The sequence below is a fragment of the Rattus norvegicus genome, chromosome 15 (assembly GCF_036323735.1).
Source record: "Rattus norvegicus strain BN/NHsdMcwi chromosome 15, GRCr8, whole genome shotgun sequence".
NCBI lineage: Eukaryota > Metazoa > Chordata > Mammalia > Rodentia > Muridae > Rattus > Rattus norvegicus.
Window position 1 is genome coordinate 45572449 of NC_086033.1, and position 288358 is coordinate 45860806.

Below are 288358 nucleotides of genomic sequence, written 5' to 3' on the forward strand. Positions count from 1 at the left end.
ATGTCTGTGTGTGTAGTGTGTATGTCTGTGTGTGTATGTATGTCTGTGTGTGTGTATGTCTGTGTGTGTATGTCTGTGTGTGTAGTGTATATGTGTGTGTGTATGTCTGTGTGTGTGTATGTCTGTGTGTGTGTATGTGTGTGTGTATGTCTGTGTGTGTGTATGTCTGTGTGTGTGTATGTCTGTGTGTGTGTGTGTGTGTGTGTGTGTGTGTATGCAGTCAGAAGATAACTTTTGAGAGTCTCTTCTCTCTTTCCACCATGTGAGTCCTGGATATTGAATTCAGCTTATGAGTGCCTTTACACACTGAGTCATCTCTGTGCTCCAATTGAAATGAGAAAACATCTATGTCTGTCTGTCGATCTATGTATCTCTCTATCTGTCTGTCTATCTATCTATGTATCTATGTATCTATCTATGAATCTATATGTATGTATGTATCTATGTATGTGTCTGTGTGTATGTATGTATGCATATATGTATGTATCTATGTATTAGCACTTTCCTTACTACTTAAAATCTCAGCTCTGCTTATTGTGAAAACCCCAAACATGCTTAACCACTCTTAAAACACCCATGTAAAAAGCTAGTAAGAATTTCTGAATGAAATAAAGCCATGTGATACTTCAACAGTACAGTATGGAGGAACTCATTAGCAGTCTCTCTGCAGGAAGCAGATAGCATTACTGAGTCACATCAGCCACAAACTAGCTTTTCTCTGGCCACTGTGCAGTGAACACAGTCATCTGTGGAAGTAAGTAGTAAGATAATATGCTGAACATATCTAGATTCTGTCCATCCTGGATTCAGGGTGTCAGTGCTCCCCAGTGACCCAGGAGAATCTCACATGGAAACCAAGAAGGGCTTGCTCAGGAGAGGATGGCAGGACGCATCCTGCAACCTGGGCTGGGGCTGCTCCATGTGTTCATTAGTTTAGATAGCAGCCTTCAGACTGAAGGGATGAGCTTGGAGGCTCCAGTTTTATACAATATGTGCGCGCGCGCGCACACACACACACACACACACACACACACACACACACACACACGGGCATAAAAAATTAAACCTTTTAAAAATATGCAAAGCAGTATAAATTAGTATAAACTAGCTGAATACCTTGCTTTTATTTATTTATTTATCTATTTATTTATCAATTTATTTATTTTAAATCAAAGCCACTACATGAAAAGTGAATGAATGAAACACTCTTCCGTTTGGAAATGAGCACGAATGGTTTTCCTCCTCCAGATCAAAACCTCAAGGCCTGGTCCAACCAAAGGCAGGTGACATATCCTCAGGGGTATTCTTGGGGACAGTAACAACAAGCTCACATCCCACCTTCTCAAGTCCTTAGCTCCTACTTTTGACCAGAGCTCCCAGAGGCAGGGTTTGTGTGTATGTGTACATGTGTGTGTGTACGTGTGTATGTATGTGTGTGTATGTACATGTGTATGTATGTGTGTATGTACATGTGTATGTATGTGTGTATTTATGTATGCATGTACATGTATACAGACATGTGTGTGTATGTGTGCATATGTGGTGCCCCCTGTGTGCCTACACTTTTAGATGAAATCTGAAAATAGCCCTGAGATGCAGTTTCTGGTGGTTTGAATGAAAATGGTCCCCATAGGCTCACAGAGAGTGGTAATCCTGGGAGATATGGCCTTGTTGGAGTAGGTGTGCCTTGTTGGAGGAAGTGTGTCATTGTAGTGGGCTTTGAGGTTTCAGATGCTCAAGCCAGGTTGGTGTCGCATTGTCTTTTCCTCTTGCCTGTCAATCCAGTTACAGAACTCTTAGCTACCTCTCCAGCACCATGTCAGCTTGCATGCCACTAATGCTTCCCTCCATCATGAGAATAATGGGCTAAACCTTTACAGCTTTAAGCCAGTCCTGATTAAATGTTTTCCTTTATAAGAGTCACTGTGGGACTGGAGGGATGGCTCAGAGGTTAAGAGCACTGTCTGCTCTTCCAGAGGTCCTGAGTTCAATTCCCAGCAACCACATGGTGGTTCACAACCATCTGTAATGAGATCTGATGCCCTCTTCTGGTGTGTCTGAAGAGAGCAACAGTGTACTCACATACATAAAATAAATAAATAAATCTTTTTCTTTTTTTTTTAAAAAAAAGAGTCACTGAGGTCCTGGTGAAGACACTAAGATCTGATTCAGCGCACCAGACTTTCCTTAGCTGTTTGTGTTTCAACAACTCTCAAGTGTTGGGACAAGAGCCTCAGGTCCGCCCCCTTGACAATGGGTAATGCTAACTGTGGCTTCAGGAGACAGTGATGAATTAACCCAAAGCATCAACAGACAGAGCACCTTGGTCTTTGTCAGAGTTTCTATTGCAACAACCATTGCCAAAGCAACATGGAGAGGCAGGGTTTATTTGGCTTACATTGTATTCACCATCGAAGGAAGCCAGGGCAGGAACTCAAACATGGCAGGAACTTGGAGTCAGGAGCTGATGCCGAGGTCATGGAGGAGTGCTGCTTACTGGTTTGCTCTTCATGGTTCAATCAGCCTACTTTCTTACTGAACCCAGGACTGCCTGCCCAGGGGTGCTATCACCCACAGTGTCCTGGGTCTTCCCTCATTGATCACTAATCACGAAAATGCCTACAAGCTGGAACTTATGGAGGCATTTCCTTAGTTAAGGTTCTCCCCGCCCTCAGATAACTCTAGCTTGTAACAAGGGAACACAAAATTAGTCAGGACAGTGATGTTATTGCTATTTTTATAACCGTTTAAAATAGTAAATGATGTTGGCATCTTTTAGTAAAAACAGCTCTATTTCATAGGTAGTTACTCTGCATAACCAGAGGACGTGCACCCCACATGCTGGGCAGAGCTGTGCAGATCACAGTAATCGATACTTACACAGTCCTAGAACTCAAGCAGCAATCTTCCGTGCCTAGTGGACAGGCTGGGGGATGTCGACACCAGAGGCTGTGTATGAGACTGGGGATGATGAGTCCTCTCTGTACTACAGCTCAATCTTGTGAAGCTAAAATTTCTCTAAACCAAGGTCTAGTTATTACAGACGAAGAAGGAGAAGGAGAAGGAGAAGGAGAAGGAGAAGGAGAAAAGGAGAAGGAGAAGGAGAAGGAGAAGGAGAAGAAGAAGAAGAAGAAGAAGAAGAAGAAGAAGAAGAAGAAGAAGAAGAAGCAGAAGCCATAGGAAGTGTGTGTGTGTGTGTGTGTGTGTGTGTGTGTGTGTACCTGCATGCACACACACATGCATGCATTCATGGGCATATTGTGTATGCGTTCTCCCATGTACACATATGTTTGAACACATTACAACCTGTAGTATCATTTCTCATGTATCTTCTACACTTTTTGTTAGAGACAGAGTCTCTCACTGGCCTGGGATTTTGTTGTGTCTCGGGTTAGCTGACACTGAGCCGCCAGAGATCTGCTAGTCTTTGGCACCCATCTTATGGTCCCTGGAATTACAGTGGCATGCTACCACAACTGGATTTTTACTTGGGTTTTGAGGATATGAACTCAAACCCTCAAGATTGCTGGGTAAGCACTTTAATTAATATGTTAATACTTCTTACAGACTATTCGGAAGAAAGAATAAAGTAAAAAGAACCTTATAATTCTATGTCAGGGGAGTTTCTGTTTTTGCTTTAGATTAGGGAACCATATATAATGTTACTTTGTCAAGGGCTTGTGAATTTCCCTCCCTAACACCTTTGCTAGCTTCAAACTCTGCCTTCCACTTCCTGAGTTCTGGGACTATGGGTGGAGCATCTCCACATCTAGTGTGAAGTTCTCTTTGAAGAGAGATCTTGTACCTTTAAGAGCTGTGATTACGCGATGAGCATGCGCTGTGTGTAGGATATTCTGCCAGGACTTGTGCTCTAGAGGCTCAGGCTGAGTACCACAGCGATATTTCCTATGAAGAGATATGCAGGCTTAACCAGAACATCCATGTTGTGTCCCGGGAGAGACTGTTGAGGTCTCTGCTTTTGGCTGCTCACAATGTCACGTAGGCCTGTTACATTATGGGTTCTAAGCAAAAGAAACTGAGGCACGGACCGGGGAGTGGTTTGATCAGAGAGCCTAAGGCATTGGGCCAGCTGTAGACTTGAGAAGCAAGGACGCAATGCACCCCGATCCCAACCCCCATCAATGATCTCTAGTTTAACATGTGTGCTTCTGTGGATTCTGAGTGATGGGGATTGTTGGATGATAAGAAGTTCAAGGAAAACAGGAACCAGGAAGAAAGGGGAAGTTGAATCACTCACCCGTTCTCCGTTCATGATCATCCTTGCCACCTGGTCTTACAAAAGCCTGTGCAGAAAGCCCCTCTGGTGGTTCACCGAGTACAATAGCCATTCAAATTCCTGCCCTTATCTCTCACTGCCATGCTGCTTACTGGAAACAGCACCAGCTCCCAGCATCTGAAGCCTGGCAAACCTTCATGAGTTCTCATTACAGCCGCTCAGCACCCATCCGGCCAGGAAATCGATGTTGCTGGCAGCACTGCTCTAGGGGTTGCCCTGCTGGGATCGGCATCCTGATGGGAGCACTTGCTGGGAGCACCCTCTTCAAGGAAGGCAGGGCTAGGGCGAGCTGAAGGTGGGAATTCAACTGCTGATGCTGCTTTAGGGCAGGGGTCAAGGAGTTCCAGGTGGAAGCAAAGAGAGGAATGTAAGGCCCTTATCTTCTGTCTGTGCCCCATTTCTAGGGGTTCATAGCAACTGTCCCCAGCTATGTAAAACGTGTGATCACTGGAACTAGTTAGCAGTTGATTACTTGTTCAGTATGGGCAATGTTTGGGCACCAAGCTACAGGTCAGAGACACAGAAATGAAAGATGGCATCAGCAGCTCTCAGTAGGTTGAGCCCTAGTCTCCTGTAACATTTGTGATTGTAAGTGGCACTTGATCCCTATCTCTAGTCATCTGGTCCTGACTTGTCCAGTGCTGGGTACTGTCTTTGGAGGTCTTTGCATGTGTTTCTGTGTATGCGTGCTTGCATACCCCCCCCCTTTGTGTGGGAGGGGGTCAGAGGTCAATTTTTGGCTTTGTTCTTTAGGAGCTAGTCAGTTTTTTGTTTTTTGTTTTTTGTTTTTTGTTTTTGTTTTTTTTTTTTGATACAACGTCTTTCCTTGGCCTGGAGCTTACCTGCATGGAGCCGTATTGGATTTGGGCCTAGCCGCTTTTTGACTGCATGGTTCAAAGTGACTAGGTAACTCCAGGCTGTTTGGCCACAGAGACTCACCCCTAAGATGACTGCATTAAGTCTTAAGATTGTTGAATGAAAGCCTCTCCCATGAATTTACGGCACAGGAAGATAACATTCAAGGGATGCCTCAGCTCCCTTAGCAGATACCTGTTACCTCCTGAATCAACACCCGGTGGAGACCGCCTGACCTCATCGTCTACTGCCTGACCTCTTTGCCTCCAGCTATCACTACCTGTATCCGCACCTCCCCCTCCTCTGTGTTTCACAAAGGACACTCCCCCTACCTGAAAGCCTTAAAAGCTGTAACATTCACCCCAATAAACGAGACCTTGACAACAGAACTTTTGCTTGGTCTCCTTCTTCTCTTCACCCCCATTTTGGCCCACAGGTAGAAAGCCTCTTCGGGACCCTGAATAACTGGGTCCTAACTGGGTCCCCGCTGGCCGGGACAAGTGGCGCCCGAACACAGGGACCCCGAAGCAAGGTCGACTACAGGACGATGGAGATAAGAGAGCTGCAGAGGGAATCAAGGACTCTTCAGGACTCGTGCGTCGCTGGAGAGGGAGGTAAGGACCGGTTGAATAATTGTCGTCTAATTGCCATGGGGAAGGTATGGATTTAGGAGGCTTGTTTCATAGGAGAGATCAAGCGCTCACTCAGGGAGAGAGGATTAAGAGTTAAGAAAAAGGATTTAATCAAGTTCTTTTGTTTTATTGATGAAAGGTGTCCCTGGTTAATTTTAAGCAGTGTGGGGCTAGCTTAAGTAAAACTTGTAATAAAAAAGGGACAAGGTAATGGTAAAGTGTTTTTGCATATGCGTTCTTTTAGAGTTATATTTTAGTCTTTGGATCCTGACTAGAGATAGTTTACACCCTAGACATGAGAGAGAATGGGTTTGGGAAAAACAGTCCTCCCGGACTCTCCACGGATGCTTTGGAGAAAGAGAAAAACTTTTCAGGGCTCTCCTGGGAACAGAAGAAAGGCAGGAGACATCCTGCCTCTCTGCTGGCTCCTATTGGAGAAATGCTTATTTCTAGTTCTGGGTTCCATAGGTAGGATATGTGGGTCCCTATCGTGGGACACCATCTAGTTTTTTCCCTCTATGTCTATTGTGTGTCCTTGGTGCACCAAGCTATCCATGTCTGTCAGTTTATGTCTGTGGTCTTTGTTTCTCATTGTTTAAATGTTTTATGTTTCGTGTTCAAAAGAAAAAATGATAAAAACTTTATCTGCCAGTCGTTCACACCTTGACTTGGTTTTAACTCGTTTCAAGAAGGGAACAATGCATAAAAAACAGTTTCAATTGGCTTTTGGAGCCTACATCTGTAGCTAGAAGCCTAAGTCTGCTGGACAAGCTCCCCAGGGGCTTGCTAAGTGTTTATACTAGCTGATCCTAAAGGCACCAGGAGCTTCACAGCTTAAAAGGTGTAACATTGGTAACAGAAAGTTGGCTTAAAACTGTAATTTGGATATGAGCCAACCTAGGGAAACAGGTCCAAATTGAGGTAATATTTTTATGGAATTCTTATTCTAAAAACCAGGCTTCTAAAAGATTTTAGGGCAACGTCTCTTTGTTGAGGTATTGGAGACCGCACCATCGTGCGTTCACATGTAGGAATTGGCAGTCATAGCCAAAGTTGTGGTTTGCCCTAAAGTTACTGTATTTTGATGCTAATTCCACTACCCCAAGAACAGCTGCCTAGTCACATACTCAGAATTCAGGTGACTTTCCAAAGTTGTGGCTGTGCTCTGGTGTTACAAAGAGATCTTAAAGATTGTGATTAAAGATTGTCAGTGTTACATTGACTAACTCAAACTTATTTATAATTAAGAAAAAAATCAAACAGGTAGAGATTGTTACAGGATTTAAAAAGGATTGATGAGGTTTTAGAACTTGTGAGAGCATTACAGCTTGTTTGCTTATCCAACTGCCATTTCAAGATAGATTTAGAGGATTATTTTTATACAATTTGTTTACGTCCTGGTGATTGTGAGTTTTCATTTCATGAGCTTGCTTATAATTTTAGAGAGCCCATAAAGTGATATCATTAAAATTTTTACTAAAGAATGGCTAATAGCCTTATATTATGTAATTTTGTCGCTTCTTCAATGTAAGAAGTTAGAACTTTAAATCTTTAAGTGTATATAGAAATTTTTACTACAAACTTTTGCTCTCTAAATGAGCTTTAATATTTGGGGAGTAGCTGTTAGACTACTCCAGAAAAGAGTATTTAAAACTAATTTTAAGCTACTAAGGATATGTTAGTTGGCTAAGTACCTCACCTTACCAGAGGACTTAGGTCTTTGTTTGTTATCCTCATTGGAGATAAAGCTTCAGTTGTGTTAATACAGAATTGTAGGCTAGAGTCATGGAAGTATTTTAAAAAGACAAACAACAGTTAATTGGTTATTACAAAATACTGATATTTGGCCTATTACATATACAAATTTTTCAGGCAAAATTGATAATTTTACTCTTTACATGTTTTTGTATTTCCTGTATATTTGTGCATACAACCCATAGGAAATGCGCTTACTGTATTTATAGGTGGTTCATCTAATAAAAAGGCTACATGTATGATTGGATCACTTGTTTATTCTCTTGAGTTTCTGCTGCTTCAGCACAGATTATTAAATTCCTGGCTTTAGCCACTGTTTTTATAATGTTAAAAAAATCAAGCTTTCAATTCACATACTGATAGCCAATGTGTGGCTTGTGGTTTATGATTGATTTCAATTACTTAATGCTTTATTAGAGACAAGTTTTCTACATGAAATCAGTGAGTGATTTCAGTGTAAATTGTCTGACAACTCACTGTCCTTTCAGTGCTCTGGCTCAGACAACTAAACAAAACCATAGACCCAGCTCTTTAAAAATGATAATAGAGTTGATATGAAAAGAGAAAGACTCCATTTGCTTACTTTCAATTCCCAGCCTCGCCCTGCCAGCTCAGGGATTTCTAATATGACTAAATCTAGACAATATTTACAAGATTTGACATTTCTAATTAATGCTTATGTTTAGGTAAATAAAGTTTGTGAGGTGCTAGAGAGATGGCTTAGTGGTTAAGAACACTAAGCTGTTACTTTATAGGACATTTAAGAACTCAAACTAGATTGCCTAGATCCCTTAACGAGGGAGGACAATGATACTAGACAGTTTATATCTCAATAAATAAAAAGGGGGAGTTATCCCTGTATGCTATACAATTATTTAATAATACTCCTTTTATTTCCAATTTTAAAATTTGGGTGCCAAGGAACACTCTGAGTGTTTATGACACCCTACAACTAGACATATTTCTGACTAGGTGAAATAGAAAGATTCACATATTGACATGATCCTGTTCAGGTATTTTTATGGGGAAGAGGGAATGTTTGTGTTTTTTCTACAGGATGCTACAAGAGTGTGCCAGCTGCCAGAGGTGGTTGCTGAGACTTGCTGATCCTGGTTACATGAAGATTCAGCTCTCGTGATTCGGGTCCCTGGAGTCATTCCTCTGCCCTGAGAGGAAGATAGAAGATCCCCCCTCATTCCCCTGGTGACTCTTGCTGCCTTAACTGGTGTTGTCTGAGATCTGTATAACCGGGGCAGAGTTCCCTTGCCTGCTGGTTGTTCCAGAGAAGAATGGCTGATCCTGAACTGTCCTGGGAAAGACCTTGTTATTTTCGCTGCTATTGTAGCAGCCATTTACCGCTGCAGCCATTGTGTCTACAGTGTCTGGAGTTACCCTCCCCCCATTCTATTGTTAGGCAAGCACAGTGGGTGAACTTTCTGGAGTAGTTGTTTACAATTGGGAATTCTAAATTTTATTACAGGAGCCACTCAACATGTGCTTTTCACATGCTGAGGAGAACCAGTAAGACAATGTACTTGATTAGGTGCCCACTACTTATCGGGAGAGGCTGTCCACAATCTCCTAAATTATTATCATCTGGCTCCTACTTTTTCGCCCCTGGGCTCAAGTAAGAGGAATGAGAAGATGACCCGATGTAGTTTTCCTCAGCGACGGGCAACTTCCTCTGACCCTTGACCAATCTAGACACGGACCCTTGAGGGCGACAAGGTGATCCTATGTCAGATAGGCTGGGGTTCGAGAGGTCGATCCTAAGACAGAGGTGACTACGCCCCGTTTAAATGTACGGGCCGGTCAAATGCTCCTCTGCCCAGTTTCTCCCTCCTTAACCATACACACGGTTAGCCCAGAACGGTGTGTTACAGTATAAGTTCATTCCTAGCCATTGGGGTGCAGTCCTAACTGCAAGAGTGGCTCGCCATGGCCGAGCTGGGCACTCTGTGAGGCATGTCTGATCTCTCTCAGACCACTACTTCCACCTAATGGTCTTTTATAAAAGAAAAATGGGGGAGATGCACGGAGCCGTATTGGATTTGGGCCTAGCCGCTTTTTGACTGCATGGTTCAAAGTGACTAGGTAACTCCAGGCTGTTTGGCCACAGAGACTCACCCCTAAGATGACTGCATTAAGTCTTAAGATTGTTGAATGAAAGCCTCTCCCATGAATTTACGGCACAGGAAGATAACATTCAAGGGATGCCTCAGCTCCCTTAGCAGATACCTGTTACCTCCTGAATCAACACCCGGTGGAGACCGCCTGACCTCATCGTCTACCCCCTGACCTCTTTGCCTCCAGCTATCACTGCCTGTATCCGCACTTCCCCCTCCTCTGTGTTTCACAAAGGACACTCCCCCTACCTGAAAGCCTTAAAAGCTGTAACATTCACCCCAATAAACGAGACCTTGACAACAGAACTTTTGCTTGGTCTCCTTCTTCTCTTCACCCCCATTTTGGCCCACAGGTAGAAAGCCTCTTCGGGACCCTGAATAACTGGGTCCCCGCTGGCGGGGACACTTACCAGGTTGGCTGAGCCAGAAACCCTGGAAAGCCACCTGCCCCACACCTCCCCAGCACTGGGGTTACAAGTACAGCTTGTCAGTCCTGGTTTAAAAAAATTTATTTATGCATTTTTTATTTCTGTGGATGTGCAGACACCTGTGGAGTTGAAAAGATGGTGTTGGGTTCCCTAGAAGTGGAATTTTCAATGAAAATAGAAGGCAAGAGGAAGGCACAGCTAAGCAGTTCTGATCAAGATGTACTCCTGTCCTCTCACCACTGCCAGTCTCTCCTGCAAGGCAGTCTGACGAGCTGGCAGACTTGTGTTAAATCTCATTACTGGGAACCAGTTGCCCCTCTGGCTAGTACTAGGCTTCATCCTTCTCCTAGCATAAGACTCATGGGAAATCCCAATTCCTTGGGTTCCTCAACAGTGTAATAGCCAAAGAGAGGGGCATGGGGATCTCTAGAATATCTTCATTCCTGGCAGGATGGTTACAAGGAGGGACTCAGCAGTTCCTGAATGGACCTGGCTGTCCGTTAGCCCAAGCACAAAGCATTCTAGCTCATACACAGGAGGAAAACATCTTTGTGAAACTGTGTCCATGTCCAATGGATAATTACCAAATTTTAGCACATCTCCCCACAATCTATAGGAGCCAACTGTTCCCATTTTTCAAACAAGCTGTCTGGTCAGTTCTGGTTGGTCCTAGCTCCCCTTGGGCTGAGTCAGCCGACTTCTGAAGTGTTCTGTCCATAAATGTGGCTCCATCTCTTCTCTGTTGTTTCTAGGCTACTACATCCCACTAGGCAATTGTCAAGGGAGGAGTTTAATACGAGTCCCATGGAGTAGACTGATTCTGCAGTTGCAGCAGCACTTGGCCATGCTGGGCTGCTTCTCTAGAGGCAGACACGAAAGAATCCATAACATGGCTGGTGCTGTGTCTGGGTGGGCCAGCCCTAGAGATGCCAATGACTGGTATATTTATTATTTTTCTTGTCGCTGTAAGAAAATATCTGACAGAAGGCACATAAGAGGAGGAGGGTTTACTTTGGTTTATTTTGGTGGGGAGCCAGGGCAGAGTTCATGGTAGCAGAGACTGCCATAGTAGAAATGGAATGAATGCTGGTGGCCCAGCTTGACTTCTCTTTATACTTCTTATCCATGCCAGGGACCACGACCTGTTCCTCTCAGACTCACCTCAAGGTGTGTCTTCTGGGTGACTCTAAGTTCCCTCAAGTTGACAAGATGAAGCATCACACCAAGCATATAAAATATATCATTGTTCCCAAATAAAGTTAGCTTCATCCTCAGGAAATCATTAGTGGGGGTTCTACACATAAGCCATCAGCTCAGGAAAGAAGGATTTCTCTCTGCCTTGCCCCATTACATGGGGCCTGAGGGAACAAGACAGGGACTGTGGAGGAACAAGATGTAAATGAAAGTCAGATTTCAGGAGGAGGAGTTGCTTGAGCTGGAACAGTGCTCAATTCTGTTTCTAACCAGGAAAAACAATGGAGAGACAGAAACAAGAGAGCAGAGGTCAAATGCCACCCTTCTTAATGATGCTCCTGGTTGCTAAGAACATGGCTGCAGAGTAGAAGCATCTTTTGGTAGGAGTGAAACAGTTAGGAGTCAAGGCAGCAGCTGTCTAAACTAATCCCAGCCATGGCTGTTGACTGCCAGGTGCCTTGCTATTATTGCCTCTGCCTCTGGGCTGCCCCTGGAAGCTACACTCCACCCTGAGGGTGGACCTTCCCCTGTCAATTAATCCAAGCAAGGACACCTCACTGATGTGCCCAACAACTTCCTATTGCTCGACTCCAGATCTGGTCGAATTGACAACCAAGGTTAACCTGGATCGCATAGTGAGAATCTGTGTTCAAACAAACAAACTTCAAGCAACAAAAACCACAGAACCACACCAGTGTTCTGGAAACACAGCCCTCATATGTACTGTCTGAGAACAGCTATAGCTTGTTACCACAGGCATCCGCAGCACCTCTCTGCGCTGAGGCAGCATTCTGTAGATGGAGCCAACTCGCTTTGATTGGCACATACTGGAAGTAACTGCTTTCGGAGGGGAATGAGGAAAAGCTTTAATTTCTAATTTACACATTCATCTAAAAGTAGGGGGTGTGGCATTGAACTGTGTGTCTAACTAAGTTCACTGCCCTCTACCTGAAGAGGTATTCACATGTTTATTTCAAGAATGTCCCGAGATAAGTTTACCCATCCCATTCTGTAACCACCTTCTTTCCTGCTTTTGGTAAGACCTTTGTGTGTGATTCTAAACAGCTCCAATATTCATTTTAACTGTCTTTTGCTTATTTTAAAATGTTTTTATTATATGTATGGAATCTATGCCTGCATATATATCCCCCCCTCCTCCCCCTCCCTACTTATCTTCATTTCCTCTCCCCTCTCTTCTCTTCCTCTCCTGGTCTCTCTACTCTTCTTCCCCTTCTTCCCTCTCCTCCCTTCTACTCCTTTCCTTTCATCCTCTCTCCTCTTCCCTCCTCCTCTCCTCCTCTTTTTCCTTTCCTTCTCTTCTTCTTCTCCTCCCCCTCTCCTCTTCTCCTCTCCCCTCTCCCACTTCTCTCCCATTCTCTCCTTCTGTCCCCCTCTTCTTTACTTTGTCACCATTATTAAGGATACCATTTGGCTTCAGCATGGTGCCTTCCTTTCTCTGTCAAGATTCAGGTGAATGTGTTTGTGTGAGCCTGTTCCTGAGCTCTCTTTCTGTGACCCTGTTTCTTTGTCTCTTCTTCTTTTTACTAATTCCGTACTGTTTTAATTACTATGGCCTTGGAAAAAATCTTCAAGTTAGTAAGTGACAATTTTCCAACTTTGTTTTTCTTGTTTGTTATTCTGGGCCTTTTGCTCCTTTGCATAAACATCTGGATCCATTTGTGGCTACTCATAAAACAATTGGCTTTGGAGTTGGGTTACACTGAATCTCTCTATAAGTTATCTTGAGGGGAAGTGCGCACCTTGACACTATTGACTCTTTTTGTCCATCTCTCTCCACTCAGTCAGTCCTTTGAGTTCTTTTTACCAGAGTTCTATGGTTGATCTCACAAAAATCTTGTATATATATTTGGTTATACTAATCTTGTTTGTTTGTTTTTGAGACAGGGTTTCTCTGTGTAGCTCTGGCTGTCCTGGAACTGGCTTTGCAGACGAGGCTGGCCTTGAACTTGGAGATCTGCCTGCCTCTGCCTCCCAACTGCTAGGATGAAGGTGTGCATGCCTTGTCTGACTCCTTTAGATTTTCTACGTTCTAGACCATCTTGTCATCTGAGAAAAGGACAGTTCTACTTTTTCCTCCCCAGTTGGTATGATTTTTATCTTACTTTCCTGGCTTATTGTGTTACATTTGATGCTTACAGGGGATTGTAGGAGGCCCAGCCTCGCTTTTGTCTCTGCTTTGATAGGTAAACAGATTATTTCTCAGTAACAAGATTTCAGCTGTAGGTGTTTTCAAGATTTTTTTTTTTGAAGTTGATTTTTTTAACCAAGTTAAAGAAATGTTTCCCCTCTCTTCCCTTCCCTCTTCCTCTCTCCCCCCTTCTCTCCCTTCTTCCTTCCTTCCCTCCCTCCCTCCCTCCCTCCCCTGTGTTTCTTAGCCTTTTCCAGTTCCCAAAGTTGACTTGGGTTCACAATAGGAAAGGTTATGCACATCTTTGTTTTGTTAATCAAACATCTCAGATCTTTTTGTGAATAGTTAAAATTCTTAAAAAGGTTTAGAGCTTTCACAGAGAGAGGATTTTGAGTTTCTAGCCTGTGGCTCTTGGCTCAGGTTGAAGGAAATGTTCAGGGACCAGTTTCAATATTTTTTTAAAAAACAATCAGAAAATCGTATCCATTAGAAAAAGCTAATCTACTATAAAAACCCTCATCAGCAGTCAAATTGGGCTAGCTAGCAACTATTTCTTTTGACAGGAATTTTGACAACTCAGCTAGTATAGCTGAGCCAATATTTATCGAATATCTGCTTTGTTCCTAGCTCCGTGGAAAGACCTGGCTACCATTAAAGTAATCGTGACCAGCTTGCAGGAAAATACAGATTAACTAATAATTGAGAATTTTTGGATAATTTCTTTCAAAACATGAGGTCCACAGAGAGAAAGCAATAACACCAGGAAAGGTTATTGGGTTTCTTGAAACCATAGACTGTATCTACTGATCTTTCTATGTTCAGCCTGTAGCCCAGTGCCTAGCACCTGGCAAGCATCCCAGTGGCTTAGGAAATGAAATGTAGTCAACAAATTTCTGGATGTGAATGTCTTGCGAGACACACCATCACCCTGGGCTTTTCTTTAGCGACTAAGTTCATTATTTCTCTCTCTTAGACTGAGAACTGGAATATACACTTGAACACTTTTTTCAAGAGAGAGGTTCCATAGCTTAAAAAAAAAAAAAAGCATGATTTATTGCCATTATGTTTAGTGTGTACTCAGGCAAGTGCACAAGTCCATGTGCACATGGGTGCAATGCTCATGGAGGCCAGAGGGGGCAGGCAGGAGACCCCCTGGAAATGAAAACTTTCTACAAAGGTGGTTGTAAATCACAGGGAACAAAACGTGAGTCCTCTCCAAGGGCAGTTCCCTGCATTTAACTGTGGAGTCATCTCTCCAGTTCAGGGGATTTTAAAATTAAACTCTTAGAAGGCTCTAGAACCAGCTCCCTCTCCCTGAAACATCTTGTCTTTGTTAGAGATACACTTCTGTGGGAAATGCTTGATTCAAAAAACAAAAAATTCCTTTATTCAACTACTCCTTGAGTTGTGGACATCAGAGAAATGGGAACACATTCTTTGATATTGAGAGGCGCCACTTGTTCTTTTAAGAATCTAAAGCATAGGCTGTCTCTCTTCTCAAGAGCTCAGGAGGTCATAGGTACCAGAAGGACCTCAGCTGGGATGGCGGAGCTTGTAGTCAAGCCTCCTACTGTAAGACAGCTGGAAGCACCACCTGTCTTCAAGTGTTCAGTGGCTACTAGCGAGAAGCTGTGGAAGCTCCCCATGGGGTGAAAACAGCCCCTGACGGTGGGGCCATGAACTCCGGGAAAGAGTATTCTCATAGGTTTGTCCATGTCAGGCCTAGACTGAGGAAATGGATAGATCCTATCAACCCAGTCTATCGGCAGGTATGGAGGTTTGATTGAAAATGGCCCCCACAGGCTCATAGGCTTGAATATTTGGTCTCCAGTTGGTGGAACTATTTGAGAGGGACTAGGGGTGTGGCCCTGTCAGAGGAGATGTGTGACAGGAGGATGGGATTTCAGGTTTCAAAAGTTTCTCAGGTGTGAGCTCTTAGCTGTCCCTGCCAGCATTCTTTCTTGCCACCATTATGGTCTAGCCTGGAACTACAAGCCCAGTTAAACACTTTCTTTTATAGGTTGCCTTGGTCATGGTGTTCTGTCACAGCAGTAGGAAAGTCACTAATAAAGGATGTGATAGCCGATACCTCAGCGAGATGCTTTGAGTGGCAGAGCAATCCTGGTCACACCATAATCTGTACACCTCCCCCTCCCCTCTCCTTCTCCCTCCCTCTTCCCCTCCTCCTCCTCCCCTCCTCCTTTCCCCTCTCCTTCTTCCCTCTTCCCCTCCCTCTCTCCTCTCCCCCCTCTTACCCTCTTACCCTCTCCTCCCCTCTCTCCCTCTGCCTTACTGTCCCTTCCCCTCTCTCATACACACATGCAGAATTACATACACACAGAGATGTGCACACACACACACACACACAGAGAGACTCACATATACACAAAGAGCACTCATAGACACTAGGACATGCACATATACATACATAGTCACATATCACACATGCATATTCAGAGACACAGAGACATGCACACATGGAGATACACAGACACATAGAGACATGCACATACACATACACGGAATCGCATACACACAAAGAGCACACGTACACACACACACAGATAGATATACGTACATACATACACAGTCACATAACACACACATATTCAGAGACACACAGAGACATACATACACTCAGACATGTATACACACAGAGATACACACACACATATACATGTACAAAGGAATATATACATACACAAGGAGATACAACACATGCACACAGACAAGAAGACAAACACATAGACACACATGAACACACACTGATACACACACATACATGCACATACACAAGGAGACAGATAAATAGAGACATACGAACATACAGCCATACATACACTGACACAAATACACAGCAGCTGCCCTAAAGACAGTGGGTGCTTCTCACGGAAAAAAATGAGCAAAACCAAAATCTGACTCAGAGCTAATAACTGAAATTTTAAGGAGAGAAATTCCTAAAGTCCGCACTTTGCGCCTGTAGTGTCAAAGTTATGAAAAGAAACAGACTAGGCATTTCCTGCTCTAGTCAGCTGTTGCCTATGGGCTTCTGCGGGATAAACTTGGATCACGCCATCTTGCAGTCAGGTAGAGCTCTGCAGTCTTCGCACTGGGAGGTATGGAAATGCCCACTAGATGGTGCTCCAGTCCAGGCAAATGGTCCCGAGTCTGGCATGAGCGAGTTCTGTATGCGGGCCAATAACTATCCTGGAGGCAAATTAACACAAGGCCTATTGACTCCCCACCTAGATCCTTCAGCTGCTAAGAGGATCATTGCCTTCTTTCAGCCACCCCAGAGCTAGTACTCTCTTTTCAAAGTAGGCGGTGAAAACATATGTGTCCCTGCATTTATATAACAGAACTGTGTCCCTAAAAGATGTGTCAGCTCACTAATGACATCATACACTCAGGGAAGCGGGTTTTGAATCGCTGGCAAGGATTCCTACCACATCAGTGGGGTGAGATAAATGCTTCTTAGGATAAGGACAGAGACAGTCCAGGGGCCGAATGGCTTCTAGGCCTCTAACGCGGTCCTCAGTCTGTGTCTGAGCTTCTAGTGCTTGGCCCTCAGCACCTCCCTCTGCATCCCGGCTCGGCTGCTCTTCCAGCCAGCCATAGGATTTAATGGTGTCCAGCCCATACCAAGGACACTGGATTTGTCCTCCCTCCAATTCCTTTTGAGTAAACTTTGCATTAAGTTTAGACTTAAGAGCAGTGGTCCTCAACCTTCCTAAGGCTGTGGTGACCCTTTAAGACAGTTCCTCATGTTGGGGTGACCCTACATAAAATTATTTTGTTGCTACTTCCTAACTGTAATTTTGCTACTGTTATGAATCATAATGTATCTGTGTTGTCCTGGTCTGATGTGACAGGGCCGGGAAAGGGCTGTTTGGGTCTCCCGGGGGGTCAGGACCACAGGTTGAGAAACTGAGTTAGAGGGTTATTACAAACTGTTTAGAGAGTTCTCTTCTCTGCAGGCCTCAAGAGCCAGGCTCCTCCTTTTATTATCATGTCATCCTTGGACACTAGAAAGAACTGAAAAAAATGTGTGTTGGGGTGGCACACTGGACACAGAGGCCTATGTGCTGCCCGAAGACCAGAGTTCCATCCCTGACTCTCACGCCGTGGCAGGAGAGCTGCCCTCTGACTTCCACATACTTGCTGGGGTGTGGCTGTGCTGGCACACACATGCACAGTAAAATCAATTCACAACAACAACAAAGAAACAGAGACCCAACGCCTATGGGGCAGGCTAGACATGAGCAAGCCAAGTCCCAAGTCCAGGCAGGGGCTGCCCGGAGCACACGGGCTCCACATCTGCTCCAGGTTGTCTGAAGAACTTCCTGGCTTTTACCATTTCAGTGAATGGGTATGTCCATTCACTATGTTGGGGCTTCTATGTGATGGTCAGACAGTCATCAGCGCCATCTTTCAGAGGGGGGCCAATGTGTAGAAGTCTTCTACTCATTTCTATGAACTTTTGTCAATGACTGGGCTTACATGGTGGCACAGCAACAGGTCAGGCCTTATGTGTTCTAGAAAGGCACACAGACCTGCCTTTCTCCTACTGCCTCCCTTCATCCTCCTCTTCTTCCTCTTTTTTCCTTATAATTGTGGATATTAAGGTCTTCCTCTATGCCATAGAGTCAATGGCCTAGGCTGGCTTTGAATTCATGATCCTCCTGCCTCAGCGTCCTGAGTTCAGGTCTTGGGATGTCCTTGTTGCTTACACTACCTCTGTGCTCTGTGTATTCTTACCCATACTGCTCTCTGTGTGAGCCCTTATGGAAGGACACCCTTCTGCCAGTCCACTTCCTGAGGGCACGCTCAAACTCAGTTTCCCCTGAGTTTTCCTCCTAGGAACCCGAGGAGGTTTGCTGTTCTCTCCCACACCCTAGAATGGGAGGCTACTTTCTTCCAGAAGTGGTCTCACTTGTTTGCCTTCCTAAAACTGAATTTCAGTTTGTTATTTGCTTGATCAAAGGCTTTCATCTCTTCTTAATTGTCAGAGGAGCAGACTGCAAGCACCAAATCACAGATTTTAAGACAGAAGGACACTTTAGAACTTTCACTTCATAGAAACTCAAATAGTGGTGATTTCTAGTGTCAGGTACAAGAGCACATGGCTTGCTGCTGGGATTTATCACTTGGGAAAGTGGTTTCACGGGTGTCTTAATCACTTTTCTCTTTCTGTAACAAAATATTCGAGACTGGGTTCATCACCAAAAGAAGAGGCTTATAGCTCATTACTTAAGCTGCCTGGTCACCAGCTTCCGCTGGGCTCTGGGGAGAGCCTCATGGCAGGGTCATCCTAATGATAGGAGTGTGGAAGAGCCACATAGTTAGACAGAGAGGATGGGGGGAGGAGGGGGGAGGAGGGGGGAGGGGGGAGGGGGGAGGAGGGGAAAGAAGAGGAGGGGAAAGAAGAGGAGGGGAAAAGGGAGGAGGGGAAGGGGGAGGAGGGGGAGGAGGGGGAGGAGGGGGAAGAGGTGCCAGTTTTGTTCTTTTGATAACAACTCTGTGAGAACAGCATTAATTTCTTCTAAGGGCAAAACCCACAATCATCTAACCACAGTCTACTATGGTCTACCTTTGAAAGGTATCCCGACCACCTTGGGGAGCAAATCTGTAGCGTGTTGGGGGGGTGGGGGGTGGGTGTATGTGGGCTTGTGTGTATATGTGCATATGTGAGTGAATGTGTTTGTGTGTGAGTATGCATGGTGTATGTGTATTTGTGTGACATGTGTGGGTGTATGTGGGTTTGGGTGTATACATGCATGTGTGGGTGAATGTGTGTGTGCATGTACAAATATTAGATTGTGTGTGTTTTTGTATATGCTTGCATGGGTATATGTATATTTGTGGACGTGAGACATGTGTGGGTGTATGTGGGTTGTGTGTATATGTACACGTGTGGGTGACTATGTGTTTGTATGTGTGTGTATTCATGCATGAGTGTATGTGTATTTGTGTGTGTATATGTGTGTGACATATGTGGATGTATGTGGGTTTGGGTGTTTACATGCATGTGTGGGTGAATGTGTCTGTGTGTGTGCATGTGTATATGTTAGATTGTGTGTGTGTTTATGTAATTCATGCATGGGTATATGAATGTGTGTGTGTGTGTACATCTGAACTCCAGCAGGATGACACTACACTGAGGGCACACTGAGGTGAATGGAAGGGTGGCAATGGCTCATTTGGAACTTGGGAAAGCAAGAGCAGAGGGGAGCAGAAGGCTAAGAGGGTTTGGTGGAGGAAATGGTGGGTTTGTCTGCTTGCTTTACCTTAGCGAAGTGAACAGTCTCTTGTAGATGTGAAAGGAAGGAGGTGGCATCAGGGAAGAGCAGCCGGGTGTGGGCAAGGAGCTGACAGTTCATGGTTGCAGGAGCTGAGGGACATTGAGTGGGAAGCTGACCTTCGCAGACTGGATGTGGACATTTTGCCAGAGTCTGTGGTACAGAATGAGGAGGTTGGAGAACATAGAGGTTCAGGGAGAGGAAACTGGGCTCAGCTATCTCCATGCAACAGGAGATGAAATTATTCCTAAGAGGTGGGACCAGGCGCCTCAAAGGAGCAGACGGGATCGGGAAGAGTTTAACAGCTGACAGGAAATGAATGGAGGGACTGCCAAGCAACAGTGTTCGCTCAGCTGCAGAGAGCTGAGCTGGGGATGGACACAGACAGCCATGACAGTTCGACTACCCAGAGAAGAGAAGAAAGAAGTCAGTGTGGGCTTCTGGGCTTGGACGCCATCGATAAAGAAGGGCAGAGAGAATAGGCAAGACATAGGAACGAAAGCTACCAGAAGCAAGACAGAGCCTTCACAGAGGCAAAGCAGGGGTGTGCCCACAGCAGCCTCTGTGGTGCCACGGTCAGCCTTCCTTGTCCCTTGTGCCAACATGGCATGGGGACAGAATGAGAGACTTCAGCAGTGGACAGACACTAAGACTTTGGTGGTAAGGAGGAAGATGGAAGACGCCAGGGGTGCGTGAGGAGCCAGGCCTGCGAAACGCAGGAGAGCTCGAGTGCGGGAGAATCTCAGAATTATGGGGGGGGGGGTATCTGACCTGCTCTGGCATGCCCAGTAATGAAGCCAAAGAAAATAATCTTTTCTTTCCCTTTCCCTTTTCTTTTGAGGTAGGCTGGACTCAGAATTATAATGCTCTCTTGCCTCACCCTCTCTAATACTGAGACAATAGTCCTGTTTTCCTTTATAAACATTATTTGTTATTTATTTATGGGTATGTGTAAGCGCTTGAGTGTGTGTACCACAGATGTGTGGAGGCACCTTCAGAACACAGAAGAAGGGTTGGATCCCTTGGAACTGGAGTTATAGGCAATTTTGTAAGCTGACTGATATGGGTGCTGGGAACTGAACCCTTCTGGAAAAGCAACAAGTACTCTTAGTCTTTGAGTCATCTCTCCAGCACCAAATCACTGTTTTTCATTTCTCTCTATCTCTGTGTTTCTTTGTCTGTCTGTTTGTCTGTCCACCTTTCCATCTCTCTCTCTCTCTCTCTCTCTCTCTCTCTCTCTCTCTCTCTCTCTCTGGCATATGTAGACATATGGGCTGTGTGTGTGTGTGTGTGTGTGTGTAGGCCAGAGATTAATGTTGGGTGTCTTCCTCAGATGTTCATCTTATTCTTTGAGACAGGGTCTCTCAATGAACCCAGAACTTACCAATTTGGCTAGGCTGACTGACCAGGGAGCTCCAGGGCCTCTCCTGTCCACATCTCTTCAGCACTGGGATTACCATAGGCTACCATGCCTAGCCATACATGGATGCTCAGGATCTGACGTAAAGGTTTCTCATGGTTTCGCGACAAACCCTCTAGCATCTGAACTGCATCTCCAAAGCCTCTGTATTTTTTTCTTTGATGCTTAGGATCAAACCTAAGATCTTAGGCATGTTGGACAAGAACTCTGCCACTGAGCTTCGTACCTACCCCACGGATAAAAGTCCTTCAGGGTTCCTGTCTTAGTTCTGAATACCATCTTGCTGGTCATGTTGAACATCTCTGTGCAGATGCTGAGAGAGATCAATAGAATCATGACAGTGAAGCATTTGTACAGAGCTGGCGCATAGCAGGCACTCAGTAAACAATGATTTCCTTCCACCACTTGTTTAGCATCATGTCAGGACATGCCCACACAATTACACGTGGGGCCTGCTTTCCAGTTAGTAAGAGAAGGCAGGTGAGGGACACATGGTCCAGTCCACAGAGAAACAGAACGAGGCTGGGTCACATCCAATTCTGCAGTTCTGTACAGCTGCCTCAGGGACACTTCAAGATAGATAAGAGGGAGACCCAAGAGACAGTAAACATTCATTCTAGAGAGGTCGTCAAAGGCAGGAGTACCAGAGAGCTGTCGAAGAGGTCAGATTTGAAGTCTGCCTCAAAGTGGGGTGGAGATGGACAGAGGAGAGACCTCTGCTGGTAGGTGCAAAGCAGAGCTACAGATAGGAAGGAAGAAGAGTCTGGAGAGACAGTCAGCCCTGTTAAGAGCACTTTCTGCTCTTTCAGAGGACTGCAGTTCAGTTACTAGCACCTACATAGAGGGGCGGTGCTCACAACTACTGGTAGCTCCAGTTAGGAGGATTTGACACTCTCTTATACACTCTCTTATAGCTTCTGCAGGTATACACACACACACACACACACACACACACACACTCACACACATGCTAATATATAAATATATAGTTATGTATTTTAAATGCTTTATGAGTGTTCTCACCATGAAGAAATGAAAACTGTTCAAGATGGCGGATCTGATAATTAACCCATTTTGACCATTCTACAATCCTGTACGCCTATTGAAACCTACCATAAATACATGCAAGAATCACTTGCTAACTAGAATTGTAATAAAACTAAAGGAAAGAAAGAGGAAGGTGGGGCCAGGAAAGCCTGGGATGGTATGGTCAAATGGACCAGGATGCAGGTAGTTTTAGTTAGCCTCTTCTGTGTTTGGAAGGGTCTAGTGGTAATGCCAGAGGCCATGGAAGAGATGAGTACCACTTGTTGCCAGCCCAACAGATTAGCACTAAGTCCTCCATGGATAAGATCTCGGCTCCCAGACACCCTGTGAGCTACAAGAACAACCAGGCCTTTCCTGGATCCTACAAGTCAATAGCAGAAGTTGGGCATGCTGGAGGAGTGCGCCGTCGTCATTCAGACTTCAAGTCTCCCATGTCAGGCACGTCATGTTCTACCTCCTCATCCACAGGTAGTTGCAACGTAATCTTCTCCTGCTCTAGCGAAAGGGAAACATGCATAGCCCATGGCTTCTTCTGGGAACCAAAAAGCTTCCATAGAAGAGTCACAGCTTTCCTTGAGTGTCATAAGACTGCTGGCTGATGGAGGAGGTCTAGTGTTCCTGAAACATGCTACTTTTCCTACACGTCCCCAGTTCCCAGAGCTGCTGCCCCTGCTGGTCCCCACGCTGCACTCTTCTCTGTGAGCTCAGACTCTTATACTAGGATAGCATGGATGTTGAGGAGCCGATTGAAACGTTGACCTGCCATCACATGTGAGAGGAAACGAAGGCCGAGAGACTTCTGGTAACCAGGCCACATCACCAGTAAGTGGTAAGGCTCCATTCAGACTCACTTAATCTGATTCAAAAGCCTGTGACCCCACTGGCAGTCAGGTGCCCACCATGCACAAGACCCTGCTCGCTGCAGAAAACTCAGGGTGGGGCATGTGATGGGCTGTGAGAGCTGAGTCATATTCTAGTTGTTCTCAGAGACACCACAAAGGAGCTTAAACTAGAGACAGTGAGCACAGGGAACCACAGCGGCCTCTCAAGGAGGTATGTGGCATAAAGCAATATAAAGCAAAACTTTTGTTTAAAAATGGAGCTCCTGGTGGAGGGGTGGGCCGGTGGTTAGGAGAGCTGGCTTTATGCTCTTTCAGAGGACTGGTGTTCAGTTCCCAGTCCCCACGCTGGATGGGTCACAACCACCTGGACCTCCAATTCCAGTTCCAGAGAATCTGACAGTCTCTTCTGGCATCTGGAGGCACATATGCACATGTGTGGGCTCTGCCCACCTCTTTTTCTCACACACACACACACACACACACACACACACACACACATGCACACATGCATACATAGACAAAAACACATAAGTAAGACCATATAAACCTTGGTGCTGGAGAGATAGCTCAGTGTTTAAGAATATATACTACTCTTGAAGAAGACCCTGGCTCTTAGTACCCATGTGGGAGTTCAAAACCACCTGTAAGTTTGTCCTCTTTGGCCCCTTTGGGCATCAGTTGGTGCTGTGTACATATGATACACATAAACTCATACAACATTAAATTTTGCACACACAGATACTTTTCTTTACAAAGGATCTTGCTATGTAGCCTTGACTCTTCTGAAACTTACTATGTAGACCAGGCTGGCCTTTGGTCCTGGACCAGTGGTCCTCCTGTTTCTGTTTCCTGCATGCTGGGATTAATGGTGTTTATCACCACACCCAGTTCAATAAACAGATCTTAAGGGTGTAGTTCAACTAATAGTTATGTGCAAGGCCTCTTTCCTTGACTTTATTTTTTCTTCTCCAATGCTCTGCCCAAGGCCAAGGCCACTGCTGCCCACTCTCGCCCCCTTTGCTCCTGACATGCTGCCACCCACACTGAAGAGACAGAGCTCACCAGCTCCTGTACCTACCTAATGAGCTCCAGATCCCAAGCCCAGACTGTGAGATTTGGCAGAGCACTGAGCCAGCCCTCACTGCAAAGGAGGCTGGGAAAGGAGATGGTTCCACCCTGGAACAAGCTGTCGACAAAGAAGACTCTCAAAACCCCATTATTATGAGCTGACTTGTGTCCTGTTCCCAGCCCTTTTGTATGTGAGTGCATTTGGAAAGGGATTAGCAAAGAGGTCAAGATCAGCAAGAGATCTTCAAGATGGACCTCACCAGTGTGACTGGTAGCCTTATCAGAACAGTCACTTGCCCACAGGAGAGACAACTAGGATGTAGGTGTGCAGAAGGTGGATGACTCTTGCGTGTGCCTCTTGATCCTCACTAAGAAGGTTGCATCTCCAGGCTTGAGCACCTCTAAGCTGGCAAGGGTGAGTTGGATTTGTAAATCCACGTGTCTTTGGTGAATGAAATGTTCAAGCTCTGCGGCGTACAAGGATCTGGCCCCTTTCCCAGGATGCCCTGTCACCAGCATATGCATGCCACAGTGGTAACCATCAACCTCTCTGGGAAAGCCAGTCACAAGCATGTGGCTAGGGACACTATCTTCTGAGTTAAGTTCTCTTGGTGACTTCTCTGTGTGTGTGTGCCTCAGCCTGACTTTCTTTCCTTTCCTCTCCAGCAGGTCCCAGCCTGTTGGAGATGTCCAGACCCTTGCAGAGTGCCTGGCAGCAGACGGAGAAGGGTTTGCCACGGGTGGCAATGCCTCCTGTCCCTGGAATGGGTATAACTGGGACATATGTACATCCTGACACACTGAAAAAAATCAAGAAAATGTAACACAATTCCTTTGGACCCTGGTTCATGGTGCCAGAGGGTCCCATGAATGGGAGGTTTTGGTGTGTGGGAACCTAGATACATTAGGATAGTTGCAATGTATCTCTTCTTTCTGTGACTGTCAGTCTTTAGTTTTACACTGAAATGTATGGAACAGAAGGGAGCTGGGGTGGATGATGCAGGGGTGTTATGGGGAGGGTTACAGGGCAGTGAGAATTCTGGATGTTACTCGTGTCCATCTGTGGCTTCTAGAAGTCTCTGTTCTTAGACTCAGTGCACACTCTCTGGGGTCCTGCATCATAAGTTACCCAACAGACAGGCTGGGTCTGATTAGCACTTCCCACACATGCTGAGTGACCTGGAGGGTAGCATTTGACCTTTCTAAGACTTTTTTCCCTCTCTCTATAAAATAGGGTTAATAGCATTGACCTATCTCAGAGAGTGTCAGAGGGGGGGTTGCTTGATATTTAAGGTTTAGTGTTCAAGCAGCCAGGGGAGGGGCGGCAGTCCACAAGCAGATTACCAAGTCCCCATAGCAGGCGCACTATGCCAAGGATATGTCACCAAGGACTGTGCAGAAAGTGACAGAACAGCTCGGCTAATGTCTCATACCCTTGACACCTGTAAAACTCACTTGGGAAATGACGATATCTGCTACCCTTGCTGTTTGTCTAGGGCAAGACTCTGCGTGGTAATAGAGTGGGAAGGTTTATACAAGGCTTACAAAGCCCTGTCTGCAGCACAGCTTCTTTGGCACAGAGACTATTGGACAGAATGATGCTGGGCTCTGTGGTGTGCTGACCTCAGTTATCTACAGAGGACTGAGTCCCCACTAGAACTGTGTATGCACATGTGTATGTGTGCACACACATGTCCCATGCATATGCAAAACCACACATAGGGTGTTGAGTATGAGTTGTTGTGTATATGTGTATATATGGTCTCTACTCTATCTACTTCCCAAAGTCATGTACTCGTTGTTTTTCATTAAGGACCCCTTGAATCCAATTAGTATTACTCATATGTGCATGGCTGTGACACACATAATTTTGGGTTATATTTGTCAGAACAAAATTTTTCTTTTCTTAGAGTTTTACTGTGTGAAGAGACACCATGACCATGGCAACTGTTATTTAAAACACACACACACACACACACACACACACACACACACACACACACACAAGCCAAAACCATTTAATTGGGGCTGGCTTACAGTCTCAGGGGTTCAGTCCATTATCATCCATGGTAGGAAACGTGGAAGCTGGCAGATGTGGTGCTGGAGCTGAGAGTTGTATATCCTGAGTTCAGGCAGCAGCAGGAGACTGTGTTCCACACACAGGGCATAGCTCAAGCATAGACCTCAAAGCCCAACCCTGCCCTCAGTGGCATATTTCCTCTAACAAAGACCACACCTAATCCAACTAGGCCACACCTCCTACTAGTGCCACTCCCTAAGGGCCAAGTATTCAAACACAGGAGTCTATGGGGCCATACCTATCAAACTACCACAAAGGTAGATGTAAAAAATGGAAATGATCACCTTTGAAACTATTTGATTGAGTATAACCATTTCAAGCATAAAACAGCATGGGGAAGGTGTGGTTCGTGAAGCAGATCCTATTCTCACAAACCATCTGGAAGTTTTAGACAACGTCAGCACTTAATATCTACCCTATTCCTGCAGGATTTATTTTTTATCTTAATTATAAAATGTAAGAGGAGTATCGTGGCTGTTTCAGACAGCACTCTGTAGGGGGATATTTACCCCGCCTTGCCCCGTGTGTCTTATGTGTGATATCATTTTCCTGGAGTGCCAGAATGTGTAAATCTGCTGGGTGCACAAAGCAACAGATGCAAAGGGCTTCCTTGTGCATAGTTCATAATATTAATTATGCCATTAATGTGTAATTGTCATTGTTAATAGATGGATATTGTGGATAAAGCCCTGAGCTAGCTGTCAGAGACTGTGAGTTGGAGGCACACAGTCCCTGTCAACTCCCCAACAATTCTAAAGGTGTCAGTCGGTGTGTTTTGTTTATGTCTGCCTAAGAGACAGATCATCCCCGGTTCACCCAGCCTGAAGTACAATGTTAGGAGGCTCAAATGTGAAGCCCTGCTTCTGTGAGCTCTGAGCAATGTGAATGACTCTGCAGGATTTGATAGTTTTCTTTCCAATTCGGGCAGTCCCATTGAGTATTTAAACAGATATTTACACATGACAGGATTTAACTGAGACAGGATCGGAACTTCAGCTTCCCACCTCTGAGTATTTAGAGCCACAGGTGCCTGGTGCGTGTGCCTCACTGGACATCAGTAGCTTCACTACTTACACAATGTTCCCGCGTGCTCTTTCTTACCTTCCTGTCCTCTGATGAACTGGCTAATGAAGTCTTTAGTTCTTTATGGAGTCTTCAGACATATGCATTAGCTGCTTGTCTTGTTGTTGTTGCAAGATATTGACCAAAACAACTTAAGGAAGGGTCTGCTTGGGCTCACAGTTCTAGGGGACACAGTTCGCCATAATGGGGAAGGCAAAGTGGTACAGGTGTGGTGTCCACCATGAGAAAGCAAAAAGAGAAGAATGCTGGTGCTTATCCTTTCTCCTTTTTATTTAGTCTGTATCGCAGCCTCTGGAATTGTGCTGCCCTATGTTTGGGGTGGGTCTTCCTGTGTTGGATAATCTCTTGCAGACATGTTCAAAGACCTGTGCCCATGATAGTTCTAAGGCTCGTCAAGTTGAGTCAAGGTCTGCCACCTGTGGTGGCTGTTCTCGGTTGCCAGCTTGACTACATCTGGCATGAACTGCAATCCAGAAGGGCACACCTGTGACAGTTTTTGCTTGGATTAAAGTGTGTGACTCTACTTTTAGTCTGGACCTTTGAGGTAGGAAGACTAAGTGTGTAACTTTGGTGTGGATCTTGAGGCGGGAAGACATGCACATGCCTTCAATCTGGATCTTGAGGCAGGAAGACGAGAACACACATTTTTAATCTGAGCCACACCTTCTGCTGGCAGCCTATAAGAGGACCTGAAAGAAGGAAGCTTGTGCTCTTTGCCTGCTCGCCCTTGCCTGGCTAGCACTTCTGTCCCTTCATTGGTCTTAGAGCTTACCTCAGGATTTCAGTGTATACTGAAGACATCCAGCCTTGTGGACAGCAACTACTGGATTCTTAGACTTGGCATTCATAGTCAGTCATTGTTGGATTGGCTGGACTACAGTTTATTAAGTCATTCTAAGAAATTATATGTGTGTGTGTGTGTTTATGTGTGTGCATGTGTGTGTGTATGTGTGTGTATGTGTGGATGTGTGTGCGTGTGCGTGTGCAGTGTGTGTATGTGTGTGTGTATGTGTGCGCACGCAATGTGTGTGCAGTATGTATGTGCGCAGTGTGTGCATGTGTGTGTCTGCAGTGTGTGTGTATGTGTGTGTCTGTATGTGTATGTGTGTGTGCAATGTGTGTGCAGTGTGTTTGTGTGCAGTGTGTGTATATGTGTGTGTATGTGTGTATGTGTGTGTGTGCAGTGTGTGTGCAGTATGTGTCTGTGTCTGTGTGTATGTGTGTTTGTCTGTGTGCGTATGTATGTGTGTGTATATGTGTGTCTGTGTGTGTGTCTGTGTCTGTGTGTGTGTTTGTCTGTGTGCGTATGTGTGTATGTGTGTGTATATGTGTGTCTGTGTGTGTGTGTCTGTGTGTGTGTGTCTGTGTCTGTGTGTGTGTCTGTGTCTGTGTGTGTCTGTGTGTGTGTGTGTGCAATGTGTGTGCAGTGTGTTTGTGTGCAGTGTGTGTATATGTGTGTGTATATGTGTGTGTGTATGCGTGTGTGTGCAGTATGTCTGTGTCTGTGTGTGTGTGTGTTTGTCTGTGTGCGTATGTGTGTATGTGTGTGTATATGTGTGTCTGTGTCTGTGTGTGTGTGTTTGTCTGTGTGCGTATGTGTGTATGTGTGTGTATATGTGTGTCTGTGTCTGTGTGTGTGTGTCTGTGTGTGTGTCTGTGTGTGTATATGTGCGTGTGTATGTGTATGTGTGTGTGTGTGTAAATATGGACAGAGAGAGAGAGAGAGAGAGAGAGAGAGAGAGAGAAAGAGAATTATTATATAAGTTCTGTTACTCTGGGAAATCCTGACTAATAAACCATAACAAGGTGTAAGTCACTAAAAATGCTCATGATTTTACTTCTTTCATGGAAATAGCTCCTGTAGCAGGATGTTCACTGGATGGCTTTTTCTTGCCATTCCTCTTGCCCAGACCCTTGGCTTTTTGCACTTGGCCAAAACTGAAGGAAGTAAAAACTACTTGGCAGGACAACAGATTAATTCCAAACTTGTGGGCGGGCTTTGAGAGTGTATAGCCTTAGTCCACTTTCTGTTCACTACGCATTTTGTGTGCTGTTGAAACGTGACCAGCCGTCATGCTGAATGCTTGCTGCCATAGGTCTGATGTGGCCCAGGATAGCCTCAGACTCCCCATGTAGCTGAGAATGCCCTTGACTTTCCCTGACCTCAGTGGCCTTCCCTTTCTCACAAGTGCTGGGTTACGGGTATGAGCGACCAGCTTCAGTTCATATGCAATAGATATTAGGGTGTCATGCATGCTAGGCAGTCGCTCTGAGCTACATCCTCATGCCCTCACCTGCTCTTACTCATGGACCATCCTTCCACAACCTTTCAATGCAGATCCCTGCCTCAGACTGAGCTTCCCTACTCCAGACACACTGGTTTTCATCCCACAGCCTCTCTCTCTTATCTTACTTCCCTTAGGTAGACAGTAGTCTCATCCATCCCCCGTTTCCCAGAGACAGACAATTTGACTCCACTCCTGTTAAATCTGGTGGCCCATGTGTCCACAGCCTTTCCCTTCCATTGTCACAGGGATCTTGATTTAGACAGTAAGCCCCATGACCATCCTATGAGTCCATCGTCTCTCCATCACTCGAGCATTCTTTACACTTGTATTTTTACAAGGTACCTGGAGCACGGAACTGAATGAGGTTCCAGCCCTCTGACCCTGTGCTCCAAATTCCTTTGGAAACTGAAAAAGAATATTACAATAATAAACACGATTCCTGGAAACCAGAGAAAGGTGCCATTCTTATACAATAACGCTGAAGAATTCCTTTAAGATGGACCGGAGGTGCACCGGCTTGAGGGGAGGGTCTTCCGGAACACGTGCTTCCTTGGCATTTATTTTTACACCTCTTCTCCTCCTCCTCCTCCTCCTCCTCCTCCTCCTCCTCCTCCTCCTCCTCCTGCTCCTGCTCCTTCTCCTCCTCCTCCTCCTCCTCCTCCTCTTCCTCCTCCTCCTCCTCCTCCTCCTCCTCCTCCTTCTTCTTCTTCTTCTTCTTCTTCTTCTTCTTCTTCTTCTTTTCAGATGAAAAGCTACCCTGGACCAGTGGAAGCCAACCGTGAGCATGGAGTACCTAGGAGTAAGTGGGACCTGGGGCAATGGTCTGCTCTCCATTTGCTTGTGGGTATGAGCTAAGCACTGGATGAGCCAAGCACTGGACGCAGACTGTTCTCCAAATGGAACACTTGGGATAAGTGTCAAGTGCCCTAGTATAGCTGTTTCCACTCTAGATCCCTTCTCTGTCTTTAAAATACACTGGAGCCTGAGTCTAGAAAAACAAAATGTATAGCATTCCCCTTTTAAAAATAATATCTTTATTTATTTTTGATAATTTATTTTTTTAAGATTTTGTTATTTTATGTATATAAGCACTCTGTGGCTGACACACCAGAAGAGGTCATACAGATGGTTGTGAGCTACCATGTGGTAGTAGGAATTGAACTCAGGACCTGTGGAAAAGCAGCCATTGCTCTTGTTCACTGAGCCCTCTCTGCAGCCCCTGAGAATTTCTTACAATATATTTTGATTGTATTCACCCCTAACTTCATCTGGCCAATGCCCCCTTCTCCCTAACTCCCCTCAGATCCCAACTTTGTGTCTCTTTTCTTAAAATCTTATATTTTTAATAGCCCACCAAATCCATTGTTGCTACCCATGGGTGTGGAGCTATCCAGTACAGCAGCCACATCCTTAAAAATCCCAAGTCTCTCTCTCCTGTCAATACCTAACCTGTTAGGAGCTGGGAGATTGGGATTCCCTCCCTCGCTCTGTGCTAGAATGGTGTGACTGGTTTCATCTTGCCAGGTCTCATTCAGGCAATCACAGCTGTTGTGCACTCATGATCTGTCATGAAAATGTTATTCAAAATACAAAAAAGAAAGAAAGAAAAGGAGATAAAACCAGGTTAATCCTACAATCAAATAAACATCCAATTTAGGAAACTATCTATGTCATATATACAAGGTCATTTATGTAAGGAAAATATAGAATGGCTAGAGAGATGGCTCAGTAGTTAATAGCACACCTGCATGGTGGCTCACAGCCATCTCTAATTTCAGTTCCATGGGATGCTGTGCCTCCTTGTGGCCTGCTGGGACTTATGGACACAGATATATGTATGCAGACAGGCAGGAAAATACCCCCCCCCACACACACACACTCACACACAAAATACATTTAAACATGCATAGGTTATTTTTGCAATTGGCTTCCTACTTGCATGCATACATTTGGGTTTAGTTTACTTACTGAGTTTTTATATATACATGAGTTTGCCTGTATATCACATGTGTGTAGTAGCAGGGGGAATGAGAAGAGGGTGCACCATTCCCTGGAACTGTAGTTAAGGATGGTTGCAAGCTGTCACACTGTCTCCTGCTGTCATGTGAGTGCTGGAAACTGATGGAGGGTCCTCTGCCAGAGTAGTCACTACTCTTTACTTTGGAGCTACCACTCCACCCTGGCTTCAAGAACTTTATCTTTTTTGTTTTGTTTTGGTTTTTTGAGTTAGGGTTTCTCTATGTAGTCCTGGGACTCTCTGTGTAGACCTAGAGCTCAGAGATCCACCCAACTCTGCCTCCTAAGTGCTGGGATTAAAGGCATGTGCCATCTAGCCCAAAGAATTTTTCTTCAGGAATACATCATAGTTCTGTGAAAAGGTTGAGCTAATGGGCTAGTCCTCCTAGCATTGTTTACCATGGAGAATCAGAAACAAACGAAATGTTCAGTAGTACATTGGTTAAACAGTTTACAGAGCACTGGGGGGTGGGTTTCCAAGCATTTAATCCAAGCACCTGGAAGGCAGAGGCAGACTCATCTTTGTAAATTCTAGGATATCTGGTCTACACAGTGAGTACCAGGACAGCCAGGACTACGTAGAGAAACCCTGTCTGGAAAAACAAAGCCAACCAACCAACCAACCAGCCAGCCAGCCAGCCAACCAGCCAGCCAGCCAGCCAGCCAGCCAGCCAACCAGCCAGCCAGCCAGCCAGCCAACCAGCCAACCAGCCAACCAACCAGTCAACCAGCCAACCAACCAGTCAACCAACCAACCAACCAACCAGACAACCAGACAACCAACCAGTCAACCAGCCAACCAGTCAACCAACCAACCAGCCAACCAACCAACTAATCAACCAACCAGCCAGTCAACCAACCACCACCAACAAAACACTTTATGGAGCATGTAAGATGATGTGGTAGAGCTAAACATTACCACAGAACATATTTAAAAGTGTTAGAAACCTTGTATATTAAAGAAGCCAAAATGTTACAACTTAGTGTATAACTATGTTCCCATTTATAATTGGTAGAAGGACACAGAGAAAGCAGATTTGGGGGTGGGGTAGGAGAGATGGGCTACTGGCTGCTTTTCCAGAAGACCCAGGTTTAATCCTTAGCACCCACTGCACCCCTCATAACCATCTGTAACTCCAGTTTCAGGAAACCCAACAGCCTCTTATGGCTTCCTCAGGCATACCATGCTCGTGCACACACATGCACACACACACATACACACATGGTACACAGAATACAATCAGGCAAACATTCATACACATAAACATTTCAAAAGAAAGACTTGGAGGAATGTGCTCAAATGTTAATGGCAGTTACTCAAGGTTGGTGTGGGTAGAGGTGGTTATTGGTCTCCTTTGCTACTTTTCTTTATGTATTTCTTCAGCGGACACTCATTGCCTTTGCATCAAAAGTGTACTAAAAGGGGGGCTGTGAAAACTTTTATTTGGAAACCTTATTCCTCAACTCCCACATTGCTCCCTGCCTCCAAGCTCACTCTGCTTTGGTTTTCAAGCCTTTCCCCTTTTCTTCTCTGCAACCTCATGTAAGGTGGATTGTGGAAGGCATTGTTGCAATCTGAGCTCATTTCTCAGGAGACTCAGCCTTAGGTAGCTTCAGGAGAGCCATGCTTTGTCCCAGACCTCTGTAAGAACCACTAACTGCCTGGTATTTGTCACCAACTTCTGGTCACAGGGCCATTCCAGAACTCCTTCACCATTCCTGCAATTCTCCAGAGAATCCTCACCCCTATCCCCAGCCATCCAGACCTCTGGTCCTCAGCATCCCAACTCCTGGTCTGTGTGCAACTTGCCATTGCTGACTGGACAGCACAGTAGAATTCGTGGGACATCCTTGGGAGATGTCACCTGTTGGTTGCCTTCTGGGCCCTCTGCCACCTGCAGGTAAGAAACAGGTCCAAAGCACTTTCCTCGATAGAATTCCATGTGTAAGACAATTACAGAGTCCACTGAGGAAACCTGCACCCAGGCCAGGCCAAAGTGCAGGCCCCACTCCTACGTAGGCAGAGGTGTTGGGCTACTGGGAGAACGAGGACTCATGAGGACACAGTGTATGTACTGGGTAAATACTGAACTCACATGCAGCATACACTTGCAGATGGGAGCAGGAGAGAAGCTTTTATTAAATACCTACTATGTGAAGGATACTTGCTAAGTTATCTTCTGCAAAGTTATCTAAAGCAAACGAAGCTCTGCGGGAACCTCATCCCCATTTTACCTCGGAGAAGTTAAAGCTCAGAGGAGTGAGATCAAATGCCAGTTTTTAACCAGAGTCCGCAATGCTGGATGTGGCTTTCCACCTAGGGGTCCCAAGGTCTGGGGATGACTGAAGCAACCGCCTACAAGTGTGAGTTTCTCAGTGAGTTCAGCGCCCACTATGAAGCAAGGCGCTCCTTGCCCTAAACACAGGTCCAGGAGTTTCTTCAGCCCGGATCTTTCGAACTTGGTGACATCCTGCCCAGAGTGCCTTCTTTTTGTAAACGGACTTGTGTTGCCTCTGCTGAGACACTAGGTCAATGCTGCCCAGATTCCGGAATGACTTGTTTTCTCATCTGGTTCTGAAGTCTATGTGGTGCATCTTGGACCTAATCTCTCCAAAGTCAAGGACCCACGCACCTTCCGAAGGTGCTTGGGTGGAAGAGGGGTTCCGTGAAATTTCTAGGCCTTGGGTAGAGTTTGAGGAGAACTCATTCTTAGACTTCTCCTCAAATTCCAATTTCCAACTGGAAGCCACGCATGTAGCTCAAAAGCCCTTTCTCAATTTGCTTTCCTACAACCGAGGTATGTGGTGTGGGCGAGCCGGCTCTGCGTTGAAGGAGATCGCTAGTGCCAGCTGGATTGAAATTCGAACTGGTGTGATATTTGTAGCTGCCTCCCTAACACACACACACACACACACACACACACACACACACACACACACACACACACACACCTCTACACACACACCCCTACACACACCCCTACACACACACACACACACACACACACACACACACACACACACACACACACCTGGAGAGACTTGGGAAGGTTAGTGTTTCATGGGGAAAAAAAAGTTGGATCAGGAAGCTATGAGTGAGTGTTTGGGCGGGAGTTGGGGGGAGGGAGAGAAAAGGGCCCGGTGGTTGCTTTCTGTCACCCCCTACGGGTTCAGAGCCAGGGCTCCCCTGGGGGCAGTCTCCTGCGTACTGAGCACTGAGTGCCCGGCCAGTGTGCGTACCAAGTGTGTACGCGAGTATACGTGTGAAATGTGGCAGCGCCGGCCGCTGCGGAGTGTGTGCTCCGCAAAAATATGAATAATCAACACATCGCTCACACCTCCGCCGGGAGCGGGAAGGGAGCTGGGAGGTCCCGCGGGCTTTCCCCTGCCGGCTGTCAGGGGGCGGGGGACCACCAGGAGAAAGGGGGGTGGGGGCATTTCAGAGAGGCGCTCTCTCTCTCTCTCTCTCTCTCTCTCTCTCTCTCTCTCTCTCTCTCTCTCTCTCTCTCTCTCTGCCTATCTCAAGTGAGCTGAGAAACTAGGAGAGGTGGGGAAAACGTTAGGAAAGTCGCATTTAATTTTACCCCCTTTAAAGGCCATCTCCTGCCTATCCTGTTTGGAAATGGAAGACCAGTGAGGAGTTTGTTTTTCTGCTTACCAGCGTAACTGTCATTTGGCAACCTCCCCCCACCCCCAAGCTCACTTTGCAACTCTGCGACCTTGAAGTACATAGCCTACTGAAACGGTGTCATTCTCAATGGCAGAATGAGCAGTTAGTGCCTGGCACCCCAAAACTTCTTGGTAAACGCCCTGTCTTTGTGCATTTGTCCCTTCCTGATTCTGGCTCCCTGAGTACAATTTGGAACAGTATACGGCTTTTCTACATAAGTTTCTGGAAGTGGCTGAAACCAGGTCACTTTATTCAGTTGCCCCAGGGAAAGGTCTTGTCTAGTCTAGACACCTAAACACCGAATCCCAGGGTTAGGAATAGAAACTGCCAGTTCACCTGTGTCCTATCGCGGACCTTAGTCATTCCCGCGCTGCCAGCAGGCCCAGCACAGATGACACCAGGGCTCCGAACGCCACTGTTAATAGCTGTTGCCATCGCTGGCTTTGTTACTCTCCTTACTTTGGCCGGGATCTGTCTTTCGGACATTTTGTGATCTCTCGATCTCTCGGAATGAGCGAGTGGGGGAAAAAAAAAGACACTTCTAACGCACACTTCTTTGCGCTCACTACCTAGGAGGTATGAGGGAAGTAGAGGATGGGCACGGAAGGTGGCGTTGAGGGAGACTTTTCCGGAGCTTCCACAAGAGTTAGGCTCCTTCGGTTCAGTTTTGGTAAACACTTCCCACTGACTTGGGTGCCATACCCGTGAGCTATAAATCTTTCTATACTGTCGTCTTAGTATTTCTGTTGGTATCCTGCTTGACTCTGGTTCATCGTGTTAAAGACAAATCAAAATCGAACCCAAGTCTAACCAAACTGTCCTTAAAGGAAATTTCTTGGTGCGGACATTTGAGATACTTATCATGAAGCCATAAATGAAATGATTTCTTTGCTTTCCCCTCTCTAGGGAATTTACACTCATGTACTATACAAATCTAGTTTCTGGAAGGAAAAAAAATGCTCATCTTGAAATTTGGTATGGGAGTCAGTGAGTTTTTTTTTTATATGTATAAAATCATTTACAAATTGTTGGTTAAATACTTAGTAGGGCTCTGAGATAGAGGTAGCTAGTTGGGTAAATAAAATTCTAGTTTAAATAAAAACAAAAACTGACAAAAGAAAAAAATGCTCGTCCAAAGACAGGCTATAGAGACAAAACTTTTTAATTTTATACAGCTCATACTAGTTGTCCTGGTTCATCGAATTTCTCAGGAAGGGTCCAGGTCTGTGCTTTGGACTGCATAGAGGCAGACACATGAGTGTGTGTGTGTGTGTGTGTGTGTGTGTGTGTGTGTGTGTGTGTATTGTGGTGGGTAATGGGGTGAGGGGTGCGTTATGACGCCTGGTGGGCACCGCAAACCTCTGACATAGAGAAGGGCCCCAGCACGCAGGATGTCAGGGCTGGTAAATACTGGGCCAACCGGGCCTTAAAACCAATTTCAGCCTGAACATACTGTATTAAGCTGTAGTAAAACCCGAACAAGGTGTAGGGGAAATCCAATGTCGGACTCTGGTATTTTAGAAGGGTGAACAAAAGCGGTGGCAAGGATAAGATGGGATCCCAAACCACTTTCCAGCTTGTGTAGCTAGAAGGTCGTGAAAAATAGCAATACTGTGAGTTCTGGACTTTTCTCGAGGATGGAACACAAAACTCTCCAGTCGTGGGCGGAGGAAGGCTGGGCGGAGGAAGGCTTGCTACCCTGCCTGGCTTTTGGACTGGGAGTGGGGGTGGGGGTGGGGATGGGGATGGTGGGCGCAGCTCCTCCCTCAGGGTCCGGGGAACTGCTCCGGGCAGGGTTTGTGCTGCAGGTTCCTAATGGAGGGTTATTCTCACGTAGCTGGAGGCGAAGGAGACGGGAGCAACCCTCTGGGAGCCACGATTGCTTGCCGCAGCCACAAGCTCGGCTTCTGTGGCGCGGTGGTCAGTTTTTCTGCCACCCCTCCTTAAGACCTTCACAAACATAATCAACGCCAAGGCGGTTGGCAGAAAGGCGCTCGGCGCGCACAAGCGCTACAGCTTAGGGCACAAGGCCGACGGCTCCTCTATATCCAGTCTGGAACTTCATTTCCTCCTAAAAGGAATTTCTGGACTCTGGGCTAGCTACCCTAGAGACCCCAAGCGGCCGGTCTGCAGACTGTCCCTAGTGTTCAGAGGGGCCACAGGGGCCTCAGGGGGCGGGAGTGTTCCTTCAGTCCAGACAACTAAGAGCCAAGCGTGTCCCACTGAGTTCTAGAGGTAAGGCACCATCTCTCAGCAGGGCACCACCACCCTGAACTTGCCACTGGGGAGGAGGGAGGTGAGACGACACTGAAGAGAGTATGCTTTGGAGAGGGCCGCAGGGAGCTAGGAGAAAGGAACAATTCATTCGCTTCAAGAGGGGTATAATTTGGGCGGCAGCTGTTACTGGTGAGAAAAGAGGCGTCAGCGACCTTGGCTCTGCCCTTTAACCTGGAGCCTCTGGGGCCCGATGGTCTGGGCTAGGCCAGAGCCCCGTGCTGCCCGCAGCCCCCCAGGCTCTCAGCGTCTTTCGTGAACACTTTCGAGTTGTAGCTGATCAAAGTCTCCTTGGGGAGGTTAAAACTAAAACTAAACAAAAGCCAGTCCTTTCATCAGAGGGCTCTCCGGTTGATCCACACTCTTCATCGAGGAACCCGAGGCCTTGCTCCGCTGGAGACAGGGCCGGGACAAGAAAGAGAAGGACAGGGATTACTTAAATTCAGCAGACTTTAAAAAACAAACAAACAAACAAACAAACAAACAAACAAAACCGAACAGGCCGGGTTCGAAGACTCTGGGTGATTAATTTTTTTCTGGAGTCGCAATTATACGTAAAGTCTCGTGTAATAGAACTGCGCGGTTGAAAGCGCAGAGGTGGATCTTATCTCTACCAGTTTCTCCCGCACCCTCCCTCTTTTGTTGGACAACTGCCTTATGCAACTACTCCTTTCATTCCATTTTCTTATACCCAACTGTACCACAAGCCACCCCTCCTCCCTTTAAGTCACTTGGGAAGGCCAAGCTAAGGTCTGGGGTTAAGGTACACCGTCAACTTGACTCCAGTCTCCTTCCCCCTCCCACTCCACGCCCCCCCCCCCCCCCCCCAGTCTGTGCAAAGAGGACTCGAGTCCCCGTCAGCTTGCAAGCCAGTCTCAGCTGTAGACAGAGACCAGATCTCACGGAGCACCATCCCGCCTGCGCAGTCTGTAGTCGCAGTTTGCCCCTGAGGTGAAGTGACGTGCACAGGTCCCTTTCTATGGAGAGTCGCAGTCTCTGAAAGCGCAAGCTTCCCCTTCGCTCGCCTAGCAAACCTGCACCGCAGGCGCTGTATCCTCTAGCGGCTAACTCTCGTAGTTCTTCTGTGAGCGCTCACCTACAGCTAGGGGGTCCGGTCAGGAGTCAATTGGCACTCAAACAAGAGCCCAGAGTAGAGAGGAGAGTCTCCCGAATGTAATGATGCTGGGAGGCTCGGGTGCAGCCGCTCGAACCGCGGTGCAGCTGATTGTCTCCTCTACGGCAGATGGTCTTTGAGCACAGATTTGCATTCATTGTCTTCAAATCTGTTTTCGCTCTGGTGTTCTAGATTTCAGCAGCAGATCTACGCGCAGATCAGAATACAAAAAGAGAAGCGAGAAAATAACACCCAGCCAGGAGGATTTTTTTTTTTAATAGGCACCTCCAGCCGTCTAGGGTTTCAGCTATTTTGTGGAGCCGCTGCTTCCCGACCACCAACCTTCGTGACCACAGCGCATGGCGGACAAAGTTTCCAGGACTTCTTCACAGACGCCTCGTGTCTCCTCCGCAGGGTTCCCCGGGCTTCAATGATTGGGGAGGGAAGATAAAAAGGGGGGATTTGAAACTACACCCGCAGTTCTCAGCCAGCCACGCTGTCAGCAACCTCTCCCATCTGCAAAGGTGCGTGCTCCCGCCCTCCCGGGGCTGTTTTCCTTAGCTCCTCCACCAGTTCCCCTTCGCAGTATATTTATTTAAACTGCACTTGAGCCTCATTCGTCCACACTCTGCACTCCTTCCTCTCTTCTCTCCTTTTAACACTTGTGGCCTTCGCACGAAATGATAGTCTCCCTGGAACTCTATGAGACTTGGTAGACCGGTTCAGGAAGATGGATGCTCTGGGGGGAGTGTTTGCGAAAAGCACAAATACAGGTGGTCACATTTTCTGTTTGCTGGCAAGCGTGCACACAGGTCCAAACCCCGGGAATGAATCTGTAAGGTCCCCCTCAGGCGACAAAAACCTGCATCTAGACGCAAACCCGCATAGGCTTCTTTCTCCCGCGGTCGGAGAGAACCATCACGTTTCCAATTCTCAGAGTCCTGCTACTTTGTTTCAGTGCAGGATTTGGGGACCCCCTTCCCACGCAGGCTAAACACTCGGGGCTCTGGCCGGGACTCCCGGCTTGTGGCTTGCAATAGCCTTTCACCTCCCGGACTTCGGGCACCGCAAAGCTTGGCGAACGCTGCGGGAGGACGTCCGCCCGGCTTGCCCAGAGCCGGCCAATCCCGGGCGTCCATGCAAATGAGGCTCCTTATCGGGCCTCGGCTCCGCCTCCCGCGGCCCGGGTTGTAGTAACCATTCATGGGGCCCGCGCGCTGCTGCAGCCGGGCTCTGCGGCTTGCTCAACCACCGCCTCCTCCCGGCTCCGGGTCTTCCCCTCCATCTTACAACTAACTGATCCTGTTGGGGATTTTTTTTTTCTATATCGGAACAGTGGGGAGGAGCAGGGAGGGGGGACAAGGAGGAAGGGGAGAGATCAGGCAGCTATCTATCTCCTCCTGTTTTTCCCAGAACAGGTGATGCTTCTAAATTGTGGCCACTTTCTGGAGAACGCTCTGCAGCTGGAAGGATGCGGGCGACCTAGAGTGGAAGCCCCGAGGCGACAGATCTGAAGCTACCGAGGATAAAAACGCAAAGTTTGCATTGTGCGTGGAGGAAAGGGCTGGCTATTTCTTTCCAGGAGGGCCCCAAACTTCGGCCCTCTGCCGCTTTTCTCGGATTGCTTTGGAGAACACCATTTGCTGGCAGCGCTGGAAAGTCGGGACGGTGTTGTCGTAAAGTCACTTTTAAGGCGACAGTAGAGGACTAGACTTTTTAAATGTTTGGGATTCAAGATACGCTAGGAAGAGGACCAGTTCTGAAAGAAAAGTCGCTGGGTGCCGAGATGGATTCGGTCAGGTCCTGGGTCCGGAATGTCGGCGTGGTGGATGCCAATGTCGCGGCTCAGAGGTAATGAGACGGGAGCGTTGTGCTCTGAAAGTCTCTGGTTGTGTCTGTCTCCCCGTGTTCCTCTCTCCTCTGCTCTCTCTCTCTCTCTGTCCCTGTCTGTCCTTCCAGGCCCTAGGCACTGGGACTCTCCCTGGGTGGGCAGGTCGCTGCGGCCAGGGGAACCCTTTTCAGCAGTCGACACTGGAGTTTCTGAACTACCGAGGTCATGGGTGTTTCTCCTTTACTTCTTCCCCACAGTCTATTCTTTGGGGGCAAAAAATTTTTTATTAAAAGTAGCGTTCAAGCTCACACCGCGGCGTTTACTCCTGGACTCTAGCGGAGCGGTGCGCGAAGATCCGAGCTGGCGGCCGGCGCCGCATCAGAGCCGGCTTTCCGGTCACTAGGTTCCCCACGCTGCCTGAGAGCGCCTCTCCTCCAGCATCTTTCCTGATGGCTTGGAGACTTGGGGAGCCCAGCGGCCAGATGGTGGCGGCGGCGAGAGGATCCGGAGAGGCCTGAGCGGCTGCAGGGAAGGCAAGGCAGCCGGGAGCTCTAGGAAAGGGGACAAGCAAGCGAGTCCTGGGTGAAGGAGAGTGGGCCAAACAGACCGAAGGGGCTGAGAAATTAAAGAGGGTAGACCAAAGCACAGGAGTAGTCGCCGAAGAGGAGAAAATGGAGATCTGTTGCCTGAGCCACAGAGAAGATCAAATCCTCAAGTTGATTTTGTTTCCAAATCTTCGGGTGTAAGGATTAAGACTTGGGTTCCATCCCAAGAAGACATTCCAGTCCCGCTCCCCACTGTCGCTTCTGAACTGAGATTCGTGGCCTTCGTGTCCAGATCTTCAAGGGGCAGCAGCTCTTTACCTTTTCCAAGAGCCCAGAAACTTCTTCCAGCTCTCTCATCTCTCCCTCCGCACTCTGCACCAACCTGCTTAAATCTGGACTTCACATTGAGAAATGACCCCTTTTGCAGATAGGCCACATCTCCAGGTGTCCCGGGTAGAGCGAACTGGCTGCCCTTTAAGGAGTGGCAGCAAAGGCCGCAAGCCGGATGACCGAAGTGGCAGCTGCAGTACCCCGATTGTCACCCCTCCGGAGCAGAATGCTCAGTTGTCCCTGAAGCAGATGGTACTTCGTGGAGACCGCGGCTCTGGGGGTCTGGGGGCTCGCTCCGGCTACAGGAACCAAGGTAGCTCCATAGATCCGCTCCTTAGCAGGGTTTAATGACATCTTCCTCCTGTCTTCCGGTCCAAAATAAAACGTACTTTATCAAAGTTTGAAAAGAAAGTCTGTGATGGTCTAGCCAAAATTACACACTTTCAAAAAAGGTGACTGCGACCGTGCCCAGCACAAGAATCCAGAAGACCTCAGCGCCACCAGGCTGTCCTCACCATATGTCAGTTCGCTGGACTCTACAAGGTTTTCAGTCAAATGTGGCACAATCAGGGACAAGTATATAGGGAGGTCCTGTGTACACATTCAAGGCTCTGGAGGGCTCCGGGTCCGGCTTTACAGAGTCAGGGAATTGGAAAGAACATTTGAGCGCGGGATCATCAGATGGGTCTCTGGTCAGGACGCTGATTGTCTCTTAACATTCTGACTTCTTCACTTGGAGCGGTTTGGGGGATGAAGGTCCTTGAGCCTGGTCCGCTATCCCCAGCAATGACTGGAGGGATTTGATTTTGCGGTGACGCTTTCCTGGATGCAAATTTCGGTAGAGTAAGGCAAAACGTGAGGACAGAGGCTTGGGCTCCAGGCTTCCTTATCTTGCTGTCTGTGGAGCAGGTCCAGAAATTCATTAGCCATGAGTTAAAGGGGGTCACTTGTTCAAATGCAAAAGAACCCTATCCCCTTAAATCTGTGTCGCAGCTTTGAATTTGGGGGACAGACATCTGCGGTTTAGCAGCGTTTCTTAGGACTTCTGCCGGCAGCCCAGCCCCGGTCTTTCAATTCTACTAAAAGTCTTCTGGCGATGGATTCTGGGCGGCTGTATAGCTGGGCAGTGGAAGCAAAGTGTCTATTGCAACCTCTCTGAGGGAGTGTGTTTCTTAATCAGAAATGATAAAGGCTCTGAAAGTTTCGGGTTTGGGTCCCAGGCAGTGGATTTCCTGGCCCTTCTGCAATGTCGTTTGGGTATGTTAGTAACTGCATAACATCCAGTCTTTCTCTCTTTCCCCCTTGTCTTGTTTTCTCCCCCACACTTCTGTGCAGTGGCGTTGCCCTGTCTCGGGCCCACTTTGAAAAGCAACCTCCTTCTAACTTGAGGAAATCCAACTTCTTCCATTTTGTCCTGGCGCTCTACGACAGGCAGGGACAGCCGGTGGAGATTGAGCGCACAGCCTTCGTGGACTTTGTGGAGAATGACAAAGTAAGTGGACCCCTTAAATCACTCCCCCAACCAACCCGGCACTAAGGATTCCATCTGTCACTTGTGACACTCTCCTGCTCGCATCATCGGGGATGATAAATTGAGGCATCTCACCCTCAACTTCTAACTCGGTGGATTTCGAGCACTTCAATGGGCCCCTACCCAAACCAGGCACTTACAGCGGCTGTGCGCCCCAGCATTGGGGTCAGTAATAGCAGCATGCCATCGATTGTCCTCTCAGAAAAAAAGTTTTTTAGAGCTAGTTTTAAAAGTATACCCAAAGCTGCCACTGTCAGCGTTTCTAGGCTTTAAAAAAATTATTATTTTCTCTCAGCAGCGGAGAAAAGGGCAGGGTATAGGTGGGTTGATTCAGTTTTGTGTGGCCAGCTTTCCATGGCTCACTCTATCAGTGACTGAGCGCCTCCCTTGAACTCAAACCCTAATTTGAGAGCTATGTTTGATCCTAAATGAAGGGTTGTTTACCTAAACCATTATATGCCCCGACAGCGGGGACTGAGCCCATTGGCTGTGCAAAGAAAGGGGAACCTGGGGTAGCTAGTTGCCAAGCCCCTGAGCACTGGGAGTGATCACTCCAGATTTTTTTCCGAATGACACTAATGTTGCCTTTTCTAAGGACAGGCAGGCTTACCCATTTTTTTGTAGAGTAGTCCAGCAGCTCATCGAGGACAGACAGACTGGATGGGGACTGCTTAAAGACAGCATTGGTGCTGGGGTCCCTGCATCAGGGCTGGAGACAGGGGTACACTTATGAGATTTTTTAAGAGAGACAAGGGCTGGTGAAGGTCAAGTGGTTGTAGGCCTTGACAAATTTCCCAAGATGGCCAATGGTAGGAGATGTTCCTTGCCATTGGCCTGGGTCTGGACTCAGGTTGGGGTTGTGAGGGGACACTGAAAAGTTCAAGAATGAAGGGTGTCTGTCTTTTCAGGAGCAAGGCAACGAGAAAACCAACAATGGCACTCACTACAAGTTACAGCTCCTTTACAGCAATGGTAAGTAGCTTCTGGGCAAGCAGACAGCTGCTGTGGCTACCTCCTACTGTGCTTGGGAGGTAGAAGGCACAGGCCTGTGGGGACTGTGGGGAGCCTTGGTCCCGGATGGCAGTCGAAGGATGTCTCCCTTCATATCAATTCCATCTAAGTGTCTGTGGCTTGACTGACTGACTGAATCAGGCTCCAGGGTAGGGAAAGGGCTGGGGTGGGAGAGGGTCTTTGCCATCCTTGCCAACTGCCTGTCCCCTCCCACACAGGTGTCCGCACAGAGCAGGACCTCTATGTCAGGCTCATAGACTCAGTCACAAAACAGGTAAGACCAGAAGGGAGACCATTGGTCCCCCACTTCCCGGGTTGTCTGGTGACTTCTGCCTCTTTTGCGATTTACAGTATAGGATTCACACTTCTCTTTACCTCAAGTCTGCTCTGGGGGACCTCCCCTCCCGGCTCTGGTGGCCCTATTTCATCTGCTATGGGGAAATGCTGGGTGTTGGAAGGTGATAATGAGGGGCTGAACGCAGCAAACAATTACTGGAGATTCAGTTCGCTTCTAAGGACGAAGGGGCAAACTTCTTGGGCAGTATTAACCATGCAAATACGCTGGCTCTGTGCTGCGGGAGAGGAGGGAGCTCTCCTCACCACCAAGGAGGGAGAACTGGTTTAGTGCCTGTTCTAAAGTCTCCCCCTTGCCCATCCTTTCTGACAGCCTATTGCCTATGAGGGACAGAATAAGAATCCAGAAATGTGCAGAGTTCTGCTGACACACGAGGTGATGTGCAGGTAAGAAGAACCTTTTCCTTGTGCTTGGCTGGACAGCTGGGGAGGTAGATTTGTCCCTGAGCTCAGAAAGCCCTCCTAGTCTTTAAGGTTCAGGACTGGGAAAGGTAAAGCAGAAGGTGGGTTCCATCCACCTGTCTTCCCAGAATTTCTTCTACAGGGAGGGAAATCTCAGCTGCTGCTTAGGCTAGTCTTGGGGTTGGGGCTGAGCTGGGGGCTTCCACCAGTCTCTGTTACTGCTTTGCCTGCTGAGGGTACATTTCTGAGGGTGCCACTTGTGGAGCTCCTGCTGAGCCCTAGGCACTACCAGAGGGCTGAGAGGTCCATATCCAGGCACTGCCCAGGTCCTAGGCCTCTGTCCAGGGAGATGCCTGGGCTTTTCATGCCCTGCTGGTAAAGTCACTGCTTCCACTGCAAGATTTCACAGCAGCGTCATTTCTTAGGTCAAGAAGGAGTTGTGGGGCAGAAATCATTTTGGGGTTGAGGGGGCAGGGCACAAGTAGGTGCAAAAACCAGGGAGAAACCTGTGCTTGGGACATCTGAGGTTCCAGGAAAGATGGATTCAGAGGCTCACACTGTGAAAGGCACAGTCTGTTGGAGTTCTTGGCTTTCCCACCTGCCCAGCCCATTCTATTTTGAGCCATGCACATTGCCCCCTTTCTTCTACTTAAACAGAAGAAAAATGGGTGCTGATGGTGGTGTAGAGAATTCAGTCTCACATTTAGTCTTTCAACCAATGTTTTCAGAGTGGCTTGTGTGTGCTGTCCAGTGCACGGGGTGTTAATGTCGTCATAAACGGGAGGGCACATGCAGAGGAGGTACAGGGAAGGGCTCTTTTCAGTGGAAAAACGTCAGAGTCTGTTTTGTACACACACAGCTCCCTCTCTCCACAGTTTGACTGGAGGAAAAGCCTTAGTTTTCCTTCTGCCCTCCTCTCATTCTGAGCAGAGGATCTCAGTCTGGGGATAACAGCTGGACACCTAACTTAGTAGGGCTGCTCTTTAGGCACAGCCCACCCCCAACTCCTTAACCAGCCAGTAGGAAGTCATAACAACCGGACATGCTAGTTTCGGTTGTGGCCAAGTATTAGAAAAGCAAATTCACCAAGAGGCAAAGTGGAGGCCTGGCTGTGGCCTCACTAGAAAGAGACTGAGGTACCACAACCTGGGAGGGCCCGGGCAGCAGGCAGACCCTCCATTACCTCAGAGCCCTTGACAGGCAGGTCTGCTGAGAATGAAAAATGGTGTTCTAAGATGGCCTTGTCAGTAATACCTAGACTATGCAGTCACAGCGCTTTGATTTGGTTGGCCAGTCAAAAGGCGTTTTTTTCTGTCACTACCTGTTAAGTATCTTTGTTTGGAGAGGCAGTCTTAAAAGATAAGAAAGGCCCGAGTAGTCCACTGTGTATGACGCCTTCCCATCACTTTAAATAATACTCACGAAATGCATGCAGCGGTAGTTAAGGGTGACATTTTTATTTTTTTTAAGCCTAATCAAAGCCTCCTCATTTTATGCTGTTTCAATAGCAGCATCAAATTTTAAAGCCTCGTTTAGTCCGCATTAGTAACACAAAATAAAAATTTAATGTACTGTAACTTCTCTGCAGCGGAGAGCTGGGGAGACACACTCTTACTTTCCTTCTAAACTAGGTTCTTAAACAAATACTAATTATAGGTGAGGTGAATAAATGATCCATTGGATGGGTTACTGTCTGTAGTGTGTGCGTGCAGGTGTGCATATCTGCATGTGTGTCTGTATCTGTGCATGCATGTGTATATCTGTGCATGTGTGTGTGTATATCTGTACATGCGTGTGTATATCTGTACATGCGTGTGTATATCTGTGTGTGTATATCTGTGAATGTGTGTGTACATCTGTGCATGTATGTATGTGTATGTGTGTGTGTGTGTGGTGTGTGTGTGTGTGTGTGTGTGTGTGTGTGTGTGTGTTGGGAGATGAGAGATATGTGAGTCCGCAGGCACATGGGAACTTCTCACTAGTCAAAAAGGGCTGGTTTTCCTGGAAGGGGAAAAGTTCCTTCTCCTTCATTTGAATAGTCGGTCACAGCTGTCAGTGACGAGCATGAATGAGGTGCCTAGTTCTTCAGTGACCAATTAGTACACATAGTTCCATTGCATGGTCTTGTCTGGCATACCTGGGTACTTCTGGAAATGGTTTGCTATTCTGGATTCATTAATTGTTCTTAGCTTTGATGGTGGGGAAGGTGGTGTGTGTGTGTGTGTGTGTGTGTGTGTGTGTGTGTGTGTGTCTATCTGTGAATGTGTGTGTGTATCTGTGCATGTGTGTGTCTATCTGTGAATGTGTGTGTCTGTGCATGTGCGTATATATGCGTGTGTGTGTGTGCATGTATGTCTCTGTGTGTGTCTCTGTGTGTGTCTGTGTGTGTGACAAAACAAAGGGGTGAAATTCATCTCTTTAGGAATAATTTTTTTCCCACTTCCCCAGTGATCTCTGATCCCCTCTTTGCTGCGTTAGTTCATTTTGCCAATTATTAGCAAAGAGATATCTAGGTGTTATGTTGCTGCCTGCCACCCCTGTGCCCTCAATGCTCAGAGGGTTAAAAGATATTATAATTTGAACAGAAGTCGTCTCTAGGCCTACAGCTGGCTAATAACAGAGTTGTATTGAGCGTGAGCAAACCCCACAGCTGTGACTTTTCGCCACAAGGCGAAGGCTAGACAGGGCCCTAATCAGATGGGCCAGCCGGGCAGTGGGGCCAGTGTCTTTATCGGGCCAGATGGTGTGAATTTAGACACTTTTGTTATGCAATCGCAGGGAGGAGTTGGGGAGAAGAAAACAAAACAAAAGCCACCATGCTGTGAGCTTATTTGAGTTTGAAATTAGAGACAGATTTTTGAAAGTTGAGGGTTGAATTTTAAAAACAAGTTTGGAAGGGAAAAGGACACATTAGCTTATCTTAGGCTGGAGTTTGGCTGACTAGACATCCTCAGACTGAGACCGGTGCTTTTTTTTTTTTATTTCCTTCCCCAGCCATCTTTTCATTTGTCTTTCTCTCATTTTTCCTTCTTTCCTGAAAAAAAAATGTTTTTTTTCAGGTAAGAATCAGAATTGTGATAAAAATTTCTCAGACCCAATCCCCCCAACCCCAGCTTGTCTTTGTCTTTCTTTTTTGCTCTTCAAAGATTCCATGAGAAGGAGAAGCCTTGTGGGCAACCTGAGAGTGTTTCAAGCAGAAGATACCCCAAATAAATTGTAGGATAAACCAAACCAAACCTAATCAGACAGGGACTGAGAGAGATGACTTTCACTTTCACAGGTTGAGCAAAAGAAACTCTACAATCTCTCTCCCTCTCTCTCTCTCTCTCTCTCTCTCTCTCTCTCTCTCTCTCTCTCTCTCCTGTAGCCATCCATCCCCCTTTTATAGTCATTGCCAGTTAGACCCTTTAACCCCAGGCCAGTACTGGGAAGGCAGAGGCAGGCAGATTTCTGTAAGCTCAAGGCCAGCCTGGTCTGCAGAGTGAGCTCCAAGACAGCTAGGGCTACACCGAGAAAACATTTCTTAAAAAGCCAAACCAAACCAAACGAAAAATTTCTTCTCGGGAACTTCAGACTGAGGAACCTGTCTGTTGGTGTATAACCCTAAGAGCTTTTAAACTAATGGAGGTAAACCCGAGTCAGTTGTTCAGGCCTTGTCCAGAGAGGGAAGAAAAGGGAGTAAAAAGCGATAATGTCACCCGCGTAATCCAGTTCCTGAGTGCCAGCTACCCATAGTGTCGGTGGACTGTGGGTTTCTATGTGTCTTGGGTTTATTGTTTCTCTTGGTTGTTAGGGATGCTAAGACCGACTGCTGCTTAAGAATCAAATTAGACACAACTAGAGCTTGTTAATGAGAACTTCCTACAAGACCAAACAAAACAAAAACTGGAAAAGGGATTTATTTTAACTGAGAGACCCTGAGAAATTTTAAGGAGCACTCAAATGGGGCAATATAATCGGTTTCTGTTGTGTTTATATTTTTATTATGGAAGTTTAGTACCTCAGTGAATGTCTCCATATCTTTTCTCTGCTGTGTTGATGTTGAGGGGATACTTTAATAGCTTCCTATTGGAAATTAAGGCTCAGTTTCTCTGCATTTTTCCTTCCCTGCCTGACTCCCTCACATTACCCTGGCACCCTGGCACAAGGTGCTTTCCATCTCTCTCTCCACCCCACCCCCCATGGAAAGCAGCTGTATTCAGCTGAGCAATTTTGCAAACTTACGGCCTCCTCAGAATCATGCCTCCCCAAGCTAAACAAACCAGTACATTCTAAGGGCATGTGTGATTGTAATTAAATTGTACCAGCGCTGCACATATTGTTGGGACTAGGCCGACAAGCTGCTGATGTCAAAGGACAGTCTAGCTTTGGAGGTCTTTGGGTGGCTATTGTGGGGGCGGTGTTTGAAAGTATGGTGCTGGCCAAAGTCATTTTGCCTGACCAGCTGAAGTCTTTCTTTGACAGAAAGTCTACTCTAGATACAGGAAAGGTGGGAGCTGGCAACACAGTGGATTGGGAGTTTGCAGGGAATACAGGGGCTTTGGGAGGCTGGAGTAGAGATGGCTGGGATTATTATTATTTTTTTTTAATGGGCGTTAACATTGGGATGAATTGAAATTTTAAAAGTTAAGGCCTAATATAATTTTAAAGGTCAGATATTATTTCAGAAAGTCCCAGTGGTAAAGAAGAGTTAAGATAATTTTTAGTATTTACAATTTGGTGTATGTCTTAGAGCTGTGCCATGATCACTTGATGGGTAGATGTCATTGTCTCTCAAGCGTCTTTCACACTTTGAGGGTGGTGAGGTTGCCCTCTGATTAATCTGCATATCTCTGGGGAGAGAGGTTTCAAAAGTTCCTTAAAACAAGAAAAGAAAAGAAAAAAGGTGGCCTGAGTGTGGGGGTGGGGAGAGGTGGCTGGAGACATGGCTCAGCAGTTCAGACCCAGGTCCAGTTCCTAGCACCCATGTAGAAGAAGCTCATAATGACCTGTAATTTCAGTTCCAGGGGACTCTAAACACTAGGCACACATGTGGTACACATACATGCAGACAAAACACTTGTATGGATGAAGTTGAATGAATAAAATCTTAAAAAATAAAGGTGATGCACACCTTTAATCCAGCACTTGGGAGGCAGAACCAGGCCGATCTTTGTGAGTTTGAGGCCAGTCTGGTCTACAGAACAAAGTCTAGGGCAGGCAGTGCTGTCTTGGAAAAACCCTGTCTTGAGAAACAAAGCCAAACAAATTCTTTTTCTCCCCGTGTTTTGTTTCTACATATGTCTGTATGCGATATGCATGCCTAGTGCCCTAGGTGACTGTGAAAAGGCATTGGATCTGCTGTAGTGGAAGTTATGGATGCTGTGAGCCACCATGTGGTGCTGGGAATCAGTGTGGTGTTGGGTCCTCTAGAAGAGCGGACGGTGCTTTTAACTGCTGAGCCCTCTCTCCCACCTTTTCTTCTGTTTGTATGTATTCAATCCTGAGGAGCATCTGAAGGTGAATGGGCTGCAGAGGGTCACTGAGCAGAACCCTGCCTGGGCTGGGGCAGGTTTTGGGGTCCCTTGTTGCCACGTGGGTCTCCTTCCTGTTTCCTCTTTGTACTATTATAATTTGCATGACCTCTCATTACTTCACCCTCATCAACTTAAACCTAGAAGCCTCTCTAGAGATAACCACCCAAACACTTTCTGGAGAAAGGAAGCAAAACTCAGAGGGATTGAGGATAATGGACTGAGTCCATGTAGTTAGTGATGGGTTAGATGTCAGATGTCTCTTATTCCTGGTCCAGCAGGTTCTCAGTGGTGGTGCCCTAGGTCTGAACTGCAGAGGAGTGGCGTCATGGCAGCACTCACAGCAGACGGTTATTACAAATGTGTATTAGACAGCTCTGGAGCTGGAGAGATAGCTCAGCAGTTAAGAGCACTGGCTACTCTTCCAGAGCTCCCGAGTTCAATTCCCAGCAACCACACAGTGGCCCATGTATTAGATAGCTCCAACTTGTAGGGAGGGTCATGCTTTTCTTATGAGCTATGGATGCCATGGCTACAAGCTCAGTCAACCATACTTGAGAGTGAGCCTTGCAGAGTCTGTGGTTGGATGAGCAGCAGCCGGGGATTTGTGTACTGTGTTGGCCCTTCTCACGTTTGTCTTTTGGGCTGGTGTGTTGCTTCCTCAGGCCATTTGGAGTCTGTTCTCATTGTTGTAGTTGCTGCGGGGACCCTCTCTCACTCTCCATCCCTCCTCCCTTCTGTTTCTCCTTTCCTCAACATTTGTCTGTCTGTCTACCAGGCTCCCTGTACTTTACAGAGGGGGACACTTAGGGAGGCAAAGACTTTAGGACTGGGACTTGGATACATTCAAGTCCTATTTCTGCTCTGACAAAATTGTTAGCTACTCTTCTCCAACTCTGTGTTTTATTTCCTTCCTATTTTAAAACATATAACATTCTTTTTTTAATATGTTCATTTTTATAAAATGTATAAACTTTATAATGTATAAAATTTGTAATATCCATTTTATTTTAAAATGTATAAAATTTATACATTTAAAAATGTATAAATTCTTGTTGTCTTTATCTTTGGAGAATGACAAGAATGAGTGGATAAATAAATGCTTAGAAAGGACACCCAGTTCTCCAGAGAAAGCTGGCAGGCCAATAAGGTTTACTATGACCCAGTCAGTTACTTTTGGTCTATTTTATACATTCTTGCACTCTTTCTTTCTTTAAATATTTATTGGGATACAAAGACCTGAAATACACTTTCATAGATCTCCTCATACAGCCGTGGTTAAGTTACAGACCTGGCTCTTGGGAAAGCTGAGCTCTGCTCCCTTCTAGAGCAGAGAATCTGAGTGAGTTTCATGGCTTCAGATTCAGCGTTTGAAAAAGAAATAGAACATTGTTGCAAAGTTAGCTGTGGTGCATCTTAAAGAACTGAGGCTACGCTTGGCCATTTCAGGGTGTTCTTATGCTGTATGTTTATTGAACCTCTTCAGTTTGACACAATTTCTCTCATCGTTTTGATTCCTTCGCACCCTGTAGCCGATGCTGCGAGAAAAAGAGCTGTGGGAACCGGAATGAGACCCCGTCAGACCCCGTCATCATCGACAGGTAGGGGAATGCGATTTCTGCTCTTTAGTTTCTTTCCTCCGTGAGTCTCAACTCTGAGGACTGATCCTGAGGGACTTTGCTGAATGTTTGGCTTTGTATTTTCTACAAGGCATGAAGGTCCTGCAGCCAGGATTTCCTCATGTTGGCGACTTCTCTGGAAAGAAATCAGGATCTTCCCTTTATTTTTCTTTATCCGTACTTTTATTTAATCTTTGGTGTTTTAAGATGTGGCTTTGTTTTACAGCACAGGTTATACTTAAATGTGTGTGCTCTTGGTGCCTCAGCCTCCCAAGTGCTGGGGTATAGACCTATGCTGGGACCTTCCTTTCAGAAGGTGTACCTTTAAATTACTGGCAGTTATTTGTTTGTCAACTAACTTTGGCCTTATAATGTATATGAATGACAGAGGATGGTGAGGCCTTTGTCCAACCCCTGCCCCTCTCTGGCAGGGTTTGGTCAATCCTTTCTCTGGAGGAATCGGTATACCCCAAACTCAATGGACATTTTTTTTTTAAACCATGTTTTGTGGCTTTTGCTGGACTTGAAGTCTGTCATCTCAGGTAACCATGTATGGGCTCCTGACAAATTCGCTCTTGTACTGAGGAAGAGTCCTTCCTGCCACACAGGACCATAGTCTGGGTTCTTTGCTATGTTCAGAGTGAGATAGATTCTCTGGGACAGGCTGCTAATTCACTGAAATGTGATTTAGGCATCCTCAGCTGTCTGTTTTTGTGATTGGAAACAGAACTTACAAACCTACGAAGAAATACCAAATTAACTTCCAGCAATCATGTAATTTTTAAAGAAACCCCATATTCCCATCCCTAATTTTTTCTCTTTCGTTAAAAAACAGGAAGAATTCCCTGTTGCTTCTTTCTGTGGGTTTTCAGGTTTCTAGCCAGGTCCTGAAATGGTTTGGAGAGACCTCCGTCTCCAAAGTTGTTATTCTAATATTCAGTACAGTCTCAGTGGGGAGGATGGGACCTCTGGCACGCTTCCCAGGAAAGTCAGTTCCCTCTCTGCACGGAGAGTATAGCACAGCCATAGGGACTTGGGAGGCTGGACTTTTGAGCCTGTCCTAGCTCTTGACCTTGGCCAAAGCACTCAGCATCACTGTTCATCCATAGTAAAGTGATGGCTGCCAGGGGGGTGCTGCCTGCCTCTGTAGGATGATGCAGGAGATGATGGAGATGCTTTGAACAGGGTACTGAACAGTGGAAAGTGTTCGTGGGATGTGTATGGCAATTTAGAGGGGGATGTTTGAAGTTTCTCTGGTATTTATAAAAATCATACACACACACACACACACACACACATGTATGTATGTATATACCACTGGGAGAATTTTCCAGGGCCATTCATCTTTCTCATTTTATAGATTAAAAATACAATACAAAACAAAACAAAGAAACGGAGCCCCAGAGTGGTGACATCATGTGCACAGTTGGTGTAGCAGAATTGGCACCAGAGTACAGTAGAAGTTGCTGTCAGGTTCATGCTCCTTTCAATTCAACACTTGCATTCTCCCAGCATGCTCTCTGTTCTAACAAGTGCACAGGGCCTGCTGACCACACAGAATATCACCTCTGCCCTTCTCACACTGCCTTTGGGGTCTTCTGGGAACTGGAAGCGTATGCAAGTGACTAGATACAAGTCTTGCCCTTTGAACTGTGTACACAAGCTCACTGATCTTCATCTAGTCTTGGTGGTGTGTGTGTGTGTGTGTGTGTGTGTGTGTGTGTGTGTGTTTGTGTGTGTGTTTATGTGTGTTCATGTCTGTGAGTGTGCTGCCACAGTGCTTGTGGTGAAGTTCAGAGAACGACTTCAAATATTGGTCGTTGATTTCCACCTTGTTCATGGTAGGGTCTTTGCTTATCCACTGCTACTTTCCCTAAGCTAGCTGGCCCACCAGTGTCTGGGCAGTGTCCTGTTTCATCCTCCCATCCCCCTGCAGGGGGCGCCAGTTTCATAGACACTCGTGCTACTGAGTCTGGCTTTTATGTGGGTTCTAGGGATCCAAACAAGAGTTCTCAGACATGTGCTGTAAGCACTCCCCCGACTTTGCCCAGCTCTCATATAGTCTTTCTCACTAACTCCAGTCCCTCTTTCAAGACGGTTATCTGGTTTCGTGACTGTCATATCTCTTCTCGGAATGAATACACCATAGACCAGTTTTACAAATGCTTGCAAAGAGTAAATGCTAAAGGACCCTTGCATCTTCAAGCACACATCCCATTGAGCTTTTACTTTAAATGCTGCTAGTGAAATGCATTCATGCATAAAGCTAGATGTGCTCTCAGAAGTACATGGTAAAAAGCGCCAAAGAACTGGGAGGGGAGGTTGCTGCATGTCTTTAAGCCCAGCACTCAGGAGGCAGAGGCAGGAGAATATATGTCAGTTTGAGGCAGCTGGGGCTACAAAGAGTTTCAAGACTTCCAAAGCTACACAGAGAAACTCTGACCGGAAAAACAAAACAAAACAAACAAACAGTAACAAAGAAAGCAGTCTTTAAAAAATGGTATGTACTCGTCTGTGTGGGGGTTTGTACACAGGAGTGCGTTCCAGTCAAGGCCAGGAGGGGACGTTGGGGTGGCTAGAGGTGAATCCTAGGAACTGAACTCTGGTCCTCCTAGAGAGCAGTTTAAGTTCTTTTTTTTTTTTTTTTCCTTTTTTTCCGGAGCTGGGGACCGAACCCAGGGCCTTGTGCTTGCTAGGCAAGCGCTCTACCACTGAGCTAAATCCCCAACCCCCAGTTTAAGTTCTTAACCACTTAGCTATCTCCGCAGTTCCCAGAAGGCAACATTCTTTCTTTCTTCTATGGAAACAAGAGAGTTTCATATTAGATGTCTTCATGGGCTATGTTAAAATGCTTTACATTTTTCTAAGATGGTCGAAATTGTGTCCTTACAAGTTTAATGTGACAGTGGCATTTGTTTTAACCATTGTATATACATCGAAACAGTCCAGGGAAGTCTCCGAGTCACCTGAAATACGTGTTACTTCCAAAGCACTGCCCATGTACACATGCAAATACACACAGAACAGTAATATAAGATTGTCTAACGCCAGGCCTTAGAGAACTGACGTTATTATGACCATAGTATCTGTGTGCCTTCCTTATTGTAGAGTCCTTTTCTGAAGACATGGCTTCCTCACCAGAGCCTAATCTTGCTGTTCTAAATGTCTCTTGGGCATAACCTCCATTTTAAGGTCTTGCCTTCATTTTAAGAAGTGAGAAGGCATGCAGTCAGGCCCCCATTTGTTGGGTGGTAAGGTGTAGCTTGTATCGTCCAGCGGTTTGGTTAGCCTGTACATATGGTCTTTGGGTTCGACGCCTGCCAGTGTAAAGGTGTTGCATTCCCTTGTGGAGCACCAAACGGGTGCAAAGCAGTCGATTTCAGCTTTCCTCTGAGTAAACGTAGAGGTCTCTCCTTTGCCCTTGCTCCTATACTACCAGCTAATTATCTCACCCTTCACGCCCAGCCTCACCAGATGCAGTTAATTTACACGTCTCTCTTTGAGCATCCTCACCGTGCAGGCACATCCCCACTCCATCCACTCCAGCCCAAGGGAAGACAACTTACTTCCTTGGATTTGTGAGTGTTCATGGGAGAGGGAGGCACAAGCATGATTCTTTAACTTTCCATCCCTTTTCAAGGATCTCTTTTATATTCATGTATGTATGTATGTATGTATGTATGTATGCATGCATGTAATACATGTATGTATTGCCTTGGTGACTGCAGCACTGCAGTGAAAGGATCCAGGTGCATCAATGCTTTCCTTCTATGAATCAAAGAGAGATAATGGAATGGGAGGCAGAAAAAGTCATCTTAGACATGGCCTCCACATCAGCAATGGGCAATTAGAGTCTTTGGTCAGGATCAGGCAAAGAGCATTCCTACACAAGAGATTCTGGGCTGCTACCAGATGACTGTGTTTCCCAAGGAGCACTTGTGATCACATTTCAGCAATGCTCAGTTTCCAACAGGCTGCTCTGAATTCAAAAGGTGGTGTTCAACATCGTGTGGCCCCTTAATTGATGGCTAGATTCCACAGTAGGGGAGACTTAGTTTCTGTTTCCAAGACTTAGCCCCAAACTTAAGAGTTGTATCCTGCTAACTGGTTCCCTACCTTGATTGCTTTAGGAACATACACCTATTTTGTGTGTGTGTGTGCATATGTGTGTGTGCATATGTGTGTGTGCATATGTGTGTGTATGTGTGTGTGAGCATGCACGTGTGTGTATATATATGAGATTTGTTTTTTATTGTATTTTCATGAATGTTTTGTCTATATGTATGTCTGGGTACTATGTGGGTACAATGTCTCAGAGGTCAGAAGAGGGTGCTGACCCCACTGGAACTGGAGTTAGAGATATTTGTCAGACACTATGGGTACTGGAAATCAAACCTGTGTCCTCTGGAAGGGCAGTTAGTTCATTTAACTACTCAGCTGTCTCTCCAGCCCCTTTCAGGTCAGGGTTTCTCTCTGTAGCCCTGGTTGTCCTGGAACTCACTCTGTAGACCAGGCTGGCCTTGAACTCATAGCTCCACCAGCCCTTGCCTCCCGAGTGCTGGAGTTAAAGGTATGTGCCACCACCGCCTGGATCTATTTTCTTATTCTTAGTTGTATCTTCAGCATGCTTTTGTGAAGTTTTGGGTAACCACACCTTCTTCCAAAAAGCTAGGTTAATACCCAGGCCAGAAGAACTTACAAGCATTTGCAAAACCACTGAAAAGTCACGTGAAGGGAGGGCCCCACTTTTTAGTACAAAAATGCAAAGTTCTTCTCTGGGAAAATATAAAACATGACAGATATATTACTTATTTTATGTTGCTGACCTGATAGAGCTCTGTTTTGATGAGGGGTTGGAGGAGGTCCAACAAGGTGGAGAAGGAGGGGAACGGGTCAGTGTTGTAGCAGCAGGAGCCAGCAGAAGTTGCTTAGTAAATGGCCTGGACCAGGAAGCAGAGAGTCTTCAGCTGGAGGTGGGCAGAGCTGTATCCCTTAACCCTGTAGCCAGCTAGGCCCCGTGAGACAGACATTCAAAACAGCGCCACCATCTGGTAGCCAAGTGTTTTGTGTTCAATCAGTAACAATGACACAATTCCCTCTGTGGTCCTCGGCTTCTTTTGGTTGCGAAGACCTGTCTGGTAAATAGAAATAGTTTCTATTTTGTGGTTCTGAGGGAAGCTCTAACTCAGCCCTGGGGTTGGATAAAACCTCATAGTTTGTTCACAGGAAGAAAGTTTTAGGGACAAGCACATAATTGGATTGGTGTGGCCTTCACCTTTTAGCATTTTATCTGCAAAGCAGTTCACACTCAGGAACTTTGCAACTCTCTCTCTTTCTCTCTAACACATATATACACATATATAAACACATACACATGTGTGCACACACATACACCACAGAAAACCCAACAAAACAAAATAAAAAAACCTTATAATGTTTTCAATAAATTTATGACTTTGCATTGGTCTGTCTTCAAAGCTTTCCTGGGGTACATGGGCTGGGTAGACACATTTGTAATTCCATCCTTCCCCATGAACACTTGGGCAGATACAGAGGACAGACTCCTTTTTGAATTCTTACAATATTGATCGATCGTGTGAGTATGCACTTGCTTCAATACATGTGTGGTGGTCAGAGGACAACATGAAGGATTTACCCCACCCCTGCTCAGGAGTATCCTTCCAAGTATTGATGTGTTTTTATATAGTTTTCTTTTTCAAGAAGCCAAATGAGCATCAGAATGGCTGTGATTCAGAAAGTTTCTTCAAACAGCATCTAGAGTTCAACTGCCCACAAAGACTTTTTGAGACGCTTTCTCTTCTTCAAAGCCTTTTTTCTTTTGGTATGTTTGTTTAAACCATAGTAAAATATATGTAACATGAAATTTACCATCTTGACCATGATGAAGCTTGCAGTTTAGTCTGGCACATTGTCATGTGACATATGTCATGGATAGCTGTCTCTGCTATCCATCCGTAGAACAGTGTCTAGTCTTTTGAAAGTAGAACGCTGTACCTATTAAACAACTCTCTATTCCTTCCTAGTCAAAGCTTCTGGTACCTCCTGAATCCTATATAATGGACTTGTGCATCTCTGCTCTTCTGTGACTGGCTTGTTTCACTTAGCATAGTATCTTCAAGGCATTGCCACGTTGCAGGATGTGTGTGTGTGTGTGTGTGTGAGTGTGTGGTATGAGTGTACATGCATGTGGAGACCAGAAGTTGAAAGCCAGTATCTTCCTTTGCTTCTTTCTACCTTGATTTTTGAGATAAGCCTTCTCACCGGTCTGGAACTCACTGATCAGCTGGATTGGTTGACCAGCAAGCTCTAGTGCTCCTCCTGTCTTTGCCTCCTTAGTGCTGAGTTTATGGGCACATGCTGCCTTCTGTGTGGCTTTTTACATGGATTTTGGGGATCTGCACACAGGTCCTCAGGCCTTCATAGCAAGTCCTTAATTGACTGAGACGTTTCCACCGTCCCCGTTTAAATAAAGTTTTCTTCATTTCCAGCTGTCATCTCGGTAGGCATTCTTACCAGGGGCCGTTATCCTTATGCCAGTCTTCTGTCTGTTATGTCCATCCTTCCTCCAGCTCCTAGAATAACTTCTTCCCATCTCTGACTGCCCTGTAGACTACTAGTCTACCTTCCTCCTGAGAATCACAGCTTAGATGCCCTTTCCTTGGCTATTGTCTTTCCCCTCTCATGAGTGTGTCACTCACAATGTGGAGCTTCTTAAGGGATAGAAGCATGCAGAGAGTCACTGTGGGGTGGAAGTCCTAAGTGTTTTTGCTTTGTGTGTTCAAGATAATGTCCATCCTGGATGGACAGGGAGCTCTGTGCCTTATCAAATGAATAGATTTAATCCCATCCATCTGTGTTCCCGGTTTGTGGTATAGTCCTTGCTTGCCCTTTTATTCCAGAGACTGCACTCAGGTCACCCTTGGACTTGAGCCCTGCAAAGCCACTGAGGCCAGTGTTCAGGCTGTGACCACTCTCTCCTTTTCCCCAGAAAAGGGCAAGTCAGATAGCTTACAGTCACTTTCCTCCAACAACTAATGTTTCGCTAATATTTAATTGGTACTCATTGTGTGCTGGTCATTATGCTAACCAACTTGTGGTAATTAAGTAGCTCCAGTAGTTGCTTTAAAAAACTCAACTATATGTATGGGGGTGTAGATCAGTCTCAAGAAGTTGTGGGTCACTTGGTTAAGGTCATGAGTTTCAGCAGGAAAATCAGATTTTACTCCCTCATGTAGTTAGAGAGTTAAAGCAGTTTGGTACTGTGGAGGGGGAAACGTCCAGAATTCAGAGCCTTTGAAAGCAGGGAGACTTGGGAGCATGACAAGTAAGGACCCCTGATGGGAGCAGTGGAGCAGGAAGCAGGGATGCTGGCAGGAATTGCTGGCCTCTGCAACGTGTTAGCTGAGATTGCATAAGTCACATTCACCTGTGAGATAGACTTGGGGCTGTGTCAGCCCTCACTGTTGCCATCCAGATCAGGATCTGGGCACCTTCTCACCTACTAATCATCTGTGTAATGTTACAGAGGCCACGGGCCACCTCTCAGCCTCAGTTTCCCTCTTTGTAAAAAGAGCTGCATCAGATTAGGAGTCTAATTACTCTGCTTGTAACTGTAAGCCCAGAAGTAAGTTCCAGATGTGACAGTCTGTGCTCATCAGTGATGCTTAAAGCTGCTGACCTCTGGGAAGACGCCCGTCTCCGGAGTCGGGGCACCTAGCTAATACTGTTAAGAGGCCACAAAAGCCTGGTCTTGGGCTACTTGCATGTGTGTGTGTGTGTGTGTGTGTGTGTGTGTGTGTGTGTGTGTGTGTGTGTGTTTGAGTATGTGTTTGTACATTTGTGTGTGTGTATGTGTGTGAAAACTCCACCTCTCTACCCACCCACTCGGGAAGGTTTAGGTTTTTTTTGTTTTTTGTTTTAAAATAAAAACATCAATTATCTATTGAATTGTTCATTCTTTTATGTTTTTTCTGTTGTTTCCTAAGGAAACTTCTGCTATTTTCTCGACCCTTTTGGAGAGCTACAGTTAGGAAAGGGGTCACTCAGGAAAGGTGGCCCTGCCACCTGTGATGTAGAAAGACTGTTATCCTGTGTCAAGGAACTTCCCTAGGGGATGATTAAACCGAGGAAGACGAAACAAAACAAACCTTTCTTCTAGGAAGTGGTTCCTGGGCTATCACTTGGTTGGTGGAGTGCTTGCCTAGCATGCAGGAGGCCCTGGGCTCAACCCTCAGCAAGATATAAGATAGGGTGTGGTAGCACACACTTACCATCAGCACTTGGGAGGTGAACGCAGGAGGGTTAGAAATTCAAGGTTATGTTTTGGCTGTATAGTAAGTTCAGGGCTAGCCTGGGTTACACAAAGCTCAAAAACAAAACACCCCCCCCAATAAAATCTCTTCCTACTATTCAGAAGGTGGTTTTGGGTCCATGAACAACTAAATATGCACAAAGTGAACAGTACTTATCAATCAGTAGACAGCAGGTCATTGGTCATTTCTTGCTCCATGACTCCCGGCACTAGGGTACCAGTCTGAAGCATCTGTGCTCTTCTTTTGATAGTCTGTTTCCTCCTAGACTGTCCACCCTAGGTTTGTGGTAGATTAGTTTTTTCCAAATCCAAATCCTATCCTGTTGTCAGGACCTGATTCAGATTCTGCGTCCTCAGAGCAATCGGTTTCAATAACCAAGGTCTTTTCACTTGTCTCATTGTGGCTGGATGCATAGAGACTATTTCTTATCCCTTCTCATGTTTGCCTTTCCCTGCATGGTCTTATTTTGGTGCCATATGTCATTTAAGGCTAAAGTGCAGGATTGTCAAGACATTTGTTTGTGAAACCGCCTCTCCCTTTGAGTTGTATTAAATACATTAAATTACCGGTCGGTGTACATGATACAGTGTGTGTGTGTGTGTGTGTGTGTGTGCATGTGCGTGTGTGTATGTGTGTGTGTGCGTGCTAGAGATGGGGTTAGGGGTTGTATCTAGGGTGCCCACACATGCTAGGAAAGTTCTTGGTTCCCGCAGTCCTGAATAGTTTTTTTTTTTTTTTTTTTTTTTTTTTTAAGCAAGGGGTGGTAGAGATAGCTCAGTGATTAAAAATACTTCTTGCTCCAGGTTTGGTTTCCAGTGTGCACATTGTGGTTCATAACCATTGGTAGCTCTAATTCCAGGGGATCCCATGCCCTCTTCTGACCTCTGTAGATATCAAATATGCATTTAGATCATAGGCATACCCATAGGAAAACAAACATATACATAAAACAAAAATAAATACAATTAAAAAAAAAGCCACAGCAACCATCCCGTTTCTCCTGATATGTTTTTGCTGATATGTTTGGATGTCAGGGGCATTCAGTCGATGTTAACTGGCAGGGTGATTTTTCACTGCTAACCCTTGAGGGGTTTGCCAGTTCACAGAGGGACTTTCCTATAACTGTAATCAGTTGACAATGGCCTAGCAATCTTAGCTCCAGTGGTTGATAGACAAGAAAAAAATTTCCAAGAATAGATGCATGAGGTTATAAAGCAGAGTGAATCTGCATCTGTTCAGGAAGTGCTTGCTAAGGGCCTATTATGTCATGAACTTTGCTTTGTGCCCCAAGGAGTAAGACTGACCAGAAACAAAGATCTTCCTTCAAGACTTTATTGTTTAGGCAGAAAGACAAATGCAGAGGCACACAGGAGACAGAGGTGGAAACCTCCAGGGCATGTGAAGAGCAGAGGCCATTCCGCAGAGGTGGGTGTGGTGAAGGTTATATTGGCAGACCTGGGGCTGAAGGACCTCTGGAAGGGCTGAGTGTGAGAGAAGGAATCGTGGGAAGGAACATATTTCCTGAATCTACTGGTGAGTTTAGAAGTGCCTGGGCATTGTGAAGGGAAGGAGGTTTGAAGATTATTTAAGATCAGATTTTTTGAGGGACTTGGCCCATGAAAGCATTGGGCCAATATTTTATTGACAACAGGCGACACAAAGGACACAAAAACTACAGTTGTAAGTTCAAAGTAGCATTTTAAAGAAAGAACTTGGAGAATAGATGAGTGGATTGGAAAATGGCAGATGAAAGGGGACTTCCCATTAGAAAGTCAGCTCTTGGGGGTTGGGGATTTAGCTCAGTGGTAGAGCGCTTGCCTAGCAAGCACAAGGCCCTGGGTTCGGTCCCCAGCTCCGAAAAAAAAAAAAAAAAAAAAAAAAAAAAAAAGAAAGTCAGCTCTTCCCTGTCACCTGTGTCAATCACCTCAGGAAAGTTCATCTTCTTGCCTCTCTATATCCCACTTCCTTCCCCTTCCCACTCTAATGCTGATGTTGCCACTTGTCCCCATGAATATGCGCTGCCCCCTCCCCCCTTTGTTCACCCAGAAGCTTCGATCCCTTACAAAGTGCTGCTGCTATACCATCTGGCAATCTGTGAATTTTTTAGTAGCCTCGATGTTGGTGAGAAAGCAGAGCCTCTAAGTCTAGCATTCAAACCATTTGTAAGTAATTCTTAAATGACAGGAGGGAAAGCCAACCTGGTTCTCCATTCCGAGACTTCTTTCCTTCCAAAGGCTTTGCTTAATCTCCCCCACCAATCTCCAGTGAAATCTTCCCCCTCCCCCCGTCTGGCCCACCGGGTGCATGGGGTCATTGAGAATGGACAGTTTTTTTTGCTTCAGATTTTTTTCTTATAAAGTTCTATGATATGATCAAATAACAGATTTGCCAAGGAATGGATGAGTCAGGATGATTAAGAGAACAAAGCTTTGAAAATGGGCTCTGTGACCAAAAAGAAATCGATATTTGTTTCTAAAAAATATGACTCTTCCTAAACTTGTCCTCCTGTCTGACACTGGAGCAGCAGAGTTGTGGAGCTGGGAAAGATTAAGATAAAGATAGCTGGGGGTATAACCCAGTAGTAGAGAGCTCACTTAGCAGGGGTAAGGCCTCAGTTCAAACCCTCCCCCCCCCAAAAAAAAATTATTACATGGTAAGTGTGTGTGTGTGTCTGGTTTTTTTTAAATTTATGCTTTCTTTTTATTTCTTTTTTTATTTATATATCTGTGTTTGTGTGATATATGCCACATATGTGCAACTGCTTGCGGGGACCAGAAGAGGGTGGTGGGTTCCACGGAGCTAGGATTACAAACCATTGTCAGCTGCCTAAGATAGGTACTAGGAATCAGGTTTGAGTTCTCTGGAAGAGCAGCAAACACTCCTAATGCTGGGCCATTTCTCCAGTCTGTCTTTATTTTTATATTTGGGTAAATGGGCCTGAGTAAGTTATTTTGGGTCTATTTTTGACTCAGCCAAGAAACTCACAGGTCACATGGTTGGGAGATGAGACATACATGTCAAAGGGATGAGAAAATGTTGTCTACGTGACTTGGAGACTTGAGGACCTGTCCACTAGGACTTGAAAGACTATGTGGGCATTGATCAAAATCTTGTAGGAATTATTCTTTGAGGTTTTTGTTTCCACATTAATTTAGAGCTAAAATCGGAGGCTCATTTCTCTGAAAGGAAGTTAAGGGAAGAGGGCTTCTTGTCTGATGGTCAATCTAAGCGCAAGTCTATGAGGTGTGCACTTGTTGGTGGCTTTTTTTTTTTGTCAGATTGACACAAACTAGAGTCATCTGAAATGAGGGAACCTCAGCTTAAAAAAATGCCTCTGAGAGACTGACGAGCTTCTGGGGCATTTCTTTGATGGATGTGGGAAGGCTCAGCCTATTGTGGGCAGTGCCATCCCTGTCTAGTGGCTGTGTGGCATATAAGGATGTAATCAGAACAAGCCAATAAGTGGTGTTCCTCCACTGCTTCCATTGCAGTTCTTGCCTTGAGTTCTTGCCCTGACTTCCCTCAGTGATGCACTGTGCCTTGAGAGTTCTACAAAGAAAAAGGCACTTTACTTTCCAAGTTGCTTTTGGTCACGGATAAGGATAAGGTATTTGCATTAGTTGAAGGACTCTCCTCCTGGAAGGTTTTGTTCTAGACTCAAAATTACTACAGTAGGCATACTTCTCCACAAAGACCACTGGGAAGACAGAGCTGGGGCTGGGGCGCAGCACAGCAGTCTCTCTCTTATTACAAAACCTTGTGAGACAGGAATAAGGAAGAAATTCTTCTTCCACAGATACAATGGCAGGGAAGGAGACATTTGCAGGAAGGGGACTCCTGGGTGTAGGCTGATACTTCAGGGACAACAGCTGTATGCTATGTGCCCCATATAATGCCAGAGCTTTCTCAAAGGACAGATCACAAGACAGCACTAAGGGGAGGTTGGAACCATGGTAGATGCAAATGCTTTCATACCTGGTCCTTCCAGGAAAGCCGTGAGGTGGGTCTCTATGGAAACAAGGGGAGTTTTATCTTCATGAGAGCAGAAGGTATTTTTCCAGTTCATTCAAAGGTGTCCCTCACTTATTTTTAACTACATGCCTACATGCTGGCATTCTCACCCCATATTTCAAGGGATAAAACCCAACCATAGATGAATGTTTTTATAAGCCAGGTGGCAGGTCAAAGACTCATCTGGGTTTCTCTCTAGCTCCTAGGTCAAACACTGGGGTGACCTGTGCAAGGAGAGGGATAGGGGAAGCCGTGGACTTTTTGGGTATCACATTACAATACTGAATTATAAAGCTTTCAACTAGACTGAAAGGCTGGGGCATGTGTCACCTTCTACGCACATACCATGGAGCAGAGTCAGGATAATGAAGAATGTTCTGTGTAGCCAATTTCTTCCATGGCCAAGAATACTTCTTTTATCCTATGCAAAAAGAATTTTCTTATTTCAGAATAGCTAAGTATACATTTAATACAGACTTAGAACACGTGGACTAAGGGCTTAAAGTGACCATTAGTCTTACAGTATGATAATGACCAGAGTAAAATCTGGTACTAGAATTAGTTTGAGGCCTCTTCTGCCATCCATCCATCCACTTCTTCCCTCTCATTAGAAGATAGACTTGCAAATAGAACTATAAGATACCCAGGTAGATTTGAATATTATATGAGCAGGATTATTTTAAAAGTATTTTTCAGTTCAACTTAAATTTCAGAGAAACAATGAAATTTGTTCTCTTCCTCTGTAAGTCTGTCCCACACAACATTCTTAGGATAAACTTACCTGAAAAAAATTGATTTTTTTTGTTTATTTGAAATTCAACAAATAACCATGCATCATGTATTTTATACAGTAACTCTAATGGAATCCATGTCATCTGAAGAATAGGAAAATAATGTATGATTTCCCAGGCTTGTGGGGGAGGCAGGATGACATGTGACCCTAACTGGTTCCAGAGCCTTTAAAAATCTTTTCTTGTGTGTGTGTATGCACACTTGTGTATGGGGGCATGTGTGGGTGTGTGTGCTTGTGTGTGTGTTTGTGTGTGCGTGTGTGTGTGTGTATGCACATGTGTGTATGGGGGCATGTGTGAGTGTGTATGCTTGTATTTGTGTGTGTGTGTGTGTGTGCATGCACATGTGTGTATGGGGGGCATGTGTGAGTGTGGGTGCTTGTGTGTGTGTTTTCTCCTTGTGTTGGCTTACTACCATCATCTTGTATCTGTATAGGAATTGATTCACTCTTAGGCATTATTTAAAGGGGGACAGACAAGATTCAAACTCAGAAATCATTTCTGACTCCCTTCCTCAGTTTCTTGTTCTGGACAGAAATTCACTCCTTCCCTGCCCGCACATTCCGTCTCTTCCTTTTTTTTTTTTTTTTTTTGTCGTTTCTTGGTGCCTGGTCTCATGCTGTCTAGACCCTGTTTTATGGACTTGTCACCTCTCCTGGATTGCTTTTGTTTAGTCCCCTGTCTACTTGGCGAGTCACATTCTGACTTCTCTAAAAGCCTTTGTTTCACATTCCCTGGGTCTCCTTCTACAGTGCTTCCCACATGTGGGACCATTTAGTCTGTGGTGATAAATGGCAGGGACTAAGAGGTAAGGAAGCTCCACGCTCCCTGCTCTGTCCAGGCTGGTGTTTGAACAAGAGCCAGACTTGACTTCTGTTTAATGCTTGGTCCACTTGTTGGTCATCTAAGTCAGCACAGAGTGCTGGACACATTTGAGCAGCCAGATATTAAGTCACAGGAGGAGAATGAGCCACCCTTTAGACCTATGTCCAGATAGCACAGTGAACTTGAAAAAAAAAATCTGGGTGTGATTGTTTGATGTCATGTAGCTTCAACCTAGCAGAAGGAGGTATAGATAGCAGATTAAAAAAAAAAAAAACCACGAAAAATCAAAACAAACACTCAAAAATCTTCTGATTCCTTACACCATCCTTCTCCCTGTTTTTCCCCTTTTCCTCTCTTCCTTCTGTGTTCCTATCTGCAGCCTCCGGCCTCCAGCCTCCTGCCTCTGGCCTCATGTCTCCTGTTTATCTTTAGTATTTCCGTTGCTGTTTCTCCAACTGTACTGCCTTTCTGGTGGCAGATGTAGCCCTAAGTTCCACTCTGACAGTCAGCAATGTTTTGGTTAGGGGTCGGGGGTGTGGTTCCATTACTAGGATGCTCACAGAGCTTGCACGGAGCCGTGGGTGTGGTCTACTCCTAGCACTACATAAACCCTACCTGATAGCAATGCTCTCTTCCCAGCATTGGGGAGGCTGAGGCGAGGAGATCAGGAGTTCAAGGTCAGACTCAGCTCCATGGCAAATTTGAGGCCAGCCTGAGCTACGTGAAACCCTGTCTCAAAATAAAAGCTGAGTTGGTAGAGTTCCTGCCTAGTCCATTGGCTACCTGCACCGAACACCTTTTCCCACATCTCTCTTTTCTTCCTTCCATTCCCTCTTGAGGAATGAAAGGCTGCCTTCAGTGGAGGAGTTCTGGTTGTAACTCCAGGATGCTGGCTTCCTCTTCCAGTGGTATCCACTGAGCTTATAAATGGTATTGGATCAGTGAGCCCATAATGAGACCCCTCAACCTAAACAGTGGAGGCCTGTGGGGACCTTATTGTTCATAAGGCGTTGTCCCTGGAGAGGGATAGAGTCATTAGGTGTGCACTGTGTTTAATATTTGGCCATGACAGGAAGCAATCATTTTCTATTTTTATGGTGGCTTTAGAGTTTTTTTGTCTTAAAGCAATTGTCTAATTCCCATCAGTGAGACCAGCAGTAAATGAACTAGACAATGAAGAAAGCCTCGTAGGGTTTCGATCCGGGTAAATCTTCCCTCTTGTCTTTCCTGATCCCTGTGCCTTACCCACACTCACTCAGATGGCTGCAACCTACCTACAAATGGGGGCTTCAAGTTCTTCAAAAACTGATGTTCCCTTTGAAACGGTTGCCTCCCCACTCCTTGACAAACCCCAATAAAGCAGTTATTCTAAAGAATGGATATCATACTTAAACCAGCACGAAAAGCAATGCCCACGTTGAGGCACAAGGCTTCCCCACCTCATGGAGATAGAGCTAACTTTGGCCTAGAAACTTGGAAAATGAAGCTTGGGTGATATAGAAAGCCAGGAAGTTTACATGGAGCTAGGCCTAGCTGGTGTGTGGAGACATTGGCAAGGTTATTCCAAAGTAGGTTCCTGCCACATCTGAATGGTGGCTGGAACCAGCAGGTCATCCCAGAGGCCACAGGGTGATGGCATCACATCAAGGATGCTAGCCTGCCCCAACGACAGGAATTGCAGTTCATTGCACGGAGTTCTCTGAAGTCATTTGGGGGCCAACAAGCTGGTGAGCACTCACTTTGACGGAGGCCCATTGTGCCTCTGGAATATCTCAGTCTCTTTAGAATCCTCTTCGCTCTTCAGGAACTGAAAATGGAGCTACTGAGACATGCTTCTATGGGAAGTCACCACTTGTTGTTTATTTTGGGTTTTGCCAGCCGAGCAAAATTATCATGCTGGGTTGCCATAGTAACATTCAGCCGTCAATCAAGTGCAATGACCTTGGGAAGTACTACTGAATGCTCCCTTGCATTTGATGCCTAAACTTGTTGCATGTTAGAGAGTTCTAGGGAAACTTGGGAAATCTTGGCCTAGAGGCTGAAATCCCAATTCAGGAAGTCGTTGGAAGGATTTCTCCACACTGACGGTCATGCATACCTCTCTTCTGAAGAGTTAGTTGCAAGCTACAGGATGCCAACTGTTTCCAGTGTTTCTGCTTCTTCATCATGAACTCTTAATACTCTGTGGTGACTCAAGTATGTTGAAAATGGAAGAAGATGCTGTATTTCTGTTAGGACTTTAAAACAAACAAACAAAAAACCCCAAACAAACAATCCGGACCCCCTAACTCTGCCCCCGGATAAAGGGTTTACCCATGAAGGTCTGCTTCAGTTTCTGAACACACAAGAAGTGCTTCAGACCACACTTCCTGCCTTTCCTCACTCCTCTTTCTTCTCTTTGTTACTCCTGCCTTTCCTCACTCCTCTTTCTTCTCTTTGTTACTCCTGCCTTTCTTCCTACTGTTTTATACTTTTTTTCTCACCCATTTATCATTGTATGTAGGGCTTTCCTGTCTTCTGTCCGTCTTCCCCTTGTGGTGTCACAGTGGATGTGTCTGAGAGCAGACAAACGCGGTAACTTTGCTTCCGGTCTATCCCTCTCAATGGTTGCCGTGTTTGCTCCTGTGAAAGAATAAAGGAAAAAAAAAACTTTTCCAACCTACCAGTTCCGTTGTCTCCCTAGGGAATCCTTGTTTGAATCTTTGCTGTAAGATTTTTTTCCTCCTCTCTATGAAGTACCAAAGAAATAATTGCCTTATCGTTAACAAACAGAACCTGGCTCTTACCACCCCGCACCCCAGAGCCTTGGTGCGAAAGTTGGGCTGTGCCAAGTGCATGCGTTAACCTGATACGCAAAACCCCCTTTCAAAGCCGGTCCTTGGAGGATGCTCATTGAGGGCGTTTTTTTTTTTTTTTTTTTTTTTTTTTTTTTGTCGAGGTGGGTGCCAAAAGAGATTGGCTGGCGTTTACACCCCTCTTACAACAAAAATGAGTGCATTTTTCTTTGAGGAACATTTTCAGATTGTTCTAATTGTCACTGGCAATGAGCGATCCTTGGAACTTGAGTCTTACTGTGGCCTTGCTGGAGGTTTAACGCTTCCTTTGGCACAGAGGGATTTTGGGTTCTGTGGGTGAGCTGTGGTCTATAAAAGCAAACGGATCATAAAAAGGACTGGATCTGACTGCCCACTTGGCCCTGTGAAAGGAGGTGACACGAATTGGAACCCCAGCCTAGGCAGTCAGTGTGGACTCTGGGTTTGTTTTTGGAGCCACAGAGGACTCCCCTGAGAGCTCATTTGAATCTGGTAATAGCCCCTTGGCTCTGACCTGTTTGTGTTGTGTGTTATAAAGAGCCACCATCTTCCTCTGGAGCCTGAATAGGCTACAATGTCTTCCCTCCACTAAATGGGTGGTGTTATTTGCAGGAAAACCCATTGTGGAAACTGGCCTGTTTCTGTTATGATCTATTGGATCAGTACAACCTCTGGTGCCATTTGGATCTTTAAACAAGGCAGATGCAGGGACCCCAGGGAGACATGTGCTTCAGGGTCAGTTTAATAGCTGTGCTTTAAAAAAGTTTTCCCTATTGTGTCGTCTTTGTTAACATAAAATAAATAAATAAATAAAGCCCACAGCAAAACCCAAAAAAAGATCTATGATGTTACATCCGTACCAGATACGACAAGCAAGTCTCTGAAGATCCTTAGGGAAGCTTTTGTTTGGGGTGAGAGAGATCTTTCGTTGAAGCGTTTCCCAGCATCCCTTCCAAACATCTGGCTCTCTCATTTTCTCTCTGACTTCTGTGCCTTAAAAAAAATAGTAACTCCACTACTGTCATTATCTTTTATTATTTTTAACCATTTCACTAAATGTGCTGAATGGTGATCTCACGTGACATCGTGTCTAAAACGTCTTTGCCCTTCAGAAGTGATGACCTTAACCAATTTTTACTGGCAAATGTCCTGACTTTATTACTCAAGAGACAGTTTATTTTTGTGTTCCAGTGAGAGAGAGAGAGAGAGAGAGAGAGAGAGAGAGAGAGAGAGAGAGAGAGAGAGAGAGCGCAGGAGCTCAGGGGCAGCTGAGAGGGCTTTTCTTGAGATCAAAGAAGGGGGTAAGGATGTTAACCAGTCCATTTTAATGTAAACATTTTCTCCTTCTCCACCCAGTTTCTTATTATTTTCGGTATCCTTATAGCTAAACAAGGCGAACTCCAGCCGTGCCTCCAGGAGCCACATCCTCCTGTGCATGCGGCTGGCTCTGGTCTGTTGTTCCGTAGTTTAAGTGTTGCTAGTGCAACTACTGAGCTATTTTCTCTTGCTTAGCATAGAGGCTGAGATGATTAACCAGGAAACAGGCATGAGTTAAAACTAGGATGCTAGCTCTGAGGTATAGCTTCCCAGGACATAGGTCTGAGTTAGAGAACCAACCTGGCCGCTCTATTCTTCCTTTGGACACCCACCTCCCTTGGTCTCTAATGCTGAATAAATAAGCAGGCTAAGAAGTGAGTAGTTAGCACACTGCAGCTAAAGAGGCTCCCATGTGAATGAGTAGAATGAATACCTTGCTGCTCTGAGCTGGGGTAGAGGGAGAACATTGAAGAATAGACATAGATGGAACCTGGGTTGCCTCACTCTCCCTGAACTAAAAATGTGTACATATCAAAGACCTGCAAACCATCAGGAAACAAGAAAGAGCATCGTGGTGACCTCTGATCGGGAAATGGAATAATCCCTTCTAGGTGTGTTGGGAAGACTTTCAGGGCCACAATGTGGAGGACCTCTTCAGGTCTAGTCTAGTGAGGCTAGAGAATGAGGCTTCTGTTGATGGCAGAAGTCTGAAGGGCACTGTAGTGTGGAGGGAATACTAAACCACAAGCTGTCCACAGACAGAGCTGTCTACCACTGGCTGGCATCCATCTGTCGTCACTGTCCCAGAGTGTCCCTTCTCAAGACAGCGTGGGTGCCATGGGTGGAGGCTTTGTCATGTATACACAGAACAGTGATGAGCTTGGCCAAGAGCTTGACCACATCAAGCTTGGGAAGCAGCCTCCTTCCCTGGTATGCTGGATCATCATTTCCTATTCATAGTTCAAGGTTTGGCTCAATAAAGTATCCACAGATCACTTTGCGGTAAGAATGATTGCCTTATCAGTGACAGGCTCAGATTTACTCTTTATGTTATCCTACCCCACTCCATGTCTTCACCATCACCAGTGACCCTAAGTCATCGAAGGCAAGTGACTATTGATTCAGCTGCCTGATCAACTGCTTTCTTTATCAACCTAAAATGTGTAGTAAGTACATGGGAAGACTCGGTACTACCGTTCTGCTGTGAGGCAGGAGAAGTGGGAACTTCTGGCTAAGCATGGGAGGGCAAGGCTCTGTGGCTGACAGAGGTGAGCAGCTAAGGGTCCTGTGGTGTGTGTGTGTGTGTGTGTGTGTGTGTGTGTGTGTGTGTGTGTGTTTGTGGCATCAAGAAGTCAACAGATTATCTTCCTGGGAACTGTGGCTTGGGTACTAGGCAAACTGGACTGTGAGCCTCAGGAAACCATCTGTGTCTGCTTGCCCAGCGCAGGGACCGCAAGTACATACTACGATATTTGACTTTTTTTACCTAGGTGTTGGGGGATCCACTCAGGTCCTCATGTTTCCATGGCAAGCCCTCTACCAATGAAGCCATCTCCCTAGCCTCACATGCTCTGAATTTCATCTAGAGGTGTCTGGGTTTTTGAGAGCTCCTAAGACACCTACCTCACCTGCTTCTGAGGCTCAAATTTAGTCATCAGTCCTGGAAGTTTTGTTGATATTGTTGCTGGATTATTTTTTCTTCTGTGGTCAGTTTTACTTTCTTGACCCACCTCTTACAAAACAGAGGTCACCACAGCATGACCTTTCCCTAGTGGAATGGACTGCCCAAGGAGTCACATGGCCAAGTTTGTATCGGGGGTCCACATTTGTTTCTTCCACTCTTTTAATCAGAATGCTCATTTAATTCTATTCCAGCACCTGTTCAGCAATTAACACCCTCCGATTTGCATCTTAGCCTGACATTTGCTATCTTTCCAATTAGTTTTTATATCAGTATAATTAGGTAGGGTTATTACAGTGCGTCAAGCAGGGTCATGGTTATTCCCAAGCCTTTAAGCGCTTTCCCAGATTTGTTTAGGGAAGCCACTAAGGGCAAACAGTGATTAGGAGCACTGTTTTTCTTCTTCATTCAGATCAGGAGAAAACTGTTTCCCCATGTGGCTCATGAAAGATCAGGGAAATATGTCAACCTATAAGAATTAGTATTATGTAGTTCATGACTTTTGGGCAAATTTACAGAGGATTATAAACAGGGTACATAAGGTGGCTGTACCACAGGCATTTCCTACGCAGAGGCCAAGGCAAAATCCTCCCTTTACCTGCACTGAGCATCAGGGGTGAGGGCAGAAGGGAAATGTCAGGGCAATAGAAACTTCTGAAGTCAGCTTTTCAGTGTGTGTACTCGTAGACTCGTAGACATGTAGACTTGCACAGGGTTATGGCGAGAGGGATATATATTTTCTCCCCAATCAAGGTGATTAACACAAGGTAATTTCAGAATTCAGCCAGTATCTCTATTTTGATTTAATCTTGATTTTGTAGATTTTTAGAATCCACTTTGAGGATATGGAAGAAACCAATCCCTAAATCTCTACCAATAAAATGTCAAATTAGGGATAGAGGCTTTGGTGGACCAATTGGTGTGCCTACTGATCAGACTCTGGATATTGATCAATCTGCAGAATAGAAGCCAAATCCCTGAAGAGCTCATATTTGAATTATATTTCATCTAGTAACATATTTCCCTACAATATGTCATCATGTGATGGTATTTCTCCATATATGTCAATATCAAATTTCTAGATTATTCTCATATGCGTATAAGTCTTACATAATTGGGTAGGTCAAATTCCATTTCACAACCACACTGATGTTCTGAAATTTTTACAGTTGCTAATCATTAAAAGCAGTAGAGAATTTTGCAATCTTTTGGACAAGTGTATGTTTGGGGGACCTGTCTCCTATTTCCAGGGCTCAAAGGCAAGAGACTGCTGAATCTAGAGATGTCATAGCCATGTCTGAGTCTGAGTCTGATATAGTTTGTTGGAGAAATAATGCCATGATTGATGGGGGATGTAATAATGCCACGTTCCTCTGGGAGAGAATTTTACACTGTCTGATTTCGTATCGACAAGGTTTTCTTTTACCTGTGACTCAGGACCGCACAGACTCATCTTGTGGTGGCTTGCCTTGATGTTTTTTTAATAGCAAGTAGGATTGTGATTTTTAGGCACAGCATATTAGGAAGTCCAGGGACTCAAAGCTCCCGAATGGAGCACATCTGTTTATTATTTGTGTGTGTGTGTGGGTGTCGGAAGTGAGACATTCAAGTTCTGACTGGGATTTGCTCTGAAGCTTTTAGGGTTGAGAGCCACAGGGAAGTAAGTAGCTGGAGAGAAAGATGGGCTTTAGACCCACGTGACACAGCGGATGCTGCTTCTCTACCAACTTGATGTTTCCTCCTCGATGTGTTTAATGTAGCATAGACACTTGGCAGGCATTGCCTACAGCTGAGTTAAAGCCCTTGGGTAAGCTGGCAAGAACTCACAGGGGCGAAGTAGATGACAGCAGAAACAGAAAAGGGTGTGGCAAAATGTGGTCTGGTCTGGAAGGAAAAATGAAGAGAAATACAGGTCTCTTAGACAGGCATCCTGTGACTGCAGTGGTACAGTGAGCAGGACGCCTCATTAGTTCCTGTGTGTTTACCATGTAACGGGGACAGAATGTTATTGTGATATCCTAGCCTGGTATCTTTCAGATCATTGTTTCAAGACCCCTTCAGTGCTGTACCTACTAACCTAGTACTTCCCAATTCCCTTCCTGATCTAATGATTTCAACACTTAAAACATGTTTTACTTTCTAATCGTGTATGCATGTGTGTCTGTATGGGGGTATGTGCACGTGTGTACAGTGCCCTCAGAGGCCAGAGGCAGTGGATCCTCTGGAACTGGAGTTACAGGAGGTTCTAAGTCACCACAGATGGTTCTGGGAACTGAACTTAAGTCCTCTGGAAGAACAGTAGTGCTCTTAACTAACAAGTCTTCTCTCTGGCCTTCCTAATTTTTTGTTTGTTTGGTTTTGTTCTAGTTTTCTTTTCTTTCTTTCTTTCTTTTTTTTTTTTTTTTGAGACAGGTCTTATTGTATAGTCCTGTCTGGCCTGGAACTCAATATATAGATTAGGCTAGCCTTAAACTCACAAAGGTTCTAATCCTGAGTGCCTGCCTCAGATTTAAAAAAAAAAACAGTGAACAACTACATGCTTCATATTTTACTAAATTTCCCACTGTCTGTTTTCTCTCCCTGACTCTTATTACTATTAAGTCATGGGGTGGGGATGGGGGGCTTCAGACAACAGCACAGTGACTTTGGCTTAGCCTTAACATCTAGAACAGTGGTTCTCAATCTGTGAGTCTCCACCCCCCCAAAGAAAACGCAAATGCTTACATTATGATTTATAACAGGAACTGTCTAAGAGTCACAGCATTGATGCAGAATAATGTCTTTCACATAGTGTAGGTATCAGTGGTCATTTACACACGGAGCACTGTTTCTCAGCAAAGGCTGGCTGGAGACAGGGGGCTGCCCTGAGCACACGCAGCCTGCTGTAGAAGGAGGCAAGGGTGTTTCCTCTCATCTGTGTTTCACCAGCCACACTTGCCAGAAATCTGAAGGCATCGCAAATGTGGAAAATGTCTCAAAGGCATAGTGTACATAGGGACATAGGGCAGGAACGGAGAGGGTAGCCGTGTCCGTTGGTGGAAATATCACTGCCTTGTCTTCTGACTTTTGGAGTGTGCGTCGTCTCCATCTTTGTAGAGTTCAACTGGGAATGGAAACATGGTGGGAAAGTGGGGGGAGGGGTTGTGTCACATGAGATGCCCAGAGAGAATGAGTGGAGAGGTGAGGAGAGGGATAGAGACAGGAAGGGGGAGAGGGAGGGTGAGAGAGAAAGAGGGAGAGGAGAGGGAGAGAAAGGGAGAAAGTGGGAGAGAGGAAGAGAAAGAGAGGGAGACAGAATGAGCAGAGAGTCAAGTATCAAATATCTTGCTGTTTTTGCCATGGCTTCATGTAGCTCTGGCTAGCCTCAATACTCACTATGTAGCCAAGGATGACCTTGAATTTTTCTAATTCTCTTGTCTCCACTTCCTGCATGTTGGAGTTACCAGCAAACATCCCCTTACCTGTTTTATGCGCTGTTGGGCATGGACTGGAAGGCTTCACAAAAACTAGGCAAGCACCCCACCATCTGGGCTGCACTCTACCTTTAGACTTTTAATTTAAGGAGAGAGAAAGTTCCCTAGCTATTTTCAGTTGGCAACCTTTGGCTACATTTTTTCTTTGTATGGCTTCAAGTCTCTATTTTCGTATACATTAAAATATACTATATTAATATTACTAGTTAAGAGTGATATCAACTTTAGCACACATATTTATATCTATCAAAAATGGGGCAGCCTTCCTTGGAAAGGAAGTTTGGGGAGTTTATCCATGGCTTCTCCTTCTATCCCAACCCCTGCTCCACATTTAATTTTAAGTACAAAATTGAAGCTCCATTCCTTTAACCAGTATTAGTGACCCAGGAGCTCTAGGAGAGTGATATGCTTACAAAGATGTGGATGAAGTAGAAAAACAACCAGGCATGAGTTCCCTGATTGTCCTGGACTCCGGCTTGCTAAGGTGAGGAAGTTGCTGTCTTTGCTTGCCCTGCTCCTGAGGCTGCAGCTCCCTGGGGTTCTCTTTGTACAGTTCCCACAGTAAGGTGAGACAGAGTAGCCTCCCTGAGGACAGGGCTCTGAGATGACCCTTGTCCAGGCATGTGTTTATCCTTGATGTCTATAACCTCTGGGCTATATACATGTCTCAGAAATAGGATAACGTATAGCTTCAAGAAAAAAAAAAAACAAGGCAAAAACCAGCACCCAAATGCTATCAAAAACTGCTACCTTGCAGGGAGGATCCTACTCTGGCAGGACACAAACTGAACTTGGTTCTGTCAGGGGCCCTTTGAGCTGATGGTAACTGTTCTGAGTCCTCTTGCCTCTGTTCCTGGAAGACTTGCTGGGAGGCTGAGCATGGTAACAGTGGCTGTCTCTGCATTGCTGATGTGACATCAATTAGAGGATTATCAGATCACCTGTTTATTCACTATGTATTTATTTATTATTTTTTCTTTTTTTTCGGAGCTGGGGACTGAACCTAGGGCCTTGTGCTTGCTAGGCAAGTGCTCTACCACTGAGCTAAATCTCTAACCCCACACTATGTATTTATGTTCACCGGTGGTTGCTTATTAATATTTATCATTGCCAATTATCAAGAATTCTAATGGTGAGAAGTGATCTGAAGAGATATATTTATGAAAACTATTATTATTATAGATGAGGGCAGCATTTAAGGATGGTCTGTCTCTATATCCATCCTCCCTCCCTCCCTGCCTCCCTTCCTTCCTTCCTTCCTTTCTTCCTTCCTTCCTTCCTTCCTTCCTTCCTTCCTTCCTTCCTTCTTTCCTTCCTTCCTTTCATGTGAACTTACACGAATGCGTTCACATAGATACATATACAAGACACACAGAAAGCAAGGCCGACAGACTAATTTTATTCACGGACCGGTAGGCATGTGGAAGTTTCTGGAATGGACAGGTAAAGAGCTGCTCACTGATGCCTACTCGAGCCCACAACCGGATGCTTCTGATATCTCTACAGGCACCAGAGAATGTTCTCCGCAGTGCTGTGCCCTCGGATCCAGAGAAGGCATTCCAAGATGTCATAAATAAATAAATAGCATTTGCCGTTGTTTATAAATCAATTAATTTGTAAGTTGAAAGGTCACGCAAAATATTTAGAGCTCTTGGAGGTGGCTCTCACGCTGCACCGCTGCGGCCCCGCAGCAGCTGTCAGAATCCTGTACCCCTCTCCTGCACTCAGTCCCACATCACTGGGTATTTTCTGCTGGGACCGGGTGACCGCTTGATTAGTCGCTACTGGGTTTTGTTCAAGGGAGGGCTCTGCATGGTTGCATTTTAACACCTTCTCCACTAAGCAGGAGGCCAGCACAGGGTGCTAAATTCCTGTCTGTGGCTGTCTGTGAAATAAATCTGTGTTGTGCCGTTCCAAGCTGTCAGCAGTGGTTCGCCCTGATGGGCCCCTGAAAGAAGTTTCCTTTTGGTCTGTGAAGCAGTGAGCAGCCACTAGGGAGCTGTCTTTAGCTCAGATTTCAGAGTTAGCTCATTAGACCAGTAACAGTGGGCAACTCTCTTAAACACAGTCACAAAGTTGTATTTGAAGAAGTGGGGAAATCACCACAGCCGTACAGTGCCAATATTTGGTTTCCCTTCTCCAACAGCCTCCACCGGCGACAGGAGGGCCTCATGACCTCAAGCTCCTTTTTCTTCTGGGTTTCCCCACTTTCCCCGGCTGATGTCCAGCCTATCTCATTTTATGAATATACACGTTTATTTGTAAAAATAAAGTCTCTTTCCGTCTTGGCTGGGCAGTATCTCTGATCCATTTCCTCCATTTCTCTTTAATGGGAGTCTCAGCCCACAGTCTCTGCAGCAGAGGGCGTCCGGTGAGACAATTAGCCCACGTTCTGGCTTCTCTCCTTGTTCTTCAAATGCGTGTTTTCCCCTTGGCTTAGGAAGTCCGCAGCGTCTACAGCTATTTATGTGGGATTCATGAAATGGACTCAGTAACTACATTTCCGAGTGAGGTGTTTCCCTGTAAACTAGTTTGGTTTTTCTCCTTCATACTTAACTTGTTTAGCCCGTGGTCTTTCAAACTTTCTACTTTCTGACTCTCTACTCCTCTCTACCCTAGTTGTCTCGTTATCGACATCATCACTAGATTGTACACGACACCTCACGGATTTTAGTGTTTGTGAAGAATCTGGAGACTTTCATTCAGGGGATAGTCAGCCCCTCACAGACAACCTCAGTTGGCAGAGGCAGCCCCTAGGAGTATCCACATCCAGGAAGTCCAGGTTTTACACTGCTTGTTCCTGCTCCGGTGATACCTAGCATTGACACCATTATTTCTGTGTTAAATGCTTCAAAATAAAATTTAAAAAAATATATTTTTTTGGCTGATGGATACTAAGTACATGCTTGCTTTATAACTTGGGTGGTTGTTTATCACAGTGACACGTGATCTGATTTGCGTCTAGTAGTGCTAGTTCTATGGTTCCGAACAGCCCTGCCTGAAGAATTCCCTGGTGCTCTCCCGTAAGGCGCACTGAATCTGCTCATACCTGGCTTCAGCTCCAAGGTGATTTTACTCTGTGGAAAAACACCCGCCGTAACAAAACCCCTACAACTTGGGTGAGCCATGCTGAGCCAATGTGAAGAGCTCAAAGATCAGAAAAGAAAGAGCAAAATGCCTTTTCCTTCTTTCGTGACAAATTCCAACTCCCACTTCATGCCCCCCCCCCCTTTGCTTTCACTCACGGATAACTTAAAAATGGCTCAACTTGAAATTTTCCATGTGTCCAGGCAAAACCCCTGGGATTTCTGAGGATATGTAGGCAGGAAGCACTTCAGAGTATGTAAGCAATCCAAAAACCGTTTTCAGTTTTTAAGCATACTATATTAAACACACACACACACACACACACACACACACACACACACACACACAAGCATTTTGGCGTAAAAGCTTTGGATCTACAATTCATCCATACTCTGTTATTGTTTTTCGTTTTTTTAATTTCTAATTGATTTGGGGAGGTTGAAAATTGGACCAAGACTAGCTAAATAATCCTATGGGTGGTCGATAAACTATGCATTTTCATACAGAGTAGTTCCCCACCCTCTTTCCGTTTTAGTTTCTGAGAAAACAAATGTCCCAGGATAAGATGGACACAGATGATAAAATGCTGCTGATTTAATATTGATGTTAATATTTCAAACACTTAGGAAAAAAAATCAAGTCTCTATTTATATCCTGATTATACTTTTTTGATTTTTGATTTTTTTTTTTTTTTTTTTTTTTTTTTGGGAGCTGAGGACCGAACCCAGGGCTTTCTTGGGCTTGCTAGGCAAGCGCTATCACTGAGCTAAATCCCCAACCCCACTTTCTTGACTTTTATATAAAATGCTTGTCTATGAATCCATTTATCTCAGTGTGTTGCTGGCTAACATGCAGGTTGACGGGCTGGATGCCCCGTGAGGTCTCCGGTGGTCCCTGGTCTGTCTGACAGTAGCACCAGCAGACTGGCTTGTCCTCTCAGTCAGCCGAGGGAACGTAAATTTAATGGCTGTGGAACATGACCTTTCTAGATCCTTCTCGGCTGACACTTTCACCGTTTTTGCAGCATTGCCACTCAGATACAGAAAGGAAAGAGGGTGGAAGGGGAATCTAATCTAGCAACCAGAAGGAGAAAGTGCATGCAGGGCTGTTATGCCTGGGCCCTCGTGATTTTCTACAAGGTTCTTGAGCTTACAAACTAGGAGAGGATGGACGATGTGTTGTAAATACTACTTGGTAAAAATAGACTCACACCCGGGTGTCACTTCAGTCCATCTTGTATGCTATTGGTGAAAGCTGATGTTGACCTCAAAGATCTCCCAGGCCCTGCTGGTCATGATGATTACATTGGAATTGGGGACAGAGTGTCCCAAGAGCATTCAAATATTAGTCTCTGTGAACAGCCCAAATGTAGGACGTTTGAAACTGTTTCACGTGGAAACTATGTGGCCATGTCTTTATTTGCAGAGAGAACTACTGAGATATCTGGTAAGACCATATATATATATATATATATATATATATATATATATATATATATATAGTCTCTGTCTCTATCTGTGTGTGTGTGTGTAATTTTTTTTTTTTTTTTAGTGAGATGTCTATTTTCCAAGTTAAACAAGGTTGGGCTGGAGCGTATCATCCGGAGTTTTTATCTCCCTGGTATGCATGTGCTCATGTACTTGCAAAAGCTGCAAGAATATGAGAAGGTGATGAATTTTTTAGGGGTCTGAGATCTGAATGAGATCCAGGGTCCCAGTGCAGTCCTAGTATCCAGCCTGGTTCCTATTCAGTGACTTCATGGTATGTTGTCCTATTATGCCGTAGGCTTTTCTGGAGTTCTGGGCTCATAGCATTCTGAATTTGTACTTTTGTTTGCTTGTTTCAGTGGCCATCCATCCCTTGACATACCTGCTTTGAGTTTATAAACATTTAGAACTTTCTATAAATGATCTCTGAATTAGATAGTTTGCAACAGACAACTCCGAGGGTGTGGAGAGCAAACTACAGCCAATGGAATAGGGCCACAAAGGGAAGCAAATGATATCTCTGGTTTCCCATAGGAGCAGGTAGGGAATTGAGTCGCCTTTTCTGAGCAGAGTCTGTAAGAGACCACAGGCCCTGGGCTTCCTTCAAGGTCATGAGGTGAGTCAAAGTAGAAGACTGGATGCAGCACTCCTGGACTGCTCCATTTGCTCCAATAACACATCAGAGCCAAGGCACTGGAGGTGTCGCTCAGTTGTGACAATACATGTGCAGAGCCCTGGCTTTCATTCCCAACACCAAATAAAACTGAGTGTGCTAGCACACGCCTGGAAATTCAAGGTTACCCTAATCTACATAGTGAGTTCAAGGCCAGCCTGGCCTATGTGAGACTCTATCTCAAAACTAAACCAAACAATGAAATAGAATATTAAGATGTGTGGGAGGAGAAGTGTCTACCTCACAGGAGAAACCTTCATGGAAGAGGCAGGAGAGGCCACAGATCTCTCTGCTGTTGTATTCCTGGTGGGGATTATTTCTTAAAGACAATTGGTGTCTTCATATTATGGTGCTTTCTGGAACCTGCTTTTCCATCTCAGGAGGAAGCAAGCATCTACTGTCACGTTCAGGTGGAGGGACAAGAATGTTCTGATGGTAGCAACATCAGATTGGAGAGAGAAAAATGCACACCAAGTATCTTGTGTTCTTCCCTCTGCAGAGGGCTGTGACCCCCAAAGGAAATAGAAATGACTGGTGCAAAGGTTAGGATTCCCCCAGTCTCTTCAACTAGGGGCAGCGGGGACTTGGCGGTATGCCCTTTTCCACAAACGCCAACACCAGCCTTGCTATTGGGCTTCTGAGTGTTGTGTTTAAAGAACACCTGCAGAGTGTTGGCAGGGAGATGGGATCACAGAAAATGGGTGAATTAACCACAGAGTGCAGGTTTTTCTCATCAGAAAGTCTCCAGGAGGTTGTCTGGTTCAGCGTAGCCCACCAGGAGCCCATAGGAAGAGGATGCACTTTTTCCCCACTACTTAGAAGAGTCATTGGAAGCCAGGCATGATGGCACATGTCTACAACCTTGGAACGCATGAGACCTCTGCAGGAGGGTCATATTTTGAAGCCAGCCTGGACTACTTAATGAGACCCTGTCTCAATCGAGTTGAAACCAAACCATACTAAACCAGAGTATGGAACCTGTCTCTCAGCATGGAAAGGATTTGGTAAAAAAGGAAATTATACACAATGTTAATTTCAAAGGTTTGGGGTGTCCTTTATCCTAACAGCACGGGAAACACTCATATTTCAGCGTGGTTAGATCTTGGGATATTTGAGTAGAATTTACTCAGTTGAGTTTTCCTGTTCTGAAAACCAAAACTGGGAGATGCCTTATGTCCTAAACCTTTCAAGTGGTGTCATAATTTTGCTAAAAATAGTTTTAGGTTTTGGGAGTATTATTATTGATTTCAGGTTTGTGGATTTGGGGTGCTCAGTCTGTACTGTAAATGCGACTGCCTGTGGACACGCAGGAAACAGGAAGTCAAAGAGTCTATGCTCTGAGCTGTAATCCTGGCTCTGACTCTTTCCCACCGCAAATGTACTTATCAGTAATGCTTCAAAGAGTCACCGGGGCCACGTTCCTGATGGCCCGTCTTCCCACATTTTAACCCTTGAAAAGTCCAACCCCCAATGTGTTTGTGTGAGTGTTGGATATGTGTGCATGTGTGGAGATCATAAGACAACCTTGGGTGTCTTTACCTCCTACCTTATTCAAGACAATATCTTCAGACCTTCTAGGGGTTTTTCTCTCTCCACCTCTCCTCTCGTCTCAGGAAAACTGGGCTTACAGATGTGTGCGCTATATCTCTGTCTTGATATGGTTCTGGGGACTTGAACTCAGATCCTCATGTGTGTACACCAAGAGCTTTACCCACTGAGCCATCTCCCAGTCCTGCATGTTTTAATGTTTTTATTTCTACTCTGGATTTGTCTTGGACCAAGCATACTTAACTCCTTGAGAATGTGAGTATTTATTCTGCAGATAGGAGATTTTATTGTATTTGGTGGTGGTGGGGATTAAAATGTCAGCGGAAACTTGTCCGGTGGAGGACCCAACCATTTTAAAATGGTCACTGAACTGTAACTTCTTTGTGAGGGACTTGTACTCTGGAGTAACTGCTTCAAAACATAAATCCTTCTTAGTAGCTTTTCCCACAAAAAAACCCCACAAAAAACAAAAAACAAAAAACAAAAAAACAAAAAAACCCAAAAACCCCAAAAAACAAAACAAACAAACAAAAAACAAAAACCCAACCAAAACCACCACCACCACCACCACCAAAAACCAAACCCACATTAAGAAAATGCAGCACACCCTCGCATGTAATAGAGATGTTGCTGTGGACATCAGTATAGAAAACATGCTCGCACAGAGCAGGCCAGCTGTTCCCTACCATCCACAGAGCTCTAGTGCAGCACTGCACAGGACTTGACAGAAGAAAAGAAAGTCAGGCACTTCTTGTCTGATTTCTGCTACTGAACTTGTGTTTCTGGGCAGGTGGTTCTTCTCTGTGCCTCAATTATAGTCTTCATGTCTCTTGTCTACCTCAAAGGAATACCACCTGCCTCCTGGGACTATTGTGTACAGATCCCATTATTCCAGATAAACAAAGAGCTTTGAGATAATTCTGTTTACTCTTTACAAAGTCCCCGAGTTTTGGGATGAGCTGAGGCTCATTTGAACCATGATATTTATCTCAGAGCCCTAGTTATGAGGTTACCATTTGGACTGGCAGCAGCTTAGGGGATTGTTGTTTTTGTTTTTGTTTTTTTTTTTTCTTTTTCTTTTTTTCGGAGCTGGGGACCGAACCCAGGGCCTTGCGTTTGCTAGGCAAGCGCTCTACCACTGAGCTAAATCCCCAACCCCATTTTTGTTTTTTAAAATGATGTTTGAGAATAGTTTTGTAGACCACATTTTTAATTGAAGTCCACTTGTCTTTAGTTCTAGCAAAAAATTTCCCTGAGTATAAATTAGTAGTTGGGCATTAACACAGATCATGGTAACCTGTTTCTAGCCACTTTATTTTTATTTGCAGTAATTGTATCAAATGTAACTAGATTAGAGAGCGATTACTCTAGGACATACTAGTAGGTAAAGCTATCTCTGCTTCCAGAGAAGCGGCTCCTTTTGTAGCTCAGGATGGTCTTGAACTTGATGTGTAGCCCGATATTGCCATCCTTCCACCTCTGCCATTTAAATTGGGATTATGGGCCTGTGTCACCACACCTAGCTGGAATTATGATGTAACAAACTACCTGTGGCTTTCATTTGAAGTGTTTTTAACCAATTTTTAGAGAACATGTCAGTGTATCCTAGGGCCGTGGGACATGGGGGAAATACTAGTTTAGTTACTAAATGATGGTTAGCAGTGGAAGACCTTGGCACAGCAGGAGGAAAACGTCTCTCCTAATGAGATAGAAAACACAGATGAGGGTGTTTCAGAGACAAAGACCTTTCGTACACATGGCTCCCAGTCTCCAGAGAGTATCAGCACTTGCTGGTGAGAGAGAACACTTGGGTTAATCCTTAATTGTTCTCTTGGTGCATCACCAGAGAGATGATTTTTCAGCCAAAGAAGCATGGTTCGGGTCAGAATATTCAAGCATTAGTGATGGGGAGACTCAATAGCCTTGCTGTGCTTGGGTGGGGCTCGTACTGAACCTGGCTGAACCCAGGGGGTGTTGCTTGCCTACCTGCTGACATTTTCTGTGGACCTTGAAAGCTTTTCATCCAGGCAGTCCTGGACACTGGGAAGATGCTTCTAGACGTGCTCTCCTGTGCCAGACACAGGATCCCCCTCCTACCCGGGCTCCTCATAAAAACTGTGGCAGACTCCACGCTCTTGACAGGGGAATGTCCAATGAGAGCACAGAATGAACACACAGAAGTAGCTGCAAAGAACAGGTATCTTCCGCTCTGTGGAGATGGTTTGGAGACCAAAATAAAGATAGAGCCATAGGAGAAATTCTAAAATTCCTGGCTCTGAGAAAATGACTCGGCTACATTTATGACACAGAGAGAGGGAAGTTGGTGAGAGACTGGGATCTTTTCCCTTAACAGGGTCCAAATCTCTGGCCCCAGTGGCGAAGGTTGAACTGTATCACTTTGATATGGTGGCCAGTCTCACTCAAACATTCCCAGATATAAAGGTTCCCAGAGTTCCCAGAGACTTCCAGGACACAAGGACAGAAGTAACTCAGAAAAGCCTCCCAGGGTATCGGTGGGATCATGAGTGCCTCCACCACACGGGGAAATTCTATTCGCAGGATTCCCTACATGCAGAATCAGGCATGTCTGGGGCCCTCACATGACAGGAGTCTGTAAACTTTCTGGAGCCACTTGCTCATCTGCCCCAAAAGGGCTATGTTTCACAGGTTGGCATCAAAATTTGAATCAGTAACCATGAGGCACTGCCCTGACTGCAGAAGAGGCTCTGCACCCAAGGGGAGAAGCGCAGCCGGGAGGAAGAGAGCCCATTATTGTCTGCACTATTTACTTCTCACCCAGCCCCGCAGAGCCTGTGAGGAAAAGGAGTCTAATTCCCTCCGCATTTCAATCCTGCAATATTTACTCGAAGCTGGAGCCTCTGACTACTAATATTCTCTCTGAGGAGTAGAGCTAGCTTTGAGGCCTGGGCCGTGGGGACACAGAACATGAAGGGCAAAGGAGAGAGAGAAGTGGTCAGGCCCGAGCTGTCCTGAAGAACCGGCCTGTGGTAATTTACATACCTCTCCTAAGGTGCAGCACATGTGTGTGCTACAAAAAGCTTTTGGGAGCCTGGTGCTGTCTGCCTCGCAGTGGGCCTGCTGGGCATGTGTCAGCACGTTTAACAAGGACAAAATAGTAGTTCGTCAATAATCCCCACCCACCCTTACCCAAGAAGAGAGAACTAAAATAAGTGCAAATCCCTATATAGCTTGAACTTCTGTACATATCTGCCCAGCCCCAGCCTTAAACATCAGGACTGAGGATCAGCCTAACAGTGGGATCCTGGCTCAGGTTGGGCCTCCCATCAGCAGGCAGCCAGAAGGCCCAAGAGCTCTCTCTTTTAAAACAACTTCCTTCTTTTTACCTCTGCCTAGGTCAGGCAATACAGCAGTGCCTTTGATTATGGTACGTCCCCCAAGAAGGGGAGCAGTCTAATTCTTTATAATGTTTACACCACCTTTATCCACCCCACTTCTCACTGCTTGTGCCTGGTGCTCTCAAGTGCATTCACGTGTGTGGCATCAGAAGATCAGTAGGATCTGGAGGCTGACGGGGAGTGGGTGTGAGAACTAAATACAAGTAGGCTTTTTCCCTTTTCTTTTTTCTTCTTTTCCTTTCTTTTCTTTTTTCTTCTTTTCTTTTCTTTTCCTTTCTTTTCTTTTTTCTTCTTTTCTTTTCTTTTCCTTTCTTTCCTTTTCTTTTCTTTTCTTCTGAGTCAGTGTCTTATCTCAGGCCAGCCTTAAACAAACGGTGACATCTTGGATCACCTAGGTATTCTGACCTTCCTGCCTCCACCTCTCAAGTACTTGGAATTATTGGCATGCCCCATCAGACCCATTTAATGCAGTGTTATGAATTAAACCCAAAGCTTCCTGTGTGCTAGGCAAACACCCTACCAACTGAGCTACTTCCCCAACTCTAATCTGTTCTTTAAATCTTTTTTTAATTTTATTTGTTTATCTGGGAGCTAAGTAACATATGCCACATCAAGCATGTGGAAGTCAGAGGAAAACTTGTGGAAGTTGGTTCTCTCCTTCCACCATGTGGGATCCTAAGGATCAAACTCAGATCATAAGGTTTGGTGACAAGCACCTTTACCCACTGAGCCATCTCGCTGGCCCCTGATTAGTCCTTCTCCTCCTAATAATTAAACGTGCTTAAAGTTCAAGTAAGTGTGTTCCATCTTTAGGAAACAAGGATGAAAAGTGAACCCCACGTGATAGAACTGCCCACTATTAATATTTACTAAATAAATAGAGACCCATTCAGCTAGATTGTTGGAGGGACTTTCCATTGGCCAGATTTCCTGTCTCATACACCCATACTCTTTCTTTTCTCCAAATAGTTTTGAAAGGTTGGAGCCAGCCGCACAAGCCAAGGGCCTCTGCCTCCTTCCGGGTCTGCATGGCTAGCTTGTGGGAGGTGCACTTCAGAAGCCCAGCTTGCTCTGCTAAGCCTGGTACCCAGTGGTACACATGCACGAGACAGACACCACTCAGACTGTGGCTCACTGTTCCTTTCCAGCTATGCTGGATACCATTCAGTTGCTTCTCATTCTCGAAATCACATCTAGGGACAGCGTGAAGTACGCGCCATTGGGTAGTGCTCAGGGTTGTGACATGTCTGAATGCCACCCCAGGCCTCCCATCTTTACTTTGAATCTGTCCCTCATCTTCTACTGCATGACCGATAGTGGCCTGCACCGATACAATATTGATTTTTCTTTATTTATTGGGCCAACCCCCAGCTGGCATTTTATTTTTTTTAAATACAGTTGTGTCTCACCTGTTGATTGTTTTTGGCTAAAGAACAAATGTCTGGCTAATGTCCATGGAGATGGAGCAATTTGCAAATTTCTTTTATCCTTTTGTTGGTATTTCAGTTCCAAAAGCTTGAGGTTAGCTTGCTTAACTAACACTTTATCCCGAAATCCCAGGTGTTTTCTCGCCACAGTGTCATCTGGGCCTGACTCCCTGGTGTGGCATTCAAGATTGCTAGAACATACACATTTTTATGATATACCAACGGCTCCATTTATTAGGGGTTACAGAATCAAGCTACTGCCAGTTGATTAAAAGGACGAATGACTAGTGTATTTATTTATGTGTCAGTAGAGGCTGCTCAGGCATTTGCCTGATTTTTCCCATACTGTATGCTCTCCATGCTGGCCCACACTGCTGGCTCTCTGTCCCTGAGAGGTGACATGTCTGTCCATCTTCCTAAACCCAGCACCATGCCCTAGATACACCTGAGCACTATCAGTGTGCCCTCTGTGTGGTGATGGTGCTGCTGCTGGCATTTTCTTGCTTTGCCAATGGACAGGTCGGCACAGGAAGCCTGGCAGCGAGTCACACAACCCTTCAGTTTGATCCTTTAAGGACAGACATCCACAGCAGTCTCAAAGCCCCAGTATGGTTTGGGAGTGAAGTCTCAAAACGTTGGATTCTCATGTGCTATAGTTTCAAAGGTGCCAAGACTCTGAAAATGTACCGGGACCATGGCTCTGGTATCTGTGCACCTTTCCTGGCAGGCATGAGAGCGTTTTTCCACCATGGTGGGCAGACGTATTGGCTTTAACTTGCCTATTTGCCCGCAGTTTGTTAGTTCTGAGATCGTGAACCAGGGAAATTCCAGGTCCAAAATTTTGTTTGGATGTCCGATCCAAATGGAGCAGTGTCTTGACGTACAGATAGGACTGGGTTGGTTTAGCAGGTTGGTTCGTCAGAGAAGAAAAAAGACGTAGGAGGATCGTTAAAACATGGGGTGGCTGCTGTTAGTGGCAGACTGTCAAAGACATGGGTGGGTATGTAGAATGTGCAGGAAAAAGGGCAGGAAGAGTGAACTCTCCTGGAAAAGAGTATGAGGGCATGGGAGGCAAAGAAAGAGAAAAGAAAACAAAGATTGAGTGTGTGTGTGTGTGTGTGTGTGTGTGTGTGTGTGTGTGTGAAACCTAACATAAACCAAGACTACAGAAGGGAAAAGGAAAGGGGGAGAAACTGAGTCTAGTGAGGTTGGGGATGTGTGGGAGGTGAGAAGTACAAGGGGTTTGGGGGCTGTCCGGGGGTTGGAGGGCATCAGGGTTTTGGGGTATATGGGGAATAGGAAGTATGTGGGAAGTTGAGGGTATGTGGGGGACTTGGGGTGGTGGTGGAGGGTGGGGCAGCTCCCCTTAAGGGAAATAAACAGTCTCTCAGTCAGCTGAAGAGTTTGTAAAACAAGCTTCATTTATTAGCTAACTGCTGAGGGCTGAGCTAACACTGAGGGCTGGAGCAATGAAAAGTGTTTTTATCTGATGAGTTTGAAAAGCATATTACTTCATATTTATATTTTTGTTGACACCCCAGTCAGTGGGAGGGGGCACCAAACCATCACACAAAGGTGTCTTGAGGAGAAGACAAAAGGAAACCAAAATGATTTCAGGGATGTGGTACTTTCCTTTTTCACTTCAGAGGCAGGTTACTGGCAGTTTGGATTTGAGGCCCTTGCTTCTGGCTTTCCCTTGGGCCTACTGGGTGTTGTCAGCTTGCCTTGCTGATTAGCATAGTGTGTTTACAATAGAGCAGAAGTCTACCCTCTCTCTCCAGCGATCCTGACCTGACTTACCAGGGATGTGATATCTTCCTGAGACGGCTGCCAGCAACCTTCAGTTTTCTTGAAAAGTTTTTTTTTCTTTCCCTCTGCCTCTGTGAGTCACCCAGTGGCTCTGTTAAGTGGGGGTTCCTCTGTTTATTCAGAAAGAGCCTCAGATGAGCGCTATTTTCTGTATTGTGAAATCTAAACTCATTTGCTCTCTGGTAACGAGATATCAGTCTTTTGTGTAATGCCAGGTACTGTGCGTAATTGCCCTCTTGTAATGTGTTATCCCTGAAATGATAATTTGAGTTATTTCTTTGTTAACCTTTACACAGCCAATAACAAATTAAACATCATTATCTGAGTTTAGAATAGGCTGTAAATCTCTAAGCCCTGGTAATACTCAGACACTTACAACCAGGGAGTCATAAAATGACATTAAATGACACTTCAAAACACACCCCAGCAGTGCCACAAATAAATGGGAAGGGAGCAGAGCGTCTTCAACAGGGGTTCCCAAGAATGCTTCCACAGAACTAAACAGCTGTCACTGAAGATGTTGGTTCTGCTCCAACCCAGAACCACATAAAGATCCTTCCCAGAATCTTCCTGCTGCCCTCATCTCTTTAGAGCCTGGGCATTCCTGTATACGTGTGTGTGTGTGTGTGTGTGTGTGTGTGTGTTTGTGAATGTGTCTGTATGTGTGTATGTATGTGAATGTGTGTGTATATGTGTGTATGTGTGTGTATTTATGTATGCATATATGTGTGTGTACATATGTGTGTATGTGTTTGTGAATGTGTGTGAATGTGTGTATATGTGTGTATGTGTGTGTATGTGTGTGTATTTATGTATGTGTGTATGTGTGTGTATGTATGTGTGCATATGTGTGTATGTGTATGTGTGTATGCATGCGTATGTGTGTGTTTGTGTATATTTGTGTGTGTGTATATGTGTATGTACACATGAGTGCTTGGAAATAACTCCAGAAAGCTCACAATTACTCCTGCTTGCCTGTTTTGTTTTGTTTTTCCCCATCTATTGCCTGAACCATCTATTTGGATGCTTCCTTCTGTCCCTGCTGCCTGGGACTGCAGTCATACCATGCTGGTGGTAGGGAGGCACTCTAGTGATTGGATTTGTGTCTTGCCCTTATTTCACAGAGCAGGTAACATACAGTCTGGTGACCATGGTAGGGAGGGGGATGAGCAAGGAGGCATAAATTCTCCCACAGTTTCTTTTGTGTTTTTATGACCCCAAACAACTGAGATGAAAACTTGAAGGGGTAGGGACTGATTTCAGCTCACAGCTTCAGAGGTATCTGTCTATCACTGTATAGAGGGCACGGTAGACCAGAACAGCTCACACCATGTCAGGCAGGAAGCAGAGGAAGGGGACAAGATACAACCCTGAGTATATACCCCAGGGACATACTTTCTCCAACGAGGCCCTCTTATTTTCACCAGTTCTAAATAATACCATTTCCTTAGGGATCTGTCAAAGCGTTAGTTCATTAGCTCGTGATCTGATAGGTTCTGGAAACCTCGTCTCAGACACACTCAGAAGTGTGCCTTACCAGTCTCCTGGGTAAAGCTCAGTCCAGTCAAGCATTCACGGCAGAGGACTGGGTTGTAGTTCTTGGCACCCATGTGGTAGCTTAGAACCATCTATAACACTACTTCTATGGGATCTGGATAGCATCTTTTGAATCCTGCAGGCACCTGGCACACCCGTGATGCACAGACACATATGTAGGCAAAGTACTACTCTAAGATAAATATATCTAAAAATGTTTTTATAAAAGGTTAATTTCACAGCAGAAGACACTGTTTTTGGCACAAATGTCATAAGTTTATTTGAAAACTAGCTTTGTGGATTCATAGCACATTTGAGATGAGGATCAAAGAGAAAGTGTCTTCTCCAAGACAGTAAGACCCTAGACTCCCAAACTCCTGTTTGGAAGCTGGTCCTACTATGCAAACTCCGTGTTAGACTGAGAGGGTAGAACTGGTCTACCTGTTTAGTTTGATTAGTTTTTTTTTTTTAAAGATTATATAAACACTGGTGATAATCTGAGAGGAGCGGACTCATCATCACCCACCTTGTGTTCCTGGGCACACAAGACCACAGAACAAACAAAGATATGTTTAAGCTAGGACTGGCAGGGTGTGTGGGATGCACCCTACTACATCCAAGCTCTGCTTCTCCTGACTTTCAGGATCTTACGGTCAGCCATGCTTGCCTAAGTTCTCTCTGGGCTTCCCAGAGCACACAGCCAAAGAAGACATTTTTAGTTTCTTGCAACTGAGCTCTGTTTACAGTTTCTGCTTCTTGAGGTTTAGTCTACAGTGCAGTGTTTTCATAGAAATGCTGGCATGAACGAACATTTTCATCCTGGTGTTAGACATAGTGTTCTCCCACAATTTAAAACATCCCAACTTTCGGGGCTGGAGAGATGGGTCAGTGGGTAAGAGCACTGGCTGCTCTCTTAGAGAATCTGACTTTGACTCCCAACACCATATGTCAGCTCACAACCATTTGTATCTCCAGACCTAGGGGACCTGGTGACCACTTTTGCCCTCTAAGGGCATCAGGCATGCATTTGGTATATAGAGATACATACAGGTGGGATACCTATACACACAGAATATTTAAATAAAACCAAATACTGCCCCCCCCATTTTAGCTGTCATTAAAGCCCTGGTGTTTCTTGTTCCCAATAAGGTGGGCATATATCTGGTTTTCTGTTTTTCTTCTATCCTCTCCTGTGTCCTTTGTGCGAGCACTGCAAACTTAGTTTATACTAATATTACTAATATTATTTATTTAGACCTGTTTGCTACTTAATTATGCTCTGAATGATGCTCAACTTCCACCTCATTAATATTGTCCTACTTTCTGAAGGTTTGTTTCACGATCAAGTTTCCTTCATTAAATTATTGCTTCTCTTTCTGTCTGTCTGTCTTTCTTTCTGTCTTTCTTTCTTTCTTCTAACTAAAGAAATAATTTTGAGCTATACGTTTTCTTGTCTATACAGCTTTGACCACATTGCCTATGAATTTTATTTCTAATTGTGATTTGTTTATAAGAACCTACACTGCAATTTTGATTGCTTAGTGATTTAATTATCAAATTGTTAATTTGTTAAAATTTAAGTCTTTCTAATTATTACCCACATTCTGGTTAAAATATGTGGTTTGGATAATTTGTTTCTTTGGAACTTGACAAAATATATATCAAAATTGAAAAAAAGTATTTTTTTTAAAACCCAATTCAGTGCTGTTTTGCTTTTAATGTTATTTCATTTATTATCAGTTCCATGCGCTCCATTTAATTTTTGTTCATGTTAAAACTCCACAATCCTTGGTATATATTTTTATTTCTAATGTATTAACTGATGGCTCATTAAAAAAAGATTTATGGGATTAGTTTACATGCAAGAAGATCCATCCATTTTCAAGGTGTGATTCAAAGGATTTTAATCAGGTAATAGGGAGCAAGTCATCCGAGTGTTCCTACAAAAAGCACACAGTTATGGCTGATAGTATAGACTAGTTGGTAGCTGGTAATACAGATTAGCTATATCAAAGCAAGCAAATAGTCAACCATGGGTTTAGACCATAGCATCACATAAACTGGCTATGATAGATCAAGTCTATAATCCCAACACTCAGGTGCCAGAGGCAGGAGAATCAGAAGTTCAAAATTAGTCTTGACTACATATTAAATTCAGGAGCAGCCTAAGGGACATGAGACCGTGTCTCAAAGAAACAAATGACAAAATGAACAGCATATAGTTTAATACGGTTTTGTCTAACATGAATATTCACTTTCTTTTAATAAAAGTTTAAATTCTTTACATTTATTGTTATAGCTATGCATTATCTATTGCCTTGTTCTATTTTTATTGTTTTCTAAAAATTTCCATGCCTTTTTGGGTACCGACATTGTTTCTTTGCTTTTTAATTTAAAAGTATTCGGGGCTGGGGATTTAGCTCAGTGGTAGAGCGCTTACCTAGGAAGCGCAAGGCCCTGGGTTCGGTCCCCAGCTCCGAAAAAAAGAACCAAAAAAAATATTCTTATAATGTATATGTCTTCTTTGAAACTACCAGTTAAGATTTAAAGAAAGTATTGGTAAAATTGATATCTTTCCTATTATTGAACAAAATTTTGGCTTCACGCCAATCCTTTTCTAGCAGGTTCTGGCACTTCAAAAACCTGTTAAAACAATACATTTACGTGCTATATTCAGATGAATGGAATTCCACCCTATACCTGGTCTTTGAGTGATTTCTAATGTTGTGGCCTGTACTTGTACTACGAGGCTCACTTCTGTATTAATTGATCTCACTCTCCCTTGACTGTCCCTTTGGATTACAGTGTCTGCACCATTGAGGGTTTCATGAATTGGATTCCATCTTCAATAATCATATCAAGAGGGGTACATAGGTGATGTATTTTCTGAAACTGAACATCTAAAGTCTTTTTTGAGGTCTCCACTTACCTAATAGCAGCCATAAAACTCTTGGGTCATACCCTTTTCTACTTAAAACTATTTAGAGATAGTGCGTTCTAGTGTTTAATGTGAAGCAGAAAACTCTATTAGCGTTTTGACTTTTATTTCATTGATGATTCCTGGAACACAATGAATGCTTAGCATCAGCACTCGTCTCATTAACTCAGACGGGTATCCCCTGGGCGGTGTTTCTTATGTTTCCTCCACTGTGGTTGTTTGTCGCTCCCTTCAGTGTTTTAGAAGAGCAGGTCCGGCTCGTGCTCCTCATGGAGTTTACAGTTTCTTTACCAGTCGCTGGACAGAGCATGTACTGGAAGGTAGCTTGGGAAAAAGCGTCATAGAAACACTGCAGGGACAACAGTTCAGGTGGTTTATAGGGGAACGTAGAGAGTCAATTAGCATAGCTCCTAGTGAACTGGCCAAATGCAAAGATGTAGAGATGCATTTAAGAAGTAGTCTTTGGGAGTGTAGTTTGCTTTGGTGGGGCTGGGGTGAGGGTGGGGGAGGACATCTCTAGGTCTTGAGGTGAGAAAGTATGAGAAGAAGATGTGGAGGTTGCTAGTCAGAGGCCATTTTAAACTGGAAGTCTGCTAACAGCTGAGCAGATCTATAGGGGAAAAGGAGTCCTACTTGGTATATTTTTGTGCGTGTAACAAAATGCCTATGGAGATTGGTTTTTAAAAGGAAAGTTGCAGAGGCCTCAGTCCATGGTCTTCTGACTTTGTTGCTTTAAGACTCTGGTGAAGTTGAGCAATATGGAGGTGTGCAGGGGTGGGGCTAGGCTGCTCAACTCATAGTGGCCAGGAAGCAGAAGGAGCCGGAGGAAGGGCTGAGGCAGGGGTGGGGGCAAGATAAACACTTCTAGGATACCCCTCTCCCACACCCAGCGTCTAGACAATCAACCAGGCCTTACTACCTAGTTCTCTCCCGGTGGTGTTGCCAGATTATATAAATCTGGATTAGATTAGCGCCCTCATGGCTGAACGTTGTCCTGGGGACTACATCTTTAACATACAAGCCTTTGGAGGACATTTTATACCCAAACCACAATGGTTTGACTTCTGAAAAGTACTTAAAATGTACACAACAAGGCTTCATTTGAGTCTTAGACTTAACAATACAGGCAAAAATAAGAAGCAAAAAAGCTGGATGCTTCTACAATTTGCTTGAAGCCCCCAGTGTTAGAAACATGACAAAGTCTTCTACGCCTCGGTACAGAGGGCTTTCTGCTTGCCCCTAGTATTCAAAATTCATCAGTGTCTATGGAGACCCTGATCTATGAGCAGCTGGGGATCATTCCGTTGTCTCTGTTACCTCTAGATTGACCAGCACTGCTCCCCTCTGCTGAATATATCTTTATAATTCATAAAAACACGAGATTTCTACTGAGAGGAATTCATGAGTAAGGAGGGCCAACAACCACCTCAGGCCACCGGGATGCACGCTAACCTTTCTGTGGATGGCTCAGTGGCTTTAGTATAAAGGTCACTGGCATCTTCTTCCCATTCTTCCTTGATCTAGATTCTGGCCAAGCACAGCGCCAAGGGGAAGCAGAATGACAGCTGGGAGACAGGCTGTGTGGTTTGTAGTTCAGCTCCACTGAACTGGGAGTTTGGAAGAGGTGCCATTCCTAGGCTGGACCTGCCACCAGCCCAGACCTGCCTCTCTCCTCTCTTGCCACGCTCTTGTCCTCTCTCAGTCACTCTTGGGTTTTGTTTGTTTGTTTGTTTTGTTGTTGTTTTGTTTTCTTATTGCATGCAACATCTTTTCTTCTGAGCCATTCTTTCCTTCTCTGCGCCTTCCTGTCATGATTCCTTTTCAACTTTTCCAATACTCCTCACCTGACTTCCTTTCCTAGACTTCTGTTCGCAGCCACCTTCTCATATTCTTTGCCCCATCTTTCCTCTCTTCTGTTTTCTTCTCCCAGTCTCCTGGTAATTTCCAACACTTATTTTGCAAACATTGACATGTACAACATTAAAAAGATTTTACAATGCTATCTCTGTGTGCTTCCCATCCAGAGTTTATAACCAATGTTTGGCTAAACTCTCATTTTTATTCCTACCCTTCTTTCAGCTACTGTGTGTGTGCACATTTATGAGTTGTGAGTGTACATGTGTGTATATAAATGTGTGTGTGTGCTAATAAGTAAGTTTTAAATTTTGTGTGTGGATTTATATGGTGTGTATGCATTTGTGTGTGGTATGTGTATGTGCATTTATATGGGGTGTGTGCATGTATGTGTAGTACAGATTGAGGTCACAGGACAACTTTGGGTGTCAGTCCCCACCTTGTCTCCGACGGGTCTCATTGTTGTTTTGCTGCTGTGCTGGTCTGTGCTGGTCTGTGCTGGTCTGTGCTGGTCTGTGCTGGTCTGTGCTGGTCTGTGCTGGTCTGTGCTGGTCTGTGCTGGTCTGTGCTGGTCTGTGCTGGTCTGTGTTGGTTTGTGCTGTGCATGGCAGGAAGGTTGACTTCAAGTTCAGGGAATGCTGTGTCCTCTGTCTCACCATAGGTGCACTGAGGCCTCCTGCCTGGCTTTTATGTCAGGACACTTCTTTGCTAGTGCTTTTCCTACTGAGACATCTCCGAAGCTACCCAAAGTAAGTTTTTGATGCCAGCCATTGACATAGTTCCCTAACATAGGCTATGCATACTGTTAACTTGAACTCAGGATTTGTTGACTTTCCCTGTTTTTAAGGTAAAATTTTTTACAGTGAATCTTAAGGATGTGTGAGATGGGTTTTGACAAATTAATACTTTGGATAATCCAAACCTCTGCCTGTGTGGATAATATTCCAGGTACCTCAAAAACCTCCTTCCCATCCCACGTCAATGAATCTGTCTCCAATGAGGCTCCAGGACACAAGCTGTGTTCTGCTATCTTACCACTCTATGTGGCTTTTGCCTGTTCTAGAACCTCACAGAAATAGAAGCAGAACTGTTCTTTTGTTGTTGCTTTTATTTGTTGTTGTTGTTGTTGTCATCATTGCTTTTTGTTGTTGATGGGTTTTTGTTATTGTTTTGTTTTGTTTTGGATTTTTTGTTTGTTTATCTGTGTAGCTCTGGATGTCCTACAACTCACTCTGTAGAACAGGCTGACCTCGAACTCACAGAGATCTGTCTGCCTCTGCCTCCCCAGTGCTGTGATTAAAGGCATGTGCTACCACTACCAGTCCAGAACTGTGTCCTTTTTAAAAAAGACTTCTTTCATTCAGTAGAGTCACATAAAGATTAAACAAAGCTAACATTTGCATCAGTAGTTGTTCCTTTGACTTTGCTGAGTAGTGTTCCACGGGAGACTGACAGTCAGCTCGTGTGTTGGTTGCGGTTGGAGTTGTTAAGAGCGCTCCTTTGCTTTTCCTGTCTTCTCTCTTCCTCTTATCTCCCTTTCTGTTTCTAGAACACACTTGAGTTGTAAGTGGAGAAGACCACAGGCTTGTACTGGGAGAAAGGGAAGGCGTATGTGACAGGCATGCAGCTCAGCTCAAGACACAAAATTGGCTTTCAGTCAATAACAGTGTTATTCAGACAAAGACTTTCCCTTGTAGGGCTTTTTCTTTTCCTGACCAAATTTATGTCCTATTTTCTATTTCTGTGGCTTTTGCCAATTTCTGTCACACCTATATGCCTTCACTTATTCCTCTGAAATCTCTCCCATTCCTCGCAAGTTACATAGGGATAACACACAAGCCTCCCTTGCGCTGTTGGAAAAGAATGATAAAGAAATACAATGGTAGAAGAATTCACGAAGGAAATAGCATCCACTCCTCTTTTTTTTTCCCACCATGACTTGAGTTTTGCAAGAAATTGCTTTGAGATCCTTGGATGAGAGAAGTGTAGTCAAAAGCCAAGTGCTGCAGAGGGAGGAGGGCTGCCCGGTTCCCAGACCCATTAGCTGCCATTCAGCGAGGACTTAGCAGTTTCCATTGGAGCGGAAAGAAGTTTATTTTGCCATTTTAATTTGGTGCTGTTTTATTTACCCTGTTTGTGCTAGCCCAAATTTGGCACCCACACTACACTCCAAGTGCTAATTTAAGTGGCATATTTCCGTTCTGCCTGGGAAGAATGCACAGAAGAGCTGAAAGACGTGTGTTTATAATTATAAGGTACTGAGCTGGCTCCAGCGACATCTCGTAGCATATGGGAACTATGTGGGCTAGTTAGCAAAAGTTTACGCTGAAGCCTGATGCTGTTTGGCTGAGTTTTGTAAACTCAGGGTTGCTAAGCTGTGTCTAATAAAACAGCGAGTAAATTTAATATTTCCAGCTAGTGTGTTGCAGCAGTGAGGACAGCCCGGGTCCCTTTTCTTGGCATGAAATGGCAGAAGCTTTCCAGTCCATGCTGGAGATGGTAATTTAGTTGAGAAAAGAGGGATTGGCTAATTCTTTTTATAACAGCATGGTTTTCAAGAAGCCAAACACAAGGCTAGTCTCTAAACAGGACTCAATCTGACTTAGGACTTTTCATTTCAGATGGACATGGACGAGAGTTTTGTGCTTACATTTTATGTGTTTTCTGTTTATTTAATGTTTTAAATATTCTATTTTACATGTATGGATGTTTTGTTTGGATGAATGTTTGTATATCATGCCCATGGAAGCAAGAAGAAGGCATTAGATTCCCCTGGAACTGGGGTTACAGACAGTTGGGAGTCACTATCTGGTGGCTGGAAATTGAACCTGGGTCCTGTGGAAGAGCAGCCAATGCTCTTACCTATGGAGCCACCTCTCCAGCCCCAACTTTCTGTTATTTTTAAATTTAATTTAATTAAGGTCTGTTTGTTCGTTTTGATTTGAGATGGGACCCTGGCTAGCCTCATTTCCTTATATAGCCAAAATGACCTTGAACTTCTAATATTCCTGCTTCCACCTTCAACATGCTCTGATTTTAGGTGTGTGCCACCACACCCAGTTTATATGGTTCTGGGGATTGACCCTGCGCTCTATGAACTTTACCAGTTAAGGCACATCCTCACCCCCAAGCTTTCTGTTTATAAACAGAACTATAAACAGCTACTGTGTAGGATCCATGGATTCCTTTCTATATAATTTTTTCTATAGTTTTTCTATAATTATACAGTATAACCATGTGATATAAGTAGGGCATGATATTTTATGTTTTGCTATATTGAAACCAAAATCTCATTCATGCTAAGTGAGTGTTCTACCATCCAAGCTATACATCTCGAAGCCCTTAATATTTGCCTGTCCATCTATGTATCTATCAATGTATGTATATATGTGTATAAACATGTATATGTATATATCTATCAATGTATGTATATATCAATGTATATATGCATGTATGTATGTATGTATGTATGTATGTATCTATCTATCTATCTATCTATCTATCTATCTATCTATCTATAGTTTAAATTTTGAGACATGGTTTCACTAAATTGCACAGTCTAACATTAAACTCACATTGTAACCCAGGCCAGCCTTGGAGTTTGATTCCCCTTTCTTAGCCTCCCAAGGATCACAGGCCTGTACCATTAGGCTTGACCATAAGTAGAATCCACCCACCCCTACTTCTGACCACAGTAGCAGTCTTGTGTAGTCCCAGCTCTGTGGCCTTGAACTCAGAGATCCACCTTCGTCTGCATCCCATGTCCTGGGATTAAAGGTATGTGCCACCTCACCTGGCCCAAGTATTATAAACACAGTAGAAAGATGTCCTACTGCAGAGATGGGTCTGTAAATCATGTGTGTGAGTAGATATGTCCACTCAGAGTCCTGCCTTATACACATGCTTGTGTATAAACGTGCTTTCTGCTACTGTCTGATCATACAAGGTCATGAGGTCTTTCTGCTCACCTACTGTGTGCAGGCTGGCAGAGATCTTGCCTCCTGACCTGGGCTTCATTCTCTGTCTGAAACCCTCAGCACTGGGAAGAAGAGTTGACAAGTGACAGCCACCAGGTTCTGAGTCCCCACAGTAAGCCCCATGAAACTCTGATCCTGACCCTTAGGTCACTCCAGCTGGCAGAGAGGAACCATGAGCACTCCAAGGAGGGCTTCCTGGGCAGTCTGCCCTGCGGTTCAGGACAAATGTCTGCTGATGATTAGAAAGTCACCTGCTGTCCCTTTACCTGGAAAACCAAGCCAAAGTGGCTTGTGGCAGGGGACCTCTCGAATCCCTCTTCTGATTATTTACACGGAATACGCAATGCCTCAACCACACGAGTGCTATCCACAGAGGCGGGTCGTTTAAACTCCCAACAAGCAGAAACAGCATTCTCTGTAGGTCATTTGCGGTGTCACATGTCTGAATCAATTTGATCCCCAAGCACCACAGGCATGCGAACCCTGAAACAATGTAATGTCTGAAGTTTCTGAAATTCTTATCCAGGTCAATATCTCCTGAAAGACTTGGAATGTTATGCGTCAAACAATGTGCTTTGCACTCGTGTCTGGTTCAGTTTTGGAGTTGAAAAGCTGAGGTGTCATGTTCATAAGCTTTCTATGACTGGGGTTCCATGACCCACGGTTGACTGTTACAAGCCAAAGCTTTACCCTGTGTGCCGTAAGAGACAGTGACATCTGCTCTAGTGTGGACAGCAGTGATTCTTTTATCCATGAGCCCTGGGCAAAGGCCATTTCTTTCCATCCCCAACCCTGCTGAACCATATATAGTTCTCTTTCCTGTTTGCTGAGCATGCTTGTGTATATCCTGAACCACATGCCTTTCACCAACCTGCATCAGGCACTGCCAGAGTCCCCGTTCTAAGGGAAACTGAGGTACTGATTAGCAAAGGCCTTTGAGTGCAGTCTTCCATGTCACCTGCAAGGGGCAGAGCCCAGTTGTTATATGCTAAGCCTGGAGTGCATCCTCTGTGTCTTATGCAGTTGGTCCTCTGTTGACTTGACATGACCTGCTGACATGATGTGATGTCGTCAGGCTAATGTCACCATTCAGTGTCACCTCTCAGACAGAGCTGTGCAGGTTACAGCACTTCACTGAATTCTTGCTCTTCTGCCTTTTAGCAATATGAAGTGAGACTAGGCTATCTGTGCCTCTGTTTCCTCATCTGGAGAATGGGGCTATAGTAGGTGGGCATAGTAATTGCAGGGGTGGCATCTGGAAAGCAGAAATCAGGGGCAACCTCAGCACTTGAGAGGGACATAACTATCAACTACACTTGGTGACACAATTAAGGTCTGAATGCAGGTTAGCATGTAGGCATTGTGAGATACATGACAGATGTTTTACTCAGTGACCACAAGCCTTTAGAAGATCAGATTGACATCGTTGCTCTATGTCCTACCTTGCAAGACCACAGAGCAGAGGAGTGGGAAGCCAGTGCAGGCTACAGTTACAGTCTAACTTTGTGAGGGAGCTAGGCAAGGAAAGATGGGTAGAACTGGACTTAGTGGCACAAATTCATCCTCACAGCTACAAGGGAGGCTATGGCTGGAGGATTGCAATTAAAGACCTGCCTGGTCTGTGGAATGAGTTTGAGTCCAGCCCAGGGCCAATTTTGTGACACCCTTTCTTAAAATCAAAAATAGAGACAGGACTTTGGAGGTAGCCGGGTGGCAGAGTGTGCACCTGGTACCTGTGAGACCTAGGTTCAATACCCAGCACAGCAATAAAACAAACAGGCAAATAAAGAAGTTAAATAGGTGAGGGAGGCAGTCCAGGTGGGGGCTGCAGCACTGGAGGTGGATCCAGTCCGGCGTGTGTGACTATGTGAGAAGGACTCGATAGATTCACCCGCAACTGCTGTAGCAAACTTGAGCTTCATAAAGGGCAAGAACCACAGTGTGTACCCAGTGAATATGTGATGGAAATGAATGTGTGCCTTTGCTCCACAAGTAACTACAATGCGAAGCTCACAGGACCTTTCTATGGCTGCTCCACCAGTGACTACAGAGCTCATAGGATCTTTCTGAAACCTCATGTCTTTTGTTGTTGCTCTCATCAGCAAGGTTCTTGTTACTTCCTGTCGTCTCCTGACTGGACCGAGCATAACCTTTGAGGGAGTGCCGATGGTTTGATGGTATGAAGGGTCACATGGCCCTGCAGCCATAGCAATATTGTGGTCACTCCTGTTTAGAAGACTGTTTCTTAAGTGTGTGGCCGGATTTCTCATTTGGGGCAAAGTGACTGTGGAAAGGCCTCTGACTATAGGACCCCTTTTTGCCTCTGGATTTATCTGGATTTATGTGCATGTCAGGTGTGAAGAAATTGGACTGTGGCACTTTGCGTTTTATTTTATACTTACATGTTTTAGACACTCGTTCTTTTTTTTTTTTTTTTTAAGTCAGGGTCACACTATGCAGCCTTGGCTGGCCTGGAATTCTCTAGATAGTCCAGGCTGGCCTAGAAGTCAAAGAAAAGAGCTGTGACCATCACTGTATTAAAGGGCTGGAATTAAAGGTGTATGTGTGGTGTGTGTGTGTGTGTGTGTGTGTGTGTGTGTGTGTGTGTGTGTGTATGCTTGGCCATTTTGGTTGCTTTAATTGATTTTTTTCTTATTTATATTTATTTATTTATTTTGTTTGTGAGTGGATGGATATGTGTGGGGGTTCAGAGAAAAACTTGGGGGAGCCAATTCTCTTTTACCACTATAGGAGGTTCTGGAATTCAAACTCAGTTTGTAAGTCTTGGAAGCAAGTGCCCTTATCTACTGAGGAAACATGGTATCTTCTTCCCTCCATATTTTATATGCAGCCACTGGGTTTTCAGAGAAAACGGGCACTTCATATCCACTATTGGCACAGGAGGCTCCCTCCACAAAACCCTGGTGGCTTTCTAGAACTCTCTAGAGCCTTGAGGTGGACCAGGGGGTTCCAGTCTTGGCAGCCTCTCTCCCAACTGGAGCGCAGGCTGGCTTCCTTCTACTTCACCACTTTTCAAAGATAAACAATTCCTGTGCTTCCTCTAAGAGCAGAATCCTTATCCCCGAGATCCTCTGGAGACAGAAGAAAGGTACTGTGGGCTTTGCATGTTGTATAGCTATGATTATTCATATTCTAGAATTTCTTCTTCTTTTTTTCTTTTTTTGGCAGAGCTGACTTTCTTGAGGTCTCTCTGTTGCAGGAGGTGGGTGGTGAAGAATCTTTGAGAACACCCAGGAAGAAAAGCCGCAGATCTGAGCTCATTTTGCAAATTTTATTTTGCGAAATTGTTAAAGGATCTATGGCAATGGTTCTCCACCTGTAGGTGGTGACTCCTTTGGGGGTTGAGTGACCCTTTCACAGGGGTTGCCTAAAAATCACAGATATTTATGTTATGATTCATAATAGTAGCAAAATTATAGTTACGAAGAAACAGCAAAAAGAATTTTGTGGTTTGGGGTCATGACAACATAAAGAACTATATTAAAGGGTCACAGTTTTAGGTTGAGAGTTGCTCTATGGGAAGAAAGAAACAGTTCCCAGATGCAGGCATCAGGGACCCCTGGGCATTGCCTGGAGATGGGGTTTCTGAGGCAGAATGGGTTTGTAGGGCTCACTTGCTTTTCCCAGGCTCTGAGCCTTGCTTGCTTAATGTTGCACTATGGATGGGGGGGGGGTCCCAATCACGTGCTGATGCTGCTTCAAGTGAAGCCAATGGGGAGGAGCCAGGTCCTTCTGTGACTGAGCTTTGACCTAGGCTGTCGGGGTTCCTGTTCTCACATTCATTGCAAATCTGGGAGACCCAGCTCTTCCTTCCTTTCTTCACCTTCTAGAAATAATGTATGTGGCACATACATGTCAACACACAAAGACACATATCTTCTTCTCATCTTTTGTTACCCTGGTACCCACACCCAGGAGGGATTGGAGGAGCAGGCCCTCACAGTATGGCAAATATGTTGAAAAATGTTAGATTTCATTTTTCTAGAGCATACTGAAAAGTGAAACTGAGATATCCCTTTCTCCCTGAGACAAGGTCTTCTGTAGCCCAGGCTGGCCTTAAATTTACTAGGTAGCTGAGGATCACCTTGAACTTCCTAACCCTCCTGCCTCTACTTCCCATGTACTTAAATTCCAGGCAGGGATGAAATCCAGGGCCTTGTGCACTCTAGGTAAGCTCTCTACAGCCCCTGACTTACTTGGAGAATATTTTAAACTTCCCACCAATAGAGCAGAGAGTTCACAGAGCCAAGCTGAGAGTCTTATGTCAACATTAGCAACCGGGATGAAGTCCTTTGTTATGGTTCTGGCTCCTGGGTCTCAGCCCCTCCTTTGGTATCAGCGGGCACACCCTACAAGTTTGGATAATTTATAAACCCAGAGGTTGTGTGAGCTGGGACTGCCCAGAGCCACAGCCAAGCATTATGCATGGGAAGTGGGGACTGCCAGGACTGAGTTCTGGAGGTCAGTGCTGGGGACTCCTGCTTTTCCTCTCATCCCAGCATCCTGGGATGTGCTGGGTCCCCAAGGACAGCCCAGAGGAAGACAGGAAAGGGGCGTTCTCATTGAGTCAAGGGGCTTGCATTTAGAAGTTTCCTTTTAACCATAGCGTAAAATGGTGGAACAAAAGAAAAGCCTAGGAAAGAAAGGTTTAAAAGAAAAACCACTGTAATTTTCAATAGTCTGGCATATTTTTATCTGAGTCACATCCTCTGTATTTATTTGTGGGACCATTTTATATGGGTCAGAGCATGCGTGATTTTTGTATTCTGCCATTTTAATTTATACATTAAAAGGTGCGCCCTTTCTATGCCTTTAAAAGTTTTCCATCCCCTCCCGTTTAAAAAAGATTCATTCATTTTTATTTTACATGTATGGGTATCTGCCTGCATGTGTGTACTATATATATGTCAGTGCCCTTGAAGGCCAGAAGAGGGAATCAGGTCCTCTGAAAATGGTTGTGAGTTGCCAGGTGGGTGCTGGGATCCAACCCCAGGTCCTCTGCAAGAACAGTCAGTGCCCTTAACTGTTGAGCCTCTCTGTAGCTCCTGCTGTCTTCTTTAAATGGGCAAACACTGTTCTATCTGGTGAGTGAGTAGAACACAAGCTACTTAACCATTTCAATAACATTTCTAGTATGGAAAGGTTCTCTCTTTTTTATTCCTTTAAAAAAAAAGCCACATGAACACACCCATATGGGAAACAGGGTGTGAGTCTTGGCTGGAGGATGTGTTAGAATCATAGCCAATGACTGGTGGTATCATCTCACTTTCTTCAACAGGGAGTCCAGAACATTCTTATTTTATCTAGGAACGTGAGTCTTAGAAATATATAAATGTGAGAACAAGACATAAAGACAGGGTATTATGTTGATATAGTTGTATGTGTATAACATTTTAAGCATAAGCATAAGCATTATGGTATATAAAATGGATGTTTTGGGTATGTGCCCATGTGTTTCTCTTCAAGATAATGAAAGGGCTCATATTCTGAAAATCAAAATAATCTCAATCAACCTTAGCTTTAAAAATATAAAAACAAAAGAACAATTTTCTATTTCTAGTGGTGACAGATAAGAGGGGAGGTATTTAAAAACAACAACAACAACAACAACAACAACAACAACAACAACAACAACAACAACTCCTGAAAGTTTAGAGGCCACTGAAGGGCCTGAAAAGGTTTGGAGGATGGTAGGAAGACAGAACAATCAAATGGGACACAGGGCCTCCTTTTAGACAGTAGCTTTAGTGCCCTTCCCCAGGGATCCTGGTGTTCAGACTTCCTCCACTGGGGAGGATCTGAACTTCACTTTTCAGTTCCCAGCTCTACACTGTGTTAGAGGGTCAGTGTGTGGAGGAGGACAAAGGACCACTGCTAGCTGGACCCTAGCCTGCCTGGGAAGTGCTGACTGCAAACTGGGGTGGCCCCACCCAATGGGGGCTCTGGGAATCAGGAGAAGAGCTCAGTGTGGGTGTTCCAGGCAGATTGCTCACCACTTGCCGTTTAGCACATGTCTGAAGGAATAGCTCACAGAATTGGCAGCGGAGTTCAGAAAGCTAGACTCTGGGAAACAGGAATGCTTAACTCTTTTTGAAGCCCAAACGGGAATGCGAGCCCAGGTGCATGAGAGCGGGGAGCTAAAAATGCCTCCACACCCAGCTCTAATTGGGCCAACTCTGTATATAAGATGAGGGGCCAGGACTGTGGAGACAGACCTCTGGGAGACAGGCAGCCAAGTGCTTTTTAAAACAGCTTAGTCCATGAGCTGAAGAAGACTCTTCCTAAAGTGTCTGGTTCAGAGAAAGCCTCACACTATTTTATTAACCAACTGTGCAATTCCCTTTATTTGCATCATCACGGAGATCATGTTGAGGCCTGAAACCCAGTCTTCTGTGTTAAAGGAGGAGGAACTGTGCTCCTATCAGCAATCGTATTTGCTGGGCGATTAAATCGTCCACGATTTTCAATGGAGAAAAAGCCGGTGTGCTCTATGTGACTCCACATACTGATCTTTGCCCCAGCTCTCTTGGTCTTTCTTCTTGGAACCCATGCTACTCAACGCTGCTCTGTAGAGATCAGCATGGTCCCAGGGATTTAACTTGGCACCCATCTTACAGCGCTGGGTGAGGGAGGGCAAAGGCGACAGCGAAACCAGAGGGTCAAGGTTACTCTTGCTGCTTACACGTTATAAGTGTGTGTATAGGGTAAGGAAGCTCTGTGTCAGGGTGCTTACCCTGTACATCGAGGATGTGGGTTTGATCTGAAGCAAGATACACACATTTAAAAGAGGAAAGCGTGAAGCGAAAGAGGAACTGATACCATGAGAGGGGTGCAGGTAATAGGGCTGGGAGACCAGCCTCATTGTGAGGTGGTGGCAGCTGGAGTCCAGGGTCCTTGGCATGGTTAAGGGGAAAGGCATGGCTTGGAAAGGAAGGCTTGGTGAGGACAAGGCCTAGGGAACATAAAGAGTTATTCTGAATTTAGGGCAGATAGTTGAGCCCTTCCGGGAACAGGGAACCAAAATCCATGGTAGGTTTTGAAGTCATGTAGATCACATTTTATGAGTGATCCAGCTGAATCTTTCCAAGAACCAATCGCCGTTATGCAGAGCAAAGCAGGGATGGGGGTGGGGAGTGGGAGTGCCTGTGGCCCCCAGCACCCCTCCCCCACTCCTTCCCTCCAAGGCATGTGGCATCCTTCCTTCTGGTGGCCTCTCGGTGTCATTAAACAAGTCAAAGGTCATCAGTCCAGAAATTGACACATTTGACCCATTTCTTTTCTGTGTTGGACCTGAAGTCTGGAGCCAGACGCCCCTGGGGACCATGCAGAGGCCTCAAAGCCCAGGGTTCATTGCTTTCTTCCCATGAGGTATATAATTTGATATTTATTGCCTCTCTCCCCAACAAGGTCTATGGTGCCACTGGGATCCATTCGCTAAAGAATGCTGATCCCTTTATGAATTTTTGATGGTGGAGGAGGAGCCATTGAAACCACTGGGGGACCTTGTGAAATGGAAATGTTTTTTCTTTTTGATCTCTCTCTCTCTCTCTCTCTCTCTCTCTCTCTCTCTCTCTCTCTCTCTCTCTCTCTCTCCCCTCGCTCTTTTATTTTGTTTGCGTTTCTTCAATATTGCCGCCATGCACGGTCTTTTCCGAATGCTTCTGCTTTCTCTCTTTGCAACAAGGTGCAGTCAGTCACAGCGCTTTGGAGCGGGAGCGGCCCCTTTCTGTGTCTCGCAATGGCTCCATCACAGCCACTGGGAACTTTATTTAAGGAAAGAGATGTCGGGGCCAGAAAACAAAAATCCAAACTAAAACAAAGCAGCAAACAAGGTTCACCCTGAACAAGGAGAATGAGTAAGCCTGTCACCCCCACCCCCCTGTTCCCTTTCTGGTGGTCCACGGGGCAGGACTCCAGGGACCCAGACAGTCAGGATCAGTATTTCACTTCAGAGTGGCTGACAGCCACAGTGCAAAGCAATACAGTCCTGCTTTTTATTAGCCTGTGTGAGTCCGGGATAGAAAAAAAGAGTTTAGCCCTTCTATTCTTTTCATTTTTCAGATGTAGAAGTTTTTGTTTTTGTTTGTTCGTTTTTTTGTTTTTTTGTTTTTTTTTTTTTTTGCCAAACCATGAGATAATTTAACCACAATTTCCTTCCTGATTCCCCCCCCCCCCCAGAGGTGGGGGAAGAGGGCCGAGAGAGCCGGGTGGGTGTTATTGTTCAGTAAGATTTAAACAGGGTGCCTATTTTGCGGCGGGAACGACTTTCTGTGCCCTTTATCTGTACTGGGATTTCAGCTGGGTTTTTATTTTAGTGACATATGGCCCATCCTATAATAAAAAGAGACGAACCATTCAGATTTAATTTGAACGACTAAGGGCGTCAGAAGGGCTGTAAGGGGGAGGCTGTACCTGAGCCTTCATTTAATTTTTTTCAAAAAAAAAAAAATCGTGGAGAGAAGTTGAGAAGGTGACTTTTGGAATTAGTTTGGTTCGGAGGCATTAAGTCCCGGATCAAGAGGGAAGGTCAATTCTAAAGTTTGGGATCTGTGCCAGCTCTACTCCTCCTTTATTGGAGTGTTGCCTGTGGGGCCTTTCAGGGGGTCTGCCCTTCAGGGGTACTGCCTTCCACCTGCTACCCCCTTGAACGGGGAAATGGGCTTTTTAAAATATTATGCAGCATGCCCCAGCCGGCTCCCTGTCCAAATGCCTTGTGGCGTGTCACAATGTGACTTGGGGGCAGGGCTTGGGTCTGCAGCTGGCACACAGAACTTATCCATCGAGGGGATTGCCTTTTAGCCCCAACATGAGCTGCCTTCTGAGGACACGGCCCACCTGGCTTCCACATCCCCCTGGCAAGTTTCCCAAATCATTTACTCCCTTTCATTCCCAGAATGCTGCCAACAGAGGAAAGGCCTTCTGCATCTAGGGGCCATACAGCAACTTGTGGGTGTGGTAGAGGCTTTGTGGGACCCTGTGCTTTACAATGATAGGGCAAGCAGGGAGACCTGTAAACTACAGGGGACTCTCACCAGTAAGTCACATGTGCAGGAGAATACTTACTGGTATTCGGAAAGCATGCTGTGTACCTCACAGGGCTTCTTTGCAGCCTGAAGCCTCTGCGTGTTGCAGAAAGGATCATTCCTTCCAATAGTCCTGTTTGTCCTGAGCATCTAAGTTGTTTCTTCACTATAATCTTTTACAAGCTTTCACTACATGACTTGTGTTCACTGTGTTTTCAATGGCCCCTTTATGGTCCTTCTAATTAACTTGATGATGGCCTTTGATATCACCCATGTTCTGAAGGAAGGGGACTTGGTTAGGTCTCCTTTGGTCAGGCCTGTGCCATGAGAATAAAGTCACATCTTATAGTTGTGCTCTGGTTCTGAACTTGTAGCCAGAAGGTGTAAGTGTCTTTCTCCTTTCACCCATATTGGACGCCCCCCTTTCCTTCTTTATCAGTCATATCCAGCTTGGCTTGGTATAGACCGTTGCTGGGATGTCCTTTACTCCCTGGAATGACAAGGATGGCTGTTCAGGCCACTCTCCAAGACAGCTGCCAATAGCATCCTCGATTTACTTGCAAAGACTTAGCGATGGCTGCTCACAGCCATCTTGATGAGAAACAGTACTGTAATTGCTCGGGGAGAAAGGCAAGCATTTAGCAGTCGTAAAAGAAAATATGCCCACTGCCGAGCCAAATGCTGCCATTCCCTTTCCATGTGCTTGGCTGTCTGTCCCCTATTCCAGTCCACCTCTCCTGCAACCAAGGTGGCTTTGGGGCTCCCCTGCCTTCTTCACCTTTTTCGTCTCTAATTGTAGGTGTGAGTGACCCCTTTCTGTTCCCCACCAGAGAGCACGGGCGGGCGGGGGGCTACAGTATTCAGTACATGTTTTCTGGGGCTTCCAGTGTGACAGTCTTGGTGACAGGAGCCTCCTGACGGGTTCTGGGGCTGCCCAGCAGCCTGTGACCATAGTTTATCAGCTGAGGGTTCACAATGCTATCCACCTTTTCAGAGTGACAACAGGGCAGAGAAAAAAGAATGACAATAAGGCCCAAAGCTTAGCTCCAGGGGCCTGCATGAAACCAACACCGATTCTTGCTTTGTTCCTTCTCGAGAGCAGCATGAAGGTGGCAGTCCCCCATCACCTCCTTATTGTATTCCGTGTCTACCATCTCTTGCCTGTTTTATAGCTCTGTTTCTAGAAAATGCTTCTTTGGCATGTGCCAGCCAGTTAGCATTTGGGCTTCTGTATTGCAGGTAAGGCAGTCAAGTCTGACTCAAGCCTGCCCTGTGTATGCTGGCCATTGGGAAGGAAGCTACATCTTGCCTTGACAAGAGAAACAAAGGCAAAGCTGGCCTGGCCTTCGTCTCCTTTCTGGCTCTCTCCTTCCTTTGAGCTTCCACTTACAGTGTCTGTCATGGTCCAGATACAGCTCAGGACAGGAAACAGAATGAAAGGACTCATGGGCTTGGCTAATCACCATTCTCCACGCGTGTAGCAAGCACCCCTCTGCATGTGGGGTACCACGCACCTGAATTGCAAAACCGCAGGCTCCAGCCCTTGTGTTCCCTTGAGGGATTAGGTTCAGGCAGGCTGTGATGTGCCGAGCTCTGTCCAGGACTGAACGGAGATAGGTTATGTGCAAGTCCTTGGCAATGTACCTGCCTGCTGGGGGGCATTCGATGCAGGTTAAATGATACAGCCCCGAACCATTGTCCTGTGCTCGGTCTGTACCTCCCGGAGTTCCAGGCCAGAGAAGGAGGCCAGGGTCTGGGTTAGAAATGCCTGCTTGTTGCATTCCCTAATCTGATCTCAGTCAGATAACAGCTCAGACCTGGGAACATGAGATTTTAATGTGAAATGAATAAGTACCCTGAGACTGAAGCTTGTCACTGCCGCGCATCTGGAATCACTTACAGCTGGGTAAATTCGCTGGGAGCTGCAACGCCAGTGAGCAGGGGTTTAAAGGAGGTGCACAGTGCGTTCCTTTTAATGTCTAAACAATCTGATGTTGACAAGCCTTTCACATTAACCCCCAAATGGCAAAGTTTAAACCCCTTATTATTCGACTCAGTTTGGCAAATCATTTAGAGGCTTAAGAGTCCATATTTACACAGGAAAGGCTGATCTCTTTCTGACTCTCTCTCCCCAACCCCAACAACACAAGTGCCACTAATATATGCATATTCATGTTTACTTAGAAGGTTTAAAAGACCTTGAACATTGAGGGAGATTCAGCCTAGAGAAACTAAGTTGATTCTATATCCCCCAGTCCCACCAGGAAGCCCCTAATCTCCCTAGAATACAAAATACATGAACCTTCCAAATCCTGGAAACACTATCAGATTAACTAATAAATCGAGAAAGGAAACAACAGGAAATAGTTTCTGAATAATATTAGTCTTCATTTGAAATATATTGTCTTTTGGCAGCTAAGCCCTGCTTGGTGTCATTTTCCTAAGGTTTTTTGTCCAGAACATTGTGAGGGAGTCTGAAGACGGAGAAAGGTAGTTTGGGTTCTAGAGGGTGCTACAAAATATTATGGAAGTTAGAAAGCTCAACTATTGAGCCGAGCTTAAGAACTGTGTCTTGGCCCTGTTGCCAAGTAGGCAAAACCTAAGGCATCTCCACTAAATTGCATGTGAGATCATGGGAAAAAAGACTCCAAGTGGTTTCTGAGACTTAGATTCAATAATGATTTAATAATTTTAACGTAACGAAAAAGTAACGAAGGCGTTTTAATTCTTCTTCATAAAGAGCTATGATGCCAGAGCTGGATTTTTAATTTTCATCAGAGGAGAGTCTTTATGTGGTTGGATTCATTAATATTTATGTGGAAGGAGACCCCCAAACTGAGACCACGATCATCTCTCTGAATCCCACTAAAACAGGGATCCTGTCGGAAGTGCTCACTGTTCCTCTGGATTCTCTTGGAGACGCTTATAAAGATGAATACGGCAGGGTAATTCTGATTGCAGCTGTTCACCCTTTAGATAAAAAAATTTAACTTTCCTTTGGCAGCTGTACAGAGTCAGCTCAAATTATGAGTCTCCAGCTTTGCTTAAGTAGAATTTCAGATTTGGTCCTAATTTTTAATGCGTGTACTCTGTAAGTACACACATAGCGCGAGTTTCTGACAACTCAGGATACCTCTGCCCAGTTATAGTAGATATGAAGATTTTTGTTTAATGTCAGTGTTGCTCGAGAAACCAACCAAGGCATTTAACCTAACCTTGCAGTTTAGGGTGAGGCAAGGAGAGGCTCTTAGACTCTAACATCACAAGGACACTTGTGGGCTGGAAAGATGGCTCAGCAACTTAGAGCTTCTGGGTAATGTTCTTGCAAGAGACCCCAAGTTTGGTTCCCAGCACTCATGTCAGGAGACTCATAACTAACTGCCTGTAACTCCAGGTCTCAGAGTAACACCCATGGTTTCTGTGTGAGCTTGCACTTACATGTGTATACCTCATACATGTAATTAAATATATATCTAAAAAAATCACTCCCTTCAGCAAACATGTGCAAGCTGCAAATAAAGACTGTGCATGTTTAAGTATTTCATTCGATAGTCTGTGAGCAGCACCCACATACTGATGACCTAAGTATTTCATTCGATAATCCGTGAGCAGCACCCACATACTGATGACCTAAGTATTTCATTCGATAGTCTGTGAGCAGCACCCACATACTGATGACCTAAGTATTTCATTCGATAGTCCGTGAGCAGCACCCACATACTGATGACCTAGGGTACAGGTATAATTCAACTTACAGGTGTGTAGTGTGGTGTCTATTTAACCCTGTCATATCGTTTAATCAGGAAAATTTGCATCTGACTTTCTGCAGAAAGAATGGGTCAGACGCTGCTGCTGCTTGCTACAGGCATCATGTGCGTGTGGCATGTTTTCCTGTGAGCGCTAATTCCTCGCTGACTACACCTCATGGAAAGGAAGCCAGTGCAAATTGCTGTCAAGTTTGAAGCACATATCGTTTCTTTCATTCCCCCCTCCCCCACACCGGATCCCCAGCTAACAGCTTTGAGCAGAGGATGTGATCGGAGCTCCCATGTTCATACAGGCTTCTGAGGGCTACGTGCAGGCTCCTTTCTTTCATTTTCTCTACCTGTGTGTGCAGTGTTGAAGGAGGGATTCAGAGCAGAACCTAGAACCATTTGACTGTGCAGTCTCTCCAGTTGGTGTTCTGTTTGTGCTTTGCGGTTACCCTGGAACATAACGACGAAGGTGATGCCGATTTGAGATACTGATGTCAGCTCCGTAATGAGAGGGGTGGAGCAGCCGGGAGCTTGATTGTTCTGGATGAACTATCCGGGATCTGCTGGGAATACTGGCGCCTTGACCTCCACAGCCCTCGAAATGCTGAGTGTGGAGAATGGGAAGTCTCCCTGGGCCTCTGGATGCCACAAAAATGCAGTTACTGGAAAACTGTGTGTTTTCTAGCTACTGTGGAGCAGTGTGTGTGTAAATGTGTGTGTGTGTGTGTGTGTGTGTGCATGTGTATATGTGTATATGCATGTGTGTGCATATATGTGTGTGCATATATGTGTGTGCCTGTGATGTGTATGCCTGTGTGTGTGTGTGTGTGTGTGTGTGTGTGTGTGTGTGTGTGTGTGTATGGTGTAGGGACAGTGAGGATGAGGAGGCGTGAGAAGAGTGGGGGCTCAGGATGTTTTTCAGTGTGAGTTCTAGTTTTTGTGCCATGAATAGCTCTGTGCATCGTCAGAACCTGAAGGGAGAAAATAGATTGAATCATGTGTGTTACATCACTTAGTTGAATAACAAAATTCTAATTTCCTGTTGTATGTTTGATCCACACTCCAGTGAAAGTTCAAACTGAGATTTTTTTTTTCCTTTTGAAACTTGGTTTCTGGCTCCAGGCACTGTCTAATATCCAAATGGAATTTTCTCAAGCAGGTATGTGGACTGTGGCAAGTTTTCCTTTGAAAGCAAGAACATTTCTCTAGCAATAGTCTCAGTGTATAGCAAGTACAGGGGCTACCCTGGCCTTCGTCTCTTTTCTCACAGACTCTTCTGGAGACCATCAGGCCTTAGGAGGAGGTCACTGAATCTCGGGCCATCGCTGGGCAGACAGGAAGTAGGAAGGAGGAGCTGACTTAGAGTCCTAGAGCCCTGGCTCCTGGCCTGGCTTTTGCCTATTTTGTAGCTGGGACATGTCACATTAGTGACCTCATCTATGAAAAAGTTTGTTAGCTTGACCTGCGTTGCTTCTTTCTACTTGAAATCCTTATTTGGGGGTAAGGATTTTCAAATCCTGTATTTCTATTTGATCTTGAGCACTGCAGCTCAGGCCTTATCTTTCGGAATGAGCCGAAAGCCTGCCAATTGCTTCTAACAGAATAAAACTGTAAGAAAAAAAGCCGCACTCACTCAGCCCCGTGGCACACACCTGTGATTCTGGCACGGGGAGGCGGAGGCAGGAGAATACACAGTGAGTTGGAAGCCGACCCGGCTACATGACAAACCAAAACCAAAACCAAAACCCTTTTACTAGAACTAAAATGCACTGGGAAGACAGGTCTCAGAGTGGGAATAAACTCAACGTTGTTTAAAAAGAAATTTTTTAGAATCGCTTTTCCATGAAATGTGGCTGACATTTAAAAAAACTAGTCTCATTTACAATTTTATAAACATTTGGAAACACTACGATTTCTAAGTCACTTTGGAAAGTGCATTTCCACTAACTCACTCTGGTAGAAGGAAGAGTCTTCCTGGTAAATATGGCGGCAGGCAGGAACGAGGCCTAAAAGCAGCAGAAAGGTTGGGAGTAATGCTGGATGTGGGGTGGCAGCCAGGAAGGGGCCAAGAAGGGTATTTAGTTAAAAGGATAGATTCTCTAATTTTAAAATCCCCAGATAAGTATCTTACTGTTTACCTTTTATTTATTTATTTTTTAAAAGTCTGTGCACGGTTCTTATTTACCTGAGATCAATTGGTACGGAAAGTCAGCCTTGCTCCCCTGTGTAAATAACAAGTGCTCTGCAGACACCCAAGTGCTCCAGGCCTGGAAACAGCTGCCTCTGGGGTAAAGGCTGAGCTCAGGAGACTTGTAAAAAGATCGCAAAGCAGGAAGGGACATGGTGGGTGGAAGGGGCGTGGCGGGTGGAAGGGGCGTGGCAAGTGCAAGCACCTGGGCTGCACACAGAGTTGGCAATGCAAAGCCACTTGAACAGAATTTAGGAAGTTTTAAAGAGGAAAGCTCAGGTCCAGAGTGGTGGCGCACACTTTTAATCCCAGGACTCAGGATGCATAGGAAAGTGGATCTCCGTGAGTTTGAGGCCATCTTAATCTTCAAAGGAATTCCAGGGCATCCAGAGCTACACAGCGATACATAAACACCAATGCTCACACACAGTGCCGTGGTAGCAGTGTTCATGGCAATAACTTGGTTTTGTGTCAAATATTACCTCCCCGTGTTGGTATTGTGTGTCTCGGTTCTTACCTTCAGGTGGCCAACAGGACATGCACAGCATCTCAGCGATGCGAGTCTATACGATCTTACATGGCATTCAACTCAGAGCTGGATCGTTTTACCCTCCAAATCCCTTTCCCAAATGCCACCAAACCCTCCTTCCCCACCCCGCAATTTACAGTTGGTTTGGGCAAGTCAGAGGTGGCTGCTCCCAGTGGAGACCCAAGATGAGGGACTGTGCCTACTGAACTCTCTGCTCCTGGGTGAACCAAGGTTGCATGCATGCCTTTCACAGGAGCCTGACTGTGGGTCCTTAACCCACAATTGCTGTCAGTCAAGGAGAGAGAGGCTATAGGATGCAGAGCCTGGAAACCTCTCTCTGGGTCAGAACTTCTATTTTAGTAGCTAGGGCCTCCCTCTTGCGTTCCTGGGGACCAGCTCCATGTCCATCCATACACACTGCTGGGGTTCCTCAGCCTTGTCAGCTGGAGCCAGTCCTGTCATCCCCTCGCAGAGCTCTAACCTTTTGATTTAACTTTATTTGCCACAGCAGGACTATCACCAGAAAGGGAACAATACGCCCTCACCATCTGGCCCCGGCAGCCTGAGGCACCCGGCATGCTCTCAGCCCTGGGTCCTCCGAGGGGGCCGCTGTGAGCCGGGTGAACAGAATCCCACCAGCATACAAGACGGGTGCCCTGTTTTTGTGTTTTTGCAAATCACCCTTTTAAGATCCAGATGCAGGCTGCAGCCGGTGACTCGGAAAACCATAAATAATACAGCAGGCTTTGCTTGAGGAAAAAGAAAGCACACAAAGGTGTATCTATCATTATAGTTAGGAGTAACAGGCTAGAGATAAAGCCCCTCCCCCTCCCCCCATGACCCTTAAGTAAGTGTGACAGGCATTAACCCATCAATATTAGTGAGTGATTTAATATACCAACCAACATTTGCCTGCAATAATTTCTGTTGTAAAAGACTCCTTTTGGGCCCTCCTACCAATAACTCAATGCTCATAAATCAGAACCCAGAGTGTGTTGCTTCACTCATGCCCTGGGCTATTCTTGAGGTCTTTTTTTTTTTTTTTCCTGGGGAGGGAAATCTGGAATCCATTCACATTGTCCTTTCCCTGCCGAGGCGCCTTTCTGAGGAGCTTTATTCTGGTGACAGGGAGCTCAGTTCCATTTTCGTCGCTTTTCCCGGACACATTGGCAAGGACTAAACCTGGATTTGGGAGGAGGGGACTCTGTGTAGATGCTGAGGGCATGGCAGCTAGAAATGTTGCGAGGTCCCCTCTAGAAGGCATTCTTTGAGGTGAGATTGTGAGGAGGTACTAGTTACAAATCCAAGATGAGTTGGTGGGAGCAAGGACATGAGGGAAACAGATCCAGGGAAGGCGTGCACCATAGGAAGTTCCAGATCAGTAAGAATATAAGCACCAACTCAGACCGGAACTATCAGGCCTCATTTCTGTGTCTTACATCCTTCTGATCATATATCTGCTGACAGAGACAGGAAGCATACACACACTTGTGCCACCAAATAATATACCCACTTGAAGAAGGGTGATTTCTTTAGAGTGAAGATTTATTAGGAAAGCCTGAAGGGGAGGGAGTGTCTGGGAGAGACCGAGACCCATCTGGTTTGTTGTGGGTCTTTTTTTATTAGAAGAGGAAAAAAAATCACTCTGTGGGTTCATATGTCCAAGGAGAGCTCAATTAAAGTTATTTGCTGGAGCTTAAAATATGCCCACACCTGCTTCCGCGCCAGGCTCAGAGACCGACAGGGGCTCCCAGAAGGCGGAGCCGATGAAGGCTCCTGTCGTAGTGAATGGAGGAGCAGGGGACAGACATGCATGCATGCCTTCTTGGGTATCACTCCAGGATGGGAGATGCCACAGCCAATCCAGAGGTGGCTTCCAGGTTTATCAGGAGACCAGAGAGGGTAGACAGCTCTCTGAAGCTAGCTCTACTGTTTATGTCTGCCTCTGGTGTGTGTGTGTGTGTGTGTGTGTGTGTGTGTGTGTGTGTGTGTGTACGCGTGCATGTGTGATGAAGGGGTCTTCTTTTCCTAAGCAGGCCAGGGATCACAAGAACAATGACAGGAAAGGCGCTGTGTTATTTTGCCATCTCTCTGTGTGGCTGCTTCCTTGTTGTTTCCAGGACTCATAAAATCTTTTCCTAAGGTCTGTTGTGAGAATGTTAAATAACAGTGGCCAACATTTTCTGTGTATTAGACCTCAAAGTAAGCTCTGCTTAACACATTAGCCCATGGATGCTTCCCACAGCTCTGGGAAACAGGTAATGGTGTCATCCCCAGTTTATAGATGGATGAGGAAATTGGTGCCAGGAGAGATGAAATTCCTTGCTGTGGTTGCTCAGCAACTGAGCCCCATCTGGTCCCCAAACTGTGCTTTCAACCAACTCACCTCAAAGGAGGCTTGTGAACAAGGGAAGTTCTTGAGCAGAGAAGGTGCATGTCCAGACCCTGGGAAATGCCCTGGCTGAGCAAACACATTGTGAGTGCACCATGGTTTTTGCCTTGCTTCTGTTTGCAAAGAGGAGTTCTTCCTGGACACTGATATATGTAGTTCAGTTAGTAAAGTATTCACTTAGCATGCTGGAGAGGACCCAGGTTCAATTCCCAGCACTGCATACACCAAGTGTGAGCACGCGTATCTATGATCCCAGCACTTGAGAGATTTGAAAGCTGAAGTTTCCTTTCAAATCCTTCAAGGCCTCACTGCTTAGGGAACTCAAAGCCAGTTTGGTTTCATGAAACCCTGTTTTAACACCCACCTCAAACCTCCAAAGAACAAATAAAAACTCCTTTGAGAACAGATGCTCATATATGCCGGTACTGCATTTCTTGCTAGATGCCAGAGTCCAGGCCTGGAGCTAGGATCATAGCTCTATTCCATGTTCTCAGAAGCACAAGGGAGCCAGCAGAGGGGGCGTCTGTCTCTATTGTCTCTGTGTTCAGAGCAGGTGGTGGATTTCAGGGTCTCCATTTCTATTCCACAGATTCTGGAGAACTTTTTTATGCCTCCTCCTAAGCTGTAGTCCATAATCAGAGACAGTTCAGATATCAGAGAGCACCCTATGCACAGGCAGAGGGGAACCCACCAGCTTTCTTTAAGGGATGCTCTTAATAGATGTGCCTTTCACGCTAAGGGATGGAAATATCTGAAGAGAAGAAATCTTTGCTAGAGGGGACTCTTGAGACCAATGGCAATTAATTTCAACTCAAAATGTATTTGTGTGTGTGTGTGTGTGTGTGTGTGTGTGTGTGTGTGTAATTCTTTGAGATTCTTATTTTTATCTTATTTATTTATTCTTAGAGTTTTGTTTTTATTTTATGTGTTGTGTTTTGCCTGCATGCATGTATGTGTATTATGTGTGCGTAGTGCCAGTGGAGGCCATTGAATTCCCCTGAATTGGAATTTCAGATAGCTGCACTTCCAGTGTGTGCTGGGAAGTGAAACCAGGTCCTGTGCAAGAGCCATGAGTGCTCCGACCACTGAGACATCTCTCCAGTCTCTTTTATTTCATTTCTTGTCATTTAAAGTTTAAATTAAAAAAATTATGATAAAACACACACACCTGTTAAATCCATTTGCAGTGATTGTGCAGTCCTTGGTACTGCCCATCTCCAGACCTCGTCCATCTTATAAAACTAGAATGTTGTACCCATCAATCAACAGCTCCTATTAACTTTGGGTGGTCATCTCATATCCTGGGTCTGTGAATTTGACTTCTCCAGATGCTCCATGTAACTGGGACCACTCAATCCTTGTCATTCAAGGCTGGCTCATTCGACTTAGCACACTCTCCATGGGCTTCAGCCATCATGAGCACGTCAGAGGAAGTCTTCCCCCCCCCTTTTCTTTCCTTTGGAAGTCTTCCCCTTTAAAGGTTAACTGACATTCTACTATGTAGCTATATATGATGCTTTGTTTTTCTGTCTGTAGACACTTCCATGTCTTAGCCGTTGTGAACCGCACTGGTCCTATGAACATGGCTATGCAATCATAATTTCTTTGGGAAGAGAACTTCAGGAGCGGAAGTGAAATCATGACCCACTGAGATTATAGTTTATAGATTATAGATTGTAGCCAGCAAGGGTCCCAGACTTCATTGGCTAGCCCACTAACATCTGGAAGAAAAAAAACCTAGCAGCTGCAGCCTCTGACTTTGTCATCTTTTCAAAGTTTTCATCCCGATTGTTCCGACTGAGTTGTGTACTTTAAGAGCACACTGAGTGTGTGCACACAGCGTGTGTACTTGCATTGTGTACAAGGTACTGTGAAGTGCTTTCCTCGGCTGTGGTCCACCTCATTCTCTCTCTCTTGTTTTTGTTATTTTGTGGTGCTGGGGATAGAACGCAGAGCCTCACACATGATAAACCACACTCTGCCACTAAGCAGAGGCACCGTTTCCTATTCAGTCCTCATATTGGAGGTACCAAGACAGAGAGAGGCTAAGGAGTTTGCCCCCAATAATAAGTACAGAAACGTGAACTTGACCCAGGCATTCTAACCCCCTACAGTTCCAATAGTCGATTATGTTTTCAACAGTTGATCTTTGCTGGGTCTCACGGAGACTGTATAAGACTGTATAAAGAGCTTAGTCTGTTTCTACCATTGAGAACAGCGACCCCTAGAACCCAGTTCCCTACCCAAGAAAGCTCTTTTTTCTGTTTCTTTGCTACTAAAGACTTCCAAGCCCTTGCCTCTGTCTTCTATCTTTAGCAATGATGTAACAAGCATCTATCAGTGTTTCCTCTTTATCCTCCATGGAAGTCAGCTCACCCTTAGCTGTGAGTTCCATTAACTGGAGATTTGACCTCCCTAGCACACAGATCCATCTGCAATTCTTTTTTTTTTTTATCACAGATGAGGAATTTATCCATTAGTTTCCCTTTTACCTATTGCAGCTGTACACACTGGGAGTCTCACCTCCCACTGCCACACCCCTAAACCCTCCTCCCCCACCATTTTTGACACAAGCTTCAGGAGTTCCATGGAGTCGGGGTTGGTGTTTAGAAAGGGAATGTAAGGACAATCTGCAGAGGAAGTTCTCTGGCAGCTGTGATAGGAAGGCCCAGGGCTTGCTGCTGCATTGGATTTCCCCTGTTCTCTTCCTGTTCAATCTAGTATCCTGACTGACTGGCTTGTGAGGAAGGGCTGCCATCACCCACCTGACTTGCTTTAGGGATTCAGTGCTCCGTGCAATGTCAAGAAATCTGAAGCAATAAGAGGGAGCAGAAGAGAACTAGTCTTTTCTCAAGAACTCAGGGAGGAGACAGCCAAACCAACCCCTTACTGGAATTTTGAGAAAGGATCCCCACCTTGCTTATGAAGACAGCCAAGAAGCTCCTGCCTTCTACTTACTGGACTAAAACCCTCTCGGAGTCACCATGGTCCTCTCAGACTTCATTTACCATCTGGAAACTCCAACTGTCTACTTGTGTTGTTACTCCTTTCAAGAAACCAGACCAGGGCAATGTCATGGCAGAGTGATTCCTTCGGGATTCAGATAGGGTAGGGGCAGCAGGAAGGAGGCTGCCCCCTAAACCATGTGGCCATAAGTTCTCTCTGTATCTCTCTGTGGTCAGGAGCAGCAGTGAGCGACTCCACAGAATGCACGAGTTCCTAGAACCCTCGTTGCTTTCCTCCCTGGCTTGGAAGAGCAAGTCTGTCCCTGAGGTCGACCTTAAGCGAACGCTATCTTTTCTCTTGAGAATCAGCCGGACCTGTCAGGGTTGGATTAACTTCTATAGCTCAGATGGAATCTGCTCAAAGTTACTCTCTTTTTTCCACACCAGTGTCTCCCATCCAGCTCTGTTGCAAGTCTTCTGTCGGTCAGTTAAGGAGGAGACCCTTTTGCACAGCCATCTGTCCCTGAGAGAGGTGAGCCACATGCACAGACTATATGGGCCACCACAGTCAGTGAAGCCAAGGACACAAATACCTTGCTTATGCCCCATTGGAAGTGGCCACAGACTGATGCCCCAGGTCACTGTATATTTTGTTCATAGGACTTCTTCGGGGACAAGGCTGTAGGTAGGGTAGAGTCTCTTACAGCAGCGGCACTAGTGTCCACTGGTGACCTTTATAGCAGTTGTCAGCCTGTGTCTTTACTTGGAACCTTAAGATTCAGTTGAGGTTGATGCCATTTCTGGTGTCTGGTGTCTGTGCTGCAAGCTGATGAAGTCTGATTCGTCCCTGGGTGCACGCATAAGTTTTTTGTATTCGCTTTTCTCTTCCTATATTATTTCTGGCAACCGAGAGCACAGACAGAACTCTCTGCCTCCAAAACGTGTCAGCATTTCCATGCACGGCAGAGCTGAACTCTGCATAGTCCTGGTCAGTGCACTAGCTGGGGCTGAAAAGCACAGAGAAGCAATGTGGTGTACATCGAGATCTATCAGGAAGTGGTTCTAATGTCGCTTAACAAAGTATGTTGCACTAAATCTTTATAGACTGAATTCAGAGTTCCAACTAAGTAAACCCAAGTAAACATCACTCTTATGGGAAATAAAATTCCATGTGGTTAGGGGCAGGGCTATGATTAATTCTGTGGCATTAAAAGGAACATGAAAACATAGTAAGGTTATTGACTCTGAGAAATGATTTATATCTGTTGTATATATATATATATGTATATATATAATTTAAGTATCTCTGCATATCCTTTAATACCAAATGATTGGCGGTAGGAGAACTGGTGTTTCTCATCTTTAATTATAAATTAATGTGCTGATACCCTAGGTATATAGTCCCATCAATTATTAATGCTGGTCTCGCTATAGGAATTGGTACAGAAAACTGGGATAAAAGGCAGCATTGCAGAGAGGATGTGTGAATTTCTATGACATCTCCCGTGTGCGTGCATGTGTGTGTGTGTGTGTGTGTGTGTGTGTGTGTGTGTGTGTAATACATACACATCTGAGTAGAAAACCCAATTTGCCTTTATAGCCATTATCTTCTTGTCTGGGGATTTTCCAGGGCTCCCTTGGACTGCAGCCCTGTCCAGAGTGCATGCCTTCAAAATGCGCATGTTAACATTAAATGATTTTTAATATTCTACATATGGTTTCATGGTTTTGAGGCTCCTCTATGGGAATGAACAGGGCTGTGGCGTGATGAATAGTGGACTATGTCCAGGACACCCACTTACTTCCCTACATATCAAACATGTGGCGCTCCCATTAGAGGGGGCTGGTCTCTGGAGACTGCAGTTGTCCTATCTAATCCAGTCTTGTTTTGGTCCCTCGGCCCCAGATTGAGAGGGATACATTGTTCTCAGACATTCTCCTTTTAATTAAATGCAGTAGATATGGCACGTCCATGAAATAGTCCAGGTCTGTTTGCACATCTGCGGCCGCGTTCTCCTCCTCGGCTTCCACTTGGTTTCTTGGAAAGGAAAGCAGGCTTAAATGTATTCTTGGATTAATTGATTGGTTGTGTGCAATTGGCCTGGACAGTCCAGATATGATCTTGGCATTTCCATTTCTATTTGTAGCAGAATGTTCTCTGTCATAGGGCTTTGCAGACACTCACCAAAACCTTCACAACCCGTTTTCCAGTTTTTCGTTTGAATACAGCACCTCCTTCAAGCTGGTCTGTCTTAAGTTCACTCACGCCCCCACTCACGCACAGGTGGGGAGGATTTAGGAGAAATATTCAGGTGTAGGGACATGGCTGTGTGTGTTTTAAGCTTTAATTTGCTAGGCTAATTTGCTCATTAATCCTATGGCTACAAAGTACTGTGAGGAACCTTGGATGCTGGGCAGCGATTCCTCGGCTGAAACGGCAACCTGATAGCTGGTAAAATTCTCCATTCAATTATAATTTTAAAATACTGGAGTAAACTCAGCAATTCACAAGAGGCTAAACTAGAGCCCCATTAGAAGGGTACTACAAGTAAACATTATTAATTATAAAAAATTGCCTAAATTAGATTTTTTTCACACCTGCTTCTTGCTTAATTAGCTAGCAATCCACATATTCCATTCAGTTGAACTCTTACTATTTATTCAAGCATACTTGACATTAACATACTGTTTGATGTTTGATATCCTCAGTTTTAATTTAACCACATGACAACAAATGGTGTTTATGAAATACCAGTGAGCTGGAAAAATATCATGTGTTAGAGTAGCACATGGGAGTGAATAGAGAGTTTCTCCAGACAGAGCCCGGAGGCAGTAAGGAGACGAGACCTTCATTTTCTTTTTGTTTCTTTTATGTTTCCATCCATGGTTTTTAATCATACCCTGTAGAAGAGCTGCAGAGCCCTCAAGAACAGACCCCAACCACAATGCAAAGGTCCTCATGGTGTTTGTGATGGACAAAGTGGGGTCCTCATGCTGGCAATGGGGAATAAGTGCCCTATCTTAGAGGCAGAATAGAATGTGCGCTCTCTCTCTCTCTCTCTCTCTCTCTCTGTGTGTGTGTGTGTGTGTGTGTGTGTGTGTGTATGTGTGTGTGTGTGTTTCTGTGTGTGCACCTGTGTGGTCCGGGGTGAGGTCAGAGATGAATGTATGTATGTGCATAAGCATGGAGGTCAGAGGTTGGTCTTGAGTTCCCCCTGGTTCGGTTTAGCCAAGGTGATCTGGTAACCACAAGGTGTGGCCTGCAACAGAGTACCTGCTGGCATTGTTACCTTTTACAAATCCAAAGTCCGAAGTCATTCCTGTAAGGGGAGAGGGGAAGGCAGAAACAGTTTAAAACCAAACCATCACTGAGCCCTTGGACTCACTATCCTGAGACCTCCATGTCTAATTGGATTTATTCCTTAAACTTCTCCCTGGACCCTCCAATAGAGCCACTGGAGGGAGTCAGGGCTGTGATTCCTGTCAGCCCCTTCGTAAGGGGAGCACCTTGAGATCTGATGATAAAAATCAATGCAGAAAAATTCCCGGGGCTGAGAGACAAAGGAGAAAATTGTCTCCATAACGTATTGATTCTGACTAATGACAAACTTGTTGGAGAGGATTTGGATTGATAGCTGCTGGCTCCTCTCCAGGAAGATACTGAGTTCCATCTGACTCTGATCAAACTGTCTGTAAATCATTTTGAACTTGGGTCCTGCAGATTTTGTGTTCACACCACGGAACTGTGGCTAGGATTTGACACTCTTATTCTTTTGGGGGGGCTGTCTTTGTTTAAGAACCACTTACGGTTTTTTGGCTGCTGGTGAATAGAGAAGCTTGTTAGCAAAGGCAAACATGATGTCACGTACTTGCAGGATTGTTTGGTTTTTCAGTTTGGGTCAGGCTGTGAGGAATCTAAGAGAGTGTGTAGTGTCCCATGTAATGGATGGCTTTTTAGGCTCAGACGCTGGATCCAGACACATCTGGATAACAGTGGGAAGTTGATCCAAAGGGGTTGGTATTTCTAGGGACTCAGACTAGTTACATTTGGGGCTAATAGTCTTTGCTTCTGAACGGCTAATTACCCTGGAGCCAAGATGGTATCCAAATTGGCCCTTGTACAACTGGGTCCATAGAAAGCCAGGTACAGCAAAAAGTCACCAGCACCAGTGCTCACTGCTTTTAGTCATCAAGGACAGTCCTAGGATGGTCCTTCAGGATTTGGGCTACTCTCATTTCTTGTTTTACCCTTGACGCTCCATAACATATCTGTGTGAAGCCGTAAACAGGAAGGGTTTATGCTTGGTATTCAGTATTAAAAACACAGTTACTGCCCAGCCGCCATCGGAGAGCAACAGCTATGGCCCTGTGGTACCCCATGGCCGTGGGCTTCAACAAGGACCACAAGGTAAAGAAGATCATCAGTAAACTGAGACCGAGGGCACCTCACCAAGCATAGCAAGTGATCTGGGAGGTATACTGCTTCATGTCCTATGAGCGGCCGAGCGGCGTGCCATGGAGTTGCTCAAAGTGTCCAAAGACAAGTGTACACTCAAGTTCATCAGGAGGAGGGTGGGCACGCACATCCGCACCAAGAGAAATCGGGAGAAGCTGAGCCACGTGCTGGCAGCCATGAGGAAGGCAGTGGCCAAGAAGGATTCATGAACCTTCCCCCAATAAAAGTGGTAGAGCGCTTAAGCCCTGGGTTGGGTTCTCAGCTCCGGGGGTGGGGGTGGGGGGTGAGGGGGTTGGAGGGAGTGGAGACAAAACAACAACAACAACAACAAAAAAAAAACCCCAAAACACTGTTACCATTTGTGACTAAATGTGGCTACCCCTGTGAACTGACATAGCAGAGATCCATTGGGTAGTAGCTGGAAGATACACTCAAAAATTATCTAAAGAAGTTTGGAAAAGCTTTACTCTCTAGTAAGGTAATTTAGAATATTTTATTTTCATTTATGTAAAGATAAGTCTCTGTGCACATGGCTACAGGTGTCTGTGGAAGCTTGGGGAGGGAGTTTCCTTGGAGCTTTTAACAACATGAAGCCATCTCTCTAGCTCCTAGGAAGATGACTTATTTTTTAAAAAAAGGAGCTCTAAAGCTGGTAAGACAGCAGTTGCATTCCCATTCAACTGCTTCCTGCCATTTTCATGTTTGCTTCCCCAGTGGATGGGCCCTTTCCAACAAAACTTATTAAAATTTTCTGTTAACTCCCTCGCCCCCCCCCTAAAATCAGTGCAGGGAAGCCAGCACAATAAAACCCACTTTTTTGTATCACTATTTGAAATACCCCATAAATGTAAATTATAAGATTTATCTCCTTTATGCCAGGGATATTAAATCCCTGTCTTTGAAATTTTAAGCATTCTGTTAAGGAAAATTTCAAACATATGAAAAAATATCAGGCTAGTAATCCAAGGAAGCTTCATGCACCAGATCATCCAAGCTTGCTGCTAAGATCACAGCTCTCTTTGAATTTTAATCTCAAGCTCACACTCTTGTTTTCATGCATGTGGACTGAGATAGTATACATCTAAAGCCATGTGTTACTTAACAAGAGCGGATGGTTCTGGGCCACTTTTGTCATTATGGAGTCATCATAGAGTACACTTATGCAAACTTACTGGCTTAAGATGTCACTGGGTGGTAGAATATTAAAGGACACCATCATAAACCAGGAGTGGTGGTACACACATTTAATCCCAGCACTCAGAGGCTGAAATATGGATTCCTGTGGGTTTCAGGCCAGCTTGGTCTACATAGTGAGTTCTAGGACAGTCAGAGCTACATAGAGAGACCATGTTAACACCACCACCACCACCATCATCACTGCCACCATCACTACCACCACTACCATCACCACCACCACCATCACCACCACCCTCACCACCACTACCACCACCATCACCACCACCCTCGCCACCACTACCACCACCATCACCACCACCATCACCACCACCATCACCACCACCACCACAACCACCAGCAACAGCAGTCAACAACAAAAACAGAACAAAAGAACACCATCATGAATGCCGTCTGTCATTGACTAAGCATCCTCACTTGGAGGGCATTCACCTCTTTTCATCATGTGCCATGTGTAAAATGAAGTAAGGATTTGGGGAGGGTCATCTTCCTACTGGTTCATATAGGTATTTATAAATGTATACATATTTACCGTGTGTGTATGAACATATATACATATTTATATATGTGTGTGTAAATGTGAATATTTATAGATTCATGAATATGAATATCGAATGGTAACATTATCCTCACCCTTAGTGTCTAAAGCAGGGGAATCATACAGTGAATTGGAAGAGAAGGAAACAGTAACCTTAAGTGGATATATTAATTTCATATTATATTCTGGCTTCTGGAGAATCTACCGGTGATTCTTTTAGCAAGAATTATGATTCCTCTAACAGTTTCATCTTTCAGGGGGAATTTTCAGCTCCATACTAGAGAAGAAAAAGAGTCAGTGAGTAGGGACTCTCAATTGGAATATCTCTTCTTCCATTAATTTATTTAGTGTGAGCAGTGTCTACAGGTACTCTTGAGTAAAGCAGAGAACTGACAGCAAACTGAGTCTTTCCAGTGGGGATAGGGTGAAGGATACCCCACGATTTAGGCCCCCACTTGTTCATTATGCCGGAGAGCTTTGGTAAGTATTTATTCTGGCCATCTACTTGCTCATTTGCATGTGAAGTTTACTTTTGAAGGCTGTGGTTTTGCTTTGCCTCTAGTCCTCGGAACAAAGGGTAGACAAGCCTGCTGGCTTTGAGGGCTCTGTACCTTGGTCCTCGAGAGAGAGAGAGAGAGAGAGAGAGAGAGAGAGAGAGAGAGAGAGAGAGGGAGGGAAGACTGATAGTTTTTCAGGAAGATTAGATACGTATACTCAGAGTCTCGTTTCTTTAAAAATAGGCTCCCTGGTGACGACAGACTGGCCTCCACGTAGGACCTCATGTGAGTCCAGACGGAGGATGGTTCCATCTGGGAGCAGCGGTTGAGGCTGTCTGTCATGGTTGGAGACTTCAGGGCTGGTGACAAGATGAGGAAGGAACTCAGAGTCTCTGGGTGGCCAAAGACAGTTGAAGATCTTTGCTTTAGCAGGTAGATAAGCTTAAGGGTACCCTTGACCCCAAACCAGGAGAGGCACTGCACTGGGACTTGAATGGTATGGGCTTCTTCTGTCTTTAACTTGTTCTGGGATTTGTATCCTCGCTGTGTATATAATGGTGAATAGTGGTGTGATACAGTGTAGACCTTGTTGGTGTACTTGAGACAATCTGATCAGACACACACAGTAAATACACCTTCTCGAGTGTGTGTGCACATGCATGCACACACACAGACAATTTTAAAAATCTGACTCGGAATGCCTTTAATCCCAGCACTTGGGAGGCAGAGGCTGGCAGGTCACTATAAGTCTGAGGCCAGCCTGCTCTACAGAGCGAGTTCCAGGACAGCCAGAGCTACACAGTGAAACCCTGTCTTGGAAAACAAACAAAATCCGACTTGGAGAAATGCTTTCAGGTCTTTCAATGACACAAATTCAAGTACACTATTACAGAGACTGATTTGGGTTAAGAAGGTCTAAACAGACCCCGCTCTACTGGAAGAATGTCTTTACTCTTAAAATCTGAGAAAAGTGAATAAATGAAAAGTCATGGTTCAGAGGGACATTGCACACCTGAGTGCTAGCATCATATAAGAAGATTTTCTTTTGCTTTTGTACAATGTCATGACGTGTTGCTACTGTGCAAGCCAACAGTGGAGACTACACCATACTTGTGTGTGTGGAAGGCTTCTCCAGAAAAGAACATAGCTTGGGAGAACCAAGGGCTAGGAGCCAGAGGCCTGATACCATAAATCAACTCCAGGGAGATGAGATTACAGAGACACAGCCCTTCAGAGGGTGTTAAGTAAGGTCTGCCTCAGGGACAACTGTGAAAAACGATGACCAAAGAAGTATCAGTGTTCATTCTGCCTTGGTGACAGGGTGAAAGGGTGCTCTTCCTTGCCCTTTAATCACATTTGTTTAGGAGCCATCTGAGAATCCATACTCTGCAATCTCTGGCCCTGCCCATTTTGGTTGCTATATTTTAGATGTGACTCTTTCACTAGGTGGAGAAAGGTACAGAAAAGAAAGGGTGAGCACACATGACAGGATCTGGGGCAGAGGGATTTGAACTGATCACCAAACTGGCTACAGTGTAATAGCTAGGGCTGAGCAGGTGAGCCACAAACTTGAGAAAAACAAAATAAAACCCAAGACATCCCCAAACAACAAGCTAGAACCAATCGCACCTCAGAACGGAAGATAGTGGACACCTTTGACACTTCTGGTCATTTACTAATAAACTGTTATGTTGCCACTGAATAGGCTAGCCAGGAAAACAGCCTTGGTCTGTTACTGGCTAGGCAGAGCCATCTAATGTAAGGAAGAGTTCGTCATCCCTAAGAAATAAATACCAAGTGTTTCTTCCTTGTTCTCCCAAAGCTGGTCCTCAGATCATCCTCCCCGCGGGCTCTTACCTGCTGTCCTTTCACAGAGAGTCACATGATGAGGCTCTGATAGGCCTGGCCCTGACAGGCATTCTCATGGGCTCAGGTGGACTGTGTCAGCAAGGGTAGGACAAACAAAGCTTCTAGATGTGACTTTATAATTCCCCTTGCAATCAAAGTGGAAAGAGGCCACTTCAGCGCAGCGCGGAACAATAACAAAACTAAACATACTGGGTCACCATATGTGGGAAAAAGTTCTCTTGGGCCTTTTTGTACACACCCAGGGAGTGAAAGAGAGAAAGGGGGAGAAGGAGGCCCCACCGGCAATGTCTTTAGGTAGTATAAACAAGGGCTAGTCACTGGCATGGAGTGGAGGCTCAGATTCCAATAGCACTCGATGGGGAGCCTTCCTTAAAAAATTACAAGAAGCTGGGCTGGAGCTGGTCCATGCTGAGAAAGGCAGAAGAAGCAAAAACAAGAGTAAATGAATGGAAATTAAGCAGCAGGAAATAGGGATTTGGCACAAAGTTGGAATTTGAAACTGTGGAGAGGTGTCAGTGATAAGGCTGTATAGGGTTTCTGGCCAAGAGAGGAGAGAGAGGAGAAGGAGAAGGAAGCAGATGTGTTCATTGAATAAAGTGCAGATGGGAAGGGGACAGGAGGAAAGGACGCTGGGAAGTCAGACTGAGTGGAGGTACATTTACGTTCAAGCGAGGCTTTAAAATTGTTTTCTCCATACGTCTGGATGAAGTTACAGGTTGGTTCTGATTGTTCCAATCCACTGGAGAGATGGAGGCGAAGTTTATTCGCTTTTACCTCTTCCTGCTTTGGGCAGCCTGGCTTATTTCTGATGGAAGGCTAGGACCGGCTTGGGGCAGCTAAGACCAGGTGTGCATCTCGGGTAGGGGCTCTTCTCAGCTTGTTTTGGTTTGAAATATCTGGAACATCTCTGGCGATCTCAGATCATTGTGCAGGATCACTGACCATCAGGGAAGCTTAGGGAAGACCTGTAGCCTGGGAGTCTGGTCAACCCTCTGCTTCTCTAGTGGCCTGGCCATTTGGGTTCTGCCTCTTATGTGTCAGTGCTAGGTTGGCCGACCACTGGACACAAGGTTAACCCACTGGGACAAGAATGAGGTCTAGTACTCTCATTGGGCTTTTAGAACAGGAAAGGCGAACTTTACCGCTAAGCTGTGGTTGTCCCTGACCTAGGGCTCCACAGACAGTGAGGATAAGAGGCAGGTGGGTTGACAGGAGATGGCAGCGAGAGTTTAGTGGGTCTCCTGCTCTGAGATACCTGATAAAGTCACTTCGCCATCCATATCACCAGTGGGGCTAACAGTTGCCACCCTGTGTGTTTTAGAGGTGTCGTTTGCTGAGGCAACATGCATGGGAGTGCTTTGCAAATACCCTGTGGTACCTTTCACAAGGTACCATCTTATCCTTTTCTACTTAGCGGAGTGCTGTGGTTTTAGAGCGGAGATGGCAATGCTTTCTCGCAAAGAGAGGAAGTGAGCATTTCTGACCCTTCTATCCCTCATCTCAACAGCAGAGGGCATGGCATGGCGATGTTGCCAAGTATCTCCAAGGGATCAATGTGGATATCAGCGAACACAGGGCGTGAGTGACTTGTGTGCTTTCCTCCATTTGATGAGCAATGCTTCCTTGGGGATGAGCACAAATGTCATGTTTTCTCTATTAATGTTGTTGACATAATAGGCTAGATTACACTTAAGCCTTACTGTGTGTCCCCGTGGGAGAGAGAATGCCATTTAAATGTTAGCATTGAAGAAGGAAAATTAGATAAGCTCGGAGAGGGGATGGCCATTGAATGATTCCCTCTTACAGCATACCACCTGCTCGGTAGAACCCCCAACCTTCTACTTTCTCTGATAATTCTGGTTCCCTTTCCCTCCTTGGGGTTCTGGCCTGTGTATCATGACTGTTCCATACTCCTGGGGAGGGGGACATGTTACTACATCAGTTCTTTTTTGTGTGATTTAAAATCTTCTTTGTGTTAATTGGGTATTCGTGTATATGTGTGGTGCTGTTGCATCGATGCCCATGAAAGTCAGAAGGGGACATTGAACCCTTGGGAGTTGGGTCACAGGCAGTTGGGAGCTGTCTGATGTGGATGCCAGGAGCTGAACATGAGTGCCCTGCAAGAGCAGTCCATCTTGACTGCTGGGCCATCCCTCCAGCACCCTCAGTACCTTTACACATGCCCACGAGAAAGGAAGTAGCAGTTGATCTTAGCCAGAAAGACAGCACCCTTTCCTCCACCTTAGAGTCAGTTTCACAAAGCCCAGGCTGGTCTTAAGCTTACTCGTATCTAGAATGATTTTTAATTTCTGACCTCGTTTTGATCTCCCAAGTGCTAGGATCATAGGCAGGTGCTACCACACCTATTTCATGTGGCCGGGATTCAAACCCGGGACACCATGCATGGCAGGCAAGCAGTCTACCACCTGAGCTGCATCCGTAGCTCCAGAAAGAGAGCTTCAGAGGGGCTTCGGCTTTGATGTATGAATACAGGGAAACACCTCCCACTTGGCTTACCACTCAAGCTACGGAAGAGTCTAAACACTGAATCTTCCCTTTTCCTTCCTCATCGTTTATTCTTCCTGTTCTGTCACTCCGCAGGTTGTATACAAGTATAGAATCGGTTAGGAGAACATTTCAATATATTCTCATGAAGCTCTGTTTTCACATTTATGTTTCAAGACATGAGAATGGGCACTAAACATATCAATCAGTGTTTACTAAACCCCTGTTAGGTCCTTCATTTTAAAATTAGGACCAAATGCCTAGTGTGTCATAAAATATAGGGTGCTACTGTCAATATGTATGTCCCCAGAACTTTTCTCTATCAAAGCTCACCATTCTGATGTGTGTACCCTTTTCTCACTGTAGCAAATATAATGGCCTCCCAGCTGCTTTCTTGCCTCCAGGTTCCTTCTGGAGTCTTCCATAGCAGCTCTGTGACCGTTGCTGGCAGGATCCATCTCTTTGGCCATCCAGGATCAGGCTCAGTTGCCAGACCTGCTCCCCAGTGAGCAGCCCTGAGTGTAGGTATCCTCTGTGGCCATCTGTAAATAAATGCAGTGATCCTCTGTGAGCCTTCTGTCACCTTCCCAGCTCCTTTGGCTCCAGGGCAGGTTGTTTGCAGCTTTCTCATGAGTTGGCATTATGTGTGTCCTTACAACAGAGGCCTTGGGTCCCCAGCCAGCAGCAGTCACTGTGGGGAGCAAATGAGGCATGCAGTAAGCCATGGGGAAGACAGTCATAGCATAGTTAAAATTGTGTGCTAGGGTCTTCCTGAACCATATGGTGCTATGACAGCAGTAGTCAGGGGAGGGGGTCCCCAAACACATGAAAGGAGGGATGTGGACTGGAGCCCTGCTGGGTCTCAGAGCAGAGATTGGGTTAGTCCTGGAGGCAGGAGAGAATACATTTAACTAAGAAGAGGGCCTTGAACTTGAGGGCAGTCAGCAATAATGGGAAAATGTCATAGTGGGGGGAGGGTGGGGTAGGTGGGGTGATAGCCACCCCAGGCTATGGAAATACTTTTTCCTCAGTGTCTCAGAGCATTTGTGAGAACCAGTGTCTAAATACCTGTCCAAGCAAGAACCCTCTGACTAGCCACCTTCCCAACTGTTAGAAGGGACTGACCATGGAAGGCTGGACAAGGGTTTCTATCTGCAAGGAGGTTATAATCACAGTAGTAAAGGCCCAGCAGCTCTGCTCTGGGATCCACCAATGCTGTGCCCTGGGGAACCCAGGGCTTTCAAAGCCTGGTTTGGGTTCCCACACAGCCCATTGTCACCCTTCCTCCACAAGAATTATTTTGAGCCTCTTCTGTCATCCTTCTCTCCCACACATTCCCTTAATACGACTAGAAGATAGCTAGTTGGTGCTAACATATGTTCTTATAATTATGTTGCTAGCATGATAGATTATTTATTTGTCTTTTTTTTTTGAGTCCCCGATCCGTGTACCACAACTAAGGATCTTGTTTAAATGAAGAGGTACTAACGCACCTTGACAACAGCTTATTTAAAAAAAAAAAAAAAAGGAAGAAGAGAGGCCCCAGCCTTCAAGAGGTCTCTAATCTGTAGCCATCTGTTTGCTATGCACCCTAATGCACATCTTTGGGGAGACTGGGTCTCCATGCACCTAAAGAGGTATCACAGCTACCCAGTAATGTAAGCTGCTTGTTTCTGGCCAGAGGAGGGGGTCCAAGGGCCCAGCCCTGTGGGGTGTCCTCCTGCCTTGAAGTGTCACTCACCTGTGGAAGTGCCCCGTAAGTGGATCTGGGGCAGGGAAGTAATGCAATCCTTTCTCTTATCACAGATGGGAGGTCTAATGATCTGAGCACAATGTCTGCTTAGGGTGACATAGAACTGGTCAGAAGTCAGGCCCCACATCAGCTGTCTGGCTTTGGATTCCATGTCTTCCCCATCTATGGACTGAGCCTTTGTATTATCAACTTTTCAGTTGCTGCAATAAAAAAAACCACAACTGAAGCAACCAATAGGAGAAAGGGTTTATTTCAGTTTCTGGTTCCAGAGGGATAGATAGGAGTCCATCATGATGGGGACTGTGGCAGCAAATGTCAGACAAGGAATGTCAAACAGGAAACTCAGTGCTCACATCTTGAACCAAAAGCAAGCACAAAGCAGAGAGAGGGAGAGGAGGATGGGGAGAGGAGGGGGAGGGGAGGGGGAGGGGGAGGGGAGGGGAAGGGGAGGGGAGGGGGAGGGGAAGGGAGAGGAGAGCACAGGAACACTGGAGATGCCGAAAGACTCTGAGATCAAAGCCCACCTCAGTGACATACTTCCTCCAGCAAGGCCACGCCTCCTAAACTTAGCCAAAGGGTGCCTACGACTCAATTACTCAATTAACCAATTACTCAAATGACCAAGATGATGGAGAACATTCCATCTTTTATTCAAACCACTACAGCCACAGTGTAAGGTTCCCCCAGGGGAAACATGTTTCCCTCAGCCCATCTAGGAGTCAAGCAGAAGGAAATTAACTCAACCCAGCAAGTGTGGCTCTATTTTTATTTCTAGAAAAAGCATATTCTGACTAACCTCCTTCCATTAGTCTCTCAACCAGCATTTTCTGAGCATCCAGCCATTGAGGATGGGATAATCAACCCAATGAATTGCTACCCTCTGGGATTTTCCAATATGGAGGCTTGATGCCTAAGTCAAAGAGTCATTATGATCCAGGTGCTATAGTGAGAAGCAGCCTGTGAGCTGCATACAGTTCCATGAAGACACAGGGCAGGGGCCCAACTCTGAGCTTGGTAGTGCTGAGGGGCTTAGCAAAACCTCTTTTCTCTCATATTCTTGCTCTGTTGCTGGTGTAGGTGGCCTTCCAGAAGTTTGTTTGCCTCTTTAGACAGTCTGAGAAAAGTGTGCAGTTTACCTACTGCATGTGCAAGAAGAAAGAAGAGAGCGAGCCCAGGTTTCCAGGAGGCAGAAGTGATGTTAGGGAAAGGACTCTTCCTCACCAAGCCTGCGGGAAGAGCTCCTGGTCACTCTGTAGGGGCAAAGTTGTGCAATATGACCTGTGCAATAAGACGAAAGAAAGCCAGTGAGGCAGTAGCATGGGTTGGAATGGGCAGAAAGAACGGGGTGGGAGGAATGGGCGTTTGCTTGAGTTTTAAATAAAGCATCATGTTTGTCAAAGTGAAGGGAAGATGGAAGAGTGTGTGTGGCAGGGAGGGGAACCAGCAAAGCCTGCAAAAGACAGTGACATGGCAGGCTGAGGGATGAGACAGAGGAGTAAGAGGATATGGAAGAGTCCTTAACCCAAAGACCGCCCAGCCTCTTTGCAAGTATACCTCCACTCCCTGCGATGGGGGGTGCTGGTCCTAGTTTGCCTTGCGCGGCCTCGTTTGTATGTCAGCAATGGGCTCTGTATCTTTGTGTGCGCATGTGCACGAGTGTGCCGGCATGTTTCTGAGCATATGCCACATATGTGTGGATGCCCATCGAGGCCAGAAGAGAATGTTGGATCCTTGGATCTAGAGTTATGAGTGGTTGTGAGCAGCTCAATCTCGGTGCTGGGATCTGAACTTGAGTCTTCTTGGAGCACTTGGCCAAGTGTTCACGTTAAAAATTACTTAAAGAATAACCTCTGATGATTTATGTTAGTCTTGACCCCTGTCTTTTTCTAGTCAGAGCATCTACTTGAAGCCACGGTTTATCTTATCTTTGCTTGCCTGCCTAGAAAATGGGGGCGCACTTCTGGCGCTGGTTCCTTCCTAGGGATGCACGCAGCCCATTCCTTCATTGGTGGAACGTAAGAGCAGTAAACACTGCATGATCTTTTCTCTAGCTGAGCATGTCCATCCTCTCAACTCCCGAGTGAATTTCCAGGTTCCCGGAGATCAGGCTGACCAAAAGGATTAGAGAATACAGTTTTGTGACTTGGGAAACATTTGCGAATTGTTTGGACAGAGGCAGCATAGAAATACCAGGTGGCCATTAGGAAATAGGAGAGTGGATTCCAACCAGTGTTGTGCCATTTACCCCGGCCTCCTGGGTGGCCAGGGAGGGTTCTGGAGCAGAGAAAAAAGGGCTGTGTGTGGGGCTGGTCTTTCTCCTGCAGCTGGACAGGCCTGGACTGCCGCTCACGTGATCACCTCTCACAGCCGGCAGGGAAGATTCTAGTCTCTGGCACCATCCACCAAGCGCCTCTTTATGAGTACTAAATTTGTAAAAATTATAAATGAAAATGAGGTTGTGTGTTATTTCAGCATGTGTTCTATTTAATGAAATAAGATGGTGATATCAAATTACTGGCTAATTTAATTGCCTGGAAAAATTAATTTCTAAAAATGCCAAATCAGAAGGAATAGGGAAACAGTATCTATTTTTGATTTTCATTTGGGATGAAAGCTATACAGAGATTTTTGTTTGATTCTTTCTTTAAAAAACCCATGAAGAATCACCCTGTCTTGGGATGGAGAATCAATTTAGTCAACAAAAAGAAAAAAAATTTAAATAAAATTGTGGTTTCAATTTGAATTATACATGGCTCTTCAGTGATTTTTTTTTTTAAATCGATCTGTGCTAAAATTGTGGCAGTTTAACCCCATTTGTGAGCAGACTTACCAGCTTGTGAATTATGTATTTCTGATACTATTTGGAGCACCAAGGTATTAAGACTGCCTGGGGGTTGCCCGAATCTTAGGACTAGGGTCCATACCTGGGGCACCTAACGGACAGTTATGGTGACATCTTTGAACCTAGGTCTTAGCTGAACAGACTTTAACCTGTTCTTCCCTGGTGAGCTTCTGGTCTTTTATGGCTGCAGTAAATCTTTCTCATGGGTCCCAGTCAGTACTCAGATACAACCATGGACAATGAGACACACAAAGCAGTGACCAACTGTGGCTAATTAAACTGCTATAGGAGCCTGGAACTTTCTAGCACAGTAGTTCTCAGCCATCCTAATGCTGCACCCCTCTAATACAGCTCCTTATGTCATGATGACCCCTGACCATAAAATTATTTTTGTTGCTACATCATAACTATTATTTTGTTACTGTAATGAATCATAATTGTAAATATCTGATATGCAGGATATCTGATATGCAACCCACAAGGGGGTCATGACCCACAGGTTGGGAACCACTCTTTCACAGCATGTTAGCAGATAAACTGACACCATGTGCTTTCCTCAGGCATCCTCTATACAATATTAACACTCTCTGGTTTTTAAAAATTTTTTCCTTTGAGACAGATTCTTAAATAGCCCAGGCTGACCATAGACTCCCTATGGTGCCAAGGATAACCTTAAAATTCTGATACTTCTGTCTCTGACTCTCAAACTCTGGGATCACAGGCATGGACCACAATGCCTCGTCTATGGGGTACCAGAGATCAAACTGAAGACCTTGTGCATGGTGGACAAAACTCTACCCACACAGCCATATCCCAAGCCATCTTTCTGTTTAATAAATGCCCTCCCATACACAATATGATGGGTACCACTGATGTAGCATTTTAGTGAACTTTGACATATTGAAGCCCACCTGAGGGGTTTAGAGAAGTCTTTGGTAAAGACTTAGAACCAGTGAGCTGTAACCCATCCTGTAACCCATCAGTCAGTGACAAAAGAAGAAAGCAGACAACTCAGTGGATGCCCCTAACTTCAGACAACTTACACTAACCCTTACCATTCCTGCCTTCAAATGATACTTACTAATATCTCTGGGCTAGCATGCTAGAGTGGGTTATCTTCCTTAAGTAAAACCACACACACATCCGCCTTAGCCTGTCTCTGTTCTGCTGTGCTGTTCAAAAAGGTGACAAAATTAATGTTTCTAGAAATAATGATTTAGCTCTTAACTGATTTAAGACATTTCACCACAAATGTCATCCTGTGTGGTACTGATGAATGCCCCCAGGCCAGCCCTAGGCAGATCTGTGAAGTAGGCTGAGATTATTTTCCACGTCCATGCCTGCTTCTAAGAGCAGTCACTTTCTGCCAACGCCATCCTCTCCCTCAGTCCCATGACCCCCTCCTCCATTGCCAACGGTGCCCTTCTAATGCCCTTGGCTTTTTCTCTAACAACGAACCAATGACCAGATGATCTGGAAGCCTCCCACACTGAGGCATTGGCGACTTCCTGCATTGCCTTTCTTGGGGGTGCTTGTATTTTAAAAAGAAGTCATAAAGAGACACCATTGATACCCAGGGTGTTTCTCCCTGCCCTTGCTTGTCACAATTAGTGGCTGATCTCTGGGTGATTTGATTTTTACTAAACTCAAAAGAGGATCCCTGTTAGAGTGTGTGTATGCATGTGTGTCTGTGTGTGTGCCTGTGTGTGTATGTGTGTGTGTCTGTATGTGTATGTGTGTGTGTGTCTGTGTCTGTATGTGTGTGTGTGTCTGTCTATCTCTGTGTGTGTCTGTGTCTGTGTCTGTATGTGTGTGTCTGTGTGTGTGTGTATGTGTCTGTGTGTATATGTATATGTCTCTGTGTCTGTGTGTGTGTACGTGTGTTGTGTGTCTGTGTTTGTGTGTCTGTGTGTGTCTGTGTGTATGTGTGTGTCTGTGTCTGTGTGTGTGTGTGTATGTGTGTGTGTGTGTGTGTGTGTGTGTGTGTGTGTGTGTGTTAAGTCCAATGACTTCTGACATGGTTTCTAAGGGTACTTTCAGTATCTCTTAGGGATCGAATGGAGACGTCAGCATAGCGTAGTCACTACACAGCATGCCGAGGTGCAGGCCCTGGACAGAAGAACAATACCAGCCACTTCTTTTGGGGAACTTGCTTGATTTCCTGTTTTCACAGCAGTGGACTCCTGTTTCCCAAGTGATGATGAGGACCAAGGGACTGGATGCACAGACAGTGATCAAATAGCATGAGAAGAACCCTTAGTAAATGGCATGAGCAATGGCGCCGGTGGAGATAGTTCTTAAAAATAACAGTGTTTGTACAAGACCTGTAATTATTTCCAGCCCTTGAGTTGGTGTGTTTTGGGGTCTCTGGGTAAATCATAGGAGCCCCCATGCCTCTGGATGTCAGCAACCATAGCTGGAGTTTGAGCTGAAGCATTTTACTGGCCTCCTTTTTGCAGACAGAAAGACCCCAAGCAGTCAGCACCACTGTCGCATCAGACTGAGGTGCTCCCAGGGTTCCAAAACCCTGGGGTTCTGAGAGATGTATTCATCTTTCAGTTAAGGCTCCATTTATTTCCCCTGTGTTCAGGGGCTCAAGGAGGGAACCAGTATTTCCTTTACTTTATGAGTCATGGCTGTTCTGTCATTTTGGGAAGGGCCTCGGGCCCCTCAACAGCGTTATCCCTGTCCAATTATCTCGAGTGAAGGCACACAGCAAAGAGTATTTCCTTTCTAATGTAGTTATAAATGTCGCGTCAGTGGGAGATTCAGGAATGTGATCAGGAGTTCCATTTCCTAGTCAAACAGGGTGTAATTACAGGGGGACTCTGGGCTCATCCCTCAAAGATATTGTGACTGGGGAGGGAGTGGATCAGAGGGGACCAGGGAAAGGACTGTAGTCTCGGAAGAGCCTCTCTCTCTCTCTCTCTCTCTCTCTCTCTCTCTCTCTCTCTCTCTGACTTCCCTTATTCAGCTATAGAACTAGTTTGTATCCCCAGGGTGACAATACCTGTTCTCTAGAGATGTAGCAATTGGGGCTTTCATTCATAACATACAACACTTGCAATGGGGGTGCAGGAGGCAGGGGGAGACTTAAAAGTTGTCATTTTGACTTCCCTCGGCAGAGTCATGGAGAGAGCTTGTTCTAGAATTCTGATTTCTGCTGAGACCCCCTGTCTAGTCTAGAGAAGGACTGTAGAAAGGCTCTACAAGTGAAGGATGCTCGTGACTAGGCCCTCTGGAAGAATGTTCTGGTTCCATCTGTAGCTGTATCCTTTGTCTTCTGTGTAATGGACTCCACTCTGAGCTGTGCGTCACAGTTGCCTGCTCCCCCCACAGAGGAGGAAATCCAAAATGGCAGATCACTGGGGTCTATACCTGAGGTCTGATTCAAATTCACAGGAAGGGAAAACATCTTCAACTCTCCTTGGGATAAGAGAGAAATATCAATTGTTGCCCAGACTGAGGAATGCCCGGAGTGGATGAGGAGTGAAGAAGGTTGCCTGATATGGCAGAGGCTGGAGGATGGTGTGCCGCACTGCAAAACTCTTACAGGAATGCAAGGGAGACACTGCGGCCAGAAGGGAAGAGGGCCAGGTCATCAAAGGGCCCATGGATCAAGTGAAGGAGTACATTCTCAGGTCTGAGAGCTATGTCTTCGGACACCATATTAAGAACATTTCAGTAGGAATGGAACGTTATCAAATTTGACTTTGAGTAAGACTGGAGTGTGGGGCTTTGAAGAGTTATGGGGGAGTCACTAGGGTTCCATTAGCTGTAACCAGGCCAAAAGATCTAGAGGTTTGAAAGGCAGAGTGGAGGAATGAACTTGAAGGTTACTTTGAGATAGAATCATAGGAGTTTGATCAGATTTGAAAATGAGACTCAAGGAATTCTGAATTGTAAGTGTAGGATTAGGGTTAGGTGGCTGGAGAGTATGCTAGTCTATGTTTTGTTGCTACAACAAAAATACACGTGACTTGACACCCTTAGAATGAAAGCAGGTTTCTGAGTCTGATTCAAGTTTAAGGACGGCACCATGAGATTACTTTCTTGCTAGCACAGGCACGAGGTTTGTAGAGTATAACAAGGTGAGTGACAGAGACCGCTCTCTCCTCGTCCTTATTGCCTCCTCTTTCAAATATCTATTTATCTTGTGTGTGTAACTATTTTCCTGCATGTGTACATGTGCACCATATGTGTATCTGGTACCCATGAAGGTTAGAAGAATGTGTCAGGTTTTCCAGATACGGAGTTAGAGATGTTTGTGAGTTTCCATGGGTGCTGAAAACAAAATCTAAGTCCTCTGCCAAAGCATCCAGTGCTCTGAACCACTGAGCATCTCTCCAGCCCTTCTTCCCTTCTTCCTATATAGTCACTAGTATTCAATGATGGGGGTCTATCTTGGGAGTCTTACCCAACCCTAATTACTAAGTTTCTACCTTTAGTACCACAGTGCTGATTCTGTTTCAGCACATGAACCCTTTAGGGACTCAGCTGAGTTCTATTTAAACCGTAGCGCGGGGTGACGCTACATAGTGGTGTTGTTGAGAGACAGGATCTGGCCTGGGTAATGGTTGAGGAAGCTTGTAGATATCGAGGAGAGGAAATCTTTCTCATAGCAGCAATTGCCCCTCAGCCATACTCCAGATGACTGGCTTTGGTACCTTTCCTTTTCTTTGTCCAGTATCATCTTCTCTTGCAGCGTGTTTGCCTGGATAAGATGTGATGGAGCAGGCTAGGCACAGGTCATGGATTAGAGCCAGCTCCTATTCCCAGTAGTTTACACAGTAGGCCCTTCATACACATGCTCTAGACCCTGCCGTAGCTATAACTCATATTCTGTGTCCCATTGCCAAAAGGCTTTGTTCCTTAGTTACTATATCCTTCCAGATGAACTGTGAGAGCAAAGCTTGGGGGTTTGGGCTATTAGAAGCAAGTGGATCTTACCTTTTGTTGTTCATTTTGTGAGACAGAGTCTTGGTATAGAACCCAATCTAGCCTCAAGATCCTCCTGCTTCAGCCTCCCAAGTGCTGGGATTATGGGTTCCCATGTAGAAGCATGGGCACAGATGATCCTAGAGGTCAAATCTCTCTCTCTCTCTCTCTCTCTCTCTCTCTCTCTCTCTCTCTCTCTCTCTTTATCTCTCTCTCTCTCTGTGTGTGTGTGTGTGTGTGTGTGTGTGTGCGTGTGTGTGTGTGTGTGTGTGTGTGTGTGTGTAGAGGAGGGCTGTATGTGAGTGCGAGGGTTGCATGTGTGCATACGTGTATTTGCAGGTAGGAACCAGGAAACCACCTCAATTGTTTCTCAGACACCATCTCTTTTCTGGGAGACAGAGATAAGGTGAGGCAAGCACTTTACCAAAGGAGTCATTCCCCAGCCTCGGAGCCCTCTTCCATCATCAATACTGAGTTCTGAAAATGGCATTTTCCATCATGTTAGACAGTGGGAGTGATAATTTGGCCCCATGAAGACTTGGTCTTTTGACAGGCAGACCAGGGAGATGGCAGCTACTTTGCCAGCTTGGACAAACCCTTCAAGCTGCATCTTCTTGAGACTTTTGATACCATAAGGCAACATAATGTATTACTTACTGGTAAAGGCTCTTCGACCTTCAATGAAAGCAAGACATTTTAGTGACTTGGGGAGTCCTAGTACTAGTGTACCCTTGTGTATAGCACTGGGAGTATGAATCCACATAATGAGTTTTCCTCTAGCTACTCATGCGCACTTGCACGCGCTCGCACACAGACACACAGACACAGACACACAGACACACACACACACAGACACACACACACACACACACACACACACATTCAACAGAGTTGGAATCAGAGTTATTCCCCCTCCACAGCTTGCATCTAACTCCCCATAATTCTAGTTGCAAACCAAATTTTGGGGATCCTTCATAGACTGCATTTTCAGAACAAAAGCCCCTCAGACTCTCACTGGGCCCTGACTATATCCCTAAACAGAAACTTGCTCAAGTTGAAGAGGCATGAAGACAAGGAGGGAACACTTGATTCTGTGTGAGGGACTCCCTTCCCATAAGTTGATATTTTGGCCAAGAGACTCTTCATACTGGTGAATGGGGATGGTCTCTTTCTTCCTTTCTAGCTACTGGTGCTTGAAACTTCATTCAGGTGAAGAGCCAGAGGAGAAATTACACAGAAATGTAGAAGAGGTGGGAGCCATTACCTGGTTGTGGAGTCAAGACACTCTCACAGAAACCCCCAGAATTACAGAGGGGAAAAATGTCAGAAATTCCCTGGACTGTGCTCCATATAGACTAGGAATCTGTCGTCCAATAGGAACTTGTGTGAAACCAGATAGAAGCAGGGTAGGGCCACAGCAAAGGAATGTTGGCCAAGTAGCCCTATGTGAAAGGCCACCAGAATCATGCAGGCTCTGAAACCAGCTGAGGGGACCATGTCCAGGCAGTAAGGCCTAGACAAGCTAGGCAAGAATCTGGGGGCCACATAGCAATTACGAGTGTAAAGAAATAGTGAATCTGTCCTCGCCCTTCTGGGTCATTATTTTTTTTTCTTTCCTGGTTTTTTGTTTGTTTTTTGTTTTTGTTTTGTTTCTGGTTTTGTTTTGCTTCTGCCCTTAAGGCAGTGTTTCACTATGTAGACCTGGCTAGTCTGCAACTCAGCATGTAGACCAGGCTCGCTTTAAACTTACAAAGATCTACTCGCCTGTGCTTCCAGTCGAGTGCCTAATGTTACTGTTTCCTTTTTGAGAACCTGAAATCCAAAGGGGTCAGTTGGTGTTTTGACTGCAGGCCTGAGAACCTGTGTCTTCTGCCAGGTCAGAAAACCATGGGCACTCAGTGGGATGGACCACTGTCCTGACAACTGGATGGCCATGTAGTTTGTGGAAAGGCGACTGTACGGTGAATCCTGTGCTGCACAGGATCCAAACTGTGCTCTTTGACCTCTCCTTTCTTGCGAGCACTTTGTAGTCCTATCCAGGGAAAGAAGATGGAGAAGCCTGACAGTCAATCAGCCATATTGCATCAGGGAGTCTAAAGGGCTCTCAAGGTATGGATGGGGATGCTTGTGAGTTTGAAGGTATGGATGGCTGCTTGCTGAGTGCTGGGGCCCAATGTTGCCCATTAATTAACTTCATGTTTTGAGTTTACCTCCCATGTCTGGTCATCTATCTCTTGTCTTGGTTGTAGCTTACAGCTAGGACCCTGCTTCCTGCTTTTTTTATTCCTTTCCAGATCCCTCAGTATGAGCTGAGTTAGTAGCATGTTTAGCATATCTAAAGTAGAAAGGTATGAAAGGATAGATCTTTTAAGTGGAGATCCCCTCCTTTTAGAGCACAGAAGAGGGTGAAAAGTGGCCATGCTCTGTGATGTCATAGAGGACATTGGCACTGGGTGGAGAGGAGCACTCACTGAGGGAGTGTACAACTTCCATAGCCACTTTGAACTGTAGCCTCCCGGAACTGCTCATTAAATTACCAGGGCAGGAGACATGTGGGCTTAAGGAAGCACAAAAGTACCCCCCTTCCCCATCTCTAGGGCTATTTTGCCATATATGTAACTTTGAAGTAGTTGAGGAGGGGGCTGGATGGGGAATCTGCCCCCTACGGTGACCTTAGGTGGCACTTAATCCCTATGGAGCCTCTCTAAAAGGGGGACAGGCCCCATGGGGACCTTGTGTCCATTTGCTAATGACTGTAAAAGGCTGCCCCAAACCCCCAAGCACTGGAGGAATGCTCTTGCAGTGAAGGGAATGAGAAAGAACCCAGCTCTATGAGGACATGTGACCTCAAGGCTTCAGAGGGACCATTCTTAGCCTCTCCATGTTGAACCAAGCCTAGAGGGACTGGGATTCAGGCCATTTAAGGACCTAGGGACTGACTTCTAGGTAACAGAACTAAGCCCTGGAAGAAAAAGGATCACTCCTTAAATGCAAGACATTTGAGGATATAAGAGAAAAGTTATTGGGGATAAGCTGTCACAAGTCATTAATGTAGTAGTGAATTTAATTAACCCTAGGGAACACTTACGCCTTCTAATAAATATATATTCTATATACATAGTCTAATATATGTATAATGCATACATATGTAATATATATCCCCTATGTATATTATGTATACACATATATACATACATATGTGCATACATACACATTATATATATTTTACGTGTCAGACACTATGACAGTAAAGGTCTGGGGGAGTCCTCCATATCTCCGGAACTAAAGTATATGCACATAAATACACAGGAAGATGGGCTATGTGCACTGCCCCATTCTCTCCAATCTGTTGTACCCCGGCTAGGTCCCCAAGTGACAGCTCAGAAGTGAATGTGTTCCCTGTCCCCATAGCTGATGGTCACCATGGGCTATGTATAAAACCTCTTAGTAGTCAGCATTCCAAACTAGAAAAGCTTTTAGTTGCTAGTTGTGAATGTGTCCAAAAGATCTGCTAGAGAGATAAGTGTAAAACATCTTTAAAAGGGGTCTACAGAGATGGCTCAGAGGTAAAGTGCTTACGTGCAAGCTTGAAGACTTGAGTTCAATTCCCCACAACCCAGTTAAAACTGTTAAAACTCAGGCATGGTGGTATACACTGATATCCCCAGTGCTGGGGAGACAGAGACAGAAACAGGCAGATCTCTGAGCCTCCTAGTTCAACCAGCCCAGCCTACCTAGTGAGTTCCAGGCCATTGAGAGCCCCTGTCTCAAAAAAAACATGGTAGACAGTCTGAAGAACACACACACACACACACACACACACACACACACACACACACACACCACACACACACACACACACACACACACACACACACACACAGCCTCACGGGGTAGTGTTTAACAACACAGTGGGGCTTCTGTCCGGTTCTCTTTGGAAGTGCTTCTCTTCTCAGATTCATTTCCTCCCCAGATGGAGGACTGACAGCGGGCCAAGCATTGTACCAAAGGCAATTACATCGTGCACTCAGAAAGTTTGCTTTCTAACTGGTCTCCTCCCTTTAACAAACACCCGACCCAACCAGAGGAGATTTCTTTAGAGCACAGGTTGCTGGAAGGGCTTGTAAATGGCTGTGTTCAAACTAGAAGGCATACTCTGAGCCCCCTCAAGCGACCCCATATGGGTTTGTAGTTTCTCCATGTGTTTCACTGTGGGCAAGAACACATGTACTTCTCTCTCCAGTATTTATGTCCTCTACTGTCCCATGAATCCTGAGGTGGTGGGGATGTGCCCTTCCTCTCTCCCCAGACTCTAGTACAGTGGTAATTGGTGCCCCAGGAAATGTGTGTTGAGCAAACAAGTGGTCCTGGCATTTGGGACCACTTTGGGACAGCACAGATTTGCTTTGGACACCTACACTGCATTTTGAAAACAAATGTTACAGGTGTTACCGACAATGGTTTGCTGGGAGTGGAGAATCCTGTAAAGCCAGAAGAAAGAGGAGTAGCCAGAGGGATAGATGTAGATCACACACTCTGACGTGTTGGCGACCAAGGGCTATTGCTGGATCCTTCTGGTTATAGCGGCCCCTTTGGTGTTCTTCCATGCATAGGAACTTACAGCAGGGAGTCCAGCAATGGTGGAGAAACATGGCTTCCATTACAGTTGCCCCACCCAAGAGACTCCCTTGATTGCTCTGTCCTGTCTCCCCAAACATGTCAGATAAGAAAGGTAGACATAAAGTTTGGGGTGTCATCTCTGCTTTGTGGTCATCCTGTTCAATAGCAGCGGCCCTGCAGGGAAACAGAAGGTCCTGGGACTATAGAAGACTGTCCTCCACTCCTGCCACTCACTGCTGTCTACTCTTCATGCCCATGATGTTTGGCATCACACCCTGCCAGTTCACTCACAACATACTATGTGAAAACTATAGACATACCTATTGATAGGAAGAATCCTTATAATTGTTATTAGAGCCTGCCAGAGTGAAATATATCCTTTAGGATGAAGTTGTTTGGCGCACGGGGAAAATAATCTATGCTGTCAGCCCTGCACACAGTTAGCAAACATTTACTGGTCCACTGTGGGTGGGGGGAGGGTGGAGACAGCCGTGGTTGGGGGTCTCTTTCCCTCTACACATATCCCACATGCCTTCCCTCAAGAGGAGAAGGTAATGAAGGAAGTCATTCTTGCCATCACCTGGTTTAAATCATGACTTGCCCAGCAAAATGGGAGAGTTGCCTATTTTGAGGTCTTTGAGAATTCAGGCAGAAATCAAGCTTTTCTTTTGACATAGGCCACTAAAAGGACCTCTCCCAGCCATGGTTTCCCTTTTTATAATATTAAAGATTAGAGATGGAAGGGAATGATGGCAGAGACTCTCTTTCACTTCTGCTATTCAGGCTTTACTGATAGCCACACTGCCTGGTACTGGAATGAAGGGGAAAATGATCAGACCTACAGGGAATGAGTGTTCACCTGGGAAGCATGGTGCCTACTAGGCAGAGTTGAGCCTCCCCCAAAGGCCCAGCCCTTACCTTGCTGTCTTCTGTTCCTATGTTGGAAAAAATATGCAATTTAGAAGGTCCATGTGAGTCTCAACATGAGGGTGTAAAACCTGTTTTGTGGAATATTCTTCAGTTGAAGTCACCACTCATTCTGGCTCCGCCGCCAGCATCGGGGAGCAGAGGGGTCCCCAACTACTCTTCCTTGGAGGCCCTGTTCAGTACTATTTGTTTTCATTTAAAATTTCATTTTCTATTCTTGTTGTGTGTATGTGATATGTCTGTGTGAGTGCAGGCAGTCATGCTGCACACCACACGTGGAGAGGTTGGAGCTTCTGGGGTCTATTCTGTTTCATTGTGGATCAACCCAGGCCATTAGGCTTGGGTGGCAAGTGCTTCTATCTACTGAGTCATCTCTATGGCCATTTTTTTCTTTTTATTTGGATACAGGGTTTCATCTAGCTCAGACTAGTCTATAAACAGCTGTGTAGCTGAATTCCTGATCCTCCTCCCTATACCTCCCAAATGCTGGCATTATAAAGATAAGTCACTGGGCCTAATTTTGTCATTCTGTTTCCTCGTGGTGATATTTCTAAGTACTTTGTGACATACTCTACCGGCAAAATTTGAGTCTTCTAATCGTCATTTACATCTCATGCATATATTAATACCAATGAGCATATATATAGGTATATAGATGCATATGCTTACATATAAATACATGTAATTATAAATATATCAATATGTAATACGTTTATATGTGCTTATCACATGTGGCATGCTTGTCATATATTCATCATGCACGATGTATTTGTAAGTAGGTAAAAATTTCATCATCATCTGGTCATATCTATTTAGCTCCACAGAAGTTCTTTCCAGGACCCTTGAAGATGGATAGCTATCACAACGAAGATCTGGACCATCTGACTTTGACTTTGCCAGTGGGATAGTGTTGCAGTCTTCCTCCTGTTGAGCCAGGTCTGGTTGTGTGGGTGAACACAGCCACAGGTCCTTGTTTCTGCCTGCTAGAGCACAGATCATCTCAGGCTAGTGGTAGGAGCTCCATCTCCCCACTGCCCCCACTTGGTAGTGGAACATATTACTGCTTAAGGAGAACTGTATGATCTGAGGTTCTAGGGTACTATCGGACCTCCCTGAACCACACAGAAGTAGGCTACCTGCTTAAAGATGAAAGTCTCATTTCATCCTACCAACAACACAACCCTTTGAATTGCTTTAAAGTCCTTGGCTTCTTAAGTGTTTTCATTAAGTGATTAGTAGAAGGTCTTTCTGAGTGATCCAGACCAGCGCACGAGGATGGATCCAGGCCACCCACACATGAAAGTGTGTCCCTTGCCACTCAGACACATGGAACTAAACCAACGTGTCAGGAAACTCTGGGCTAAGCAGTCTTGGGTTAGTATTTTCACAGCAAACTTGAACCATACCAAGAAAATAGATAATACGTAGATATCTCTGAATTTTGAAGTAAATGCTCTCAACCTGAACAAACCCCAGTGATGTTAAAAAGAATCATTAGAAAAGCAAAAAGAGGGGCAGAAAAGGGTGGGAGAATTGAGCTTTGTTGGTCAGAATGTGAACTGTTACCCTTGTCTCTGAGTTTTGCTAAGTTTTGCATTTCGTCTTAGTAGTGAGGTCACCCTGCAGAAAAAAATGCAGGGTAGATGTGTTTTTGTGGGGCAGAAAGGAAAACCGAGACTGAAAGGTAGAGACACTACGTCCCTAACTGGGAGTCCTTGCAGGGGAAGGGTGGGGGCCTCTGAGAGACTCAGCAGTGAGCGGATGAAAAGGGACAGTCTCCAGTGTCTTGGAGACAGCTGGTCATGTGTAAGTTTCCATAACGTGATAAAAAGAGCTGTGGCAATCATTTAAGACTCTGTCTTCCCAGCGCCAACCAGATTTTACAAGTAAGGAAATGAAGACTCAGAAATCTATAGCGATGAGTCTACGGTCCTGTGACTAACATGGCAGAGCTGAGGCTAGAACCTCGGACTTTGGGTTTAAGTGTTTTACGGTCCTCACCGACCCCTAACTGAGCAGAGTGGATGAGTTTGTCTTATGGTTGGGAAGTTGGTCCGTCCCTCCTGTCCTTCTGCAAGAACAGGAGTATGTATGGCTTTCACTCAGTCACAAATCACTTTTTATCATCATCCCCACCAATGACCAGCAGCAGCTCCAAGTCACCAAAGATGTAGTGTTTCTCATATTTGAATTTAGTGCTTATGAGATTGGGTACTTATCTATATTTGCTGTCAATGAACGATGAATTTTAACGACTGGGTAACTAGAGAAAAAAATCACAAGGAAGGAAAAGAGAAAACTAGGCTTTTTATCTTTTTTCAAAGTAAAGGAGAAAAACCCCAACACAAGCACAAAGGAACACCCTGGCTAAGAGTGGGAGGGAACAGGCAGTGGGAGCTAATACCTCAAGATGCATTGAAACATTTTGGGGAATTAGGGAATTCTGATCTCTTGAAAAAAAAAAGAAAATTAATATTAAAGACAAGCTGTGAGTTTCCATCTGGCCTTGCTGCTTTCGAGTAATGCTTCCATGACGGAATTCATCTGTCCATCAACTGTCAAAAATTCTCCTGTCAGTAAATCCCACGGTACCCGGCAAGCCCACCCCGCTCAAAATAGTCCTTGCCACAAACTATTCCGGATTCTGGATCCTTTTTCTCAGAGCTCTGCACTGTAAGACATAAAAGTGTGGCTTTCCACCACCTCAGCTCTATTTTCTCTTTCTTTCCTCTCCCCTCCTACCCGTCCCCTAGTATTGGGGTAAAAGGGATGTTGAGTGGTAAATTTGGGGATCCCTCAGTCGTTTAGAGTCTGCATTCCCACCAAGATCCGTCCAAGCTCTTCTGCTGGCGTCTGACAACAGACAGCCCACATCTGTTTTAAAACATGGAATACTTATGAAGTGTGAACTCCCTACTGTTTAATGTAACTACGCGACTATTTAATGTACACAGTGGTAGAGGCACTCAGAATGCCAAACTGTTGTGACATGCCCGAAGGACATATATAAACACTGTGTACTGTGGTTTATTGTGACAAAGAGCACCGATGCCACCAATAGGAAGATCTGACTGCTCGCCATTGGAGGCACACGAGGAAGGAAAAAAAAATGTCTGAGGTTCTGTCTCTGGATCTGTCACTCCAGTCCATCCTGCAAATCATACAGGGCAGATGATTCGATCCATAATGCTTCTAGAATGCGCTTTTTAAAACGGTCCATTTCTATTGCTTTACATTCCAGATCTTTGCAATGAGTTGTTCTTTAAATTAGTCTGAGTATGTGGTGCAGTGGGCTCGGGAGGAGCTAAGGGCGAGCTGTTAAAGGCTTGGCCTCTGCTGGAAACTTGGTTCACTTTTGTGGGTGTGAACGCAGATGTTCGGATGGTAGAAACCTTAGCCAACACTTTGGTGCTGCTTGCGGCTGACTTGGGGACACTAGTTTCCTATTTGCTATTATCCACAGAGAAACATCTACAGCCTCTGCCCATGTTAATGCCTAAATGAAAGGGAAGATTGTAAAGCTTTGCAAAAAATTTTTTAATACATTTCTCCCAAGGGTAAATTCTTATACCTTCTGACACCTCATTAATCGATTGACCAGAATTTGTTATTTTTACTTTTGATTGCTACAATTCTAATTAACCTTTGCTGGTTAAATACTTACCCTCCAAAATTGTAGCCCCTCTCCTCTAATGCAAAAATTTCAGGAAGACCTTTTTTTTCCCTTGTTATCAGCTCTTAATTAGGCATTAGGTGGGCAGGGATGGGTGCTTTGTGGCATCTCCTGCTCGTAAAGGGTTTTTGAAATACTAGGATAAAATCTTAAGGAGCAAAACACATAGGAAGTGTATACTGTACCAAAGCTTCCAAAATAGATTAGGCTCTCCCTACATAATCATCCAACACACTTTTAAAATTCTAAGCCGACATGTTTCAGAAAATAAACACTTCCATGGTAAAAGCAATATGAAATATTTCTCCAAAAAACAGCCATAAAGCACACTCCATGAGAGTCAGTGGAGGCTGAGACAGAGAAAGACCCACTTTAAAGATAAACCTTAAACTGATGATATTGGTGTGGGTTTTGGAGGACCAAGCTCAACTTCATTATTTCTAGACGTAGGAAGACCCTGATATTTAGATTGCTTATCCCATACCCTGCCTATGTGATTTGGGGTTTCTTTAGACTTTTAGATTACTGTGTCCTGTGGTTTGAAGACTCTTCTCTAATAACTTAGCCATCGCAAAGGGAGTGAATCTAAACAGGTTTTTTAGGGGAAAAAAGTGGCAAGTTTTCTGTTCCTGCCATAGAAGTACAGGTCATGTCCTGTCCAAATGCTAAGGACTTTCTTATAAAGCTTATTTAAAAATGACAGTTTGAAGAGCCCAAGGCTAGAAAAACTCAGCCACGCGACCCTGAGAGGACAGGAAACCACTTTTGTAGATTTGGGGAAATGGAAAGTTTGGGTCTGAGGTCTTGTAGGAACAGATTGGCATTTAAAAAAAAAAATGTAGTTAATGAGCCGGCGTGGCCAGTGCACAATTTCACAGCATATTCTCCGATCTGCACAAGTCGCGGTTCGTCCCCCTCAGCATTCCCATTATGTTTAATACCTCACACTCTCCTAACGTGGAGAAGTTTCTGGTTACAGGGCTGCCGTGGCCGGCTAGCATTACCAGCTTTTTGCAGCCTCCCAACAGGACTCGAACAGGCTTTTGTTTTAATTTCCTTTCCTCCCGGCTGGTCTGGTTGCAACTTTGGGAGGGAACGCCAAGGTTCGCCACACAAACAGGGTTAGTGCCTCTTTAAGGAATATTTAAATTGCATTTCCTACTGTCAGTTAAGTCTCATCAATCATGTTTTTAATTAAAAAGAAGGACATCTACATCCCACTTTCCACTCAAAGTGCATAATGAAATTGTAGATTGGGGCTGGGCCGGAGAATCTCAGCCTCTGCTTTGTGCATTGGTGGGGAAGCAGGGAGGTCAGAAACCCTGGCGCATACACAAGTGGCAAACAAATAACACTCCTGATAGGGCCGGGTGACATGTGTCAACCCTTGTCACCGAGAAACAAGAAAGGCAATGTGCCCAGACAAAGGGTAGGGTGGAATCTCTACACACTGGCAGAACCTGACCCACGCGCGAGGGCTTTGTGTAGCAGACGCGGGCTTTCATTGTTCCATGCCTGCCTCCCCAGTACCCCTGACAACAGCCATCGCCGCTGGCATTCCACCCTGACATCTGTTCAGCGTTATTGATGCGGCCCTGGAGGAATTCCCAGTGTAAACAGGGAATTCTCTAAGGGAGCCCCGTGTTGTAAAAGGATGAGCTGCACAACGCCGAGATTTAACCACTATTTAAAGGTGTGACACATGATTGAAAGTGACTTGATTTCCCCCCTTTCCAATCCCACCTCCCTCTCCACCCTTAACTGTATTTGGCACAAACTAGCTTCAGTAACACCCTACCTCCTCCAAACCCCCTCCTTGCTTTGTTTTCCTGATGTATAACTGTGCTGCCGGGTACCACCATCCGAATCAGCCTTTAAAAAAATTCTGGGTTACAGTCAATTTCATCTCGTTGTTGCGCTGGGATCTTGCCTGCTGCCCACCCACACTCCTGGCAAGAAACAGCTTGAAAGTCGCTTGGTCCTGTGGCGGAGGCCAGTGGGGTGGGCTTTGTCCTCCTGCTGAGCAGCAAGTGTGGCAGTTTACGGTCTCAGAGTGAGACCTGGCCGGACAAATTCTGGCAGCGCTTTGCTTCAGGGACTTAACTATGGAATTTTATGTTTTTGGCAATGGAACCATAGGATATTAATAGGATTTTTACATATATATATACAGACCTGTTGGGATGCACAAGGCATCCGTCATTGCTCCAGCAAATACATGTTTGCTCCGAGGCTAGTTCTAAAATGTAGCAGTTTAGATCAACTTCTTGGCAGATATTCAAGTACAGAGAGTGTCGCTCAGGCTCTGGCCACTGACATTTTGCTGCTTCAATTAAATGTGCAGAGCTCCGTAGACCGTGACGGCATGGAGTGAGCAGAGAACTTGACTTGGAGTGTGGGGTGGAGTGTATTTTGCCAGGCTGTGGGTCGTAGTTCCAGACCCTGCTGATAGATGGCAAAATTGAAAAGCTGTAGGGATTCCCTCTTGGGCTGAATCAGGATAAATGAGGTTCTGGGTTATCATAGTCAAGGCAAAATTATCAGAGTATGGAGTCCAAAGCCACAGGAAAAAACGTCTCTCTAGGGGAGTGTTTTCAAAAAACAGATATCTGGAAGAAGTTTGGTGTGTGTGTGTGTGTGTGTGTGTGTGTGTGTGTGTGTGTGTGTGTGTACACCCTAATTTGTAGGCTGGTTTTCACCTAGTGTATTAATATTTGCCTTTAGCTCTCTGGTCTTTTTCCTCCACATTCTACAAGGCAGCAGGACTTCAAGTGGAAGTCTCCAGAAGACTGTGTCTCACATTCCCACAGCTTAAATATTTCACTTAAAGTAATAGAAATACTGTATAGATTTTGTTTCTAAAGATGATTTACATGTGCTTTCTGGAAACAATGCATACTCTTTTCACCCAGTTTAGGAAGTGGGAAGAAGCAGTCTAAGAGGAGATGAAAATGGCCCCAGTAAACCATCTCTCAAAAAGAGCTGCAAGCTTTCTTGCTTTCTTACTTGTCACTCTTCCTGTCTCTCTCTCTCTCTCTCTCTCTCTCTCTCTCTCTCTCTCTCTCTCTCTCTCTCTTAAAAAAAGAGTGGTGATTTTACCTTTACTCCTTTGTAATCTGTTTACTTCTTAGCATGTCTGCTTTTCGGTGTCATTGGACACCCTCCTATGACATCAATGGGTAATTGTCTACTTTGGGAAAAACAGTGTCTACTATTTTGTCCATTGTAGGCGATACAACAAGGAACATCTCTTTGCAGGGAGAGCTTAGGAAAGGCTCCTTAAAGGCAAATCCTGGACACAGAATTCTTGGGCTTGTGGCTGTGCATGCTCTCAGAGCGTCTCGGCCATATTGCCTCAGAGCCAGAGAGATCGTCCCAACTTATACTCCCTCTGTAGTAGATAGGAGGGCTCTGGAATAGAAGCCCAGTGGGCGCATTCAGGATTCCTTTATAACGCAGCAGACTGCACGGGGAAGCCAGAGTCCCTTCTCGATAGATACACGGTGCGCTTCTAATTAATATGTCCCGTCCCGGTCCCTTCCCATCTGTATTTTTTTGCCACAGTGATGGAAAGCAGTGAGCGCGAGAAAGCTCCGTGCTGATAAAAGACACAATTCTAACGACACCTTACATTCCTCCCTATCAATTTAAAACGAAAAATAAGTTAATGTTGACATTTTCGCCAGTCACAGCTTTAGCCCAAACCGAAAATAGGATCCAGATCTAGTTCTAAATGGGATGTGGTAGCCCTCCAACATGCAGACCAGTACCTGTTGGAAGGCGGAGGATAAAATAGCTCTCAGTTTTTTGTTTTTTTTTTTTAAACGGGACGGGGGTGGGGTGGGGTGGGGCAGCTTCCCATCCACGCATGACTGTTGATGACTGCCCCTTTAAGCAGTCTGCCTTTCCTGACTCAGAATCTATCTTTTGGGATTCAAAATAATTTTGCAACAGTGGATACAGGCCTTCTTTATGTGTTATTGGTCTGGGAACAGCAACAGATTAAAAAAAATATTACCGGGTCAAATAACAGCTGTTATTATTAAGTTCAGCTTTTATTATCAATTTGCCAGTAGATTCCGGCAGTAAAAAAAAAAAAAAAAAAAAAAGAGTCCTCGTCTGAGCTTTCACTAATCAGTACCCTCATTCTGCTAATATTCTAACGACTGTCAATTTACTTCAGTGCTGCCATTTGCAGAATTTTCCAATTAGCGGCAAACCTGTTCCACCTTCTCCTGTAATTACGGGGGGACTCAGTTCAGATCAGCTGCGGCCAGACAGCGCACGATGTAGTTGCCAGAATCATTGCGATGTTGTTCTTAACCTTTGCGTGCGCTGGCACAGTTTTAACATCTCTGTTTATAGGCAGGAGGCTCCCGAAGTAGTGGCATGTGTCAAAATAGCAAAATTATTTTTAATAAACACAGGAGGACGATGAGAACACAAATATGGGCATATTTCAGTTTTTGGATCCGTTTTATATCTGCTCCAGATTTCATGGTGTTCTCCAGCTCGGCAGCTACCTCCCCGACCATACCCACCCGCCCCTTTTAAACACACAGTCTTGGAAGGGGACAGCTGAGAGTGACTGAACTGCATTTGGTTCTACCTGATTCCTTTGCTAGCGAAGCAAACATTTTTAACAGAATCTTAATATTAGAGACAGAAGGGCTTTAATGGTCATGTATGGTAACCCTCTTTTTTTCCACTCTCTTCCTTTTTTTTTTTTTTTAAATGGGGGAGCCAAGGTCAGGAATGGAGAAGAAACTTACACAACAGCCCAGAGCTAGCTAGAGGCAGAGCTGAGAGTAGAACCCACCATCTCCGTCCAATCCGGGAACTATCTCCACTATAGCAAGCCTTTCTCTTAGTGGCTTCTAGATATGGCAGAAGGCAGTCAGGGCAGCCACACTCTACCGGCAGCATCCCTGCCTTTCACAGAATTCCTTCCCAGCCAGATCAAAGCCAATCAAACACCCCGAAAGCTGTTCCGGCAGCTGACACTGCAGTAATAACAATGGCCCAATAACTCTTATTGCTACATGAAAAAATATATTTAATAATAAGCTCATTGATTTTCAACAGCATCTCTGTGTTGCCTAATTGATGGGAAGTTGTATGTTTGTGTAGCCGATGGGGGTTATGAATTAAATATGGCCGTCTTTCCTTGAGGGATACACGCCATTCCAAGAAAGACAGGAGATCTACATTTCCCCCAAGCAAAATGGTCCCCTTGTAAGATGCATGGAAGGCTGAATGCAAACAAAAATAAAAGCCATCCATCACTGTTTATTAAGTGCTGATACTTGAAGGTAAAAGGGATATTGAACTGTTTTTAAATTGGAAAGAATGTAGCGGACAAAATATTGATGGCCATATTACATGGGTGACAAATTTTATTCTTTTGTTCACATTCATCAAAGGAGCCGTTTGGAGTGAATTATCCTCTCTCCGTCCATAACCAATTTTTTTCCCTCTTGATTTTGTTTTTAAGCACGCATGTTTATTAAGGAACATGGGGCCAGAGTAGATGGTCCTTTCTGGTTCAAGTTGTCCAGACCTTGCTATGTGAGTCAAAGCTTCCACAGTCTCTCTCCACTAGGCTACAAGTTGATCTCTGAGGTGCTGATGTGAAATTTACTATGGGCTTAGAATCGAGGCTGACTGAGTCTGTTCCCACAATTTAAAGGAAGAGGGGTGGGTCAGGTTTGATTTCATTTTTAGCTGTGGTTTTCAAGTGGAAGTTCTGAAGCATTTATTTATTTTTCCAAATTTATGGTATGCCCCTCCACTCCACTGGCCCATGCTCAATGAAAACATCCAAGTTTCTATGGCAAAATGGGCCAAGTTGAGGAAACGAAAATTGAAAATGTCGGCTCACAATGGGAAGAATTTCAATAAAAATTTAGTTTGAAGTTTCGTTTGCTTTCAACTCTGTTCAACTTTAAGTCCTTTTTGTTTTTATGAGGTTGTATTAACTTAGACTTGCTTCTTCAAAACCTTACTGGGCACTCACTGTGCCCCCACCCCCACCCCTTTCCTTCCCCGTTTTTGACAATCTTGTGTAGCCCTGTCTGGCTTCAAACTTTATATGTCTCTGATATGAACCTTGAACTTCTGACCCTTGTCTCTTAATCTGGGATTACTGCCTGTACCACCATGCCCAGTTTATGTGCTGCTGTCAAGCAAGTCCAGGGCCTCGTGCATGTTGGGTAAGAATGCTACTGAGCATCTCTCTCTCTCTCTCTCTCTCTCTCTCTCTCTCTCTCTCTCTCTCTCTCTCATATGACTGTATCTCTGTCCCTCTCCATCTCCAGTTCTAGACATCTCCCTCTTGTTGTTTTGAGGCAGAGCCTCATGTGACCCAAGGTGGCCTCCAGTTTGCACTGCAACTGAAGTTGGCATTGATTTCCTGATTCACCCATCTGACCCTCTCTGGTACTTGGATTATAGACATCTGCAACCATGCCAGGCAGTCCAGCCTACTCAGCTGTGGAGTGACACTGGAGGATGCAAGCCGTATGTTGCTAGATATGTCTAGTTGTATGCTCAGATGTAGCCCTTGGCAGGGGCAGGCACAGTGAGTGGCCAGTAAGGTTTTGGCAGGGGTCAGGGGTTGGTTGAGTTCTAAGATCCAGGGTCTTCCATCTTCAGAGGTGCAGTTAACCAAAGTGGCTCGTTCAGTTCTTTGCACTACTATTGTTTCAACCAAAGCCAAGCTCATTGAGCAGCAGATGAGTTTTGGTTGGGCATAGCTCAGGCACAGAATGCTTGCCTGGTATCACCCAGAACAGCACCAAAATAACAACAAAAAGAGGTTTTCTTGTAAGCAAATTATAATCATATCTATCTATCTATCTATCTATCTATCTATCTATCTATCCATCCATCTATCTATCTGCTGTGTAAGAAGAAGCTGGAAAGCAGTAGTTTTTGGGAGGGTGTCACCTGAGTCATGTAGCTACTCCTTTCTCAACTAAATATCCAACATTAAAGGATGCTGGCCAGAGATTATAAGAAGGATTTTAATGAGTCTTTACAAGTCACTGAGACTTGGTGGCACGTGCATATTTCTGGTCTGAGATGCACTTACCATATGCTGGCTTACTTGTTTCTCATAGGCAGATGTTAGCAAGAGGCTCCTGGAGTCACTGACATGACTTTCTGAGGACCACAGAGCCATGAAGCATTGAACTCCAATTCGTGTCTCCCAGAATTATTTATCACACATGACTTAAGCTAGGACAAATCACCGATCGACCAAGTTCCCAGCAAGTTGTGCAGTCCACACTTGCAAAGGGACAGGAAGATAAAATCTAAATAAAGCCAAAAGACCATGCACCCATGCCTCAGCCAACACAGTGATCTAAAGTAATTCCAGGGTCGTTTTTATTCTGTGTATTTTTCAAAGGGTATCAAGGTAGAGAGAATTGATCCCATAATATTCTGTCTCTTTACTTTGTTGACTACCTCTCTTCTACCTCAGTCACCGGGATACTTACATGCCTGTTTAGCCCGCCTACTTTTCTGTTGCCATAGCAAAATGTCTGGGCTGAGTAGTGTATTAAAAAGGAGGTTGTTTAGTTTGCGCGCTGGGGTCTTGAAGAGTGTGATTCTGACTGGACTGGACTCTGGTGAGGACCCATTTTGGTAATGCTACACGGTAGTAGGTGATACCCAGATATCATATAGATATAGATATGATTCCATAGCAGGAAGTCATGGAACACAGAGAAGAAATGCATAGCAGGACAGGGAGCCAGACAATGACTGGCACAGCTGAAGCTTGCTCTTTTATGGTAACCTCCTCTGGGCAGAACAAACCCGGGTGTGACAAGAGCGACCCCAACCCAAGGACATGTTCCCAGTGATGAGATGATGTCTTTCCAGGCCCTGTCTCATAAAGGTCATGTGACCTTTTTACACTATAACTAGTAAGTCCTAGAAAGATTCTCCCAAGCCATGGTGAAACCCCAGCACCTTTACTTCATCCCCATCCTTCTTCCCAGCTCTCCCCTCTCAGCTTCCCCATTTTTCTCACATAAGCTATTTTCTCCAGGATTCCCTCACTTTCCCTGTGTTTGTTTGGATTTGAATACTTCACAGGAGCCTGGGAGTGGGGGCAGGATGTGTGGAGAAAGCAAAGCTAGGGACTTTACAAGAGTGATTCAAAAGCAGGAGAAAAAACTACCCAGGGCTTGAGAAGTGGTTCAGTGGTTACTGGTCTTGCAGAAGATCTGCATTCAGTTCTGAGTAACCTTGTCAGCCAGCTTGCAACCACCTGTAACTCCATCTTCAAGGGGATGTAATGCCCTCTTCTAACCTGTGTAAAAAAGAAAAAAAAATACTCAATAGAAAGGGGCAATGTATTAAAATAGAGGCACTCTTTGCATTGAAAACATGTCAAACTGTTAGTAAACAAAAGCCCACCAAGTCTCTACTCTTAAAAAGCCTTGAACTCAGTGTGTATTGGAGCATAGAGCACTTCCTGATCTACCTGCGTTTGGCCATGTCTAGCAGTCTTTCTGGAAGGGAAGGACACCTTCTTCTTTCTTTCCACCCTCCACCTCCCATGGGACATGTCAGATAGCAGCCAGTGAGAACCACTGTGTCCTATTCTCTTTCCCAGCTGACCCCGGGTACAACATTAGTTATGAAGACCAGGTTTTCCTCATTCTTCAGCTATGCAGATCTGTTGTGAACATCTTGGAAGCCCAACAACCAAAGAAGCAAAGGGAAAGTTCCAGAAACCCATCCTAGCTGTGCTTCACCCTGAAGGCAAACATTTAGTTCTATAGGATTCTGAACAATTTCTTTTCTCCATTGATCAAGGAAAACCCATTCCTGGCATTTTTTTTCAAAGCTTGCTACAGATGTGTAGGCAAGAGGAGAGGAGCTTACCCATGATCTTTAAGTGGAGAGCAGGCAATCTTGTGTCCAGTTTCAACAACATGGAAATGTGTTCTTGGGTTTTCTTACATCAGTGGAAGCCAACTTTTATCCTGGATAAAGCTTTTCTGAATCCAACCTAGAAAAGCAAAAGATTTCTCAGAGAAATAAATACATAAAGAAACAAACAACAAACAATGCATTTTGATCTATTGAGCAAGATGGACTTAAAATCTCATGCAAACTCTCTCTGTTGGGGTCCAAACAAGCATATTTCAATCCAAAACCAAAGATTCAAGTGTCATAAGGACAGTGGCAGGAATCACAGATATTCTTGTAGCTCCTCCCTGACTCCCTCTGTGATCTGGAAAGCCCATGAAGTTAGATGGGCCCAGCCGCTCAGGCTGTTGTCCACCAGAGCAGAAAGGTGCCCTCTGTTTGTATCATCAGGTTCTTTTGCATCTTCATGTTTCCATGGTGATAAGAGTATCTCTATAGTAGAGATTTCCAGATGGTCCCTTTATAGACACAGGTCTCTGGAGAAACAGAACCAATGAGAAATTCCGGGTGTTGATGTAATAAGGAATAGGCTTATTGAGGGATAGGCTGGAGATGAGATTGGCAAGTGTGAAACCTGTGGGACAAGCCAACAGGCTATGAACTCACACAGGAGTTGATGCCACAGTCCCAAAGCAGAATTTCTCCAGTCATCCCAAGTGTTTACACTCAAGGCCTTTAACAAACAGATGAAACCCACCTGTTTTAGGGATGATGATGTCTGACCTTACTCTCAAGTGTCTAACCTTAACCACACTTATAAAACACTCTCAGAGAAGAGATTTTCTGCTCAGACCCTCAGGTAGGTGTGTGTGTGTGTGTGTGTGTGTGTGTGTGTGTGTGTGAGAGAGAGAGAGAGAGAGAGAGAGAGAGAGAGAGAGAGAGGAGGGAGAGAGAAGAGAGGGATGTACACATGTGGGCACAGGTATGTGTGTATGAGACACACATGTGTACACAGGTTTGTGTGTGTGTGTGTGCGTTCCTCTTGAGTATAAGTGTGTGAAAGAGAGATGTGTGTGCTTCTGTGTGTGTGTACGTGTGAGAGAGATGTATGCATGTGTGCACAGGTATGTGTGTGTGCCTCTGTGTGTGTGTGTGTGTGTGTGTGTGTGAGAGAGAGAGAGAGAGAGAGAGAGAGAGAGGTACACATGCAAACATACAAGTGTGTGTATGTTTGCGTGTGTATGTCTGTGTGGGCCTGTGTGCGCAAATGGAGGCCACAGGAGGGTGTGAGGTGTCTTCTGTCACTTTCTTGGTCTATTCCTTTGAGACAGGATCTCTCTCCCTCACTCCTGGGGTTCTCATTGTTTCAGCTAAGCTGGAAGCCAGCCATCCTCAGGCATCCTTCAGTTTACTTCCTCACTGGAGTAGTGAGCAAGGCATTTGGCTTGTTCTGTGGTGCTAGGATCTGAATTCTGGTCTTAATCTCTGAGCCATCCTTCCAACCATCAGAGAAGGGGTAATAGAAAATATGGTGGGTTTATTTTTGACCATTGAGGTAAGGAAACAAATTGATAGGCAGCTCAGAGACAGGAGTCCCTTCCCCTCACAAGGCTGTGTCCTAAAATGTTTGATTGCCACTTGAGTCAAGAGACAGTGGCATGTCTCTTAGCAGACTTAGAAAGTATCGATAACGAAGAGGACAATGAAGGTGAGAACTCATGGGCTGACATTATGTTTCCCAAATGCCTGCCCTTTGCAATAGTGTCTACCATAAGTGAATTGTTCTGCTTCAGATTTAGGCCCACTTCATGGACAGGATAAGGACTTTTCACACCTGGCAGTGTGTACCTGTGAATGTGGAGCTTTGCCTTATGTTCCTAACCCCTGTGAACTGACTATATATTGGAGAAAACTTCTTAAACCATCTGTGTTGAGAAGTGGAGGGAAGTTTGCAATGATATAAATCAGCAAGGTAGGAGAGACATTAAAATCAGAAAGAGAGAGAGAGATAGACAGATAGATAGGCAGACAGACAGGCAGACAGATAGAATAGCATGAAAGTGGATAGAGCCTACAAAGAAATTAACAAAGGGGAACTTTCAGGGAATTGACTCATATCTGCTCATATCTACTGTATTTCAGGACCATTTATAAGCAGAGTCTGGGTGTCTAAACTCTAGAGCACAGCTAGTCACATTTGAACTTTAAAATATACTGTCATATAGTTGTTCAGACTTTTAAAAAAGTTTTCATTATCTAGAGATTGGCTGCCTCTTACTTATACCCTGAAGAGCTGCTTTGTGTTTTGTGGTAACACATATGTGCATAAACATACAGAAACATACACATGTGCATGTACACACATGCACACACAATATACACACATGCATATTCACAAATGTACATACATGTGCACATATAGGCATACACATGTTCATACATGCACATGTATATACACATGTGTATGCATGTGTATGCATCTGGTATATATGTACATGTGTGCGCACACATGTATATATACATGCACATTCACATATACACAGGTACACACACATTCATAAACATACGCATGCACATGAACAGTTGTGCATGCACACTCATGTATGTACTCATGTCAAAAGGCTGCTGAAGAAATGTGTTCACAGACCTGAGGCATGATATAATGGTGGGGTGAGGGAGACTTGGGAATGGAGCATGGAAGACTGGCAAATGGCCCCCCTCAAGATTCCTAGCTCTCTGCCAGCTCCTTGTTGCGTGTCCTTCTGACATGCTGAGAAATACCCCAGGTTGTTGATAGACACAAGGTGTGGACAGTCCCCTGTCTCCACCCAACAGCTTATTTTGTTGACCTCTCCTAGGTCATTTTGTGCACCCATAGTTTTGTTTGGGGGCAGGAGAATCTTTCTTGAAGTTTGGGACCCTAAGAGAAATTCTGCAGTCACAGGTCTCTTTGGGTATAAAATTTGTCCTGAGTGTACCTTTTCAAAATGATGAGAGTTAAGAGAGGGGGAGAGTCAGAGTTTCCCATATAAGAAACTGTTCTGGGGCCTTGGTGAAAATGGCACCAACACTCTGAGATATAGGGCCCCATCCAGTCCTATAATCGGAACACTGGGAACACGACTGGGGTTGCAGGGCTGTGGTGAAGCTGGAGGAACAGAGCAGCCTGAAAGTGAGATTGGGCCCCCAAGGCCCAAACAGGTGTTTCCAAAACATTCTAAAAGAGGTCTGGGAAATTCTGAGTTCTATACGTAAAACAGGTCCCTTGTTTCACTTGTGTCTGCTGTGTTTGGGAGTCCCGGCGGGCACCATTGTACTTAATGCTGGTTACTTAAGCGTCCGTCACCTTGTGGCTCTGATATGCAGTGTGTGTGTTGGAGGCACGGAACAGCTAGACCTATAACATCCTGTGCCAAGTCGTATGCGCAAGAGTCAGAACTCAGGCTCAGACGTCTGGTAACGGAACCAGAGGATTTGGGGATTAGTTATGCTCAGGGAAACTGTTTGGCCCTGTTTTCTTTGTGAACAAAGCAATCTGCATCGCTTCATTTAGTCTAGCATATATCTGGCAATTATTGATGTTAAATTGATTTAGTGTTTTGAGCGATGTTTCAGACTCCAAACGCGGGACTCCCGTTTATTTTACAGCTGACTGTGGAACACGGATTCCTGCCTGATGTAATCAGCTTTGTGTTTAACCCGTAAAGTGTAAGCATTGATCCCTCCTCAACTTGCAACTTAATTACTCTCTACTGTGTTCCCCTCCTGTGTAATTTATTCTTTGGAAGTAAACGGAGCCCTTTAGGTGGAGGGTCACCGGTCTAAGCTCCAGGGAGAGGATCGTTCTGACTGAGTAGAAAGACAATTCTCCAAGTGTGGCGCGGTTATTTACTGCGGAGCCGGAGCCGTGCTAGGAACATTAACGGCATCTGCTATTTCACCAGAAAGTTCTTAAAGGTGTTTTAAGTCTTCCCCAAAGCTCCTAAGTAATTCTGCTAGCATTTCTCAGAGGTATTATCCAATTTTACAGGGAAGACATGCGAGGGAACACGCACGAGGGGCGAGAGTGGGCTAGCGAGAGACAGAGAAGTGAAAAGATTGCTGAGACTACAGGCAGTAATCGGACACCATCCCTTTACCCTTAATTTTTATCCTATAGATCCCACTGTCACCTCATTATGCTGTCTGTATGAACTCATGGTGGCAGAGACTGACGTCATATGCTATGCAGGTGACAAGTGTACTGCTTGCTTTGCATTTTCAATGACTCATCTCCTTAGGAAAAAAGCATAAACATTGGGCTCCAACAAAGACTGTAGCGTTAACGGCAAAATTAATCTATTGGCTGACATCAGCGTTAAAATATTATAGCTATAGGGCTGAGAGATGGCTCCATCATCCAACTGCTTGTCACACAGGCATGAGGACCTGAGTCTAGATCCCAGTACTTATTTAGAAAGTTGAACAGGGCAGCCAAGTCCTGTAATCCCAGAGCTGTGGAGTCTGAGACTGGAGGATTCTGGGTGCTTGTTGGCCAGCTAAAACGGCTTACTCTATCACAGACTTGGCCAGACCAAAGTTAGCATATATTCCTATATAGAATTATAAACATAATAACCAAAACACATAGTGGAAGATAATGACCCAGGCCTCACTGGATTACCCAGTGAAATTATGATTATTATTGATAGAGAGTCTTGCTATAAAGCAAAGCCTGGTCTTGAACTTATCCTCCTCCTGCTTTGATCTCCTGAGTGCTAAGATCATTGGCAGTGCCGTCATGCTTGGCCTTTTCAATTTAGTCATCAAACTTGATTTTAAAACGGCCCCTGTCTCCTTGCTTCACCTCAGGACTCAGCTTGTAAAAAAAAACAAAACTTTTTTTTTTTTATGAGTTTAGTATCTATCTACACTGAAGCAGATATGTTACTGGGGGTGATAAATCTGTTTTAAACAGATTTCAAAATCTGGAGCCATGTATAGCATCAAGCTCTTTGTTTAGTGTGACTGTCTTGTATGTCCTGGATGATATGTGGAATGGGTGTGTAAGTGCGTGAGCACACGTGGGTACACCCAGAAGAGGATATTGGGTCTCTTCCTCTCTTGCTCTCTGCTTTATTCTCTTGACACGGGGTCTCTCCCTGAAGCGGGAACTCACAGTTTCTGTTAGGATGGCTGCCAGCAAGCTCCCAGGGTCTGCCTGTCTCAACACCCCAGTGCTGGGTCGTGCGATTTGAATGCAGCGTCTCCTAAGCAGGAGCTCAGCTAGTGTTCTTACCCAGTGGCATGTCCTTGTTTTCTTATGCTCACTCTGACGTGATGAGGACTAATTGTAAAAGGAAAACAAAAAGCCCAAGTGTTTCAGTCTGTCTGATTCCAAGGCCACTTTCTCCAGAAGGAATGGTAGATTTAGAGCAGCCAATACATCTGACTCATGCATGGGACAAGATGACTCCCTTGTCACAGAGTTGGGCCAGAGCCATTTCTAGGAGTGGTTGTTCTGACAGTGAGTGTAGGGAGGGCCCAATGGCAGGTCCCTGGTGTCCAGAGTCAGCAGAGGACGCTGGTTGAGAGTGGCTTTTCTCCCAGCATCGCCAGGCTAGGTCTTGTGCATCTTCCCGAGGGAGTGGTGGCTTCTGTTTCCCATGCTTCCAGGCTTCACTTGCTGCTCCTTGAGAAAGCTGAGCCAGCCCTGTGTCCTCTAGTGAAGGACTGGGATGCTTCACTTCCAGGTCAGCTGCTGACTCCCTAAGGGAAGGGTTTTGTTTGCTTATTTTTGTTTTTAATTTACCTCATAGGGAGAAGGCACAAACTGCACTCCAAACTCCAGGATCCAGAAGGCTCTTGTGAACAAAAGTAGCTCTCCTCGTTAGCAGACCAATGCCTATGAGATCATACAGCCCAGCCCATTCATATTTTGTGTGTGTTTGTGATGTTGGGTATTGATGTGTAGACATCAAGCTAGGCAAGTGCTCTACCACTGAGCTACATACTAAGCCCACTTTCTGTATCAATTACAAATTTGCTCATTTATTTAATTCTCTTCCTTACTTCAAAAATGTTGAAATGATTCTTTTGGTTCATGGGCATTTGTACTTTAAAAGACTGTGTGTGTGTTTGTGTGTGTGTGTACCTCCCTGGAGGCCAGATAAGAGTGTTGTGAACTGCCTGAAGCTGGTATTGGGAACTGAACTCAGCTCCTTTGCAAGAACAGCAAGTTCTCTTATTCACTGAGCTATCTCTCTGGTCCCATAGGAACTTTGCCAGTGGCAGCTAGGAGTATGAAAATCTCAACTGAGTTTTGAGCAATAGTTGTAACTTTTATTTTTTGTTTAACTCTTTCACAGTGTATGTGCATGGAAGGTAGCCCAGAGACTGCCTTAGAGCCCTGGGTGCTCAGGTTCATGTCGGCTTTGATTTCCTCAGGGGAGTTTTTGTCTGAGCTTCAGTTTTTAGACGAGAAAATGAAAGAAACAACTCTAGATATCCACTTCCCCAGAAATAAAAAAATGGATTATTGGTGGTTTCTGCAAGATGATTGCTACCAGTGCAACATTACAGATCACAGGAAACTATGAAATGTGCATATGTTCATACCATACATGCATACATACATACATACATACATGCATACATACATACATACATACATACATGCATACATACATACATACATATGCACTATGCACACATGCTAGGAATGACGCTTAGCTGGCAGAGTGCCTACCTAGCATGTAGAAACCCTAAGTGTCATGGTGTATACCTGTGATTTTAGCACATGGGAGGTACAGGCAGGTAGATAGAAGTTCAAGGTCATCCTCATCCTTGAGTTTAAGACAAGCTTGGGCTACAGGAGATCTCATTGCGTGTACACACACACACACACACACACACACACACACACACACAGAGGGAGAGACAGTGGGAGGGACAACTAAGAACCGTGCGTGTCGACACAGGTATGAAAGTGTCACAGAGAGACCCAATACCCTGTGTGCTTACTAAAGACTGTTTTAAAAACAAAGAGTAGGCAGGGGCGAACATTCCCATGGCGTGTCAAAGATGTTTCTGGCTTTGGTACTAAGGTCTGGCAAACTTCCGAAAGCTAGTAATTTCTGCCGAATGAATAGAGGTGCTGAGACCCGGCAAAGTTTATACAACAAATTGGAAAATAAATGTATGATTCCTCTAGTCTCATGCAGGCTGAGGGGCTGGGGTCCCGTTAGACTAAATATAGCCACGGAACCCTAAACTCATAACACTCCTGAATATTCTTAGCCATATCCAAATGCTTTTGTATCAAACTCTTGACCTGATTTTTGTCCCAGTTTCACTTTTATATCATCTAGGTTTAGTTCTTCTTTAAAAAAAAAAGTTAAATTTTTTTTAATGAAATCCAGTTACCTCTAAGTAATAGAAAAATCTGTTTTACTAAGGGAGCCACAGAATATTGAAATACCTGGTCCTATATTTTTATGTGGTTGGCCAATGCAGTCTAAGGTGGCTAAATGTGATATCCAACCCGGTGTTAATGGCCAATGATAATCCCATATGTACCACCTGCTAGCTGTCAGGGCACACTCTCTCTCTTTTTCCTTTTTGGCTTGAAGGTGACACTGACTGTGGATATGTCTCTATGGCTGGAGGTAAGGCCCACTGTCAGATTCGCCATATGAATTGAGACTGCTGTTGTCATCACTTAAAAACTGCACATCCTGAGTGTGCGAACTGGGAAAGTCAGGGTGGAGGAATCTGTAGCTTGTAAGGAAAAATAAATGAGAAACTGTGCTCAGGAAATAGAACCCTCCCGGTAAAAATTAATATTAGAGAAGTTCCTTAGGAACTTCTTTAAGGGGAGGACACTGTTAGCTGAAGTGATGGCTTTAACTAACCGTTCTATGGCTGTGCTCTTCAGGGGTGCACAGTCTCAGTTCCCAGGAATGACACACGGGGAGCTAACTCCACAGTCAAGACCGCTTCCTCTCAGAGGAATATACTCTCTCCTATGAGTACATAATTTAAGATTTACTGGGCCTAGATGAAGAAAAACATCTCTAAACAAAGCCCCTTGCTCTTGTTCAAGTCATAGGGAGGACTTGAACCCTGTAAGTCTTTTCAACTCTTAGGTGTGCGCCAACAAACCCAGGGACTCTTCAGGAGGAAGCCTGGAGGCCCTCCATTTTACCACTTAAGTTTAACCATAAGCATTTCTCCGTTTCAGAAAAAGAAAAGAAAAGGGAAAACAAAACAAAAACAAACAAACAAACAAAACCACCAGACACACTCATAATCTGAACTGTAAAGAAACTAGCTTCCAGTTTTTCAAAGTAACAAACCAGATAGTTCACAGAAAGCTCTGCACACCCAGATGAGTTTTTATGACTCTAGCTGTTTTCTATTTTATTTTTTAAAGGGAAACCTTTTGTCTTTTATTTAGCATTATTAAACCAGTGTTTTTTCCAGGGAGCCACTAGTGGTGGCACACTTCCTGTCCTCCCACACCCTGTTTTAAGTTTTAGGAACGTTTTAATGAATCATTTAATCTCTTAGAACAGGACTGACCAGAAGGGCTACTCAACAATAGGGACCCTTAGCTCACAAAAATTGTTACAGCCTTTCCCAAGTGTTCCCAAAAGATATATTTTTGCACTCCAGTTAGTTGTTCAAGAGCCCTGTGAGGTAACTGGTGGAACCTCTTCATCCAGATGAGGAGGTCCCAGTGTAAATGGCCCTTCATGAATACAGAGTTGACCTATGAGGGTGGGCCTGGCATCCACCTCTGGTTTGTGCCAAGACGAGGACCAGCGACTCACTTTCTCTTCTTTCTTCTCCACTCATGAGCTAATTCATCTCTTAGTTTGGGTCATTGTTGGTTTCTTGGTAGAAGGAGGGTGTATTTAGTATGTCAGTGACCCTGGGAAGATTGTTACCTGTTTTGAAGACTTCACTATTAAAAAAATAAAATAAAATAACCACGGTGACAGGAAACTATTTTACTTTCCAGGCTGCGTAAGTCTGTCAGGCTGAGTGCTCTCCTAGCAGGAAGCTCTAGAATCGTCCCCAGCAGTGAACAAGCCAAGGGTAGTGCCAGCTTCTACCAGTAGTTCTCAACCTTCCTCCTACTGGGACTCTTTAGTGCAGTTCCTCATGTTGTGGTGAACCCTGCACCCCGTAAAATCATTTTCCTTCCTACTTTGTAACTGTAAGTTTGCTACTGTTATGAATTGTAATATAAATCTCTGTGTTTTCCAATGATCTTAGGGAACCCCTGTGAACAGGAGGATCTTTTGACTTCCCAATGTAGTTGAGACTCACAGGTTGAGAACAGTACCCAGTCTAATTCTACCCAGGGCTGGGGAGACAGAGCCAGGGTGATCAGAATTTCAAAAGAGCCAGGTGTACCTTTGTAACCAGGCTCAAGTGCTTCAGGCTAGGCAATCCTTAGGTTACTAGTGATACTGTTTCACTGTGTGAAAAGCTGAAGTTCTATATTCTTGACAGTGAAGTTTTCCTTTTCTCTGATGCTTTCTTAACCTCTCTTTGGTCGTCCAGTGGGTTCCCCAGGCTGTCTCTCTAGTCTTTTTTTCAAACTGCCTGACCACCTGTCCAGCCTGACTCGGCCTCCCACATCCCTGTTTTGCATCAAACATTTTCATGTGTTCTCTTTCTAGGCCTTGAACTCTGTGGGGTCAGGGACCAAGAAGAAGTTGCCTGCTTTGTCATAAAACTCTACACTTTTACATCTCCAAGTGCACAAAGGCCTAGTTTGGATTTTCTTTTCTAGACTGGTAGTTTGAGGTTTTCTTTTCTAGACTCCCCTGCATTGAAGAGGAACCCTTCACTGTAATCATCACCAAATGGATACAGTACTAATGGAACTTAATTGTTTCCACTAGATGGATCTCGGGTGTTTTTGGCAGCCAAAATGAAAATGATTCCAAATACCATCAAAGAGGCTTCTAAGCCCCCAGCATGCACAGAGTGTTTTGATATACAGTACAGTGTTAATAACATTATCTCATCTAATACAACATACGGTTACTTTAATCCTTTCCCACCTCTCTGATCTTGGAAGATCCGACGGATAGACGGAGAAGAATAAAACACTATATACAAGGAAACAAAGGGAGACTTAGTACCCCATCCTCTGGGTGTGATTTTTTTTGATTGTTTGAGTGCTGGCTTCAAATACACGTACCATTATCAATACTGACTCCTGCATCTTCCATCTAGTTCGAGTTTGTATGCGACATCAAACATACCTTTTCACACATGTTCCTTCCAGATTTTTTTTTAACACTTACTTAGCAGTTTATAGAAGGAAGTGAATGATCTCCTCAAGCTGCTTACAAATTAAAAAAAAATCTGTGCTTATTAATTATGCAGGATTAGTCTAATTATAATTCAGCAAATTAATTAGCGACAGAAGGTGTTCTGAAACATTGGAGTACATTTGCATGTTAAATGGAGAGGCTAGTCTGTAATATATGTAAATTTATGCATGGCTTCATAGTTTAATTTAAAAATTTGCAGCTGCATATGGTATGGGAGCAGGTGAAAAGTCAGTTTTAGTTTAATGATGCTAACCAACATTGGATGGTGTCCTGTCTTAGCAAGAGAACGCACTCGTATCAGCTAATCTCTGAATCTGTCAGATGAGTCTAATGTTACAGAGACACTCAAGGTCACTAGTGAGTGAGCGCCTAGGTACAATAGATATAAACTAATGGCAGAGGGAGAGTGGTGCTAGGAGACCTGTACCCTCTCAGCTTTCTTCCTCACTTTCTCCTGGAGTACATGTTTACTCGACTGCCTTTGGCTTAAGGAGAAGTACATTCCAGTCTGCCGAAATAGGGGTATTATTATGATTTTTTGTCTCTCTGGTATCAAATATGGCAGGTGTAAAATAGTTGTCCAACCTCCTTTCCCTTTCCAAATATTCACATTTGCACTTCACTTCAATTTCCCGGAGTCGTGGGAAAGTTATTACTGAGTTATGAATTAATGGTAGGGTGGAGAGTTTTACACACTGGCCTCAACCATCTGGCAAAACAGTAAAAACCAGTGGACCAGGCAGCAGCTAAGGGCTCCTGGTGTAATCGGTGTTCACTGCTCAGCCTAGCATAGATGAGTTTAGCTGGGAGGGCAGAGAACCAGAGGGGAAAGGGAGGGGAGGCCTGGATTGACAGGGACTGGAACCCATTAAGCCAATGCCTGGCTAATAACTTCATTTCTCTCCTTCATCCAAGGAGTCATTGTAGTAGACGGAAAATAGATTTGTATCCTCCTCACTCTGAAGTCTCAGCAATTGTGTGTGTGTGTGTGGGGGGCGTGTGAGTATGTGTGTGTGTGTGTGTGTGTGTGTGTGTGTGTGTGTGTGTGTAGGTGATTTGGTTTTTTTTTTAAGATTTATTTATTTATTTTAATGTATGATGTACACTGTCGATATCTTCAGACACACCAGAAGAGGGCATCTGATCCCCTTACAGATGGTTGTGAGCCCCCATGTGGTTGTTGGGATTTGAACTCAGTATCTCTGGAAGAGCAGTCAGTGCTCTTAACCGATGTGCCATCTCTCCAGCCCCAGGTGATTTGGTTTTACTGGGTTCTTTTTCCTTTCTGTGATGAGGAGGGGAAGAAAGGGACAGGGCAAAGAAAGAAGACCTGGTTTGAAAATTAAAGGAAGATTGGGGTATGGCTCAGTGGTAGAATGCCTTACATGGCAGTCACAAGGACCAGGGTTTGATTCCCATCACTGGAATTTAAACAAAAGAAAAAATAAAGATAAAGGAAAAGACAGATTTGAGTAGGTTGCCAGGATCCCCCAGAGACACCTTCAGAGACAATTAAAATGACAAACTCATCCTTAGGGTCAGCTTCCTTTCCAATTCAAACCCAAAGAGCTCTGTAATCAGTTTCATTAATGGCGTCAGATTTTGATCTGAGTGCAAAACCAGAGACTTTTCTTGAGAGATGTTTTCTCCCACAGTGCCGAATAATGGGGTTTAGGGGAATGAGAGTGGAGATGGAGTTTGATATAAATGTCTGTGCAAAAGCCTGGTCTTGAGCAACCAAAGTGTGCTGTTATTGGTCAGGATTAAGAGGGGGGTGAGAAGAGTGACGCCCCTGCTTTTACAGCTTAGTTGCTTTGTACAGTCAATTGTTTGCCACTGGGGCTTTGGGAGACCCTTCAGAAGGCATCAGGAAATGGCTCTGAAATAAAGGCTATCGTTATGGGAGTCAGATTTACACAGTGGGGGTAGGGGGGAAGTCTTACCTCCTGGTGCCTAAATGAATACAACAGATCCTACCTGGAAGGCACCATGTTGAGGAGCAGAGATCTATTGCCAAACTGAAATGCCTCTTCCAGGAGCTTGTCACTGAAGTACACAAGGAATGGAAAATGATTCTGAGGGCCTGTTGCCAGCTAGGAGCTATGTATGTACTCTGATTACTGACCTGTTTTACTGCAATGTGGAGGACTTTCACCAGCCATCTTTTGTTGCTTTTCTCCTGTAATCTTGTTGGACTGGATGAATTAGGTTTTTTTTTTTCCTTTTTAATATGTCCCCCAACAATTAAGGGAAGTTCAAGTAGAGAGTAGATATTGTTATTGGAGGGACACCCTGTCGTGAGAGAACCAAATATAAGTTTGCTGCAACTCTCTGTGAAGTAGCCATGGTTTAAAATATAATGGGGAGATGGCTCAGCTGGTAAAATGCTTGCTTGCAAAGATGAGGTTTTAAAATTTGAGCTTCAGAATCCATGAAAGAACCAGGTGTGCTAGCACATGGATCTGAATGTGCATTGATGTAGGTGTGTAAACCTAGTGTGTGCTGATACATGCCTGTGACGCTAGTGTTGGGGTGGTGGTGTCAGGAGGAGGGCTTACAGAGGAGCCAGCCACACCTAAGAGGAGACTACCATGCAAAGGAGAGATCCTGCCTCAAAAAGCAAGATAGGAATTAATTGAAGAAAATAACACCATTGACCTTTGGCCCCTCTATGCACCAACATATGTTCCTCTGGCCCCTACATGCACATACATATGTTCTTCCACAAATATCATGGGAGTGGGAGGTACAACACAGAGAAGAGGGATAGCAATGTGCCTAGCAAAGGACTCCATCTCACTGCATGGCAGGCACTTACCTAGACATTTTACACAGATAGCGAATTCTGGCCTTGTGCAGTCCCTAATTCCATGATGAATGTTAAGCAACAATAATCACACTGCTATTCACAGTGGCCTTGAAGTCACATGACAGGGGCTTGGTAAGGGCTTCCCTTTAGCTACCACACATGACAATGGAGTTATCAGTGGTCAAAGGAAGTAGTTGTTGGGTCTATTTAAAAATGTCTTCCATAGGAGAGCATCTTTTCTCTTAATTACTTAAAACTCAAGTTTAGGGTTTTCTAAGATTGTAGTCAGCTTCCCAGGTGCCACTGATTCCTGCCTTCTTCCTCCATGAAGTTTGGTGAACAAATGGCTGAATCTTCCTCATTTGATTGAGCAGTTTTCTGAGTTTTCTCTGGAACACAGCAGCTCTCAGGGCTGTGCTTACTTGGCCTATTTGAATTCTTGAGATGCCTTTTAAGTGTCTGATGGAGTTCCTAGTTTCTTCTATACACTCCGATGTCACCACTGGGGTTCCAGAGCTTTCTGGACCCTGATAGAAAGAATAAACACTTTTTGTTTATGTGCTTGCTTGGTTTTGCCAAGAGAGGAGTGACTCCACACTCATTTCCAGAAGAAACTGACTTGATGGTCCCAATGGAGACCTATGGGGCACATGTCCCATAAGCAAAAAGCTGCTTGGCAATGTGTTAAGAGCTTGAACAAATCCCCATGGAGCAACAATTTGCTAAGAGTCAGAAAGACTGGAGCTTGGCTTCCTACCCACTCTTCCACAGACAAATGTTTTCACCTTGGGTAATTAATCTGGTAACTTTGGAGAAGTTTTGAGCTTCTTTGTAAAACCAAGACATTAATGTGCCTACTTACTCCAAGTTGCAAGGATTCAATAAGACCATGCATGGGAAATGATGTAACAGGGGCCAAGAACATAGGCCATTATTATTACTGTCAGCATAGACTTTGAGTCAAGAGGTCCTAGAGAAGTTGACAGTAGCTGGAAGCAAGAAAAAATTGTTGCTTAAAAATATTTCTATAGCCCCAGTGTGATGGCTTGTACCTTTAATCAGCATGTGGGAAACTCAGGCAGGTGGATCTCTGTGAATTCGAGGCCAGCCTGATCTACACAGTAAGATCCAGGCTATCCAGAGCTATATTGTGATACCTAGTCTTAAAGTTTTTTAATTTTTTTCTGAAATAATCCAGGAAATTCATGTTAATGATAATACGTTTAAGAATTTCTGATGGTTCTCTCTGCTCATATATTATGTTTATAGTTTAAATGTTTTTTTTTTCCTTTTTAAATTAAATAGAGAAGACAGACCATCAGCTTACAAAAAATGGCTGCAACCATCCTTCATCATCCTTAACCATTTCACCATCCATGGATACTGAAATTATCAAATGGCCACTCGAACCAGTCAGTCAGAACTTTTCATCCACTCTGCCCATGAATCTTGTTGGGCCTTCTTGCTAGCTGCTTCAACCTTGCTTAGGCAAACCTGAAACACCAACCTTTGCCATACTACACCCACAGCTTGTTTCTGGGGGTGACAAGAGACCATTGGGAGGTTGGCCATTCAGTCTCTCCTGCCAGCTGTCAGAATTCTCACTGGGTCCTTAAAGCTTTAGGGCACTGGGCAGACTCCTTAGGGATCAGACTTTTCAAGGTTACTTTATCTTTAGGCCAAGGCTGGGTCTTCTGCGTCTTGAATTTAGAGTCTTTTGGAGGCATTTACTGATCGATTGATTGATTGATTGATTGACTGATTGACTGATTGATTGATTGAAGACACAGCATACTTTTAAATGCTGAAAGGCCCAGAAAAGGCACTAAAAATCTAGATTCTGGTGTTTGTCAACTAGTCACAAGGGAAAGCCAACCCCACGAAGGCCTTCTCAACACTAAAAGTAGGCTCCATGTGTCCATTCCACACAGCCTCTCACCTTGGTACCAGAGTCTAGATTGCTAGATCTCCTGAAGGATGAGACAATATGGAAAAATCCTAGGAGAAGAGAGGACCCATCTATTTCTTTTCCTTGGCACTCTGTCATCTGGTGTGGAATCCATACATTTAATAGCTGAAATGGTTTGAGAGTGCTTTAAGGGAAAGGGGCTGTTGTCTTTTTTTGAATTGCACATGAGCAATGAAAGCTGACTATACTTTAATTTACTGATCTTTTAAAAAAGTTTTAATAGCTAATCCAGATAAAAGGTATCTTCCTCAAAAAGCAATGAACACCTACCTTTATATACTCACATGATCTATGAGACTACAGTAACCAGACATTTGGTCCCACTTAGAGATCTGCCTGCTTTTGTGGCTATCGAGTAGATACAGCATCATTGTTGTTGGCCTTGTGAGCATGTGTGGCACCATCTTGTCTATGGCATACCAGACATGGTGGTGTGATGACAGCATCTCTTTCTAGAACAAAAGTTAGACTTTCTTGTTTCAAGGGAGTTAAGAATGAAGCTTCAAAGGGAGTCATTTTACATGGAGCAAAGTTGTTTGTAATGGCAGCTGTCACTAGTGTGCATTTCCTCAATTTAGACAGCTGTATATATACAATCTTTCTTGGGTCTTCTGTGGTGGGTGACTGACAAGATTTTGTATTAGAAAATTTAAAGAAAGAATTAGATCTTAGACTTTAAAATTGGAGATAGGTTGAACGATCTCTTCCATAAACCTCAATTAGCAGGACACTGCCTATGATCCTCAAATATAAGCTCAGAGTCCTGGAGTCTGGAAAGGATACCCAATTGTTGTCTTTTCTGTGATTTTGTGGTACATCTGTCTCAACCATTGGGCATTAGCTTTGACCTCTATTGTACATTTAGTTTGAAATTCAATTTCTGTTTAAGATGGGTCAAGACAAGTCTAAGCCATCTGAGAATTTCCTTATGTTCTTAAGCAATGCAGAATATCCCAGTATCCCAGAGATTGTAAAGGAAAATACATATTTCCTTGAATACCATGTAATAAGCTTTGATCTTATTCAGACTCATGTCTAGATATTTCTAGAGTCATTTGAGATTCTGGAGCAAGCACATTCTGAATAGTTTGGTTACATGCTTCACAAGGCCAAGACCTTTGCCACTGTGTGTGACCTTTCAAGGTATCCAGAACACACTTAAAACACATTAATCAAACGAGACATGAAACAGAACCAGCAGAGGTTTTCAAAGTCAAGAGTATTTTTCTTGGTGACATCTTTGGCCTACTGTTTTCTTCTTGGATATAATGTACCTTCTTGGGAAGGTGCCAGTTTCTTCCTTCCTTACCCCATTCATTTATTTGTTCTTTTCCCTCTTTATTTAGACAGCCTTCTAGAGAGACAAACTTAGCAGCTTTATTGAGATCTCATTTACCTGTTATGATGCTGACCCTTTGAAATGGGTACTTTAGTGTTTTGTTTTACGTATATGGTGATGATGCAGCCATCACCACAGTGTAAGGAACAGAGAGCACCAGATGGCGCTGGTTGACAGAAAGAACTGGGTTCCAATTTTGTGTCCACACTGATCCCTGACAGTTTTCTCAAACACCTGAGGCCTTCAATTAATGTGACTCATGAGATGACTCTTTGCTGAGAGAAGGGTTTTGAGACTTAAAATGATGCCCTGCATACCAAGAGCAATATAGTATCTCTTTCTCTATAGTTTCACTTTTTTTGGGTTTCAGTTACTCATGGTCAACTGTGACCCAAAAAATATGAAATGGAAAATTCCAGACATGAACAACTCATGGATTTTAAATTTTATTACAGCACAGTAGACTTTAATGACTATTTTATTTCTTTCCTTTTGTTATCAGTAGGTTCTTATCCCAAAGTAGCTCTTTCTGGAAGGCTCTCACTTCTGCTCTTTATTTAATTTTCCCTATCATAGAACATCGATGTTGCAGTGAACTCCAGAATAATCCAGTTAAATGTTTCCTTTAACAGTCAGAGAAACTAACTCTGCCCAGAGAAGGGGTTTGGTCACAAGGTCCAGGCTAGCTCAATTCTAGCACGTATCTGTTAGAGTAGAGCAAAGCCTTCTGGGACATGGCACTGCCTCAGTGATCTAGGAATCAGGCTGGAATGCCAGGCTCTGGAGTCCAGTCATTGACCCCACATCTCCATACCTCTTCCTCCAAAAGCAAGGTCATCCCTGCTGTTGTTTGGGTTCACTGGTTAGGAATGCAGTCAGAAGGCTGGCAAACTGCAGCACACTAAGTGCTTATAATATTCATGAAGTCACTGTTGTTTAGAAAAAGGGGAAACCACTCCTGTTCTGAGGAGAATCAGCACATTTGGTCTGAATTTTGGAATTATTTTTTTTTGGGGGGGGTTCTGTTTCTGAATAGAGGGGGATGACATTCTCCAGGCACTCCTGGTTTTGGAGGGATCAAGACTCAGGGGATTCTGAGAGAATCTGTTCCTTGCAAGTTATTCTGTGTCTAATAGATGAGATGGATCATGAAGAGTTTTGCACCAAGCAGTTGGGAAAAAGGGTGTATGTGGCGTGTGTGTGTGTGTGTGTGTGTGTGTGTACATGCGCTATGTGTACATGTGGTGTGTGTGTATGTATCTGTGTGTGTGAGCATGTGGTGTGTGGGCATCTCTGTGTGTGCACATGTCCTGTGTGTGTGTATACATCTCTGTGTGTGTGCATATGGTGTGTGTGCATATGGTGTGTGTGTATGTGTATCTCTCTGTGTGTGCATATGTTGTGTATATGTATCTGTGTATGTGACAATGTGGTGTATGTGTGTGTGTGTGCATCTCTGTGTGTGTGTGCATCTGTGTGTGTGAACATGTGGTATGTGTGTGCATCTCTGTGTGTGTGCATATGGTGTTTATATATGGCAGAAAACATCAGTAAAATACCAAGAAAAGATTTGACAGTGTTTGTAAGCCTTAGAATTTCTTTTAATTAATTTTTAAATTCACATGTAAAACCACTTCACACAGCAGCACTTCCACTATTATCCATTTAGCAGTTATATATTTAATAATGTAACATCCCCCATCCCCCACTCATCTTTTCCTCTTTCCTCTTTGTGAGCCAAATGCTACATCCTCAGTATGCAGGGGTCTGTTCTATAGGTTACAAACAAAAAGCCCTCAGACAAGCAAGAGAATCAAAATTGGGTGTTTTCCATCTGAAGAACTGTTTAGGGTTCTAATTTAAAATGAATAAAGCCTTTCACCAGGCCGAGTGTTTCCCTAAATCAACTGGGTTTTATGTAAACATTTATCTCTTTCACACTTTTCCACCTACCACACCACTCCCGTAGTAATGGCTTGGTGAACATTAATGCTTTCACCAGATCCTTTTTTGGAACAGGAGTGGGGGAGGAGAGGGAAGTACACACAGGGCACGCAGAACACATTATCTGGAGCCCAGTTGTTGAAAAGCAAAACTTCAAAAACCAAGGAGCAAATGCGAAGATGCCCTCAACCTGGCTTTAACAAAGGGAAGACGTAAATGACCTCTGGCAGGTGTGTGTTGGGGAGCAGCTACGGTGTGGGGTGACCTTTGGGGTCTTGTTTGAAAAGGGGCTCCAGCAAGCAAGGCAGGATTGTAGTAGATCCTTGCAGCAGCTCTGAGGGTTTGTAAGTGGTCATGGCTAGCGAGTGTACGAATACAGATACATTTCTCCATCCAGAATGAAAATGTTTGCCCGGGGTTGGGGATTTAGTTCAGCAGTAGAGCGCTTGCCTAGCGAGCGCAAGGCCCTGGGTTCGGTCCCCAGATCCGAGAGAAAAAAAAAAAAGAAAAGAAAAAAGAAAAAAAAAAGAAAAAAGAAAATGTTTGCCCTCAGTCCTGACTTAAACAAAAGTCCTTCTCCTTTCTAACCCAAGTTAGCCCAGGCAAACGTCCCCCTGTACTTCAGAAAGCTGTAGCAGGTTATACACGTTCTATACTGTGCACAGCACTGGATGGATTTCTTTGCCTGTTCCTTCTGGAGAATTTTGATTAACACCCCCATACCTACCATGACACAGAAAGCCATGCCTGACCTCCCACATACCCCACGCTAGACACCCCCAGAGACAAGCCCAGACCAGATGTTAAATAATGGAAGAAAGAATTTAGCCGTCACTTCCAAATTTGTACCCAACCGTGCTCATAGTTAGGGTTGGGAGAGTGTTGCCCAATGTTTTTAGCAAAGGCTAAGGGTCTCAGAAACTAGATAGACCAATTCTCCCCCTCTGTTCGTTATCTTACTGGCATCTTCTCATTGGTTTATTTATTTATTTACTTATTTATTTTGTGAGACATACAGTTAATTGAAGTGCTTTCAAATTCTTTTGTGTGGTGTTTTTTTTTTAACAAAACAAAACAAAACAAAAATTAGCAGAGGGTCACGTCAAGAGCCTCTCACCAACCTGTGCTTTTAAAATAGAATTTTCCTAAGACTGGTTCATTTCTACTTATTTTTATCGGTAAATCCTGGGGAAAATGTATATCTTTTCCTTTAAAGTTCTAATTCAAGGCATAGATGCAAGAGTTCTGAAGGGACCTTGGGACTGCGGTAAAATTTCGTTGTCATAGTAACAGAAAGGGAAATAGGCCTAGCTCACCTGGGACTTCAGCACTGCAAAAGCTGGATTTTTTTTTTTTTTAAGAAGGACTCTGCAAGTGAAATAAATGAAAAACTTATTTATTTTGAAACAAAAAAATTTTTTTTAAATAGGAATGAAGCAAATGACTGCAAAGATTCCTTTTGCCATATTTCTTGGTTGGTGCAACTGCGTGACTGGAGATGCCCAGTTTTGCAATGACACTGATCATTTAATGGACTATGGGCTTCAAAAAAGAAAAATCGTGTTCTTACAAACAATAACCACAGATCGTGGTTCGTGTTTGTCTGGATTGTCTCTAGAGGGACCGAGATGTCATTCCTGTTTGCTATTAATCATGAATGCCTGAGGTATCCTGGCTCGGTGGACTTAAGCTTTAGATAATTATATAGTGTTTTATTATTTCTGCACATGTCGTGGGAAACTCTGAGACCACCTTCAGGTGTGAGCATGAAGGTATTGTGTGACCAGCGAAAGGGACAGACTGGAGGAGGAGTCCTGGGTTCTGGGCCTTGTCCTGTCATTTTAAACCCAGAGTGATACTTTCTGTCCAGCAGGGGCCACTGCTGCACTCAGAGCCCTCTTTTGCAGACTGAAAGCTGCACAGATTCCAGGGGGGTGGGTGTGCAGAGCAGAGCCCAGATTGTGAACCGCTTAACAATCCCCCACCGTGATGGAGCAAGAGGGCTCTCAGCCTACCATTGAAAACATCCAAATTTGCAAATTACAGGGGGTCAGCAATGTTCCTCTCCCAGGCATGGCTGGTTGAAATTCCCCAGACCTGAAACACAATCACCTATTTTTTTTTCTCCCTCAAATCAAATCTAATAGAACACAGATAGAGTCTCTCGTTTAAAAATGTTTACTGAAAAAAAAAAGTAACACATTGCTTTCTCTTCACAGATTCTTTTTAAAATTTTTCCTGAAGTGCAATCAGAATTGTTTGAAAACAGCAGGAAACCCAAGGGACATGAGACGGTTTCAGGTAAGGGACCCTGAGGATCATACCTATTAAATAAGTCACCCTGTTCTCTCTCTCTCTCTCTCTCTCTCTCTCTCTCTCTCTCTCTCTCTCTCTCTCTCTCTCTCTCTGTGTGTGTCTCTCTCTGTCTGTCTCTGTCTGTCTGTCTGTCTCTCTCTCTACCTTTCTCTCTCTACCTCTCTCTCTCTCTGTGTGTGTCTCTCTCTGTCTGTCTCTCTCTCTACCTTTCTCTCTCTCTCTCTCTCTCTCTCTCTCTCTCTCTCTCTCTCTCTCTCTCCCTCCCTCCAATCTATCCCTCAATGATAGCGTTAGCCATACAAAAGATAACATTGATGGTAACCTCCCTCTACCAGGATGGAGGGTTTTTTCATTTTGTAGTGTTTAGGGTTTTCTCGCCTCTACTGGCAGAGCCTCATGGGAGAGGCACCAACCCGGGCTAGAGATTTGATTTCCAGCCCTCAGGCCGCCCCTTGCACTCACAGCTGCCCACAGCAGGGGCCATATTCTTGATACTCTACTACCTTGGGATTTTTTCAAAGCTGCTTCTCTATGTGTTTTCTGCAAGCAACAGCCAGGTCCTTCTTTTCCACCAGTTTAACTATTCGATGGTCTCTCGGCCTGTTGGAAAGTAGCAATCCAAGCAGCCATGGTCACTTTAAGACCCCAGCATGACAACAAGACCCTGGGGACAGTGACCCAGCTGCCTGACAGTGAAATCTGCCACCGATTTCATCACCCCTGCCACTGCCAGGCTGAGGAGACAGCTAATAAACAGAGCTGGAGCAGAGTGTTGGGTTAGAGTTGGGAGCAAGTGCAACTGCTAGGTTCCCTTTCTAGTGACCAGAAGGACTGCATTTAACTCAACAAATGGTTCTTCTGCCAGTCATGCCTGCCCTGAGTATGCGGAGCTCTATATAGTTCCCCATGAGAGTGAAAAATTACTGAAGTGTGACGTTGAGGCGTGGGACTCAATGGGGTGAAAATCAGGGCTGGCTAGCCTAGTGCCTCAAGACAGGGAAGGTTCTAGATAATTTGGCAACTTGACCCTGCTCTGAGACAAAAGATATCAGAACCAGGAGGATTGGTCACAGACCTCCAAGATCATGGGCACGTAAGTGCCAGACTCTGGGTTTGTGTTTTGTTGTGGCCTTAAAATGGGCAATTGTTTTTCCGTGAGGAGTGATGTCTGTTTACTTCATACTGGACCCCAGGAGTTATGTCTACTCCTGCCTGTCCTTGGGAGAGTGTCTGTGGTGAAGCCAAATGTTAAAAGGGTATTGGGGACAGAAACATGGAAGAACTAGTAGGAGCCCGGTGTTTAGTGCAGGGAGAGAATGTTTGCTTGGCTTGGGGAGCTCTGGGTTTGACCCCCTACTACTGAAAAGAAAAGAAACAAGAGAGAAGGGAAAGGAGGGAGGAAAGAGAGAAAGCAAACAGAAGAGAAAAACGAGGAGTGCTGGGCATCTAGCCCGCCAGTGCAAATGCTTCTAAATGCAGTCCTGCAGTCACCGTCCTGCAAACCACAGCCCCGCAGTCACCATGCTACAAACCGCAGCATGCTTATCCAGTTATCTTGCCATGACCAACATATTTTATTTACTTATTTTGTCTAGTCTATCTATTATCTACCTATCTACTATCTTCTATCTATCTATCTATCTATCTATCTATCTATCTATCTATCTATCTACCTACCTACCTATTATCTATCTATCTACCTATTATCTATCTATCTATCTATCTATCTATCTATCTATCTATCTGTCATCTATCTATCTACCTATCTATCATCTATCTACCTATCTATTATCTATCTATCTACCTATCTATCTATCATCTATCTACCTACCTATCTATTATCTATCTATCTATCTATCTATCTATCTATCTATCTATCTATCTACCTACCTATCATCTATCTACCTATCTATTATCTATCATCTATCTATCTATCTATCTATCTATCTATCTATCTATCTATCTATCTATCTATCTATCTATCCATCCATCTATCTTTGGTTCTTTGAGACAGGGTTGCTATGTTGCTTTGGCTGTCCTTGAACTTGCTCTGTAGACCAGGCTGGCCTCAAACTCAGAGATCTGGCTACCTCTGCCCCCTGAGTACTGGGATTAAATGGTCTGCACCACCACACATGGCCCAACACACACACACACACACACACACACACACACACACACACACACACAGTTGTAATGTTAATATTTAATGTTGTCCTGCTTCTCTCCACTTCCTCACTCTGATTTCTCAGCTGATTCATAGGAAAACAAGCAGAAATGTGGTCAGCCTTCTTGGGAATCTGCAGGAAGACCCCCATTCTGAAAATTTACCATTCCCAGGGTTCCAAATGTTACTACAAAATTAAATAGTTTTTTTATAAAGAAGAGTGAAGGGGCTGGGGATTTAGCTCAGTGGTAGAGCGCTTACCTAGGAAGCGCAAGGCCCTGGGTTCGGTCCCCAGCTCCGAAAAAAAGAACCAAAAAAAAAAAAAAAAAAAAAGAGTGAATAGTACCAGAGTCTTAAATTGTCACCAGGAATAAATATTTGCTACATTGCTGGAAGAAACACAGCCTAGAGAAAAAGAAGCAGGAAAGCTTCACTCTTGAGGCTATCTTATACTACTGCACTTGACCAAGTTGTTAATTTGAAGAGCCTCTCAGAATGTGATGTGTATATACTGGACCACTCTGAGTTCTCACCCCTATCCCCAATTTAGAATTGTCTTCATGAGGCAAATGCACACCAGCCTTGCTTATTTCTTCAAGTCTTTGCTAGGTGAAAGTCACTCTGTTAATGTGTTTAACTGGCTTAGAATTAACGTGCTGACTTCAGAGTCGCCAGAACACCTCAGTCTTTCTGAGTGCAGTTAGCTTCTTCATGGATGAGCAGTATACAGAAAGGCTTATGAATTCTAGGATCTGGTTATCTCCAGGGCTAGCCTAATAACGCCTGTCCATTTTATTTCACATTTTAAATATACATTAAGATGATACTCATCTCCTCAATGATTAACATCCCAAGTACTTTAGTGTGTGCACACCAGTGGCTTTAAGGAGAAGTTTATGTACAATGCTCATCTCCATCCCGGGTACTTTAGTGTATGCACACCAATGGTTTTAACACATGGGCAGTGTTGTGTGACCACCACTCCTGATTCCAAAACATTCTCATCACCTTGCAAATTACTTCGTGCTTCCCACTTCCTGTTTCTTCTCAGTTACCTGATACCACTGATTGGCCTTTTACCTTTGTGGGTCTATCCTATATAAATCCACATAAATCATATTAATCAAACCCCTCAGTATTTCAGGGGTCTCTCACGTAGCATAGTGTTTTTGAGGTTGGTAAGGTAACAATGCCTTATTCTTTTTTTATAGCTGAATACTATTCCATTGTCTGTGTAGAATGCAGTTTGCTCACCTTTTATTTAGTTAACTAACATTTGTGTTTTATGCCTTTAAAGCTTCTGTGATATTGAGTTGTTTTTGGAACATATGTTTCAGTTCTCTTGGGGACAGAGCTAGGAGTAGCATTTCTGGATCACAGGGTAGGTCTATCTTTAACTTTTTGAGAAACTGCCAAATTCTTTTTCACAGTGGCTGCACCAGTTTGGATTCCTAGCAGTCATGTGTGAAGACACCAGTTTTTCTAACTCCTCATGGTTTTATTACATTTTTTTAAAAAAGGGTTTATTTTATTCATAACTGTGCATGTGAATGTAAGTGCAGTGCTTGAAAAAGCCAGAAGAGGTTGTTCTTTCACCTGGAGCTGGAGTTGCAGGCAGTTGTGAACCTCCCAACGTAGGTGCTGGGAGCTGAATTTGGTTCTCTGCAAGAGCCACGTTGCTCAGAACTGTCTCTCCAGGCCCGTGATTTATTTTTAAAATGAGTCACCCTACAGCAGTGGGGTGGAATCTCGTGACTATTTCAATCTGTCAGTCACTCATGACTGAAGCAGGTTCTGCCAGCGCCCTTCGACATACTTACCACTCACTTGCTCATCCATCTCCTTTAGAAGATGCCCATTTACGTCCTTTGCTCATTTTGAAGCCAGGCCTTCTTTTTTCATTGTTGAGTTGCAAGAGCTCATTGTGTACCTAAGGTACATGGTGGGGTCCTCCTTAGTTGTGTGACCTAGCAATTTTAGAATCTTCTCAGATTCCAGGAAGAAAGTAACCGTCAATAGCAGCTCTTTTATGTGGCAAAGACTTTTATGAAGGAAGGACTGTCTGTGTGCTGTTATGGTCAACTGAGAAACTGGGATCAGATTTCAAATGTGACACAAAGTCAGGGATAGTAGGTGAGGACAGAAGTGGGAGAGCGATCTCCAGAAAAGGGCTTGGATCACATGAATCATTCAGTTTGACAAGGGTGGCAGTTCTCTGCCTCATAGTAAAACAACTTCCACTAATGATCAAACACATACCGGGTTGAAGAATGCTTTTGTGCAGATCTGAACAGAACATAAGCATTTCTCTCAAAACCATGAACCTAATCAAATACTTTCTCTTCTCCTAAAACCAGTAGTACCAAGAATCTTTACCCTAAACCCCTTCAAGTCATCGAACAAGACTAAATCATTATATGAAGCAGATTTGAAGACCGAAACCAATCTCTTCAGTTCTGTTCAAATCCTAAAGACCATCGGATATGTCATTAATTGATGACAATTGTCTGTGGAAATATCTGGGTCTTAATCCTTGTCTCTAGTCCCTTTGGGGATCAGGTCAAAGATATGGCCTTTGTGCCAACATGAAGCTAGATTTTCATAAAAAGCTTAATATTATAAAGATTCTCCAGAGCATGCCCCAGGGTTTCATGGGCTCCTGTTCTAAAGCAAGGATGTTCATCTAGTACCAAGCAGCATCTTCAGTGTAAATCAGCCCTCAATTTCAGCACTCTGTCCACACAGGGCCTGCCCCAATCTCCCAGACACCTTTTTGGGTTTAAATGTTACCTGTTCCCAGGTGACTTTTGGCTCCACATCCCCATACTTCATCCTCTTTGGATGTAGCTAAAGCTTCAACCTGCCTTCCTGGACATCTTCCTGTCAATGACTAATGAGCACGAGCTCAAATAGAGCTCAACACTTACCCCTTGATTAATTTCCTCTTCGTCCACTGGTACAGTACCACTTCCTCCTTCTCCCAAGCGTCTGGCAAGCCCACCCCTCTCTCCTGTGATGGATGGGTCCCTCCAATCTTCCCTAGTTCAATCCCCTCTCAGCTCTAATGACAAATGATCTATTAATACACTACATGGTTAGCTACCAGCTATCAACACAAAACCCAGATTCTAAAAGGCAGATAAGACACTTTGCCTCAGCCTCTCCACCTCAGACACATCTTCTACTCCCTCACCCCAGGAAGCTCCCATACGTCATCGCCTGCTCATGAGCAAATCCCGCCCCCCCCCCCCCACTGTTTTCCATCTTGGCATCCTCGCGAATACTCACATCTCCGTCTAAGAACCCTTCACTGCTTTTTAATTTCTGACTCTTCATCAGCATCTTCAGGTTCACATCTGTGTGTCACCTTCTTGGTGGGGCATTTTTCAGCACCTCAGAACTATTGGTTTCTTAGCTAACATGCCGTTCTCCGCAACGTCTGACAAGTGCTACATTTTCTGGTGATGGGTATTCGTCCCTCCAGCATATGCTTGTTGAATGTAGTTCGTGTGGTCTCACCTGTACACAGCATCATAAAGACACTCTGTAGGGCTCATCACATGGCTGTCCACTCAATTTTTAAGAGAAAAAGAAAGAAAAAAAAAGCAGAGAGAAGTTAGGATTTCCGGGACCCCTTTCCCTGTGAAAAAGGAAGAACACTGATGTCCAGTGTAAGCAAAGTCAGAATGAGCCCCATTCTTTATTTCTCTGCCATATGGATAGAGAACAGGCAGTTAATAAACCCAGGGACAAGTTGGCACATTGCTGTTTCCCATGTCTACTTTCTAAAGCACGGGTGGAGCTGATGACAATTTTGGGCTCATTGTTGCTCAGTCTCCATCACTGATAGGCAAGTTGGCTCTGTGGCAGGCATAGTGAAGACCTGCATGCCCTCATCCAGCTGGTTATTCACCTGCGAACATCACAGAAAACATTCTGTGTGCTGGAGACCTAGCACAGGTAACCCAAATGCAAGCCAGCTCCATCTTCAGTGTGATACAGGAAGTAGAATTTGGGAATGCTTCCAAATGCTTTCCAAAGCCCAGGTCTGCTTCTCTGCACTCTTTTTTGCAAGAAGTCCTGCATGGCGTAGTTGTCTTGGTGGTGCTTGTTGGAGCTCAGCCGTACAGTCAGTGAGGATGACGTAGAGTTCAGTTGATACTCAGCATTCTAACAACGTTAAGTGTGAGTGTTTTTCCCAACACTTTGCAGAACTTACCTATGTTACCAGCAGATCCTCCACGCAAGACTGGGCACTCACTTCTATAGAGGGCTTCATGGGATTTTCCATGAAGCATCCTGGTGTCGGTCTCGTTGACATGTATCCTACCCCCAGAGCAGTTTTGATACGTGTCCTACCTCCAAATCAAAATGGAGGGCAGGATTATTGTAGGGTAAATATTAGGATAAAGAAAGAGACTCCAGATATCTTAAAATTATTCCCCAATCAGTCCCTTTAAGTTCCACCAAATGATTTGTTTTCAGTGGTTTTATTGAGATAAATGAACAGCAACTACAAAAATCAAAATTTTTACCAACTGTTTTTTCTCTCTGACCGTTGTAAGATCAGCAAAGACTCTAGCCAATGGCCACCTTAATTTGCATTGCTACGTTAGGCAGAGAACCATCCAGATGTCACAACCTCCTTGACCTTAAGATAAGATGTAACTTGACATGGAAGGACCCTTGAGTTTCTAGTATAAGACAAAGTTAGTTATAGGCTGGATGGAGAAAGACGGAGGAGCTGAGTTGGTTCTTGGACTGCATCTATTCCTACAGGATGAGGTATAGACTAGGGGCATCCTGAGGAGATTTACAGGGGCTCTCCAGGAGAGCTGCTGGTGCTTTAGGGAGCATGCCTAGAGCAGGCCTGTCAGACTTCTGAAGTAAGAAATGTGTGGTGCTGGAGAGAACAAAATCTTGGACACAGATCTGCCGGTGTAAGAACTGACAGTCGTGGAGTAGCTGGATAATGCGACAGTCCTCATGTTTATATTGTAGCGTGCCTCAGCCACACAAGAATGATGGAGAAATTAGCTTCTCTGACAAAAACACCTCGTCCACACAGCTGGGTGTTCACCATTAGTCTGTTTGACTGAATGAAGCAGGAGCAAAGGTCATGGCTACTCATGTCTTGGAACTGGGCCAACATCTATCCAACAACCCCTTATGATGTTTTTAAACCCCTAGCTCTTATAGAAAACTTTTTAATGGCACTACCATCTATTTTCCTTAAATAAAAAATGTTGAATGTTTCTCTCACACCCGTTGAAGAGGGAAAGGAGAGTTTAAATTAACTCCAAATGGTACGAATTTAATAGAGCTCCAGCTGCCTGCAGGTTTCTTCAGTGAAACCTTGGTCTGAGAGCTGCCCCAGCTGCTGTGCGATCTCGAAGCCCATCCCATTTGAAAGTCACTGTGCTACCGGGCCACAGTTCTAAACACATAATGAAAACCACTTGACTTGGGCCCCTCTGATCAGCAGCTGAGCCCATGATCTGGTCATAAAGCAAACCAGCTAGTCCCAGGGACAACAGCGATCTCTCAGGAGTTGAGAAAACCTCTGAGGGGCTTTTTGTTGTAGAACGTTGTGAGCTCCTCTAAGCTTTTCTTTGCGGTAGCAACCTTCTGCCTTCACACCTCTTGACATTTGGTATCTCAAATGAGGTCAGGAATCAGGGTGATACCAATTTTAACTAACTTTCTGTTTTTGAGAATTTTGAGTTCTTTTTGGGAGAAAGGGAACACACAGATGTCCAAGCTGATAGACACATAAACAGCTTTTAGGAAAGAATGTACCAAACTTCAGACAGGTGAAAGCCAATCCTAAAATGCTCAAATGACTCAGAGGATGCAAATTTGGGTGTATTGTGCCCACCCTAGTCCAATAAGATGTAGAAATTACTGAGATACAGACCAGAGGTTTCTCAGTTCTGCGACAGGAATGAATGGCTTTTTAAACTGCCGACGAGGAGGCTCTGTGTTTCTGATTTTTGATGGACAGCAGGTGACTCAGGAAGTCCCTTGGGAGCGAGTGTGGGGGCAGAATATTGTGGTGTCGAACAAAGAACTGCATCAAATGTATTGTGTGGCTCCCACGAGGCTCCCAAAACTCTTGCTAGTAAAATACTGCCCTTGACTACAACATCCTTCTTGGCGTTAAGTTTTGATGGGAAAAGCAGAGAGGCTGATGGAAGAGACGAGGTAGGGTGGTATGGCAAGTGTCCGTGGCCTTTGAGAAGGGAGCTGAGAGTTGTGAAGCTGATGAATGGACTAGAGGCTCTCTAGGGACAGCATGAAAAGCTGGCTAAAAAAAGTCCTGCCTCTTTATTTCGCTACATATTCAACTGGATTTTTTTTTTTAAAGCAAGTCTGACCTAAAACATTTCTAGTAAGTGTAAAAAAAAAGAACTAAAATAATTGATGTAAAAATAAATACAAGTTCTATTCTGAAGCCAAGCTTGCCAAAACAGCCCAGTGGAAGACTTTTCGCACAAGCCTTTTTCAGAGCCTACATTGGCCCTGGGCTTTTGCTTGGTTTTGCTTTCAAGTCAGATAGCATTGGGTAGACAGCTCATTCAGTCAAGAACTTGTCTTGCAAGTATCTGTAGAATTTACATAAAAAATTCTACATCAGTGGGTGACATGGAGGCAGAGGTAGAGGCAGGCAGGTCCTCAAGAAGCTCACTGCCAGTTAGCCAGACTTTGTCTCAAACAAGAGGCAGAAGGCACATGAGTTGGTTCCTCAATATTTACTGCCCTCTAAAACCTGCATGGGTGCACACACATGTATGGACACAAACCCATCATGTGAGTCCCCTCAACTAGTACAACTCAAGTTTTAGAATTCTTCGTGACAATACCAAGGCCTTCAAGTCAGGTTAGTTCCTCTCATTTTAGGGGCTCAAGAGTGTTGAAAGGTGCACAGTTTAGTTTTCATGGATATATTGCTGTCCAGGGACAGTCGCTGATGTCTTTTGTTTATCTTGGTCCGTCTTCCATGTAGGCTGCTTAAAGCATTCAGAGCCTGGACGCTCAATGCTAACTTGATGGCTGCATACAAATGGTGCACACGCATATATGTAGGCAGACACTTACCTCCATAAAGTAAAACCCTCGACAGCTGCTTGAAATACAGCACTGTCTGCTCAGTTACAATTCTTGGTGTCAACAATCCCAGAATCCTTTGGCCCGTCACTATGGCAACCAGTTTTGTGTTCTCCTGTTTGGGACTTGATACTTCATGGAACAGAAACTTTACCTGCAAAGAATGTGAAATAAAGCCTCTTTCTAAGAATCCTGGGAATACATCAATATATTTTTTATGGAAAAAAACCCACACTTGTGGGATAGGCAGTTTAAGGTAATTTGAGGGACTCCGGAGTCCAGTCAACAAAGATGAATCTGGGCTTTAAATCTGGCTTGAAAAATACATGTGCCAGCAGTGAGATGGATACCAAGAAGCAAAGTGCAATAGCCAAACTGTTGTTAGGTTGGGCAGCATTAAGGCGAGCTCAGGCAGAATTGTTTCCTTAGACCCTTCTTGTCAGTTATGGGGATTAGCTGGCATATTGAAACCACAATGCATAGTTCTTCCTCCAAGGTGGACTCCCAGCTAGGTTGTCTCCCATGGCAGTGGTCTGATGTGATCCCCTCTTACTTTAATGGCCTCTGTGTTGCTTTTCTCCTTCCACAGGTGGAATATAAAATCCCCACATACAGTTGTGCTTCGGGAAAGCTGAAATAACACGTACAGCAACCGAACAGTAATAAGGGGGAAGCACATCATGAATCTAATTCCATTTCCAGATGTAAAATGTCATAAAGGTTTTTTCCCCCATACTTGGCAGAACAACGGGAATTTCTGAGAGCATTTTATTTCGCTGCATGTATGCATGTTCCTAAGTAGGGGTATCAGAGAGGCCTCGGCAGTGAGCGAGCTATAAATGCCTTCTGTTACCGCTTTGCTGAGGCCCCACATTGAGCTGAGAGGTGTATGACCCTCACAGAAATGGCAGGAGCCAGTGCCTGACTAATAGTAGAATCTGGCGTGACTTTAGAGCAAGCACTCTAAAGATGGGGTGGAGGGGGGTAAGGGGCGGGACAAGGGGGCTTCTAACCAGAGTCATTACTCTCTGCAAACAATGGGATTGTTGTCTATTTCAAAGAGCAAATTGCTTAGCCTTCCCACCCATTTTTCTTCCTGACTTCTTCATTTTTAATCATCTTCACATAGTTGCCTTTGGAGACCCACCTGGGTATGGGGCGAGAAAGGATGGCAGGGAAGGACTAGATCATTCCTCTGGCTAACGTGAACCAACAAAAGTCATATAGTCAGAACTTTGAGAATAGAGCTTTTGATAAATAGAGCAGTTCCGAAAGTGTAGTGCAAGGTGTGGATAAGTCCGTTTTGATGTCTACTTGCCATGCGTAGAATATTAATATCAAAGAAACTGTTTAAAAATTAACTGTGAAGGCAGATTAACGGGCTACTCCCACTGTGATGTTGTATGAACTGGAAAGAGCATTTTCCACCTCAGCTCCTGCTTGGTATAAATCACCAGGGTAAGAAACATGGGCTGTCTTAACAGTGATAAAGAGAAAAATAGAATTTGAAGAAGGCAGTTTTCAGGTGGACTTTGTAAGAAACTGCTCGCATGATTGTGGGTTCCATTCTCACATCTGTCTTTGTACTCTTCAAGGGACTATGATGTCAGTGTTGCCCTCCTGTCTCTCTCTGCTAACACTACCTTATCATTAGGTGACTCAAAATAGAGGCACACCAGGGCAGAGGCAAGTGAATGGCTGTGAATTTGAGGTCAGCCTGGCCTACACAGTGAGTTTCAAACTACCCAGGGCGACCTGACTTCTCTTGCAGAGAACCTGCATTCAGTACCCAACACAGACATAGTAGCTCACAAACATTTGTAACACCAATCCCAGGGGACATGATGCCCTCTTCTGGCCTTTATGGGCACCAACCACACGTGTAGTATATGCACAAACATGCAGGCAGGACACAAACAAAAAGTTAAAATTAATAGTTTTTTTAAGGGAGGAAGAATGAGACTGTGCACTCACCTGTCTGTTAGGTCTATGTTTACTGCCTAACCAAAAATTAGAGTTGACAGTCAAAATAAAACAATGAGTTGCAAAAAGGAAGGACCACTCTCACGTAAACTGTGAGTGAATTCAACTACTCTCCCCTCCCCTTTCTCAGAACTTTGGCCTGAGGGTATCTTGAGATGATTGAATTGCTTGCTGTGTGGGTGTTGAAGTGCCTGAGGATGGAGCTACCATCTACCAGGACTTGTGCAGATCTGAAATACAGACACATCAACAGAGAGAAATAAATGGAACTTGTCACCAGGATGAGCGGCAAACACGGAGGTCCATCCCTCATGAATTATGGACATCTGTATTCCTAATTGGCATTCTTTCAGGCTGTGCCAGCAGACTGGCGGTGCCAGGAGAGCCTCGGAAAAGATGAGATGTCAAGTTTAGGTGACAAGAGACATGGATAAGTCTTGGTCCATACGGTTGCTATAATACTGGCGATTTTGGGTTTGAGGGACCTCCAAATGGCATGTTTCATCCAGACCGAAAGTGCTTCTTTCAAAGCAGATGGGTTTACAATCTTAGAATAACAAGTGGTTCTGATGGTTGCACGACCAGCAGAGTCAGTGGTAAGACGCATATAAATAGTTAACAAGGTAATGGTAAGAAATGTTGACCTTGATTTGTTTAGCTAAGATGTAAAGATTTTTGAAGGTCAAAGGTGTCCTTGTGTAGTGTTTTGGAGTCTAGCTGTGTCTGACCCTCTAACATTAAGCTGCTGTAGCCTGCAGTTTTGAAGAGTGAAGCAAACCAGGGGGAAAGCGAGGAGGGGGAGAGAACAGGAAATGGAGTGAGGTGTTTCAGGAAGTTGTCAGGGGTTGACTGATTGATTCCAGATGGAAGGGGTCAGCCTTTGTGACCCAGGAAATACTCACTAGGGGAAAGAAGTTGGCTTGGGGAAGGGGAAGGCCTGGGAGTGGGATGATGTTGGAATGTGCATTCTACTTCCTTTAGCCTTAAAACATGGAGAAGTCCTTACTCCTTGGGATAGAATAATATCAGCGTTGTCATCATCCATCAGAGAACAGAGAAGGAAGTTAAACCTGAAGCCTTGACTGAGCCAAATGGGTCTTCCCGTCCATAATGCAGCTTATTCTTCTAGAAGTAGAGAATGTATGTAGAATCCAGAGTTCAAGCATGGATAGGGAAAACTCATGTCTGATTTCATGTGCTGGAATTTGTGAATCAAATCCATTAGTTTTTTTTTTTCCTAAGCACTTCACAACTTCACAGCCTAAGGTATTTGGAATATGAAAAAAAGAATTTCATGCACACGCACACATATATGCACACAAATGAACATACACACATGCACACACGTACATGCATGCACATACATTTGGACATAATTTAAAATCTTGTAATAAATTTTGCAGACACTGAAATAATTCAGGTTAATTCCCTTGCTGTCATGAGAGGCCAGCACTAGCCAGCAAAAGATTAAAATTTATTTCCATTGTTAATAGAAAATAATGAAGTGCATGTGAACCACTAGGGTATATCATTCGGGAAATGTTCACTTTGGAACCGAGTCTTTCTCCACCCAAAGCAGACTATGATGAAATCTGCTGGCTAGAGAAAGCTCTGCATTTTGTGAGTGAGAAATGTGACAAGCTTGTGCAATGAATCAGACAGTTCCTGAGTGACTATTCCTCATAGTCTCAACGTCCTCGGATGGAGCTGGGGTTCTTCTTGGAGTTCCCAGTCTTGCTTGTTAACGTGTAATGCTTGAAGTTCTCTCTTTCATTTTTGTTTTATGCTTGAAGATCTATTTTGCACACACAGATTAATGCCTGCCCCTTCCCCATTCTACTGTTTTCAGAATAGCACAAACATAGGTGATGCTGTTTAACACACAGTCTCCAATCCTGTCAAAATGAGGTCTGTTTCTTCCTCTGACTCGAGGCATAGTCTTGTACTCTCTGAAATCACTCTGATAAGCACTCAGGCCTGGTGTACTTGCCAAGAGTGATGGATGTCTGTTTTGCGGTCGCCACCACTGGATAGGAATTATCAAGAAGGACTTTTCTCAGACGTTCACATGTTAACACAGACACAATTGGAAACAGACCTAAGGCTAGACAGGCTACATCCCTGAATTGTGAGCAATTATATGGGCGATAATTTCCTGAATGACAACTGAGCTTCCTTTAAGTTTGTTCTCCGAGTCCCCAGGGCCTGTCATGACTCCTGATGTGTAGTTGGAGATCAATGATTATCTGTAGAGTCAAATGATTGAAACTCATTTATATCCATGTAAAATTTTCATATAGGCTACATCAAGCCCACAGAGTGAGGCTACACGAAGTGATTTGTGGAACCATGGGTCCTGGGGATTCTTTTAAACCTATTAAATTATGAGTCTTATAAAATGCTAAAAGATGCCATCCCAGTGGCTGATAGCTCAGCCAGTAAAATGTCTGCCACAGAGGCTCAAGACCCCGAGTTCGGATCTCCACTTTAAAAAGCTACAGGTAATGGTGTGTGCTCATAGTCCCAGTTTTGGGAAAGTGGTGACAAGGAGTGTCCCTAGGGCTACTGTCAAGCAGCCTAGGCTAATTGGCAAGCTCCAGACCAGTGAAAGACTCAAGACAAGGTGGCTATCACTTGAGAAATGCCACCCAAAGTAGTTGACCTTATATATGCATTCCCATGCAAAGGGACACATACACATTCACACACACTTACACACACACACACATACACACACACACTCATACACACACTCACATATATATATATACACACACATACTCACACACTCACAAATTCACACACCCAGTTACATATTCACACATGTACATACACACACTCACATACTCACATACACATACACACTCAAAAATACACATACACACATTCACTCACATGCCTGAAATTCCCTTCAGGGCAAAAGAAAACAAAGAAAGAAAAGACCATTCCTTGGGATTATATCTAACTAGGAAGGGGAATGTAAAATCATTTTCTGAAGAGATAAAACATTCTATCTCCTGAGAGGAGAATGGGTTATGCCATGAAGGTTTACTATAACACTTTCGGACCTGTACTTGTCACAGTTTTCCATACAATGGGAGAAGGGAGGGGACCGTGGGATCTATGGGATGAGAACAGCAATGTTTGAATGGGTTTTGAAGTTGAATGATGGGTTCTCAAATTTTGTTATGCTGGTCTGTCATCTTATTTGCCTTAAACCATCCATAATAAAAAGGTGATTTTTGGGAAGGCTGATTTCTTTCCTATTGAGATCTGAGCAAGGCCATGTCTTTCCACCCTCCTCTTTCATTTAATAAGTTGGAAAGGCGTGGTAGAGCAATTACAGGTAGAATGATAGCAAGAGTCTTCATTAGGGCCACAGGCAGAGAGAGTCATTCTGAAGCACGGCTCATTAGATTATTCCGTGTCCTTCCTGGAAGAGGTGATACATATTTATGAGCATGTATATAATAGGTTTCTTTCTCCAAAGAGCCATGGAAAGCCTGACGTGCATAACTGCATGAACTGAGTAGTAGCATTCCTTCTGGGACACTCTTCTTCCTGGGTCAAGTCCAAGGGTGGTAGGTGTGGCCACGCATGCTCTTTTCTGTCTCTCTTAGCTCAGCTCTGCCTTTGAACTTCTTTCATGATCTGACCAGCAGCATATGTAACAGAATTCAATTCTCTCTACATAGGCTAGCTACCATTCTGCAGTCTGGTCATAAGACCTCTGAGAGCAGTGGTGTGGGGAGGCCTTTCAGTTGCTGTGATTACTAGTGCTAATATCTCTTTCTAGAACCTTCTCCAGAGTGTGGAATTAGACTAGATAATGTCTTCTGTCTTACTAGCTGGACAAAGGAGGCAGGAGTGAGGCAAATGGGACATGAATCACACTTCAGCCTGTATTTTATATCAAATATAAATATGCCAAATGCTTTACATGCACCATCTCTCTATCTCGTTCTGGGCTGCAAGAGAGATAGCTTGTTTATGTTTCCTAGATAAGAAAAACAGATTTTCAAAGGTTCGGTGTTTACATTAGGAGTTTACATTAGGGCGCAGTGGCCTAGGATTTCAATTTGGTTTTCACTCCAAGTTCTTATTCTTCATTGTTTCACACCCATCCCTGCCCTTTCCTCCAATTAGATACTAAACATTCCGTATTTCCCATACTGCATTTGGGGATCCTCGTCTTCTCATGGGATCTTTATCACTGTTTACATGTGCAGAGGGACACTGGACACAACCGATTAGCTAGTGTTCCAATGACCACAATCCAAGGGACAGGATTTTGGTTTCCAAGCTTGGAGAAATGAGCTTCCTAAAGAAGGTTCTGCCTCAGTTCCTGCATTGTACTGTCTGCAGCTGTGGCAGCAACTGGAAAACAGTTCTACTGTGATGAGATTTCTGGAAACAGCCAACAGAGGGCCAATTTCTCCTGCATGACATTGACAGAGTTTGAACTCAAAGACATAATAACCCACGAACCAAAGGCTGCCTCTTGTTCTACTCCAAAATTTTTGTCCTGTCTCTTACTCACCTTGCAGAAGTATTTTACAAGGACTCATGGTACACTAGCACCCTGGTATGAAACTAACCAAGCTCTCCCCTTTTTACTTTAAATGCAGGTCGTGTTGTCTACAACGGTCAATGTGGATGGACATGTGCTGGCTGTTTCTGACAACATGTTTGTTCATAACAACTCTAAGCATGGAAGGAGAGCGAGAAGGCTTGACCCATCAGAAGGTAGGGCTGGGACACAGCCCAGAACTTGTTCACATCACTTGTTTGTTTATAGATAGTCTCGAGCCCAGACTGGTCTTGAGCTTACTATCTAGAAATTACCTTTGATCTTTCTACCTCCGCCTCCCAGTGCTGGATTGCAGCTGTCCACCATCACACTCTGTATCTGTGGTCCTGGGGATTGAACTTGGAACTTCTTGTATGCTAAGCAAGCACTCTACCACCTGAACCACATTCGGCCCCACGGGCCTTTCTAAGTGCTACTAGACATGCTGACTGTACTCCGCCCCATTCAGCTCCCAGCCAGCATGCAGCGCTCAGTCTCTTCTATTCCAATCTGTGTTTCTCTTTCAGAGAGACTGGTGTTTCAGGCAATTGTGGGCCTATGACATCTTAGTTAAACAGGAACAGTACAGTGCCAGACATGCATGAATAAGTGTCAGATGTGTCTTTAAACAGATTGTGGGCAAAACAAAACAGTGTGCAGAGTGAAGCTGACACTAATTGATTTTTGTTTGCTTGGACAAGAAGAAATCATGGGCTGCTCTGGGTCGTTTTCCAAGTGCATTAAACTAATTAGAAATACTGGTAACTGTTAAATTTCAAGTTGTCCAAAAAATTAAAGTATATCAATGGACAAACTGACAAACTAAGTGAACTCCATCCCACTTGCCTTCCCTGCTTTTTTCACCCCAAACCTGCTGGTATTGGAAGACCTCATGCTATGGAAAAGAATGAAATCCAGCTATGAGTTTACTATTGATGCTTCACTTGCTACATATTGCCCACCAGCCCTCTTCCCAGCTCAGCCCTTAAAACGGATCTTATATCTTTTAAAATAGGAATTAATGAACTGAAAGAAAATGATTGAATCAGTAAAGAATTTGGAGTGGTGTTAATTCTCCCACAGTGGGCACTGAAAGGGAAGAAGAAAATCCCAGAGTTCAGAGCTCTGAGCCCTTCGACTTTCTTTTGACTGATTGGATGTGATTGACTGGCCGTTCAAAGGGGGCTCATGTTTTTGGAGTCCTGCCAAAGTTCTCCTCCACCTTTGACCCTGTCAACTTTGGAAATGGAGTGATGGATTGAGTTTAGTTATGGCCTGAACACAGCATTGGGTTCCTGTTGGGATGCAAAGTCCAGAGGCCTTGAACATATGCATGAAGGGAGGAAACTGCTCTACAGCGTTGGGAGAGCGATTAGAGGTTGTCTCTAGGTGGGGTTGAGCAAACCCTTCAACTACGATAGGTCCCGTTTCCTCTTTCTCTACCCAGCATGTTAACAAGCCTTGTAAATCTTAACATTATAGGGCAGAGGAGGTGGAGAGAGAAAAGGGATTTACACTTTTCCAGAGTGATCAACTTATAAAAATATGGGCAAAAAACAACAGAGTTTTTAAAACACCCTTTACACAATTAGCTAAGTGTTCCAGCCTTTCATACATAATGGCCAACTTGCTCGGCTTTAATGACCTGGTAAAAACCAACAGCCAATTAGGGAAGGATGGGAAATAACACAGATTCTTGGAATGACCAACGGCTTTCCAGGACAGCACCTTTCCCAAACCCCAGACATCACCCACAAAGGATACAGAGCTGACTTGTTCTTTCTCGTCTTTCCAGCTACACCCTGCATCAAAGCCATCAGTCCAAGTGAAGGCTGGACCACGGGAGGGGCCATGGTCATCATCATTGGTGACAACTTTTTTGATGGTCTCCAAGTTGTATTTGGTACCATGCTCGTATGGAGTGAGGTAAGCCAAAACTATTTGCTTTCATGATATCCTTGGACTCCCATAGTTCTTTTGGGCTGGGGAAACTAGCAGTTCCTGGGGAAGTAGCACCATAAATATTCATTCCTGTGTACCTACTATGAGCAAGGCATGCAAGGTACCAAGATATGCAAAGTCATAACATTTGGGGAATGAATTCCTTAAAATGATAAATATGCATCATAGTATTAAATGAGATTGTGAAACATTAGAGCCCAAATATTGGATCATAGGAGAGTGATGGAGAAAAAAGTTAGGGCATCTTTCCATCATCGAAAATTACATTTTGGAAAAATTCAAATGATACCAGAGAAGAGCATGTTTATGTTATGCTGTGTGTTGGGGGGGGGAGTCAGAATAACGGTGGATATGCATAATCTAATTCTGTGACACACAACCATGGAAATGTCTGGGCAACACACCAGATCCTAATATTGGTTGTCTCTGCATTATATAATTTTAGATTTCTTTGCATAGCTTCATAAATCCATAATTTTCCAAATTAGACATGTTTGACTTATAATTTATAATCAGCAAAACCAGCTAAGAGCATTACCAAAAGTGAAGTGTGGGTGCTGAGTTGGGCTTGGTAATTGCCAAACCGACATGTGAGGCTAAGAGCAGTGACCTCTTTCTCTGGTTGCTTGTCTAAGTGACTGTCTTCCCCTGTCTCTTCACTTCTCAGCTTATAACCCCTCATGCCATCAGAGTACAGACCCCTCCCCGGCATATCCCTGGAGTTGTGGAAGTGACACTATCTTATAAATCCAAACAGTTCTGCAAAGGAGCCCCAGGCAGGTTCATCTACACAGGTAAGAAGGAAAATGATTTCTAAGGTTGCTGGTTCCTAGCTCATCTTTGCTCTCATCATCAGTATCTCTATTGTGTAGTCAGCCTAGTTATTCTAGTTCTTTCTGGCACTGTGGGAAGAATGGACTGACGGGGGGGGGGGGGTTGTCATCAAATGAGAAGTGAAGACTCAACTGTCGATTTGAACTTGACCCAAGGACCTTCTCCATGATCTACCCATTGGTGGCTATGGCAGCTCACTTCGGGAACGTACCCTTAGAAACACACCTCTGTTATAACCATACTAGGGACTTGTATATGAGCAGCTGGAGAGACATAGTCAAAGTTGTTGCCCATGAGTTTTCTTGGCAGCAAGTCAAGCATGTTGCCCAGTAGAGTGGTACCAAGTATTTTAAAACCTTACACAAGTAAAACCCATTCAACTGTCCAATTTTCACTAAATGTCTTTTTCACAGTAGCTTCTCCAAATCAGTTGAATGACTGCTTTCTTCTGGCAAGATGGACAGATGACACATGAGACAGGATTTCTTCCCTGTCTGGAGGTTTAGGAACTTTTGGAGGATGTAGGTGGCTGACTGCCATGTATGGGTGGAGATTTTCTAAATTCAAAATGCAAAGTATCCATTGTAAAAAGGGTGAGTTTTAAGAAGGGAGATCGGTGTGGATTGAATCATGGGATTCAGGACACCTACCTGTCTCAGTATGGACAGCAACTGATGGGAAAGAAAACTGTATCTCCCAGTGGGCACAGTTCACCCACTCATCTATGCCTTTTGTAGAATGTCATAATGCTAGCTTATGAGATATTGAATGGAGGAAAATAGAGTACCCCTAGTGAAGTGAATGTTTTGGGGTTCAAGGCAGATGACAAAGTCAAAGGATGATGTGATTTCACTCAGGGGAAAATACGGGTAGGAGAATGAGGGGCCTTACATGGGTCGTCAGGAGACCCCTCTGAAGTAGGGACATTGAGCTCAGAACAGTATCACAAGAAGGGACAACCCACAGAAACACACCCCACCTTTACCTCCACCTTCCTCTTCAATCCATTCACATAGTCTTCCTATTACCCTATAGCCCCAGAGAGCTGGTGGGTCAGTGGTGTTTTCTGAAACCTGGGAGTCCATAACTCTGTTGGAGTGATGGGGTGTGCCTGGCAAAGAACACAGCAAGGTGATAAGCCAGAAATTTAAAGGAGCCCAGTGCCACTGGATGGGAATAGGAATGCCAGGGCATTAGAATGAGGGGCCTGGGACATGGAGCAATTGGGAAATAAGGAAGGCAGACAGGATGAGGGGAATGGGTAAGATGTTGAGCCAGGGAGGATCTAGGCAAGAATAAGAAATGCAAGGATGGGTGTTGCCATGGATGGGAGAGTGGGAGGAAGCTTGAGAAGGCCCTTTGGGAATCCCAAAAAGGAGGACTAAGGACAGTGAGGAAGAGCTGAAAAGGAGCAACTGGGGGAGGAAGAGCCAGAGAGAATGGGCTGTCTCTGATGTCTGGTGAAGAAGGCCCTTTCTCCAGGACACTTAATACTTTCTTGGTATCTTCAGTATTTAGTCCAGGTTCCCCTGGGAGTAGATGATGGGTCTAGCCTTGGAAGATACAGCTGAGTGTTCTAACAAGGACTTTGCAGCCAGACTTCAACTCTCTACTGAAGTTGAAGGTGATCTCAGTTCTCAAGGAGCTATAGGCACTTTGAGACAGTGTGTGTGTGTGTGTGTGTGTGTGTGTGTGTGTGTGTGTGTGTTTGCACACTTCCTTAGAAAACTGAGACTTTTACTTCTAGCTGCATTTAATTGCCAAAACCTACTTTGGCTCTCAGACAAATGATGTTAAATCCCTTAACCTCTGGCTGCATAGTCTAGTCTAGTCTAGTCTAGTCTAGTCTAGTCTAGTCTAGTCTAGTCTAGTCATTGACTGAATATGTGTTTAAAATTATATTCAAGGTACAGGACAAGTAATGTTAGGATACCTCAGCATCCTACTATTCTAGAAGAGACGATAGGTACTTTAGATTCCAACAATTAGGTTAAGTCTCATAAGATATGTAAAAGCCAAAGGGGTTGTTGAAGTATCTATAAGGGAGGGACTAACTCAGGGAAACTCTAGAATCCAGAGGGCTTCTTGGAGGAGGGAAATATACAAGGACATTTGAAAACAGTAGTTTTTCATCTGAGGATCTATATTTCTTGGAAACAAACATAGTGTGCCTAATGGAAGACAAACCCAGGATGTCATAGCTGCTATGTGGTATGCCTAAGTGTCAGTGTCAGCAAAGTACTCTCCTCCAGTTTAATAAGATGTGATTTGCCATGTATTATCATGTTACTGACATCACTGTTTGTATGCGCTGAGTGTGCATGATGCTGAACCTCATATACATTGAGCATGCGCGCCATGCTCAGCACTGACTATTGGGACACATCAGACCTTCAGACTCTCACCTTCCCAGACATTAATGTAAAGGTAAGCTGTACATGTTGTAGAGCTGTCACTGGCCTGGTAAAGAGTCCCCTGTTCCATCCTGTAAGGTAGGATATGTTTGCGACAGGGCCGAGGAGAGGACATTGTAACGTGGAGGCTAGGCTAGGACGGTAATGCTCAAACAGCCAGCTCTCCAGGTGATTCAAAACAAAGGTTGGATTGGAGAACCTACTGATTTTCATGGTGCAGACACTCTTTCTACTGTGATTTCAAGCTACTGGGTAACACTGTAGGTTTGTGGGACTTGCTTGCTTCCACAAGCTGGAAAGCCAGGGCTTTGTGAGCACTTGGAATGGAGTGGGCACACAGTGAACAGGATGTTAGGTCCATACGTGGCATGTATATCAATGTTCCTTTTATTCTCATATTGGTGTCTTTGTGGCCTCTGGTTTGAACAAGTAACAGCAGATGTGATGAATGCTAATACTTAGGTGAGATGTAGAAACTGGATTTCAATGATCTTTTGTTGTTTGTTTGTTTGTTTGTTTGTTTGTTTTTGAAACAGGGTTTAGCTATGTAGCCCAAACTGGCCTTGAACTTGAGGTCTTCAAGTGTTGAGACAAACTGAGTGTTCTCAAACTCAAGTGTTAAAAAGAACTTAGAATAAGCCAAACAGAGGGTCTTGTGTATGAAAGGCTCTTGGGTGGAAAGAGCAACTTGATATTTGGCCAGCACCATGAATGAGACAGAAGGCCTGAGTGTAAGGCAGCTTTGGCACAAGCTGAAGGGGCAGAGAGTCGGTCATCTAGGAATACTCTCTCAGCTCATCGACTACTGTGGGGAATAGTGTCGTGATCAAATTAGACTCTTCAAAGGCAGGATTGGGGTTAGGGGATGGCTCAGTCAGCACAGTGCTTGCCATATAAACCTGAGAACCTGACACTGAAGCACAGAAAACATATAAAAAATATACAGGCATAGTGGTATGGGAATCAGACAAGAGAACATCTGGGGCTCACTGGCCAGCCAGTCCAGCCAAGCTAGCAAACTCCATGTTTATCAAAAGACTTTGTCTCAAAAAGGAAGCAACTGAAGAAGACACTCGATGTACACCTCTGGCCTCCACACATGCACACAGATGAATATATACATGCTTTCATACATGTGAGTAAACACACGCGCACACACACATACACATGCATGCATACACACATGCACGCACGCACGCACACACATAAGGGTCTTTTTGGCTGTGGTGCAGAGAATGGCTTAGAAGGCAGTGTAGATGTGTGGATGCAGAGGGTCAAGTGGAGGCCAGTGTGGTGGCCTAGACTGGCAATGACAGAAGCTTGGATGACAGTGCTGGTGGTGGGGACAGGCAGAAGTGAATGGAATTTAGGAAGTAGCATTGATGGGGACTTGATGATTGATTGGATGGGGTGATGGTTGGAGGGGGAGGGATGGAGACAATGCTCAGGTTTCAAGTTTGAAAAATTGGGTGGGTAGAGTTAGAAAGTGATGTTTTTTAAGGTATAGAGTGCTAGGGGAGTTCAGAGGGAGGACAAAATACTTCCAGCTGGCGGAGAAAGTGGGAAGATTTAATATTGTAAAGATGTCGATTAATGAATACATTTAGCACAATGCCAATCAAAATACCAACAAGATGTTTGGGGGAAACGATACAAAGTTCATCTGAAAAGGTGTTAAACTAGAAGTCCTGGCTTTGAAAAAACAAAAGGGCCCTTGCCCCTACAGACATTAAAACCTATTTTAAGGTTTAATAATTAAAAGAATATGGGATTGTGCAGGATTGTATGGAAATGTCAAGTAGCAGAAGAGAAAAATATCAAAACAAACTCCTTCTGCACACATTAAGTGTGTCAGTACTTAAGTACCAGCATGCTGGGGTTCTTTCTCATGTGAGTGAGGAAAAGACAGAAGGTTTATAACTAGTTAGAAAGTATCAGGAAGAAAGATTCAAATTGCTAGTTGGACATTGTCAACTGGAAATATCTTAAAATTAATTATTGTTCATTAATATTTACATATTTCAAAAGGATCTACAACTAAGACATAATTATCTTGCTTATCTGGACCCTAAGAAGAGACCACTATATAAAAAGTAAAACGTATCCCATCAAACAAATCAAGCATTAAGAACAAAAACGCCTGGAGCACGCTCAGCTTTGGAAAACACAGTCTTACCTACAACTTACCTATCCATTCGCTGAAGAAAAACATTATGCCTCCTATGAGTTTATGGCTAGCCTCAGCTATAGGAGACATTATCCAGAAGGAAGGAAGGAAGGAAGGAAGGAAGAAGGAAGGAAGGAAGAAGGAAGGAAGGAAGGAAGGATTGATTTATTTCAATGTACTTATTCTATAAATGGCAGTAAGAACAAGAAGAGTGGCATAGATTTTTTTTCCCCTAACAAGGTGGCAAAGTTTCTTTATTTTTTTTAAGCAAGGAAAACACACAGGATGGTAGAACCAGAAGAAGGTGAGGGCTTCTGTCATAGCGCAGCATGGAGGAAAATAGTTAGAGACATGCTCCTGAAAGGTCCTGGCCCTAAAGAATGTGTGTGCCTCATGATCTAATGGATCTACTCTCAGCGATGTCTACTCAGAAAATAATTGAATTTGCCCGGGGCTCTTCATTGGACTTCTATTTATAGTTGTAAAAAAATTAAGAATAGCACTGATGTCCAGTGGGGGGTTTCATGAAGTCAAAAAGAGGATGTGTTTATGCATTTTGAACATCAAAAATAATAGTGTAGATAGGATCTCATTTACATGAAAGGTACCATGATTTAAGTTTTTAAAAAGCTTGTGCATAGCCTGCACCCACCATGGTGCAGGCCTGTAATTCCAGCACTGGGAGGTGGAGGCAGGAGGATCAGTAGTTCAGGAGCATCTTTAGGTAGAATAGTAAGATTGACGCAAGCCTTGGATACATTTTTTTAAAAATCAATAATTTAAAAATCTTATACTGAGCATGGCAGCACACACCTTTCATCCCAGCACTTAGGAAGTGGAGGCAGGGGCATGACAAGTGTGGGCCAGCTGAAGTTACATAGCCTACCTACTCTGTTCCCACAACATGATAAACTTTTGACAAATAAAAAAAGGGATAGTCGTACCAATATACAAGTAAGCAACTGTAGTTTTTTTGGTATTGGTATTTTTAGGTTTTTCATATTAATTGTGTCTATTTGTGATTTTTGGTAAAAGAATTACAAGATAAAAACTCCATGTCACGTATGTTTAGATATGGAAAATGTGCGCTCCTAAACGTGACTCTTTGTGTCCGAAGATACTCCTTGCGGATGGAGGCCGGGGAGAGGAAGGGGCAGTGAGAGGCAGGCAGAGTGAGAAGGGTCAGAATTCTTTAGCTGATGCTTTTGCAGTAGAGAAGAAAGTAAAAAACACTGAGTCAGAGAGTCTGGGGCTGAGCCAGTACATCCACCTTGAGGTCACTGGGCCAAGTGCAATTCATACTGGTGGCCCAAAGAAACCAGTATCATCCACAGAGGGGTCTAGGTCCCCAGGGAATGGATTCATGTCTTCTTGTTTTCCTTGCCGAAAGATCGTGAAAGCTGACTTAGTTTTGGTGTGATGGTTGGAAAGGCAACAGCCTCCAAAGAGACTGAAGAAAACAGTTTCTCCCAGACCTGGGTCCTCACTCTAGCCAGCCCACAGAAGGCTGGCTGCTTTTCTATGGCGAGATAGACAAAGAAGTCTTGGACTTCTAGCCAATCTGGTCTCCCACTGCTGGGATTTTAACCATAAGCTGTGTTCTCTAAGCACCTTCCCCTTTCGGTTTGGTATTGGGGCTTCTCTATTGGATGATACTCACTGTGGGTCCAGACAGAAGGCTCAGCTCCGGTAGTGATGTGCAAAAACTTACCAGAGTCTCAGAGCAAAGAGAAACTTGAAACCTGGAGAGCTGTGCTGGTCAGGGTAGAGTAGCTCTATAGGAAGACATGCGGGGTCAGCTAGGACAGATGCTGCTGGGGACTGGGACAGCATCCGTCTTTTCCTTGTTCTTCTGTTAAGGCCCTGCCCTTCCTGAGCCTCAATATCTTTATCTATAAAGCAGTTGTATGATTATCCATGGATAGTTCCCTAATTGAACTGATCATTACAACCATGAGATCATGATTTTTGAGTATTTCAGCAACTGCTATCTAAGAAAGAAATGACTATAGGAGACATGGGCTCTGCTCTGGCCCTTGTCTCAGAGACTTTGTGACTTGGAGAACTGGAAGGCTTCTTAGGGGACCAAGAGCATGTTACCATGGACACAATAGTAGTGTTTACTCTTAGGTGGAACTTCCAAAGAAATGAAGATGTGGAAAGGAGGCAGGAAGGGACACTTCAGTAAATATCTCCCCCTTCGCCACACTCCCTTCCACCCAAACAACTCTGTGGTCAATAATCTAGCTGCAGATGATTCAAGAAAGCACCACCATGACAGAGCTTAACCTATCAGACATACCTGCTAGCATTAAGGAGACTGCAGTAGTCCGCTTTCCACGGCTTCTGTCGCCAAGGATGACATGAGCTACATCAGGGCTCCGATAAACAACAGTTTCTTCACACGTGCGACCTTGCAGGTTGGTTTTGCCTTCCGCCATGGTTTGCTAACCTGCAACTTGCTGCTTCGGAGCTGAGAGTCACATGGGACTCGGCTCATCAGAAGAGTCCAATTGCCTCTGTCTGGTTTGAAACCCAGAGACAATGTGCCAGCTGAGGCTGAGGAGGGAGGAAGCCCCTCCTCTGCTCTTCTGGAAGAGTTTTCTGCAGACAAGTGGCAATGAAGAAGGTCATCCTGATACCTGTGGGACCACAGTGGTTGGCTGGGCAGAGTTCTCAACTGTCTTTACTTGATGTGGCAGCCGGTTTATAAGGAAAGGCTGTGTGTGTGTGTGTGTGTGTGTGTGTGTGTGTGTGTGTGTGTAACTGTGGTCCTCTGATTATAATCTTGTATTATTTACAGAAGTCAGTTTAGATCAGCATGACTGAGCTGACAGCAGGTTATTGATGACCAGGCATAGATGACTCCAGCTTTTTACTGTTGTTCCTAAAGCTTTTTGAAGAATTCAGGCTATACACTCATGTGTGTGTGTGTGTGTGTGTGTGTGTGTGTGTGTGTGTGTGTGTGTGCGCGCGCGCACATGGGTGTGCTTGCCCATGCGGATGTGGGTGGAGGCCATTGTTTGACACTGGATGACTTTCTTGAGCACTTCTACAACTTATTTTCCTAGACAGGCTTTTTGACTGAACCTGAGGCTTACTGAATCAGCTGGGCTGGCTGACACGGGAACACCTGGAGTCCACCTATTTCTACCTTTCTCCCAGTGCTAGGGTTCCAGGTACCCACTGGTATGCCTGCTTTTCTATGGGGTTGGGTCCTGGGGACCTACACTCAGACCCTCATGCTTGTGGAGCAGTCATTTCCCACTGCCTCATCTCCCTAGCCCCAGGCTGTCCATTTGATTGCAAGTTAAGTCTCTGATAAATTCTATCCTGAGAGAACTAGGAGGAAGAAAAAGTAGTGATTGTAATTTAGTAATTACGTCTGTTGTCTGTTGAGCTCACAGGGCCTGACTTTTCTTGTAGCCTCTAATAAATGCCACCTTTCCCCCGTGATGACAGTTTTATTAGTACCTCTGCTTCATAGGTGAGAAACCCTTTGCGCAGACAAATTAAGTCACCTGCCCATGGTTGCCAAATAGGTTCTAAGCTGTCTAATTTCAAAGCTCAGCCCTTAATCACTAATGTCTTATGTCCTCCGGTTCTATGCAAACTGGGCCTGGGAAGCAAAGTGACCAAGATAAGAGGCAAGGATCTTCATCCAAACTTTAAAGACAGTATTTATTATTACTCTGTGTGTGTGTGGATGCGTGTGCATGCTTGTGTGTGTGTGTGTGTGTGTGTATGTGTGTGTGTGTGTGCATGAGCTCATGCACCTGGCAGATGCTTACATGCCTCTTGGTTCAAACTCTTCTTTAAGCTTTGCCATGGGTTCTGGGGTTTAAGCCCAGATTTCTAGGCTTGCCCCACAAGTGCCTTTACCTGCTGGCACCCTGCTGGCCTTTACCTCAACTTTGCAAAGAGTCCTATAGCCATCCTTTGTATGTCTTTCTGACCTAAAGATAAACAGTGGTGGGGGGTGCGGCGTAGGGGATGCCACAGTCAGTAAAGTGCTTGCAGGAAAGCATAGGAACCCAAGGTCGGACCTCCAGCATCCACATGAAAACGCCAGGCATAGTGGTGTGCGCCTGTAATCACAGTGCTGGAGAGGTGGAGGGAAAGGGATCCCTGGAGTTCATTGGACATCCAATATAGTTGAATCAGTGAGAGCCAGGTTCAGTGGGAGATCCTATCTCAAAAATTAATTAATTAACTAATTAATTAAGTGGAGGAGCAATCAAGGAAGACACTGATGTCAACCTATGGCCTTCGTATAGATGCACACACATATGTGTACCTGCATGTGCAAAATCATGGCACAAGTGAGAGCTGCCTACTTTAAAGGGAGTTATGAAGGCAGTTATGTCCACAAGGGCAATTATGCATGGAGCTGTGAAATCATGGACGCAATCAGTATGCCAAGCATCTGGCACAAGAATGGATACACTATGGCTGTGTTGGGTCCAGATGCCTTCCTCCCTCATAGCTCTTTGCCCAGAAGTGGACTTTTGTGAATCCTCTTGTCTGTAAAATCTAAATTATTTCTGAAAAACTTGCCACGCTATGCCTTCGCTCTCTGTTTGGATTATGGGAGATCACGGTTGTTCAGGAAGTAGGGAAGGGATGGTCTGAGAAGATAGCCTTGGCAGGTGGGAGGCAGGTGGGAGGCTGGTGGGAGTTGGGTGGGGCTCCCAGGTGGACTGGGGAGCAGAAGAAACCAAATCCTGGGTGTGTGCAGACGCTTTGCAAGGTGTTCAATTAAACTTAAAAGCGACAGGATGGCCTGGCTACAAAAGACACCATGGAAAGAAAGTTGAGGAATCTGTGTTAGCTAGTCCTCTGTCCCCCAAGACTTCTTATCTTTTATTTTAGCAGAGGCCCAAGTGTTGATTAAATAGCACTGTTCATTATTGGTGAGAAAGCATTCATCAACAGAGAGAGATAGCAGCCGGGAGGAGAGGTGGGCAACTCTACACAAAACTCTACCCCCTCCAATCAGATCCCAGACAGCCTGCTCCCCAAGGCTCTGCCGGAGGTGTGGGGTCCCCCCTTCAATAAAGATGCACCATGCAGATGTGAAAACATGATTTCAAATGTTAATAGCTCATCCATTTTATATCTCATCTTTTCCCCTCATAGCATTATCATGGGGGGAAAAAGTCCCATCAAAGAAACGAATCTGATTTTCAGTTTGAAATCTCCTGTTCAGACATAAAAGGCTGGCCTGAGTACAGTTAATCCCCGTTCAAACTGGAAACCAGTTGGAGCAAGAGCTCCCTTGGCAGCCTGTACTTTTACACAGTTGCCCATATCCCTAGCTCTGATGAAAGGCAGTTGCTTCTTCAGCTCAGTCTAAAGAATAATATCCCCCCTGCCAGATCCAGAGTAGGAAGCTGTTTCTTCACCAGAGACCGCCCAGCTTCTTAATGGACCGGTGCTCGCTGCTATAATATTCTGAGAGCACGCCGCAGGGCACGTGCGCACTCATAACTACTGCCTGGTGGCATTTAGGTTTATGCCTGAAATTTATCTTTAATTTTTACAGTTGTCTCCTTAACCGTGCATATTATTCCCTTCTTCAAACAATCTGTCTTGTGACTGCAGTTGTTCCTGAAACCAAAGCATAATTAAATATTAAATTAATATTTCACTTGAAATTAAATATCAAAGGCTTCCGTCTAATCTTCCTCTCGTGCACCTTTGGTTCCCTCATGTTCCTGCGCCTGTGTCCACAAAGGCGGGTGCCACCTCTGAGCAATTCGCTCTGGGTTTGTCTTAATTCCTGTTATTTATTTATTTATTTATTTATTTATTTATTTATTTATTTATTTATAATTGCTGCTGCTACATGTTTGCTCCATGGACTTAAATGGACATGAGGGGAGGTTTCAGTGTGTCCCCCAAATTAGGGGCGGCACAACTCCACACCTTGTGACTGTGGTGGCCCCTTCTGCACTTCTCAGAGACTGCCACTAATTCAAATAAATGAGGTCCTCAGAATCGTAAGCTACCAGGAGGCTTTAAGGACAATGTATCTACCTATGTGTCGTCAGAGAAATCTCTCAAACCTCAAGCAGTAGGGTGAAGGTGGTGTTACTGGTCACTGTTGATAATCTAAGACAGACTCAGCTGTAGGGATGCTGTGAAAGTTTAATCCCAGGAGTATTAGCACACTGAATTATACAGATTGAGCATCCCAATCCAAAATCTAAAAGTTGAAAATGCTCCAAAAATGTTTTGTGTATTAACGTGATACCGTAAGGGGAAATTTCCATACCTGACATTCCTTTATACTGATCCCAGGCAACGCGCAGGTGTGGTAAAAATGTCACCTGAAACATTATCTTTGCACTGCATGTTTTATATATATATATATATATATGTATGTATATATATTTCAAATGATGGTCATGGTATGTGTAGATCTCACCTCCATGCTATATTGATAAGAATATGCAAAGATTTCAAAATAAAAATTCAAAAGGTGAAATAACTCCCAGCTCCAAGTACTTCCGATAAAGGATGCTCAACCTGTATGAGTTTTAACTGGTGAATGTGTTAGGACTTTTGTCAGGTTGATAGTTGGTTAAGAAACTGAGACCAGGGAGAGCCAAGTGACAGAGGTAGATGTCACTGGAACCAACAGGTAGGGCCAGGGGAGCTTGAAGATACGGAGACTGTGAAGGATGGGAGGAAGGAAAAGTTCTGAGGCAGATGAGGGCAGATGCTTGTTCCAGGACCTCTGAGGTCCTCCCAAAGCCGGGCTAGTCACCTGTCTTTCTGCTGCGTTAATAGACAGCTACTCCCGGGGACTGAACTAAAAGGCCAGAGATGCCCTTCTTCCTTTCTTTGCAATCATGCTACATAGATTATAGCTCTTTGGCTATGTGCTTCTAGAACAGAGAGTGAGATTCCCCTCAAGTGTTTTCTTTATTCTAGAAGGGGAGTTGGGGTTTGGAACTGGGACTGTGGGGTCCTCTGATTCTGAGGTCCGTACTCTTCTGTCGACCACGGGCTTTGTAAACATCATCTCCGAAGCAAGACCATTCTCTGCGGATGTAGAAGCAGACAGGCAGCTGAGGGCACAGTTGTTGCCGTTTGTGGCCTTTTGATAGAAATTCATCAGCTGCACATGATTCTAGGATTTAAGTGAGGAAGCAACTACCGAGTGAGCCCCACACCAGTGCTGTGATTCGCCAGCAGCAGCTCAGAGTGGCAGGCAGACTGACCACTCAGATCCTCTTCACCCATCCAGGTTCGTTTTTCAATTTCTTACAGCCCTACAAATAAATCCCATCATGCCATGTTTGTGGTTTGCACTCTTAGTGGTCAGGGTATGAGTGACGTCTCTTACTAAAAGACTCGTTTTTATTTTTAGCCATGTATGTGAGTATCCCTCTGAGTGTATGACAGACAGAGACAGGGTGGGAGGATGGAGGAGAAGCCAGAACCCCTGGAGCTAGAATTACAGGGGGTTGCAGGCTACCTTGTGTGGATGCTGGAAACCAAACTCTGGTCCTCTGGAAGAGCAGGAAGTTGCTAACCACGTAGCCATCTCTCCATCCCTAGGAATGTTTTCCTGTAATGCCAATGTTTTGTTAATGAGAAGGTTCCGGAGCACCAGCAAACAGCTCTTTTTCCACGTTCATCAGTGCTGTTGGATTTTGGGGAAATAGAAGCAGAACATAAGCTGCAGAAAGTCGGGTCTGATACTTGCAGCTCTTCTGAAGATATGAAAATATAAAAATCATATAGAATATATGTATCTCATCAATCCTTTGGGAGAATTAGTACTGAGCACTAGCCAGCTGTCTGTTTGTTTATGTGTAGTTCCCACATAGATATTTTTAGTTAAATAGTTAAATACTATTTACTTTAAAAGTAACCTTTTCATGCATTTCTTAAAGTTTCTATCTCTTTGTTGGGCCCAAGATCTGTAAGGAAATTCATATATTTTTCCCACAGTCAAAATGAGAAATGACACTAAAGATCTAGGCTCTCAGGAGATATGTTATGAAATCTCAAGGTATTGATGAGAGTTTTTCATGGCTGATCCAAATGGGATTTAGGCTCTGTGGCAGTTGAATCGTGTGTTATTAAACTTCTTAAGCAAACTCGAATGATTCCCAGTGGAGGATTAAGACATTCTATGTATAGCAAAGACGGAATTCTCACGTCGGAGTCTTCTCTATTGAATTCCCCCTTGATTAGGCACTGTAATATTTAACTTCATGCCATGCCGTAATTATTTAATAAAAGGTAAATATAAATTATACTTCAGGAGGGATATGACCTTTTACCTGAATGTTATCTTCTAAAGAAAGACATAGATAAACAGAACCTATAGGTTGAAGCATATTTTTAATTTACTCTATTTTTGTCTTGCCAGCATATCTCTGTGTCCCTGTCAGCCAGAGCGTTAGCAGAACTTCACAGCATCCCACACTGCATGTGGTACAGGAGGTTGTAAATTTACAGGGATGATGGCAGTTAATGACCTGCTAGGTCCTTCGAGACAGTCTTCGTGCTGGTCTTGGACACCTCATTAGCTAATTGAGGTTTGCTTGGCTCACCTTGGGTCCCAAAGCCAGAGAACACCCAGGGCGATGGGGAAAGGGAGGGAGGATGGGATTCAAGGTGGAGAGGGAGTGGGGTGTGGAGTGTAGGGTGTGGGGTAGGGAGATGGGATTCAAGGTGGAGTCTGGGAAGTTAGTTTAGGACTAAAGTAGACACTGTCAAACTCAGCTTCACAGTGTGGAGGTCTGAGGTGGTCCGGGGGTTTTTGTAATGTTTTGGTGTCTGTAAGGAGCTTGAGTAGATTTGATTTCATGATTTCTACTTCAAGTGTGCACTGGATTCAGTGGGACCATGAACCCTTGTGTCTGGTGATTTTCAGCCTGCGAAGGGATAACAGTGGGAACAACAACAACAACAACAACAACAACAACAACAACAACAACAACACATTCTATTCAAGAGAAAACGTAGTGTATGCCGACCAGAGGCCTTCTCCTGAATGTCCTGGGAAGACTGAGAAAGATTAGTGGCGGGGTTTGGGGGATGTGGAGGGTGTGGGACACCCCACTGCTCTCCCTAGGAAGTGTGAACTTGCTCCAGGGAGTGACTACACCTGCTATAGAAATAGGGGCTGGTAGCAGACAGGAAGAAAGACCTTAAACCGGTCTTCTTACCCCTCCGGTTCATGTGCCTTCTGTATGCCCAGAATGTATCCGTGCCTACGTGGTTTTTCAGTTTGTTTGTTTGTTTGTTTGTTTTTAACCGAGACAATCTGCATGTTGGATAACAAGCAGTGCAGAGCGCACATGGGATGAAGCAATGGTTAACTCTGAGGGTGATCGCCCTGTGAGTCTGTTTGCCCCGCAGCATCAGGCAGCTGTTGTGTTTGCTGGTTGATGCCACATGGTGCCTTCTCTACTATCAGTGGCTGCAGAGTCAGGTGGCCTAGGCAGGCTCCACTGCCATCTGCAGTCTTAGCTTTGAAGCTGGGAATGAAGCTCAGAATGCAGAGGGAGAGACGCGGCGCTCGGTCTGAAGAAAAGGCTAAGGGTACACGTTAGAGGGTGAGAGAAGCCAGAATTCTAGTGCTGTCTTTGCCAGCTGTCACAGCATTTAGTGTGGGGAGAGAGCCTGTAGGGTGGCAGTGAGAGTGCTTTGTCAAATGCCCACCTTGTAGTCACACTTCAGTATTCTGACAATAGCAATTGTCATTATTGTACACGACAGCCACTGACCGTCTATAAACTAGGCTTCTGTAATCATTGACATTACAAGGTTAAGTGAAAAAAGTTTACAGAATGATTCTAGCCATGCAAATAGCTATTCTTCCCCCCCCGACCCCCCCCCCCAAAGCTGAGGACTGATCCCAGGGCCTTGTGCTTGCTGCCTAGCACTCTACCCAACCCTGCAAATAGCTATTCTAACATGTATTCTGGGTAAAGGGGGGGGTGTCTCTGAGTGCATGTGTATCATACACCTCCTGCCCCAAAATATGTTGGGGGACACTTTTAGGAGAAAGAAAAGGAAAAAACACAGTATGCCAGCTCCTTTTCTCATTGTCAGGACAAAACACTGGGCAAAAGCAACTCACGGAAGAATGTATTTAGGTTCATAGATTGTGGGTGCAGTCTATCAAGGAAGGGAAGGTCTACAGGTGGGAATGCGAGGCCTATGGATACTTCTGCATCTGCACTCAGGAGGTGGAGAGAGAGAGACGAACTCCCCACATTCAGGGTAGGTTTTCTCTCTTTAGTTAAACCTTTCAGGAATACCTTTGTAGATATGTCCGGAAGTGTGCCCCATAGGTGATTCCAATCAAGATTAACTATTGCACATGCTATTACTGCTTGGAGCTAGGCTAGTGCTGCTGACATGATTGGAATTCTGTGCCATGCACTGGTATATATAGGGTTGCTCTAGAGGATGTATGGAAGCTGGGCTTGAGATTCTTCTCTTGGAAAAGAATAGTGTTGGAAATAGAAGGGGAGAGAGATGGCTTGGTGGTTAAGAGCATGTATTGCTCTTCCAGAGGACTTGAGTTTGATCCCTAGTAACCATATCAGGTGGGTCACAACCCTCTGTAACTAAAGCTCTAAGAGGCTCTGCCACTGCTGAGCTCTGTGGGTACCTGCACTTAGTGTATGCACTCGCATACACACATGTACATATACCGTGCACACACACACCTACAATAATTATAATGAAAGAATGCACACACATATACACACATGCACACATGCAAATACACATGTTTTATTAAATGAGACATCAAAGCACTATCCACAGAACACAGATAAAACTAGTATGTATTAATCCACAAAGAACTAAAAAACCCAAAAAGCCACCATCTTAAAGCCAACTAGAACTAATTAGCAGGAATTTGGTAGTGTACTGCCTACAAACTTGAAGAGATTACTCAGAAAATTAAAACAAAAAGAGGAGGCAGTGAGATGCTGGGTGGGATGTTAGAAAATTTAAACAAATCATACCAAATTCATGGTAAGATATTTAAACACTTGATAAAGTGGGTCTCCCCTCACCCCTTATTTAAAGAAAAATTACAATACTGAAAAAAGAATTCCTTTTATTTTTGTGTCAATGTTATAGTGACTTCAACAATTTTATTAGGTTTTGTTCCAATATTTTATTCAAGAGACATTCTCTGGATTAGAGAGTTAGCTCATTGAGCAGAGTGTTTTGAGGATGTGAGTTCCTATGTCTCATACCCTTGGGAAAAAGTCTGGCTTGATGGTGTCTGCCCTGCAAGCCCAGTGCTAGGGATGTAGGGACAGAATGATCCCTGGGGTTTGCTGGCAAGCTGGTCTCACTAATCAATGAGTTCTGGGTTTAGTGAGAGATCTTGTCTAAAAAACAAATTAATTAAGGAGCATAGTAGAAGAATGTGCTAAAAATTGAGCTCTGGCCTCCACCTACACACATCCTATCACTACCACATACATAACACCCACACACATTCATATCACACACACAGATCACACAGCTCTTGATATGCAGTCATATTAATTACCTTGTCACTTTGAAAGGAGCTACTTGAAGGAGAAGGGATTTATTTTGGCTCATGGACTCAGGGGCTGTGAGTCCACCATGGAAGGTAAGGACAGCTCATCCTATGCTGGGAGGAGTTGGGGACAGAAGGCAGGAAGCAGACATGATGTTACCTTCAAGACTATTCCCAGTGACCAGCATCCTAGGCTAAAGTCCCACAAGTCCCACAACCTCCCAAAACAATGTAACAGCCAGGGAGTAGGTGTTCGATGTCTTTGAAGGACATTTCAGTTTCAAACCATCATAAAGCATTCTTGAGTAGAAAAAAATTGATTTTTATTAGAAAAGAAAATAGAAATTACCAAGTAAGTACCTCACAAAAATAGAAATTAAAATTATAGAAACGTAAGAAAAAATCATCAACCTCATTGATGAGTAAAAAATTATCAGTTGAAAATTCAAAAATATTTTAAGTTGAAATAATTATATGCATAGTGAGAGGGAGTATAAATTTACATATGCTTCCAAGGAGTGATTTGCCAATATGTGTAAAAAGCCTTAAATATAAATCATAATTTTTGGTCCAGTAATTCTAATTTTTGGCATCTTCTGACTGGAGTAATTAAAGTTATGCACAAATGATAATTATTGCTTCCGCTTTTATAATAGTGAGAAATTAGGATCACATTAAATGCCCGAATTAGGAAGTCATTTAAATAAATTATAGAGCATGTCATGGAAAATATGTAGGAATTTAAAGTAATGTTTAAAGACTATTTAAGCACCAGAGGGAAAGCTGGTAGCACCCGCCATTTCTAGGTGGGTTAAAGTGGGCTATGCAGCATAATAAGTCACGTGTCTCAGAGTAATTTTAACTATGTGTGTTTAATCTGAGAAGATATAAGCAAAGGTATTGACCCTGTCCCCCAAACAGAAATACTTTCATTATTTTCCTTATTATAGCAGGAGGACCATTTCATTGTATAAATAAATATTCAGTTGGCACAAAGAAGTAGAAAGTGAAAATACTGCATATCAAAAATTCCATCAGTGCAACTTTTAAAAATATATTTTGACTAAATATTTTATAATTTCTTATTATGTACTTGAGTTTTCCTCTCTCCTCATATTGTTCCCCCTAACATCTCCCAGATTCCCACCACTGCCACCTCTCAAATCCTGCCCTTTTCTCTTTAAAATGACTGACCATATCAAATTTGTGTTGTCTGTATACTCATAGGTATAGGGCCATTCACTGAAGTATGGCTGACCTGTCAGGAACCATATTCTTTTTTTTTTTTAAGACTTATTTATTTTATGTATGTGAGTACATTGTCTCTGTCTTCAGACACCCCAGAAGAGGGCATCGGAGCCCATTATAGATGGTTGTGAGCCACCATGTGGTTGCTGGGAATTGAACTCAGGACCTCTGGAAGAGCAGTCAGTGCTCCTACCGCTGAGCCATCTCTCAGCCCTAGGAACCATACTCTTAAAGGAGCCATCAACTCTCTATAGTTTCTCAGCTAGATGTGGGGGCTGGTGAAGCCCTTTCCTCCACTGTGCTGAAGTGTTGACTAACTTAATGCTGTGCGCGCAGGTCTTGTGTGGGAAAACATAGCTGCTGAGAGTTTACGACTGCATTCATCCTGTCATATCTAGAAAACACTGGCTCTTACGATCTTCCTGTTACTTCTTCCTTTATGGTTCCTGAGCTTTGAAGGGAAGGTTTGCAAAATACATCTCCCATTTGTGGATGAACCCCTACCTTTACATGTTGACTAGGGCTTCAACCACCACCCACCGTACAAAGAAGCGTTTTTAATAAGGACTGAGAGTTGTACTAATCTGTGAGTAGAGAGATAAGGGTTTAGAGAGCAGTTTGGTAGAATGTCAATTTAGCAGAGTTGTAGTATAATGTAGTAGTGGGTTTACTCTAAGAGCAAGAGCTCCCCCACCATAGGTTGTTGGCCAGACCACAGTACCAAGCAAAAATTCCTCCAGTGGAGTAGGCCTTAAATCCAATCATAAAGTGGTTGGTTACACTCATAATGTTCCAACTTCTATTTCACCCAGTGACTCTGGTCATTATTATACTTTATACAGTTCACAGTTAGACAAGACCATTACTTACTTCCTCCCCACAACCCAAGCGGGCTGTATAGCACCTTCTAATACTATGAGAGCTAGCCAGCATGGAGGAGGCATCTGAATTTGATTTCTCCTTGACTTATAACTGAAGTATATAGCATCTTGAACAATTGGGTCACACCATCAAGTTCAAGTAGGCCACCAAGAGCAAAGGCAGTGGCCTGTATTGTTTGGTCCTGTCTTAAGTGGTGGGCTTTTTTATTCTTTTCTATGTAATTAAAATGGCTTATTATTTGTTTAGAGAAAAGGTATCATTTGGTAGCATAATAGCAACAGGTGTCTATAGAATATGTATGGAAACAGGAAAATTTAAAAATATACTTTCCTGTATTTGCTGCTACTTAACAACAGTGCAGAAAGTTGTTGTTTTATGTTTTATATTTTTGTCCTTGCTTTGGTCATGTATTATTTTTAAACCCATAAAATTTAAACAAAAGGGAAGGAGAAAGGAAAAAAGCGATGAACTGTGAAGAACTCTTTAAAATAAAAGAATACTGCAGTATACTGTTCCCTTGCTCACTGACTTGTTTTATAGCTATCAAATTAAATGTCTAATGTGTGTCAGTCTCTGTCATTAGCCATGAGACACAGAGCTGAGAGAATGAATTCTGCTCCCCTAAGCCTTTCAGGGTTGTGGGGAGAGCCTGACCCTTTGAGAAAACATGAGTAGTCACATATCATTTGCAAATTAAGACAGTGTAGTTTGCATTAGAACAGCATTCGTGAGAATAAAATTCCACATGAATGAAAATATTTAAGAGAATGATTAAGGAAGGGAGGGCATTAGAAAGGTAAATAGATGAGAAGATATACTTGGGAAAGAGAAGAGAAGAACAAGAGAAAGGAAAATGATACAGTTTACTGTCCTTCTAAAAAAAACTGGAGAATAGTTGGGTTGAGGGGGTGGTATGACTAAGTGGTAGAGTGCTTGCCTGCCATGCACAAGGCTCTCAGTTCAAACCCCTGGCATTGAAAAAGATAGATGGGGGAGGAGGGGAAGGAAGGGAAGGAGGGCAAGGAAAGAGAGCAAGGAGAGAAGGAAAGGAAAGAAAGAAGAATTGAGAGGGGGAAGAAAGAAGGAAGGGAGGGAGGGAGGAGGGAGGAGCTACAGGAGGGAGGGAAAACAGAAGTAATTGGTATATGACTGGCTGTGTAACACTGCTGACCTCAGAGTGAGTGGGGGATTTCAGGAACATGCGCTGAAGACAGAGATGATGAAACATTGACTTGTTATTTTAATGGTAGATGGAGACTTACCACAAATTCCAAATTTATGAGTGAATTAACCAATATCAACAGCATAGTCCCCTAACTGAATGTAATACCATGTATTAAATCTCAGAAAATATCAAAACTCTTCCAATACCCATGAAAGACTTCATAGAAGAATTCTTTTACAGCCCAGGTGTGTACTCAAAGAAAACGTTTTGTCTTTCAGCCTTAAATGAACCCACCATAGACTATGGCTTCCAAAGACTGCAGAAAGTCATCCCAAGGCACCCAGGAGACCCTGAGAGGCTAGCTAAGGTAAGATGCACTGGGAAATTGATAAGCAAATATCTTTTTGTAGACACTCAGCAAATTTGGACAAACCTACTCATTTGAGTCCCGTGAAAATTAATTAAGCCTTGAAATTGGCTATGCTTTAGATAAGAGTATGAACATAAGGCTTATGCCCATTATAAAATATATTATGTTTAATATTTGAGAGAATGTGAAATCTGAAAGTTTGATCTCATAAAACAGATGCACTACAAGAATTGGGGAGGCAGCAGGAATTGAGACAAGGTTTCTCAGTGTAGTCCTAGCTGTCCTAGAACTACCTTTGTAGACCAGGCTGGCCTTGAACTCAGTAATCTGACTGCCTCTGCCTCCTGGGTGCTGTGGTTAAAGATGTGAGCCACCATGTTTGTAAAACATTGCTAATTGCATAAAGGTAAACATTTGCAGCATTACTTAAAAGCACAAGTTTCACTCCTTTATATTTAAATAGGAATTTTGCTTAGCCTGAACTGCTGAAGCTCATCAGTATACAGGCAGGCATTCACAGAGAGCCAGTTGTGTTCACAAGAATTCAATGATGATTAAATGTCTCCATACAAAACTTTTACGAAAGAGGTCATTTGGGAATGAATTTGCTCAGAAAACGTCACCTTAAATCTAGCTTATGACATCACCATTCTGTATTTAAAATTAGGTCCATTTAATTGTTGCCATTTGACCACAAGGAAACTATTAGACTTTTTACATTCATATTTGTGCTTCAAGCAGATCATGAAATGGCATGCTCTTTATTCCATATTCGAGTAAAAACCCAAATAGTTGTGGCTTCAACAACACCCCTTTTCTTTTCCTCCTGGTAAAATACTCAGCAGCATTAAATCAGACAATATCTGGATAGCAGCTTAGTAACGATTTAAAAGGCTATTAAACAAAACAACAACTACAAAAATTCCCACAGAAAACCAAAGGGTAGAACAGCAGAAGAAGAGAAGAGGGATTAGCAATTGCTAATTTTTTTCTGCTTAAAATGAATCAGGGAAAATATTATTGAAGGAATTCACCTTTACTAGAATGAAAGTTCGAGGAGGTATTGCCAAGAGAATTTCAGTACTCTATTAACTCCTTAGCAAGCAGCTAAAGTCCCATCAATCATTTGAAGAATATCTGATTAATTGAAAGTACCAGGATTATAACATACAATGATCTTAAAGTAGTTTTCAGGAAAATATCCAAGACGCTATCAATTTTAACCAACTTTGCCCTCAATTTGGCGAGGGTTTTTCTTTTTTTCTTGTTTTTGTTTTTTTGGTTTCTTTTTTGTTTTTGTTGTTGTTGTTATTTTGCTTTGTTTTGTTTTGTTGTACTGATTTTGGTTTGTACCTGAAACTATTATACTGGCGAACTTCTACAGCTACCTATTTGTAGGATTTGGAAATGTGATTATATCCTATTCATCAAACTTAATATCATACTTCTTAGCTTATTATATCTGGGGGCGGTATGTAAACTTGTTTTCACCTATAATTTTTTGTTTGCCGTTTGGGGCTGTATCTCTGACTGTACCCTCCCTGTGTTTTCTTTCAGGAAATGCTATTGAAAAGAGCTGCAGACCTGGTGGAAGCCCTCTACGGCACACCCCACAATAACCAGGTTAGATATGGGCATCTTGTACTCTGTTGAGTTTCACTCTTAGTTCTGATATCGTGCTTACCCCAGCGTGCCTTTCCGCAGGACATCATTTTAAAGCGTGCTGCAGACATTGCAGAAGCCCTGTACAGTGTCCCCCGGAACCCCAGCCAGATTCCAGCTCTCTCCAGCTCCCCAGCTCATAGCGGCATGATGGGTATCAACTCTTACGGCAGCCAGCTGGGGGTCAGCATTTCAGAGTCTACACAAGGAAATAACCAAGGTACTACCCCTCTGAAATCCAGTGTCCAAATAGATCTTCTCTATCCATCCAAAGGCCATCTCTGCTGTGGTGTGCAGAGTTAGAGAGCACATCGCAGAGCATCCAATGGAGCGCGAAAACCCCATCATAACACATGAGCTATTTCACCATTGCAGGAAGTTCGTGGTTAGAGTGTGACTCTCTGGGAACTAGGAAGAATTCTTTTGACTGGAAATATTAACGGGTAAAGTTGAATATCGTAAACTTCAAAGAGTTTAGACATATGGAATTGAGGCTTCATGGAATTGATTTTATACTGATGCTATGTGGTAATTCAATTGAATGACAGAGAGCAGGTGGCACTATTACTGTTCCCTCCGTGTAACTCTTGGTAACCCAGAGTAGTGACTTAGTTTTCCTTGGTTATTTCCATTGTAAGTGATCTTATATGGAAATACATGGCAAGTGGTTTAGTGAACTTGACTTTGTATATGAACTCCATGCTTATATGTTCCAATGAGGTGGATTATCTATACGGTAAATTCTCTTTCACTTGATGATATATTTTAGACTCCTTTATAATAGGTTTTGTGTTGTTGGTTGGTTGATTGAAATTTTTTGAGACTTAGACAAGCTATGCAGTCCAGGCAAGCCTTAAGTTCACTATGTGGTCTAGGTTTGCCTTAAATTTGTGACAAGCCTTTTTTGTCTCAGAATCTCAAGCACTGTGGTTATAAATGTGAACTGTAATGTTCAGCATTCTTTGTAAATGTATTTTTATATGTACATATATAAAGATATAAGTATGTGTATAATAATGTCATAATATATGAGATATGTATAGTATATGGGATACACACATATAACATAGTAGTAGATGTGAAATATATCTATACATATACATATGTAATATATAGACTATAGATATAAAAGATATCTATCTATATATATTCCAGTTCTGGGAATTGAACCCAGAGCCTTGCCCATCCTAGGCAAGTATTCTACCACTGGGCTCCATCACCAGATCCAATCACATTTAGACATAGTCATCCCCAGAGTTTCTTTCAGGACAAAGTGATGCTGGCTCTGCGCCCGGCTTCAGAACTTTAAGGGGACTCTTCTCCTTTCATGTCATCCATGGCCTGCCTGTCCCTACTCAGTGCTCACACCTCAGAGTCCTGGATCAACAAAGTTCACTGTGACCCTCAGTACTTTCTGATTTCAGATGATTTTCAGCCCCATACAGACGATGGCAGTGACTTTGAAGTACTGTTTCCAAACTGCTCTGCAGAATGCAAATGACTCCAGAAATATTGCTAGGACACCTTCCTCCACCCCCAGAAAAGATTCTATGGTGCATTAAATTGGCAAAATATTAGATTGGCAAGTTTTGAGCAGGATATTTAAACCATAGACTGTTTGTTTGACAGTCTTCAAAACATTGCTTCAGTGCAATGGCATCTTCCCAGCTTTGCTGGGTTGCTGAATGGTTTTCTCAGTGACAGCCATTAGAACCTTATAGAACTCCAATGTCCATGTCCACAGAGGTACAGCTTGGCAGGTTCACTTACCACTCCATGCCGAGAGCAAGGGAGTGAGAGAGTGAGAGAGATAGAGAGAGAGAGAGAGAGAGAGAGAGAGAGCGCTGGATGTGGTGGTGCACAGCTGTGTACTCTGGAAGTGGGGACAGGAAGATGGCCATCACTTTTAGGCCTGTTTAGAATGTTTAGCAAGTTCTAAGTCAACCACAGAAACATAGTAAGATCCTATCTCAAAACCAAATTATAAAACAAAGCAATAAAAAGCAAAATAAATAAGTATCAGAGGCATGGCTTGCATAGGGGAAAGAAGTTACAAGAAGCTTACAGCTTTGATATCAAGGACCAGAATGCAATGCTATAGGAGGGTTAGTTAAGCCCTCGGATTCTGTAGCATGGTCAGGTGACCATAGCTAACAATAGTTTGTCATAAATTCCAAATAGGCAACAGAAATTTGTGAATGCTTCCAATTCCAGGAAGTGATTAGCTGTCTGAGGGATAGATGTGCCAGTCACCCCAGTGTGATCACTGCCTCTTGCATGCATTAAAAACAAAACAAAACAAACAAATGAACAAAAACAGGGGTGGACAGTAAGTACATATCAGCTAAAAATAACGTGTCACGTAAGCAAGTTCCACTTCCCACCGGTGCATGGCAGCGGTAACCTGACGGTCTGGGGTGGGCAGGGACAAGCACTATCCACATTTGGACGGTGGTGGGCACTGCTTTGTTTACCTGGCCTGTTTCTTCTGTTGTCAAGGATACATCCGCAACACAAGCAGCATCTCCCCTCGGGGATACTCCTCCAGCTCCACGCCCCAGCAGTCTAATTACAGCACCTCCAGTAACAGCATGAATGGCTACAGCAACGTTCCTATGGCCAACCTGGGTGTGCCAGGATCACCGGGTTTTCTGAACGGCTCACCTACAGGCTCCCCATATGGAAGTAAGTGACCTCTGCCATCCATCTGGCACTGAAGCCTCCCTACCAAGGTCTCAGCCCTCAGTCTTTCAGGGGAGAGCTGTGCTCCCAAATGGCATGAACACATGGGAGACAGTCTCGTTTCCTGATGAAAGGTCCTTTCTACCTTTCCTTTCCTCGTGGCTGGACTTAAACTTCCCAGTTCATGTCCTCCTAGGGGAGGAGAGGGGGCAAACCTATTCCCTTTTATAAGGTATATGTGGCTTGTGTATGTGGAGAGAAGAGAGGACATTTCATTTCAGCTAGCAGTGTGCACCCATTTCACTGGGCGTTCTCACAGACACTATATCCTTTCACCTGCACATTATGGGCAAAGAAGTTTGGTGCTGTAGCCATCCTACCCACTTACTGTTACACAGCTAGAATTTATCAGGTGGCAGCGGGCACAGTAGTGGCCGCCTACTCCTCTGTCACATCTCAATCTGTTATTTTCTTCCACGGCTTCTTATAAGCTTCCATGGCTTCTTGTAATTCACTTAGATCCTACCCCCACCTCATCATCTTCTCTTACCCCCTATCCCTCCCACCAAAGCCTTTCTTCCTTATAAGACTTGAATTGTTTTTTTCATTTGTGGGCCACTGAGTTTACTTTGGGTAGCTTGCTTGAGGGAGGGTGATTTACTTGACCAAGGGTGACTTGTCAGTGGTTACACCCCTGGGGAATCTTACTGCCCTTTCCCTGGCAATCGTGACCAGCCTACAGTTCCTCAGGGAGAGGTGAGACCCTAAACAGGACATCTGTAGCGTGCTCTGCTAGACTTTGCGACATGGCTCTGTCCACCATTAAAGCACCTCCAGAGAGATGGAAGTTGACCATTGTATAGCAGCTTGCTGGATTGAGACAGAGCCTCTTAGCCTTAATCTATGGCCTAAGCAGCAAAGTCTATGGCTTGAGAAGTTGTGAAAACCCATTTGGGATGCTCTGGGAGTTAAGCTGGGAGCTTGCACAATGGTTCCCAAAGCCTGAAAGAGTGTGTTTTTCAAACCTACTCAGGGAATACGTGAGTCCAGGGGCCATGCTGACACGAGAGCCAAATGATGGAGTAGAGAGCTCTTGAACTGTTGGCTGTTGGCACAAGGCCTGTGCCTGCCCTTTTCTTCACCCAGAGTGGCTCTCTCTTGCCAGAGTGGCTCCCTTGGGCCAAAAACAAGGACATGTCAAGGACAGCAAACAGCCCTGTCAGCCAAGGCTCAAGTGACAGACCTTGGGGCTATTTCTTATTTCTTACCACCTTCAGACCTTCAGACCTTTGATTCTTGAACCCACCCAGCCCTGCAATGATTCTGAGCTGTTTTTAAGTCAGTATTACAGTGTGATGGGGATTGAGGACCAAGGAGCTGAATGCAGCACAGACCCTTTCATTCAGTACAGCTACACGTGTCGTGTGTGTGTGTGTGTGTGTTTGAGAAGTGAAGAGCTCTTGTTTCCCAGTTTGCAAAATGCTATTGCAAAGGCTGTTTTCTGTGTCTATCCGTGATGACCTTGTTAAGGAATGCAGAAGAAATATAGACAGTTTAGCTGCTGAGACCAGGGTGGGTTTGTCACATACTTGGTCAAGAATGAGGTACCTTGTGTGACAATGAAACTCTCCCTCTAACAGACCCCACAAGGAACATGGCGGCACGAGAGAGAACAGCAATGCTTCTTCCCCATGATTCTGATAGCAATTCATGTACTCTTCTCTACAGGTTAAAGAACAATCTAGAGCCCAGTCAGATCCCCTCGACCACTTTGTGGCACAAGTGTAACAATAATTACTATCACCACTCTCCCTTATAAGGGACCAGGAGTTGATTAATGACCTGCTCAGAGAATCAGAGCAGGTTAATGGCTCAAACGGGACCAAAACACCTGTCACCAGACTCAGAACGGAATGCTGTGTTTTCAAATTATTCAGCAGCACAAAGGATGGAGACTATTTACAGTGTATCACTAGGCTAAAGCAGATGGAATTTTCTTCTTCCCACTATTCCTTAAATCATTTTGTCAAATTTATTTTACATATCTGTGTGTGCATGTATGTATACACACACGTGCACATGGATGCCATGCCACATATAGAGGGAACAGAGGACAACTTTCCAGGAGTTGAGTCTTCTCTTTTTCTATTAGTCTCACATCAGCAGGCCCCTTTACCCACTGAACCATCTTGCCAGCCCTCATGTGGCCATTTTGATATCCAGAAATGGCAATTTCCCATGACTCAATCATAGGCTTGGGTAAATATAGAGTTGAACATATTAAACAGTTGCTTTGTAGATTTTAAATAGTTTATTAATAATTAATATGCACTCCACTGTGCATCCTGTCATGTTAGTGGGGTGTGTGTGTGTGTGTGTGTGTGTGTGTGTGTGTGTGTGTGGTGTGTGGTGTGTGTGTGTGTGTGTGAAGGTGAAGGTTCAGTTGGGTATTTGCCTAATGTTTCTTACTAGATCATCTCACTCCATCAATAGAGTCAGAAAAACAATATGCCCTAAATCTTTAAGTCACCTGTTGATATGGAAGACAGGATGGTGTCCTGCCCAACAGTGAGTGAGGAGACTTCAGGGGACCCCTTATGACCCCTGCTGCCCTGAAAGTGACCACTTGTACCCCAGTTTTAGAGAGACGGTGTGAGGGAGTTGAAGTCTGTGAATGGCATTCCTAATGGTACATTCGTTACAATCAAATCTGCCCGTTGTAAAATCCCAAATGCCCAGTGGAGTTCATTACAACAACACCTGACCTGTATTTCTAACCAGCGAGGTCTTCACTTCTCTGGGAAATATTATTTTAAAGCCCAGGGGGAAAGGTTTCATCAGTTCAGTTGCTTATGTCTGAAAACAGAGTCCTATGTGGGTTTTTTCCCCTCACCCATTTTTTTTTCTTCTAATGAGCCTGATGTGGCTGGACCAGGCCATGGGGCAATCACTTGCCAGAGGCATTAAAAAACCAATAGAGCCAAAGCTCGATTTCTCAGTGAAGTTTGCCTTGCATTACAGCCAACACAGACAATCACAAGCCCTGACTGCTCTCTGCTTTTGCTGTCACACTCCTTCAAAAATGGCTGAACAGATGTTTTTTCAATCTTACATATGAACTTCACTTCCTGGCGGTAGCTGTGTGTGCCAAGTTCCAGCTCGGAGCAAGTTTCTATGCCTGGACTCTAAGCCCCTGACAATAGGAGGTTCTAATGAGATGCTGACAGACCCCTTGAGTGCCAGCAACTATGCTGGCTGGATGCAGATGCAGAGGAGGGTCTGTGAGTTCCAGCAGAGGCTGAGCTGGCCAATCAATCCTTGTAAGAAGAACAATAATTTTTCTTTAACTCCCAGGTTCACATAGATTTCTGGGCCAGACGTGCTTGCCTTTGCTTGGCCTCTGTCCACACATGGATGTCCAGAGACATTCTCAATTGGAAGCCTGTTTAATCAGCTTTCCCTAAATGGTGCACTCCACTGTCCCCAAACATGGTCTATTCAACAAGCCTGCAACACCCATGGGGGCCATGTCTTCCAAGCAGAATAACCACCGAGCCAACCCAAAGTTTGGGATAGAATCCATTCAGGCAGCCATCCAACCTACTCCACTTACAGTCTTAGATCGTGCCCTGGGCTTCAGTATTTTTATATTTTCAGAAATAAATATTAAGAAGTTTTCCATTATAAAACATTAAGTGACTATTATAGAACGTGCGAAACACAGAGAAATAGTTTTTGGAAGAGAAAAGACTCCCTCCCCCTGCAAAACATAAGCTCAGTATTTTGATGCTATCCCATTTGCATTTTTAATTTTTTAATTTTTCAAAATTTTTACTTTTTACGTGCATTGGTGTTTTGCTTGCATTTATATCTGTGACTGAGAGTTGGCTCCCCAGAACTGGTTTATAGACAGTTGTAAGCTGGCATGTGGGTGCTGGGACTTGAATCTAGATCCTCTAGGAGAGCAGCCAGTGCTCTTGGGTGCTGAGCCATCCCTTCAGTCCCTCAGGTGCATTTCTTAAGTAAAGAAGAGACAAATTCTATGGTAATAGAACTCTAACTCTGGAGATTCTGAAAAGCATGTCTAGGCTCAAAGGAAAGAGAGAAACAGCATGCCATGTCTGTGCAGGCATAACCACTGGTCGGTTGGTTGGTTTGGTAGTACTGGGGTTAAACTCAGGGCCTTGCATGCTAGGTAAGTGCTCTGCCATCATCTGGTCCCATTTGTGCACATACATGCACTTCTGCACACACATGAACACATCCCTCACACATTCTCTCTTCTCTTTGTGTCTCCCTCCCCCCTCTCTCTGTCTGTCTTTGTGTCTGTGTCTGTGTCTGTGTCTGTGTCTGCCTGTCTGTTTGTCTGTCTGTCTGTCTCTCTCTCTCTCTCTCTCTCACACACACACACATACACACACACACACACACACACACACACACACACACACGAACGCACAATTATCACCATACTGCTTTCCCCAGGAATTTGAGGATTTAGGATTTATTCATGTCTTAGTTGCTGCTTCTTTTGCTGTGGTAGAACACTGTAGCCAAAGACAGCTTGAGAAAGAAAGTTTTTATTTGAGTTCACACTCCATTTCTGAGGCAAGTCAGGCCAGGAACTTAAGGCAGGAGCTAAAGCAGAGGCCATGGAGGAGTGCTGCTTACTGGCTTGTTCTTCATGACTTTATTATACAACCCAAGACATCGGTCCAGTGGCAGCATAGCTTACAATTAGCTGGGCCCTCCCAATCATTAATCAAGAAGACGACCCATGGGCTGAACTGATGGGTGGAGTGTTTTTTCAACTGAAGTTCTCTCTTCCCAGATGACTCTAACTAGTGTCAAGCAGATAAAAAACAGACAAAATCTAACCAGAACAATCAGTTTTTTTTTTCTTTGTCAGAGGAATTAACAGAGATGCTTTTTTCCCAGTGTGAAGAGGACATGAACACTCAGGAAAACTTGGGCCTTTTACTAATGATCCTGTTAGTTCTCACCATAGAAAAAAAGATAGTCTTTCCATTTTTCAATTTTAGTACCTTTATTTTCTCTTACATCACAAATAATATCATAGAAAGAACTGAAAAATATGGACAAGTGAGAGGGATTCACTTGAAAACATTTGCAAGTTTGTCAGCTGGAGACACCACAAATCAAAAGTCTATTACACCCCTCTGCCCTTTGCTTTGTGTATTTGTTTTCTTTAATTAGAAGTCAGGTTGATGCATATCTTCTTGTGTAATCTGTTTTGGTCATCCAAGAGAGGGGGTCTAATCATTGTTAAAGTTTCTTCTCAAACAGTAGTTTAACTGTTTTGATAACCCCCCATCGTATGGGCTTAGTGCAGTTTCTGCACTGTGGACCCGGTATTTCCCAACTTCTTACTATAAAAAGTCCTTGAATCTTTTCTCCTGTTTTTGGCAATTTGTGATCATCCCTTTGAGATTAATTTCTAGAGATTAAATTAGTGGGTCAGATGATATGAACATTTAAACACACTCTGCTATGGACTGCCAAAGTCCCCCTGGAGCGATTGAATCTCTTCCTCAAGAAAGAGCCAGCATGTGGTTCCCGCCCCTTAGCCATGCCTTAGCTTTTATTCATCTAATAAATGAAAAACAGCATTTTTGTCATTACTGTTTTATAGTTCTCCAGTTGGAATACTTCTGCCCAGGTCTCTCGGCTGTTTTCATCGGTATTCTTTGCCTAGCTTTCACCTTTGTTCCTTCTCCTACTTAACTGGCAGCAGCACATTAGCCATCCAGGGCACAAGCATGGGGAATGCACACTGCAAATGTTTTCTTGATTTGCCGTTTGCTTCTTGTGCATATGGGAGTTAGAGAAGCTTTGTCACTGCATGTCAACTCTACCTTTCCCTTGTCTGCTATGATTTGTGGTCCAAAGAATCGCACACGTCTCCTCACTTTTTGAGGTGCCCACTACCACGCTTGGGGCTTTTTTGTAAGTAACTCCATATTCTACACAGATTTGCTTGCATGCTGAACACAAGGAAGGACTCTAGATGTTATTTATTTAATCTCCCCTGATTAGTGAATTAGCTTTATGCATCCGCTCCCAACAACGTGGATCATACTAGCACCTTTAGTGACCATCAGGTCTCATCTCTAACCATTTCCGGACCTTGTTTTCCCCCAACTTTTTAATCTGCCTGTTTGCTAGTCTAGTGTATTTACCATATCTTTGCAAAACGTTGTTATAGTATGATTATTAAAGTATAAAGCTAGAAGTTACATTGGCTGAAATGCATAGAACTTTAAGACTTCTGCTTCAAATATTTTGTTATAATTCTATTGGGTGTCTTTTATCATTTTCCCAGAACGTTTGAGAAATGTCTTTATAAGGGTTTGCACTTGTCAACTCTGCCACAACTCTTTTGTGTCACTTGGTAAAGCTTCTCTTGAGAAGCTGGTGTGGCTCGAGTTGTACTGTATGTTGAAATGTTGTGATACATGTGTGGATTTGTATGTACACTGTGTATGTGTATTGCTGTGTGTGTACATGTGCTATATATGTTTGTACATGCTTTGTTGTGTATATATGGATATATTTGAGTATACATGTTTATGTGTATACATGTGTTATGTGTATGTACATGTCTGTACATGTCTGTATGTGTGTTATATGTTATATGTGTGTGTTATGTGTGTATTTGTGTACATGTGTTTATGTGTATATACATGTATATATGTGTCCACATGTGATACATATGTATACATATGTATATGCATGTAAATGTGTTTTGTGTCTATGTGTGTGATTTGTGCATGTATATATTGTATGTACATGTGTTTATGTGTGTATATGTTTATATGTGTTGTATGTGTACATGTGTTGCATGTATGTATTGCTTTATGTGTGTTCATGTGTCATGTTTATGCATGTGTCTATGTGTGCACATGTGTTAATATGCACACATATTTAAATGACCAAAATATGCTATATACACATGTGAAATTCTCAGAGTTAATAATAATAATAATATCACATTTTAAAAAGAATCCTCTATTACTATGCTTGAGTGAGGCTATTACAACAACTGAAACTAGGGTGCCATTTTGGTGTCTACATTGAGATTTTAATGTTGCAGAGGTTAGACCATGGTCAAGACCCTCTGGCTTCTGACTCTCAGCCTTTCTTTGACCTCTAAATCTGATATTAAGGGAAGGGAAAAGCATTTTTATATCTTTTTTTATTGATGATAAGCAAAAGAGTCAGAAGATGATATTAGGCTTGGAACCATAAACAAGACCCACCCGCAGTGCTGAGCCCTGCATCGGTGTAGTGCAGTGAACTGGTCCAATTTCCCACACATCTCCGTGCTCAGACCCCACAGGAAATTCTGCCCTCCTCTCCAATGTTTTTTCTACTTATATTTGCAAAAATGGAAGAGATGTACTCATGTGTGTCTTTCTTCACAACTTTTTAATCAGTACTCTCTAAGCATAAGTGCTCTGTAGAGAAAGCTCTTCTTGCTGTCTTAGGTGTAGGATTCTCTTGTAATGATATCATTCTGGGGGCTGGAGGGATGTCTCCATGGTTAAGAGCTCTTAGGGCTCTTGTAAAGGACCCAAGTTCAGTACCCAGCTTCTATATGAAGTAGCTCACAGCTACCTGTAGCTCCGGCTCCAGGAGATCCAATGCCCTCTGCTGGACTCCTTGGACACCTGCACTCATGTGCACATGCCCACACACAGATGCACACAATTAAAAATAATAAAATAAATGACTAAGAAGGAAGATATCCTATTGTACCTACTGCCTGTGATTGCTGGAGGTGCAATTGAGAGGCAGAGGAAGAGCGGCAGAGGAGGAGCCAGTAGTGTCTACCTGGGGGTACCAAAGCTTCTGACCTTCAATTCACCTTGTACTTTGCTATTGATGCTGTTTTTCCATCTCATCTGCTCCTTCTGAGCAAACTTAGTATCAAATAATAAGATCTTCTTGTCTGACGTAACTTGATAGAGTATGTGCCATGGAGGGGTGGGGCCCGTCCCTGTTTAAACTGCCTTTATTTTTCTTGGAAATTACCACACTTCGCCTTTGGCTCCCCTTAAGTCATTTTTAATGTTAATATTGTTAATATTGGTGGTTTCTCTCTGAGCATTATGTCAGGGGAGACCGAATTTCAGCTTTATTTCCCAAGTGCCCTGAAAGTCCAGAGAGGGAGGTCATCTTCTGAATATTAATAAACTCCCACACTGAGTGAAGAAGTAGTCCATGGTGAGGGTAATCACGGCAATCTTAGCCCGGATGTCCAGCCTCTAGGCATGGGAGATGCCAGGTGGCTCAGAGCTCCACATAAGGCTTCTTTTTAGGGTGAAAAGAAGTTTCCCATGCTGCACAGATTTTTTTTCTTGCTCTTTCTATCTTGAATGAAAATCTCTCGCAGCCCACCTCCTATCTTGACTCCTGCCTTCCTGGACTCCAGTTGGAAAAGCAACCTGTCTTCTCACAGGGCCTTCCATTCCTCTACTGGGATCATTGCCACAGTGATCATTACACGTGTCTATTCCTCCTAGGCAGAGGAATAAGATTGTCACATTTAACATTTTTTTCTGATTTCTCTGTTTTATTAGTGTATAGTAATTGTATATGGTTTGGGATTTCAGATAGATTCGGTCTTTCAAGTCCTTTACTCATCCACATTCGTCTTCCTCCCACTTTCATGCCACATATATGGTTAAATACATGTACATGCATGCACACAATGGCTTTATGTAGCTGTAAAAGACTGTAGGGACTCGGACAACTGAGAAAGGACATGCTACTGTGTCTCTGCATCTGACTTACCTTGCATAATACGATGCTCTCCTGATGGCCTATCAGTAAATGGGCTCAGTGATACATAATTCTAACAAGGTGTGTCATTTAGAAACAGGTGTGCCATACCTGTGAAAAAGTTTTCCATTGCCTTAGCTGTAAGAGAAATGCAAAATAAAACAATATGGAGATTTATTCTCACCCCAGTCAGAATGGTGACCATAACGAAAAGTATAGCAGATGTTGGTTGGCAAGGATGTGGGGGAAAGGAACTCTTACACATGGCCAGTGGGGGGATAAATTAACCCAGCCACAATAAAAAACTATATGAAGATCCCTCAAATTTACTCTTGTTTTTAATCCCTGGAACCTGGACCATTACCTGGGAGCTAATAATTTTTCAAGCAGATTGAGGGGAATGTGCATGTTAAGAAACAATGGCTTGCTGATGAGCCCCCTCCTAAAGAGTGCCCATCTCTGCTTGCAGTCATGTCTTCAAGCCCCACCGTGGGATCCTCCAGCACATCCTCCATCCTCCCGTTCTCCTCTTCAGTTTTTCCTGCTGTCAAACAGAAGAGTGCCTTTGCCCCTGTCATCAGGCCCCAAGGCTCCCCTTCGCCTGCCTGCTCCAGTGGCAATGGGAATGGATTCAGAGGTAAGCGGAGACCCTTTGCGGGGGCATGTGATCCAGGTGCCCAAGAGTCTGCAAAGGAAGAGCAAGTACAGCTTGACACAATAGCTCTGAGCACTTGCCTACAGAGCTCCTGTGGTTCATGGTGGGTCATGAATGGCAGATGTACTGGCCTGATGCTGCACCTAGGGCTGGGTTAGTATGGGGGTGAATGGGGACAAGCCAAGCATGTACAAGGCGTGGAATTAATGGTGGGAGAGACATATGTTCAACCTAGGAATGTCTGGGCAGCTCAGGATTGTACTTTCCAAAGTTAAGGTCGTTCACTGTTTCTGGAAGGCGCCTGTTCACTCTTCAAATGCTGCCTGGGGTTATTTCTGATTGAAATGGTTTACCATCTGCAGTTGATGTTCATTCCCATGGCACATGTGGAAGGACCCAACAGGAGCAAAAACTCGGGTTATGTGCTAGCCAAATTGATAGCAGGTGCCTGATCAAGGGGTTAGGTAGGGAAGGAAGAGGGGAGAGCCATACTGTTCCGAAGAACAAAAAAAATTAACATCACCCGTCAAACCCATTTTTGAGCAGTGTCCTAAAATGTAATATGACATGACGTAACACAAATGTGGCGAGTACATGAGAATCTAATCATCCCTCCGAGAACGGGAGGCAGCTGATGGCAGGAGAGCAAATTGGAAACTGCTGAGCACCACGGTTCACTCGTGACCCACATTATCTTAGGCTGTTTCTTGGGGCTTGATATGAAAACATTCATGACAGGCAGTGTTGGTCAGCAGAGCTTTCTGGGGACCTGGGATAGGCTGTGCCATTTTGGGGACCCCAGATCTTGGTGGCTTGTTGAAGACCTTTGTGTTCCAGATCTTTGGGAGGGGCGGGTAGCCTGTGAGAATAACAGAAAAACCTTGAAAGACATGTTACATTTCTGTGTCTTTCACTCCCAGGGGGCTGCAACATTTTGACAGAGATGAGAGAGAAACTGGCAAGTCCATTACTAGGAACCCATCTTGAAACAGCCACTTAGAATTCCTCTCAGTAGGACTAGGCTGCTGGAGCTCCATACCACCCAACATGTGGGTAGTTGGAAACATCTGTATAATAGATGAGACTTTTCTTTAAATCCAGATGTCTAAGCCATAGAGAAACAACACAGCTTGTAACTAAGTGTCTCACTCTCCCTGTCTCTAATCAAACACCCCAGGACTCCCTCCTGCCACTCAGAGAGGGATTAGAACTTTCCCCATGAAGATCATGTTTATATCCCGGGCAACAAACACCACAGGGGACATGGCTGCTGTGTCTTTCTCCTCACCAACCCCCTTGGTGAGGACGTTTCTGCTCTCTAGGTTCCCTGTCTTCATCCATCAACTTTCAGCCGAAAGGAGAATGGTGTGAGGAGTGGAGGCTTTAGCCTCATGGCCCACAGTATAGACACCATTCCCTAAAAATTGCCCTGTATGCAAGGCCCCCACTGAGTGCCATGCAGACACCTCCTCCTGCATATCCAGTTAGCTAAATGGCTTTATCTGAGGCCATTAGCATTAGCATGACTAATGATTCAAATTTACACTCAGACTCTAGAGTGCTCTGACAGTCCACTCTCTCCAGGGACAGTGATGGTGGACTTCCTCTCTTTGCCTACTCTTCACTCAGATCTACTTTGCCACCAGGACAGAAGGAGGGTATTGTTTTGTAAGAAGCTCAAGGGCAAAATGAACCAGACAATGCACAATTAAGCATCTCTCAAACCACGAAAGTCACCAATGAAAATGCTCTCCCAAGAATTTCCATCTTCCTGTTTGTTGGCTATAGTTGCTCTAAGGGCCATCATCTAGTGTTGGTTGGGTAGGTCAGGAAAAAGGGCATGGATTAAATGTGTGGTTTTGAGCCTTTTGAGCATCTCTGATCTCCTGTGTTCAACTTGGTAAAACCTTGAGCCTGGAAAGAGGAAGGACCAAAAAGCACCGAGTGTAATAGGGCAGGAATGATTCAGTATTCTGACACCTAAATACTGTCATTCTGTCATTATAGCATTTTCTGTCCCACTCTCTGCTTTACTTATCTGGCATTTATAGTTGATGAATACAGATTGTCAAGGTGATCTTATATGCTGTGTGTCTGATTCATTTTCTAGCTCCCTCCAGAAACACACACACACACACACACACACACACACACACACACACACACACAAGCTTCCTACACTCCTGGATAATTACAGCAGTTGTTATATCTCCAAGTCATCAGGGAGTGTCCAGAATTGAACTGCCTTTATTGAAAACTTACATCGATTCAATATATAGTAATACAGGCAAAAATAATTAAGGCTTTGGTAGCTGTGTAAGACCTTAATCCAGATCTCACAAACATTCAATAAAGGCTGTATGGGCAGGGAAACAGACAGCTGACAATTTTGCCCGAGAGATCTAGCTGGGGTAGAGAAAGGGAGTGAGGGGAGGGGAGGGAAAAAACAGAAAGGGAAGAGAAAGAGACCTGGGGAGAGAATGGATGGTCAGAATTGTGGCCATTTGCTTAGAGGCATCATGGTAAGTGTCACTCAGAAAGATGCTTGTATATGATTTGTCATTCCTCTCCATGCAATGTCATCAGACAAGAAAAATCCAGGCATCACAGTTTAGAGATGATTGGATGTTTGGATACAAGGGGACTTTGGTAATTTCCTAAAAGTCTGTAGGTTCATTACAGCCCAGCCCAGGACAGAGGGATGTGTTTTGCTGTGTGATCCACCCCCTTTGTTTGTGCCCACATAGAGGGACTTTATTCTACCCAAATAAGTGCCATCCACATCATCTTGACTAGATCGAGAAAGCAGTGGGGGATATATTTGGACAGGGCATAGGGAATGGGGACTAGGTTGACTCCCAAATTCATAACTAAATGAATGCTTTCCCAGGAGACCAACATTTCTAAGGGAATAGCTGCATGTACAGTCAGCAAACACTGGGCAAGGATGGACTATTTTTTTAAAGCACTAATCCAGTTAAGGTACAATGGTCATGAAGACCCTTAGGATAGAGAGAAAAGCCTGGTTTACTATAACTAATGCCTAGGAAGGCAACAGGCTCAGCACCTGGGTTTTCCTACTGGTTCCACCTAGTGAGGTAGGACATGTCTATCACAATTTGGTTTACATGTTTACTTCTGTTGTTCCAAGATGACCCATTAACATACAGACATTGTAAAGTGGCTGCCACACGAGCATGGGGACCTGATACAAGTTGCTAGCACCGAAGCTTCTGTTAACCCAGTCCCGGAGAAAATCCATTCACATATGAACACCTCATCATCGCCCCAGGTTGTTTTAGGGTCTATCATTCCCATTCCTGCCTTCCCTCTCTGTGATCGGCTTCACTGAAAACATCTTGATGTTTTAATCCTGTGCCATTCTTATCTTGCAGCCATGACGGGACTTGTTGTACCCCCGATGTAAAGTAGAGGAAGAACTGCTTTCTCATAGCACAAAACTACTTATTCCAATGGACCAATTATGAAGGAAGCACTCTGAGCTTGTTGGGGAGACTTGCACCCCCAAGCGGCCATGTTGGACAGATTTGGGAAGGCAGAGAGCCGCCATCTTGGTCTCGTGTTCCTCATGAAGCATTGACAGTCACTACACAAACTGACCCTTTTGGAGACAAGAACAGAGAAATGTCATTCTCTGACGTGGTCAGTGCTAAGAGCAGAAACGCAATTCTTTGTTATGAACATTACGAAAACCACCTTCCTATGTTTGTAAAATATTTAAGAAAAACATTGGCAAACATTCATGCTTAATATTTTGGATACTATTTGTTTTTCTTTGTAGGAAAAAAGTTGAAAGTTTCTATTTTCTATGAATCCTTTCAGATACCAATTTAGTTTATGCAGAAAAAAGTTGAACAAAACAGGGTACCAACATGGAAGACTTTCTTAAAATGAAACCTGAATTGAATGAGGAAATGTTGTGTGTGTGTTTGCTTATACTTTAAGCTCTTTAAAAGAAAAAGGGAAAAAATTTTAAATGTTTTACAGTTATTTAAATAAATAAACGTGTAACTTATTGTAAGTAGACGTAGAAATTAAGACCTTTTTTAAGAAGAGAAGAATTCTCTTCCTGATGTAAAATGAAATTGACAACACGTAGTGACAAGTTTTAAAGGTGTGTTGCTTATTAGATTCTTATCCTACATCCCACACCCCCTCTTTGTCCATCATTTTATCCACCTATGCACAAGAACATGTAACTTGTGCAGATTCCCACAGAACAATCCACCACAGAAACCAGACTCAGATAAATGCCAGCACACCAACACTTCAGTCCACAACTTCATTCCCAGATCTGCTTTCTGGTTCACAAATCACTTGTGGTATCCACTCTTGGTAAAGCATTTTAAAAACTATATTCTTCCCTGAGGAAATGCAGGGAATCCCCACGTTACCATCTCAGCTTTGAACATTCCCAGGCAAGAAGTATCTCACCTCTAGGAAGAGCCAAAGCCACACGGCTACACTGACCAAGGACTCCACAATTTTCCTCCGACAGAGCGGTATAGTCCTTCCTCTTTGGGTACCTGATTCAGGTATGGCAGCAGGAAGCTCCACAGAACTTTGCAGAAAGAGCTTGGGGAGGTTGCCTATGTTTCTTGGACTCTTAAGACTCGGTCTTTGACTGCTTCCTTTCTAGGCAGTTTTCATTTTATGTTACTAAACTCCCCTGGAAAAGCATGTATCTCACCTGACACTTGTTTCTGAGGTGAGTGGGATGGGGTGAAGAAGGAAGAACTTAAAAATCCCTAAGCGGCTCTCCTACTGGGAGATTTGTGGCAGCTGTGTTCCAAGCCTGCCCCGGGAGCCTTGTGCTACCTACCTAGTTCTTAGCAGGGAAACCTTTGCAGTAGTTGCTAACAGTGGTAGACTCTTGAAAATGTGTGGTCCTGGAGATGCATCTAGACTTGCTTGGCTTGCCAATAGGATGTCATGATTTTCCAGGTCAGGTGTCTTCTCTTTGCTTCCACTGACTTAGCTTGGGGTTCTTGGTTAGGCTTCTAGCGTTGGATGCAGCTTTTGTGAAAAAAGCAAAACCATCATTAGTACTTCTGAGCCATTTTAGATGACCCTCTCATTGCCCCTCTGATGTAGTCCTCCCCCAAACCCGCAACTGTCTTATTTGCCTTCAGTTTGCTCTGGAGTTACCCAATACGACACTTTTTTCTATGCACATGAGAATCCACATTTTTGAAACCTGGCATGCTCATAACTACTGCTGACAGTCCTCCACAGTCAGGGCTCACAGTGCCAAAATATACGGAAATGCATGAGAGAAACTTCCCTGGCTAACAACATGGTACAGGGAACGGATGTGTGGAATACGTAAATTACCATCCCAAAATGGAGGCAGACTACAATTAAGCATGTTTAGACCTGGCTTTGAGCCAATCCAACCTAAGAATTTTCTTTCTTTCTTTCATTTTTTTTTTAAAGTAGCATAGCTTTTAGAACCTGTGAATCTTTCTCTTGCATGAGGATTAGTGCAGTACTGTCTCCAGAATGATCGTAGAATCTGTCAGTAGCTTTACACCGAAAACTGTGTGTAACTAAATACCAGACATCTTTGACCATTCACTAGGACATCAGCAGCCACAGATCTATTTAATTGTACAAACGTGTGTAAGGGTTATTTTTAGTGTACTAATAAATTAAAAACAAAGCCACTCTGTCCTCTTTAGTCATTGCTATTAAATGATTCTGGTCCCAGGTTGTTTTTGTGCTACTTGGCAGACAAGTATCTCTATAGGTAATGACAAAATTCTGTTCTATTTTTGAGAGGAGCTGTGTAAGATTTTCATTTAAAGGGACAACTTACTGCATTATTTATCATATTTCTTTTGTTACAGCATCGAAATTCTTCCCAGTTTTTCTTTGCACATTTCAACATGCATGGTTTAAAAACCATTATCTTTACCTTTTGTACAGTAAGGTCTCATTTCCAAACTGTATAGTTTTGTTGTTTTTGCTTTGTCAGTTACATACAGTATAAAGTTGCTATGCACAGAGCTTTTTGTAAAGACAGCTTTTTTTTGTTTACTGTTTTTAATGGTCTTCCTTATGAAAGAATATCTTGTTTGTAAAATGAATATGTCTACTTCAGTTTTAAACTTTAAATTATCCTAACAAAAAATAAAATTTTTGTACTGTAAAAACTATCTTTGCCTTTTTTTTTGTGGAAGAAATTTAGTTTGGGAGTTATTGGGAAGTGGTTACTGGTTACGTCTTGTCACCTTTTCCTCCGGCTAAGGAAACCTACCAAAGCTTTTGCTCAACCGGAAGTATGATATCAAGATGATTAAGGAAGAGATATGGTGATACCAGTTTTCTGCAAGTATCTGCCATATGTCCATAGGCCAATTTCCCCAGACTCACAGGATCCTGTTTGCTCTGCTGGTGTTGGATGCATGGAAGTCTTGAGGTTGGTAGTCTACTGTGGGTTGAAATCATCTACTGAACAAATGAAAGTTGATACAGTAGATACTAGATGAAGAACGGGAGGCACAAAAACACAAGGCCTATCCTTAATTCATCAGAAAGGAACAAGACACACTTCCCTGGAAGGAAATAGTCAGAGGATAGTTCTAACAGGAAGACAGAAGGGCTGCACCCTCCAGAGGCTCTGTAAGTCAGCAATAATGTGCACATGACTTTGGAATGTGAATCCTAGTTTTGCTACCTGCCAATGTGAGAAAGAAGCAAAGAAATCCATCATCCTCAGATTCATCTTTAAAGAGGGGGAATCTCAGTGCTTGACTATTCCTTGAGGTCAGTTAATATCTGCATCTCAAGAACCATAGCTGTTCCTCTCCAGTGCTGAGGAGAGAAGTAGGCACGGTACAGGATTTACTCTGACTGTGGCTAAAAACAATGAATAGCAATGGGACCATTGTTTCCCCTGTGCTCTTTGGTCCAGGAAAACTGAGGTAGAACAATAGAAACCAGGACTGAGAGATACTGTTCTGGAAGCCATGAGCTTGGTGGAAAGTAGCCCATGCAGGGGAAGCCATGGTCCCAGTTGTCAGGGATGATAAGTCCTCACAACAGCCTATGTTTTCACCCATTAAAACGTTAATAAGAATGCTTTTTGTCATAGGCTGGAACATCTGCTGTGTTATGGATTTGACTTTTGAGGACAAAGCTCACATTGTTTCCAATTCCAGATTTTTTTTTAAGTCCAAGAGTTTGAGTCCATGAAACATTGCTTTTAAGACAGGAATGAGACCAAAATGACTTCTAGCATCAAATCCAACTATTTACCATTTCTGAACTGAGAAAGAACACAATGGTCCCACATAATCGCAAGGGCTGCACTGAGTGAGGCCTTAAAATTTTGGACTATTGTGACTGTTAAACCTTAATAGTACCACTGAGGAGGTAGACCCGGGCTCATGGACTTGCTGCTCTCACAAAAAATCCAAAGCTGGTTCCCAGTATCCACACAGGACAGTTCTCCACCACCTGAAATTCCAGCTGCTGGGGACCCAGTGCTGCCTCTGACTTCATGAGTACCCACACACATACCCACACACATGTACATGTGGGAGAAGGTGTACACACAAACGTATAAGAAAATGCAAAAGCTATCAATAGTACTATTGCTAATATTGAGGATAATAACTAGGCCAATGGAAACATTAATCTTCCGCCTTCTGTTCTGTGCAACAGCAGAATGAACAGAAGTCTTGAAAGCCAGAAAACCTTGACTCCAATCCTAGTCCCCACCCCTCACAGTAACTGAGTATCTGAAAATTATACTTATACATTTCAATTTCCCCTTCTGTGAAAGTGGAGGGGAGACATTTATGTCAAGATACTTGTCCTGTCAAGATGTGGTGAGGCTTGAGTAAAAACCACACGCAGAAAAAGTCAGACATAACAACTGATTAGTTCTGTATGTTTTTGTTTCTCTTCCCTTAGCCTGTGATAAATATTCACACGTGTTTATCTGAAAAGCCACACATTACTCTTTCCTTACAACTCATCCTTGGCTGCACAGAAAGGAGGATTATTAATTAGCCAGTGTCCGTGAAACAAACACGTTTGGAGGCTACACAATCAAACTGTAGGAACAGCACCATTTGCATCACAATTCATAAGCTGGCAGCTCCTTCAACTGGATCTACTGACAAGATAAGGCTCCTAATATCTGTGTTCCTTTCTCCTGAAAATTGGTGTGAGAATTTTAGAAGAAGTGTGGCCTGCTTGGCATGGACAGCTAATTCTATGCACTAGGCAAGTCTCTTGAGAGGAGTTACATAGAAAACTGGTTAATGCCCATGGTGTGTGTGTGTGTGTGTGTGTGTGTGTGTGTGTCACACACCAGTAGAAAGTTCAAAGTTTACGTCTTTGAAATCTACAATTCACTCTAAATCCCCTCGTCTTTCTCATTTCACACTATGAGTTTTGTAGTTTCAATGCCCCACACCAAATATACACATTTGAACACTTGCTCAACAGTTGTCAGCACTGTTCGGGAACATTGTGGAACCTTTGGGAAGTAGCGCCTCAATAAAGGAAGTAGGTGGGCCTGGAGGGTTTACTTCCTGTTTACTTCCTGTTTACTCTCCGGTTCCTGATGCTGTGATCCAATGTCTGTTGCTCCTGTTGCCAAGTCTCTCCCTCCACAGCAGGATGGATGATACCCTCTAGAACTCAAAGCCAAATAGAAGTCTCCACTCAGGCTGTTTCCTGTCAGGTCATAACAATGAGAAAAGTCACTAATACTCCCAGGACACAGAAAGGAAAGCAAATCAACTTTACACAGACAAAGGCACCATCCTTGGAGCTAGAAAAGTCATAAACCCTCTAGCAAGAAGCCGATGTTCTACGGAGGTCCTGGGGTTGTGGACCTCCAACCCTGAACCCCAATGGTGGTTCTCTTCTGGTCTCCCTAGAAAGTGCTGTTCCTTTCGTTGTTCTTTTTCTTTCTTTCTTTCTTTTTTTTTAAAGAAGAACAGCACCATCCATCACTGTAAATTAATGCTTTTAATATCGACTGCATTGATTTTTGACTCTTCGTACTTTGTGAATTTCTTCGATTAAAACAAGCACAGAGAATGGCATGAGAGTGTAATCTTTAGTTTTAGCTTTGTGCAAGATCCAGCCCAATTAAAGTGTAAGGAACACTCCAACGGCCTTTCAAGAATTTTCTCGTTTTTTTTATTATTAATACAAAATTCTTAATTTCCAAATCAATTTCACAGATTTGAGATGTGCCAGACTATGGGGCTGAGAATGGGAAGGAAAAGTTTGGTAATTGACGAATCGGTCACTGCTTGAGTAATCAGGATTTGGCTGGATGTGAATGCCTGCATTCTGGAGTTCTGTTTCAATAAAGGAACTCTCCATGTCTTAGTCCAAGCATTCATTCTTGCCTCTGAATTATGTTCACGTCCGCAAATCCCAGCCAAGGGCCTATTGAATAATTGCCCCCACATGTAACATTTCCCTAGTGATGTTTTCCTTGCCTTCGTCCTGTGAAATATAGAAATGTGTTTCTAATTATTAGCAGAACCATCTGGTAACTGCACTGTATCATTCTCAGTCAGATGACTCATTGAATGGACTGTCGTGTAGAACTCAGTTATGTTTGACACCATCTAAGAAATGGGACTCTTATAATGACCTCACATTGCACCCGGTCACCTATGACCAAGGTGATCATATTTTGTAGGCCAATAAGCAGAACTTGTGACTTGGCAAGTGTAAATAGCTGTGCATGTCATCAATATCTGGGTCACATGTGACAAGAGTCATTTGCTTCCTGCTGCCCTGGTGCCTTTGCTCCCCTTGCATTTGAAAACACAGAGCAACTGGTTAGTATCTTGCTGTCTTTATATCTGCCTATTGCTGGAGCCCAAGAATCTATCTCTTCCCTGAATCAATGAGTGAAAAGAGATGGGCACAGTTCTTCAGAGAAACTTACGACTGGCTTTTCAGGAAAACCCAAAAGGTACTGCTTTGTGTATAAGAAGCATCTTCCAAAATTGGTCCTCTCCTCAGGCCTATGGAGTTGGCATTCTGATAGTTTACCCAAGAGTTACGTGCATACACCAGGCTAAATTCTTTTCTCCTTTGATTTATGTTTCATTGGCTTCCAAGTTGAAGAACCTGTGCTAATTAGCACGGACAGTTCCCACATTCAGTGACACTCTGTTCTCAATTGTGTCACTGTTTCTGCTTCAAGAAAACAAAATAACAGATAAAATGAAAAGGGAGAATTGGAAAGATCTATATATTCTTTAAACACAGAGGACTTCCTAGCTGGGCCATCTGTGTTGTCTTAGAGCTGGGTACCAAGCTGAAGATAAATTCAGTTAAGTAAACTGTCAGAGGATTTGAAGAGACTCAGGAAACAGCACAGAGATTCCATCCCATAAGATACATTTGATGTAGGAAGCGTGGAGGGGGCCGTTCCTTGGTGGGAACACAGGAAAGATGATTGATGGCAGTGACACTGGGGAAGTGACAGCTGAACGTGGAGCCTCACCTTGACATCTATCAGAATGGCAGAGGAGAAGAGCCCTTGGCAGAGTGAGCAGCTGGAGGAGGGAGAGGAGGGACAAGGAGACATGGAGCCTCGGGCAAATGCTTCAGGTCTCTCATGGAGGCTCTGGGCTGCTTTCTGCCTATTGGAGGACTGTGTTAGCAAGATGAATACTTGGGGGAATAAGTCAGTGAAGGATGCTTTCCCCAGTGTGTTCTAACCTGACTCTAAAAATCAAGGACTTCAGCATCAGTAACAAAGAAAACTGCATATACCTTATTGCCTTCTGTGGTGTCCTTTGTCAAATGTGAGTGGAGACCTCAGGTGAGCTCATTTTTGATTCTTGCTTCCTAGCTAAAATCCCATGAAGACTTCATGAAGTCCCATGTTCTCGGGTCTTCAGTTGTATGTTCTCTTTGGCAAGGCTTATCATGTGCATACAATACTGTACCAGGATGTACGGGGCAGGTGATGTCTGAAGTTAGCAACCGGGCTGCAGTGGAAGGCCTTAGAATCATGCATTGGTCCATTTGTGATGCTATTACAAGAAGCAAGATTCTTTATAGAAAACAGGGATTTACTTACAGCTTTGGAGGCTATAATGTGGACATGGTGTCACAGTGACAGAAACACATGTTAAAGTGGACATGGTGTCACAGAGATAGAAACACGTGTTGAAGAGTCACATCATGAGACAGGAAGCCAGAGAGAAGTGAGTCCTGGGTTTGCTTTTTTCATCATGACTAAGTCTTGTGGAAGTCGACCTGGTTCTTGGTCATATTAACCCTTTCAGAGGACAGCTACCCAATGAGTTAATTGCCTCATTCTAGACTCTATGGTTTACAGACTCCATCACTCCCAACAGTGTCACACTCACTGAGGACAGAGACCCCAGTACTCCAGAAACTGTACTCAAATCACTTCCAAACTCTATCAAATCCCAAGTTATCAACTGATGGTTTGTGCCAGCTCTTGGCCACTCTTGAGATTATTTATATATTTATTTTGGGTGCATAAAATGGACCAGTACCTCCACAGAAATGTTGGAAGAATGAAAAGAGATGATGTGTGACCATGGAGTTCTGTGCTCTTGAGTGTGAATCAAGGCTTGGGACCTCAGTAGACAGCGACTATCTTGGTTCTCACTTATGCTAAGTATCAGATGACAAGTAGGAATCTGTGGTAAGGCCTTGCTGAAACAGGTTAGGTTAGAGTCAAACTACTAGAGACAGCTTACCTTCTACTTTTTCTTCTGGTGACAATAACAGCAAGAAAGAGACTTAGCAAATAAGTCCAAATAAAGGTATATTTACAGGCTTGAAGTGATTGAACCTCTTCCAAACTACCCCATGATAGCAGCACCAATCGAGCAAGTATGTTGAATCTCAAATGACAGCCTGTCCAGAGAGCAGTGGCACATTGGCCTGTGTGATTCCCTGAAGGTACTTGTAACATCTGCAATCAGATGACTTTCAGTGAAGGGATTCACTCCAGTGTGTGTGTGTGTGTGTGTGTGTGTGTGTGTGTGTGTGTGTGTAGAGGGTTCGTTCAATCATTTGGAAACTCTTAAGAGCAAACATGGAGGTTACTGAGAAAAGAAGAAATCGTTACTCAAGATTCTTCTCATCAACTCCTGCCTCTGTTTCCCACCTGGTGCTCTGCCACACAGATTTAGACTTGTAAACCCACAACTACATGGACCAGTTCCTTAAATTAGACCAGTTTTTCCCAATCTGTCTGTCTGTCTGTCTGTCTGTCTCTGTCCCTGTCTTCTCTCTCTGAGTCTCTGGTGTGTGTCTTTCTTTTCTCCCTCTCTCCCTCTCTCCCTCTCTCCCTCTCTCCCTTTCTCCTTCTCTCCCTCTCTTCCTCTCCCTCTCTTTCTGAGCTGTTGGATGTCTTTCTTTGTCAAATACTTATATTTAAAGCAAGCACTGAGGTCTTTGTGTGTGTGTTGATGTGGGAGTGTGTGTGTCTATTTGTTCATGTGTATGTCTATTCACATGTATGTGACTGTTTGCATTTATGTGTCTGTTCATGTTGGTGGGTGTGAGTACATCCCTGTGTTTGCTGGCCATGTGACGACCTCAAGTGTCATTCTTATGGCTGTTCACCTTTCTTTTCTGTCATACAGTCTCTTATTGGCTTGAAACTCACTGGTTAGACTCAACTCATTGGCCAGCCCCATATATCCTCTTCTCTGTGCCTCCCCAGTGCTGAGATTGTACAAGCACACCTAGTGTCTGTTTGTTAATGTGTACTCTGGGATCAAAGTGCTTGTAAAACAGACACTCTGCTGACCAAGCTATCTCCCTTATCCTTAACAAGTGGATTTGATTGTATGAAAATTGTTATCTGAATAAATTCTTTTGGAAAATGAAACCCCAGGCTGCATAATTCCATTTGAATAACATTCAAGAAACTATGAACTAATCTGTGGTGACAGAAAGCACATCAGTGGTTGCCAGGGGTCTGGGCAAGGTGACAGAGAGACTTGGGGGAATGCTCAAGGGTGATGAATGTGCTTTCTTTCTTGGGGGTGGTCCTCATTCCACGGGCATTTATAGATGTCAAAACTTGCCCACGTGCACACTTAAGTCTGTGCAGTTGATTGTATGTCAGTAACCCCCTAACAAAGGCACACACACACACACACACACACACACACACACATATATCCCTTAACAAAGTCATGTGTGTGTGTGTGTGTGTGTGTGTGTGTGTATTCTGTGAAGGAACTCATCCCAGTGGTGTGTATGAAGCAAAAGGAACACAAAAGCTAAAGTAGAAAAATATCAAAAGCTCAAAGTGGAAGGGATCTAGGAGGCCCATTTGGTCTATGTCCTGTCCCTTGAAATCTTGAGTCTAACAGTGAGTAAGGGTACTGTGCGCCAAAGCAGGTCAGAATTCTGGTCTCCCATATCACTTTCAGACAGATAAGATGCCAGTGAGGATCTGTCCTTGGACATACAGTCAATCCGGGCTTTATTGGAGATGACCATGGAAGTCGGAGAAAGTCCAGCCTGTTGTCAACAGAGCAGGTTCGGAGACTGTCAGGGTATCTTTGGAGGCTCATGTGCATCACCAAGGCAGTTTTCATCTGGAGCCAATGTTTCCTGCTAAAGAATGGAACTCAAAGTGTTTATCTTCTCATTACAATGCAGGTAACTGGTCAGAAAGCACACGCTTCCAGAATTGTTTAAGACGTAAAGCAAGGGGCTGGAATGGTGCTTACTGCTCTTGCATAGACCAGAGTCGGGTTCTCAGTACCTGCATCAGGCAGCTCACAATTGTCTGAAATGCCAGTGTCAGGGGGGATCCAATGCTCTCTTCTGGCCTCCATAAACACCTGTATCCTACATCCAATACAACACACACCCAAACACACACACACACACACACACACACACACACACTCATACATACACACTCACACATACACACACACTTATACACACACACTCACACACACTCATACACATACATACACACTCACGCACACATTCATACACTCATATACACACACTCACACATTCACACACACACCCAAACACACACACACACACACACACACACACACACACACACACATACATACACACACACTGGGGAATTCAGGGCTGGAAAAAAGGCTCACTGGTTGAGCGCACTGGCTACTCTTCCAGAGGGATCCAGGTTTGATTTCCAGTACTCATATGGTGGCTCACAACTGTCTGTAGTTCCTGTCAGTCCCAGGTCTCCCACACCCTCTCCTGGCATCAGCAGACACCAGGCACATATGAGGGACACAGACAAACATGAAGAAAACACCAATACACAAAAACCAACATAAGTAAATATAGAGAACACAGAAAGTTGTTTATCTCTTACTAGACTGAGGAGCAAAGACCATTTTTTTAGTAGGCATGGTAGACACAGCTGCTGCTCCAGTGGAACTTTGAGCAAGAATGTTAACAGTGATGTCAGGTGCATTCTGGGATACATGAAAGGCAGATGTGTAGGAAGGGACCAGCAGAGCCCAGAAGGAGCAGAGAGAGTTTTCCATTTGTACTTGCTGAGAGCAGTGGGAGGATTGAAAATAATGTGGTATTACAAACAGCCACAAGGTACAGATGGCCACTGTAACCACTGCCTGCTATAAATGGCTTCAGCCATTAGTAGCTTTTCTATTCTACATCATGTGTCTTGGGAATTCAAACCACTGCAAGGGCACTTCAGGTAAGATTCTGGTGCTCAGAGTAAGCAACAAAGCATGTCTGAGAACCTCCTAGAGATAGCTTATCATCCCCCTGAGGATTGTGGCCGTACACATTCCTCCCACACAGAATAGCTTAAACAGAGTTTTGAACTCCAGAAAGCAGGGTTACTGGAGTTTCCAATCTACTACATAGGGGACAGAGAGGCTGGGCTTTCAGCATCAAGGGGTTGGCCAGGTTGGTTTTCTCCTTGGCTTCTCTCCTTGGCTTGCTGGCGGCTGCCCACTCACTCTGTGGGCACACTCTTTCTTCTGATCTTGTCCCTGGGTCACCTGTATATGACTGACATTGTGGATGTAGAGGCAAGTGTTGAAGTTGTGCTTATAAAAGGAATAGCTCTGTAAATAGGAAGCAGAGAACCCTGGGAGTGTTTCAGCTCTCAGGCTGAGAGCTGGCAAAGCCACTGAACTTTTGAAGATCTCTGAGATTTGTGGTTCGTCATGGCACATACCTGTAACCCCAGCACTCAGGAGCCTGAGGCAGTGGGATTGGGAGCTCGACATCAGTCTGGGATACACAATAAAACCCCCATCTCAAAGAACTAAAAAGGGTAGCTGTAGAGTAATGTTCAAGAGAGTTTTTTGGTGGGTTTTTTGATTATGGGATCATTACCTGCTTTTTTTGAGTACTTTCTATGGACCATAAAATGGGTGTGAGTTGCCAAGTCCTGGGACAATGATGGGGCTGCAAGGAGACAATAGAATAACACCTCTAAGAGAGCTCGGAGAGCTGGCACCAGAGCCAAGTGTGCCTGAGCTGTGCATAGCTGTAGGGATGCTTGACATTGCTGAGGAAACGCCTCATGAAGGGCACCTTTCCAAACTGCAGCCATGAGATTGTCCATGGGTTAGGAGGTAATGAATACCAGGACTGTGGAAACTGGAAAAGTGACTCCTGTCTGTCAGAGGTGTCACAGACAAGGTAAGGTGGGTACTGTGCTGTATTTGGAAACTACAGGCTTGGTATAATTTTGCAAAGTAACTGGAACTTAGATATTATTATTATTATTATTATTATTATTATTGTTGTTATTGTTATTACCATACTTAACAAGAAATTAGCTAAGGAGATGGCTCAATGAGTAAAGTGCTTGCCATGCAAACCTGAGGACTTGAGTTGGGATCATGGCACTCACATACACATCCAGATGTGGTTATACATCTGTAATTCCAGCACTGGGGGAGGGGCTGGGCAGAGGCCAACAGATCCGAAGAGCTCACTGGCCCTGGCCATGCAAGCCAGTTGGTGAAGCCCATGAAGCCCTGGGTTCAGTGAGGGATTGTCTCAAGAAATGTGGAGATTGAAGAAGATACTCAACATGGATCTCTGGTCGCCACATGTCTGTACATGTCTGCATAGCACACACACACACACACACACACACACACACACACTTTTTTTTTAGTTAATTGACTGTTGTCATTATTGAATGTGATGTGCCTATGTGAGCATGAATGTGGCATGGTGCATGTGGGGTTGTCAAAGGACAACTGTACAGCTTCCATTTTTCCTCCCACATTTCCGTGGGTCCCCGGGAACTGAATTCAGGCCATCAGCCTTTACCCACTGGGTCATATCACTGCCCCATGGAGTTTTCTGTAATCACTCACTGGAGCTCACATCCAGCCCATGATTGGCTTTTGCTCTCGATGCTCTACAAATGGACTTGACCTAGGCTGAGGCGGGTTGGGGACAACGCCAAAGCCAAGAGCCAGGTAGTAACAGAGCCAGAACCTAACCCTCCTGCAAATCCCCTGATTTCCCACTTGCACCTAAAATAATATAAGCAAGATGTTATATGGTCTTGAATCTTAAAAACATCTTTTAAAATAAGATTATTGTTTTTCTAGATTCAAGTTGGGCCTTGGAAGTGGGGAAAGAATTGAGGGAACTTGGAAAGACTGAGGAAGGACCTGGCCAAAGTGAGCAATAGCTTGGGAAAGCAACAGAAAACCCTCCCTCACCAGGGGGAAGGAATTGTTCACTGCATGCATGGCAAGCTCCACAGGGGCTAGAGCTGGAGTCTTATCACTTCTCTCTGTGTCTCCTCCTCTCCCTCCCTTCCCGGCTGGGAATAGAGTGCATTCTGAGCTGTCACTAATGCACCATGTTATCAGACCAAGAAGGAAAGTTCCAGAACACATTTGAAAAATCTCTCTCTCTCTCTCTCTCTCTCTCTCTCTCTCTCTCTCTCTCTCTCTCTCTCTCTCTCTCCCTCTTTCTCCTTCCTTCTTTCCTTCCTTCCCTGAAGTGGACCTGAAACACTTGACTATATCATGGGTGCCACAACTTACTCTGCAGACTCTGGCTCCAAGACATAGAATAGATGACGATCACCCACACACAGTGTTGGGGGAGACCTCATCCTGTAAGTCAAAGCCTGAAGAGCCAACAACGCCCAGGTCCTTGAGGCTCACTTCCACATATCTCTCTGCAGGCTAAATACGACTTCTCCACTTATGGCAAAACTTATGTGTACCCAGAGGATGGTGGACGACATGGCTAAGCCACAGGCAAGCTCAGAAAGAGCTTTTCCAATATCGTCCAAGGCTTTGTGGGCCAGTGCGCACAGTACCATAATAGACGCTTTCTGATCTTTCTCACACTGTGCCTGGCTCTCCTAAGTATTGGGCCTATTACATTTTTAAAAATAGCTCTCAAGTAATTTGTGTGCTGAACTGGCTACAGGATAGGAAAAAACCCACCTGAGTACATTCTCTGTGCTCCCAACAGCCAGAGACCAAGAGCAGCAAAGGCAGTTTGCTCTGAGCTAATTTTCAGCATTAGGGGCTTATCAGAACCTAAATTCTTCCCTAATAAACGATGAAGCAGCAGCCACTCTTTGAGCCACTTACTCAGGTGACCAGGGAATTGGTGGACGAGGTAAAATTTTCCATCAGTGACAACACACAGCTGTTGGGGTTCAAAGAGCCAAGACTCTAATCAGACCAGGTTATATAAGTAGCACTGATTCATTATCTCTGCTTGCCGGATAGGTTTCATCCTGCAGCTGTGGCTGTGCAGGGCCGCCACACAGCTAATGGGACATTGACACACAAAGCCACCAACCCAGAAGACAGGAAGTGTGGAGCCCTCCGCTCCCTTCCAACCGTGTCCACATCCTCTCCCTTTAAGTAATATGAAGTCCATGTTATACTATTGCCCTGGTTTATGTTTTAAATGGTCCTATAAGGTTGGTGAGATGGCTCTAGTGGGTAGAGACACTTACGAGCAAGTCTGGTGACCCAAGTTCAGTTTCTAGATTCACATGGTGGAAGGATGGATGTGGCTGTAGGGAGCTGTCCTCTGACCTCCACATGAGGCATTCATGAGTACACACTCACACACACACACCACCACCACCACTCTAAATGTAATAGAGGCTACAGAAATGGCTCAGTGGTTAAGATTACTTGCTGCTTTTATAGAGAACTGGGGTTTTGTTCCCAGTACCCACATGGCAGCTCACAACTGCTTATAACTCCAGTTCCAGGGGCTACTTTCGGCTTCCTCAGGCACCAGGCAAGCACACAGCAGGCATACATATAACCAGGCAAAACACTCATATACATATTAAAAAAATCTTTAAGACAAAATGATAAAATAAAATAAATGTGATTAAAAAATGCCACCTGAGACTTCCGGTTGGCATATCCTGAGGTGTGTCTTGTGAACTTCATGTTTCCCTCAACGTTCGAAGGACAACAGTGATGGCCATGAAGCCAGGGCTACTAGAGTGAGCCATGAAGGTGAGCAGTGGCAAGGAAGTCAATAAGGGGTGGGGATTGCTATCCCTGCTGCTGAGCCACTGAGGTGAGCCATGTGTTTTGAAATCTGGATTTGCCAGGTTGCCAATGTTCATCTTAGAACCAACAGAAGTGGCACCACTAACTGGCCAAATTAGGTGCAATGATTAGCAATTCACAATGTATTTCCACATCTACAACCTGCCTACCTCTTAAATACCCAACGGTGTGGGGAAGGACATATTTATCATTCAACCTTTAAGGATGAGGTCTGTTGAGTGGCTGGTGCAATCTCTCAGTAAAGTATTTGTCATGCATGCAGAAACATCTATGTTGTAGGCACAAAGTCCATGTATACGAACCTAGTGGTCCATGCTTGTAGTACTTGCACTAGGGAGATGGAGATAGAATCCCTTAGACTCCTTGGTCAGCTAACCTAGCCTATTTGTTGAGCTGCATGCTTTGAGACGCCCTATTTCAACACCTAAAGTTAATCTCTCTCTCTCTCTCTCTCTCTCTCTCTCTCTCTCTCTCTCTCTCTCATACATACACACACACACACACACACACACACACACACACACACACTCCTAAACACACACTCTCACACACATACAAATGAAGTGAGGAGTTTTGATGGCTCTATAAATAAATAATATCCCTGATTTGCGCCCCCACCCCCCTCAACGTTAAAAATTTGGTGAAGCTTGGAACAGAAGGAAATCTACTGAAGTGAACCATGTCAGATGTATCGTCTAGCTATCAAAGCTCTTGAGGAGTCGACTGAGGAGATGACAGGCCTGCTGACATCTCGCCCAAACTCTACAGGCACATAGAAGATACAGTCAGGGGAAGGTTGAGACAGCCCGTCCAAGTGTAGCTAATGCATCTTCCAAGATTCCAGAACCAGAGAGAAGAGAGCACACACCAAGATCAGGGCCTTTTGGTGGACAAGCTCCAGCCAACTGAGAAGCACGTACCCTGGGCTGTTCCTGATGGGAGCATGAGAGCACTAGGAGAGCCAGTGTCACTCATGGAAACGCAGGCATGAGCTTAGGTTTGCTTACAGCATCTTAGCTCTTTGTTCTCTGCCATTGGGTTGAAGCGCTCAACCAGTTGGCATTCAAGGTTGTGTTTGCTCACCATAGGAACTTCTGACCAGCACACTCCCACCTTGATGAGGCAGTTCCTTTGTAGACTTATTCTGGGATCCAAGAAGGGCGAGTTGACAATCTGCCTTCAGAAGACTCTGACTGGGCCCAAGAGTAGATTAATTTATCTAACACATTCCGTCCCTCATCTGTTCCTCTCCCTGTATCCCCAGATGTCCACATTGTCTACCACATGCTCTTCAGAGACTGTGCAGTGGGTTAAATCACAATATAAAGGCATTCAATAACATCCTTATAGGAACATGGACAAACTGAATGCAAACTCATTCCTACTTGAAAATTCCGAGTAAAGCAGGGAGATCCAAAACTTAAAGCACTTCTCAGTCCAAGGAAGCTGAGGTCCAAAAGAATTATGATCCAAAGTTAAATTTCCTTAACACGTAGAAGTAAAAGCCCAAAGAAATTAAAGTCTAATTCAAGTTTTTATTTTTCCTGTGACTTGATATGCAAAGAGATGAATGTCCAAAATTTCATTTTCCAATTTCCAGTTCTGCTCAGCCTCAATCAGAGAGCCCTGGTGTAACGCCTTGAGCAGCTGCAGCCCCGGGCTGTCTTCCATGGGAAAGGGTGTGGCCTCCTCCATGGACTCTCATGAGTCTCATTTTTAAGAAGAGTTCAAAGAGTTAATAGAACACATAAGATTATTATAGTATCAGTCTCATATTCCACAAAATTTAGAACCACAAGCAGTCCCCAGCTGCCAGGGCAGTTATCTGAGCAAAATTGCTTTTTCAGAGCCCCATACTTGGTGTTGCCAGAGGCCTAGCAATATTTGGAAAATGAAAGGGAAAAAAATCTGTGGATTAAACCACAATTTAGGTCCTGAAATCTCAACTCTTACCCAGGGTTTATATATTTAACAACCAGAGCCAAAAAGGGGTGACCTCTTGAATGTGAACAAGCCAAGTGAATCCAAGCAAATGCTTAATCTCTCCATGGTTGCTTTCAGTGCTCCCTCCCAGATGAGATATGAGGTGACACAAAGAATGTTGCCTGGGACATCTAATCTACCCTGATGACCTGTGCCTGGCACAGGGACACTGTTGTGCTCTGTAGTTCAAATGCTGTGTTGTTTAAGCCCTTGGCCTTCACTGTTGACCCTTGAAGCACAGGCCCACCCTCTGCCGAAGGCACAGTCAGGCCACTGATTGGGTAGATGCAGGCGATGTTGGGGCAGCCGTGGTGAGGATGGGTTTAGTTCATCCCTCAGCAACCTACTTGCTCAAGTCTAGAGACTGAGCAGCTAATGTCCTCATTTTTAAACCACTGCAGGCAAACTGTCATTGTCCCGCCCACCAAGAAAGCATCCATGATTGGAAAGACCATATACATGGTCAACCCAGGAGACAGGTTCAACTAGGTGAGTGCAGAGCATGAAGAATGATAATTACAATGGTGAAAGCATCAAATGTCCTGGGTGAAAGGTAACGTGTGGCTGGCTGGGCCATCAGCAGTGTAATCGTACAGTGTGGGAACCCTTTTCTGGGGAAAGTCCTTCCAGATGGGATGACAAGAAATTCCCCAAAGTACATTGAGCCTCAGAGGCTAGTTTGGAGTTAATGTTAAGTGATATCAGAAATGGACTTGGGTCTCTGGATTACAGCCAAGGTCACATCTCTCCCCTCTGGTGACTCATGCCAGTTCTCCTCTCCAATTCTCTCCAACTCCACTCCAGCAGCCTGGGCTACCCTTACTGTCCTTGGGCAGTACTTGGGGTTGACCCCAAGGCCTTGAGCCTACTGGTCCAGAACTTTCCCACTAAGCTCTATCTAATGCCTTTGGGTTTTTGAGACAGTCACACTTGGTAGCTGAGGTTAGCCCAGAACTATGTCACTCCCTTAGATAGGCATGCCCCACATGCTCGCTCCGTAAATGTGAGCACCTTTCTATTCCCTTTCTGTCTTTGTTTTTTTAATGTGACGTGTATTTTTCGACTCCACACGTAATAAATGCTCACCATGTAATTCCTTTCTCTGATTTGGAAATTGCAGAAGGGAGCAAAGCATTGACTGGGCTTAGAGACACACATCTATAACCAGAATAATCAGGAGGCTGAGGCTAGAGATTGGAGTCAGCCTGAGCTACATATAAAACTCTACTTTTAATGATCCAATGATACATAACTAGATATAAAGATAAAACCAATTGTATTTTCATAGTACAAACAAAATGCTCTGCTAACTTTTTCCCTATATTCCGAATATTTGTTTTCAAATATATAAGATATAGAAATAAAATGTAATAAATATTTTTGAACAGTTATTCATTTTTTCTTTCTTGCTAATACATCTCCCCCTTTCCTCTCTCCTTCCTTCCAGCTACTATGAGGCAATGCATTCATCACCTCAGGGAGCAAGAGACAGGGCAGAGGGCAGAAAACATGGAGTTTTTGCTTTCTGAAACCCAAGCCTGTCTGGAATAGCAGCCTCATCACCTCTGAGGCAAACAATTTCCCTCCCTTTCCAAATATTTTCATTTCATATTTCTTTTTTCTTGATATTCTTATGGCTCACTGTGCCAAGAAAATATTAAAAAGCTGTGATGAGGGCATGAGCTCATGGCAAGCTCCGACTTCAGTATCTAGGTTTCCCCATCAAAAGTGACCGTGTCCAAACTGACGTAAATATTCTTCATCTGGTGAGGGAAATTATCCTCATTGCTAAGGAGTTTCTATTTTCAACTTTTATTAAAAATCAGAAATGCTGTTGAATGTTCTCCCATGTATTTGGCATCCTTTTTTAAAAAAGATTTTATTTGTATTTTATGTATATGAATGTTTGCCCATATGTATGTATGAGCACCATGTATGGTACCCCAGAGGGCAGGAGAGGGTGCTATCTCCTCATGCCCCAACCCCCACAACTGGAGTTGTGTTGGTTGTGAGCTAGCTTGGGAGTGCTAGGAACTGAACCTGGGTCCTCTGTCAAATCAACAAGGGCTCTTTACCACTGAGCCATCTTTGCAGTCCCAAGTCATTTTCTACTACTATTGCTGCTGCTGCTGCTACTACTACCACTACTATCACTACTACTACTACTACTACTACTACTACTACTACTGCTGCTGCTGCTGCTGCTGCTGCTGCTGCTGCTGCTACTACTACTACTACTACTATTACTACTACTACTGCTGCTGCTGCTACCACTACTACTACTACTACTACTATTACTATTACTACTGCCACTACTGCTGCTGCTACTACTACTGCTGCTGCTGCTGCTGCTGCTGCTGCTGCTACTACCACTACTATCACTACTACTACTACTACTACTATTACTACTGCTACTACTGTTGCTGCTACTACTACTACTACTATTACTACTACTACTACTATTACTACTACTATTATTACTACTACTATTACTACTACTACTACTACTATTACTACTGCTGCTGCTGCTGCTGCTGCTGCTACTACTACTACTACTACTACTACTACTACTACTACTACCATTTTAAAAGGAGCTAAGAAGATCTCTTGAATCACCTCCATGAAGTGTAGTTGGTAAGGAACAAGTGACACCAAGAAAACTCACCTCAGGCATGTAATATACAAGCAAACCCTGGAAGAATGTTGGATCTCGGTCTCATCATTTCATTCTGGTGCAATTCAGGTGCAAATATCAGCTGGCTGGATGACTTTATAGTGTTAAGTAGACACCCATGCATTTGCAAGTTGAAGCACGACCCCTGTGGGTCGCTAGTATGCCAGTCCTATATGCTGACTTTCTCGAATGAAATATTTAAACATGTCTTTGTTTTAAAACCAACTTTAAAGTAAATGCTTTGGAAGTATTGACTGAGATTTATTTTTTATTTTTAATTATATGTGTGTGTGCATAAGTGCAGACTCCCAGGAAGACCAGAGGTGACAGATCCTCCAGAGCTGTGATTAGTTACACAGTTATGAGCCACCAAGTGGACCTGGTGTCTGTAAGAGCAGCAAGTGCTCTTAAATGCTAAACCGTATCTCCAGCCCAATCTTGGCATCTTAGACGATGACTCTAGGACTAATTCTGCTTTGCTCTATAGATGAAAAATTAGATCAACTGATCCTCTATCATCAAACTATTTTTCTCAGTCCTGATTACACTGTTGCTCTTTATTTAAAATAATATGCTGGAGTTGGTTGGCTAGTGGAGCCCAAAGTAAAATTGGTTTATATAATTTTTTATTTTTAGCAGTACTAAGCTTGTTTTATTTTTTCAAAAACAAAAGGCATGAAGCATGTTGAGATAAATTGGAATAATTTTATTATTTTTCTAGCTTACGTAACAGGAGAAGACTGTTTTCCTTGAAGAAACCTAAACCTGGCTCATGAAATCTTTCAGGCTTAGTGCATGGTATGAGATAATCCTTTGACAGCTTTTCTGTTTTACTGATGGTTACTGGTTGTGGAGTTTTATTTCATCTTATGTCAACTTTATTACTTCAAACTTTTCTCCGTAAACAGTGCTGAGCATTTCAGGTTGATTAGCACAGAATCACACGCAGTTCCTGTTTTTGTCTTGTAAACTAATTTAGTATATATTTTGTTATGCTCTAAGTGATTTGATTCTTTTTTCCCCCCTGAAGGAACAATTCTTGGATTTATGACTAATTTTCCATTAGTTTGCCGAATTTAGCTTTTTGTCTTCCCTTTCCCCCTCACAGCTGCTTTTTTAAAGGGTGGTACAATGATGGTTTTCCATTTTAATTCAAGTGGAATTTGTTTATACTTTAAATGTTAGTAGTGAGCGATCTGAGATACTTATCCTCTCTCTGATTACAGACTTTTACCACAACCCACTCATTTAAAAAAAACTGTTAAACACGTGTATGTATGTGTGTGTATGTGTATGTATGTATGTGTATGTATATGTATATATGTATGTGTATGTGTGTGTATGTGTATATGTGTGTATGTATGTGTCTGTACATATGAATGAGTATATGTGTGTGTATGTGTGAATGTGTGTATGTATGTGTGTATGTGTGTATGTGTGTATGTGTATGTATATGTATATATGTATGTGTATGTGTGTATATGTGTATGTGTGTGTATGTGTGTATGTGTGTATGTATGTGTCTGTGCATATGTATGAGTATATGTGTGTGTATGTGTGAATGTGTGTATGTATGTGTGTGTATGTGTGTATGCATGTGTGTATGTGTGTGTGTATGCATGTGTGTATGTGTGTGTTTGTGTGTGTGTGTGTGTGTGTGTGTGTGTGTGTGTGTGTACACAGTATGGCATGCATGCAGTGGTCCATCTATCATTTGGGTTTGGGAGCTCAAACTCAGGTGGCCTGATTGGTAGCAAGAACCCCTTTTCCCAATGAGCTGTCCCAGTCAACTGGTTTTTCAGTGGTGATTCTATCTGAGATGTTTCCTTCCTGGTTCACGGATAATGTCATCTCTCTGTCTTCATATGGTGGAAGGGACAAGGGATATCAAGTCTCCTTTGCCAAAACATTTATCCTACTCCCAAATGCCAGGCATCCTAGCACCATCATCATTGTTATAGGACCCTACATACAAACTCAGAATTCAATGTGTTGGGAAGGTGGTGTTTCCTTAAGATAGAGTCTATAACGTGCTCCACTATGTTCATAGCAGCCTTATTTATAATAGCCAGAAGCTGGAAAGAACCCAGATGCCCTTCAACAGAGGAATGGATACAGAAAATGTGGTACATCTACACAATGGAATATTACTCAGCTATCAAAAACAATGACTTTATGAAATTCATAGGCAAATGGATGGAACTGGAAAATATCATTCTGAGTGAGGTAACCCAATCACAGAAAAACACACATGGTATGTACTCATTGATAAGTGGCTATTAGCCCAAATGCTTGAATTACCCTAGATGCACAGAACACATGAAACTCAAGGAGGATGATCAAAATGTGAATGCTTCACTCCTTCTTTAAAAGGGGAACAAGAACACCCTTGGGAGGGAAGAGGGAGGCAGAGTTTAGAACAGAGGCAGAAGGAACACCATTCAGAGCCTGCCCCACATGTGGCCCATACATATACAGCCACCAAACTAGATAAGATGTGAAGCAAAGAAGTGCAGGCTGACAGGAACTGGATGTAGATCTCTCCTGAGAGACACACCCAGAATACAGCAAATACATAGGCGAATGCCAGCAGCAATCTACTGAAGTGAGAACGGGAGCCCCGTTGAAGGAATTAGAGAAAGGACTGGAAGAGCTTGAAAGGGCTTGAGACCCCATATGAACAACAATGCCAAGCAACCAGAGCTTCCAGGGACTAAGCCACTACCCAAAGACTATACATGGACTGACCCTGGGCTCCAACCTCATAGATAGCAATGAATAGCCTAGTAAGAGCACCAGTGGAAGGGGAAGCCCTGGGTCCTGCCAAGACTGAACCCCCAGTGAACGTGATTGTTGGGGGGAGGGTGGTAATGGGAGGAGGATGGGGAGGGGAAGCCCGTATAGAAGGGGGGATGTCGGCCCGGAAATCAGGAAGGGGAATAACAATCAAAATGTAAATAAGAAATACTCAAGTTAATAAAGATTTAAAAAAAGATTCTATATTTAAAAAAAAGAGTCTATATTAAGTCAGTGTGATTGCATCGAGACTCCAGCCTTATACCTTTTCAACTAACCATCACATCAAGGACTGAGGAAGCTATGCTCTCCACTCTACTCAGCTGTTGATTCCTGTGTTGGAAAAGAGCTCTGTTGTTCTACTGAGATCTACTCTGTCTGCAATGACTTTGGCCTTTTCTGGCTATTTCTGGGATTCCCAGGACAGCTGATTCTGAATTTCACTGAAAAAGAAGTGACTGAAGATCCCCTAATGAGAACTAAACCACTGCCCTGCAGTCTACATTCTTCTCCTCAGTACCTGTCCTCATTAGGTTTTATTGTCTGGGAAGAGGAAATCTCAACTGAGGAATTGCCAAGATTGGATTGGCCTGTGTCCATGTCTCTAAGAGACTAACTTGATTGGTAATTGATGTGGGACAGCTCAGCCTACTGTGGGCAACATCATCCCTAGTGAGGTAGGATTGGAATATGTAAGAAAGCCATCTGAGCAGGAACCATGGTTTCAGTTCCTGCTCCAACTTCCCTCTGTGATGGGCTGTGACTAAGAAGTGTAAAGTAAACTCCTTCTTCAAGCTGCCTTTGGTCAGAGCATTCTATCACAGCAACTGAAGGAAAAATAGAACATTACCCCTAAAAATTGTAATATTCCTGGTATTGAAAATCTCCAATCATTTGGAATGCCACCTTGGCTTGAAAATTAGAAATTTAGGCTTATAACATGTCTTTAACTTGGGGCCATTCTGCAGGTCCCCTACCCAAATTCTTCAAAGCTTCCAGAATTTGAACTGTTTCCTGCTCTTTAGCAATGGTTTGGGTTTTCTTCTACTTCTCTTTGCTCTGTATTCCTTTGGCTGAAATAGTTCAAGTTAAGAGGAAGAAACGAAGTTTAATGCGATGACTAGTTTCAGAAGGTAGGGAAGTTTTCTAAGGAAGATGAACCCACTGTGTCTAAGTCTGTAAATGCCATTCTCTCTTGCTTGTTAGACACACTGTTTTCTGCATGTGGGCACTTGGTGCTTCTTTACTTCCTGTTGGGTGCTGTGCCTGCAGATTCTTTATCTCCAGGATTAAGAAGCTACTGTATCCTGTTGTTAATTATATACTGTGTAGCTCTGTCTGTCAACTTTCTAGTCATTTTTCTTCTGTTATGTTTTAAATGGTTTCTTCACTTCCACTTGCTCTCTTTTAAGACAGAACTGTCCTGCTTTGAGTTTCTATAATCTGTCAATCATATTGGTAAACTTTATCTGGTTTTCCTCATCTTTCTACTTAGTCTCTAAAATTCTTCTAGTTTACAGAATATATTTTGCCCAGTCTCCCTCCTCTTCACCTTTTTTACTTATACAATAATTACATTTAATCATGACTTAGATAATAACACCCATCCAGTTGAGATACACAGTTTGATAAGTTTTACTGACTTTCTATCACTAAATTAAGACATGTAGAATGTTTCACTTACCACCAACCATGTTCTCATGCCCCTTGTTGCCAATTTCTTCACCCCCATGTGAAATAAAATACCTCAGTTTTATGTCTCCATAATTAACTCGTCTCATCAAAATTATATAGTAAGTATTTTTGTTTATTTATGAGCATAAGTATCTTTAGTTTCAGCCACATTTCTATCAGTAGCTCACTCCTTTTGATTGATGATTGCATGATTGTACAATTTACATCCCCTCCACCTGCGAATGGGCATTTGTACTTTTTAGAATTTTGCTTATTGTGATTCAAGCTCTATGAATATTTATATATATTTTGTGGGTCAATTTTTTTATTTCTCTCGAGTGCAAATCTAGGAATGATATTTCTAGATAATATAGAAAATGTATGCTTACTTTTCTAAAACAACTATCAAATTGCTACACCAGCTTCACTTCTTCCAGCAACGCATGGGATTTTAAGTTGTTCCTTTGTCCAACCAATACGTCATATTATCACAGTGCCTCAGTTTAGCCAGGTCAGCAGACATACAGTCTATCATATTGTGGCTTTAATCTGTGTTTTCTTGATGATGATGATGATGATGATGATGATGATGATGATGATGATGATGATGATGATGGAGAAAGGGAGGAGGAAGAGGAAGGGGGAAAGGGAGGGAAGGAGGAGGAGTTGGAGAACTAAGTTCCTTTCCTTGTGACTTTACTGTTCATTTATCTTCTTTTGCAAACAAAGTGTCTGTTCAGTTCAAGTCCCATTTTAATTGAGTGCTTTGTCTCTTTATTATTGAGTTGTTCAAGTTTATAGATCCCAAATGCAAGCCTCTTATCAGACACATAATTAGACATATTTTCTTGTAGATTGTGTGGCTTACCTTTTTATTTTCTTGAACTATTTTCTATTTTGAAAATAATTGTTGAATGCAATTGGAAGAGACCTTTTACTCAATTTCCCCCAGTGCCAACACGTTGGAAAAACTGCAGGACACTAGACAACCAAAAAATTGACATCGATGTAATCCATCATCTTATTGCTATTCCCTCCCTAACAATCTCCATAGTTTTGTGCAGTTTATCCATGTAAATGTTTGTGTACTCATCACTGCGGGTAAGAGACAGAGCATCAGGACTCTTTGTGTTGCCTCTCTTAAAGCCTCACCTACTTAGCATCCCCATCCGTCCACACACTCTGACCACCCCTAAGGTAGTCTAATATCTTTCAGTGGGTCATGTCAACAGAGTTATAGAAACGGATCCTAGTGCCACCCAGTGTAATTCCCCCGAGATTCGTTTAAGTGGTTACGCGCATTGACAGTTTGTTAAATTTTAATGCTGAGCAATATTCTATATTGGTTGTTTTATTATTTGCTCATTAAAAGCCACACAACTTATATCCAGTTTGTGCTGCTATGAAGACATGACTATGGTAATTCATGTACACATCTTATAGAAGTTCACGTTTCCCCCTTTTCCTAAGATAAACACCCCGGAACACAATTGTCCAGTTGTAGACAACCATGTCTAATAGTGTAAGGATCTGCTGAGCTGTGCCCCAAGCCTGCACAGGCTGCTTTCTACACTCCTACAGGAACACCCGAGAGAAGCAGCGTCTCTGCAACACTGCAAGAATACGCCGATGTCTTTTCTTTTAGACATTATGGTAGGCGTGTGATGGGTTCCACTGTGGTTCTAATTTACACCATCCTAACTGCTAATAAGATTACATTTCCTTCATGTTCTCAGTCGCCATCAAAATACTGTCTTCAGTATAGTGTTTCTTCATGGTTTCTGCTTATTACTTAACTAGGTTTTCTGTTCTTGTTTTGTTTGTTTTTACTATGTTTGCTTTGAGAGTTCCTCATATTCCTAACTAGTAACATTTTGCTGTGTAAATGGCTTCCAAGTGTCCTCTGTCAGTCTGTCAGTCTGCACCTGTCTTTTCACAGAATCTTTTGTGGAGCAAAAGTTTTAACTCTCATGGAGTCCCCTGTTTCCAGTTTTATTTAAAGATTATAATTGTGACATAATATGTAAGAGTTCCTCATCTAACAAGGACATTAAAATTCTCTCCTAAGCTTTCTCAGGAAAAAAAAATGTCCATAGTTCACTTCCCACTTTCAGGCCTATAATCCATTTTGAATTCATGTTTCTAAAGGATTTAGGTCAGTTTTTCCACCTATGGATAGCCAGTGGAAATGTTCCTTGAAAGGGGGGGTGTTTTATCTTTGGTAAAATATAATTTATAAATCCATTTCAGGTTTATGGACAGGGTTTTCTATGTCCTGAGCAATCACTTCGCCCATTTAGTGGTTTCCTTTGTTTTTTAGTTTTGAGGTTTCATACATGTATACAAGGAAATATGATTCCATCCACCCCCGTTTCTCCTGCAGTTTCCTTATATCCCTCCAACATGCCCCTCCCAACTCTACTTGAGGTAATGCACTGGAAGTTCCAAGATCTCTGATTGATTTTTACATCTCCCCGTCCCTCCTTATAACAGTAATTTTCTTTGATTGCTTGAACTTTTTGCAATAACGACCTCAAGGTTCTTTCTAACTTCCCATTTCTTAAAACTTCTGGTCCTTTCCCACAGACAGATTTCTTCTTGATGATGGGTCACCTCCCTGCTTCTGTGTACCCTGCAGTTAGCTATTAGATTCTAAACACTGTAAATGCAACATTGCTGAAAGTTTGGATTTTGGTATCTTCCTTTAAAGAGTGTTGATTTTTGTTTTGAAATGCAGTTGAATTAGTGGCTAATCTATTAGATCCTTGTGAATTTATTTGAACCTTGCAAGGGAAAAATCTAGAATAGTCTTTACTCTGGGGTCAAGTCCTGTTTCTCAGACTGTGTGTGTGTGTGTGTGTGTGTGTGTGTGTGTGTGTGTGTGTGTGTGTGTTGTATACATGTGGTGTATGTGTGTATAAGTATGTATGTGTGTGTAGTATATGTATGTGTGCTGTGTATGTTGTATATGTATGTGTATGGTGTATACGTGTGTGCGCATTATGTGTGTATAGTGTGTGTGTGGTATATGTAGTGTGTATGTGTGGGAGTTCTGTGTGTGTATGTATGTGTGTATGTGTGTGTATATGGTATGTGTGTGGTAGTGGGATGTGTGTGGTATGTATGTGTGTGTGGGCAGTATGCATGTGTGTGGTATAGATGTGTCTGTATGTGTGTGTGTGTGTATGGTATGTACTTGTGGGTAGCAGAAATGTATGTGTATGTGTATGGTATGTGTGTGTGTGTCTGTGTATGGTATGGGGTGTGTGTGTATGGTGTGTATGTGTGGTGTGCAGTGATGTGTGTGTGTGTATGGTATGTGTGTGGTATGTATGTGTGTGTGGTATATATGTGTATATGTGCAGTATGTATGTGTGTGTGGTATATATGTGTATATGTGCAGTATGTATGTGTGTGTGGTATATATGTGTTTGTATGTACATGTATGGTGTGTGTATGTGTATGGTGTGTGTGTATGTGTATGGTATGTATTTGTGTGTGGTAGATAAGTATGTGTGTGTATGGTATGTGTGTGTGTGTCTGTGTATGGTATGGGGTGTGTGTATGGTGTGTATGTGTGGTGTGCAGTGATGTGTGTGTGTGTTTCCTAAACCAGGCATGTCCAGCATGTGCCTCTACTTTGACAGGTTATGTATGGGCAGTTCCCAGTTGGACCATGAACAATGCTCTGGCCTTCCTGAGCCCCACTAGTTATTCAGTTTCTTAGCTCTTTTATGGCAAATTTTGTGTGGATTCGGCAGAAACCAACTGCCTGTTTAAAGTGAGATTGCTTAGAACACTAACAAAGCCACAGCAAGGGCAGCCATTCCTTGCTTGTTTCCTTACAGACACTTTTCTGATGACTTCTTTTTCAAATGACTCACGGTGTCCCCTAAATCTCTTGACTTGGTGAAGATGTGGGGTTCATTGGGTAGTAAGATTTGGGGTTTTGTTTTCTTGATCTTCCTGTCTTTCTTTTTTAAGGCCCGTACTCTACTAATGATGACTTTTGAGTGTGACTGCTATGGTCTAGTGGGACGAGCAAGGCGCTCAGAACCAGAACATCTAGGCGGAGGCTAAATTCGGTCACTTCTCTCAGTAAGAATGGCATCTATGAGGACTGGTGCTGTTGTTCTGTCAGACACCTTTGTGTTTATTACCTTGTTTTATTCCTGTAATATTGTTTGGAAGGTGAATTTCCATGGTTAAACATCTGTATGTAGAAGCACCAAACCCAGGCAGGGATTTGTTCAAGAGTGACTAAACCTTTGATAGTTATTAATAAAGAAGAAGAAACCAAAACCACTAACGTAGTGGGAGCCAGGCTGGCAGAGAACCCACAGCAAAGGGGATCTGGGTTTTGACTACTGCAAAGAGTAAGAAAGAAAACCAAGGCACAATGAATTCACTGATCAGTCGTGACTCACAGTACCTGTCAGCAGTCCAGCCAGGACTGGACCTTACAGTGGGCTCAGTGTAAATCCTATCATACAGGCTTCTAGAAAGAGGTCTCTTTCCAATCGGAGACATTCTCTTCCCCCACAAACAAGCAGCAGTCTTCCTACTGGTTGCAATAATGACCAACCCCACCCCTTGCCCCCACCTGGGGTTTTTCCGTGAGGACTGCCTCAAAAAGGAATGTGTTTGAAGAGAAAAGGAAGAGAGGTCGTAGTAAAAATGATTTTGGTGTTTGTACTGCATGTCTCAGGTCCCTTGCATGCAACTCCTTGAGAACAGACCAAGATCTGATGCCCTCCTATGACAAGCTACAGCCTCCTTCCCGTCCCTGAAGAAAAACGGACCCATAGAACCACAACCAAGCACCAGGCTGGGTGAAGCCTATCACTGATAGTTCTTTTCTCTCTCACAGCCCTCTAACTCTTGAAGTTTCAACTGACAACTTATAAAGCCTGTGGGGAAGGAGAATGTCATGGCAGCGAGAGCAGGAGAGCAGCTACAGGTCCTCTAAGTCCATTCTCACTGTGGCCAGAAGGCTCCTCCTCCTCTCCCCTCCCTATATCCTTCCATTGCTCTATCAGAGAATGAGGAACCCTCCCGCTGGGATCTGGAAAGGATGTCTTATGACAGTCACCTTCAGTCAGCCAGCCTTAGAAGACCCTGTCCTGCAAAGGGCTAGGTGACAATAGAGAGCGACAGATCTGGGCGAGCTGACAAGGACCAGGGCCATGAGACCTGTGCATTCTTTTCTCTACCTCCATCAAAACCCAATTAAACCCCAGAGGCCATCTTCCCGACGTCACCACAATTTCTGACATATCTGTTTTTGTGTATTAAAACTGCAACAACTGATCATCCTTTCTTTTCCCATTCCTACTACATACAACATGTGAAGGAAGATCAGTGCTGTGTGGCCACAGAGCCCTTCCCACACTACCTGGATGAAAATAAACAGAGCTCTGTGCCTCTGCAAAGATTAAAGCATATATCTGGCAAGAGCTTTCATCTACATGGGAGCCAGTGTCACAATAGGGAAGAAGAAAGAAACTGGGCCAGAAGCCACCACCCTCTACGCTTATGTTCCATTTCTCTCTTTTCCTGGTTGGATAGAGAAGGTAGGTGAGACCTCTCTATTCTACCCCCTCTTCCCTCTAGAGAAGGAGAGACATTCCATCTGCATGGAAAAAGCCTTCAATGAAGTGCTTACACTCCAGAACATTCTATTAGACCACTGTGGTGGATGAAGTGTTGACTGGAACAGAGGGTCACAGGGCACATGAATGTTGTCTAAGCATCCATGCACCCATGTTGTGAGGTGGTCCAGGTTTAAGGTCCATAATCTTTCCTCTCTCCCTCTCTCACTCCCTTCCTCCCTCCCTCTGTCCCTCCCTCCCTTCCTCTGTCCTTCTGTGTGTGTGTGTGTCTATCTGTCTGTGCACACATGTATGCGTGCAGATGAATGTGTGCAGATCCATGCAGAGGCTCAACCTAGGGTGTTAATGTCTCAACCAGATGTTTTTGGTTTTGTTGGTTGTTTTGTTTTTTAAATATAGGTTCTGAGGAATCAAACTCAACATGCTTGTGCATGTTAATCCAGGCTAGGAATTAACTATTAATATTAATTAATGTGATTAATTAATATTATAAATAATTATAATATAAATATTAATTTTTGTTGGTGTGTTTATTAGACAGGGTTCTTGTTTTAGAGATCAGGCTGGCCTTGAACTCACTATGTAGCAGTCTGGCCTCAAACTCAAGACAATCCTCCTGCCTCAGTGCCATGAGTACTAGGCTTACCAGCATGGATTACCATATTCAGCTGAAACTTCATTCTTTCTTGGGGCTCTGGTGAAGGAACACAGGGCCTTGCACACACATTCGGCAAGCATTCAACCATTGGCTATGGCTTTGGCATGTGACTTTATCATTGAGAAATGGTTTTACCAACACTTCATGATTAAATGCTACTTAGTTATGAATGCAACAAAGTACCTGGGCTGTGGTGAATGAAATTATGTAAAATTCATGACACCTTGGAAGAGGTAGGCCAGGGTCACTGTAGGTACAAGGAACAGGATTCAAGGGAAGGCGCTCTGTATGCTTGTCAATTGCTACTGAGTTTTAATTAAGTGTGTAGGTTACGTTAGAGAGGAAAGCCTTTCCTGTTAAGGGTAATGGCAGCCACAAGCAATACACTGGATAGCCCTCTGATCATCTCAGAGAGCTTTTGCATAAATTACCTTATTTAATCCAACCCATATGTGTAACAACAGTCCTACATACCAAGGCAGAAATGTCAGGATTAATCAAGTTCAAATTCTCTCACATGGTGCTCCTCAGCCAGCCAGGTCCTGATCTTCTCACACACATGTTCCCAGCACAGAGGAAGATGACCCAGGACTGAGGGAGGGGAGAGGTCAGCAGGACCTCTCACACCTCAGGGGAATGTCTCCAGTTTCAGGTCAGCAGACTGGACTCCCGGGGATCAGCATGTGCTGATCCAAGTATGGTTAACTTGTTCCCTCTGCTCCAGACAGTGTGGATGGAGCAGTAACCAGTGCACTATGAAGGGGCAAGGGAGCTGAGGGTGAGGGAATGGGGCGGGGAAAGGGGTTGGGGGAGTGGTGGTGGTGGTATGTGCTCTTAATGGTCGAAGTGAAAGTGGAGAGCTTTGACACAGATGGGTTCAGCTAAGGAAACAGAAATTCCCTACAGTTCAGACCCATAAGAGGCAAGGGCAATGAGGAGAGCCAGGGACTGCCCCTAAGGCACACAGCCAACCTCAGCTATGCAGGGAAGTCCAGGGGTGAGTTCCTTTGGAAAAGTAGACAAAGGGGGACTGTTTCATGCAGGAGAGACCTAGGATTCAGGCTTTGGCCAAGCTCTGGGGTTATAGGCAAGGTTCTAATTACTCTTCAGCTCAGCAAGGCAGAACCAGGTGACATATTGCATGGCGAGAGGCTTGTGGGATGCATGATGCAGCCTTGTAGGCATGCAATAGCTGAAGAAACTCTTCTGCCTGCTCACTGGATGATTCTTCAGATTTAGGAGTTATCAGAACTTCAAACCCTGTCTTTCTGCATACAGTAAGACATCCATGGACCTATCTCACCAAGACTTCTGGTTTGAACAGCAAACTTCCCTAAGGTCCTGTACTGGCTGGTTTTGTGTGTCATCTCGACACAAGCTGAAGTTATCACAGAGGAAGGAGCCTCCCTTGAGGAAATGTCTCCGTGAGATCCAGCTGTGAGGCAGTTTCTCAACTTGTGATCAAGGGGGGAGGACCCAACCCATTGTGGGTGGTGCCATCTCTGGGCTGGTAGTCCTGGGTTCTATAAGGAAGCAAGTTGAGCAAGCTAAGGGAAGCAAGCCAGTAAACAGCATCCCTCTGTGGCCTCTATGTCATTCCTGGCTCCTGGTTCCTGCCCTGTGGGAGTTGCAGTCCTGACTTTCTTTGATGGTGAACAGTAAAATGGAAGTGTAAGCTGAATAAACCCTCTCCTCTTCAACTTGCTTCTTGGTCAGGATGTTTGTGCAGGAATAGAGACCCTAAGGTCCTCTCTTCTTATTGGATTCTGCTGTATATATCTATCCATCTCTACCTCTATCTCGGTATCTGTATCTATGTATGTATATATCTGTATCTGTATCTGTATCTGTATCTGTATCTGTATCTGTATCTGTATCTGTATCTGTATCTGTATCTGTATCTGTATCTGTATCTGTATCTGTATCGGTATCTGTATCTGTATCGGTATCTGTATCTGTATCTGTATCTGTTTCTGTATCTGTATCTGTATCTGTATCTGTATCTGTATCTGTATCTGTATCTGTATCTGTATCTGTATCTGTATCTGTATCTGTTTCTGTATCTGTATCTGTATCTGTATCTGTATCTGTATCTGTATCTGTATCTGTATCTGTATCTGTATCTGTATCTGTATCTGTATCGGTATCTGTATCGGTATCTGTATCTGTATCTGTATCTGTATCTGTATCTGTATCTGTATCTGTATCTGTATCTGTATCTGTATCTGTATCTGTATCTGTATCTGTATCTGTATCTGTATCGGTATCTGTATCTGTATCTGTATCTGTATCTGTATCGGTATCGGTATCTGTATCTGTATAGAGAGAGGAAACACAGCTTTTACTATATATTATAGTATATTGTTCTATATTACTATAGTATAATTGTTCTATTTTAAAAGATCTATTTATTTGTATTTTATGTGTATGATTATCTTGTTCACATGTATGTATATATGTTTCATGCATGCAGTGCTGCAGAGGCCAGAAGAGAGTCAGATCCTCCAGAACTGGAGTTACAGGCTGTCGTGAGTCACATGTGAGTGCTAGGAAACAAACTCAGGTCCTCTGGAAGAATAGCAAGGATTGTCGTTTGCTGTGGCGCCTCTCCACATCCTGTGTTATTAGTTGCTTTGGTTTCTCTTTTACTGTGTCTAATGTACCAATGAAACCTTACCAAGAGTGAGTGTAGAAGAGAAACGATCCCTTTAAGGCCCAGAACTTTGGAGTCTTTAAACCATGTTCCCTGTGGATACAGTGCTTTTATTAGGACATTTGACACCACTGTCTTGGATTGCCAAGGAAGTTTCAAGTTCAGTGTACCCCAAAGGAATTTGTGTGTGTTGTGTAATTGTGTGTGCAGGTGGATTCAACCAGGAAGGTTATGTGTGGAGGCCAGAATTGACATTACAATGCCTTTCTCAATTACTTTTTGGGGGAACAGGGTCTCTTAATATAGCTGGAGTTTGCTGTTTTGGATAAGGTGGCTGGCCAGTGTGTCCTTGGTAGTCACATGCCCCACCACACAAACATTGGGGTTATATGCACAAACCACACCTGGCTTTTGCATGGATGCTGGGGATTTGAACTCAGGTTGCCAGGCCTGCACAGCAAGCACTTTACCCACTGATCCAGTGACCCAGTGACCCAGTGACCCACTGACCTTCCCCTTCATTTGTTCCTTCTGTAGTTTTGTTGTCGTATCAAATGCACTATCCAAATACTGAAAGTCATCTTTGATACTTCCTCTTCCTGGACGCCGCATAACTTCTCACCATCAAAGTGTGTCGGGTTTGTGCTACCATGTATCTGGAGACTGTCATTCTCTCGTTTCCCTGGCCAGTCATCAAGACACACCTCGGCTCGATCTCAGCCACTCTCAAGGATGTCTAAGTTATCATCTTGATTTTTCTCTCCTTTGCCCAGACATTACCTCACAGATCAGTGGGGATTGTTCTCTAACACTGTAAGTTGGGTAATCTTATTCCCTCCCCCACACTTTCTATTACATCCCACTGCATTTAGGATCAAATCCAAAATTCTCCCCACTGGGTACCACTGGCTCTCCAGTGTGCAGAGTTTCCCTTCTATTGCTTACTTTTCCAACCCAGCAACTGTAACTAGTCAGTTTATATCTTTATGGCTCCCAAACACTTATGGGCTTTTCCTACCTCGGGGCCTTTGCACATGTGATTACGTGAGCTTAAATATAATTTCCTCCTGTCTTTGGCCAACTTCAACTTATGATTCATTTGTCAGCAAAAATGCTACATCATCAGAGAGGCATTCTCTAAATCTCATAATCTAAATCATACCTCTATAACCATGAAGGTTTGGGGCTACAAGCATATAACTGAGCTGGTCGATTCAGGGAGAAAGAGAATTGCTTAAAATATGCTGTGATATCATGCACAGATCCCAAGGAAAGCTGAAATAACAGGATCGTGAAGGTCACAGGCCAGGACACATGAATAAAAATGACAGTAAATGATGTTTATGTGGAAACAGGAACATGACTGAAATTTGATGGATAGAGGTAGGTATATATAAAATGAGACAGATGGACAGACAGATAATAGGTAGATGGATAAAGAGATGGATGAACACATGGTAGACAGACAGACAGACAGACATGTAAGTGGATAAATCCTTTATTTTGTTTTGATTTCACTCCTGGGTTAGTGTTCAGGGAGAGTGTTTGATTGGGCAAGCTCAGACCACATGATACTAAGAGTGAACTGCAGGAAGCTTTGGGGGAGCGCTGCTTACACTGAAGTACAGCTGTTCCATAACTTGATGGGCCCACGCTCAGGCAGAAGAAAGAAAAAGGGAGTTCAATGTGAAACCAGTGGCCGTTTCTATTGTGAGATGGCATTGTGTTGTCTCTTTCCTTTGTAGCACTTGCCGCCATATGTAACACACAGTGTTACAATGGACAAGTGCCCATTTTTTTCTTTTCCCTTTTCCCTTCCAGACTCTCTTGGATCAAGAAAGGAGTCATGGGATCCATTTTAGCCAATGGGATGGAGGGAAATGACAGCTGCTCCTTCATCTCTTGGTCATAGAGTCTCCTACAGGATCTATGCCTCATTCTTCTGGCCACACAGGCTGAAGTCTAAGTTCAGAGCGACAGAACAGCCTGTTTGGCTTGGCGCATGGTAACTAGCTGAAATGTGGATGGATGGATGGATGGATGGATGGATGAACAGATGGATAGAACAACATAGATAAGAGTCAGGCAGATGATAGGTGATAGACTGACATATCTATAGACTAAATAGAAAGATGCCAAAATTGGAAATTGTCCTGAACATAAACAAGAAATAGATTTCTTATAACCAAGTTGGTGTTACTCATTTGACTTGTTGTGGTTTAACTTTTGCTTCCTCCAAAACCTGTGAGTATCACAGCATCCTCAGCCAGAGTGAGAGAGTAGTGCCCAATAAACAGTCGCTGAATAAATAAATGCTCTTCCTCAAGAATAAAGCTTAGAGGGTAAAGAGGCTTTACCTCCCACTTCGTCCCTCCCTTCATGAAAGGCTTTCTGCTGGCCACTGGGGTCATAGGCAAGAAGTTCTAGGCCATTTCTTCAACTCTGTGTCGTCACAAGAGCCAGACTTGCTTAGCACATCATGCAAGCACTAAGAAGGTGATTGAAACCTAACAGCAGGCTACCTGTGACGCTACAATCGCTCCAGTCATTTCTTTGTCTTTAAAATGCCATATAATTGCTAATGTAATTAGTAATGTATACAGAGGGGCTTGTGCAATTACTGAGTCCTAAGATCAAGTAATTAATGTTCTGTCAACAAAACAGCAACTGTTTCATTAACAACTGCTTGGATCTGGAAACAAGCGTGATCAGATGCAGGCAGACCAACCTAAACGTTATCAACCCAGCTGATTCTGTTAGTCACTAAAATGTCAGCCCCACAACAATGAGCATAATGGATCTTTCATAACATCCTTTTTGCAGCTCCAGCACACATACAATTTAACGAATATAATAAAATAAACCAGAGATGGATAGATACATAGATAGATTCACAAATATTTGAGAGATAGTACACAAATGATAGGTAGATTGATAGATAGATGGTAGGTAGATGGATAGGTTATGGATAGACAGATGATAGGTAGATAGATAAATAATAGATAGGTGGGTGGACAGATGATACACAGTTATCTGATAGAAATGGTAGACACAGATAGATGATAGATATAGACAGATCAATGGATGATAAATAGGTACACACGCACACACACACACACACACACACACACACACACACACACACCAGAATACATGGATAGACACACAGAAAATAGACAAGTGATAGTTAAAGAACAGGTAGGAAACCCAAACTGCCCTGCTTTGTTTTCAGTCCCTGTTATCACAGGAAACTGAATTCTGAGAGTCATGGAGGATAAATGGAATTTAACTTAGACTGTGCTTCTGTTTTCCCCAAGATGATTTTATATCTAATCATTTAATCTGAGACAGTCCTCTCACCTGGGAAACAGACTGGCAGTCGGACTTGTCCGTAGGAGGTCAATGTGTCCTGTCAAGGCTGTGTGTGTGTGTGGTGGGGGAGATGACTTGAGCACCTTCACTTTGTTTCAGTCATCCTGCAGCATAAGCAACTCCACAAATCCCCATAGTGTCCTGTGCAAACCTAACCCTCCGTCCTTTCCCTTGGGTCTGCAGATCTGTATTCTGACAACTCTGTCCCTGGCTGGGCTCTGGATGTACTGCGTCTGTCTTAGAAACCAGCTTAGAGTGGTGAGACGCGGGAGCAGCTTCCTTTCTAGCAGAAGGAAGGACCCTAGGAGCCAATCCCAACAGCCTACCCAGGGTAGAGTGCTACTTTACTGTTTGCTCTCACTCCATTGGCCAGATAGGACACATGACTCAGCCCACCCGCAAGGCAGGTAAGATACCCCTTCGGTATGAGGAGACTTGTCCCACCACAATGTTTCAATGCAACAAAACTTTCAAAGTCTCATTTGTATGGTATGTTCCAAATTCCCTGTTTTCGGGGAAAAGCGACCCGACTGGTCAAAATAGTTTGTTATCAATATTGCTGTCATTTATTACTTATTCCTTAGTCCAAGAAAGATGATACAATTTCTGAAACAATGGGAATAGGACTATATTGGAAGGTGGGAGACCTCTGACATTTCACTTTTACTCTTGGCTAATTATGTGATCTTAGCTGAACCATTGCTACTCCTGGCTTCTGTGTCATAAGACAAGTTGACCAAGCGACCATGTGTGACTGTATTCAGTGGGTGCACACTTGCACGGTGTCTGTGTGGGCATCAGAGGACAACCTCTGGTGTCAAGCATCAGGCTCCTTCCTTCTTTTGTTAAGGGTCTCTCATTGGCCTGGAACATCACCAAGTAAGCTGGGTTAACTGAATCGTGAGCTTCTGGGGATCTGACTGCCTCTTCCTCCTATCTCTTTATCTTCAGGAGTACAGTGATGTTGGGTTTATTACATGGGTTCTAGAGATCAGAAACCCAACTTGCTTTGCCTCATGTGCGCAAAGCAAGCACTATACCACATGAGCCATCTCCCGGATAGTTGTAGTATGGAGTGACTGCGGACAAATACTGTCTGCCATGGAAGAGACCAATGCAACAGCAGCAGATGTGAAAGAGATTCTGCTTTGCTGGAGAAAAATAAATTCAATTAAATGTGCATGGTGTGTGTGTGTGGGTGTGTGTGTGTGTGTGTGTGTGTGATGTAAGATTGCCTTACATGAAGTCAATTCCCAATAATACTTTATAAGGCTAATAAAATGTGAATGCTATGCAAATTATTGCTGCGCTATACAGTATATAGGCGTCTGTATGTCTTCGGTAGAAATGTAAGATTCCTTTTTTGATATTTCCATTCTGATGTTTGCCTAAATCCATGGGCATGCTGCTACAGTGGGCCCACCATGCTTCCAGAGGGGTATCTTTGGAACGAGGGATGGATCGTGGCACAGGGTATGCCATGGGATAGAAAATATCCAATTGTTCTGGAGGACCAATAGCTTTAGCATATTTAACCAATCAAGTGATCCTATCTGTCTATTCTCTCTTTAGAAATGGAGAGGACAGCATCACAATCCAGGACTGCTGCCCACACACACTTGGATGCTACTAGACAGTCATGGATCCACTCAAGCAGACTGCAAGCCTTTGAGAACCACCCCTGTGAACAAAGACCTTCGCCAAAGAACCTGCCAACCAACCCTGCACTGGGATGGGAGTTGGGAGTACAGCCTTTGAAAGCCTGCCACGGTGCATTCTCTCTTTGCAGATGTTCACTGACTGAAATGTTAAGTATAGTTAGCTCAAATCTGTTTAAAAAATAAACTCTCCCTTACAAAATGAGTAAATGAAGTCAAGACAGCCAAGTGTCCCCCTATCATGCCTTTCCTGCATCTAACTGGGTGCGCAGTTCGGGTTGAACAAATAGGCTGTGCCTGTCAGAACTGGCTTCCTGATCTGCATACTGAGGACTGAAGACCTTACTTACTGATGGAAGGATCAGTGTGTGTGTGTGTGTGTGTGTGTGTGTGTGTGTGTGTGCGCGCGCACGCGCGTGCAAGTGTATGTGTGTGAGTGTATATGTGTGTTTGTGAGTGTGTGTATGTGTGAGCGTGCTGTGAGCATGTATATGTATATGTGTGGGGTTGGGGATTTAGCTCAGTGGTAGAGCGCTTGCCTAGCAAGCACGAGGCCCTGGGTTCAGTCCCCAGCTCCGAAAAAAAATGAAATAAAATAAAAAATATGTGTATGTGTACATGTATGTGTGTGACTATGTATGTCTGTGTATGTGTGTGTGAGTATTGTGTAAGTGCATGTGTATGCATTTGTGTTTGTGTGAGTGTGTGTGAGTACATGTGTTTTTGTGTATGAGTGTATATATGTGTATGTTGTGAGCATGTATATGTATGTGTGTACATGTATGTGTGTGTGAGTGCATATGTGTATGTATGTGTGAATGTATATTTGTGTGAGTGTATGTGTATGCAAGTGTGTGTGTATGTGTGAATGTGTGTGTATGTATGTTTGTATGTGTATATCTGTGTATGTATGTGTGAGTGTGTGTGTATATATATGTGTGTGTGAGTGTGTATGTGTATGTGCATATGTGTATGTGCATATGAGTGTGTGTATGTGTGTAGGTGTGCTGTGAGCATGTGTATGTATGTGTGTACATGTATGTGTGTGTCAGTGCATATGTGTATGTGTGTGTGAATGTGTGTTTGTGTGAGTGTATGTGTGTGCAAGTGTGTATATGTGTGAATGTGTGTGTATATATGTGTATGTCTGTATGAGTGTGTGTGTGTGTGTATACATTTGTGTGGGGGTGTGCGTGTTATATAATGAGTCAGCCAGCAGAAAACACCAACAAATCACCAGAATCAGAGAGAGTCATGGCCACATGTCCATCCTTCCACATACACCCAGCCCATGCCTGTCAGCCCCTTGGCAATGTTGGTTTTTAGAGCTGGAGAGCAGTGGCTTAACTGAGACTCTCACACCAGCCCTGGATCTTCTCCCAGGAAATACCAAGTCTGCTCAAAGCAAAGCAGAGACTAGAGTGGCCTCTGCTCCACGAACCGGCTCCTGGTCCACCCATATCACCACCTCTTCCTCAGAAAACACCCACCAGTCCACAAGTGAATGCCCTACAGAAGAAAATCTGACTTTCTCCTGGAGGAAGAGTGGGTTTCATTTCCGAAGTAGACAGGAGAGCCTTGTTCGTGGTGACCTTCTGCTTCTAGTGAGCCAGTGTCAGGAGGTAACTGGCTAGGGTGTTATTGCAACATCACCATTTAGGGTTTGAGAGAAAAAAGTAGTGGCTGGAAATGGCTCAGTTGGTTACACACATGAAGCCCTGGGTTCAATCTCCTGTTCCACACAAAACTAGGCATACACCAGGCATGGTAGTACATACCTGTGATCCTAGCACCAAGGAGATGGCGGTGGGAGGATCAGAAGTTGGGGGCCATCTTCACTTGCATAATGAGTTAAAGACCAATACAAAACAGAGAGCAAGGAAGAATGACACTATCCTTGACACCTACAGTACAAGTATACCTAGACTGTAAGCAGAGTACCCATACACTTACTGAAAGTAAGCATTTATTAGAATTCACTTTATGCCGGACATGTGCTAGTATGGTATAAGAAATGCTACCCTAAGTAAAAATCCCCAGCACTTATGTAAGAAGCCAAGCAGGGTGCTAGTCACACATTACCAGCTCAGGCTGGCAAAGACTTGAGGATCCCTGGCCAGCTAGTCTATGGGAAACACAAGCTCCAGAATCAGTGAAACAGTGTCTCAAAAATAAATAAGCAGAAATACCTGACACCAACCTCCAGGCCCAAGAACAGACACAAGCATGTATAACTGTGCCTGAATACATGTGCACGCAACATGCACATGCACGCGCATACATGTACGCACACAGAGAGAGAGAGACTGCACACACAGAGAATAAGAGAAAGACAAATGAACACACACACATACACACAGAGGCATGCACACACAGGGAAAGAGAGAGGGAGGGAAAGAGGAGGAGGAAGAGAGAGGGGGAGAGAGTGAGAGAGGGGAAGGGGAAGGGGGAGAGAGAGGGGGAGGGGGAGGGAGAGAGAAAGGGAGAGGGAGAGGGAGGCTGTCTCCTCAAACCTCAGCACACTTTCTCTACACACGAGATAGTGCATCAGGGTTTCACATAGTGTCTGTCTGCATGGGCAGACACTGTCTGTGATGGGCCATTGTAAAAGCAATACCATTTTACTGCCAACTCTGTAACTCCCTCTTATATCTTTTCCTTCCCAAAAACTTGAGGCTTTGGTTTGTTTGTTTATCTGGTTTTGCTATAATTGCAATGCAAGATCCATGACTACAGTTCCAACCAATGCTCCCCATGAGTGGTTTTGTCTTGCTCAGAACAAAAGGAACCCACATAGTCAGCTAATACCCAGTGATCAAGAAACTCCAACATCCCACACACCATCGACACCAGCCAGCCAGCTAGCATGTGCCTCAGCACATTTCAGCATCATTGTCACAGAAAATGAGGGCTGAAGCACCCAGAGGCATGATAATCAAGGGAGCACTGAGGAGCTGGGGACATCCATGGCATCCTGACTGGTCCAGATAGGTAATAAGCCCACAACCTTAGCAACAAGGCTCCTCTCCAGCACACTGGACAAATTCCAAGCTTTGCTAAGTAGATAAATGAATGGACAGACACCATCAGGGAGGACTCAGAGGCTGAGGAAGAAATGTGATTTATCTGACCAACAAAGCAAAGCTAACTTGGGAAATCTGACCCAGGTCTCCAACCCCCTAATTTGGTACATATCACAGGGGATCAATGGTTGAAGCCGTGGTCAGATTTTCGAAGAATCTCAGACGCGCTGCTTTGCAACTAGACTGGATAAACTTATAACAGCATCCATCGTAGTCCCTGGACATGGCTGACTGTATAATTAGCTGATTTCGTACCCATATGGAGCAGCCCAGCTCCCGCACCTCAGTGGGGAATTCCTCATATGTTGCTAGGGTCGCCTTCTGGGATTACATCTTCAGAGGTGTGCAGGAGGAGGAGCAGGCAGTGCTGATAAATGAATCAGAGAGACAGGAGGGAAGCTGGCAGGGTCCCTGCAGGCAATGATGGGGCCAGATCACACGCTCTGAGGCAGTCTCCTGCCTCTTACCTGTGGGGACAGAGCTTGTTCTCTGGGAGTTACTGCTTAGGGATAAATCTCCATCTGCAAGCTGTGCACTGGGAGTGGGCAGAGTGAGGGAGGAGAGAGGGACGACCAGGAAGAACGTGGGAGGAGGAAGAAAAAGAGACAAAGATGTCTGTCTGGTAAAAGTTGAAGGGCCAGCAAAGCCTCTTTAACTTGGGCTCCCGTAAGTCGAGAAATATTTTATCATCCTTGCAAAGAGAAACCTGAAAATCAATAGGACTTGAGAGTTGCCTATATTGATCTGAGAGCCCTAGATGTATTGAAATATTCATGGCTGGATGTATGTGTTCAGAGGAGATGCTGGGGGTGGGGCCTGACTCTGAGAGCGGGAGGTGGGTAGGTAGGTTTCTAAGTAAAAGCGGTTCTCATTTTCATTAAAAATACATTAATTCTATTAGTTGGACTAAAACCTCACACTTAAAAGGAAATGAGCTTGTTTGTTAGGAAAACAAGCCACTGGCAAATCCAGAAGAAGAAGGGGGTAAAAAAACCACCCACGTTTATTTATTGTTATTTAATAGCAGAAGAGCCAGGGGGGAGTTGATAAAATTAGCACTGTGTCCCCAGGGGGTGGACAGGGGGCTGCTTTGTTTGCAAAGCCAATTTGGTCACCATGGCTTTGATCTTCACTTTGAACATTTGAACAGGCACGTTTCTACCGCTCATTTCACCGGAGAATTGGGATTCAAGTTTCCCCCAACAATCTAAAAAGCGATACATTAGAGGGGGATTGTCTGCCTGTAGTCTCCAGGTCTGAATACCCTTGATACTAATTTGATACGATGCTTTCCACCAGATGTGTCTACCTGAACGATACCTGAGGCCCAGGAGACCGTGGTCCTGCTTGAGAGTATTAGACTTGGATTCGCAACCCCCTCAGAACATGATTGGATGAAGGCATCCATAATTTAAAATCTGCATATAGATATGACATATGTTACAAATGTTTGAGAAAATTCATGCAAGGAATTGAACAACAACAACATATGGGAACTTAGTTCCAAATAACAAGGCTGAATTAAAAATAATCTGTTACCTGTAGCTACCCTTTCCTTATACTCCAGGGCAACCACGGATATGGTGACAAACCAAACTATTAGAAAAAAACAAACCAAAAAAACCCAACTAAGCCCAACAAGGCCTCTTTTTCTATGGAGCAAGCACTGTATGTCTGGAGGGAATGTGGGGGTGGCTGCATTCTGAAGGGGCTCATCACTTCTTTATGATCCAAGTGTAAGGCTGATTCCAAAGACACGGACATGCATGGGTGAGCGTGTCCATTCTCTCCGCCGAGCTTCTGCCATTCTGAGCCACTTGTGCCCACTTACAAAAGGACAGCAGGCGCCCTTGGTTGTTTTGGCTTCGATTAAAAATCAGGCGAATTCGAAGTATAGATAGCTCAGCTGTAGACCATTTCTATAGCAAGGTACTGAGTTCCATCCCCAGACCACAAAATCAAATAAATAATTTTGTTCCCTTAAATCGACAGGACTAGTCATGCTAATTCAGTCATGAGGACCTGAGTTTGATCCCCAGAACCTACGTTTTTAAAAAAGCTACCCATGGTGGCGCACACTTGTAATTCTAGCATCTGGGAGGTGGTAATAGGTGGCTCAGATCCCTCGGGCTAACTGGACAGTCCTATGAGCCTCTGGAGTCCTAAGCCAATCAGAGACCGTGTCCCAAGTAACAAGGTTGAGGGTGCCTTAAGGAACAAGCTCCATTTGACCTCTCTCTCTCTCTCTCTCTCTCTCTCTCTCTCTCTCTCTCTCTCTCTCTCTCCCACATATACACTCACACACATACACTTGTACGCGCGTGCGCGCGCACACACACACACACACACACACACACACAAACACACACACACAGAGCCAGCTCTGGCTTCCACAGGCACTTGTTTCCCAGTGGTGGTGAGGTTAGCTTGACCCTCTCATTCTATATCCCTCTGATTTCTACAGTTTGGCTGTCATGTAACATCAAGAAGGGATGTGGAGCTCCCTGCACTGCTCAGAGATTCCTGGAAGGCTTCTTCTTATGGGAGAAGTTACAAATCTGCCAGAAAGCCACGGATGGCTGTAATTCTGCTGCCCCTTCCTGTGAATGCAGCCATCCATCATGGCTGTGCCTCCTTCCACTGCTATTTACAATGTGCTCTATAATCCCCTGCCTGGCCCTCCTTCCACAGCAGGGTAGCATTTTGATTGTTACTCCCATGTAATAGCCCAAGGAAGAAAGCATAGAGACGCTTTCCCAGGGTCTCACAGGAAGAGCCTGGATTATACTCAGATTGCCCAAATCCCTAAACCATTGCTAAAACAACACACTCTTCCTTTCCTGCCCTCCCCCTTCCCCTTCCCAAACACAGAAGATCCAGCAGGGACCATCACCCTAGTCCTTCCTGTCTTCCATGAACAATCCCACAAGGTGCTTGGGGGAACATTCAGAGGTGAGTGTCTGCAGGTAAGTGTGGGCAGCTTGTGGCCTGGGCTGATGACTCCATTGTTACCACTACCTGGTACCTTCCATGCTCCATCTATGTTGCCTTCTCTTAAAGCTGGGTTTAAGGCCAGGGCACCTTCCCAAGAAGAGGCAGAAAGTGCTCTGAATCCATCAGAGGTTTTTGTTTGGTAGGCTGGTTTTGATTGTTGTTTTTTGTTCTAGGAGACAGAGTTTCTCTGTATAGCTCTGGCTGTCCTAGAAATCACTCTGTAGACCAGACTAGTCCTGGAAACTCACAGAAATCTGCCTGCCTCTGGAGCACTGGGATTAAAGGCTTGGTCACCAAGGCCAAGCTTGGTTTGCATTTTTTAAAACAGGGTCTTGCTTTGCAGCCCAAGCTAGCCTTTAATTCAGTATCATCCCTCCTTGATTCTCCAGGGCTGGGGCACAGCCCTGAGCCCAGCTAATAAATATGCTTTACATTGTATACAGAGAGGACATGGCTGCCCCAAGGTGTGGCCGAGGAGATGATGTTTTATAGATACCAAGTGAAGAGTACATCCAGAGGCGTCTGGAAGAGTCCAGAACAGGGAAAGAAAGTGGGACACTGAGCATGAGCAGCAGAACGAACCTGGCCATGAGAAGAGAGAGGCAGGGTGGGGTGAGGAGTGGGTGGGGTTGGTGAGCGAGGGAGGAAGAGAAGAGTGTGGACTAAGGAGCCCCAGAGAGGAAGAGAGAAGAGAGAGGACCGATAGAGAGCACGTGGCTGAAATGGCAGATTATACAGGAATGAGAAGCTAGGGGAAGGAAGGCTCACGGGCAGGAGAAGTTTGGTGTAGGGGTGGAGCAAAAATGCCAGCATGCACTTTGGTATGCTGATAGGTGCCACCGCCCTGTGTCCCTTTTGACAGATAAGGGAATGCACCTGTGGTGGAGGAAACCAGGCCCCAGAGTTTGGTAGAGTGGAGTTTCCTTTAGACCTGACATCCATCTTGTCTGTCACCTAACAAAAGTACTGCAGATGAAGGGCTTGGAAAAACAAAACATTGTTTGCTGTAAGCTGTTCCAGGAGACTCCTGCCTGGAGTTCCAACTCCCATATTTTGAGATCAGCTTCTCATCTATCATCCTGGACCCGGCTTCGGGGTTTGCACGGACAATGATTTGATGGATCAACCTCACCCAGCTTAAAAAACTACCACTTACTTCCTGCTGTGTGGAACATAGACAACAGGTGTCTGAGCAGCTACAACTCCCCCTAACGATGAATGCAAAGTGTATCATGTACATGTGGCGCAGTACATCCTTCTCCTGAAAAAAACAAGCATCCATTCCCCTGGAATCTGCATACCAGGAGGAGAGTGGGCCGTGAACAACACAAGATCAAGCTCCTTTGGGGGCCTTGTGGTTGTGAGTTTCCTTGTCTCCTGCCTCTTACATGTGCTTTTAATTTTCACACCCAGAGTAAATTCTGAGTCTGAGCCAGGCCATACACTGCCTTTCTTCTCTCATCTATCTTATCTGTCTATCATCTATCTATCATCTATCTATGTATCTATCTATGTATCTATCTATGTATCTATCTATGTATCTATGTATCTATGTATCTATCTATGTATCTATCTATGTATCTATCTATGTATCTATCTATGTATCTATCTATCTATCTATCTATCTATCTATCTATCTATCATCTAAGGTCCCATGTCCCTCTGTCTGTCTGCCTGTCTGTCTATCTATCTATCTATCTATCTATCTATCTATCTATCTATCTATCTATCTATTCATCCATTATCTATCTATCATCTATCTATCTATTTACCCAAGGTCCCATGTCCTACTGTCTGTCTGTCTGTCTGTCTGTCTTCTAAGGTCCCATGTCCCTCTGTCTGTCTGCCTATCTGTCTGTCTGTCTATCTATCTATCTATCTATCTATCTATCTATCTATCTATCTATTCATCCATTATCTATCTATCATCTATCTATCTATTTACCCAAGGTCCCATGTCCTACTGTCTGTCTGTCTGTCTGTCTGTCTATCTATCTATCTGTCTGTCTGTCTGTCTGTCTTCTAAGGTCCCATGTCCCTCTGTCTGTCTGCCTATCTGTCTGTCTGTCTGTCTATCTATCTATCTATCCATCTATCTATCTATCTATCCATCATCTATCTATCTATCCATCATCTATCTATCTATCTATCTATCTATCTATCTATCTATCTATCCATCCATCATCTATCTATTTATTTACCTAAGGTCCCATGTCCTCCTGTCTGTCTGTCTGTCTATCTATCTATCTATCTATCTATCTATCTATCTATCTATCTATCTATCTATGGTATCATGTAGCCCAGGCTGGTGTCAAACTCACTATATAGCTGAGGATAGCCTTGAACTCCCAGTTGTCCTGCCTCTACTTCCCAGGTGCAAGGGTCACTGTTGTCCACCACCACACTCAAGAACAGTGATAGGGATAAAACCAGGGATTCCTGCATGCTAGCCAAGCATTCTGCCCACTGAACTGCACCCCAATTTCTTTCTTTAGCTGATATGCCCTCTGAGATAGGAGAGGGGTCTCTCACATGTTCCCTCCTGCACCTCCCTACAGTCTCAAAACATTTCCTACTTCCCACCTCGGAAGCTCTTATCATACCCTATTGTGATTTGTGGCTTATCTGATTGTCTCTTTATAGAACTATGCAGTCCTAGAAGGTAGGAGTCCTGTGTTTATTGGTTTGTTTCTGAATTTTCCCCAATATTAGACAACTGGCACATTTGACAATATCCACAATGACATAGTAAGAGTTGATGACTAAATGCAGCCCCCATCCATCCAAGGCTAATTGCATGAGAGGTGGCTTCTATATGCATTATTTGGATGATTCCTGGTGACATCCACCTAGGGTACCCAAATCTTAGTTCAGGCTGTGGTTTGGAGTGGTCTAGGACACTCACTCATTTACACTAGCTACAGTATTTGAATTAAATGTTCTTGGTCTGTAGACTCTGACATTTCCAGGGTCATGCAAATGGGTTCTAAGAATTCTGTTGTTTGGTTACCTAACGTAAGTACTTTGGTTGGAAGAATGCTGAATTCTGGGAATTCGCACTCAACTGTGATCTAGGGTCTTTTACTATTTCTAATGCTGGTCTCTCTTGCTTCATCCCATCCAGGCCTTCTTCCAAGGAAGTAAAAATCCCAGTTTCCATTTCAGATGGTTGGTTGGACAAAGCATCTGAGCAAACCCATTCTGATATCGTTAAATTTGTGCAAGCTGTGGAAGTGCTTTACTCTGTTTGAAGAATGCATGTAGAAGAGGGTAAGCAGGGTGTCTAATCAGGTGAAGGTGCTTGCTGACAATCTGAGCTTGATCCCAGATCCAGAAAGGAAGGAAAGAACCAACTCTACCCATATGCCATGGCACATACATGAGAGAGCACATCCACACAATAACAAAAAGAACTATGATGATGATGGTAGTGGTGATGATGATGATGATATGATTGTGATATGATGAAAAATATGATGGAGATGATGATGTGATGATGATGATGATGATGACGATGACGATGACGACGACGACAACGATGGTGATTACATGCAAAGGTTGAGTAGTGGATAGAGTTTAACATCACGCCATTTGCTTTTCCTAGGCCATGTCACCATTGGTGAGAGCATCGAAGGACCAGAGGACAGACTTCTGAGTCCCTAATCCTTAGCATCCTCATCCACCACTCTGTGATTCAGCATGACATTCTCAGCAGACCCTGGACCAAAGTCCCAACTCAATCCTCATGTGTCATATCCCATTGTAATGACCCTAAAGAAACAGTAATATAGCTTCAGGGTCATTACCTCCTATTTTGTGTTCTGTCTTGGGATCTCCTTATACATTTGCTCATGTGATCCATGCAAAACTTCTGGGAGCTAATTATGTTTATTAATACACTTTGTAGATGACTAAACAGTGGTGCAGAAACTTTAAATAACCTATGTCATGGGCAAACATGCAGGGTTTACCTATAGACTGACTCGTTTATACAGTTTACTCTGTCTTGGAGAAATGGAGTATGTGTATATGAAGGCTGTTCATATGTCTGTCCACTTATGTGTGTGGGTAAAATCTCTCCATCTATGTGTGCATGCATACAGAAGCTGTGGGTGCTGTATCTCAAAAGCAACCACTTTCTTTTCACATATTTGGTTATGTGCTTGTGCATGTGTGTGTGCTTGCACGCACACATGCATACATGTGCATATGTGTAAGACGACACACGTTTAGAGGCTAGAGAACAACTTTCAAGAGTCAGCTCTTTCCTTCTAACATGGGTTTCAGGGCTCAAACTCAGGCCTTCAAGTTCGGTAGCAAGTGTTTTGCCTGCTGAGCCTTCTCACTGATCCTTACCTTGATTTTTCGAGACAAGAGTCTCTCAGTCCTCAGAAATTCACCAATTATCTGGGGTGGTTGGTCACTGGGCCCCACAATCTGCCTGCCTCTGGAATTACAGGCATGTGCCACCATACCTGGGTTTTTACAGTGGGTCTAGGTGATTAAGTTATGCCTTCATGCTAATAAAGCATATCATCTGTGCCATGTCCCCAGTCCCAAGAAATGGGAGTCTGTATCGACTCCCAGCAGCCTCCTTCAATGCCGGGCAGCCAGGGCCCTGGACTGAGGCTTCTGGGAGTAGATACGGCCTACCCTACACACTTGCTGTGTGAACACCTGGTAACTATTTTCCTGGTGACTCCATCCTAGGTAGCGTGGAGACTAACGACTCTTTCACAATGGTACAGAGGAAGCTGCATGAGTCACTAGATGTGACACGTACAAGAACATCCTGTCCTGGCTTTCTCAGTGGAAGCCACATGGTTACACATGATGACTATAAGCTCCAAGTGAAAGTTGACACAACTAAAACTGAACTCAGGTGTTGGGCTGAGTGACATCCCAGAATAGTCAGCTCTAGCAGGACTCTAAGAAGGAGCCTCCACAGCTCGGGTTTAAGAACCTTTGATTGACAGCCTCCTTCCACTCGTGACACTTTCCATAGATTCGCTTCCGAAGCTACAGAGAAACATTAGGATAATAACTTGAACCAGTTTCCCCCTACAAAGCCCTCTAAATCCCCTTCCTCATCAGTATGCTGGGATGCATGTCTACTTAATATGGATCCTTTCTCCTTCTCCCTCCCGGTGCTTCTCCCCCATGCTCAGATGGATTCTTCTGTGTTTTCATTAAGAAGTTCTCCACTTGCCAGCCCCCAAAGCCAACATCTCCACATGATGGCATAATTTCTTCCGGAGAAGACTTTCCATTCATGACCACTCGCAAGGCTCCGTTCAGCCAAGAATTAACTTCCAACCCTTTTGCCTCAAACATAAACGGAAAGGTCAAAAACTTGACACCAGAGACAGCATCCTGTCTATTTCTGAATATAAATTCTGAAGATCTTGAAGTCGTCTTGCTGGGACTTTTTTTCCATTTGTTTTATTCCTCTTGTGTTCTAATTTAGTTAAGAAAAAAATTCTAGCAGCTTAATAAATGTCTCTTGGATATCTCAGAAGAATAACATTAGAGGTTGTGTCTGAGAGAGAGTATGGTCAGGTGACTACTTTTATTAGGGTGCGTTATTTCAGTGTAGAAAGATAAAACTTATTTAACCAACTTTTATTCAGTTTGTGGGCTAGAGCAGATGATGAATAAAGTTAGGCCCTCACCTTTGAGAAGATCAAGAGGAGATATTTGTGGAGCAAATCAATATTTTCGGTGTGTTATGGGAGCCATAAAAACTGCAAAGGACAGGAGAGAAAGAAAGAAGTAATTTACTGCTTCGATAAAAGAAAGGAAGAGGAGCCGGGGTAACATTCAGTTAGGGAAGCATTTCTTGTGCGACATGAGGCTCTCAGTTTGGTCCCTAACACACACACTCAAAGCCAGGCAAGGGAACATGTGCTTATAAACCCAACCCTGGGGAAATAGAGACAGACCCCTGGGGCTCTCCAGTTCCTGTCAGTCAAGATGAGACAACCAGTGAGCTTCACTAGTGAGAGAGCCTGTTTCAAAAAGACAAGGTGGACAGCTCCTAAGACTAACACCTAAGGTTGACCTCTGGACCTTGTGTGAACATGCACATATGTGAAACCACACGAACATGCATATATGTGCTCTGATGTATACATACACATGTACCCATCAGAAGAAGGATGTAAGGGAAAGGGGGTGGGAGGAAGGAAGTTGAGCATAGTGGTACCCCACAGTGGCAATCCCAGCATGCAAGAGGTTGATAATCAGTTGGAAGCCACCCTAGAAAACACCAAGACAACTCCCTTCTGTCTCCAAAAAAGAGGGGGGACTCCACAGACAAGGAGGACTCTCTCACAAACTGAAGACTGAAGACTGGGCAAAGCTTTCATTGTGATGACAGAGGATGTTGACAGGTGGGGAAAGAGAGGATTAAAGGAAGGAACAGGAAAAGAATCAGTACACACTCAGAAGAGAGAAGGACCTAGCTTTAAGTGGACAAGATGACTAAGTTTTCTTTGGACAGAGTATGGGGGTCCTGACACGAAGACATAGCCATAAAACACCAGAGAACTATTTCCTTAAATGACAGTGATTCACTGGATTCAGCCTTGCTCCAGGGTGAGCTGTGGACAGACTTCTTTTAATGGGAAAAATATCTTGGCAGGCCCACAGTGTTGACTTAACACATTTTTATTATGTTTTGCACAAACATAAAGCTGGGTAGGACATTTTGTGAGTACCAATTATCTGCAAAGTCAAGTTCACTTAAGTAGATGGAAACGAAACTCAAAAGGCAATAAAACCCATCAATTGAAAATAGCCAACAGTGTTTTTTGGCAGTCACTGAACTGCCGTTCCCAGCAGGAGCAGGGTGCTGAGGACTACTGCCCCGTTGCTTTGGAGTTTGGTATGTCTACGCTTCGACGGGATGTGATGACTAAATTTTCCTATCACTTTCTTCTTTTCAAATGACTGGAAACTTAAATTCAGACAGCATGCCTGACAGTATTTAATGTCAACTTTATGAAATGCATAATTTATCTATTAAGCCCGACTCCGTGCTTGCAGCCATCTGTTGGGGGTACGTCATTTTCATGACGTGAAATCAAAGTCTTCATTTATTTAAAAACATGAGAAATAAACACCATAGCCAATGACTGTCTTTCAGTTATAAACTATCACTGGATAATGTTATCATTGTATTTATGAACCCTATTGATTTTAATGCAGATATAGAGAGGGCTGCGGATCTAGGTGTCATTATCTCATAAGGACTCCTCATCTAACTCACAGAGGAGCCCAGAACAGGTTCCTTGTGTTTCTCCCTTCACCAGCAGGGATACAGTCCCAGCATCATGTGACCCTATGCATTCACTTAAATGCGTGAATACTCTGATAATTATCAGAATATAATATCAGAATGTCATCAGAAAAATAATTATAACAGCATTAAAATAAATAAAAGTAAATGTAAAACTGCATAAAGAACTTGTGGACCCAGGGGGCTGGAGAGATGGCTCAGTGGTTAAGAGCACTGACTGCTCTTCTTCTGGTCCAATTCCCAGCAACCATTGGTGACTCACAACCATTTGTAATGGGATCTGATGCCCTCTTCTTGTGTGTCTGAAGAGAGCAACAGTGTACTCATATACATAAAATAAATAAATCTTTTTTAAAAGAGAAAAGAACCTGTAGACCCTTATCTAATATTTAGTCACCCCAGGAGATGGTTAGATGTACTTTTAGGAGGGCCAGAGTATAGCAAGGAGTCTCTCTCCACCTCTAAAGTTCTTGTACAATGCAAACGGATGATGAGGCAGAGGTGATGGGTCAGTCAGTATACAGTTTGCCTCACAAATATGAGGAACAGAGTTCCATTCTCAGAACTCATGTACTTGTAACCCCAGCTATGTTGACCTAGGAAGAAGAGGAGGAGGGAGAGGAAGAGGAGGGAGAGGATGGGGGAGGAAGAGGAGGAAGAGGGAGAGGAGGAGGGAGAGGAGGAGGGAGAGGAGGAGGGAGAGGAGGAGGGAGAGGAGGAGGGAGAGGAGGAGGGAGAGGAGGAGGGAGAGGAGGAGGGAGAGGAGGAGGGAGAGGAGGAAGAGGAGGAGGAGATGGGTAGATGCCTGGGAATTCGCTGGCTGGCTCATCTAGCCTACAAGGCAAGACTCTAGGACAATGAGAGACCTTGTCTCAAACCAAAGGTGGAAGGAGCCTGAGGAATGACACCCAAAGTTGTGCACTGATCCACACATGCATACACGCACACAGCAGTAATGATGACCATCAAAAACAATTACAGTGTACACCTCAAAAGACTGAGAGAGCTTATTGGTCTGTGTGTTGTATACACTCCTCGTGTCCTTCATTCTCACACCTTCTCTTCCGGTGAGCTCTGAACCCCATCTTCACATCATCTACTCTTGGAAAAGAGCAAGGTCTTGGCTTTTCTTTTTCTTTTTCTTTTTTTTTCCCGGAGCTGGGGACCGAACCCAGGGCCTTGCGCTTCCTAGGCAAGCGCCCTACCACTGAGCTAAATCCCCAACCCCCGGTCTTGGCTTTTCAAGTCAGACCGCCATGCTGCTTCCTCCCAGGGCAGTTTGCAGTGTGACTGTGTTCTGCATTTTTAAGCATTTCTTTCTGTTCCCTATTTTCAATCCCTCGCACAGGTATTCCAGATATTAATAAATATGTCTGGGGGTGGGGAAATGTTTAGTGGGAAAAAGAAAACGAAGTTCAGGGGCACATGGGGGAGGTGGTGAGCCCTCGGGACATTTCAACCCCGAACATCTGGAGCCTGAATCACAGGAGTGATGACAGCAAGAGTCGCACAATTATAAGCTGGGTAGATTTGAAAATTGATCCTGAATCAAACAACCGCTAATTTTCCTGGTCCCCTCTGGCAATCATCCTTTCAAACTATTCAGGGTTTTAAAATGTGAAAATAATGAACCTCTGGCAAGTCCCCTTCTTTCCTTCTTCTTCCCCCTTCACCAGCTTCCCTCCCCTTCTCCTAGACTCCCTTCTGGTTGGCTATCTATATTCAAATGACTCGCTCCAAGCTGCTCCCTCACGAAGTTCAGGAAGAGCTCCCCCCCCCACACACACACACACAGTTGCTGCTAACCTGTAATTGCCCGCTGTATCTTTTGCTCCGTTTGGAATAAGTGCTGTTAGCTTTGCCACTTGGGCTAGCCCTCAGGAATGTGACCTGTCATTAAAGAAACATCTAAAAATATCGTCTTGCACCTCACAGTTTCCGCTCCGGTTTCGTGTATTTCTCTTCAGTATGTTTTATTTGAACCTGCTAACCTGCTCTGAAGGGGGTGGGGGGAACAATTGCCAGGCTTTGCCTGTCACTTGCTGTGTTTGTCTCCTATAGAATCCAGGTCCCTGGGTAGTTGAATAGAAATGAGGAGGAAGAAATGAAGGGACAGCTTATTGACACT

The 288358-nt window shown here is 44.3% G+C and overlaps 1 protein-coding gene, 1 long non-coding RNA gene and 1 pseudogene across 3 annotated transcripts; 2 read left to right on the forward strand and 1 right to left on the reverse strand.

Annotated features, from left to right (window-relative positions):
- Nucleotides 1-1841, forward strand: part of LOC134481979 (large ribosomal subunit protein eL6-like) — a 3962-nt pseudogene extending 2121 nt beyond the window's left edge.
- Nucleotides 1842-38500: 36659 nt separating this feature from the next.
- Ebf2 (EBF transcription factor 2) lies at nucleotides 38501-237380 on the forward strand. 2 transcript variants are annotated; one of them, NM_001108383.1, is made up of 17 exons: nucleotides 38501-39161; nucleotides 40051-40488; nucleotides 42679-42835; nucleotides 43783-43846; nucleotides 44104-44159; nucleotides 44553-44626; nucleotides 51687-51755; nucleotides 178899-178980; nucleotides 194881-194998; nucleotides 196618-196748; nucleotides 197452-197578; nucleotides 217309-217397; nucleotides 218958-219023; nucleotides 219105-219282; nucleotides 221562-221747; nucleotides 231019-231186; nucleotides 234600-237374. In NM_001108383.1, exons 2-17 carry the CDS (start codon nucleotides 40358-40360, stop codon nucleotides 234629-234631), a joined length of 1728 nt encoding a protein of 575 aa, NP_001101853.1. In that variant the 5' UTR covers nucleotides 38501-39161; nucleotides 40051-40357; the 3' UTR covers nucleotides 234632-237374. The 2 variants fall into 2 exon arrangements, with proteins under 2 accessions (NP_001101853.1, XP_006252195.1); XM_006252133.5 differs by lacking the exon at nucleotides 38501-39161 and having other exon boundaries at nucleotides 39775-40488; nucleotides 234600-237380.
- LOC134482138 (uncharacterized) lies at nucleotides 181967-188420 on the reverse strand. The gene is made up of 3 exons (XR_010058189.1): nucleotides 188261-188420; nucleotides 184451-184733; nucleotides 181967-183145 (listed from the first exon to the last, which is right to left on the reverse strand). It is a non-coding gene; the product is annotated as an uncharacterized LOC134482138 (long non-coding RNA).
- Nucleotides 237381-288358: the final 50978 nt, after the last annotated feature.

Excerpts from the sequence above, each read along its gene's own strand:
- Ebf2 (NM_001108383.1), top strand. The coding sequence starts at position 40,358 with ATGTTTGGGATTCAAGATACGCTAGGAAGAGGACCAGTTCTGAAAGAA. Across the intron at positions 197,579-217,308 it reads AGGCAGGTTCATCTACACAG|CCTTAAATGAACCCACCATA; the intron begins GTAAGAAGGAAA and ends TTTGTCTTTCAG. Across the intron at positions 219,024-219,104 it reads GCACACCCCACAATAACCAG|GACATCATTTTAAAGCGTGC; the intron begins GTTAGATATGGG and ends GCCTTTCCGCAG.